The sequence below is a fragment of the Synchiropus splendidus genome, chromosome 11 (assembly GCF_027744825.2).
Source record: "Synchiropus splendidus isolate RoL2022-P1 chromosome 11, RoL_Sspl_1.0, whole genome shotgun sequence".
Taxonomy (NCBI): Eukaryota; Metazoa; Chordata; class Actinopteri; order Syngnathiformes; family Callionymidae; genus Synchiropus; species Synchiropus splendidus.
The window spans coordinates 19,013,577-19,299,751 of NC_071344.1; the positions used below are offsets into that span (position 1 = coordinate 19,013,577).

At 50.8% G+C, this 286,175-nt stretch overlaps 8 protein-coding genes across 25 annotated transcripts; 3 read left to right on the forward strand and 5 right to left on the reverse strand.

Moving 5' to 3' along the window:
- Positions 1 to 14,720: 14,720 nt before the first annotated feature.
- Positions 14,721 to 18,597, reverse strand: qdpra (quinoid dihydropteridine reductase a). The gene is made up of 7 exons (XM_053878648.1): positions 18,394 to 18,597; positions 18,230 to 18,322; positions 17,655 to 17,751; positions 17,364 to 17,504; positions 15,883 to 15,991; positions 15,377 to 15,460; positions 14,721 to 15,234 (listed from the first exon to the last, which is right to left on the reverse strand). The coding sequence occupies exons 1-7, from the start codon at positions 18,580 to 18,582 to the stop codon at positions 15,132 to 15,134; spliced, it is 816 nt and encodes a 271-aa protein (XP_053734623.1). The 5' UTR covers positions 18,583 to 18,597; the 3' UTR covers positions 14,721 to 15,131.
- A 1,485-nt stretch (positions 18,598 to 20,082) lies between these two features.
- On the forward strand, positions 20,083 to 24,120 carry LOC128766970 (protein Daple-like). Its single transcript, XM_053878613.1, has 2 exons — positions 20,083 to 23,754; positions 23,826 to 24,120. The coding sequence occupies exon 1, from the start codon at positions 20,339 to 20,341 to the stop codon at positions 22,925 to 22,927; it is 2,589 nt and encodes an 862-aa protein (XP_053734588.1). The 5' UTR covers positions 20,083 to 20,338; the 3' UTR covers positions 22,928 to 23,754; positions 23,826 to 24,120.
- Positions 24,121 to 40,827: 16,707 nt separating this feature from the next.
- Positions 40,828 to 101,046, reverse strand: fstl5 (follistatin-like 5). 2 transcript variants are annotated; one of them, XM_053878614.1, is made up of 16 exons: positions 100,715 to 101,044; positions 91,297 to 91,426; positions 85,093 to 85,123; positions 76,161 to 76,409; positions 67,957 to 68,150; positions 66,324 to 66,444; positions 59,316 to 59,482; positions 56,315 to 56,435; positions 53,502 to 53,663; positions 53,303 to 53,437; positions 47,112 to 47,138; positions 46,922 to 47,040; positions 45,015 to 45,164; positions 44,767 to 44,874; positions 44,337 to 44,461; positions 40,828 to 43,180 (listed from the first exon to the last, which is right to left on the reverse strand). In XM_053878614.1, the coding sequence occupies exons 1-16, from the start codon at positions 100,735 to 100,737 to the stop codon at positions 42,478 to 42,480; spliced, it is 2,565 nt and encodes an 854-aa protein (XP_053734589.1). In that variant the 5' UTR covers positions 100,738 to 101,044; the 3' UTR covers positions 40,828 to 42,477. The 2 variants fall into 2 exon arrangements, with proteins under 2 accessions (XP_053734589.1, XP_053734591.1); XM_053878616.1 differs by lacking the exon at positions 47,112 to 47,138 and having other exon boundaries at positions 100,715 to 101,046.
- Positions 101,047 to 103,023: 1,977 nt separating this feature from the next.
- On the reverse strand, positions 103,024 to 155,537 carry rapgef2b (Rap guanine nucleotide exchange factor 2b). Of its 15 annotated transcripts, none has more exons than XM_053878574.1 (31): positions 154,713 to 155,537; positions 136,432 to 136,502; positions 135,477 to 135,533; positions 133,629 to 133,712; positions 129,888 to 129,963; positions 128,455 to 128,622; positions 126,875 to 126,892; positions 116,898 to 117,029; positions 113,878 to 114,055; positions 112,280 to 112,416; positions 111,393 to 111,551; positions 111,020 to 111,172; positions 110,797 to 110,961; positions 110,590 to 110,697; positions 110,327 to 110,530; positions 110,154 to 110,262; positions 109,818 to 110,094; positions 109,308 to 109,465; positions 109,112 to 109,126; positions 108,705 to 108,945; positions 108,248 to 108,631; positions 107,781 to 107,992; positions 107,587 to 107,710; positions 107,410 to 107,433; positions 106,594 to 106,823; positions 106,353 to 106,520; positions 106,104 to 106,256; positions 105,802 to 105,994; positions 105,227 to 105,729; positions 104,790 to 105,149; positions 103,024 to 104,496 (listed from the first exon to the last, which is right to left on the reverse strand). In XM_053878574.1, exons 1-30 carry the CDS (start codon positions 154,779 to 154,781, stop codon positions 104,815 to 104,817), a joined length of 4,905 nt encoding a protein of 1,634 aa, XP_053734549.1. In that variant the 5' UTR covers positions 154,782 to 155,537; the 3' UTR covers positions 103,024 to 104,496; positions 104,790 to 104,814. The 15 variants fall into 15 exon arrangements, with proteins under 15 accessions (XP_053734549.1, XP_053734557.1, XP_053734550.1 ...); XM_053878582.1 differs by having other exon boundaries at positions 104,874 to 105,149; positions 154,713 to 155,531; XM_053878575.1 differs by having other exon boundaries at positions 106,594 to 106,820; positions 154,713 to 155,530.
- Positions 155,538 to 155,820: 283 nt separating this feature from the next.
- LOC128767000 (uncharacterized protein C4orf45 homolog) lies at positions 155,821 to 157,455 on the forward strand. 3 transcript variants are annotated; one of them, XM_053878666.1, is made up of 4 exons: positions 155,827 to 155,950; positions 156,020 to 156,180; positions 156,243 to 156,472; positions 156,699 to 157,455. In XM_053878666.1, exons 2-4 carry the CDS (start codon positions 156,147 to 156,149, stop codon positions 156,837 to 156,839), a joined length of 405 nt encoding a protein of 134 aa, XP_053734641.1. In that variant the 5' UTR covers positions 155,827 to 155,950; positions 156,020 to 156,146; the 3' UTR covers positions 156,840 to 157,455. The 3 variants fall into 3 exon arrangements, with proteins under 3 accessions (XP_053734640.1, XP_053734642.1, XP_053734641.1); XM_053878665.1 differs by having other exon boundaries at positions 155,821 to 156,180; XM_053878667.1 differs by having other exon boundaries at positions 155,821 to 156,180; positions 156,702 to 157,455.
- A 1,268-nt stretch (positions 157,456 to 158,723) lies between these two features.
- Positions 158,724 to 161,907, forward strand: ppid (peptidylprolyl isomerase D). Its single transcript, XM_053878641.1, is given in 11 exon segments — positions 158,724 to 158,760; positions 158,763 to 158,807; positions 159,388 to 159,528; positions 159,588 to 159,694; positions 159,757 to 159,945; positions 160,011 to 160,133; positions 160,207 to 160,313; positions 160,390 to 160,531; positions 160,661 to 160,747; positions 160,847 to 160,889; positions 161,255 to 161,907. Coding segments are annotated over 11 exon segments (1,110 nt in total). The 3' UTR covers positions 161,344 to 161,907.
- On the reverse strand, positions 161,853 to 168,292 carry etfdh (electron transfer flavoprotein dehydrogenase). The gene is made up of 13 exons (XM_053878621.1): positions 168,036 to 168,292; positions 167,311 to 167,445; positions 166,182 to 166,411; positions 165,848 to 165,929; positions 165,364 to 165,482; positions 165,151 to 165,228; positions 164,939 to 165,085; positions 164,735 to 164,875; positions 164,226 to 164,369; positions 163,649 to 163,817; positions 162,982 to 163,164; positions 162,692 to 162,913; positions 161,853 to 162,347 (listed from the first exon to the last, which is right to left on the reverse strand). The coding sequence occupies exons 1-13, from the start codon at positions 168,064 to 168,066 to the stop codon at positions 162,184 to 162,186; spliced, it is 1,845 nt and encodes a 614-aa protein (XP_053734596.1). The 5' UTR covers positions 168,067 to 168,292; the 3' UTR covers positions 161,853 to 162,183.
- A 650-nt stretch (positions 168,293 to 168,942) lies between these two features.
- rxfp1 (relaxin family peptide receptor 1) lies at positions 168,943 to 188,897 on the reverse strand. Its single transcript, XM_053878617.1, is given in 18 exon segments — positions 168,943 to 169,720; positions 169,902 to 170,120; positions 170,469 to 170,879; positions 171,039 to 171,268; positions 171,418 to 171,489; positions 171,948 to 172,019; positions 172,185 to 172,256; positions 172,830 to 172,901; positions 173,209 to 173,280; positions 173,343 to 173,411; positions 173,480 to 173,551; positions 174,399 to 174,470; positions 175,346 to 175,417; positions 176,206 to 176,277; positions 176,347 to 176,452; positions 177,399 to 177,482; positions 184,575 to 184,715; positions 188,754 to 188,897. Coding segments are annotated over 18 exon segments (2,343 nt in total). The 5' UTR covers positions 188,800 to 188,897; the 3' UTR covers positions 168,943 to 169,331.
- Positions 188,898 to 286,175: the final 97,278 nt, after the last annotated feature.

Here is a 286,175-nt window from a genome sequence, read left to right on the forward strand (position 1 = left end):
CACAGCAGACCACCGGGCCACCCATATTAAAACATTCCTACATCGGGAATGGAGGAAACAAAGACAGACTCTGAGTCTGGGTCCTGACCCTCTCTCTGCCCCCCAGTTGGACACACTGAGCTCCACGCCTCCAGTTTGATGGAGACGTCCTCATGTGCTTCTTCTTCCTGAACCCAGACCCAGGCAGAACCTGACTATGGTCCGGGCAGCACCGTCACTCAGTTCTGCAGACGCTACTCCATGCTGCACACCGCTCTACACTCACTGTGTGATGTTAAAAACAGAGTCAAAGCCCAGTCACAAGTGCGGCAGTCAGAAAATCAACTCCTTCACTCTTAATGTAATTTGACTCCAGTAAAATCAGCTTCTGGGACAGAGAACATCTCTCACAGTGACACAGTGAGTTGTGTTGGAGAACCACTGCCTCCAGCAGGGACTCGGAGGAGAGCTGCTGGTGATGAGGTCAGAGAGGGAAAGTGCTGGATTATCCCTCATCTGAAGCTCACGAGTGGAGCATGAACATGACCCGCCGGCCTCTCGGGCTCGGTGGGTCGCCCAGGTCCGCCCATGGAAACACTGAATCCAGGATGAGACACATCGCTGACACGCCCATCTGAGCCGCTCGTACGTTCAGAAGCCCTGGACAGCCAGCAGCACCAGGTTCTGGGGTGCAATAAAGAAGTGAGTGGTGAACTGGCTGCTGTGAGCAGCTCCATAAGAATTCTCCTCACTCTTCCTGCTTCACGATCCTCCTTCCCTGAGCTGGAGTCTCACTGCAGAGCAGCGCGGCCAGCAAAGAGTTAATATTTTCAACCAGTTCTGCCTCTGACACACACGCACACCCTCACACACAAACACACATACACCCATCACCCCAGATCAGACTTGCGAGCGCACTCTCGCACACACACACACACACACACACACAAACCTATAATTCCCAACACCACCTCCTCCTCCCTCCACATCCCCCTGCCTCCCTGAGCTCCCCCCACCTCTTCCTCCTCCATTCTCCATCTCTGCCCCCCTCCGCCCCCCCTCCCTCTCCACCACCGCCGCCCCCTTCAGGTCAGTTAATAAGCGCGGCTGAGCCTGCGCCTCAGCTCGGCTGTCTGGAGGACATGCAGAGCAGCGTCTCCGGGGAATTGGCTCATGCAGAATGCTTCTCCACCGAGAGAGAATGGAATTTTACCCTCACAGCCGTGCAGCACAGCAGGAAACCTGACACACACACACACACGCACTGCCCCTGGAGTGTGTTTCCCTCATCGCTTTATGTAAAGTGACCACTACCTGTGAGAAAACACTTCTTTCAGCCCTGAATCATCAGGACGACATTGTTAACTTAATGGCCGCCTCGTCTTCAGGGACAAACATTGATAGTCTCCTGTACAGACACACACACACACACACACACACACGGCGGGTACAGTGGCACTAATGAGTCGCCCCATAGATTCAGAAACTGTGTCCATTCCACACTGCTGTCTCAACTTCAAGTGTTGAGAAAGTCCTCACCGTCTCCTCCTCAAACCCACAGCTCCCCCTATTGGCGAGAGGCAGCATCATGAGGCCAGAGTGAGGAGACGCTGGTGAAAAGAGAGGCGAGGGAAATAATGGGCAGTTTACAATCACAGCACAGGGAACATCAGTGTTCTGTTTAGCATCATCGAGCAGCAGAGAGAAGAGCGACCCCTGGTGCAGCAGACGGACGTGTGCTTTGTAAAGTGCCTAAACGCTAACTTCCCCAGAGCATTATGACGCTCAGAGACCAGCAGATCTCCTCTGATCCTGGCCAGACTTGAGTGGGACCAGTGCAAAGGTCCAAGAAGACATGAGACGCAGACATGACGGAGGCTGGACCGGACCATAGGCAGCTTCAGGTTCTCCACACAGCACTGGCATGAAGAAGCGCAGTTCCAGAAACAGCAGTCCGGATCTGGTTGGTCATCATCCACCGATCCCTCTCCATGTGACCGTACCAAAGACTGCACTGGTTCACTGAACCATGACAATAAGTCGCGGCTCTCCACTGTGTCCATGAGGTGGCGCTGGAGCCACTCCAGGTTCTGGATGGAATCAAGGATCTTCCTCCTTTGGTTCAGGAACATCTCACACCAGAGGTTTGGCAGCTAGCTCTCTCTCTCACAACCCAACAAAAGAGAAATGGGCCACCGACTGCAGCTCTGGCTGGCTGGGTTGAGGCAGAACAGACACGACACGTTCACCGTGTGGGTAAAGCCTTCCCATGGGCTGTGACAGCTCTAGTCTCCAGCGGATCAGCCCGAATCACTAAGACTCCATCATCCTGTTCTGCTCCGTCCAGACCTCAGTGTGACCCACTTCAGGAAAGCGCTACTCCAGAACGGAATAATGGCCATGAATCATTGTTGCCGTGACGTTGGTTCTGATTCATGCCTCTAACTGGGTCCGGGTTACTCATGAAAAGAAAGTCCAACCTGACTGGCAGAAACTGCTTCTGATGAGAAGATGAATCCTTTCCTGGTACTGGTCCAGTTTGGGGATCTAAGAGGCAAGAGTTTGTGCAAGGAGACAGGACATGTGCGCTGTTTTGTCGCGTTCCAGGGGGCACCGGAAGGCAAAAAAAGTTCCTTTTTTAATGATCTGAACCACAACAAAAGATCAACGATATTGAATAAAAACACCAGCAGCTTCTTGGAAAAAAAAGAAAATTTCATCTCAGGAGTGAATTTCTGGTGCGCCCCCTGCAGGAGCACAGTTTAGGGGAGACAGGTGAAAAACTAAGCCGCCACTTTTTCAAATCTTTAAACAGCGAGTGAGAAATTGAGCACAGCAGCACATGGGTGGGTTTGAGACGCTCCAAACCTGGGAATGTTAAAATTCATCATGTGGCGAGGAGAGAAGGGAGCTTTTGTCCGCCGCGCCGGCTGCTGCTGCTGCTGCTGTGGGTGTTTGTAGTTCAGCAGCAGCAGGATGGTTCTCTCTGGGATTCAGCTTCTCTAAAGTCCTCGTCAGATTTGCAGACGTGCTTCTGCAGCCGCCCCCACATCTCTGCGCCCCTCACCTCCCTCTCTTCCTCCTTCTCCATGCTGCAGATGTTTTGGATATTTTTCCAGCCGCCAAGTCGTGCCAACTGCCAAGTACCCACATAAAGTGTCTTGATTGTCTCCCACAGCCGCTGGCGTGGCGCTCGGCCAACATTCCGCAGGCAGAAGGGTCACGGCGGGGTCAGCACCGGAGACTGCCGGCGTGATCCGGGTTCATGGTCTTCAGACAGTACGCCACACCGAGACCCTGACTAACACACAGCCCAACGCTTATTTTAGAGGATGCTACTTAAAGCCGAGAAGTTCTTAACCCCGACCCTCACTCCCTGACCTCTGAACATCCTCAGCAGGTAACAACAGCTACATGTCCCTCCATCCACTGAGGAGGCAACATCACCATCACCACCACATCACCATCATCATCATCATCATCATCATCTTCATCACCATCACCTTTATCACCTCCATCATCATCATCATCATCATCATCATCATCATCATCTTCATCACCATCACCTTTATCACCTCCATCATCATCATCATCATCATCATCATCACCATCATCACCTCCATCATCATCATCACCACCACCATCATCATCATCATCAACTCCACCATCATCTTCATCATCATCAACTCCACCACCATCACCATCATCATCATCATCGTCATCATCATCACCACCATCATCATCATCATCATCATCATCATCTCTCGACAGTAGAGGCTGGTGATGGAGACCAAACTTCATGTTCAGGAGAGAAAGAAAGAAAAATAGCTGCTGCTCTGCTCCCATCCCCCATCTGGTAGGCATGGCAGCCGACACACACACATTACAGCACACACACACAGGCACACACAAAAAGCGAGGCGCATGCACGCAGCAACGCACACACATTTCTCAACACACACATCGACACACACAGAGAACTGAAAACACATAAGTCAAAGCGCACATGAACACGCACATAAAGCCACACTGACTCGCACAGCTTACAGACTGTAAACCACACATACACACTGAAGCATTGGACGCACACCTTTGCACACAAGCACTCACAAGACTTACAAACAGAACCATGCAGACATGAACACATGAAAACACACAACCTCAAGGAGAAGCTCACACACGCCTGTGCACCCACACACATACACACACGCGGCGGCATAATAATAAGTGTAGCTTTCAAACAAGCACACACAACCAAATCTCTTTGATCTCACAAAACACAAAAAGACTTGTTGTTTGTTGTTGTTTCATTCAGCTGTTGAGTGTGTGCACATCAGTGGCTTAAGGACGCTTTGTTCTAAGGTTTGATCACTGACAAGCTAAATTGGCTAGCATTAGCATCCACTGTATCAGTCAGGGCTAACAGGAGCCACCTCACTTCACAAAAAGTTAGTACGACTTCAGCATGTAAGTCGACGGATCTCCAGCCGAGCGTCAGGCTCTGGAACATGCTCAGCCTCATCGGTCCATCTGAGACTTTGACTCTGGCTGAGGAGAATTTGGGGCTTTTCCCCGATGCTCCTGACCTGCTGACGGGACCCTCCCAGTTCGACGGTGCTGTTAACAGACACGGCATGCCAGCCTCTGCCGCAGGGCTCCAGAGATCAAACGTCTGCTTCATAATGTTTCTTCTTCTCTGTCCAGAGTCCAAGACAAGTGAAATGTTGTGTGACCATCTGCCATCGTGGGGAGCACCTGACATGCACTGAACAACTGCAGCGCGTGATCCCATCACACGCTCATCTCCAGGTGATGTCATGGTGGTCACCTGTGACGTCACACTTGAGCCAGTCTCATCGACTTGACGAGACCACATGAGAAGAACTAGCCCTTTTACACCGATCTCTTCACTGCAGCGCTGTTTTGCGTCGACACATGGGGGAGCTTGATTTCTCCACCACAGCAACAGATGGTGTGTCCACTTCAGCACTCCAACAATCCAGCGTCACAGCACCAGTCGTGCACCCAGCACTCCCTCTTCAGACCCCACTGTCAACTGTTGCCAGAGTTGGGCTGCTGTCTGAAACAATGGCAGATTAAGGCATGTCTTTTGCCGTGAGATAGAAAAACAAGTTTTACAAAGGACTTATGATCAAGTTGTGGGACTTCTGAAGAACAACAAACCAAAAATTAGGACCTTTGTTCAGGACCTGGGCCTGCACATTTAGAGACACTCCTGAATAGAGTCCATGTTGGGTTTGGGACACAAAAAAGTCGACACGTAGGAACAGGCTCCGGGTCCCCACCAGGCTCCAGAGCAAAGTTCTCTGCTAACCAAATCCAAAATGTATTGCTTTGTTCTACGTGGTGGGAGGTGGGACGGTGATGAGGGTGGGGTGGGGGGGACTAGTTCCCTAATGAGCTCCGTAGAAGGAAGGAAATCGACCTCCCACCAAATATGAAAACCAGAAAGATGCAAATGCAGCTCCATTTATTATTCTGAATGTGTTCAGAAACAAAAGTGAGCCGCTCCCTCCCTCAACCCCCCCACCCTCTCCTCCACCCCTCTTAGAAGAATGGGAGCGAGAGACGACGGGAGGAATGAGGGAGAAATCCTGGGCCTGTTTCTTATTCTTTTTTTAAGCAATGGCATCCTGTGTTCTTGGATGTGTGGTTGCTATGGCAACTGTAACTTGGTGACCTCGTTATTTCTGCCTAATCCCGCGCTGAAATTATGGTTGCTCCACCCTTTTGCCTGGCTGCCCTGATAACATAATCATTGCAAATGAGGGAGTGGGGAGCGGAGGACGGGAAACAAGTGTGCAAAACTAAAAATATAGCTTCCACCCCTTTATTTTGATGACAATTCTTCCTATGAGCGGAAAATACACAGTGCAGAAGCATGAATGAACAGCACTAGACTGTGCTTGGAACAGCACTGTCTGTCTTCTTTAAAGTAGTTTGACTTCGGTTTTCTTTATTATCACCATTTATGATCGCTCATGAATGGGTAAACTACATGAATGTCTTTCATCATGATCCCTCCCCTAACAAGGAGACGGTGCTCTTCCACGTGGCACGCTAATCCCAGAATTCAATGTAGTCCGGAGATTGAAATGCTAACATGCTAACGAAACTGCAATGCTAACTGGTGAGCGGTCAGCTGAAACAACAACACACTAGCTAGGTACATCTGCTCACTGCTCCCCATCCATCACAGTGAGCCATTACATTATGACCACCGAGCATGGAGTGGGTCGCTCATTCAGACCAGGTTCATTTGTGTCGACAGGGTCTCCCTCAAAGCTGAGTCAGAGGACTCCTGAAGTCCACAGACAACAAGACACTGAGTGACACAGCAGAGCGAGAGGGACTGTGTGAGGCGGCCTCAGACCAATCTGGCCAGCATCACTCTGCAATGCTTCCAGAGTCACTGCCACACGGGGACACTCAAGGTGGTTAAAAGAACAAGCCACTGAGCCATAATGGCTAAAGTCAGACCACCGAGATGCTCTCAAAGACCTTCTCCAGCAGATGATGAAGTGACAAAACTAAAGCAATCTAAAACCCAACAGTAGAAAATGTGACCGGTGAAGACAAGCTGCACAGGGCGCCCCATTAGTCCAACAGCTGCAGCACCAGAGAAGCTCAACATTTCCGTTTTGTCAGGATGAAACAATGACAGTCCGCTGTTAACAACTGGAAAAACAAATAAAAGTGGACTCCCATAATCTAAAATGAAAGACATGAAGCGCAACACCAACCCGTGCGGCAGTGATGGACAAATTCAAACTGCAGGAGAAGATTCCCTTTAGCACCCTCCCTCCCAGGCGGCTGGTGAACTTCGACCCAGGATGTAAATAAGAAACAGATGTGCGGAAGGAGGACAGGCGGACGCTGAGGAGGCAGCGTTACCATGGCAACCCGGAGATCAGAAGTAGCAGAAAATCCCCCAAACTTTTATCTTTGGAGAAAATTCTCAGTGCAGGGTGGAAAAAGTCCAGACAGATGGAGAGTGGAGGGAGACGAACGGGAAAATGGACAGATGTGCGTACAGTAGATACAGCCTGTGTGTGTATGTGTGTGTGTGTGTGTGTGTAATCCTGGCTAAGACACGACTGCAGCGCTCTCAAGAGGATTATCGTGGTTGGATCCACTATGGAAACTCTCAATTTTAGTTTGTCTAGCGAATTGTACAACTAGCCCCCCTCCACCTCAACCCACCAATGCCCCCGCCCCCCAGCTGCCCCCACACTCCCCCTCCCCGCGGCCGCCTCTGACCTGGATTTGACTGGCTGCTGCCTGCAGAATCCGCCCACACCGACTCCGACAAGCCGACTGATTGTTGCATGTTTTCGCTCGGAGGCAGAAATACTTTCTCAAATAAATTCTCTGCAAACTCTCGTGCTATTAGCCAACAACTTTGTGAGCTCGCAACTTTGGAACGGCATCAGAAGTGGTGGTGCTGGCGTTATCAGTCACAGCCTCAGATACAAACCGCTTTAGTGCCGCGGCTGCAGTTGGTCTGCTGCCATCAAGGTGTTCAAATGACATTCAGATTCACCGCAGTTCTTAGTCTTCTGGGAAAGACTATCTCAGTCAGACGGGGTGAGCGAGGTACATCCACATGGCTGAACATTGGGAGTCCCTCTTAGTGAAGCAGAAATTAATGAACAAATCAATGATGGGAAAGCAGCACTGTTCCTGGGTCCACGACAACCTCCACTGCTGCATCTCCACAACCAGCTCATGGCAAGAGGTTCTATGACGCATGATGAGTAGCTGACATCCAAGTATTCCTCTAAAGCACCGCTGTTTCTGACAGGCTTTGAGGAGCTCCCCAACGAAATAAGAGGGCAGAGAAGGGCCTGAACTAACTGTTACTGAGAAGAAGTGGATGGTCCTCACTTCAAGTCTGAGCTCTCACGGGACTGTCTATGGTCAACGACTCACCTGTGAGACGAGCCAGGCGAGACTTCAACCATCAACTCTGACGTCCAAAAACTTTCATGTGAAACAGGACCAGCTGATGGTTAGAAACAAGCATGCTCATGTTAATGCAACGTTCAAGAAACTTCCTTCACTCAGGTCGTTTGAATCATTTCTTCTGACAAGAAGATCACAGGACGACATTGGTTAGTTCACGTAGATGACATTAGCACCGTTAGCGTTGATAGGTTAGTCTGGGCTCACACTGGTGATACTCAATATCTAGCATTGTTACAACCTTAAGATAATGCAGTCTCCTGAATAGTTAGTTTTTTATTCAGATACTTGACAATGATGTCGGTGGCTGTGTTCAACCACGGTACTGAGGTGGTGATTCAGCACGATCGCAGAGTACAGACTCCAATATGGCATGCCTGAAATGACTCCTCGCTACCTGTCAGCTTTATGTGTTCTTCCTCTACCGTGAGCAGAACCAGAAGCAGAGAAGAGCTCACGGCGCCACCCCTTGTCACGGAGCTGACACTACAGCAGTTCAGCAGCACGTAAGCCGGGAGGACGTAGCACAATTGGACTCGGTGACTTCATCGAGCTAGTGCCTGAGTCGGGCTACTCTCTGCACAGAATGGTAGTGTCACGCGACCAAGCAGGAATGTAGCCTCACTCTGAAGGCACCATGCGCGGTTTAGAGCAGGGGTTCTTAACCTTTTTGATCTCGGGGCCCACCTTTCCCAGAACAAATGGGCCCAGAACCCATTCACGTAATAGTACTGATTCATGACTCTTGATTTAATTTGTGATCAACAAATATTTAACAAACATATTTAATCTAGTTTACACGTAAACAAACCAAAACCTTGTGAAATGACATGAAACCATGTGATCATTGTACAGACATCTGTCAATGTAAAGTCCAACCAGCAGCAGAACCAGGTGCAAGTCATGTTCATCAAATTTACGAAAGAAAAAAAGGAAAAAAATACACTTGATGCTTTAACTGTAGAGAAAATTGGAAAAAAACTGAATAATGTTCTGAATAAAATAAATATAATTTCCAATGTCCAAATATCATAAAATAAAAATAATATATTTTACTTACTCTCCAAAGAAGGTACAAGTAATGTGTAATTGAAAGTATCGCCATAAAATGCTCTAATTTCTTTCAAAACTGCTTCAACAAGTGCAGTTTTTGTTGTTAGAGGGGGATACATCATTTTGGCTAATGTATTAGAACTGAGTGTCTTGCGGCCCAAAGGTGTAAAACAAAAAAACTTTTAGCTGCCCTCTAAGAGGTGCTCGCGGCCCAACCATGGGCCCCGGCCCTATGGTTTAGAATCACTGATGTAGAGCTTGCCTACCTGTTCTAGTTCAACTTCACAGACAAACTGTGTCAATTGTCACGAGTATTAAAAGTTAAAAAGACAACCAGGGAGTCAGCAGCTCAGACTCAGAGGGGAACTAAGCACCAAGTCAAAAAATACCCCTGACGTTTGGCAGCAACACCTGCTACATCATCACAGGCCATCAGTCAACATTATGCCAACTTGCCTCACACTGAGTGTTTTTTCCGGACCAAAGCAGACAGTACGTGACACTGATGAAGACGAGGTGTGACTTGGACCTCCTACTCCAGCAGGTGTGATGGGAGTGGAGCTGAGAACATCAAGTAAACTGCAATGAGCCAACAGGCCTGGCTAGCTGGGACAGGTGAGAAGGAAGATGATCCCCAGCTCTTTGGGCAGATCCTAATTCAGCTCCACACAAGTGTCAGCTGAAGTTGGAGAAGAACACTTGAGTCACGGTGGAGCAGCGGATCTGACTGTTTATAAAGCGGCGTGTCTGCGTGAGTATGTAAATCACAGTTGTGGAGGTCTGGATGCTCTGGTCTCCCGGGAGACCGAGCCAACATCAAAGAACGTGTCTCATCAATGAGGACGTCATGTAGCATCAGCTGAAAGCACAAACGAGCGGCTCCACCTCCGTCACCATAATCTGATCATAAAAATGCGATTGAAAACACAGAAGGGAGGGAGCAGGGAGCCGAGGGAAGGTTCTGGTCCCGGAGGACTCGGATTTGATTAGGTGGGTCATGTCTGATGGCGACGATAACGAGGCCGTTGTTCCAGGTCCCTACCTCCCCGGTGTCCCGCTTGTCCTCACTTACGCTGGTTTGATTCCTCTACATGAGATTTACATTTCACACGCCGGCGGTGGAGAGCAGACTCACAACAACGTGTGACAGAGACACACAGTAGTGGAAATATGAGCTGAGCAACCAGAGAACAGAGTGGAGCTTGTGGCCGCCGTGCCCCGAGGCCCAGAACCCCAGACGTTGGCCCCTTGAGGGGCCCCGGCCTTTTCTCATGACACGGCGGGTCAGTGGGAGGACCAGTCTGTGTCCTCCACATGTTGCTTAGTGTCTGTCCTTCAATCTCTCAGACTCCAAAATGTCATCAGAGCTGAAGGTTTCCAAAATTGATTCCAGTCATCAATCCATTTCATTTTGATTTGGTCCGGGATATTTCAGTCATTTCATATGGGAATGTGGAAGAGAGCTAACGCTAACAGAACTGGAAATGTGAAGTTGTCCCAGTTAATGGCACTAAAGTTGAGTTAGCTCACCATCAATGGTAAATCAACCACATGTTATGGATGTGTTCTACATGTAGCTTATGTAGAGTGTCCAATAATGTTTCCAATGCTATTCTGTTAGCATGTTGTTGAGCCGCTTCAGTGCCTCTGAGGTTATTCTAAAGAACGTTCTCCACAGTATCTGTCCTGTTGGGTTGCTGGAGTGAACAAAGAGGAAAGCATTTCAGTCATTGAACGTTTCACGTTGATGTTTTCATGGAGCTGCACTAGGGATGGGCGATATGGACCAAAGAATTATCTCGATAAATGTTGTAATTGCGGCGATAACGATAATTATCGCGATAAATAGGTTTTCATTCTATTCCATGTGTTGGACACTACAGTCTCTCTTGAAAGTGTTTTATGATGAAACTTATCAGTGGAGTTTGTCTCCATTATTTGTTTATGGTGGGATTCGATTAAAAGAAATAATCAAATTAATTAGAGGTTTGTAATTAATTATTCTCAATTAATGACAGTTTAATGGTATAAGAATATTTTTTATTTTATTCAACAATTTTCAATTTGATTGAATTTGGTATATGACTGAATCAAATGATGGACCCATACATACATTTCAACAACAAAATATTGTTTATTTTGCATCAGTTTGACAATGGCACAATAAATCACGATGGTGGCTACATTCAAGTTTTTATATCGCCTTATTTAAAATAAAGCTCTCTTAATGTCTTGAAAATATTTGTATAAGAATTTCAATTTCATAAGAATTTCAAGTACATTCAGAGTAGTGGAAACCCAGATTGCTTTTGTTTGCTTGTGTTCAGGGATTCCTCCATGTTTGTTGTTGTTGTTGTTATCATCCTAGCTGCCACGTGTCTTGTGCATCAGTGTGATCAGTGGACCAGGAACTCCTGCACTGACAAAGGTTCCCTGTTGTTTGGAGAGCAAACTGTTCAATAAAATAAAATAAAATAAAAACGATTAAATGTGATTCAAATATTTTAACACATTAATTATGATTAATTAATGAATCCCAATTAACTCGTTAAAGTCCCACCACTAGTTAAAATATAATTTTTAACTAAAATTCAATGTTTCACGTCTCAGGTAGAAGCCGCTCATGTCTGGTCTGCCAGCTTTATTTAAGGGTTAAATTGAGCCTCATGTCTCTTAACAGTTGACTTTAACTATGGACCAGTCTGGACACATTTCCTTGATGCTATTGAAGAAATATTAGAAATAATGTGAATAGGTGATCTAATAGTCATATTCTATTCTCCAAATCATTATACAAACTGTCAGTCCTTTGTCTTGTGTGATGAAAAACCTTTTCACAATCTCTCCTAAAATGAAGATATCACTAATACTTTACAATTTGTTGATGGTCCCTAACTGATGCCGGGTCGTAGCATTAGCGCTGCCTGTGAGAGTGTGTCCATGATCAGTGAACCATCTGAGACAAGCAACAGCGGAAAACTGCTGATTACAGATCGGTCAGAACAAAAAGCCGCACCCACTGCAGCCCTTTGTGGAACAGTTCGGTGACCCCTGCGTTAACAGAAAGCTCAGACATAAGTTCTCACGAAACATACACTTTTGAAACCCAAAACAGAAACTAGCATTTGAGCTACATGAGTTCGCATCAGTAACTTTGTTCATGTTTGAGAGGAAGCTAGCATAGCTGGCTAACTCACTCAGTTGACAGAACCCCGCTGTCCAATTGGCTCCCCTGTGATGGGCATGACAAAAAGTAATAATGGTGTATAAAATAATGTATAAATCAGAATTAGTGGCGGTGTGGAACACACAATCACCTCACACTCAGTTATTACCACACACAGACAACGCATGTCGTGTAAAGACGCACCGCTTTATGAGACAACTTGCGCAGTTTGCACAGGAAGAGCGAGACACTCCGGGTCCTCAGTGTACCCAGAGTAGTCCTGGCTGCTGCTTATGTCCCCATGGAAGGAATCACTGGTGTTTTACTGCCATCTAGGCGCAGAGTCCGGCACTACATGCGCACAACCATCACTGGAACCGCATTTGCTGGTTTTCCTCTTTATTTGGTTTCATTCAGTGAGTTATACACCTGTGCAAACTCCTGAAGCAAAGGGTGTATAAAATACAAGTATTCTCGTTGTATATCACTAACAATTCATCATTCAGTATATTAGAGGTTTTCTGCAGAATTTATGTGGTCATTTACAGTTTCACGTAGCTATTAATTCAAGCTGCCAGCGAAGTGTCTCGGTTTATTTCAAAAGCTTGTCGAATGTAAACGTCGTTCTCAAGTCTGCGCTTGCCTGGCACGCAGCACAGCTCATTGCAAACATCTCAAACATCTGTGTGTCGGGTGAGACCTGTTCATCTTGGCATCAGGATCAGAGATCGCTGAAGCGAGTGGATCTGTGGGGGTCTCTCTTCTGAATGCTCTACACGTCACGTCTAGTTGGGGATTTGAAGGTCAAACCTTGGCTGGATCGCTCAGAGGAACTAATCCTTCCAGAAGAACATAAACACTTGGCTCTACTACTACCGTCTTCTTCATGGAGCCCCTCATCACCTTAGCCACCACAGAACAGCGCTGGTTTCCTCCTACTATATTTGTGTGACTGTGTCATCACATGGTCTTTTGAAGCCCCACTCTTGGATCAATATTTCACACTTGTAACTGGTTTGACTCAGAACCACGTCAAATGGTTCTTTACTCTGCATGGCTGCCCTCACGTGTAACATCATCCCAGTCCTCAGAGCCCGGCCTGGTCCGATATCTTGGATCCTGACGAGCCTCCAGGAAGTAGAGGGATATTTTTGGGTGCATTGCCCAGTGAGGGAGAGTGGGGGTGCAGGGGGGTTGGAGTAGTCCTCGGGAGGCTGTCGGGTCTCTCCCCTCAGGTCAGGTTACCTGGAGCTGCACCGAGCTAAACACTTCCATCTGGACCTCTCTGTGTTCTTCTCCACGTCTCAATGCTTTCCACATGCTGCACCAGCACGGACACACACACTCACACACACAGCATGACAACACATGAACAACAGTTGGACCACTACGTAACATCAAGAAAAGCCGCAGGGTGGGAGGAGGAGGAGGAGGGAGTGAGGGTGAAGGGAAACAACCTTCACCCTCCCACTGCGTTGGTGCCCTTGAGCAACAACAAACCCCCCACCCACCAGCACTGCTCACACTGCAGCTGCTCACGCTGAGCCCAGACCTGGTTCCATCACCATTGGCGCTCCAGAATTAAAGGAGACTCCGATGAGAATGGGGACGGACACTGAGTCATGTTCACCACACCTGTGAGACCACAGTCAGGACGAGGGCAGAGCCATTGGGGGGAGAGAGCTGGGAAAACACCAGCAACGAGAGAGCGGACAGGTTTAGTTCGGAGCGAAACACTAAAGTCCGGCCCGGGGGCCACTTGCTGACCCTCCTGCTGCCCCCGGGGGTTATAACCAGACACCTGTCAATGCGATATGCTCAGGGTTGGCAACAAAGATGAAGTCTATTAACACACTAACACACTGGTTTGCAGCAAAACAGTAAGCGCTTGTCTGCCCCCTGCTGGAGGAGCAGCGCCTCACAGCACCTGAGCTCTACGCTCGGATCGAACAGTGATCAGCATGGACTCTGTCTGGTTCCCGGCAGGCGGTGGAGCTGAGGTCTGCATGGTGAGAGACATGAGACTGGCTGACCTGAACCTCACATCAGGGTTGAACATGCGGCCAACACTCAGTGTGTCCAGTGAATTAAGGAAGGAGGTTTGAGAGGAGAGTCTGTGTTGGACCAAGACTGCTGGAGATGGCGAGGAGGAGAAAGACAGGTGAAGGAGGCTTACTTACGGTGACGTCCCCTGACGAGAAGGCTCAACACGCTTGCTGTGAAGAACACTAGCGCCACCTGGTGTCGAAGTTAAACACTGATATCTGGGCAGCAGCAAGCGAAGGGGTTGATCCACACTGCCATCTCGTGACAACTGTCAGAACTGACCGTCAGAATGAAAGACGGTTTGAACACCCAGGCATTCATTCCTATCTAACTGGTCTGGTGAGATGTAAAGCACTTACTGATGATCATCACTTTAAACTAAAGCTCAACATAAAAACAAAAACCTTTCATCTAGACGGACCTTGACGTCAGCGATATAAGCCAATTCTAAGCCATCAAAAAGCCCTCTCCAACAAACACTACCAAAGCGTTGAGAATCAAAAACAGAGTCCCACATGGCTCTCAGTTTTATTGACACACAACAACACAGGACGCAGCAGAACGACCACAGCACGCATCACTGGCACGCGCTCACACGCTGCAAAGGCCTCCAGGATGTGACATCCACTGTCAAGAGCAAAGGTGGACTGAGGTGACACGGTCGCAGAAGAACACCAGGTCTGACAGTGTGTGTGCGAGTGTGAGTGAAGCACTGAGAACACCCAGAAGACAACACAATTCAGAGGCGACCATGAAAGACCCTCAATGAGTTCTCACACTGAAAGACAGGACAGAGTTGTAGTGGCAGTGACTGCAGCTAGGTGGCTCTGTGAGCCAGTGCTTCTTCTCCTGTGGGCTGAGCTTCCTCTCCTCCTTTTCTTCTTCTTCTTCCACAGATGGTCTAGGGTGCCGCCACCACCTGCGTCTCACCACCAGAGGTCAGCAACTGCATCAGACTCCCGGAGGCGGGCCGGTTGGATCCCTCAGCCCAGGTGAGGAACAGGCTGCAGCACACGGAAGACGCTTTGAAATCCTCTCTCTCCGTCACCATGGTCAACATGTAAAACACGGTTCCTCTCAGAGCCGTGGGGAACCACAGACTGATGGAGGAGGAACAATCTGATCAAACCAACAACCAACACTTACTCGGCAATGAAGTCCAGCGGTGTCCAGGAGCCGAAATCCGCATCAGGCATGAACTTCCTGTTCATGGGCGTATCCAAGGTAACGCTGCGAAATGAAGCCAGATAGGCATCAGAGAGACGGAAGACAGGCAGCAGCTCCCCCACACTCAGATTTAATTCAGCCCTTATTGAACTGTGACTTGTGTTCTGGTCGGAGAGGAGACATTAGAGCTCCACACACCAAGGACAATCATTGTGCAAGTCATGCAGCAGATGCTGAGCAGATGTGGCTCCACCAAACACAGAGCAGGAGAAGGGAACGCCCCCACGTCCCCGACTGTCACCATGACACTGCACAAATAGACCAGAACCGAATGAACCGCCTCTATAACAACTCCATCACACCTGAGGAGGAGGTGGCCCGCTTCACACCTCGCTAACATCTGACTCGAGGTCAAGCCTTTGATCATGTGCACAATTGTGCAACTCTATTCACTCAGACACCAACACGGTCGTGTGCACACTCACGGTAAAATGGCCACCGCCGCCGCTCCAGCTGGCATCCCGCTGTTCTTAGCAGCCAGACTCTGACAGAGCTGATGGACCGCAGCCTTGGCCATGCCGTACCCCACCATGCCTGCAGGGGGCAGACTGTCATTAGTGCCACTGGAGAGCTTGAGTGGAGAACCATTCTCAGGCCAGAGGAGCCGCTGTGCTAATGGCTACGATCGAACTGGACTCTGGAAACATATACTGACAGGGTCTCCACCCCATGCCTGACCCCTGTGGGGACCACATGGAATCTGGACTTTTTCCAGATGGAAATCTGAGCTCTGTGTAGACAGATGCATCCTGGAGTTGTACAAAACAGATAACACTGACATTTGGGGCAACTAAGTCATGTGACCGAAAAAGAGGTTGTTCCACTCAACGAAATCCAGGCTCCGCTGACTGGACAGAGGGGCGGCAGGCTTAGAGGAAGCATGACTCAGCAGTTTTAGGCTGCTGCATTATCTGCGTGTGTGCTAACACAGCCACACGTGACCTCTGACAGTAGTGCAGATGAAAGGGTGATGAGATGTGGACGGAGAGGCTGAAAAAAAAAAAAACGCAGCAACATCCAGCACAGACTTCCAATACTGGTGAGATGATAACTGAGATAAGACGTTGCTCCTGAGGTCGATGAACAATGGAGCTCTCACGGAATAGTCAGCGAAAACAAGAGGGGAAACTGAACACTGGTTAGGGACCAGAGCATCAATGACCCTCTGTGAAAACAGGTGGACTTACAGCTGCAGGGTGTAGCAGTTATTACAAAGTCAAACCAACAATGGTTACGTGGCGACTGGTGGAAGTCTGGTCAGACTGGAGACACCACGAGTCCAGGCTCCTGATGACTCGAAAGGTCGGCAGCCACGAGAAACTTCTTTCAAACATATTTCAGGGCAACAATGTGACTGGCCATGTGACTCCTGAATAATCCCCAGCCTGATAATCTGCTGAGTCGGTTTCTCTTCACCAAGGAAATGGAGGTTTCAGACCATGACAAGGAACCCAGTCCAGAAATGCACGGTACGCTTCAGGGCTGAACTGGGAGGAGGTCCCGGTGCAGACCCAGGACACTCTGGAGAGAGATGTCTGTCACATGGCCAGGGCCAGAACAGCTGCCCCAGCGACCCGTGCTCAGACAAGAGGAAGACACAGGAGGGACAGGCTTCCACAGTGCTCGACAATTCAAAGGTCAATCAAAACAGTGGTTAAATATTGATCTGCCACCACTGTTTAACCACCAAGCTGCGCTCTTGACTCACACACAGACACGCTCGCTCCAACCGGGCTCCTGAATCAGCTCAGTAATGACCCGATCACAGTCCGGCTCACGTCTCATGACGACTGCCGTGTTTTGCATCATGATGGTCAAACAGCAGAGATAAGCAGCAGCAGTCAAAGTCTGTTGCCATGACCACAGCAGGTCACCGTGGCGATGACGACAGACAAACACCACCTACCTCCAGTTCCTGACAGAGCTGCTTTGGCGCCGGCCAAGGTCAGAAGTCCGCCTGGCTTCAGGTGCAGAGCGGCGAGGTGGCTGGAGATGGTGGAGGTCCACACGCTCTGCTTCCACATCAGATCACTGTTTTTGTACAGATCTGAGGGAGACGGAGGGTCTTATGCCTTGTTCTGTGAATGTGTTTTTTCAACGTGATTTATTTAACATTTAAAAAAACTGTTTTCTACAGCAGAAGGATACATGTGAAATATCATGCGGGGGAAGGGAAATGATTTATGTGACCTCTGACCTTTCGAGCTGCAGCTTCCTCCTGCCCAGCCGCCGGCAACACACAATATGGCGTCGACTTTTTCTGCACCGAGCACTCGTGCAACATCAGCTGTGACCTGCAGGGACAGAGCCAGCCATCATTTCTCTCACTCCCTGGTTCATCCACCCATGAGAGCTCCAGCACAACAGATCACTGAAGACTGTCAGGACGTCACAACAAACTGTCAGTCCCGGATCAGGTCAAAATCAATCCTCCACCCTGAACCTCACTGACAGCACTCCTCACCTTCACTGTCCCTCCTCTCCTCAAACCATCTGTCCTCCCTAACTTGGTCCCCACGTGTCTTCATCTCCTCCTCTTCTGACTCTGGCTCCGTGGCACCACTACTGTCCTGGGGAGCATCACTCTGACGTCACAGTCCCCACCCAGCTGCACACTTTCACCTACGTGTTGCATCACGGTCTCTATCTTGAACATAAACAGAATAAATGGCGCGTTCGCAGGAGCCATGCTCTCTAAAGTTCATCATTATATATGCTAGGAAAGAGTGGCTGTGGTGTGTCCATAATGCTACGGCCGATGCTCACACTCACCTGTCCCGCCTGTTCCGAGAACGCCTCTGTCATCTGGACTATCACGTTTTCATTCGCCTCCTCGTTCGCAGCCATGTCGACGTTCGCGACCCACTGTGCAGTGACAGAACCGGAACCGTCAGCGGCGGTGACGCTAGCATGCTAGCGCTAGCTGCTACACTCACCCATCCCTTGGATTTAAAATGCTGGACGCATTTGGAGCCGAGCGCGCCTCGTCCCCCGTAGACGATCACACGGGGAGCTGCCATGTTGCCGCTGCGGCGAGTGAGTGCCGCGAGGGACGGAACGCGGGTGGTGGTGGTGGAAGAGAATCCGGAGGAGGAGCGAGCAACAGGTGCTGCGTTCACGGACATCCCCAATAAGTCAGAGTCAGTTGTTACATTACATTTTACGTATTGTTATTATCATTATTATTAGGAATAATAATAATAATAACAATAATAACAATAATAATTTTATTGTATTTATTTTATTTTACTGTCAACGTAATATGTGTATATATGTGTTCTATTTTAGTTTAAAAAAAAACAAATAAACCCGGAAGAGTGAATTGTCACCATTGTTTTTTTCTCCTTCAATTACCTTAGTGAAGTGTTTTTTGTACTGTATTGTATTGTATTATGGTATGACATTGTAATTACAATTGTCATACTTTTCATTTTGTTTTAAAGAGTCAGCTGTTACTTGACATGTGACAAAATAATGTGTTTAACAACAACAAGTGCGATTAAGTTAAGCAGTAAAGCATGTTGTTGAACGTATTTAATTTACCGTCGAGGCGTTAGTTTAATGGCGCGTTCACTGACATCCTGTAAAAATCTACTTTCGCTATCAGTGACCTCTTGAATTACCTGAGTTTGGACTATACAAAAAACAGCCTGAGCTGAACCAGGAGTTATAGACAACAAACAATTTATTTATTTGTCTAAAACCGCAGTGCAGACTGGAGATGTGTAGATGGTGCGTTCAGGGCACCCACCGACTACTTCATGGTGGCTTTCAAAGACGACTCCGATTGGTTGATCTGAACGGTAAATTAAGAAATTGCTTCGCTGAATAAAACAAGCGACTCTTATTAGTAAAGTGTTTGCGTTCTGAATGTTGAAAACGTCATTAGAATCGGCGCCTTTTTCGCGCATTTGTTGGCTTAATTCGATGGAATAGAACAAACGTCACTGACCACTGACGTCTCGTCAAGTAAGGATGATGGGACAGTCCAAGTGGTCTCAATGATACAGCAGCGCCCCCTAACGGCCAGCAATAGCGTCACAACAGATAAACCTATGGTAATCCAACACGGAAAGCCGCCGAAATCATTAAGGAAAGAGGAGGTGACGTCACATGTTCTTTATCAACGCACTTTGATGTAAATGAAAGGCCAAAACTGTTTGCTCCACTTTTGGGTGAAGGAAAAACTCATGCTGCAGCTGCAGCTGACTACAAACTCGTGTTGATGCCCTGAGGTCATTTCATGATGCACAGGAGGGTCAGATGAAGGTGTGACCCCACTCAGACAGGGCCTTTGTGAGGTCAGTCTGGTGACTTGCCTAGGACCACATCATACTGCTCACTGATCAGGTCACATGAAGGCTGGATTCATTGGACGGAGACCCACCAGGCCCACACATGCCCAGCTCAGCATCACTTTTGTTTTCGCTGGCTGGTACTGGAGACTAAAGGTGTTGGCGGCTCTGTGACATCACAGCAGCCTGTGATGTTGTGACACGACACTTTGATTGACATACAGTGGTCAGTGTTAGCTTTGTAGCTCTTGTTCCAGGGGAAAATGATATAAACTGTCACAGTCGATGTAGTCAAAGTTTTATTAAATGATATTAAATCGGTCTCACACAGCAGTGAGACAGTCGTCAAAGAGGAGACTTTGGAATACACAGCTGTCTCTCAGGTCTTCAGTCAGGCTGCTGAGAAGGTCCTGCGAGGGCCGTTGGAGAAGTTTGACAGTGGGTCTGAGTTCCTCCACTGAAGGCGTGGCACCACAGAAGCTCTACGTTGTGGCCGCCTCTCTCTGACCTCATTGTGTGATGAATTCTGGGAGCTAACAGACCAAACCTGAAACTGAAACACTAGTGATCTGCTTGTCAGACTGAAATGGAACCTGAACCACCTGGTCTTGCGGAACACTTTGACTGTCCAACTGATGTGTCCCTCCAATCCCCTGGTCTTGGGCTGCACACTCACTTGCACACTCTCACTCACTGTCCCCCCGAATCCACGTGTGTACTGACTGGATTTCAGAGCTACCCTCACCCTCTAGCTGATGTATCCCTTGGTCTTGTGGAGCCCTCTGATGCTCCCTGTACAACAAGACCTGAGCTCACTGACCTTCCCTGTGGTGTATCCCGTTCAGCCAGTAACGCAGTGGAGAGTCCTAGTGATGTGTCCCTTGGATCCATTGGTCGTGAAACACAAAGCCCAGAAGGAGACATCGGCTCTCTCAGTGCAGACGTGGCCAATATCACACTGAAAGTTGAGGACTTGATGGAAGTGGCAAACGGCACGCTGGAGGAGAAGTTTGATGAGCTGTGTGATAAGGTCCAGAGGCTACATAACCTGCTGGACACACAGCAGGAGTCTGGAACCCTCACTCATGACCAGGCTGAAGTGGAGGCACAGGTGTCTGGCCTTCTGAAGATCGAGAAAGAGATGGCCACGCTGAGGAGGAACGCCTCAACCAAGCAGGAATGTCTTTACGGCGAGTTGGGAAGACTTAAAGTCAATCAAATGATTTGCCAGGAGCATTTATCAGCAGAGCTGGAGGCAGAAAAGGAAAAGACCTCAGTGATCTGCCAGGAACTGGAGAAGATGACAATGTCACATCAGGAACTAGAGATGAAGTGTCAATCCCTGGAGATACAGAACGTGCGTCTTCAGACGAGCCTTGATTCGGAAACATCATACAATAAAGACAGATTGCAAAGCGAAATCCAATCTCTCCAGTCCTTGAGGGTGGAGAAGGAAGCGCTTCTCCAGAAGATGGCAGAGGACCTCGTCGTCCTGAAATGCAAAGCAGCGGTGCAGCAGGAGTCTCTTCGCAAACAGGAGAACAAGCTCAGGAAGGCTGAGCTGCTCAACAACGAAAGTTTAAAAAATGAGCTCCAGACTGAGAGAAGCAAGACCACCTTTCTAACCCAGGAAATGGAGAAGGTCAAGATCACGCAGCAGGAACTCTTGCTCAAGTGTGAGTCGGTTGAACGGCGCGTGACGGACCTTCAGCTGAAACTTGATGCAGAAATCAAAACTCACGAGGAAAGACTACACAAGGACATCACAGGCCTCCGAGCTCTCAGGATGGAGAAGGAGGCTCTACGGCAACACATGGTAGGAGAGAAGGTGGCGCTGCAGATCGATTCCACCATGACCCAGCAGTGTCTTCTCACTGAGCTGGAGGAGCTGAAGGAAGCCAAAATTGTCAGCCAGGAAAACGTCACAGTGGAGCTCCAGAGTGTGAGAGGGAAGAACCTGCTCCTCAGCCAGGAACTGATGAAGGTGTCGTGTCGAAATCGGGAGCTCAGTTTCAAGAATGAGGTTGCTGAGAAGAAGGTCGCTCAGCTGAAGGAGAAAATTGATGCCAGGGTCAAAGGCTGGACGGAGAGGTTTCAGACGAGCCAGCTAAAGCTGCAAGTGTGGACAACGAAGAAGGAAGCTGTCCTTCAGAAAATGATGGACGAGATGGTGGTCCTGCAGAGGGACGCAGCTCTGCAGCAGCAGTCACTTCTCAAAGATGTGGAGATGTTGAGAGAGGCACACATCTTCAACCAGCAGAAGTATAAAGTGGAGCTGCAGGCTGAGAGGGAAAAAAATGCCTTTCTAAAGGAGGAGCTGAAGAACATCACCAGTGCACACCAGGACCTCATCACAGAGTGTGCACGGGTTCAGCAGCAGGCAGCTTCACTTCAGCAGGATCTGGACACAGCAGTGAAGCAACAGGCCGAGACGGTCAGAGAGAACAGCGAGTTGATTCAGTCCTTGAGGTTTGAGAAGGGCGCCCTCCGTCAGAAGATGATAGACAAGATGGCCGTCCTGCAGAACGAAGCTGCTGACAAGGAAAAGTCTCTTCTTCTCAAATTAGAAGAACTGAAGAACTGTCAGATCTTCACTCTCCCTTATCAGGGCACCGTGCCGCAGTTGGAGTCACCCACTCACCATCTGCACGAGGAGCTCAAGGTCAAGTGTGAGACCTTGGAGCAACAAGTGCTCATGCTTCAGAACAAACTTGACATGGAGACCAAGTCACACACTGAAAGAGTGGAACGCAACAAGCAAGTCATCCAGGCTTCACTCGCAGAGAAGGAAATCCTTCAACGTAAAGTGGCCGAAAACAAGGCGCAAAAGACAGAATCTGCAAAGCGGAACGAGACTCTCCTTCAGGAAGTGGACGAACTGAAGAGTCTGGTGGAAGCCACCCGCCATCTTCACTTCGACTTCTCTTGCTGCCACAGAGCTGAGCTGTCGTTTGAATCCACGTCCACATCTGAGCGGAGCGAGACCTCTGAGAGTCCCGAGTCTGGCGGGGAGACCAGGACTGGATCCCCCAGGTCATCTGTGAAGAGGCAGAGGAACCCTGCCAGGCTGAAGAGGTTGGCTCGATTATTTTCTAAAAAGGTAGAACTGGTGGAAATATCTCCTGATCTGATGCTGCCAGGACACTCCCAGCCACCGGGTGTCATCGTCTCCTGACGGTGTCAAGTCTCTAACCCGCTGTGTGCCTCATGGATCACTGTCTTCAGGGAGTCTAAAAGATTAAACTGCCTGAGCGACGGAGGCTGTACTTCCAGATGGAGGCAACAGTCTCCTGGTTCCACCCCTTGGTTTCCCTGTTTGGATCAGTGTGAGTCCTGGTGTATCTCTTGAATGAAGATGGACATCAACGTTGTCAGCAGAATTGTGCCATGCTGTGCCCTGTATGACTGTGGCAGGGTCAGGAGCTCTGTGGGAGGTCAGGTCTGACCAGCGTGTCCTCTGATCTCTTGAGGGCTTCCAGGCTTCCATGGTCCCTGGGCACCGACACGCCGAGCCACTCTGACAGAGAAACCTTTCTTTGGTTCGCTATTAAGCTGGTGACCACAGGTGAGAGGAGAAACCCACTGGTCAGTGGAGAGCTTTGTCTTCTGGCTCAGCTCTGTAGGACTGATCCTACTCTCACTTGTGAACCTCAGGATGCTGGACTACTTCACAGAAGGCACTTATTCCCAACCTAACTGGACACCTTTTTCTTCACCTGGTGACCTTGGACTCTGAAAACCAGATCTTGGACTGATGTTTCTCCTGGTTGCACCAGAGATGTCTGATTCCTACAAGAGCTGGCTTATCCTGACCTCTGGGTCGGAATCTGGTTCCTGATCTTCATGAACGATAAAAAGAGTTGTGAGATTGTTGCCCAGGAGACGATGAAGTGTGAGTTCTACTTTCAACTCTGACCGACTGATCCAGTGTGCAGGTTGAGGTCCTGCTCCGACCCAGCAGAGACTGCAGCGAGAGTGGGAAGTGATGCAGAATAAAACACTGTGAGTGAAATGAAAAGCTTGCAGGGAAAATGAGGTCAAACTGTTTCTTGAGCAGTTTTTTACTGTCGCAGGTCTGCTGAGATAAAAGAGTTCCATCCCTGAGTGAGCACTCGGTGCTGCTGCAGCCCTGATAACGCTGCGACCCATCCGCCGCCTCTATCTCTGCCACGGTGCCGCCTCCGTGAATAACAAAAACTCCACGACCTCGCTGCAGCTGTCAGTGCGGCGGGCCGATATGTCGCGCTCGCCAGGAGTTGACACACATGCCAATGTTTCCCACACACTCTTCAAGTGAAGTCACACTGGGTCGGACCTTCACCGGGTGACTCGAGCGCCATCCGCTAGGAGGGTGGGGCCAGGGAGCGACACAAATGCCTAGTCCGCTGTATATCCTTCACCGTCCTCCTTAAGGTTCTACCTTAAAAGGCGGAGTCCTACTCAGTCCCAAGGGGGATGGGGCACTGACGTTGCAGGAACAAGCCATCACAGCACTTTTTTTAAATCCCTGATAAAGAAAGCTGAGAGTATAGCAGATGGTGACTCACCAGCTCACTGGCACCACCTTGCGGGGAGACAATTGAAGGGAAAAGTTGAAGTTTGACAGGGATACTGAGCTACAGCTGATGAATAACCTCGGTTAAGGGCTGAGGGCTTCATCGTGGAAACCTCTTCCCTGCCTCCACAAGACCTTTCGTTGGACACTTTAAATGCTCAGTTGCAACTCTAACACTTGTGTGCCACCTTGATTCCCGAGTCTGGTCTCGTCACTCCACGTCCAGACCACAAAATATCCTTTCATCACTCAAGTTTCTGATGCTGCTGCTTCTTCTTCACCACAGCAGCAGCGGAAGAACTCGCCAGAAGAGAGGGGTAAACTCCAGTTCTAGTGTGTCAGAGAGCAAATCTGGAAGAGCCTTTTCATCTGTGGTGCTTCTGAGTGAAAAAGAGGCCTGTCAGCAGCCAAGAGCTGCAGTTTACTGAAGACAATGCACGTGAGCACAGTGGATCATTAATATGCAGTGGAAGAAGAGTCGCTGGATTCTGACAGACATGTCAGAGGACGGTGTGACGGTGTGACACACACACACACCAGTGCTGCAGCTGGATCAGTGACAGTGGTGGAGCCAGAGAAGAAAGAAGCATTTTCAGGCGGCGCTTGTTTATGATTGCAGTTTTGTTTACAACACACCTGATCTGAACTCCTTAAACTGAAGCAACTATCCTCCAGAGAGTTCCCCTCCTTCAGCACCGTCGTCAGCAGAGCAGGTCCATCCAGTCAGCGAGGCGCCTAACACCAGCCATTGTAAGGGTGTTGGCAAAAACACTGTGACAGAAGGAATAAAAACCAACCTTTGCTCAGAAATCTTGTCTCACCTCCGGTGTTGTTTCGTGTCTGAGACGTTCTTCTGTCATATACATCCATCCAGATGTGTCCATCAGAGGCCGCAGTGGTGAGTTCCTACCTGCCTTTGAGATTCAGTTAGCAGCTGAGCTCTGGAGGACGATCTTTGTTTGTTCTACTTCCTGTCATTGAAAAATAAATTTGCTTGTTAATAAATATATCAAGCTCAACCCTGGATTTGTTTCCTCCGTACTAATGCCCTACATATATTTTATCAGCAGGATTCATGATCAAATCATGTGAGTGCCATGAGCTCAGACCAAAATTCACTCAGGTGTTATTAGGAGACTGAATCTCTCAGAGAAGACAGCAGTAAAAACTACTTTATAATGGCACAGTAAATACGTCAGAACTAAAAACTTCTGTGTGAAATGGAAAATAACGGGATAAACACAAACTCTGTCGACAGTGAACAGCGATGAGGAGTGTCTGAGGGAACAAGGAGGAAACTAGCAGTGGGAGCAAATGCGAGTTTATACAGTTGATTGAGATGAAGCGGAAGAGAAAGTAATGTGTCACGTTCACCCCATCACCATCTCACCATGACTTCTGACGGACGACTGACCTCTGTGGCTTGTTATGAGAAGCCAGTCCTCTGCAAACACGCTGGGTTGGTTCACCCTTTAGCCACTAGATGGCGCCAACAGAACGCTGTTACTCTGAAACGAACGCGAGGTTTTAGCTTCGTACTTTTCCGACAATTGAGACGAGACACAAATGATTGACAGAATCCAGAGATGTGAACCATTTAACCTGAAGTCTTCACACATTTCCTGAAGGTCTCTCTGTGCTCGTGACTTCCACAGTCATCTCACCATCACATCTGATGTCGTCGTCCTCAGAATAGTCAAACAGATTATAAGGGAGAATGTTTGATCTGAGATTATAATCCAGCACCGATCGTGCTCCAAAGATGATGACTTTTCTTCCTGGTCATGTTGGAGAGACCTCATTACACTGGACAAACAGTGTGTGTGTGTGTGTGTCCTCCAAATGCAGTAGAACCCACACAAGACAAGCAAAAAGAATCTTGAGGTGAAGTCCGTCCGTCTCCCTCTCTCCACACTCAGCTGATGGACCTCATCTCTGGTGACCTCCTCCTAGTTGAACGCCTGTCCAGGAGACGCCCTGACGAGAGGAAGCCGTCAGAGAAACTGTGTGAGCCACAGCAAGATGCGCCACAGGCATCAGTCAGAAGAAACCTGAAACTCCATCACCTGCTCCTCTGTTTCTCCTCAGGACCCCTTCCTCACCCAGATATGGAGCTCTGGTGTTCATGTGAATCATCACAGCATCTACTGAGAGCTTCATTATCAGGGGAAAGGAAGCAGCCATGTGACTCAGCTCAGCAGTTGAGGGGACAGACTCCAGACAGAGAAGCGCTCAGCAGAGCATCAGTATTCTCCATCCCGCTGCCCCCCGCAGCTGCCCGGCATCTGACTCGACAGCAGCATGTCCAAGTGAGTTATGGAGCGGCGTCAGGACGAGCCCGGCACTTTCACACCACATTAGGCTGAACTCAGATTAGATCAAATCCACAGCATCATCGCTGGCTCCACTGGGACCAGCTGACGTTCTGGATGAGATCAGACAGCTGGGAGAAGATACCTGCAGGAAGGGTATGTTCTCTGCTGTGGGTCTGTGGGCCGAGAGTTCCATCAGGAGTGAGGAACGAGAAAGGACCAGTCTGCTCTGCAGTGGACAATACCTGAGTAGACACACACACACACACAATGACTGATGATGAATGAAGCATCGACGCCCCACTTGGGTCCACACCCTTCAACTCAGAATGGCTGCAACGACAAATGTTGCACACCCAGATGGTCACCGGGGCACTGTCGTGTTTAAACGATGCCTCTGCAATACGGAACAAGCACACGCTAAGTCAAGTTGTTGTCCACACTCGGTGCAGCCACTTCCCTCGCATCTGGCAAAAACAACAAAACATTGACATATTTTCAGAGAAATATCATTAATATACAGGTCCCACAATACATTCTAAAGTAATATAGTAATGCCCCTGGGGTCCTCCACCATGCGTGATGAAGTAGCTTAACCATTAGCGTGCTACCGCTACTTACAAAACTTTGATGTTCAGACGTGCACGAACACGTACTATCGCAACGGCCAAACTCTGCATATATAAATACACATACACTCTTACTCACACATATACACAAACCTACCTATATAGGGAAGTGCCCTTTAAACAACGAATATCTCTACACAAAGCTATGAGCTGTTAGCATCTATGCCACGTGTGAGCTTCGCGTCTGAGCACACTACAACAAGCCACAGCTCCAGGTCTCATTAGCAGTCGGCGGTGCGGCTGTTTAAACAGGTGGTATTGACAGGAGCGACCCTCCTCCTCCTCATCGCACATGCTGGAGTGAACCCCGAGTGATGGAACAACAGTCTCGCCTGTTTGCACCCGGTGATTGTTCCTGCGCCACTTGCAACTCTCAGCGAATGACAACTAGCAAATAGCAATTAGCTGGTTGAGCCTCTTCAAACAGACGGCGTTACAGTTGTTTTCAAAAGTTCTCAACTTTGACTGAGACGCGTCGCATCGCAGACAGAACTAAGAAGTGTCATCGCACTTGTCTGTCACCCTGACCTGAGAAGAGACAGTGAGGTGAGGACAGACACGGTGGGAATGAAGGCCTCCACCAGCTCAACACTCACTAGCAAACACTAGCAGCTCCGACTGATGATCTTCAATGTAGAACAGTTCTGGAATATAAAACTCACTCATGTGGCAATAAACCCGACTGCAGCTGTTTTAGAACGCTGAGTAAGCAGATCTGAAGCTATTTTAATTTGGATTCTCTGCCACTGTAAGCATTTCTTCCAGCCACTGACCACTGCAGGAAACATGCAGGTCAGCTCCTAACAGTGGCGTGTGGTAGTGACTTGTCTTGATGTTCGCTGTGTGAAAGCCCTCCAACGTCGTCCTTCAACCTCTGCCTCATCCTGGCAACGATTTGTCCAACGTTGTGGTGTTTTTCCAACAAACCTGCTTCTGCCTCCACTGAGGGATTGTGGGTAATTAGAGGCTGAAAGTCACCGTCTCTGTTCGCCGCGGCTGTCTGCTGCATGCTGATAACATTGATGCGTCCTCCCATCATTGCTGAGGAAGAGGAGGGAGTCAGCCGGACAGTGATGGATGAAGAGCCCACGACCTTCTCTCATTCGTCACGTGACCTTCCCTCACCGCTGAAGGCACGGACCACACACATGGAGAAGAGCAGTCAGAGGGAAGGATCTCCGAGATGTTGGAGCTGCTGTGGATGGACACGACGAGGTCAAAGTGACAGCAAAACAAAGATGGAGAACGAGGCACTGGTTTCACACAGTTTCAGACTTTTGACAAACACTTAAGAAAAGTCCTTGCTCTTGTCTGAGGTCAGGTCATGGGGGCAGCAGCAGTGAAGAGGCCCACAGAGACCTCATCTCTCCAGAGTGTCCTGGGTCTGCCCCGGGGCCTCCTCATGGTCCTGGATAACCTAGCCTCTCACTCAGTGAGAGGAGAAGAAGGACTGAAGAAGTGTCCATCCTCCTGTCATCTATGAACAAGGCCCTAAGATCCTCTGAGCTCCAGCTAGATCGACATCCCTCCTCAGGACCCTGGACATTCACTCCAGGATCAGAGCTCAGGCGGAAACTTTTCTGCGACTTTGGCTTCACTTCTGTTGTGTTTCAGAGAAATTGTGAGTAATCTAATTTCTGTCGAAAATTGGCTGCAGGCCTATGGAGCTGGAACGGAGAGGAAGTGAGCAGCGAGCAGACGGTGGCGGGAGAGTTGCGGTGAACGTCTCAGTGGGAGATGTGGAGGACACAGCTGGACAGGAAAGTGAATTAGTCCACGCCGTAATGTCCAAGTTTATTTTTTCATTTCCATTACACCTGATCTGACATGGCAGACCTGCTGGGATCCTTCACTTCTCAGAGACTGAGAGGAGCAGTGTCCTCCAGCAACAGGTCACCCCTTATCTAGTCACAGTTCCCACAAAGCTTCTTCCCTGAACTATGCCCTCCTCCTGTCTGCAGTGACACGCCTGTGCTGTCACTCCTGAGCTTCTCTCTGGCTTCAACTAAACTTTAATCACCGACGTGATCATTGGCAGTGAGGGACAAGCATGTCAGAAGGTCCACTCCTTCTCTCCTCCTCCTCCTCAGAGGTTTGTTCTGGTGCGTTCTTGATTGAAGACCAACAGGTCCATCAGCATCAAAAGATTTGTCTGTCCAGAGTCACATCAGTTGTGTCCTGTAACTACAGAAAAACAGCTTCGTATTGAGGAGGAAACCTGCATGACTGACCGTAGACCATCAGTGGAGCTGGAAAGTAGGGTGCATCCTTCCAAGCATCAAACCTGAACTGGAACAGGCATCAACCTTCTGAAACCAGGTCTGTGTCGCTCTCTAGCGGGGGCTTCCGGTCGGGGTGGAACGTTCACACATGTGGAGGAGACAGACCAAGGACCTTCTTCCACAACAAACATCAATCTCCCCTGACAGCAATAGCAGGAGGCACCGTGCTAGCCACGATGCTAGCTGCTAGCGTGTTGAAGGGGTTTGGTCACGACACAAGCGCAGCATCTTTGCTGAGACTGTGGTCGCCATGCTAACTCCTGGGTGGGCGGGATCAGCTGCAGGTCAGACTGTGACGTGGGGCCGTGAGCGCACAGCTAGCACTGCTGAGAAACCCAGGAGAGGAACCCAAATAAAGCCTTCTTGATGGTTCCACGGAGTCTGACATTTACCTACCAGATCTGAATTGGATCAGGTTGTCTGGCCGAACCAAGTGTTTTCTGTCAGAACTGTAGTGTTACAATTCAACACTGCAGTCTTCTCAACGTACATTAGAGGTCTCCACGCTCCTTCATTCTAACACGTTTTTCCTGGAATATGCTGCGAGATGTTTCCAGAATGTTTCTATGTTGGAGAGGTGGACACCTCACTGTTCTTCCAGAAGACGGTCTCAATCATCTGCAGCAGCTGCTGACCTCCGAGTCTCCTCAGGGTTACAGAAAGCAGCCGTCTAGACCCAACCATCTCGCCGAGTTACTCTGCTGAAGAAACCAGAGGTTCCATCCAGATGAAGGTTTGAGCTGTGAATGAATCGTCATGATCCCGGCCGCCTCCACAGTCCCAAGTTTGAATCCACGCGCTGGACTGATGGAGCCATTTCAGTCTTTCTCCTCTGTATCTGCGGAGATAAGCGGGCTAATTGGCTGCTTCTGCTCACCAGATAACTGCCACAGATGAGCGGCCGCCGCAGAAATAATGAGCTCATGAAGATAAGGATCATGGGGAAATTGGAGATCGGGGATTCCCAACGTCAGACTCCTCTTGGAGGCGCCGTCGAGAGCAGACTCCAACACTGGAGCGACTCCAGAGCTCAACTCCAAACCTGAGGGTCAGAGAGGCGAGCTGTGGAGGAAGCCAGAGTCCAAGGCCTTGTGTGCTCATCCTTCCCTCTGTCCTTCATTGTCTCCTTCCTTCCTCACAGTCATTCTCTGTCTTCTCCTTTTTAATTTGATCTGCCATTTTATCTTCTTCTGGGGCTCCTTACTTAACCGACTTCCCTTGTTCCCTTAGTTAATTCGTTCCCTGCATGGTCTTAGCTGCTTGTTTGCTCATCCTTTGATCTCTCCCCTTCTTTGTTTCTTCCTCTGTTAGTTTATTCACTGTGTTTTATTCTGTGTTTCTTGGTTAGTTCAGCAGCTCTTTATTTGTTTGCTGCCTTCTGTCATCGCCCTTCCTTCACTGGACCATTCCTTCCTTCCTTCCTTCACTGGACCATTCTTTCCTTCTCATTCCCAGCCTTCTCCTCCCTTCAGCTGGCAGTGTTGCACTGCTGTGTAGAGGAAGCTAAACCTGGTCAATGCTGTGAGAGACTCGTGTCTGGAAGAGTCACGCACTGAGTCCGAGCTACTGTCTGTGACATTCCAGGGGACCAAAGACGTGTTTCTGCTGAGTCAGTGGCTCTGTCAACCGGCAATGAAACGGTTGAGTGAAGGAATGGTTCCGAACAGCCGGTCCCAGAGCTGTCGAGTCTCCGGTGTCAGAGTCTCGTCACGAGAGTGGTTTTGGAGCAGCGACTTTCTGAGGTTGACTCTCATTTCTCCGCCGCCGAGGCACGAAACCTCGTTCCGGCTCTTTCCCATCTCTTGTCCGTCTTTAAAACAGATGGGCTCCGGCGCCGGACGACTCGTGATCCATTCTCATTCTGTTTTTGGCGCTGCTTTCCACTCGGGCTGCTCCAACATGGGGGTAATTACCAGCTAGCTCGCTCCTGAAGGCTCCGCTCCTGGAATTCAATCAGCAGCTGAGGGAGATTTAATTCCCAAATTCCCCCATGTTGAAGCAGTAAAGCCACGGCCATTGATTTAGTGGCAACTTCGCCTTTTCTTTCCAGACGTCGTGCTGACTTCACCCCACTTGGAATCACAGGGAAAATGGAGCGACTTTTTGTTGCCGCTGTGGACGGGAGCAGTTTAAACGCCTCTCTGAATGCGACTTTAAATTGGAGAAATACAATCGCCGCTGCGGTACGTCGTGGACGGATGCTTTCAAAGACAAACTGGACGCTCTCACCGCTTCATCAGCTCACCAGCACACAGAGTCCAGCTCAGAGTCGCAGTTAGCCTTTAGCTCCTCGAGTCACAGCAACACGCGGAGTCTCTCTGGGCACATGAAGTTCAACAGTCTAGCAACAACCTGCCAATGTTCCAGCGACGTCAGGCTCTGCGCTCCGTCTTGACTCGTGACTCACGGGTTGATGTGACGGGTTGGCTCACCTGGAGAAGAGACAGAAGCTCAGGACCCGACAAGTGTTCCGGTCGATCACCCGAGTTTCCACTGATGACAGCTTCTAATTTCTGTCCATTTCTCGTGTGGAATTCAAAGAAAGCATGTTCAGAAAATGGCTCTGGAGTCTGTTTTGACTGACTTGGTTCGACTCCATCTTCACTTGCCTCTCATTTTGATTCCTTTATTCGTGTACCATTTGTGTTGTGTTGTTGTGTGTGGTCACTTTCTTCTCCATCAGGTGAAGCGGTTCAGGCTCTCAGAGTTTCATCACTAACAACGTGGGAGGAGAGCAGAAGGCTGTATGGAGAAGCAAAGTCCATCTTGGATCCAGCTCCTTCGGTCGCCGACCTCACCTCAGTGTGTCGCCCATCTACTGTGATCCAGCCAGCTCCATTAGGAGCGAACAAACTGAGCCAGCAAACCCACATTTGGCAGCTCTAATGAGTCGGGATATGAAGAATGAGCCGACGGGGTCCACAGCAGGTCGAGTCCCACTCACTCCATTTAACAGTGATTAAATAGAAAAGACAAAAGCACCGGTGCTCATCTCTTCTCTGGTGAGAGCCGAGCCGGCGGAGACGGCTCTGATCATCACTCTCATGGAAGGAAAACTTCTGCTCCTCTGAGTTTTTTCATTTCACTCATGAAGAACGTCTTGGTTCTTCTCTTTATGAAATGTTAATGAGTCGCAGCAGTCTGGTCTGAGATAGAGAAGATTTGTGAGGAGCGACGCCTGAAGTGATGATGCTTTTATTAAAGGTCAGGCAGCACCGACGACGTCCTGCGAAAGCTTCTTCACTTTGACTGACGGATGCTGGATTAGTGGAGAAGGTTTTATTCATTTATCTCTCACTCTGGTGAATCAGGTCTCAGCAGCGGAGGGTTCTGAAGTCCAGACGCCCATGTGTCATCTTCTTATGCATTTTCATACTTGTGTTGCCGCTTGTGTCCACCTGAGGGCAGAGGTCCGGACTGGACCTCATGCTGGGTCGAGGCTTCATTGGTCCTCGCGTCAGCAGCTCTACTCCACGTCTCTGCTGGTTTGCACCTGTCGGCAGCTGCAGGAGCTGATCTCTGCGGGTCACAGGGCCTGTGTCTCATCTGGAACCCAAGCCTTGGTCCTCTCACTCTGGAGTCATTAACCAGACTTCAGCGATTCATTAATGAACACAAACAACGAAACAGCCTTGTCTGATGAAAAACACTTCGTCGATGCGACGCTCCGCTTCCTCTCTAATCTGGATTTAATGATTGTAAAAGTGCCTGTGTAAATGATTCATGCTTTATCACTTCAGAATCACACACTTCATTACAGCGACGAGGAGGAAAGGAGGGCCGAGTTCAGCAGGTGCTCCAGAGGAGACGCTCCAGATGGAATCCTGTCCAGATGGATCATGAAGCTGGGAAACATTGCTACCAACACAACTGACTGTCAATAAAGTTTTGGAGAAAAGTTCAGACAATCCAAGAACTTTCAGAAGTTGGATCCTGAAACAACAGATGTGCTATCGCGCAGCAGCTGGAGTCCCTGAGAAACCTGGAGACCTCTTACGGTCTGTGAGTCCACCAACACACTCGGCCACAGATGCAAACCAGCCTGAAGTCCAGACCAAAGCAGGGGGCTTCCCTGCTGGTTCTCCTCTGAGTCTCTCCTGGATGACTGCGCTTCCTGGGGTTCAGGTGTCACTGAAAACCACTGCATACAGCAAGAAACTTCACCACGTTGACCTTCACTGCCTCGAGCAGAATTAGGGGATGCCACTGTAGTGACTATGTCTGACCACCGAGTGGCAGTATGTTAATGGGACCAAACCTGCAACACTGTTGCTCCTCTTTTTTCAGATCAAGAGAGAGTCCTGACAGAGAAGCTCATGTTCTACGGGTCACTCCGAATTGACCTTGGTTGAAGCGGTCAGTTGAGAGCTTTCTATCTGCGGAGGAGATGAAGACAGAGACAGTTGCCAGTCTTCCCTCACTCGTGAACAAGACCCGGAGAGACTGCAACTCCTCCACCAGCAGAGGCGCTGCCTTGCTGAGCCCCACATCCCTCCTCCACCACCCGAGCCTCCTCACAGCAGAGGAAGTGGACAAGTGATCTCCTGCCATTGAGCTACTGACTCAGGTGGAGCGTCACGCGGAGCAGCTTGGACCGAGAGGACAGATCATCAGGGATGAAGCACATCAGGGTCCATCAAACTGTCTCTGCAACTGAAGAATTCTTTGCTTTAATAGCAGCAATTACAAAGCTTTACTGCCGCGACAGCAGATGGCTGGAGCAATGACAGGGAAGCAAAGGAGCAGAGGCTGCCATCACATTCATCACTGAGTGAAGAAGAAGAAGAGGAGCAGGCTGAGAGAGGTCAAATCTATTGGTCTAGCTGTCAAGACGGACGGTGCAGCCACATGTCGTGGTTCTTTGCCACAGAGGAGTTTGTTCCTCCGTCAGCCGGAGAGGAAGTTTGACAACGGTGTGATGCTAGGACCTTCAGGTGGTCCTAGCTTGAAGATCAGAACCTCTGGTTCAGAGGCTGTGAGTGGAAGTGAGAAGAGCCCTCACCTCTCCCATTGCACCAATGAGCTTGACAGTTCCTGAGCTGAGAGCACCACTGTGTCCTTGTTGCGGCTGAGATGTTTCCTTGGCAACGTGGAGACAGACACAGCATGGTTGTTAGTAGCAGCGAGAGAAACCCAAACCTCACGAGCTGCTGTGAGTTCCTTCAAAGATACAGTATGTGTGAGCCACCAACAGAGGAGCTCCAGATGGTTTCACCAGGACGGACCAAACTGTGTTTCACCTGGGTCATCTCTGGGGTCAGCGGGTGAGGACCGTCGGGGAGCTGACTCTGTTAGGGCTTTGAAAACCCGGGGTCACTGCTCAGTTCAGAGCGTCAGACAAGCGGGGTGCAGCATCTCCACCCGTGGAGGAGGCCGCCTGCCAGTTCAAGAGCTTTCTCGCACACATTACCAGATCTTAATGTGCTTTATGTGGAGAGCAATATCGCCGCGGCGGGAAACTCCAGTAATCTATAGACACTTCAGCCGCCTGGCTGGTAATGAAGTCGCTGCTGGTTGAGTAATTTATTGTGTGTTTCTCACTGTGCTAATGGTTTTTAGCCTCATTAAGTCACAAAGTGCAGGCTGCTGTTTTTTCCTTTCATTTGCAGCTCTGACGCCAGGTAATCGCTCGCGCTCGCAGATTGGTTTCAGCTCGCCATTCGCCTTTATGATTCATGTTTATTTAAGAGCTCATCAGCGATAACCGTGAGAAAACTTAATCCGCCGTAGATCACAATTACAGCAGTGAGAGGGCCGGGGTGTAAGACTCCGCACTTCACCAGCAACAAAGCCGTTACGTAACTTCTGTCTGAGCAGCGCAGCCTCTTCCATCACGCCGCCATGGCCGCTCGCAGAGCAGCACGCTTGATGAACGACGGAGACGGCTGGTGAGGGCGGGCGCCCCGGCGTGTCTCAGGCGGTACAAGGCTTTCTTTGTCAATGTCAGGCGACACACACCAGCCTCTCCCCTTAAACTTAACCATCCAGAACACATGGCTAACGCGGCCATTGGCTGGAGGTTCGCAGCCAGCGAGTCACCCTCAGGTGGGAGGGGCTGCACCTCGACTGAGTCCAAATGAGACGTTGGCGGGCGCGGGTCGATACCGGCAGCGAGACGGAGGCATTTTAATAAGCCAGCGCGCAGGAATTGAACCCGTCACTTGGTGAATATAGCGCCCAGGGTCTAAGCAGCTCTGACACATAATCATTGTCGCTTCTTACTCCTCGTCCTTGAATCTCACGTTGGGAACTCGTGGGATTCATTCACAACCGTGACGGGGCAACTGAGGTCATGAGGTCAGAGCAGTCAGGGCCCTTCACCGGTCACACCAGGTGACCACCAGAGGGCCTCGTCTGTCCTCACACAGGGAGGTGGAATTTGCTGGAGGCATTTAGTGCTATTCTAACGTCTCACTCTACCTGAACTTGGACATAATGATGGATTTGTCTGTGTGTGGTTATGCTTATCTGTGCTAGTGAGGTCCAATTTTGGGGGAAAAATCTCCTTGTAGGGCGCTTTTGCCAGACCCCACAAAGTTAAGCCTCAATTTGAGGATGAAGACTTCAAAATAACTGGGCCATTATAACTGGGTTTCAGTTTGGTACAGACCTCAACCATAGGGCCACTAAAAGTTTTTTTGTTTGAAGCAGTTTTGAAAATTACTTAGAACCTTTTATGGCGATACTTTCATTTACACTTTAAATAAAAGATATATCGCTTTCTAATATTTAGACGTGGTTTTGTTATATTAATTTTATTCTGAATTTTATTCAGTTTTTCCAATCTTCCCAACAGTTTGCATCTCGTAAATTTACTTTTCAATGACAAATAAATATCTTTGATGATCACGTGGTTTCATGCCATTTCACAAGGTTTTGGTTTGTTTACGTCTAAGTAAATATGGTTGTTGATCACAAATGAAATAATTTGTTCTGGGAAAGGTGGGCCCCGGGATCAAAAAGGTTAAGAAGCCCTGGTTTAGAGGGAGAGGCTGGGGAAAGGTTCCCACAAGGATGGTGTGACACACCTGTGTGTGTGTGTGTGGGCAAAGACACCAAAGTCAAGAATCTCTTCCCAAGGTTGTTGTTCATGTGTAGGAGACAAAGGGCTGCAGGTTCAAGACCTCTCACTGTCGTTCCAGTGAAGAAATGCCGTGTCTCCTGCAGTGAAATGATCTCACTGTTTCACTTCATCATATCACATTCTCAGAAAGCAGTCAGCATGAATCTGTGTGAGAGAGTCAGTCTCTCTCTCTCTCTCTCTCTCTCTCTCTCTCTCTCTGTGCATGTGAGCGTCAGTGCGAAGCTCAGAACAGCAGCTGGTTCTGGTCCACGAGTGTCCCCGTCACTCTCGGCTCCCCTCCATCACTCACCCGTCGACTCTCCCGTGTGTGACTCCGGCTGATAAGGTTGTCATGACATTTTCCGGATGGCGACGGGAGAATGCAGAAAACAAAGGCTGCTAAACAGATTCCATCCTCCACCTTTCTTTATCATCACGCCGGGACCAGACGGAGCTCCACTAATGGACCTGGGAGGGAGGTCCAATCCAGCAGTGAGCGGAGAGAAGTAGAGTCGTCCAGGCAGACTCGAAGCAGAACCTGGGGGGCCTGCTTCCTTCAGGTGAACACCTTGCTCAACGTGCGTGACCCATGTGATTAGCAGCAACTGGAACTGTCCAGGTTGGTGGCGCAGTTGAGCTGCTGCCGCAGAAGCAGTGAGAAGCAACTGAAGCCTTGTTGTGAAGAGAAGTTCTATCACTCATGTCAGTGAGGAGTGCGAAGTCGGGAATATTAGTTCAACTCGAAGTATCTTAAAGGCAATGTCAGGAGTGGTACAGCAGCTTTCACCTCGTGTTCATGACGCTCCCCTCAGTCACCTGACCTGCCTGGTCTGACAAGCCCTCCGCAGGGCGAGTCGAACGCTGCGTGTCATCTGCATATTTACCTCTCAGTGCAAACATCCATCTGCTTGAATGGGTTTGTGTGTCAGGTGCAGCCTCCGGAGCTGAGAGGCCGTCGGCATTTACAGTAATCGCTTCACGTCTTTGGTGGTTCATTTGCATTTCATTCCTCTGACCCTGATGATTATGGAAATATGATTTGTAATGTACTGGAGCCTGCTCAGCATGTCAAGTGGATCTGAGGGAACTGATCTGGCTTCAGAGACGTTTGTCAGGGTCCTTCACTGGATGCAGGTGACCTGGGTCTGGATATGACTTGTCAAGTCTCCGAGTATTGAACCATCGCTCTGAACCATCAGAACCCCAGGTCTGACGTCCACAGCCATGTCAGCGTCCTGCTGTGTAGAGCTGGAGCCACCATGCCAGGTTGTCTCTGAAGTTGTTCTCCATGGCCCGTTCAACCTGAATCGAGACTCTGGAGCAGCATCAGCAGCTGTCGGTGCTTTGACTGGTGTTGCCCGCTAACAGCCTCTCTAACCAAGCAGAGCCTCCTTCCTGTGTCATGGCAGGGACTAAAATAAGTCAGAACAAAGCTGATCTTCTGAATCAAACATCACAGAACGTTCTGCTCCTCCATCACGACCAGACGTGTGTCTGACGCCGCGCGTGCAGCTGCCTTCTCAGCCGCCTATTGTTGTGGGTTTGTTTGTGTTCCAGATGAAGAGAGTGAGTTTGTGACTCTGAGAAACTCGTCTTTGGAAAACAACTCAAACACGTCTTGACAGAAGCGTGATGAGTCTCCTGTCTGTTTCTGCAGCACTTCAACTCTCACCAAAGTCTCAGCCTCCTGTGAGTCTTCTCTTCGGCCTCAGCAGACTGAAACACTCTGACTCGGTTAGAGCTCATCATGACAGGAGCGAGAGGCGGCATCGAACAAGCCAGCGGAGCAAGAAGTGAACCAACAACCATCGAACACACAGACGCACACTCCTTTTTTCACAATCAAAGTCTGTCTCCAGGACTCTGTCGGGTCTCCTCAGGGCTGTGTTCTCTCTCCATGGCTCTTCTCCCTGTACACTAACTGCTGCACATCCAGCCATGAGTCCGTGAAGCTGATCAAGTTTGCAGATGACACCACCATCATCAGGCTCATCTCAGATGGAGATGAATCGGCTTACAGGAGGGAGGTAGAGCGGCTGGTGTCCTGGTGCAGCCACAAACAACCTGGAGCTCAACGTCCAGAAGACAGTGAAGATGGTCATAGACTTCAGGAGAGTAACAGCTCCTCTGTCCCCTCTCATGTTGGCTGGTTTACCCATTCCTATTGTGGACTCCTTCTGCTTCCTAGGAACCTCCATCACTGAGGACCTCAAATCGGAACCAACCATCAGGTCCTTCATCAGGAAGGCACAGCAGAGAATGTTCTTCCTGAGGCAGCTACGAAAACTATGACTGCTGCTACGAAGCTGCTGGTGGAGTTCTACATGGCCATCATCCAGTCCATCCTCACCTCCTCTATCACCGTCTGGTACAGCAGCACCACCTTCAGGGACAAGTGCAGACTGCAGACCGACACTTCTCGTCCTGGACATGGACTGTTTGTTCCTCTTCCCTCTGGCAGGAGGCTACGGTCCATCCAGACCAGAACCTACTGTCACAGGAACAGCTTCTTCCCCTCGGCCGTCAGACTGTTGAAATCGTGAACAGCCTTTGTTGTTTATTTTATTTTATTTATTTATTTAATTAATTTATTTATTTTTTGTCAGCACTTTATTCCAAAACACTTTCCTAGTTGGTGGGCTCCCCACTGACCATGGCAATAAATTAAATTCTCATTCTGATTCTCCAGCTGCATTATCCGGTCGTGATGGAGAAGCCAGGCTGAGGTGGCGCTGAAGCCCATCAGATCCAACTCTCACACTACTGTCTTCCGGTACTGCAGGAGGAACAGTGAGCCCGGTTCACACCTGCTTCACACCCGGAGAGGTTGACAGAAGTCGCTCAGAAGAGCTGTTCTCCAGAGATGAACCAGCGTCCGGGTCCAGACCTGCAGCGACGAGAGAGTTTCGGTGGGAAGTCTGAGATGAAGCTGATCTGCTGCGAGCGCGTCTACCCCACCAGGTGTAAAACAAGAGACTGCCGAGTTGAGGAGACTGAAGTTCCTCAGCCAAATGTTGCTCCTGCTGCGGCGCCGTCAGAGAACGACTCGTCTCTCCCGAAATAAACTTGTTTACATCCAATCATGTGTTGTAGCGTGAAGAGGAGGACGGTTTGATCCCACTCAGCGCCGCCGCCTTCATCATCATCACCCGCTGCGTACGCGTGTGGGTGTGTGGGGGCTTCTCCTGGTGCGCTCCTTCAACACCTCATTATTGTGTGCTTCAGAGACTAAGTGAACCCCAAAGGTTGACTCTCAGGCAGGAGCGCAGACAGCGAGGGGAAAACAATAAAAAGCCACAGTAAACGTTCTGTTCCTCACACCTGACGAAGCCGCTGCTCTAGAACCTCCTCACCGGGTCAGGGTCTGGCTGACCAGTGACCGGTGGGGGTCACATGACCAACATGGACGCCCCACAACACACGTATGAAGTTCCTTGGTTAATTATCCATCGCTGAGAAGTGGTGAGACCTTTGCAAGGTTTGTTGCTCCAAGTTAGACTCGCTGACAGGAGTCTGAGGAGGAATTCACACGCTGGAGCCCAATCTGTTGACGAGGAGAAGATCGCTAATGAAGCTGGCTAAAGGTCAGCGCCATGGCGACGGCCGACCGTCCTGAAGATCCATAAATACATTTTTAAAACAAGCAGCAGCGACTGGAGCGCAGGGGAAACAGACTAGGAAGAAGGTGCCACAGCCTTCAGTGGAGGGCAGGTTCTCACAGAGAGGTGAGCACGAGGAGAGCGGAGAGTCGACATCTGTTTGTCAGCAAAATGTAAATAAACACTACTTTAATGAGAGAAGCAAAGCAGACGAGCAGAACGACTAATTGTTGCTGATGAAACTGCTCATTGTTTGTTTGTTCATTGATGCAACACACACACACACTTGTTTGTATTTCCATTCTTGTCAGGACATTGTGGGGACCTCTCATTGCCAAGCCTCTATCCATCCAAAACACTAACCTGAAGCAGGAGTCTGAAGTTATTTTGAGGTTTTAATCCTCAAATTGGAGCTTCACCGCCAACTAAAGGGCCCCACAAGGCAGGGTTTTCCCGAAGATTGGGCCTCACTAGGATATATAAGCTTAAACACACACACACACGGCATGAATAGACACGTATACCTACACAAAGAACACACCAGCTGACGCACAATGAAAGGACAGGTCAGTGAGGCTTCTGTGATGAGCGAGTGAAGATGTCGGAGTGAAGGAAGTCAGGCGTGGAGGCAGAGGTTGTTCTTCAGGTTTATTGTGTCGAGCGTCACATGGAGGAAACAGACATGAGAACAGCGACGGTTGTTTGTAAACAAGGTGGGAATAAACAAGTGGTCACACGTGAGGTCACAGACACATTTGTACTTTATTTACACGCCTCCCGAGGACAGGAAGTGACATCATCACTGGAGATTGAAAGGTCTTGACATTTGTCATTTGAGTTGCTTCGGATTTGAAGGTTGTTGGATGAAGGTTGAGGGTTCACAACGTAACTATGAACAAGACGGGTCAGCAGAGATTGGACATGTGAACGTTGTGTATCTCCGTGGCAACGTCACTTCCTGTCCTCCCCGTAAACACATTTTGCAAGTCGAGAGTGAAGATGCATAGAAAGGAGCTGCGACAGCGCCACTGTCGGGTCGACGAGTTTTCCTTCGGCAGATTTGCCGCAGCAGAAGCTGCTGGCTCGCACCCGTCGGCTCCGCTGGTTTTGGTCCTGGACTGACTGGACTTGCAGGTCCGGCAGCTGTCTGATGTTCTGAAGGGAACACAAACTTGCCTGACACCGTTTCAACCCCCGGGTTCACCACCCGCTGCTACGTTTCAGTTCACCTGAAGCTAACCATCGACTATAGCGTTTTGCTGCCAGTTGTTGGCTTTGGTGGTCTACCTAACTCCAAACATGACTTCCTCACTGGTTACGCTTCTTTACTTTGGAGACCTTCCCATACAGACGCGGAGTTGAAGGTGTTGCATACAGTCTGTTAGCGTTAGCGAGTCATCACCCACCTCTAGCACATCTCTACTTTTGGTCCTGGAATCTCCGAGATCACCCTATCAACACATACGGGGCAGCTACCACCTAACAGGGACTTCATCTTCCCAACATCGGGAACAACTTCAGGTTACGGAATGGCGACGAGCGCCGACTTCAAAGTCGTCGGATAAACGGATTTTTAAATCCGCACCAATGGATTGGAGAGAAAGGGGTGTTGTGCAGTCACACAGGGAATCAAGAAGTTTTCCTTGAAGGCACAGGAAAAAAGTTGGGAAAAATAATTCCGATATTTACAGAAATAAAATCGTAACAATCGTTAGAGACGACTTCATTCATTAAGCCGAATAATATGAGGATGGATTTTTGTCTCCCTCTGGTGGCTGCAGTTGGAACTGAATTCGAAAACAAGCCACGCTTCCAACACAGTTTTAGGATTGATTCAAGAAGGACAGGAATGGTTGCTATTGAAGATGGAGCGGTAACCAGGGATGTGGAGACACCCATTGTGTCTGGCTGTGGCGTGGACATTTGTAGCGGCCAATTTAGAACCGCAGAGTCACATCAGATCAAATCCAACATGGTTTCAGAAATGACGGAAGCCAGGACCCCCGACGTTTGGGGGCGGGATCCTGGCTGGAAGCTGGGGGCGTGTCTAATAGCCACTCACTGAATCATGACTTGTTCTGACTGCACGACAAAAGTCCATCCTCATGACGGTCGGGCTGTTTGTTTTGAGGCCGGATGGTTTAGATTTCTTCATTTGAGGAACATGTTAGCAACACTGTGCCAATTGGTTGCGGCACTGTGAGGTGAATTACCAATCATTTCATCGTGTGAGTCTCGCTTGCCTGACTTTGGGTTTTTGTTCTACAGATGTGTGCCACGTCTACCTACGAGTCCCCCACCCAGACCACCACGTTCCCCCTCGCCACCTCCGTGATCTCACAGTTGAGCTTGCTTAACCGTCCGTCCAGGATGAAGAGCGACTCTCTGGAGGGGCTGGCCAGGTACTGACCGAACATCCCGCTGCTGACCACCACCCGGTTGCCGCTGCTCCACGGCCACTCAGACGACTTGACAGGCTCCTTCAGGCTCTTGATCATCTTCACTTTGCCGCTGCTCAGCTCCACGAACAGAAGGTCCGTCTGGCGCCCGGAGCTGCCGAACACGTTGTACTGGTGCAGCTCGGTGAAGGAGCGCTGGAACGCCAGGCCCGAGATGTGCAGGTTGGTGTGGATGTCGTACGGGTCCTGGACCTCTCCGTGATCGGAGATGGTCTGGATCCTCATCAGGCCGTCGCTGTCGTCCACCGTCACCAGGTAGCGGCCGTCAGGAGACACGTGTGGAGTCCCGGTGACGTCCCGGTTCTGTCCGATCACGCTGTCTGTCACGCCATCGACAATGAGCTGAGGCCGAGTGGCGCCGGTGGAGTCGGGCCGGCAGTCCACGAAGTAATAGCCGCCCAGGTGGGTGTAGGCAAGCGACCTGGGGACGCAGCTGAACTCCCTCAGGCTGATGTTCCTCACGGACGACATGCTCTCCAGGTCCACCTTGTGCAGCATGGGCTCGTTCCGATGAAGGACGATGCCGAACCTGAGAGTAGAAACCAAGGTTATCTCCTCACCTTCATCACAACAACTGAGACTGCTGCAATAACAAGCACAAAGGGCCGACGTCTGTCGAGCCTCTCGGTCGGATCAAGCTCAGTTCGACAAGGTGATTTCACAAGCTAAATGATGTGTCAAGCAGTCAGACTGGTGGTCAGTGAGTGGACCACCAGAACCTCACAAAGCTGAAGGTCCAGACGGAACCACCCGGGATCAGTTGATCTGAAGCTCAGTAACTGAGCTGACCAACTGCTGTGTGCAATGATGGCAGGCGCTTCTGAGAAATAGCTGCTGACAGTCGGCACTGCCAGCTAGCGCGAGGAGGAGAGACACCAGTGCCGCTCTTTTTCTGCTGACTCGCTTGACGGCAGGTCGATGCTGTAATGAATGAGAGAAGTTCCGCCGGCTGCGCCGTCGCTGCCGCCGAGGGAACCGTCTGTCATTAAACAATCCCAGGAGTCGCTGAATTTATGCCGTCGTTCGTGCCACGCTCATGTTCCTAAATCGGCGAATCGATGCAGCGATCAGCTGAATAACAGCTGCTTGGACCCGACCGCCGACTTATTCCACGACCAGTCGAATACCAGCCCGCACTCGGATGCGCGACCTGACTGCTGAACAACCATCTCAGCAGGAAGTCAAGCAATCTGCCTGTGGAGCACAAACGTCTGACTCGTGGGCCACAAACGTCGCTCAGACCTGTCCGAGGGTCCGGACCAGGACAAGGTGTGTGTGACTGAACATGAACATGACAAACCACAAAACAGGTTTTGAGCTTTAACTGACAGACACCAACTCGTCTGTGCCATCAAGTGGAGGGACCCAGGCACTAGCTTAACCATAATACTGGCGCCATCCTGAGCTTCGGTGGGTCATGATCAAGTCAGAATACTAGGGAAATCACTTCGACATGGGTGAGAAAATGATGCGGGTGGAACCCAGCACCTGTTGTTGAAGTGAAAGTTTGTCACCGTGGCTCACAGAAACACGACTCCAGTTCTTGTTAGAAACTATGGACGGTGCTGCAACCCCTCGCTCCCTCCGTTTCCACGACGATGTAGAACCAGTGGGTCACCTCTCAGCATGAAAGGGGACGGTGTTAGGAAGATGAAGGAGGAACATGTCCTGCACGAGTCGCTGACCTGACGTGGTCGGCGACGAGGTTGGACTCGGGAATGAAGAAGTCGTCCACTCTGTCGAAGCGGTGGCCAATCGCCTGCGTGTGGACGGTGTGATGAGACACTCGGCCGCTGGCCTGGGTGATGACCTGGAGCAGGTGAAGACCACAGGAGAGTCACACACACTTTTCTGTGTTTCAGGGAAAAAAATCCTAGTTGCAATGAAAATAATCTTTGTATAAATTTTGAATTGTTACGTCACCAGTCTGTTGGATGTATATTTAAACCAAGAATTCAACACGGCTGTACATCAGAAGAACATGACTCATAACGCGATTTCAATGACAACAGATACAAATGTATACAGAGAAATTCATAATCAATATGAAAACAAATCCTCTTATAAAGACAGAGTCTCTCTCTCTCTCTCTCACAGCAGGAAGTGAGACCTCACCTGCAGGGTGGGGTAGTTCTTCTGGGCATCGCCCCAGCTGAGCAGCCAGACCTGGTCATGTGACCTGTCGTAGTGGAGCTTGACAGGATATGGGTCGGTGCGGACCGTCTGCAGGACACCAGAATACTCGTGAAAAACAAGGGCCAGGTGAGGAACACAGATCTGAGAGGCAGCGGTTGCTAGGATGCGGAGTGTTTCTTTGGGAATCCACAGCGTCAAGAGGACCACAGGTCAGTTTGACTTTGTACCTGCACGGCCTTCTGCGACTGGATGTCCACCACCAGGACGCGGTCCAACGTCGGCTGAGTCACATAGATGAACTTGTCCTGGACGTTGACGGCTGACGACCACGTGCACTTCTGGACTTTATCTATCAGCGACAACGGACACACCTCCTCCTGCAACATAGACAAAGCCACCACTCAGGAGGAACATCTTCATCAGAGCTGGTGCCCATCATGATGCCCCGACCAGTCAAGGTTACATCATCCACCTGAAGGTCAGGAGTCTTCTCTTCACTCAGCGACGTTAGACTCGAGATGTTCCAGAGTCAGAACTGATGCGATTCTCAGTCACAATGAGAAGTCACCGATCTCATGCAAGACTGACTCCTACAGATGCGGCTCTGTGGTCTCAGCCAGCACCTCTCTGTCCTTCCCCTCCAGCCGCTGGCCTCTCAACTCCACCAGAGTGATGAAGGTCCAGACGATTTACAGGCCCACACAGGGAGCTTCGCCTCCCAGATATTTACTGCTGGGCAGATCCGGTGACAGTTTGGCTGCCTGGAGTCAGACCAGGAGAGGGAGGGGAATATATATGGACTCCATCCAGGGCCAGAGGGCGCCGCAGCAACACTCCATCTGAAGCCCTTGACAGCCGTTTGTCTTCCCTGTCTGCGGGTCAGGAACCACACTGAGGTCGTCTCAGAGTGAACTGGAGCCCCTCCTGGTTCCAGGTCGCCAGTGACCCATTTCCTCATTGAAGCACAGACGGACACGGAAAGTTCAGGTCACTCTGAAGTGACTCAGTCACGTTTTCTGCCTTCAGAATGTGTGTGTGACACCTGGTCACTCTCACTCTGGAGTGTGACTCACAGCTCCGGCTGAGTTCCTCGATTAACGGATTGTTAATTCACGAACGAGAGTTCCACACGACGCCACCCACCGCGGCGACCTCTCCTGAGTCATGTGACACATCACAGCTCTCACGTGCGTCAGCGTTCGATTGTGCGTCTCACTCAGTGCTTCACTTCAGCCGCAGCATTGCAGCGTCCAGCGACATGAACCCAGAAATGATCAGACTCTCGTCCGGGCTCTGGACCGTGTGGGTCCATCTGGAAGCAGGTGGAAACAGCAGGCTGCGTTTTCTCACTCAAAACTGCTGCTGCCTTTTTCAAGGGCATTTTGCATTGATTTGCCATTACATTATGACCGGCTGTCAGACGCGGTTCATGAAAAATGTAGAATCAGCTTTGCATGAACGAGAGGTGCTGTGAGGTGAAGAGGCCGGTGTGTTCCGGCACTGATGCAGCATCTGAGGGAGGCTGTGATGAACACATGAGCTGGATCAAACACACACGTGTCCTTGAACCAAATAGCCCTGTGTGAACCTGGTTCTGCGCCCAATAATCTGCTGGTTCTAGATGGGATTGACAGCACTGACAGCAGAGAATGACTCCATCACCACCATAAGCCCCACCCCCTGCTCCACAGTTGGTGACGGTGATTGATATCTTCTCACAGCGGCGCCTCCCAGAGGACGGCGGCCTGATTATGGCACGTTTAGGCTAGGCGGCGGTCCACACGGCAGGAGCTCAGGGACGAGCAGCGGATGAGCTCATCGCACAACTCCACACATCCATCAGAGCTGCCGACGATTAGCGATTCATCTGGGGACACTGAGAGTAAAGAGTCCACGGAGAGGAGGGACGTGTCTGAGACTCAGGCCGGAGAAGCAGCAAACATTTGAACAAGAAGAGCAAAGGAGAGACTCTGAGGCGCAGACAGTGATCATGATCAGTCACACGGATCCGTGAGGAGTGAGGGACACGGCGTGACCTCCAGGTGACCTCTATCATCAGTGACTCTGGAAACATGAAGGTCTCACACGTTCTCATGATGAATGGAGTCGACCTTCATGGTTGCTAACCACTGACCTGCAGTGCCAGAAGCTTCTCGCTGGGTTTGATGTGGCGCTGGATCTCACAGGCCACCGGGTGGATCACCTTGATTCCGTCCTCATAGAAGATGTAGAACATGTTCCCGATGCCGAGACCTGAAGGAGAGGGGGACACCCGTCACATGACGCCATCTCTCACTTGGTTAACATGTCGGGGTGATTCGTACCTTCCTCTCGCCACAGGATGTTGGCCACTGAGCGGAAGAGAGAGAGAGACAGAGAGAGAGAGAGAGAGAGAGAGAGAGAGAGAGAGAGAGAGAGAGAGAGAGAGAGAGAGAGAGAGAGAGGCGGGGGTGAAAACTCATGCAAGAATCAATATCACTGTTGTTGTGAGACAAACACTCTCCAGACGTTGATGGGAAACGTCTCCTCCACTTCCACAAGAGCAAACAATCGATAGAGTCTCGGCCCGGAAACGATTTGGGACCAAACGCAGGGGAATGGAGTGAAGGTGACAAACAGAGAGTCATAAAAGGCTTTATGATTCTTGGAAGATGAAAGTCATGAAAGTTTATGTAGTGGGGGATGGGGGGGACGGAAGAAGACAGACAGTCTTCAGGTCTTCAGAACCATCGACTCTCCAGACGGGACACACAAAGTTCACTGAGGATGGGTGAAGCCCACCACGACAGAGAGACACTGGAACTCTGCCCGACCATGATTCGATGGAGGAACACTGGAAACACTTGGCGTGTGGGTTTCACTATTCCATTTCTTCTTCTCTCTATAACGTCTCTCATCACAACTCTTTCATCACACCTTTCACCGTGAGAGAATCATGGTGTTTCTCCCTCCCTCCTTCCGTCCCCTCACTGGAGAACAAGTCTCCAACTGGGTTCGTCTGGTAGAACCTGCAGGCGCTCCGACTCCGGCAGTGAGAGCAAACCGTGGCAGTGTGGAGGAGGGTAATCCATTATGGAGCGATTCCTCATGCATGTGACGCAGCAAAGTTCAGCGGCGACCTTCTCCCTCATTGTTCCCGTCTTTCAGGCGACAAACCAATCTGCTGCGGCGCTTCTGATTCTAATCTGCCGGCAGAGGATGAGACCCGGCCGAGTCGTTAGCTCGCCGTAATCTTTCAAAAGTGCTTTGTCAAGTCTTTCTAATGCTCCTCCTGCAAACCATTTACACACCGTGATAGAGTGAAGGACCAGAGAGCAGAGCTGGTGCCGCGCTGCAGGACGACCCTGAATCAGCTGCGTGACCGCGTCACCTGAAGGACTCATACCAAGCTTGAACCCAGACCCAAATCAGCTGGTACAGTCCGTGTCCAGACGTCCAACAAATTGTTTCTGGAGCCTCGTGTGGTGAGATTGCGAGGTTCACCGTGCTTATGGCTACATTCACGACTCACACTTATACTGCAGTCACGGGCACAACACCTCCATGTTTGGAGAATCATGGAGTGGTGAAGCATGATCACATGACATGTCCTCCTCATCAAAGAGGGAGACACACTAGGGACAGCAGAAGCAACGTTGAGTGAGATCAGCTTGAATTAGCTTGAATCCATGTAGAAGCCAGAGGTGAAGCTGCCTCACTGAAGGATGGGACCTGAGACTCTGTTGCAGTCAGGCTGCAGCTCTGACCCCTCCTCCACCATGCTGCCAGTCAGCTGACCCAGCCTTAGATCCTCTGCTGCTGGACTTCCAATCGTCCAGTGGATTGTTGCCATTCATCACTGGGCAGGAAGTGGGCCGGAGCTGCAGGGTCCATACATCAGCTTCACTGTCCGTCTGGACTCTGCCGGTGCCTGCTTCCTCTCTGCAGCTAATAACTGTGTTTCCAGCGGCGCTGCCTGAGCTCAGCGGCCGCTCACTCCAGCAGTCGCTCCTGCCCCTCAGCTCGGCTGCACAAAGTCAATTTGTTTACGCGGCGCCAGCCCAAACAGCCCGTGGTGCCGGCAGAGCTTCGACTGCATAATGTGGAGGAATATTGTGGTGGCAATGCAAACAAATGCCAAACAGCTGCGGAGTCGACGTCGAGTCAGGAGACCATGAGGAGTGGAGGAGAACCTCCAGTGCTGCGACCGTCGCAGAGAGACTTGACGATCATGGAGGGATTCAGGACTGATAACCATGCCGTTGAGTTCCAGAGGGCTTGACTCCACACAGGAGGAAGAGCTGAAGGTGAGCAGGAGACACTCGTGAGACTCGTGTCTGATCATCTTGCATCCCTCATGGTGTCCTGCAAACACCTGGCTGAGGATGATGCAAGGCCTCTCTGCAGACCCAGGCGAGGTCAGGGTCACTGGTCTGGCAGCGCCGGCCCAGGATCCCAGGATCAGTTTCAGCTCCGGATCCCTCACCTGCTGCTCCACATGCCGCCGCATCTTTCCCACACTCAAAATAAATCTTCTCTATTTTGCTTCTTGGTGTGAAATCCACTCGACTCACGTTCACACTCAGAGCAGCTTTTCTTCACTTCAGCTTTATTCCTGCCAATTTAGCTGTCGAGGTGAGCGAGGAGACAGCTGCTCTGCTTTAAAGTTTCCTGAGGATTCTAACATCCGCTGCCAAAGCCTCCAGCGTGAAGCTCGGTGGTCAGCCGCGGCCGCCGACACCGCAGGCAGCTGAGCTGGGGCGGTAGAAGCGCTGCTGTTGTTGTTGCCGTGTCGGATGCTGTCTGACAGCCGGCTGAGATGCCGAAGACAACTCTGCTGCTCGATGCTGTGCATGTTGAGAATACATCTCTGAGGAGCCACTGAAGAGTGCGGTGCAGGTGGCTCACAGCAATCATCTCCAACAAGATGAAGCTGCAGTCGTGGAGAGGAGTCTATATTGGCCCGACAGGTCGCAGGGGCAGCAGCTGAAGCACAGAGATTCAGAGAGACATCATCGCACTGACGTCTCCCTGGTCTGCCCCGGGGCCTCCTCCCAGCTCAACACTTCACGAGTCCAGGAGACAACCTGGCAGCTGTCTCTCTGCTGGCTGACTCTCCAGACAGAGAAACTCTAGTTCTCTGGGTCACTGGTGACCACAGATGAGCGGAGAAATCCACCGGTCAGTGGAGAGCTTTGCCTTCTGGCTCAGCTCTGTCTTCACCATAACTGAAGAGTGGACTCCATCGTCCACTTGAGTAAGTCTCCCTCCAGCAAACGGTGAAGTGATTCACCTGTCGTGACTCCTGTGAGTGAGGAAACGAGCCGCCGCTCCTCCTCTCGGCTTGGACCTTCGCTCCTCAGCCGTGGATGTGAAACCAGCAGTTTGGAACAGAAGGTTCAGGAGAACGTGGGCACAGAGTGGGCGACCGAGAGATCGTCGATACAGCAGGCGAGGGCTCTGATTTCAGATGAAGCGAAGGGGAGTTTTCATCTCGGGGCAGGACGTGTGATTGATGGCCGATCGCTCCAGCATTGATCGGAGCGGGCCAAGCCCCTGTGATGTGCTATGGACGAGGATGATAGACTCTCAGGCTGAGGAGAAACACACTCCCAAACGCTGGTCCCACACCGTCCCGGAGCTTTGAGTCTGAGAGTGAGCCAGAGTGAGCGGGAGGAGAATGTGTTGCGCAACCAAGCGAGCGGCCCACTGCTGGGCTCCTTGTTCCTGCAGGGGTCGCGGGAGGTCACGCGTTACCTAACACATCTTTGTTGTGAGTCATCCACAAACACAAGTTTGCAGGCGTCGTGGAGAGATGTTGAGGATTCCAGTCAGCCATAACATTACGACCACTTTCTCATGCCTGTTCAGGGTTTAGACATGGATATTCAAATAGAAGAGCAAAAATAACCATTTTGATCGTCATTATTCAAATATTGAATATTGATCATTTGTGTAAAGTACAGGAAGGTCAAAGTTCAATGCTGCTGTAGTCTTCCCTGACATGGACCCTGACTAAATGTCAGAGGAGAGAGAGTGCCCCCTAACTCTGCTGGGACGTGGGTCACATGACGTGGGATAAATCACACGGTTTACAGAACGTGAGACGAGCCACAGAGCAAACACCCTCTTGAGATTGTCAGCGCTCAGGTGAAGCGGCGGCGACAGCGCTAGACGGCTCGGAGGGAATCATCGTCACGCTGAAGGTCAGGCGACTTCTCGGGCTCAGCAGCCGACGGTAGATTGATGAGGCCTCGCCGGCCGCCGACAGCCACCAGATCTGCCACGCTGAGGTTTTCTCCAACAACAGATGTGAGGCGGAATGAAAAGCCTGACTCACTTCTGAGCGGCGCCCGCGGAGGAAAACGCTTTGACCTTAAAGTTGCTCGCCGCTGAATTCTTCAGCAGAAAATGAGGCTCCGTTCTCCGAGCGTCTCATTTTGTCTTCTGTTTGATCGTCTCGCTGCTCGGCTCATCTCTACTCTCGGACTGGGAGAGACCACGCGGCTGCTGCGGCTCGCTGAGGTTGGTTTGTCACCACGACTCTTCCCAACTCGTCTCTGTTCAAGGGTCACATGACAGCTGCCAAAATGATTGACGGAAAACAGCGTCTTCCCAGCACACTGCTTTAAATGTTACTTTTCCGCCAAAGTTTGTCGATTTATTCCCAATGCTCCCGAGGACTTGCTTTGTGGCTTCAGGAAGAGTTTTTCTCACAAAGGTTTCGTCTTTTTTTTTTCTTCTAGACTCAGTTTTGAAAGGAAATTAGTTTTTACCCAACATTCCCACAGTTTTACAGCTGTCAGTCACGTTCACAGAATTGTGTGGTTTTCCTCTTATTATAGTGTGACACTTCTGTGACGTCACGTGACTTCTGAGGACTTTCTAGCCGTTCACTCCTCAGTGGTCATAATGTTTCAGCCTATCACAGGCAAGACCTCTCAAACGTGGTCCGAAATAAACCCGCCAACCTTCACGTCGCTGCTTGTAATGATTGCACTGTTGGAACAGCAGCTGGAGAGACGTGGTGCGGCTGAACCGCTGTTGTGCGTCGCCCACTCAGACCTGAGCAAACCGAATAATTACTGCATTAATGAAGGGGCTCAGACGTGGACACGTGACTCACCAGCTCCAGGCTGAAGTTGTGTCGCCAACTTTTGTGTAGCTTTTGTGTGCGTGTGTCATGATGAAATCAAATGTTTCCAATTCTTCGTTCCCTCAGCTCAAACAAGAACCAGCACCAGACCCAGCACAGGCGGCGCTGGACTCAGGAAGCCAAGTGTTTCCATGGCAACACGAGAAGCTGCACTTCAACGACAGGAAAACTTCTGAGTTTGAAAGTTTGGAGTGATTTTCAGAGCCAGGAGTTGTGGGACTAGTCTGCGCAGGAGGAAGCGACAGGAGCGGTGGGAATGAAAACACACAACTGCCGCTGCTGACATGTTTACTGAGCACTTCCCACTGCAACTTCCTCTCCTTATCAATTCTGCCCCATGAGACGAGGAGCAGCCGCGGTGACACACCAGGTCGGAACACGAGAAAAGCTTCTTCTGCTGAGGCAACATTTCAGTCTCTGATGCTCCAGATCCTCAAAGACTGGACCTGGACTAGACTGATCACGGGTGCGTCGCCGAGCGCGACTCAAAACAGCAGAAGAAAGAAAGAACATCAACCTTAGAAACACCTTAGTTATGAATGTGAGGACAGTGAGAAAGAAAGAAGTGTCACACACTGGACACTCAACCATTACATCAGGACAGCACAGTGATGAAATCCAAACCGACTTCACCCAGTAAAAGGTAAAACCCTCTATTTACCGATCCATCGTGATCCTGACCCTGGAGGTTACCCAGTGGACGTCTACCTTTGGAGGTGGCACGGCCAGCAGGGAGGAGACCGAGGGGGTCGACCCAGGACCAGGCGGAGATATGAGACTTCTTCTGAGAGCATCTGGGGATCCCCCAGTAAGAGGATGGATGGATGGATGGATGGATGGACGAACTTCAGCCAGTTCATGTGAGCAGCTCATTTGTCCAGCAGAGACTCAGTGCAGAGCTTCATGATTGATGAAGAACCATTGCTGCAGATACCAGCTCAGGAATGTCTCGGCAGCCCACGGATGAAGAGCTGTGGAGAGCGTGTGGTGCTTCTCCTGACCCGTGCTGGGCGCTGGAGTGTCATTGGCGAGGGGAAAGAGGCGAGCAGCTGCTGCAGACAGATTCTGACATTTGTGGAAAAGGTTGTGTTTAATTACTCTGCGGCTCGCTCACTCGCTCGCCCCAGTCTCACACCGCTGGTGTCAGAAAGGCGCCGGTGCTGTGGTCCCGGTCCAGTTTGCTGGAGTAATTACTGTCACAGAGTCACTTTCCTAGGACGATGGGGAAGACCGCAGTAACGTGCTGACAACTCAAACGTGTTTGATCAGCCGTGACGTTTGGATCACCAGGACGGACCGGCACCGCACTCAGGGGTGAGGGTGGGGGTGAAGGAGTGAATGATTCATGTGTGAGAGGCCCTCATCAAAGATTCCACTCACGGGTCTTGCGTGCGGAGTCTTCCACGAAGAGCGAGGAGATGTCCTCGTCCACGCCTGCCTCGCTGCTGGCAATGCACGTGTAGGCGCCCGTGTCCTCGAAGTGCACATTGCTGATGTGCACTTCACTTCCATTAGCTGGAAGGAGGCAGAGGATGATGAGAGGCCGGAGTCTCCCCCACACACACCGCTCCGGTCCTACCTTGCAGGGTCAGCTGTTTGGACAGTTTGCTGGTGATGTCCACGCCATTCTTCAGCCAGGACAGCTCGGGGCGTGGCACCCCATCGGCGTGGCAGCGCAGGCTGGCGGTGACCCCTGGCTCGCGGGCCTGGCTCTCTGGGTGGACCCGGATCACAGGCGGGACTGAGGGAGAAGACAGAGGCGGTGAGGAGGAGACAACCTCGGAAATTCCAGATTCCAGATGTGTGACCCAAAAAGCACAGAAGCTCGACAGGCGACTACGTCAGACTGCACACGTTCAACCTCTGGAGATTCCAGCTTCAGTGTGACATCACCATCTAAATCATCTTCACCAGGTCCATCACAAACTGACCACTAAGCTGCAGTCAGGCAGACTTGAGAAGAGAAAAGAAGATGTGAAGGAAACAAGCGTTGAAGGTCAAAGGCTAGAGGTTTGACTGACGGCTGATGCTGCCCTGAACTGGCCATGTAAGCCACAATGGGCTTGATCGACACAGAAATACTGGCGACAAAAACAGCAATGGAACTTCACAAGAAAGAAAGTTTTCACTGGAGTTCAAGTGCTGATGAAGCTGAGGAAGTCTGAGAAAGAATGAACAGATAATAAACTTCAGAAAGAAGAGAAGCAGCAAGAGAAGTTCTGTGACAGAGGAAGCCAAAGAGGCTTTCACCACTCCATCAATGCTCAACGATCATGAGCTTCACACACACAGTCTTCAGTGTGTGTGTGAAGCTCAGACAGGATCGATGCGGCCTGGTCTTCGACTGGCCTCACCTTTTGTCCTGGAGCAGATAAGCCGACAGAAAGTAGATTTTCCCAACAACAAAGGAACTACATTGCTGCCGCATCGAACCCCAACCCTTCGGGTCCAAATCCTCAGACGCACCGTTGGAGCACGTTCACGACACAGCGAGGAGACGAGTGCGAACTGAACTGACGACACGTCTGGGAGAGCAGCGGACAGACACTGAAGATGTCACCAAGTCTGAAGTCAAGTCACCGGTCATAGGAAAATCAGTGACCATACTGAAGTCAGAATGAGAAAACCCTGCCTTCAACTGGGCTGGAGGAAAAGAAGAATCGCGCCCACAAATAATTTCACCCAACTGTTCACCCCCACCCGCTCTGAACCACTGGTTCAGCAGCCCAGGGGTCACAGAGGAACGTGGGGGTCCAGAAAGACAACTCAACTTTCCACTGACCAGTGGGTGCTACCGAAACAGAGACAAAACAGCTCATATGCTCCTCACTACCGACCCAGAGTCAGCGAGGATCTCGAGTGTGGACACGAGAGGCCAGACTCCAGCACCAGGTGATGTCTCACATGAACGTCAGCCCCGGCCTGTCACACCGAGTCAGAACCTCTCATCGATCCACTTGTCCTGTGCCTCCAGAGTCATAGCCAAGTTTTGACTCCAGAGAGATTTCAGAAAAAAAGGTTGCTGCGATGGGTTTGTGAGAGGTTTGAGAGGAAGGTCTGACGGCTCCATCAGAGCAGTGGAGCGGCTCATCAATCACTGCTGCAGCAGAGATAGACACACACAGGTTTGTGGGGACCTACCATTGCACAACCCTTTCCCCAGCCTCTCCCCCATAAACCTAACCTTCCAAAACACATGGCTAACCTGAACCAGGACTCTGAACCAAAGTGGAACCCAGTTATAATAAACTACTTTTACTGAGGTTTTAACCCTCTACACCTTGTGAGGACAGGCAGAAATGCCCTCACAAGGAGCTGGTTTGTCAAGACTTGATACAAATGTGTGAGTGTGAGGGCATCAGCTGACTTATCCTAAAGAGGATTACAGGTCATGTGATCTCCAGTGACCTTGCACACGGTGGTGATGGGATTAGCGCAGCGGAGGTGTCCGCTAAACCTGTAAGCATCTGTGACCCTGGTCAACTGACCACAGATGGCTCTGACCACCAACTTTTGGGACAAAAATAAGAGTCAGATCTGACTCTTCACATCGTTCACTGCCTAGACTGCTCTTGAACGCATCGTCTGTGCAGCAGCCTCACAGGTTTTTCCTGGAGAGAATCGTTGTCTGTCTAACCTTCAACGATTCGACTTGCCCGAGCGGCTGCAGAGCGTCAGAGCCGGACGACAAATTAGCTGCAGCGCCATCGATTCCCGTGGTGAAACTGGCCGGGGCGACGAGGCAGCAGCTAAACAGTCAGACTGCAGAGTCACAGCAGCACACACAGTGGAATGACTGTCGGGCTGCAGGACGACGGGGCCACCGAGCCACTCGCCCTGTCCGAGTCATGCCTGAATTGTCTGGTCAACTCTGACTTCTGAGTCAGCATCTCTGATTCCTCTGCCCTTCATATTTCTCACCATATCTGACTGTGACTCCTCAGCCGTTTCACTCAGAGAAAAACCATTGCAGCTCGCCTGAGATTCGACATGACTCGTCAGGGTTTCAGTGTCAATTACAAGTCAGCAGACTAATGAAGCAAGTTTGCACAAACTCTGGTGTGTGTGTGTGTGCGTTCGTAGTCATTAACCGATCCCTCCACTGAGACTCACTAATGACACACTGTAGTGGAGGTTCATTGACACTTGAGTTTGGGCAGTTTTCGTTGGTTAGACTTTTCACACACACTGGACCTGCTCACCTCTCACCTTCTCCCTCACACACACGCAGCAGGGAAGTCATTAAAGCTACTGGACTCCAGCCTCACCTCCTCACTCAGTGTGACACCACCGCTTCTCTTCCCTCAATTAAAACCAGAAAAATCAACTTCCACAAAGTCACCTCACTGTGGTCCACCTCAACAGCTCAGGTGACACATGAGAGCTTCTTACCATCCACCTGCAGACTGTGAGTCTGGAACAGTTGGTCGTAGCCGTCGGCGTGACACGTGTAGTTGCCCGCGTGTGCTGTCGTCACCTTGGTGATGTAGAGGGAGCTGTCATCTCCGAAATCCTGGACGAGAGAAGTTGCAGGAAACATGGTCAGGAAATGACAAACATCCACCCCCACGTTTTCACTTGTTTTTTCATGGAGGTGATGCAGGTATAGAAGTGATGATGGTAATTTGGCGATGGAGGTGATGAGAGGGTGGAGGTGATGAAGGTGATGGAGATGATGAAGGTGATGAAGGTGATGAAGGTAATGAAGTGATGGGGTGATGAGAGGGTGGAGGTGATGAAGTGACAGAGGTGATGTAGGTGATGAAGGTAATGAAGTGATGGGGTGATGAGAGGGTGGAGGTGATGAAGCTGATGAAGTGACGGAGGTGATGAGGGGGGTGGAGGTGATGAAGGTGATGAAGTGACGGAGGTGATGAGGGGGGTGGAGGTGATGAAGGTGAAGAAGTGACGGAGGTGATGAAGGTGATGACGCGACGCAGGTGATGAAGGTGATGATGTGATGGAGGTGATGGAGATGATGAAGGTAATGAAGTGAAGAAGTGACGGAGGTGATGAAGGTGATGGCGCGAAGGAGGTGATGAAGGTGATGATGGGATGGAGGTGATGGAGATGATGAAGGTAATGAAGTGAAGAAGTGACGGAGGTGAAGAAGTGACGGAGGTGATGAGGGTGATGAGAGGGATGAAGTGATGGAGGTGATGGAAAAACGTGTGGCGAGGCCAGAACATGCCAGATCTCAACCACACTTCACCACTAGCATGTCCAGTGTCTCGTTGCACCATCTGACGAATGAATGCCACGGAGGACTCCCAGCTGGCAAGGTCAAAGGTCAGACAATGAGCTGGTTCTTCAGTGTTCTACCTGCTTCACATAACCATCCATCTGAACTGGACTGGGCAGTTCTGGGCAGTGAGTCGTGACAAACATGCACGGACGTGACTTTTATTCCGAGGAACCAGAAGTGGGCCTCCATGTCTGGCGTGTTCCGGGCAGACCAGCCCTCACACACGAGCTCGTGTTGCCGGGAAACCCTCAGGTGGCCCATTAGCCGCCAAACAAAAGCAGCAATTAAAGCAGGACTGCATCGGCCAGTCGGTGCACGGCAACATGATTAATTCATGCGCTGATGTGATTGCTGTGGCGGCGGTGAGTGAAGCAAAACAAACAGCAGAATAACTGCCCATCAGCGAGCGAGCGGGCGAGAGAAGCCCCCGAGCTGCCGGGCCGGACTGCCGCGAGGAGAACTGGACCGGCGGCCATCTTTCATCAGCAACTGCACTTCCCTAATGAGACTCGGTTTTCCTGCAGGCCAGAACATGCCCAGCCGTGTTCGGGCTTGACTCGTGAACCGGCGCTTAAATGGTGGAGCCGGAATCATCGAGTCATTGTCACCTAATAATGAGCCAAACCACTGGAGAGTCCAAGTGACATGAGCAGATCTTCAGAGATCATCCTCAGCTCCAGTGGGGCCCACACAGGGCACTAGACCTCCTGGCAGTGGAAACAACAAACATGCATCCCTCCATCTCTCCATCTACGACGCTCCCAGGCGCTGCTCTTCTCGCTCCGTCAGAGCAGACCCTCACAAAACATGCCAACCACCAAGCACTGCTTCATGACTGGGACAAGAAGTCAATCTGGCTGGGACCAGATCCAGTCCACAGAGGCGCCCGGATCTCAGGGATTGACTGTGAACTCCGGAACTAAATCTGGATTAATCCGAGTCTGACCGGCTGGCGACCCTCGTCTGCTAATGAGGCTGAAGACTCGAGGGTGACGAAGCGCGTGACTCGCTCATCTAAGGGCTTCATCTTTCTGGAGGATTTTTGTGTCTTCAAATGGATTCCCAAACGTATGATGCTAACAGCCACATGACAGAATAACACGACCATGTGCATGTGCACGCTAACATGCTAACGCTGAGGAGCAACCGTAAACTGCAACATCACTGCAGCCAGCCAAGAAGGTTCACGACAACTTAGCAGACTTGTGACTCGTCACACCTCTACCTGTCTTCAATGTCCAACAGAGACTGAGTTTGGAATCAAGCCTCAGGTTTTCCTGAGTGGCAAGTCGGTTGAACGAGTTGGACTCCAACTTTCGACTCAACATCTCTCAGATCTGTTTGTTTTCGTCTCTTGGTAAAGACACTTTTGATGTTTTCTCACACGCGTCCTCCCACAACTGCAGATTTCTGATGATTTCGTCAACGTCTCTCATCGTGTTCCAGAGAGTCTGGCAGCTGCTCAGATCAGCGGCAGATTTGATTCCTCCGCTGGCTTTGTGCTGCGGCTCTGACAGTAATCCGCCGCGTCGGAGGCGGAGGGACGAGGGGTAGCTGACAAAGACGCAGATGAAGGGGGGGATACCGAAGGGGCCGGACTCTGGAGGGGAGACCTGATTCTACCACTCCGTCAAAGACTCCTCGGTTATGTAAGCAGGGCTCCGGGCCCCAGACGGACCTGCGTGGCTTTCATCCTGTCAGACGGAGCGGGTCCTGATGTGAAGAGGAAGACCTCCCAGCTGATCAGGAGGGAGAGCCACGCAGCTGCCGCTGCTAGCAACAGATGCTAGCAGCTAACAAAAGCCCCTGAAAACGACAGAATTAATAACTGCCGTGAACAATGTCAACCAAAAACATGTACCAACAATCGGCATTAAGAAAAAACTGCAGACAGCTGTCGCTAAAACACCATTAGCATCAGCTGCTAACAATTGCTGCTAACAGCCTCCAACCACGGGTCCAACCAGAGCCCATCTTGGGTCTCAACTACGGCACCAACCCAAGAAGACTACCAGAGACTGGTGAGTTCTGGTTGTGAAACCAGATCGAGGAAATCTCGTTTCTTCAAGGCCGACAACCCAAATCATGCTCAGCAGGTCCAAGAGACTATCGGCCGCTCTCGCACATGAAGGTCTGAGCAGGACTTACCTTGATGTCCTCCAGGTCCAGGTTGTTCAGGTACTGGTGGTTCCGGCGCCAGAGGATGGGCGGTTTGGCCTGGCCTGATATGTCACATGTCAGCACCACACTCTGACCGGCGGTCACTGTTCGGACCATGAACTTCTGATGGTCAGCCAGCGTCAGCAGGAGAACATCTGCAGAGAGACAGAGAGGTTTGAGGGTTGAGAGCCCATCATCATGTGTGGCTTAGAGAGAGTCAAAGATGAAGCTATCGAGGCCCAGATCCCTCCCAGGGTTGTTGGGAGCTCTGTCCTTCTCACTGAACCCCTGAGTCAGGAAGGCAGACCCACACAAGCCTTATTTCCATTTGCTCAATAACATGGAGGAGCTGCTCCTGTTCCGTGAATACAGGACGGGACAGAATCGTACTGGCACGTCTCACTGATGACGCACACGTGACAAAGCTGCGGACAAGTTCGATCCCGGCTGAGGTGCGATGCTCCCTCTGGATAGTGTTTGGAGCTGAGGTTGGAGAGCTACGTTCCAAGGGCCGGGGGGACGGAAGCGAAAGGACTCAGATGCAGAGATGATCTCGGGAGAAGTCTCCAGCTGAGGTTGATCCAATGGGAAAAGGAAGACGAGAGTGTGGCAAGATGAAGTGTTGTTCCCTGATCATGAAGTGCTTTGGTGAATCACTGAATGGAGCGTTAAATCACTTTTACTCTGTGATTTCAGTGATGGTAAACATCTTAATACATTACGACAGCGGAACCTTATGTTCCAAACCTAAAATGCTTGCAACCCAAAGCAACTGCACTGTAGGAGATGATGGGAAGCAGGTAGCACCCCAAAACCCAGTGGGGGTGCGGAGGACGAAGAAGTAGAAGAATCGCGAAGTAGAAGAACCAGCGTGGTACCCAGCAGTGTCGCGCTCTCACAGGCCCGGCCGGTTGGAAGTTAGATAACTAGTATCAAGTGGTCGGCCAGCAGAGGGCGCTTCCTGTTGGCAGCGTGCAACGCTTTGGCTCTGCGTCACCGAGTTCCAGGAGTAATGAGACGTTGCTCTGGTGTTGATTACTTGTGTAAGAGGTCAGTGCCGTCACGCTCCGCCAGGCACTTCCCTGCGTCCGCTAGTTTGATCAGACATCAGAACAATGAGCGGCTGATGTAACACGCGCCGCGCACCGAAAAATGCTTTTTAATCCGTCTCTTATGTAACCAGTGACGGCGCAACAGAAACACAGACTCAATTTGTTCTGCTTCTGAAGGCATGAAATCCCGGCACTAATGAAAGACGGGGTCCGGCGGGCGCCGCAGGAAGGTGGCGGCACCTCCAATTACAGGAAAGTGTGGTGGCGTCCGCTCAAATTCCTTCTTTAACCTCGTCTCCTCTCTCGCTCCTCTTGCTCTGGCAGCGATCCCTGAACCGCCTCACCTGCTAAAGCCCAGCTTCACTTCTCATCGCCGGAGAGTCGGCCTGATGAGCTCTCAATTGTCCGACTAAATCTCTCCCTGGGCGCCAGCAAATGGAGGATTAATAGAGAAGCGCCGGCTGGCAGGTGAGCGGCGCGGAGCAATAACGTGGCGTAGGCTGAGAAGACTGAGAGATCGATCGGCGGGTCTTCAACAGGAAGCGACTCTGTTAGCTTCACATAAACAAACCGCTGTTAGTTTAGCTCGGCGGTTTGCAGAGGACTCACAAAGGTCATGACTACACTTCACCTCTGGCTGTAAGTTGCTGTCCACTCTGGATGACATCATCAGTCTGCGCGACTGCTTCTGAGAGCGGAGCGGCGAGTCATGGGGCTCCCGTCAGCGGCGTCGCTCTCCCTCCTCAGATGGCTGTCAGTCCAGGTGATGGAGACCCAGTTCTGAGAGCAGGGCCGTGCACTCGGACCTGCTGAGGTGACCCGCACCTCTCAGTAGATTCGGCAGACTCGTGTTTCTGCGATCACGTGTCGCCCTTTGTTTGTCGGAGTCTCTAATGAAGTGGAAGGATCTGAGGAACATGGCGGATCTCTTTGAAGGCGCGGCGCCAACCGTGATCAGAATCAGATTCCTCCCTGAGCGCTCACTGAAGCTTTAATGAGGCCCCGCTGAGATCAAGGTTTGATCTACTCAGACTCACTGCTGCTCTGACTCTATCAGTGGTCCGCACCCAGAACCGCCTCCATCATGACATCACTTCCTGTCTTCTGGTCATGTGGACTCCCATCCAGCGGCAGTGGAGCAGAGGCGCTGCTGGCCCCTGTGACCATGACACTTGACTGTTTTCTGGCGCCGCCGTCTCTGGTGTGAGCGCCACCTTCTGACGGTCAGATTGTAGTGGATCATTCCTGCAGGTCAACAGCTGTTGGGAACACTCCTCCCTCACCTGCTTCCTGACTGCAGAGCCTGAACTAATCCAGCTTCCTCCCGTCGAATCCAGAAGCTGTTGGCAGATCAAGATGCGTCGCTGCCGCTCGGCTGTCGAGGTCATGGAGGCGGAGGATATGCCGACAAAAATCTCCTTCGATAATGTCCTTCCTAACCATTCAATTACAGCCAGCGTGTATCAGAGCACCGACGGCAACAAACTGCATTTGCTGCTGATCCTCGGAGGGATAGAAGTGTGAAGCGCCGGGAGAATGTAAAGTGTGGCAGGTTTTATCGCCACGCCGGCTACCGCTTGAAAGGAGGGGGACGGAGGCGAGGGCTCATCCGACCTGAATAGGAAACTCAGGGGAGAGACGGAAGTCTGAACTCTGGATCCGGCAGCTCATCTGAGGGGGCTTCATCAGACGAGGAGGATTCCAGGAAAACTCTCAGCTTCTCTGAGGCCGAGCGTCCGAATGAGAGCCACATAGACACCCACACGACATCAATGCCACACATTCCAGACTCTCAAGTGAAGACACGCCCTGCAGAGGCGACCCGTCAGACACAACCGAGGACGGGCTCATAGAGGAGGCCAACTCAAATTCAAATTCAGTAGGAAAATTATATATATATATATATATATATATGTAATCTCAATTATCTGAATAAACAAATCAGAAAAAAGAACATTGTAAAAAACAATGTCACCAAAAGCACAACAAAACAAGGGCAGGTGGAGGGGTAATTAACAAGAAGAAGGATTCAAAGTATAAATATATCCAAAGTATAAACAGCAAATTACAATGGAAAAAGGTCATAGAAATGAATGATCATAATTGATATGAGAGAAAAACAAATAGAAGAATAAATGAAACGTTTCTGAATCAATTGGAAAAAGTCTAATTGGAATGGTTGCGAAACGTTGTCCACAAATGCACATGACGTCTGGTAGGTGAAGGTGGACAGTGTTAAGATGTGGGCCCCCGGGACGGTCAGCAGTCTGCCGGACTCAGGCCTCAGACGGAGACTAACAAGGTCCAGACTGGCTTCTCTCCGACTGGCCTCTGGTTGCTACGCGCTTGTCAGGACGACTACACCAAGACAAATTGGACTGTTAGTGAACCCACAAGCTTGGGAGCTCACTCACTTCAGCTCCAACTCTCCAACCTGCTCCACGCTGCCGTGTTTGTGCTGCAAACGCCTTCAATTTGGCGTTTTGAAGTCGAGATAAAAGTGTTTTCTCTGATGCAGACTCTTCGTGACACACACACACACGCGCACACATGCGCAGCAACAGTGGAGTCATTCATGTGAGCGCTCTGATCTCGGATGGTTGAGCTGATTTGAGCGACTCTCTCCCGCACAGGAAGAATTTGGGGATTCTGTGTGTTGAGGATCGACCCGGCGGAGCCCAGTCCTTGTCAGCAGAAGAAAATAGTCGAGTTCCTTCCTTTGTGTTTGCCAGGAAAATATTTATTTGCGCTGTAATGTCAGCAGCTCCACAAGACAACAGAAGGTCCCGCTGCAGTGGAGGAGAACACGCAGGACTAATGAGGAGCTGCTGAAGTGCCGAGCGCTTGGTTACACCGTCGCACTCCAGGCTTTGAAAGGCTGGAGCGCAGGAGCGAAACCCCGCTTGTCATGTGCAGCCGTTTGAACAAAGACGCGCCTGATTAGATGTAAAAATAGAACGCAAGTGAGAGGAGAGTGAAGAGGCTGGCCACACAAACCCTTCACACAATGGGATCACAATGCTTCATTAAAAAGTCACTTCTGAAGAAGCAACATCGATTGTCTTGTTACATACTTTTGGATCTGGCAGGGCACAAGTGTCCACTAGGGGGCTCCATGGTGGGACAGGAGGAACAGGAGAGAACGACCCAACAGGAAGGCAACACAACTCCAATCCAACAATGACTCAGACGGCGAGTCTGTTGTGAACAAACATCCTAAAAACTCTGAATTCCTGTGACCCCAGGTCCTCCAGACCCACGTCTCTCACAGGTTGGCCATCTTTGCCCTGCTCCTTGTTCAACGTCTTGTTTTTGTCATTTTTCAATGGTAGCTGCAGCGACTCGTCCGAATGACTCATCGCCCCAACGATCCACTGAGCGGGATCCACTCTTCCTGCGATGGTCGGTGGGCAGCAGTCAGTCAGACGATGCAGATGTGTGATGCGTCTCTCGCCGACAGATGCTGTTTCCTGCAGGTTTGTTTCACCGCAGCAGAGACGCCGCAGAGGTCCAATACCTGGGCTCATTTTATCACCACTGTCAGTGTGTGTGTAGATGTGTATACTTGCTTCTCCTGCTTTGTGGGGACGTCATTCCTTTGTGTAGACCCCGCAAGGTTAAGCCTCCATTTGAGGGTTAAAACTTAAATAACTGGGTCATTATAACTGGATTTCAGTTTTGTTCAGAGTCCTGGTGAAAGTTAGCCATGTGTTTTAGATGGTTCGGATGCTGGGTTATGGCGATGAGAGGTCCCAAAAAAGATAGAGATACAAACATGAGTGTGTGAACGCTCCATAATTTGCTTATCACAGGCAGAAAGTGGGATCCATTAAAGTAAATTCAGCTGAAGATGAGATTTCTCGGCTCCATCTCATTCATAAAACTTCCTCTCAACACGTCCCTGGTTTTAATGAAGCTGTTTGGATGAGGAGCCGAGGAGTAGCACACACACACACGTCGCTGGATGCAGTAATCACACACAGGCTCACAGGCTCGTCCGCCAGGACCAAGGCAGCGCTGCTTCAAGTTGCACAAAGAGGCAACATTAGACGTGTGACGTGAAGGTCAGCCACAGTTCTTCTTCCATCCAAGGTCCCTCCAGTGACACTTCCTCAGGAGCCTTGGATGTTCTCACTTCAGAGCAGCCCAAGCGTTGTCGATGTTAGCGGCTTTAGAACTCAAGTTGAAACGCTCTGAACTGGAGGCACACGCCACACAGTGCAAACACAGGGACACACACACAGGCAGGTACAAACACACAGGCCCCCAGAAGTGGCAGGAAAGTCTGACTGTAAATGTTATTTAAACTTCCCTCCCCTCCAGCAGTCGAGTGGCAGCTGCAGCTACAGGCCACAGTCACGACTGACGGTAAACTCTCCGCACCTGTGGACGCCGTAATGGCAGAGTCATATCCTGGCAGCAGCAAAGGTGAAGCAGACTCCAGCAGACGTCAAGACAGGCGCCTCACCCCTCACAGTCCTCCGCAGCAGACAGATGTGTCGACACATCAGAGCTCAGGAGCAGCTCGCTGACTGACGGCTGCCGCCGGGTGGCAGCGCCAGGCGCTCTTTATGCCAAAGACAAACGGAAGTGGCCAGAGGAGCCGACAGTCCTGACGGTTCGTGTCAGTCTGCTTCCACTTCGGAGTCAAAGAAGCTCTGCGCTAATTCCAGCTCTTGCCTTCCTCTGATGGAAAAGTCCCGCCAATGTAAACAGACGATGAAGCTCTCTAAGAACACTCGTCTCGCCGCTCTCAGCGGGAGCTTGACAAGTAAAAAGGCTGAGCATCCATTACTGGTGCGGCGGGTGTCCGTCAGCGCCGTTAGTTGGAAATAACAAGTCGCTGGAAATGAAGCCTCTCGGACTCAGAGGACTGATTCTGAGTCCTTTCATCAGCAGGTACAGGGACTTGGGTCTCTGAGAGAGGAACCCTCTGGTCGAAACTGAGGCACGAGCAGGAGCTCAAAGAGAAGCTCCACTCCGAGTGTCTGAGGGACGACAAGCGAAGCAGAAACAAGACTCACCCTCTGCTTTGTCAGAGTGGAGAGGTCTGCACTGTGGTGACCACCTCTGAGTCTGACACCATGGTTCTCAGTCAGGACAGGGTCCTGACCAGAGTGGAGAGAGCTTCTTCAGGAGGGAGGGGTTTCAGTATGGCTCAGCAACTCTCCAGGTCTTTATTTACAAGTGAGATGTCATCAGTCACAAGAACGAGAAGAAGAAAGAGCTGAGCCAGAAGACCAAGCTCTCCACCGAGCAGTGGGTTTCTCCTCTCACCTGTGGTCACCAGCTTTGGAGTGACCAAGGGAACAAAAGTTCTGCTGCTGATCCCAGACACAGACCACTGCAGTCCTCTACCTCTCGATCAGAGAGCAGTCTGAGGTGCATATCATGCCTTACCCATGATGCACTGGGATGTCAGCTGGAGCTGATCTTTGAGTCGCAGACATTAATAATCATGGATGGAATATAGTCGGCTCAGTGCTGCAGAGCTCACCAGCACAGGCTTCCATATCGACTCGATCGACGCTGTCATGATGTCGACCAGGAGCTGGAAGACTTTGCCCGCGGCGTCTGACCGTGAGCCCCGCTGCCTCCGTCTGCAGGAGATTACAGACTTCAGGTGCTGCCTGCAGCTGATGAGGTGTTCAAGGTCCGACTGCAGGCAATATGAAGGCGCCCGCGGTGCCGTCACCTCCACGCTCCTGCTGTTGATCAGAAACGTTCCCTCGCAGTTAGCCGTCTGCGTCAGCCACCGCCAGGCTTCTCCACCGCACACTCGTTGTGTTTGAGTTAGCAGCAATGTTCACAATCTGACGTCCGAAACCTGACGCCAACTTCAGCGCTTGTGACTTTCACCATCACGCCCCCTCATTTCAGACCAGACCATCTACAGCTTTTGAAGTCAAGTCATCAGCTGGTGAAAAGCTCCACCGACACTCACCAAAAGCCTTGTAGAACTCGTGTCTGGTCAGTCGCTTGTCGTGGTCCACGTCGTTGAACTTGAGCAGGTCGAAGAGGGTGCACTCGGGGCCCTCCTTCGTCAGGCCATCCTGTTTGATGACCTGAGGGGAGAGACCAGACTTTATCCATGGGACTCAATGCAACGAGAGGAACGAGAGGTTCCTGAGGGAAGACACGAGTCCGCCAACTCAATATTCAATACTCGTCGCTGAATGTAGTTACTTCATTCCACACAAGCTCTGTGAGCAGCCGGTCATAATGTTATGGCTCTTCATTGTCGGTGATAAACACTAGTGTCAGTAACTGTCTAGCAGAAAACGCCTCGAGTTCCTGGAGAACCCAGCGAGGTCTGGAGACGAGCCCACACGGAGAGGCGTCCTGACCCGGCAGCCGAGCCGAGCCTGACACATCCATCACGGCGCGTCAGCTGTCAGCGCTCTGATGAGGGGCGACGATGAGACGTGTCCAGATTCTCATCGATCACAGTCACCGGGGCTTTAGCAGGGTGGCGCTCCGAGGGACGACGCAGACGAAGTTTGAAGCAGGTTTAATAAAGTTTCTGATCAATACTGCTGGAGCCCGATGGATGGCGACAGGGGAGCGTTCTCCCCGTGTCAGGCAGGTTCGGTCTCACTCCTGTCGTGTTAATCTGGGGCCACCGCTTGAACCCAGGGCTCTTCAAAGTAGTGGCACGTACTTCTACTCAGACTTCTTCAACTACAAACCTGCAAGCTCTTTCCTGCTGGCAGCTCTGCAGTGGTGTTCATCATCATATAGACAGTGGCCATGTTTGTCTGGCAGAAGCCATTTCTCACCAGCATGTGAAGGAATATGCTAATGCTATCAGAGAGTGCTAAAAGATGTCAAGATTTCACCAGCGAGCGCGACCCTCGATAATATTAAACATTAAAATGAGTCTGAAGAAGACGCCCCATGAGGCACAGGGGGCGCCGGCGAGGTGACCCCTGCAGGGTGGAGCAGCAGGAAACTGTCAGAAGGATCGTAAGTGGATATGAAAAGCGCCTCAGGCTGCTTACGCGCTCAATTATTCAAATAGTTTCTGTATTAAATCAGACCTCAGGTGGCGCCGGCGCTCATTCGCCATGCACACACGGTTCCGGCTCCTCAGGGTGGCTCCCTTCACTGTCCTCCCTCTAAGTGGCTCCGGTCAGAGGCTGGACCCGGCCTCCCACTGGTTCAGTTGACCCATATTGCTTTTCTAAAGACTCGCCAGGAGCTATGACGGTACGCGGAAGGAGGAGGGGGAGACAATCAAGTTTTTGAAGGTCCAGACTCATCTACCTCCTCAAGATGGACCCCCGCGGCTCGACCATGTGACCTTTCTACCTCTCCACTGCAGCAGCTGGGACCAACCAAAGCTGACCTCTGAGCCCATCATTGAATAACCTCACCATGAGTCAGAAGCCTTCCTTCATGTGCGAGTGCCTTTGAAAGGGACCTCCTCCAGCTGCTCCATGTTCAGAGGAGAGGGAGGCTCAGGTATGGAGGTTTTGTTGAGGACTAAACATCCTCTTGGTTGTTTCTTGTCCTTTTCCATGACCGGATTTTGACCTCAGACCATCGACGCCATGTCTGACACCAGCGCCACTCACCTGCGACAGCTCGCTGATGTCCACCTCCCTGTCGCCATCAGCGTCAAAGCGCTCAAACACCAGGTCCACCAGCTGCCGCCGGGCCTCTATGCTGTTGTCTGGGGTACCCGAGCTGCCGGTCCACATGTGTCTGCTGTGGCGATCCAGGATCTTGGTCTTCAGCAAGGTGTAGTCGCTCAGCCTGCAGTCGTCATCTGAGAAGAAACGGATCAGTCAGTACCTGCAGAGTGAGTCTGGTCTGGTCCACACTTCAGAACCGGACCACCGCAAACAGAAAAACATTATCACCACATTTTGACCCCAGAAGAAGCCGCGGACCCACAGAGCAGACCGAGGAGAGGCAGGGTTAGGAGGAGTAGAACTGGGAGGACACCCCGGGACAGACCTACGTTTGAAAGACAATAAAAATCCCGGGCTCTCGTCGCAGCTGCATCTGGACAAATGAATAAATGAAAGTGTCCAGTTGAGTACCAGCCTTGGAGCAGAGTTCCGCACCAGGGAGGTCGGAGGCTGCTGCAGAAGCCTCGGACACAAATGGCAGATTGAATAAAAGATTAATGGCTGCTGGTGAACCCCGAAGACGTGAAGGTCAGGGTCACCACCGTGCACTTGCGCGCGCACACACACACACCAGAGTCATTAACTAGCTGCAGATTCCAGTGATGTCTTTACTCAGGTGTCTCCAGGAGAGGAGAACCAGTGATGGAGAGGATGACTCAGAGAGGAGCGGTCAGCTGTGCCGGGACCATGACAGTTTTCAGGCGCCCCGAGTTAGGACCTCCTCCTCGCTGACTTCAGGTTGTAAATATTAGATGGAATGCGGTGGAAGGAACATTTAATTCTGCTGTTGCGTGTTGCGACTCGGGCCTGATGGAAGAAACAGAACTCCGGGCTGAAGGTCCTGTAACACACGTGAAGCCTACTCAGGCGGGAGCCGACGACCGCGGTGACCCCACTTCATCCTCCGCTCCATCTGTGCTCCCACCGCAACACTCTTTTATTCATGAGGAGAAAGACGTTGTTCAGCAGAAACCATGTTACTGTCCCATCTGTGCCGCCCCTCCCCCGCTCCGCTGGGCCCCAGGTCCGGACACGAAGGCTGACCAAAGCAGAGGTCAGCCACTGCAATCTGAGGAGCGAGAAGTAGCGCTGGACTTCATCTGAGCCGCAGCTCAAACCTGACGGCAGAGGTCCAATCATGTGACCACGAGTGCGCTGCTGAACACCGAGGTTCAGAACCGCAAACTCCCGGACGACAGGGAGGACGAGTACAGAAGAAACACAGAAGAAGAGAAGAGTGGAGGAGGTCTTAGCTGATGTCTGTTCTGGAGCTCAGTCCAGCTCCAAACATTCAGTGACTCCATCCGTGCTGACGTCATTCTGCTGAGGTCTCAGACTTCGCGCCATCACGGCTCCTTTCATTTGTTTTCCTCCAGGGAAGTTGAACTTTTCTTGCCTGACTTGTCTGACCAACTGTTTGGGCTGCTCAGTTTTCACATCACCGTCCATCATTTTATCAGTCAGCAGAAAAGTGAAGGTGTTTCTTCTGACATCATGGATTCTTAAGAATCATTTCTGGAAGTCAAATGTATTTTCTCATTTTTCTTGCAGCAATATGCTGCAGCTCAAGTTGTGTTCAATTTTTATAAAGGCTTTTCTGTTGAATAAAAAAAAATCTCTTTGCAGCTGTTTTCAGTTTTTCAAGTCTAAGTCTTTTACTTTTTTATTTATTTTCCTTTTTTGGGCTTTGTGGTCGAGGTTTCTCTTGATCGCGGTCTAGTTGCTGACATTCTGGACGGCTGTGTGAGTGAGTGGAAAACAAACTGGAAACGGGAGAAAAACCAGGACGAAGCAGGAGCACCGACCGGAGGGTCTCACACCACAGACTCTCCAGCTCCAACTTCTGACCTCCACTGCTGATCACTGCGGCGCTGCCTCTGCTGACCCGCAGCACGGCACGCCACCAAAAGTCTATATTTGGAGAGGCGGATTGTTTTTCCATGCTCCAGCAGCATGATCAATAATTGCACCGTCAGATGCACATAAAAGAGTCGGCGAGCGTTTCCATGACGACGGCTTGGTGTCACGCGTCGTAAGACGAATGGAAAAACTGACATGAGAGGAGGAACAGGTTTCTTCTTCATAATGTGGTGGTTCAGTGAGCCTCATGTTTTCCAGCAACGCAATTGTTGCTCAGCTCCTGTGGAGGTCAGGATCTTCTGCAACTCCTGCTCTGGACCTTCTTCCCATCTCTGATGAAGAGCCTCCTGGATTGTCTGAGTGATGAGTAGCAACATCACAAGATCAACTGGTTGGTTCTGATGTCCCACAGAGAGGGGACACCAGAACCACAACTCCAGACCTCTGATGGGTCACCTTCAGTGCAGCTGCAGATCCCTCTGTGGGGTCAGTCGAGCACTCGTCATCCAGCACCATGACCGGCTCGTATGGATCTGCTGCCCACAGAGTCATCGACCCAGCGTCAGGGCCGGATCATCTTGCACAGACAGGAGGGGGCAGAGAACCGTAAACATTCCTCTGCACTCAGGCAACTTCATTTGGAGCTCTGAGGAGGAGGAGAAGGAAGAGAAGGTCCAGGTCAGCGTGGAGGACCAGCTGCTTCTCCAACACTCCCACTCCAACCACACCGACGCTTCAGAGCCGCAGCTGAAGGCTTCACCACCAAGTGAGGGACTGAAGCAGCGGAATCAGACCACGGCAGCCAGGCTCCTGCTGGACCACGCAGACCCAAATACAGTAGCATCACCACCCACTGGGTTCCTCGGCTGCAGTGGTCAGTACCTGTCACTAGCTGTCGAGGCTGTGACAGATGAAGCGCTTAGCCTCAGTCAAACATACAGTACAAGTAACACAGATGCTTTTTTTTTTTTATTCAATGTCTGGCGCCGCAGCATGTAGCAGCCCAGCATCGCGTACGACAGTTACGGCAGCACAGTATCCCAGCATCTCATTCTCACACAGCCATCTGCCACTACAGTAGAACCTATAACCCACACGTCGGCTATTTTGAATGCCATTCGACTTACGACCGATTGGTCGGAACCGATCCCGGTCGTAAGTCGGATGTTACCTGTGTAGTCACATGCAAAGCCAAGACTTGTGGGTTTCATGGGGTGGAAGCAGCCAGAGCAGTACGCAGCAAGCCCCTAGGTGCTAATGTGCTAACTGTAGCACCGTGGCTACGTCAAAGTGATTTACAACCTCACAGAACACTATCCAAACACACAGTGACACCTTCCAGTGTCTCCCACGCAACACACAAACACCCACACCTTCACACGCAGTTTGTTTTGCTATTTTTGTCAGGACCTCTGATTGCCATAACCCTTTCCCCAGCCTCTCCCTCTAAACCTAACCCTCCAAAACACATGGATAACCTGTACCAGGACTCTGAGCCAAACTGAAACCCAATGACAATAAACTTACTTTGACATTTGACCCTTCTAAACCTTGTGAGGAGAGGCCAAAATGTCCTCACAAAGCAAAATATCCTCACAAGAAGGAGGCTTGTCAAGACTTGGTACTCTCAAGTATGGCAAAAGATGCCCACACACAGACGGTTAGTTTGTCATTCCAGAACCAGCCAGGGACCCTTTAACAAAACAACATAGCAGGGGGTCATAATGATATGCCATTGTCATCTGAGTCAACTGAGTAAAACTATTTGCATGTCCCAGATCTGAAGTGATGTCACTGAATTGTCATGAAGGCCAACTCTTGCAGGAGGAGCCCATGAACACGGGGCGGGGCTGACCACTTCACCCTCTCTCTGACCACAGGGGGCAGAACCGCCACAGTTTTCAATGGCTGACCTGTCATGAGCGTGACGGGGAGCTGCGCCCTGTGCTTGACAATGATTGAATAATTGCTGGTTACCGACTCGTAATGAAGCTTTGACTCGGCGGAGGAGTCTGAAGGCGAGTGGGTGGTAAACAAGCACAGGCCAGAAGGTTCTGTTGGGTCCGTGAGAACAAGGACTCGGAGAGACGCAGAGATTTGACGTGCGTGTGTGTTTAGGCTTATCTGTCCTAGTGAGGCCCAATCCTTATAGGGACCTTTTGCAGGACCCCAGAATTAGAGGATGAAGACTGCAAGTTCAGTTCAGAGTCCTGGTTCAGCTGAGCTATGTGTTTGAGAGCTGCACTGTGTGTGTGTTTTTGGGCCTGTTCATACTGCCTCGTGGTGACCAATTCTTCACAAAACACTATCCTTGTGGGGACCTTATGACTTTGTGGGGACCTTTTGCTGGTCCCCACAGGTCCAAACCTCAATTTGAGGATGAAGACTTCAAAATAACTGGGTCATTGTAACTGGGTTTCAGTTTGGTTTAGAGTCTTGGTTCAGGTTAGCCATGTGTTTTGGATGTTTAGGTTTAGAAGGAGAGGCTGGGGAAATGTTTTGAAAAGGATGTCTGAAACATGTTTTGAGTGGCTAAACTCCGTTTGCTTCAGAGGTTTGAATGAAGGAAGGACATCTACGGATGTGACGTCAGTGAAACTGCAGCAGTGTGGAGCTCTGACATCACAGCAGCCTTGTTACAAGCCTGACCTTCGCTGCGTTGGCTCCACCCATCTGAACGCAGTGGTCAGTAGCTCAGTATCGTTCACTCGCCTCAGTCACCCGAGTGCATGTGGGGGCGTTGTCATGGTGACCGTCATGTCAGCCGCCCCTCCTCTCCGGCCCACTCAGGTCCCAGCTGAGTCCAGTGGAGTAAAGAGCCAGGACGAGCTGGGATTGAATCCCACCGGAACACTGTCAGTTACAGGCGTGAAGTGACGGAACTTCAGGCAAACTTAACAACCTGCGGGGCCAGGTTTTAATGAGGCTCATGTTCTGGACCGGGCCAGAGCAGAGGTTGCAGCACTAATGGCTCTCCAGCATCATTAGTGGGGGAAAGCGCGGGAGGATCAGACGGCCTTTTCACAGTCCCTCAGGAGCGTCTCCAGGTGGGGCCGTCGCTAAGCTAGAAGGTCTTCAGGGATGCAGAGCCATGGTGTGTGTTTTTCTTGGCAGAGCCGGAGGAGAGCGCCGAGACACGAACAACAAAAACACCAGCACCTTCAGAGAGCCCGGCTAATTACTGAGGCGCGGCTGCTGATAGGGAGAAACGACGTCTGCTTTTTAGAGTCTGAGGTTTTTCCTCCCGGCTGATGACGTTCATAAGCTTCAGCCACGCGACTGTGTTCACGGCTCTGATCACTGCAGCTGCTCAAACCTTTGGACCTCATCCAGAGGAGACAGCAGGCTGGACCTTTATCTACCGAGGAACGTGAAGGCGTCTCTGTGTCTGAGCTGAGAGCCCGCGGTGGCGTGGTCCTGACACACTACACACTCAAGAACAACACTAAAGCTAGCACTGTAGCGCCGTCACTGTTTCCTGTAGACCTGGGATTCTCAACCATAGGGCCGGGGTCCATGGTTGGGCCGCGAGCGCATCCTAGAGGGCCGCTAAAATATTTTTTGTTTTAGACCTCTAGGCTGTGAGATGCTCAGTTTTAATACATCAGACACATATGGTGGCAGTAGTGTGTCACTGAATTGACTGAATGGCAAAATGAAAAAAAAAAAAAAGATAATGCAAGTGATGATGCTGCCCCCAACAGAAAAAACTGTTCATGAAAGCACCTGTTGAAGATGTTTTGAAAATTTTGTGGTCATACTTAAATTTACTCATGTCTTGTTTTGAGATTAAAGAAAACATATTATTTTGTTTTATTATATTTAGACATACTTTTATTATATTTATTTTATTCAGAATTAGATTCCATGTTCCAGTTTTCTCAACAGTTTGCATCAAGTGTATTTTTTTTCCTTTTTTTCTTTAGTAAATTTGATGAAGATGACTTGCACCTGGTTCGGCTGCTGGTTGGACTTTTCAATGACAAATTAAAATGTGATCATCTTTGCGATGATCACATGCTTTCATGTCATTTCACAAGGTTTTGGTTTGTTGTTAGTTGTTGATCACAAATGAAATCAAGAGTCATGAATCAGACCCCGGGCCTACTTGAAAGGTGGGCCCTGAGATCAAAAGGGTTCAGATCCGATGCTGTAGCCAGTGGCTTGTTCCTCTAGCAACAACCAACCAGAAGTGACGCTGCTCATCGCATGAAGCGAAGCCAGGGCAGGATGACAGGGGCGACTCAGAGCCACACTTGAGTTTCAAGTTTGTGATGAGGCGGGTGTTGTACTGGAGGAAACCAGGGGTGAGCTGAGAACCCAGATCACTGTCTGAACCATGGAGGAGAAGAGCAGCACAGAAGGATGTTGATCCTGGTGAGGAGACTGAAATCCTGTCGGTCGTTGGCATTTGGAAATGAAAGGCAGCTCCGCTCACAAACACAGCAGCAGCTGCAGCAGCAGCAGCATAAATAAAGCATCCAGGGATTGGTCACGGCCGCCTCGGCGGCTGCCAAACGTCTCTCACTGTATCATCTGCAGATAACTGGATTTACAGGACGCCCCCAGACCCTGGGCCTAATTGTCCTCGCTCGTGGCTGGCGCTCGCTCCAGAGATGGTTTCGCCTCCGGAGATTGGACAAGCTTTTGCGCCTTCACTTAATTTCCCATCATAGTGGATCAGCGGGAGACTCGCGAGGGCCGCAGACGCTAATGAGATGGACTTCGTTCTTCGGCGCCGTTTCTGGAAGCAGCAGGGACCAGAATCGATTACATCCAGTTGCCAACGAAGCTCACGCTGTCAGTGAGCGGACAACGGCTCACACCATGGCGCCCCCTAGTGTAGGGCGCAGGAGCGGCGCCTGAGCCACGCAACATCTGTGCACCAGCTTCTTCCTCCAAGACGAAGCCTGTCTGTCCCACATCATTCTAAATATAGCAAGTCTTCAGGAAAGACGTTTTCACACCTCAGTCTTCTCATGGGAAACAAACCAAGAAGCTTCCAGAACTTTCCTGATAGCTTGAGTGGTCAGCAGAGAAAAGCCTCTCCACCCTCCCATCAAGTCCTCAAGTCTTCCCCTCCTTCAAACACCCAGGAGTGTAAACAGCTCTGTCGCAAACCTATTTCTTTCAGCAAGTCTGATAGAATATGTTTCTCTCTGACTTGGACCAGTCAGGTTTCCATCCTCCTGGTCATCTCAAGCCTGAGATGGTCCCCAGGAACGCCCTGTCTCTCGGGTTACCCAACAGCTCTACCCCAAGTGTCAAGCTGCTCCACCGCTCGTGGCAAAACCAGCTTCTCCTCAGAGGCAGTAACAGGAACTAACAAATGTGCTTTAACAAGTTGCAGTTGATGGCGTCTCCAGTAATGACTCGCCGTACACATCAGCGACTCGTCATCTGTGGCGGCGCTAGCGCTTCCTTCTGTCCGTCGTATTAATCAAAGCGATTGTAATCTGCAGCCACACGCTGTTTAAATTCAGAACGCCGAGCCATAAACCAAGTGTCACAAAGATGGATGAGGCATCTGCGCGCCTCACACTCGGCTGACCACCGCCGCCCTGCTGCTGCTTCTCCTGGAGCCTTTCTTCAAAACACACTCCAGCTAATGAGAGGCAACTCAGCGGGCCCCTAATGGTGGGGATCTTTCCCTCGCTGCTCACGTTCAGCTCGGCGGCTATCAGCAAGTCAACTCGGGATATTTCCAATTCCACTTCCATCTAAGAGACGGAACGGCGAGAGTCACAGTTAGCGCTGCCACGACTGAAGACACATTTCACTCACGTCCCTGCAACAATCCTTGTTTCTCCATCTTCAGTTCCAGTTGTCTCTCCTCTGGGAGGCTGCTGCTGCCAACCAACCAATCACAGAGCAGGGATGCCTAGTTGCAGCTCCAGCCAGTAGAAAGTTGAGATTCAGCTCAGAGGAGCAGACGACCTGGCGACTCTTGTTGTTCACGTCAGTGACCCACCGCACTGGACACCTGAGGTCGACACCTCAGTCTGCAGGTGAAGAGCAGGATGGAAGGAGAAAACAGGAGGCAGGAAGCTCGAGGGGTTGCAGGTTCAACTCCTGTGCGAAGCGATCGGTGATTTGGTTCAAACAAGAGTGGGAAGTGAACTCAGCTCCTCCGCCCACTTGTTTGACTTCCAGATGAACAAGAGCCTTCACTAACAAGTCTCTGTCACCATGGCAACCGCTGCTCTGTTTATCCTGCCGACGGACGGACGTCAACACTCGGAGGCAATCACCATCATCACCACCATCACTGTAGCCAGGCTCACCTTCATAGAAACACTCCTGGCTGTGCAGGATAGTGATCTGGTGTCGGCGCAGGCAGGAGGCCCGGTGCAGTTCGCAGTGGTTCTGGTACAGCTTCCCATCAGAACCGCACACAGGTTTGTAGTGCGGCTTGCAGAAGTCCAGGCACTGGCACAGACCCTGACCCGTCTCATGGTGGACCACGCAGTGTCGGCCCAGGCCACAGTACATGTGCTCGCACGGGCTCGTGGAGCTGCCATGATCCAGAGGTTCTGCACGACAGAAGAGAAGAGATGGTGTTGAGAGACATTCCAGAGCCTACAGAGAGAAAGAGCATGAATCAGGTCAAGTTCAATGTGAAGGAGGAGGGGTCTCCTCAGCGAGTCTCAGCTGAGGTGACCAGACTGAGGCTCGACTTAGTCGTCCAGGAGAGACTGGGACCACGGTGGTCCTGACGTGTCGGCTGTGTGAAGTGTTTGTGTAGAACCAGGAGTGAAGTGGCAGAAATGGCGGACGCAAAGCTGTTCTTGTCGTTAATCAGACTACATTACAAACTGGAGTTTGATGTTCGCTCGCTCAAACACCCACTTCTGCAGCGAGACTCGTGTTTTGAAGCTTGTTCCTCTCAGAAACACAGGCTGAATCCCCCCTCCGTTCTTCCTGAACTCAAAGCGCTGGATGTTTTCCATCAGCTGGCTCTCCTCAGGGACGGCAGCGCGGTAAACAACAGTCAGGGGTTTCTAGCTCGCTGCGAATTAAACCGGGCCGCGCTAGACCCACAACAAGGAGATCTAAATAAACATCTCAAGGAGAAGTCTCAAACGCCACACGGCACGTAAACAGAGCTGACACGCCGCTACATGAGCGTCCCGGAGACTCCGAGGACGGAGCCTCTGTTTCTGTGCCCCTCCCGAACTGTGTGTCATCAGTCTGACATATCAACTACTGCGTCCAGCAGGAGCTCCACCCTCGGGTGGAGGGTCATAGCCTGTGTGTCAGCGCTGACCCACGAGGACCAGGTCATGTCCACTCTCTGAGACAAATGGAGTTGAAAGTGGGATGTCCAGTAGGTTGGGCTGAGGGACAACTGACCAAGGTGAAGGTGACAGCAGCCCTGTCTCAGCGGAGACTTGGAGAGGAGTGGAGGTCGGGCTGCGACTTTTTCAGCCTGAAGACCAGTGTTGGACCATCTCCGTCTGCAGAGGACAGCCCCGTTCAGGTCCCGCGTCAGGTGGCTCTCACACTACAGACTCAAACTCTGGCTCAACACAGTATTGGTACTAATGGTTCTTGTGGGGACCGGCAGCAGGGGCTGTCGGACTCCGGATGGCCAATATACGCAGACGTTTCCCCTCCGGAGGTGGACGAGGTCTTCTTTTTCAGAACACACAACGCCATCACTCTGAACACAAGAGCGCCCCCACATAGGCGCAGTGAGTGCTGACAGCAGAGGCGTGACGCGGCCCGGCGGCCAGCCAACCGGACCTGGATCTCGCATGAAAGCAGCCTCACCCCTCCCCCTCACCACTGCATGGCAGCCACACTTCCTCTCGGGCCGAAAAAACAACTGCTGAACATTTCATGAAGCATCTATTTGAGGCTTAAGAGCTTTTCTCTGCCGAGTTTGTGAATCATTGATACGCTGTCGGTCGTTCGGCCTTCACGCTCCAGCGGACGACAGGATTTCACCCTCAACTCTGGCTGCAGGTGAACGAGCATGCGCATATTCGGCATCCATCTCCAGATGTTTCCACTCTCCTCAAGCCACCACATAATGGCCACCAGGGGAGACCTTCATGAGGTTAAAACAAAGGTCAATGGAGGGTTTTCTGACAGCCACCTTGTGTTTCTTTTTCCATCCGCTCTACTGTGAGCTGCTCTCCATCAGTCCATCGTAAAAGGAAACCTCTGACACAGCATGACCTTCCCACAGCCACAGGTGGGTCCTGGCCGGCACTTGCACCTGTGGGTTGCTCCAGGGAGGATCATCCCGGGTGTGCTTGTTGTCTGAGGAAATCCAGCTCAAGACCATCTTCAGCAAGTTCTCCCAGCAGCAAATGACTTGTGTTTAATTTCAGGCTCTGGAAGGCAGCGTCGACGTGGGCGACGAACAGAATCAAATCTCTGCCGAGGATCTGCAGATCGGAGCTACAACAATTGAGCTTCCAGGTCCAAACACAACAGGAGGCGCCTGTTTGTTTCAGAATGTTATTTATCCAGCGACTGCAGAAGCCTGGAGGTCGAATAAAGAGCTCGCCAGAGACATCTCTGTAATAACTCAGCTCTTATCAGACGACTCCGGAGCACCACAGGAGAAGCGTGCGTGAGGCAGACACACACTGGCATTGGCGGGACCACGTCCCGTTGTCTTCCGTGGTTAGAGCGGCGGGCGCCAGCCGCGGCTCTCCGGGTGGACGCCGCAGCAGAGTCTCATTCATTAAAGGCTGTTGAGCAATGAAGCAAACGTGGCGCTGCTTCCATCACGTGACACGAGCCACTGAGAGCCCAAATCTGCTGCTGCATTCCTGAGTCTCGGCGCGTCGCCTGCATCCATCAAAGGATCGACTCATGAGGTCGATGCTCGTTAAACACGGGCGACAAAAGTTAATTACAAATGAGTCTCTAATGAAATCACAGTGAAGACCTGTCCGTTATGATCCCACACCTTCGATTTAAACAGCATGAGCTGAGCCGCTGACGCCGGCGTGACCCAGGTGGTTTCAGGACACCTGTTGTCTTCCTGCCTGACATTGTTTGGAGGTCAAAAGGTTCCAGCAGAAACCCCCACCAGCCTGGAGTGCTCCTCAAACACACCTCCAGTTTCAAGCTGGTGTAGCACCAGAGTCATGATCCCAACCTTGTAGCTTCACCTCCTCTACCAGCTAAAACCTTTGAAAGCAGAAAAGTGGAGTCGTCTCCGGGGACGGGGCTGCGCTGGGACTGAAGATTCCTGTCGTGTCGAGCTGCGTCTTTAAAGACTCACAGCAGGATGGTAAAAGTGAGGACACAAACTCTTCAGCGAGACAACACTCTTCGTTTACTGCAAAACAACCAAACAGGTATTTTCGAAATAACAAAACACATCAAAGGACTCTGAGAAAACAGAATTTGCTGCGCCTCTTTTTCTTCTCTTGAACCACAGCCCCTCCCCCGCTGGGAGTCTGAACCAGCTGTCAATCAAATTGACTCTTCATATCCTCACGCTGCGATTCTCTCAAGCAGGCGTAAACAGCAGAAGAGAATCCGACGCAGGTTAACTCTGGCTCTGCTCACACAAGAGACCTCCGATGGTTCAGTCCACTCCAGACGTCCTTCACGGGCACCACTGAGTGTCAATGTAGCCGTCAGCTTCAGGGCAGCTGAGCTGAGAGGAATTCAAATTGCTGCATTTCGTTCGGTTAAACAAAGTCAGGAGGAATGACGCTGCTGCTGGGAAAACTTCTGACCTCTGAGCTCCAGTCAGCGACACAGGCGTCTGACTCGCCTCCGTCTGACACGCTCTGTGACCTGCTGACCCGATAGTGCTCAGCAGGTCCGGCCTGAATAGAAGCGGCCGCCTCCTTGTTACCTGCTCCGGGCTGAACTGCCGGCTCTGCATTCTGTGGCTGACCTCATCTTGACTGAGTGTCCGGCTGCGTGGGCACCACAGGCTCCAGCCTTCCACACTGTTCCCTGCCGATGCTTGTTTCTGCAGCCCCTCACTCAGGGTACACTGCGTCACATGACCATCCCGCACCTGACACCGTTCGTCACGACTGAGACATGAGTCGCTGCTATTGTCGTCAGCTCATCATCATCTCCAACTAAACATTTCTCCAACATGCCTCTCCTCAGCGCTCCTGAGCCTCAGATGGTGAGGACCTCCACCTCCTCCTCGGTCTGAGCTCCGCTCCGGCCGAACGAAGGCTGCAATTAAGATACAATTTAGCACATGATGTTTGCAGCGCTGAATTATTCAAACGTGTTGTCGCCGAGGAATCGCCGCCATGCATGCAGATGAATATATTAACAGCGGGCGTCTGAAAGAAGCAGGTGATGGAGATTAAGGGGAAGCAAACATAGCTGCCCGGCAACAAAACATGTTTGCTCTGGAGTGGAGGCCGGAGGGAGTTGAGCTGGTAGATACTGAGGGCGGTTTGTGTGGCGCCTTCACCCTGCGCTTGTCAGACACAGTGAGTGACACCAGGGAGGAGGAGAGCAGCAGGTGGGGCTCCAGGGACCCGGGTCACCCTCAAACCTGCTCCGCTTCAAAAGAAGGTGGGTGTTCCATCTCGCACTGCAGTGATTTTCATTTGGATATTAAGAGTCTGCGTCTATCATTTGACCGCTAGCGATGCTAACAGTTAGCGGCCGTCAGAGCTGATATTACACTACACTGGATCGCCACCTAAAAATGTTCTTTATTTGGAAAAACTTTATTTGGAAACACTCCATGAGTGTGCTGGCGATCAATGCTAACAATGCTAGCTCACAAAAAGTGGCCTTTTTCCATGCTATTTCTCCATTCTGATCCTCTGGTGGCAACCGCGGACGCCACGACCACACTCTCTCAGTAGCTTCCGATGATGACATGCTGCTGACTCGACGATTCCCAGAGACACCGTGCGATACGAGCGACTGAGACTCATCTGAATATGACGGCTAAGTTTCCACGCTCTGTTAAAGTGTGTTCTCAGTCAGTCAGCAGCAGCAGCAGTGAACGCATCAGAGGTGACTCTGCTGTCTCTGGTACGGTCATTATGATGCGGCGGGAAACATTCCTGAGCGTCCAGTCATCTCAACATGAATCCATTATTTACCGCGGCAAGTGCTGGCAGCAGCGAGCGAGCAGGTGCCATCCGACACACCTGATCAACGTCTCATCTGAAGCAGATAATGGAGATGAGTGAGTGTCACGCAGCCGCGTTAGAGGACGGTGACAGGGAGGGAGATTATCCCGGGGAAGAAGAGAAGGACTGGCGAAGGATGAAAACTAAGATGATGGGTGTTAATCTGAGTTAATCCAGGGGCCTGCTGGAGCCGCCCTGGACCCATTCAGCTGACGCTGCATTGAGATTCCAGAAGTGTTGCTAGTCATGAAGCAGGGTTGACTCAAATCCAGGGTGAATAAACAGAGGCAGCTCAGATTACACAAGATTATCGTGTGAGGATGGCACACACTGCTTCAGTGACAAAGCCTATTGTCACCACTGAACACTAGAGTTTGGAGAAGCATCAAGTGGCACATATACAACGCCCCCTGGCAAGTAGATCGAAACTCAACTGCAAACAAGGGTGGATTCATTGTGACAGAGAGTCAGAGTCAGAGGAGCAGCTCACGGGTCTTTACTGTCTGATGTCCCTGAGCAGAGCTGGGTAACTCCTCAGATGAGCCACGGTTCCTCTGAGCCCATTCATGCTGAGAAGCTGTGGAACACAGAGCTGCTGTCGCTGGGTTGAGACGTGAGCTGGCTGAGAGAGGAAGTGCGGCTTCCGTCATCTCACCGGAGCAGCCGCGCCGGCAGCAACTCTGCGGTCAGATTGAATCATAAACGGAGAGGTTTCACGGAGTCGTTTCTATCTTCCCGCTAGTGTGGGACGCCGACCTTCCTCCGTCCAACTCTGTTTTCCTGCTGACAATTCTGCCGGTAATGAGGATGCCAGGTTACGTGAGAAACCTCCATCAGGTGTGCCGGACGGCTAAATCAGTCCATTTATTCAGCGAGATTGCATTTTCACCGGCGACGGCGGGTTCCGGCTCGGCCGCATAACAAGGCAGCGCGCTGGCGTTCCTTCTGGGACTCCAATTACAGAGGAACCCGGAGAAACCAGGCGGCATTTGTCAGTCTTTGTCTGCCAGGGCCGGCGAGGAGCAGAAACATTCCATTATTGTTGTTGTTTTCACGCCGAGGAAATGTCAGGCGCTCGTCATCATCACGCAGCGTCCCATCACACTGCTCTTGATGCTGTCGGCGGGCAGACCCGGACAAGCGGCCATTACGCTGATCCATCAGGCTCCAGGATGGATGCTGAGAAGCTGAGACTCCAACTTCTCCCCCATTCGTTCAGTACCCACCCCGGCCAGCGGGGGGCTCTGTGTCCAGAAGTCACGGGTGAGTTTGATAGACACACCACCCTCCAATCATTTCACTTCAAATGAAGGGATGGTGTTTCACGTACACGCCACAGGTGACAGTCATTTTTGTTGTCGTGTAGAAAAACCAAGCTGTCCGAGTCAACTGTGACGCTTCACAGGTGTTGATGACAGGAAATGATCCCACCGCTCTGGACACAACTTTCCTCACTTCAGTGTCCAGAGAGCACCCCAAAAGACCACGGGGGTGGGGGAGGACCCACTTCTGAAACACGTTTCTGCTCTGATAAACTGTCCACCAGTCTTCTTCTCCAGTCTCCGTGCAACTCTTTTCTGGGCGCATTTTTTTTAACCTGGTGTTTTCTCTCATCACGCCGTTTTCTTTGTGAAGCCAGCCATCAATGGTTGGTCCTCCTCCGCCAAGTGTCTTCTTTGATGGCAGCTTTGTTTTGACTTTTTCTCTCTTCGCTTCTCTCTCCTTCAGCTGGTGACTTTTCTGCGGTGGGTGTTTTTGCTCTTCTCTCTTCGACGGATGATTTTCCAGGAAACGTTTTTTTTGCAACCACAGAGGTGTTTGAGGGTTGACTTGTTAGTCCTCCCTTCATCTCCAGCGAGAGACTGCGTGAGGACTCGTGGGGACACCAACTCCTCCACATATTTGGGACTTCATAGGCTCAAGCTTTCACCTCCAGGTCACACAGCTCTGCGACTGCAGTTCCTTCACAGCAGCTCATTTTTGTAGCCAACAAAGGCCCTGGCTCTGGGAAGCTTGTCGAGCTCTTCCATCAACTGTCTCTGGTGCTGGAGCACTATGTGCTCAGACGGTGAATCGCGGGTGTAAATCTCAGCGCTGACCTCCATCGGGCGATAATAAGAATCTTCCGGTGCCATCCCTGAATTATTTATGTCCTGCTCTTCGCTCCACTTGTTATCGGGGCTTGAAAATGAGTTTGCTGAAAAGCAGCCAAAGTAAGATCTCGGGTGACGAACGCGCCACAATACAGTGAATCACGCAGACAGGCGGGGCGGACCTTTATGCTAATGCCCCCGCCACAATTACCGCTACGACCTTCCCGACGCTCATGAAAGATGAGGACTGGTCCACTTAGCTTAGCGGTTCTGATGCGGCAGGCCGGCATGCGGGTCGACGGGACCCCGACTGCCTGGCAATGAGCAAACGTTCCAGAGGTGACAGTCGACGGATGAAGACAGGACCATGAAGCGATGCCGGCGCGCTCCACTTCACAGGACGTGCGACAGGACTTTGTCAACCACGGCGACATCCGCAGCAGGTCGACACCAAGGAAAACGGCTGACTGGTCCGTGGATGTTGTTAGGAGTAATGCGGATCTTCACGTCACGACCTGCTGAGGCACGCTGTTGCTCTGAGCAGAAGGCAAGGAAGCCCACGGCAGCCTGGCGGGCTAGACATGCTAACATGCCAACTGTTGCTGGGCTCACGTCTGACTGCACCCGCGTATTGAACACTGGTTAGCATGCTAACTAAACGCTGCTACTTTTTTCTCGCGGTCTGAAGCCTGCAGCTTATACAATGGCGTAGCTAATACACGATGAAATCGATGAAGGCTTTTTATTTTCCTTTAAAATGCTAAAAATCCACTGTTTTCGCTTGCGTGTCCACAGCTCCGGCAATATAGACGATCTCCTGGGGGACTGGAGACGACAAGCTGTTCGGAACATGGGGTCCGTGGGCGAAAACAGCGGATTTTAAGAGCTTTAATGTGAATAAAAGATGTGAGGAGTTCATGATTCAACTTCAGAACACTGAGTTTATTTCATAAGTCAGTCTCGATGCTGGACCCTGTGTTCAAAACTAGTTTTGAAAAGCATTTTTAAGCCAAGTGCACCACTGACCTTTCTGCAGCACAGACAGCACCACTGCACCTGCGCCTTATAGACCAGTGTGGCTTATGAACAAGATCTATTTTCCTTCTTACATTTAGTGGGAGTGGCGAGAGTCAGAGAGGGAGTCAATAATCTGCAGACCGAACATCATCATGTGGACTCACTTTGGAATGGCGCTCGCAGAAGCCTCACAAGCGCCGGCACAGGTGACCTTCAGCTGCATCGACTCTCCCGCTGCCATGCAGAACCAGCCAGAGTCCTGGTCCAGTGACGGAGCGATGGTGGCTGAATTAGCGGGCGTTAGAGTGGAGCTTTATTCTCATAAACGCTGGTGCGTGCCAGCCACTTCCTGCAGATCCAATTTGCTGCTTTATGGAGTTAATATAGAGCCACTCTGGTCGCTCCTCCTCGTCTGCAGGCCGCTGCGGCGGGTAATTAGAGCGCGGCGTAAATTCACCGCTCCTCGCCCGCCGAGCGTTTTACGGCCATCTGTGTGGTTGATGTGGATTTAAGATGCGACAACAAACAAATCTGCAGCGTCGGTGTTGTTTTTAAAGCTGAACTCAAAGTCTGCTGCATCTTTTAAGAGTTTGGGGACAGATGTTGGCAAAGTCAGGCGGGTGACGGCTCTCGCACTCTGAACTGTGGCCCCGCACCTGACAGGGGTCGCTCCCCCTGACCATCCGGTCTCTGTTTCAGAGCAGGAGACGAGGGCAGAGCGGAGCGGAGCTGCTCGTGCCTCACCTCAGCAAAGCCTCTTCCTTCTCTTGCTGCCCCGAACAGCTGGGCAGCCAAACCTCTCAGACGAGTCAGAACCAATCCACAAAATTGACCCAGAGAAATCCCAAGTGTTCTTTAGTTTAGAAAGAACATCTCAGTAGCTTCAGGAAATAACGGACAAAAACATTCCTGGGAACCTCAGACAGTCGGCTGTGGGGTCATGTGACTGCTGGGGGATTCATCTCTGTGATGTCATCATCATCATCGTAGCCAGAAAGAGAAAAATGCTGACTCACCCTTCATGCTGAAGCTGGATGGGATCCCGTCCTGCAGACAACAAAGGAGAAGAAAGTGTTGTAAAGAGCGATCACACTGCTTGTCTGAGCTCCAGCTTCATATCAAACAGATTTAATATCCAATTCTCTTTAATCTCTCTTTAATATCAATCTCACAACACGCTCGGAGCGAGTGGCGTTCCTGGGAGAATCATCTCCTCAGTTAAACGTGGTGATGCTTTTATGTGACGCAGCAGATAAGTGAGGATGGAATGACACCATGGGCAACGTTGCTTCCTTCCACGTGCCAAGACACCGACTCGCACTCTGGGGAGTCAAGTGTCAGGCACATGAGACGTGGAGCACTAGAGTCTTCAACCCAAAAGTTTTGGATGAAGCTTCACTAACATGATCATCAGACATCTCCTCCTTTAGCCTGGTCACCATGCTTGGACGTGCTAACAAGCTAACTCTCTCTCCACAGCCAGAAGACACATGGTCTCCCAGAGGAACCTGGTTCTAGTCACCCTGACAGTGCCGGGGTTGTCTCAGTGCCTCAGCCCAACTCACTTCGCATCAGACTGTGAGTCCGACAAAGGTTTGAAACACAGGCTTGTTTGACGGTCAGATCTCTCAGTGAGGATGACGCGATCCACTTCCCCGGTGTGAGAGACGGCAGCTCGGTTCTGGACCAGCTCAGCCCACCTGCTGGATCAGAACAGCAGAGTCTCCTGTCTCCTGCTGCTCAGGAACAAACACCACCTTCAGGATTTAAGATGCGTCTCCGTCCGTTGGCTTCTTTATCTGAAGGTGTTCACCTGCTGAGGAGCCGCGAGGTGGGAGCGTTATCAGGACGATTCTCAGCTGCCAACATCCATGAATGCGAAGCAGCATAAATATTTAATTCGTCTACAGTCACATCTGCATAAAACATCATTCATGTTGTGTTTCCAGTTGCAGCGAGCGCAGGGGCGATATGAACAGATGCATAATGCAACAAGTCCCTCACAAGCAGCCGGCGGAAAATAGCAGACTGGCAAAATCACAAGGATCTCCATGTTTACTTTCTAACATTCACACAGGGCTGGAATTCTAAGTGTGGAGGTCGTGTGGAGCAACGGAGGAGCTGACAGAGCTCAGGCCGCCCTCCTGCACCCGGATCTAAGGCTCAGTGGCTGCTTAACAGCAGGGGGGTTAGGCGTAGGTCCTCCGTGGAACACCTCAGACCCAGGTCACGGGTCAACATGGCGCACTCTCAGCTGAGGCTGTGGCGCTGCTACAGCTGGACTGGACTCGCTTCCAAACCCTCAGTTCTTTGTACTGTTTGGATCCAGACACCCTGAAAAGGACTGTATCACTGCTCTGACCTCCAGGAGAACCACAGCACAAGCTGCAGTTATGCGGTGCACAGTCCCAGAGGGAGGTCATCATGTTCGGGCGGCATGAAGAACAGAAGGCAGCACCAGCAGTGAGAGGTTTACATCCCAGCTGATGGCTTCTATTTTCAGGCGAGCATGAGCGGATTAGCTCCGACTGTGTCGCTCTTAAAAGGATCAGTCCCTCCCACGACTCCTCCGGCGAGCTCAGGAGGTTTGTTTCGACAATGCTAAGGCTGCTCCACTGGACTTGAAATGTTCTGGAAGTCCACAGCTCTGACATCACCACGAAGAGAGTAACCATGCATGGTGACATCACAAGATTCACGTCCAGTTTCCCCGAACAAAACAGTCACTTCATGCAACAGTCCACCGCTGAAAGCTCATGGTCTCCTACAAGCTCCGGGACTGGGGTTACCACCAAGTGGATCATGACTTTCTGTGGACCTTCACATGAGAACACCAGGAGCAGATCAGGAGTAGACTTGGTTTTATTTTCCAGGACATGAAGTCGCTCTCTGATCATCAGCCAGTTCTTAGTGAGTCACGTTGCATTGAAGATCATCGGCCTGGAAGATGTCCCTGAAGCAGACTGAGGGACATCTTCCAAGTTGTGGAATCTCCCATCCTGAAGGTTGACATGGTTGTTGAAGGCCACCTGACATCCGACTCTGTCCTCCTCACACTGACTCCCGACTGAGATGCTGATATGAGGAGCTTCTGTGAAGATGCTCCCTCCTCCCTCAGATCAGATGTTGTTTCTCAGTCTAGTTGTGGAGCACACCAAGGTCAAGGTTGAGGCCTCCAAAATGAGTTTGTGTCAGGAACAAACACAACCACAGCAAAGAAGTGGCTCCATCAAGTCCATCAGTGCAGTGGTGGAGGTGTTTGTACACTGTGGTGTCTCATCCATCCCATGATCCGCTCAGTCCTGATGACATCATCAACATGACTCTTGAATGATGGACATGAAGAACAGCAGGCCTCACCTGCTGACTCTGGAGCAGCAGAGAAGGTCCCTTTAAATGCGAGCCTTGTATTGCCGTACTGAAACCCACCCCCGCAGTCTGGCGTGGATTTGTCCAGAACCCTCTTTGGGCCGGACTCGCCTGTGGCTCCTCGTTCAGAAGCGTTCATCTGCCGCCACAGTTGGCGCTGTCATCAGCCGAGGCTCATTTGCATGTGACAGACAGTGTTCACACTTCATTTGTTTGTGGTGGTTAATTTCCCCCGGCACCACGGCAGGAGACTCCGGGAGCCGAGCAGGCACCCAGCTGGTTAAACCCACCATCAGGGGGAGCGCCGGCTGATCCCCGTCACATCCACTTTGTGGCTCGGTCCTTCACTCGCCTGCGAGGTGTGAGCGGAGAGCGACACCAGCGCAGGAAGAGTTTCGACAGGAGCCCACGCGTGAGCTGGTAAACAAAGCGGCCTGCTGCCACGCTTCACTCTGCTATCATCCATCAATGAGCTGCAGACCCGCCGCACCGCTCCGGCCCAACCATGTGTCTGGACTGGATCCCAGCCGGCGTCAGGCCATCAGCACCGACAACCCCTCGTGTCGCACACGGGCAGCAGTCAAGGCAAGCAAGCCTTGATCAACTTGGAGCCGTTTCAGGAGGCCTTCCCAGGACAACCGCTAGAGGATCGCTCCGTCTTTTTCTCTCCCTCCGACTCCATCTGTCCTGACTTGGAGTCGGATTTGAACTTCTGGAGGAAGCAGACCCCTCCGCCCCACCTCTGCTCGGTGGCTGTGAAAGCAGATCCTGTCCTCTCCTCTGACTGATTTTTATTTCTTCAGGTTCGGATTCGTCCTTGTCCATTCCCACTTGCCGCCAGCTGCGGCGGAAGGGCCGACGATTTATCAGTAAACGGCCGAGGCGAGCAACAAGGTGGTGAACAGAGGAGATCAGTCTGCGGCAGGTTAGTGCGGCGTGGACATCTTATTATTGTTATATTATTTGTTATTGTTCTAGTAGATTGGCTTCAGAGCCACTCGCCCGCTGCGCTGAGACTCTCTCGCCCGCCCGCTCGCCCGCTCACTTGCTCGCCGGGCCTCAGGCGAGCTGCCATTTGAGAGCCGACAGCTCATCAGGATGATGGACAGGAGTTGGAGGCTGAATGTGGCCAGCTGAGAAGCAGGAGGAGGAAATTCCACACTGCAGCTCCAGTTCACCTCCAGCAGCCATTACAAGACCATTTTTGGAAGCAATTATCACAGTTTCCCCTCATTCTTACGTGTGGGAATATTCATGTCATTATCTGGGATCCTCACATTGACCCGTCCAGTCTTCCATCCGTCCAGCAGAGGGCGCTCTGCAGCAGAGCACTCCACAAGGCTCATTCGTGCTCTGCCGCAGTCATAGTCCGACGTGTTTGACTCCAGCTGGACGAGAGCATGTTGGTGATGTTCGTGCCTGTTAAAGTACTGAATCTCCCGACGACGCAAAGACCCTTGACCCAATGCTGAGCTCCGGTCCACTGCTTCCATCTGAGGACTGTAAATCCCAACAGTTTTCAGCCGCAGGCCAGTAAAACTCTTCCCTAGACGGTTCATGATGGAGTGTAAATCCACTCTCATGGCTTCCTTGTGATGGACGCGGGTGACCGTTGTCATTGGGCTGCAGCCGACGAGACCATCCGTTACGCCCACACAAGGCAGCACATCAGTCTAGTACAGTGTCTTTCAACCTTTTTCTAGCCACAGCACCCTTGGTTCATTGAAAAAATCCTAACACATCTCTATCTATCACTCCTCTTTTGCATTATTTTATTGTAGTTTTGAGTTTCCAGACAAATCCTTAGCATTCTTTGCCTGAACTATGATTCTTTCTATCTTCACATTTTGGAGCGCATTTATTTTGTTGTGCATTTAGTTTTCCGCCAACTTTTAAACCACAAAGCAAACTTTGACAGTCCATGAGTATCAACAAAGTTTTGAAATGAGTTTTGAAGTTTTGACGTGAGTTAGCTGTTAGCTCTGTTAGCTCTGCGGTGCAGACAGTCTTTGGCGTTGCGAGTCCGACAAGGATCCCTCCCTCCATGGTTCTGTGGTGAAAGTGTGTGGTCAAGTTAGAGGCGCATCAGGTTTAAAAACAGCTGGAAGTTGTGCATGTGAGCGGCTTCTTGGCTGTGAGTGTGTGGGAAGAGGAGCGCCGTGCACCACAGCAGCGCTGCTTTGACTGACGGACAGATCAGCGCATCAACACACTGTAGCTCTACAGTACAGTGGAGAGAAAGAATCTCAGTGAATCCATGTGATCTGCTCACCTTGTTTGCTCAACACCTTCTAATTGTCATGATTTAATGTCATTATATCTGCAACCTCTATCTCCAGACAAATGATGTGAAATTGGATCATTTTCCCAAGGCACACCACACCGGTTGAAAAACGCTGCTCTAGTTAATAAAGTAACAGTGGTGAGAAAGGAGGAATCAGTGAATGACGTTGAACAACTGTGTCCCTGCCTGCTCCTCTCCATGAGCCGGGGGTGGACACAGAGGCCTTCACTCTCTCAGAAAAGTCAGATCAGGGGGGAGTCGGAACGTCTGACCCAAATATCCCCGTTTCCTCGTTTCATCTTGTCAGAAATCAAAGCCGACACTTTGGCGAAACACATCCCTCCTCTCCACCGCCGGCACACTTTCCCTCTCTGATTTGGTTCCAGACACGTGAGTTACAGAGCAGACAGAGGGAGAGTTCTGCTTCTGGGAAGGAGTGAGCAGCAGATCCAGGTCCGATCCAGGTCTCAGAGGCTGCAGTGAGGAAGTAAACACGTCTGAACCAGGGGTGAGACGTGATGTGAGCAGACATGATATGAGACGGTAAAGTCCAGTCACCTCAGTGAGAAGTGACTCCAGGAGTAGCTCCTGAGAAGCGGCTTGAAGTGGATGAGACAGTAGAGGAGGAAGTGAACGTTTGGACTATGACTGTCACCGCCAGACTGTGTGGTGGAGACGACTGTCAGGGGTGATCTGGGACGGAAGTGAGGCAGCGAGAGTGAGAGAGAAGATCAACAGCAATGTTTGGTTCAGAGTGGCTCTGACACAGAGAAGATGCTCAGGTTTCATTGGTAGAGACTAGGGAGGTTACAAGCCATTATATCAAAGGGGCATGTGGAGAAGTTTGGACACGTGGAGAGGAGAGACAGTGTTGGACCAGGAGGTGCTGGACAGACACTTCACTGTCTGAAGTTGGGCTTGTTCAGACGGTGTGGATTCACCCCATTCATCTCTTGTCTGTGTCAGGTTTTCTGTCACCATCCAGATCTGAGATGTTTGGACAGTGAAGAACGTGTTGATGTTTGAGTGACTGATCTGGTCCTCCATCACAGGGTGACACAAGAGCTGAAGTGATTTTCCTCACTCTATCAGACCACACTCAGTTCCACACAAGACCTAACCCTGGTCAGGGTGTGAACCTCTGACCGGAAACGTTGCTGCTGCTGCAGCTCAAACAAACGTCATCAAGAGTCTCTCCCGTCGCAGCAGTGCCGGCGGCTTCACGCTCTCCTCATCCTCTTTCTCCACAGCTGCAGACTTCAAAGTTGAGCGTGACGGAGGTAACAAGATTGGAGCTTCAGAGCCGGAGCGGCGGCACCAGCAGCCTCGCCTGACTCCGGAAGCTTCCGGGGAACACAAGTAAACATCCGCCTGTCAGGGACGCCACACCTCAGACGACCCGCACATCCACTCCTTACTTTTCGGAATCCACTTCATTATTACTGCCATCCATTTGACTGTGACTCAGACAGGATGCGGGCCTCATCAGTCACACGACTCAGACAAAAAAATAGGCTCATTAATTGAGAGAAAACCTCATTAGGCCAAGAAACAAACTCATCGATACCTCGTGGCGGAACCTGAAGAAGACTCGATGGGGCGGCCGCCCCTGTCCCTCGCTGTCGACGGCGATGGCGGCGAGGCCCAGCAGCAGGAGCGGCGCTGTCCAGCATCCGGCCGCCGTCATGGCTCTGCTCCTGTCAGAAACAGCCAGAGTCAGAAGCATAAATCAAGACGCCCGTCATTAGCGCAGACAAAAGAGACGCGGCGGCGGTTGGGAACTGAAGACATCAATACCCGGCTCCCAGATTAGATCATCGCTGGAATCAATTAAGGTGAGGTAGACGGCGTGAAGGAGCCGCGATGGAGACGAGGAGCGGCCGCGTATCACAGCCAATTAAAGCGCAGATTCAATCTTCAGACGACAAACATGTTTGATGGAGAAGAAATGCATCTCTGTCTCATTTGTGTGGCTTAAAATAGCTCAGTCGACAGGTTCCAGGGACCGTCGAGGATCGTCTCTGTCAGTGGAGACAAACTGCAGCGAGCAAGATACCATCACTGGACCTGACCGCTGTCCATCACCAGCCTGTGGTCCTCTCTGTCAGCAGGGTCAATACAGCCACCAGTCCCAAGCAAGGAGGCGCTAGCGCCTGCTAGCTGCTAGGAAACATAGTTGCACTGCAGGTACGACTCAAAAACACCACTGTTCCCTGCAGTGCTCGCCTCTCCGACACTATATGGCACGGTCGAAATGGGAGCAGACCCTGATCTTTGAAAAGTGAAAGTGAGCGTTGTGCAGGTTGAGGACTGGTGGGGTCACTAACTTGGAGACGCTAACATACTCCAGTTCACTTCAGACTCACTGGTGTGAGAGGCACAGTGGCTTGTCTGGCTGAAGGAGAGCGCACACAATCCTCCTCTGTAATGTCTGTCCATCTCCCACAGCAGGAAAGTGTGTTTGAGAAGAAGAAAATATGCACTTCTGATGTGTCGGCTTTTCTTGTTTCAATTATTCATGATGGTGAATAAAACCAGACTGACCTTCAGATGAATTAAACAAAGTGCCTCACGCTCCACTTGTTATTTCTCCAAATCGCAGGGAAGTTGGAGGGGCAGCATCAGAGACATGTTGCTGAGATGTTCAAACACCTGCACACACACATGCATACAGTCTACGTTCTTATGTTTTCCCCAGCCTCTCCCCTTAAACCTAACCATCCAAAACACATGGCTCACCAGAACCAGGACTCTGAACCAAACTGAAACCCAGTTATAATAAACTACTTTTATAAACCTTGTGAGGACAGGCCAAAATGTCCTCACAAGAAAGTGGCTTGTCAAGACATGGTAGTCACAAGTATGGCCCACACACACACACACACAAACACACGCACAAACACACGCACAGTAAGAGGAAGAGCTGTAAAGGTCCCTTAAGGGAACCCTTCAGAAAAGCCACTCTCAGCTGAGGAGCCTCAGACTCAACAAGGCCAGTGGCCTTCACTCTTTGGAGTCAGCAGGTGATGGTACCTCTGATCTCATAGCACGTCACGTAGACAACACTGTTCTGTTTGTGCTTTTATATCCACGACTGAAAGCATCCGTCTCCCTGCGAGAGCTGCGAGATGGTTTGTAGATATGTCAGCAGTGTTGCTCCATCATGAGCTCGTCTCACAAGAGCATCCATGGGTCTCTGCTCTGGAGACACAAGGAGGAGCTCTTCAGTCCTGCTGTGTCTTCACTCCATCTGTAGCCACTAGGCCCATGTGACCTCGAGTTGTGAGCTGCACGAGTCCAGAGAAGCTGGTGGCTAACAGCTAGCACCAGAGGAGAGTGAGGCGTTGGTCTGGATGTCTGCTGGCAGAGGTTCTCTTCTCTTCAGGAGACGGTCCAGACAGTAGCTAGCTAGCTGCTAATCTCCGCGCTGACTCGCTCAGCTGTCAAATTAACTGGAACATTAAAGCCGCCGCCTCATAACGAAGCCAAAGAGACCAGCTAATTAGAGGGAACATTCAAAGGGAGACATGTTCAAACAGCAGCGTACAAATGGGAGTAAATAATTCTGCCTCTCGGCCCTTCAAAATAAAAGCCTTTGAAGATAAAATGTCGATTAGTGAAACTGGTGTCAGAGGAAGTGCAGGGTGGATGCAGCCGGCTTTGATGCTCCGCTCCGCGGCTCTGGAGCTCCGTGAGCCCAAACGATGAAAGACTTGGCCCAGTCGTTATCAAACGTGGCCAATGAGGGTCACCGTCAACAAACCTCCCGGCGCACGGCGGCTCCTCTCCGCAGAGGGACACCTGGAGTCACGCGTGATTCCTTAAGTAGCTGGATCTGAGGTGAACCAGAAACACTAACATTTCCCAAACTGGAATGTTTTTTTTCAAAAGGAAAGTTAGTGCAACCAAAGTTCTGGAGGTGGAGAGGAGCGAGGAGGACCAGGCCGGTGACTCAGCAGCAGCAGTGGAGATGGACTCCCACGCTGCTCGGAGCCAAGCTCCGTGCAGAACCCTCCAGAAACATCTGCCTGGACGCAGCAGCATTAGCATGACGCCGCGCGCCATCCATCAGCGTGAAGCGTCGCAGAGCTAAATGTCTTATTAATGGAGGAACTTTAGCAGCCCGTGCTGACAGAGACGTATGAGGACTTTAAGGAAGCGCAGCAGTTCCACACTTTTAACTCGTTACAATCAGTCACCGTGGCGACACGTACAAACAACTCCTCACTTTTGCACTTCGCCGCTTGTTAGTGATCAATCTGGAAGCGGCGGCGCATAAGTCGCTCATAAATCCTTTCTTTTTCTTTATTGCAGATAAAAATGTCGCATTTCTCCGTCTCCAGATGATTTTCTGCAGGGAAACGTTCCCGTCCCAGCGTGAGCCCAACACTGTCACCTCTCAGTCTCGACACATGGGGGCGCCGTCTGCAGGCCAGCAGCCCTGGTGAGTGGGACGAGTCACAGCATGATGACACCACCCGCCTCGTGGTCAGAGAGTGTTTAAAACCAGGCAGGTTTAAGTTTGTTTGAAGCTCCGCCCTTCTCAAGGTCTCTCAGGCGACCAGGGGGCGCTAGTCACCCAGTGCCAGTGAGACTTGTCGGCCCAGCACTTCATCCTTCATTACTAACTCAGAACTGAAAAGAAAAACCTCTGCTTTCATGCCAAGTGGATGAAAACTGGCTTCATCAACAGTGAATACGCAGCAGTCTGCCCCAGGGGGCGCTCAAACACACCACCGTGCTCCAGCACAACACAAGCTTCAGCTGAGATCAGGTTCCAGTCGGTCTCTGTCAGAGAAGGAAGACTGGCAGACAACATGGCTGCCAGTTTCAGTCTCTGGATCCATGTCGGCGAGCAGCTTCCAGTCAGAGTGGAGCAGTGTCGTGTGAATTATTCATCACTCTGTTTGGTCCAAGCATAAATATTTAAGACCTCGGGAAAAGGCCAGGGACGTCTTCGGCCAGATGATCTGACGCTGTTCTCCCATCTGAGGTCCAGGTTAATGGAAGTGGAGATGAGGTGGAGCCACGAGGGCTGGTGTCCAGGGCTGAGCTCAGTGAGGTGCTGCTCTGTCATGAGTTTAAATCTTCTCATTCCATATTGTGCTTTGGTAAGGTGACTTCAGTCCTGACAGGTGGTCCAGCCCACGCTCCTCTGAGGAGAGCGGAACACGGGTTCCTGTGTCAAGCTTCAAGGGTTGAGAGGAACAAGAGACTAAAGATGCTGGTCACATGACATTGGCCACAAGCTTCATTCATTTACGCTTCATTTCAGAGATGCTAACAAGCCAGGTGGCTGAACGATGACCACACGTGGGTCTGTGGACCTGTGAAACATCACAAGGGCAGGTCGCAGACTCCCCCTTGCGCCGACAGACGTGACTGCTACGGCGAGCAGAACGTGAGCGGCAGCTGGCTGTAAATCACCAGTGCTACAGTAATGGTGGTGCAGTCAGGTGAGGAAGCTAGAGAGTGAGGGCCCGAATCTGCTGAGGCGATGGATGAGAGGGCCGGTGCCATGGGGGGGCAGGGTAGGGGAAGAGGAAAATGTTCTTCTGTGACACGTGGATAATCTCAGCACGCAGGGACTTGCTGAGCAAACTAGTTTGGACCCGTCAGCTGCTCCGTCCTGCCGGCATTTTAACAAGACATCGGAGCAGCTTCTGCAGGAGATGACGGCGCTGATAGCGTCTCACTGAGGCACCTGAGAGGCTCCACCAAGGCCCACTGGACCTGGACAGGTGTGAGGGGCAGGGAGTGGATCAGCACCACTGAGAGTCCCCAACATGATCAGCTTCTGGACCAGACCTGGCCCAGGGGCCATATGCAGCCTGTATAAACTATAACTAATATGTTGTAATCTTTCTGGCTTTTTTTGTTCTTTTTCTTTTCATCACCACCACCACTTCAGCAGTAAATATAGCATGTTCTTGTTTGAAGACTATAATTTTCTACTTTTTATTGGCCATTTTTGTGTGCTTTTCATGTTCCTCAAAATACATTGAAGGAATACTGAAAATATATTTAATAAGTATGTAGACTTTTATTCAATTTAAGTGCATATAAACTGAAATATTTCAATAGATTTCATGGCATATTTATACTTCTTAATATTATTACTTGCATTTAATCTTTTTAGGTTCATCGTGTCTTTGTTACTTACTTGTTAAGTGTATATTTTGGATATTTTTCCGTCATGTTTTGTAGTCATCGCTGTCTTTCTTTTGATGATGGCCCCTCACAACATTTACACTTGCTCATGTGGCCCTTCAGGAAATTGAATTGCCCACCTTTGTTCTGGACCGATGTCATGATGTAGCATTGTGACACTCCAGGTCAGAACCGTCCACACAGTGCTGCAAGTAATGATGGTCAGGGAGCCGAGGTCAGCGGTGGTCTGTCAGTCATCTACTGCACAGGTCAGTGACATCACAGACGACCACACAGGGTCACATGGTTTGGACGGAGAAGGTGGAGAAGTGCCCTGGATGTGACAGACGTTGAGATGCAGCAGCATCTCTTCCCCACCAGCGTCTGCAGCGTTTTCCCAAAACTCCTCTCAAAGTGGATTAGCAGCAGCCGGCGCATTAAAGAAGCATGTCTCCATGCTCGTATTTCCATAATCTCATAGAGCCAGCCCGGCGCTGATGAAGCCGCCGCTGCAGACAGAATGATGGATGAAACTTCAAACATCATCTCAGACACTTGACAGTCAACAGAAACCAGCTCGCCTGTCTCAGAGAGAGCTTTGCCTCTGACACACTGCTGGTTCCAGATTAGCATCTGAAAACGGCAAAATAACATTCACGAACCGGAACCGGTGTGGGCCCGACTGGAGAGACTAGGAGCGCTGGTTACGGTAGGAGGCGGCGAAACAAAGAGGTCTCAGGTGGAGGCTGGAGCTGAAGGACCTGACGGAGTGAAGGAGCCGACAGTCGCAGGTGACATAAAGCCCACCTGAGCGGCGCAGAAATTGGATCTCCGTCTCGGCGCTGCTCTCCAGGAGAGGCTTGTCGGAAATTATTCAAATTGTCAGCGAGGTCACCGGAGGGGAACTCGGAGTCAGCAGATAAAGCGGCTCCCCTCCCACCGAGCGTTGGAGCTGACACATCCTTGACCCCGTGGGCGGATCACTTTAAGCACGCTCAGCGGTATTTCAGCGTGTGGATCAATCTGGCTGCAGTTTGTCTGGTGCCTCTCCAGGCCCCTCCCCCAGCCTCCCGCTGACATGTTTGGCAAACTTATCACGCAACTTCCCACACTCCAAAACCCCAGCTGCTTCGACGACTGATAAGGAACCCTTTGAGTTCAGAGCACGTCGCAGACTGCGGGCCACCCTCCACCCCCGGAGTCTGGCTCTCCCTCAGACGCTGAAATGCTGTGGCTTCTGCTTGTGCTTCTATCTTCGACGCGTCACATGACATGAGGTTCTCCAGGCAGAGGAGCGCCCCTCCTCCAGGTGGGTCAGCCCAGCTGTGGCCCGTTGACTCTCACGTTCCTCAGACGGTTGGCTTGAGGCTCTTTGATTCTTGGACTCCAGGACACTTCATCTTGGAACTGGACCTTCAGCTTGGCAGGAGCAAGTGCGCGCCAGCCTTCATTTCCAGGGGCTCCTTCTCACTGCCACTTCAGTGGTGCCGTGGGGCTCGAGTGTGATGTGGTCTGCTCAGTCAGAGATGCCATGGATATCTTTCCCTCTTTTAGTTTCCTGTTGTTGACTTTGAACTTCTGCTCCTTCTGCTCTGTTTCTCGACTTCCACTCCATTGTTCCGCTCAAGGACTTCCTGGTCTCCTCCCCTCCCTCACCTGGATCCTGCAGGAAAGCCAGCCTTCTGGAGCTTCTGGCATCATTTGAAGTCCTGCGACTCTCTGATCATCCCTGTCTCTCCTGCTCCAGTTCTGGAGAACAGTTGTATCAGATCATCCATCCAGCAGCTCTCTCCCAGGCTCAGACTATTCGTGACCGTCTCGTGCCTTTGATGCTCACTTTGGCTGGTCGGAGAGCAGAACGGCAGTAATGCGAGGAGACGCGGAGCAGGCCTGCAGGTGAGAAGAGTCTTCATCTCAGAGAAGTCTGTTTGATGTGAAAGGGCAGCGATCTTCTCTCCCGCCAAGCTCCCCTCCGGGCCGCGACTCACACCCAAATATGAAGCGCTGAGTGTTTAATAAGACGATGTTTGACCTCGGGAGCCAGCACGGCAGTAATGAGGTTTCACTCCACGCAGCTGAATCGATGAGAGTTTATGTTTATGAGGACGTGTAAAGCTGCAAACACAGCGACCGTAAACCTGCCGGAGTGAGTCCCGACTGGCTGGAGTCGGTCCAGATGAGCTGCGCCGCCAAAGCTGGAGCGGAGCGCGGCCCCAGACTGGACCACTCACAGGACCACGGTGTGACTCCAGTTGTCATGAGTGACGTGCGACAGGCGGAAAACGCACAGCCAACATGGTGACAGCTGTCTGGAATGAGGCGGTCGGCCCACTTCCAGGTTCACCTGTCGCTTGGTTCAAGCCCATGTTTACTGGATCTCCATGGGCTGAAGTCCCACCAAGCCATCCGGTCATCCGCTTCATCAGAGTCACCTCCTCACTCAGGTTTCACCAAGTCCTCGGCTTCCTGCTGCCACCGATGGGCACGTTTCCATCGAGCCGAAGGGCTTCACAGCCCACCCTGACCCGTTCGTCCTCAACATGCTCGCCACGGACCCTGCAGTTTTCATGGACCACATGAAAACATCCCAGCTCATCTCCCTCCCGCTGCAGCAGCAGGGTTCGAGTTGGCGCGAGCGCTAAATCTGTCTGACAAAAGTGGAGATCACAGCGAAACTAAAGCTGAATCCTGGCCGCCCGTCAGCTGATCCAGCTGCCGGCACAGCTGGACGTCTGCAGCAGGAGAAGAGGAGGAAGGAGAGCTCTGGGAGGACAAAGCATCAGTCAGCGTGAAAGCACTGCGATTTCAGGCTCGGAAGGAGGAGGATCCTTACATGCCAGGATTACACCAGCGATTACAGAGCAAACGCGGATGAAGCCACCAGAGACATCAACGCTGTCAAACCTCATGATGGTCTGGAAGAGAAACACTGGCTGGGGCTGAGCTATGGTGGCTCTTGATGCCAGCGGTGCTACAGCATCCCACCGTCAGCCACGGTGGGCTCCAGAGACCCAGAGGTTAGAGGCATGTTTGTCAGCGTCACCAAGAGTCTCGGCTCTGGTGTGAGGTCGAGCCGCACCTGGCTGCTCATCAGGTACCAGCAGCCACAAGTTTCTGGTTCTGTTAAGGGGCTCGGTTCTGCTCGACTCTCCAGGTTGGACCGCACCACTGCTGACGTGAAGATGAAAGAGTGGTGCCGCTGACTTCCCACCGCCCCAGGCCGCGGCTCTTACACCACACGTTGATTCCAAACCATCCAGGGGGATGTGGAGTCATCTCTAAAAGCTCTTTTGCTGATGAATTGAAGATATAAATTTTAATTATGGCCGGCGCTGCTTCACATTTATCGCCGCGCGTCTCATCCATCACGCCGCCGCCGCCGATCGGAGTCTTTCCTCTTGTTTAGGCGCCGCACTAACTCAGACGCTCTTTATTCTTGAAAAGCTTCCAAAAGCAGCCCAGAAACAAGCAGCACACTCCTGCTGCTAGAGTGAATCCAAATGAAGTTTTATGACTTCACAGAAGATTTATGATGATGACATTGTCTCAGCGCTGCGCTCACTTTTCTCTTTGTTTTATTCTAATTGCGGCTTGTCCTGTTTTCTTGAAGCACATCATCAACCCGTGTGTTGGATCCTGTCAGGACCTCTGCTCCCAACACTCGCTGAGGACTTGATTTCAATACATGCGAGTGCACTTCTCTGGAGGACGCCAGAAACACCTGGACGAGGAGGTCGAGCTAGCCAAAACGTAGCAAGGTCATGGGCTGCTTAAGAGACGTGAAGCGAAACAGAGTTCTGCTGAGTCAGCGCCACACTCGCTCAGTAACCTGGACCAAGCTCCGCCCCCTCTGCCAGGTGAATCATGCGACTCTGCCTCTCACAGTGGCTGCCATCTTTGTTAAACTGCAGGAGCAGCGGCCGCCACGCGGATCGTCAGAGCGCTCTGGCGAGGGAATGTCCAGGATGCTCCATCAGAGAACCCGCTGCAAGGGGTAGCTGACAGCAGTGGTCTCCTCAAACCAGCTGAGAACTTCGTCACTGAGCTGCTGCCTGAAGATTCTGGAGAGCAACAACCCTTCACCTCCATTTGGGCGAGCAAGTGCAAGTGCAAGTGCGAGTAGTAGAACCAGCTGTAGTAACATTAGGAGTAGCGCGATAACTTCAGTGAAAGTGAAACTGGCAACAGGAGGAGGAAAAGAAGGCAAACGGTTGGACGACTGCAGTGCTAGTACTATTGTTCGTAAAGGTAGTAGTGGCAGTGTACGTGTAGCAGTGATGATGGATACTGGATTACAAATGATTGACAGGTATTAAAACTAAATGATTCTAATCCAGAGATTTGGGGATTAAGATTTAACGGTGAAGTAATTCAGAATAGACGTCACGTGACGTCCCGATCAAAATTGTATTTGTTTTCCTCACACCATCATCATCCCGAGATCCCGTCTGGGCTTCAGAACTTAATCTGGGTTACGGCTGCTCCTCCAGGAGCAGAATTCTCCCGGAGCCCAGAACATCCACGGCATGTGAGCGATGACGTGACGGCGTCGAGTCTCAGTCCGAGCACGAAAACAAAAGTCTAATCCCGCAGCTAACGGTGTCACTCGGGGATTACAGAGCCAGGCAGCGAACACGGTGGGCGGATGAAGCTCCGGAGCTTCGTGACGGGACGAGCTCTGCTCCAAGATGTGCCACCGTCCGGAACCGGCAGCGCGGGACTCATCGGGATTGAGTTGGTTTCAGCGATTCAACTTGTTTAGCTGCACTTGGTGGGATTCGATCTCGGCGATGTTCCGAATACTCGCTCAACTGGCGGGACTGAGATGTTGGTACCTGAGAGTCCCGGCGAGGAGCATCCAGCACGATAATCCGGCAGATGAACCCGCTCCAACTAGATCCACTCCACGGTCCGCTAGATCCGGTGTTCCGGCAGAGAAGTTTGTTCCAGTAGGTGTAGATCCAGCTCGGACGAGAGCGGAGAGAGTTCAGCACCGCGGCTCTCTGGACAGCTCCTGCCCGCGCTCACAGCTCCGACCTCGGCCACTGTCGGCTCGTCTGTGCACCACCGAGGCACGAGCCACCAGCCCAACCTCACCTCCACGCGCGCGCCACGGCTTACAGGCGGGGGTTGGGAGGGAGGGGGGATGGAGAGCGGGAGAGGGGGAGGGAGGGAGGGAGGGGAAGAGCGAGAGAGAGAGAAAGCGAGAGGGAGATGGAGAGAAAGAGGGAGATTGAGTTAATTGAGGGAGGGGGGAGAGAGAGAAAGAGAGGGAGAGGAAGAGAGGGAGAGGGAGGGACAGAGAGAGAGAGGGAGAAGAAGAAGAGGAAGCGAGAGAGGGAGAGCGAGAGAGGGAGAGGGGGAGAGAGCGAGAGAGAACAAGGGGGAGGGAGAGGGAGGGAGAGACAGATGGATTTTGGGAGTGAGAGATGGGAGAGCGAGAGAGGGAGGGGAAGAGCAAGAGAGAAAGAGATAGCGAGAGGGAGCAGGAGAGAAAGAGGGAGATTGAGTTGATTGAGGGAGGGGGGAGAGAGAGAGAGAGAGAGAGAGAGAAAGAGAGGAAGAGGAAGAGAGGGAGAGAGTGGGAAAGCTCAAAAGAGGGGGAGTGAGAGGGAGAGAGTGAGAGAGAAAGAGGGAGATTGAATTAGGGAGCGAGAGAAGGAGATGGACTTGGGGAGAAAGGGAGGGAAGGAGAGAGAGAGTACAAGACCAAGGGATGGATGAGAGGGAGTGAGCGCAGGAAAGATAGAGGGGGAGAGACATGGAGATAGGGAGAGAGAGGGAGGGAGAGAAAGAGGGCGATGGAGTTAGTGAGAGAGGGACTGAGAGAAAGAGAGAGAAGAAGGAACTAAAGTGGACAGGGGCAGACACACACACAATCAGGGTCAGGTTTTCACTGTGGCACCAAAGCAGAGCGAAAAAAAGGCCTCTTAGTGTCCAGAGTTTCAGAAGATGGTGAGAGGAGTCGCAGCAGAGAAGCTGAAGAAACGTCACAACAAAACATCTCTCTCATTCTCTCACACACACACACGTTGGTCTTCCTATCTTAGTGTTAATGTATGCTGTCATTGACATATATTAACATCACCCTTTCCCCAGTCTCTCCCTCTAAACCTAACCATCGAAAACACATGACTAACCTGAACCAGTACTCTAAACCAAACTGGAACCCAGCTATAGTCACCTCGCCATTTTCAAGTCTTCATCCTCAAATGGGGACCGGTAAAAGGTCCCTACGAAGAAAGTGTTTTGTCAAAAATTGGTCCCCACGAGGTACTATAAACAAGCATGCGCGCGCGCGCGCGCACACACACACACACACACACACACACACACACACACACACAAGCACACCTGAGGTCCGCCGCGCTCCTGCCTCCTCCTGATAAGACTCTCTGGCCCTCGGGAACCTGGACACCAACCAGGAGACGCGAGGTGGAACAGAGCGTCACCTGGCGGCGGCGGACCTTGGCGTTTGTAAACACGTTGAGACGAGTGTGTGTGTGAGGACAGACTCGGTGCCTCCGTGTCGCCTGATAATAAGTGCAGCTCCGGGCTGACTGGGGCCCTTGAATTATTCATGCCGGCAGCAGAGTCGACTCATCCGTGTATGACACTCGACAACTTTCAATTCGGACAGCACATGAACGCAACATCCACCGAATGTGAGTTTTCAGTCACGTGTTCTGGTGTGACGAGGAAACAGGATGACTATAATATGACGATAATTTAAGACATTTTCCCGCGTCAATGTTTCACGTCATCCAAAGCGGATCACACGCTCAGAGGAATGATGGAGCAACAGCACCACCTGCTGGACAAACAGGCCAGAGACACGCTCAGAGACAGGATTCCGAGACGGCGATCCGTTTGACTACTGTCACGGTCACAACCACCAGCGGGAAGGTTCGGATGCTAAGCAGAACAAACACAAATGACGGGAAACAGAAGCGGTCAAGGAAGTAAACACAGGTTTAACTGTTGAAGTAACTTCATGAGCTAAAGTGTCAAACCAGTCGTGGAATCGTCAGTAAGGATCAGAGACTCGCTGCAGCTCGGAGGACTTTGAAGGAGTTTATTGATTCCAGCTGGTACGAGCTGATGTTGAGGCGTTAACGAACATTTCAACAAAAAATAGAACCCATATGTACAATTGTTGTATTAAAAATACAAAAGAAGGATCAACACGTGTCTTTGTAAAAGACATACAGGTCAAAGAGCGACACACACACCGTCTACCTAAACAGCTGTCGAGTCTTCATCCTCCTCATCCTCATCACAGGCCGTCTGCGGCGTCACAACGTGAAAGCAGGGACATCATCGCCACTGTTCCAGGGACTGATCAATGTGATCAGGGCGGGACACGAGCCTCAAGAGTCCTTCATCACAGTCAACAGTGTTGAAGTCCGCATCCGGTGGGGAGGGGGATGGGGGTACGGTCGGTCGTCACGTCTGTGAGTAAGGCAGTTCACCTCCCAAGCCTGCGACCGCTCCACGGCTGTGGCTGTCGTGTGTAAGGCGCTTCAACATTCTGGGTTCAGATCCGGGTGAGGCGACCGACTGAGACTCAGACGGAAGCGTGGTGTGTGTCTGGTGGTTCATTTATGAGGGTTGGTCCCAGTGTGTTTGTGTGTGTCTGGATCACTTGCTGTGTGTGTGGACCAGGTGAGTGTCAGCTTGTGCTCGTCTTTGAGTAAATGTGAGGTCATGTGCTTTTCTCCCCGACGAGTCAGTCGTGTACCTGCTGCGTGTTTGAAGGCAGCTGTCTGTGTGTGTGTGTGTTTGTGTTCAGTCAAGCGCGGCACTGAAGCCTCACACGTCTGATATCAGCGGCTTCATTCAAAACTGTTGCGATGCATGTTGACACTTCTGCCAGAAACCTTTGGAGGAAAACTTCAGCCGAGGTGTTTCGACTGACAGACGTTCATGGATCCAGAACCTTCCGCCGTCACATCACAATTGTCGGCGAAAAACACAACAATGCAGCTCTTTGTGCTTCTTCACATCGTCCAATCAAAACGTCTCCTGCTGCCACCCTCGGTCACCTGACTGTGACTCAGCCAGTGGCGCTGACCCGGTTTGATCAGGTGGTTCTGGGACTGACTGTAACAAGAGTGAGCGGTCGCCGTGGCAACAAGGGCCGTTGGTTGTGCTGAAAGTGCTTTTCTTGAGAAATGTTTGATCGTGTGGCTCGTGACGAAGTCGTCCTCAGAGTTAATACTGGATTCATCGGCCCGGTGACCCGCCACCCTGACTCCGCCCCCTCAGAGTGCAACAGAGTTCTTACAAAAGCCTCGTGGTCCGTCCAAACCCATGTTCGTTCCGACGAGTTCATAGAAAGTAGAAAATGAGAAAGTGCAGATGATGTGTGTCTCTGGGTCAGTCAGGTGGTTCCGGTCGAGCCGCCCCGCACCCAAAAGTCCCGCCTCCGTCACAGTATTTCACATGCAGGCCACTCAAGCCGCCAGACGCTTTAAGGCAGCGAGGCGGTCAGCAGGGGGCGCCGTGGAGGCCACTGACGTTGAATGTTCTGCTGGGCCGTCTCGTCGGTCCCGCCAACTCGGCACCAAAGTCACTCAGACCACCGTCGGTCAAACCGCCGAGACTTGTTCGTCGTCTGTGGAGAGAAGACAAGGTCAGGTGACTCCGGTACTCTCTCGCACTCGGATCCGAGCTACGCCACACGGAGTTCAGTCATGTAGCGACCAAACGTGATGGAATTAGAACCAAATGGCTGAGACGCGTGTTTGTCGACTGGCACTCGGAGGCCTGAGGAACGTTCATGTGTCTGAGGGCTCCTCAGTCGTGCAGGATGAGGTGGTGAGGGACTCCCTCTCATGCATGATGACATCACCGTGTGTGTGTGCGTGCCATGCAGGGTCATGTGGGGGGGGAGGCGAGTTGTTTTACCTGCCGCCTGGCCCCGCCCACACCATCAGGGCCTGGTCTCGGGTGTCCGCAGAGCCACGACTAGTGATGAAGAACGGCACTCACCCTCCTCCTCCTCTTCCGGCTCTTCGTCCTCGGCCGGCGAGCGCGTGCGGTGGAGTCCGGCGGCTCGCTGCTTCTGGTGGGAGTCTGGTGACTGGGTCACCATGCGAGAGCGCTGCAGGGCCGTGGTATAGTCTGGCGGCCGGCGCCCTGTGTGGCTGGCGGCGGGGGCGGGCGGGGGCGAGGACGCGTGCTGCCCCTCGGCGACGTCAGACATGGTCAGGGCCGTGTAGCCCGGCGGAGTGGGCGGCGGCTCCCGGTATCGACCTTCCTTCCGACCTTCAGGAGAAACAGAACCAGAGACCGTCATCACAGTGGACCGACACCTGATGGCAGCCTGGTTGACGCTCCATTACCTCCAGCAGTGATGGGCGACGGCGTGGGTCTCCCGAGGTGTTTGGCGTCCTCGGAGCCCGTGGACGTGATGCTGCTGGTCTCAGGGTCGGCGTTGACGTCCTTCCCTCCCCTCCTCTTGATGGTGCCTGTGTCCCCTTCAGAGTCCTCGCCCCAGTAGGCGGCCGAGGATGAGGAGCTGGCGGAGGCCCAGCTGCCCCGGGCCTGAGCAGCCCACAGCGCCGCGGGTCCCCCGAGCAAGGCCTCCGGTCCACCTGGAGGAAGTCCTCCAAGCCCCCCGCCCCCTCCAAATGCCAGTGTCTCCCAGCTGCGGCCCTGCTGCATGGTCTGGATGTTGTCGTGAGAGCCAGAGGAGCAGGACGTCCAGGAGCCTCGGCCACTGTCGGCAGCGTCCAGAGAGACCCGGTCACCCTGATCCTGGGTCAGCTCCTCTGAGCTGGGTGAGGACAGAACCGTGGGGCATCCGGCGTAGATCCCGCGACAGTCCTGCATGGACGAGTACGACCTGGAAGAGAGCAGACTTCAATCAGGAGTCTGGACGACGGGACCAAACCTGAGCCCAGTCTGCCGCTCCTACCCGAGACTGTACTGATCAGGGTCGGTGGTGGCCCGGCGCTCCAGTCTGGACCCTCCAATGTGGACGTCCCCGGAGAGGCGACTCCTCCGGTCTTCCTGAGCCATGTCGAAGGAGAAGTTACTGACCAGACTGGACCGGGACGAGATCTCACTGTGACCCGAGTCTGAGTAGGCATCCCCTCCCCGAGAGTAGCCTGCAGGACACAAGACCGGTGAGAGAGTCCAGACCTGCTCTACTGACTCACATGACATGTGAAACATCAAGACATTTGTGCGCAGAACTTTTCATGTCACTGGCCTCACCCTTCTTGGGGGAGCTCTGGGGGGAGGTGGGCGGGGAGGAGAGCTGGGACGAGGCGTTGGAAACGGCGTCCTCGGGCTGCCGGCGGTGCCTCTCCCCTCCCCCTTCCTCCGACAGAGACAGAATCTTCTTCAGTGACTGCGGTGAGCTGGTGCCTGTGGCAGAGGAAGAAGATGAAGAGGATCATGAAGAAGGACATTCCACAGTGACCCCTGCTGACACCAGCTAAGCAAATGCAGTGGGACTCTCACCAAAAGGAGGCAGGTCTTTGACAGGGACCTTCTTCCTGGAGGGGTACAGGGCCACAGCTGGAACCTGAAGAGCTTCTTTTCCTTTGGACAGCTGACCCCTCTGCTGACTGGCAGCCCGGGACACCACCGGCGAGGTATCGGGTCTCTTGCTGCCGGCGTTCTTGGGCACTGAGGAGACAGGTGACACGGTGAGACCACGTGACGGGCGATGAGGGGTCGTGCAGGGTTGGAGTGGACTCACAGGTGCTGATGGAGGGCTCGCACTGCAGGGACAGCGTCTGCAGACTCTCCTCGTTGGTCTCCAGGCTCAGGTTGGACAGATACTGTTTGACCTTGCGGGCCATCTGCGCGTCCTCGTACAGCTTCTTGGCGTTGAGGAAGGAGCTGCGGCGGACCCTCTTCTTGTGGCCACCGCTCTGCGACACATCCAGTACGGCGGCGTTGGCAGCACTGCCCTGACTCAGTGACCTGCTTACACACGCGCACACACACACACACAGCACATGAACACTCCAGTGTGGGGGACATTGTCAGGAGAACATGCAGCAAAACTCCAGACACAAGGGACGAGGACCACAGAGGTCTTTGCTTTCAGTGGCTGTAGGAATGAAACGTCCCTCAAATAACTTCTAACTTCAGCACAAACTTAAGCAGAACCTCCATCTTCCAGCAGGTGGCGCCAAATCAGCAGCAGGTTGCTATGGTTACACGGCAACCGCTGCGGTATAGTTAGAGGTCCCACTAAGTTCTGCTGTCCAGCCCAGTGAACCTCCTCACTCAGATACAAAAAACAGACAGAACTACCTGAGAGGAGCAGGCAGGTCAGAGGTCACCCAGAGGTCACACAGGTCCATACTTACATACATACTAGAGTCAGAGAGTACCTCAGTGCCCACTAAGGCTCACAATGGATGCGACCGGTAAAAACAGAGAAAGGGACGAGACCCAATGCAGATGGCCAGCAGAGTGACCTCTGACCGCAAGCAAACTCAGAAGAGGGCGGAAGCGTGTGATTGGTGGAGGTGAAAGGTCACAGGCGGCGTGTCAGCAGACTTACCCTAAACTCCTCCACTTCTTCTTCCTGCGGCGCCGGCGAACAGAGAAGCAGAAGGAGGACGAGAGAGACGAGAACTTAGGACAGAACCACGATCACCAGAGAAGATTGCGCCACCACAGCACCAGCAGATGACACCAGCAGGGGGAGACGTCCGCGAGGACAGCAGCCGAGTCTTACCTGGTCCTGAACATGAGCGCAGGGTCCATGTTGACCGACGCCATGCGGCCCACGTGCCGGATCTCTTTAGCGATCATCCTCAGCTTCTCAAAGTTCACCAGCCCGTCCACCTTGGAGTCGTTTCCTGGACAGAAGAGGAGCGGATCAGAACCAGCCGGGTGAGGTTGCAGCTGAGGAAGTTTCACACCACGCACCCTCGTGCAGGAAGGTCAGGTCCTTCTTGATGACCGGGAAGAGCGGGATGATGGGCGGCTGCAGGTTCTGGTTGTTGAGGACGTTCCGGTACTTGGCCATGTTCCTGGACGGGTCGAAGAGGTCCTGCAGGTCGCTGAAGAGCTTCTCGTACTTGCTGGGAAGCTTCTCCCATGTGCCCCGAAGTCTGGAGACCGGTGCCAGGTTCAGACCGCTGCAGAGAGAAGGGCGAGGGCTCAGTATCGGGTCATAGAACTACCACAACAGTGCCTGAAGGTTCTGAGCCGCAGAGATTTGCATCCTCACTTATTACTGCTGAAGGGACAGGAAAATTATTTTCAACTAAAAATAATCCACTGACGGTCACTGTTGCATGGATATCAAAAACCACTTTGACTTTGAGCGTCCCCGCTGGACGGAAGCGTCTGCAGAAGGAGCCCAGAAAGACGGCAGGGGCGAACAGGTGTACCTGATGATGGCGAACATGGAGTTGAAGTTCTTGCACTCCCGGCAGTGCAGCGCAATCTTGATGAAGTGCTTCACCGTCTTCATCCTCTTCAGCTGGTTGGGTTCCCGTGTCACCTCGCTGGCCACCCAGAAGGTCTCGTGGTTGATGGCCTCCTCGAAGCGCTTGAGGCTGGCTGAGCCCAATTTGGAGCGGAGCTTAAACAGGTCATCGATGTACTCTGTGGGCTCGATAGCGCAGAAGAGCTCGAAGGCTCTCATGGAGAGCTGGGTGGCCACCTCCACTGTGCTGAGCTGCAACAGCGAGATCTGGGCCTCCCGCAGGAGGTCCTGCGCGTCATCGTCCGAGCAGAGCGTCTCCGTCTCCATGTTGCTCTTCAGGTAGTACCTGAGGGTCAGAGGTCAGGAGGGAGGGTCAGAGGTCAGCTTCAAGTGAAGCAGGTGGCAGGTCTATCTGGTACCGTCCGCTGAGCTGGATCCGGTCGGCAAGCTTGGACAGCTGGTCCGGGAGCCGGCGCTGCTTGATGACCCCCTCGGGGGTGACTGAGACCTCACAGAGGGAGTAGGCCTCGGGGGCGGCGGTCAGCGCGAACTCTCGGATGGCCTGAGCCACCACCTCCTTGGCAGTCGTGTCCTTCCCGATCATGATGTAGCGAGACTGCTGGTCGGCCTTGAAGACCCGCAGGACCTGGTCCGACATGTCTGTGGGGGGATACAGCACATGGTCAGTTCTCACACCAACACTTGAACCTCCCACCACCATAACATTAGCTGGGATCAGTCACCACGGCAGCCAGCAGTTAGTTAGTCTGACATTGTTTAAACAGAAGCAGCCTGCAAAGAGGAGTGCACTGACGGGAGTACTCACTCTGCACCACTGGGACTGGAACACAGAGGGAGAGAGAACCACTTCAATACTCTTGTTTTTCAACACGACCTGATCGTTCGCCACTAGGGTCAACTCTCAAGGTTGTCGTGCTGATCATGTCACACTTGACTGATTGAGCTAAGATAGTCAAACTAAACAGCCACAGAGGTGTGACTGGAGGAGTTGAACTACCAACCCGGCTGGTTGTTGAAGTCCAGGATGCGGTGGTGCGACTGCAGCAGGTCGGGGTTGGACGACGACAGGTTGCCACTGACGGGCAGCGCCGGTGGGATCTGTTTGGACTGCTTCATCCCCACGATGCTGTCGTCCTGCGACTGACCCACGCACACATCGCTATGGCAACGGAGACAAAAAGCAGTTCAGTCGAGCACCGCCAGAGGGCGCAGCAGCTACAGAGAAGTTTTGATTATTTGCTATGACATTTTGAGCAACTTTATAAATTCTCTTTCTGCCATTGAATTCAATTTACAGCAACAAAGGGTGATCAATTCCAGATTACAATGAAGAAAAAAAGCAAAAAAATAGACTGTATAATTAATAGTGAAAAAAAACACCACAAATAAAAAAAAAAAAAAGATCCAGTGAATGAGACAGAGGCGCGTCACCTGCGCTACATCGACAGCGGCTGCTTCAGTCGGACAGAGGCTCTGCAAAGACGCAGGAGCAGGAAGTGAAGGCCTCTTACTTGTACGGCTTTGGAGGGAGGATGCTGGTCAGCGTCTTGTCGAAGATCTTCTTCAGCTTGTTGCGGCCCCCCACGCTGTTGCTCTTGGCCTTCTTGCTGACCTTCTCCAGACCCATCACTTGCTCCACATCCACCGCCAGGTCCGGGATGGAGTACCGGCTGCCCTTCTTGATGTCCCCGATCTTGGGCAGGTGCGGCGCCCCATTCTTCCGGTCATGCTCGTCCTCAATGTCCAGCTCATGGTCCTGTTCGGGTCGGGTCAGCAGCTCCTTGAAAACTGAGGGAGGGGCAGAGGAGTGAGCTGAGGTCACATGATGAGGGGAGCGTGGGTCTCACCGAGCAGGTTGGTCTTCACAGTGATTGACAGGTGAGTGTTGTTCCGCAGGATCTCATTGGCTTTGATGAGCTGAACGTTCTCGAAGTTCTGGCCGTTCACCTCCAGGATCTGCCACAGGAAGTTTACGATCATTCATCTGGATGAGTCACAAATGGTCAAAGTGGACTCGCACCTGATCTCCTCTCTTGAGTCCGGCCTCCGCTGCCTTGCTCGCAGGCTCCACAGCATCGATGAAGACCCTGAAGCCCTTCTCCTGACCACCTAACAGGCTGAAGGCCAGCGGTGCGTCTCTGGAGGGCTTGGTCAGTGTCACCAGACGCGGCTTGGCTTTGGCAGCACAGGCGATGTTCAGCAGCCGCAGGTGGCCACACATTTTCTGTAACACACACCAAGGTCAGCTTGAGGATCACACACAGTCACGTCGTCAAGACTCACCTCCTTCTCCAGGTTGTTCTCAAACTCCTCCAGGAAGTGGGTCATGGCGGGGTCGCCCTCAAAGTCGTTGAAGTGATTGTTGACCCAGAGTAAGACCACCCGAGTGACCTGCAGACGCCACACACGTCATTTAAAAATGGAAACAAAACGTGAAGGTCATGTTAAATAAAGCATGTGGCCACATGAACCTCAGAGACCCGGTCCTACCTTGTCCCTGAGGCTCGGGTCATGGAACCACTCCAGCAGCTTCTTGCCCACCACCATGGGGCTGGAAAGGAAGGTCCGGTAGGTGAGGAGGAAGTCCTCGATGTAGGTGGGGTCCACCACCGAGTGCTCTTCCACCAGGTGCATGGTCAGCCGCTCCGAGGTGCCCTGAGCAGAGATGAGGTCAGAGGTCAGATGTGATCAGCTCACTGAGGCGGCTCCTCACCTTGATGACGATGTGTCCTTTCCTGGTGCCGGTGCGGTCCAGCTCCCGGTGCTCTTTCACCATGACGATCTCACCCTCCTCTTCAACCTTCTGCATGTTTTTCTCCACCTGGTTGAGGATGCAGCAGTAGTCCTGCTGGGCTATACAGACAAACTGGACAGAACAGACCAAACAGAACAGAAAGGAACAGAACCGTCACATCGTTTCCAACTGACAGTTCAAGTAGCGTTAGGAGGAAATACAAGATGGAGAGAAAGGAAGTAAAAGAGGAAGGAAAAGAGAGGGCAAACAAGGCGGGAAAAAAGAAAGACAACTAGAAATATCCAGGAGGAGAGAAGGACATAAAAGTGAGTGATCATGGCTGGTTCCTGACCTGGCAGTCGTCCACTTTGGTCTTCATCACACCCTTCATGTACTCCTTCTCCATGGTGGGCGAAACACCGAAACTGTTCCCCATACAGAGGATCTCAGTCCGGGAATCGTGGTGCGTCACCTCCACAGAGCCGTTGAGGATCACCGACCACGAGTCCAGCTGGAGACCAGCAGAACAGGCATTAGAACAGACATGAGATCAGTGCTCCTCAACAGACAAAGTTACACGTGAGGGGAAACCTTGGATGCAGTTTAAGTAAGACCATGGAGGCTATGCACTTTGATCTTTATGACATCACAAAGCCTGCCACAGAGCGACGGACTGGTCGGTTACAACAAGGTGAAATTATTCTCCTCCGACAGCGCGGCAGAAGGTGAACAAGTGAAAAAGATTTAGTTTTGATCGCGACAACCAAAAATGTCTGATCCATCAGTTATCGGTGCAGAGCAAGCCGTCTTTCATAGAGGTTTAAACATTGTGTTAAACGGGTGATTCAGTGACAGTCAACGCCCCGACTCATCAGTTCTAACTCTCGACCAAACGCTCTCATCTCTGGGTTATTCCAAGTGAATCGCAACCAACAAAAGAAGATTGCCAGGAATTCATTGAAAGCGTTGCGTGTAGACGACAGCCCAGTGAACCTCGAACGCTCAGTGGTGACCGCCGACCTGAGGGCCGGCACTGCTCGCTGCTGAGGTGCATTAGAGAGGATTGTCATCACGACTCCTCAAGAGAGGAAGTGAAGTTGCCACAGGCACCGTAAAGCTCTGACATTCAGGTTTAATAGAGCAGAACAAACAATGAATGGGAGAAGAAAGATTCACTGGTGAGACTGGTGACCTAGGTCACACACACACACACACACACACACACACACACACACACACCTCCTCGCCGTCGTTCAAGACGATGGTTCCGGCTCGTTCCACCACAGCGAAGACCATGACGGCACATAGTTCTCTCCTCACTGACATCGTCATGTTGGCGAATGCCGGCAGCTGATGCATGAACTCCAGGAGTTGTTCTGAGGAGGAGAGCAAGAGGAGCATAGGGGAGGACAGGGACACAAGTGGGGTGAGGATGAGAGGTTACAAGGAAATTGAACAGGGAGGAGGAGAAGGATGATCGAGGGACAGAGGGAGGATGGAGGTGACAGTGGAGGACGAGCAGAAGAAGAGGGAAAAGAAGGTTACATCATCTTCATCATCATCACAACGACCATACAGGACTATCTAATCATCATCAGCACAATGTACAGACTAAAGTCAAACCCATTCTAGAGGAAGTAATCAAGTTGACAAGTCACATGACTAGAGGAAGAAGAAGAAACGGTTTACTCGGAGAAGTGAAAGTGAAGCTCAATTCCCACACTCGTGTAGAAAACAAAGGAGCTGAATTATTCATGGACAGTAAAGTTTAACGAGTTCCTGCTGCTCTTCATCCTCCTCTTCCTCCACTCCGACCCATTTCACTAATTTACTAAAGTGCTTCTTTGAGCTTCACAAGAAGAACAAAGGAGAGGAGACAAGTGGAAGACAAACATGCGGTGATCAAGCAACATTTGACAGAGGAAAAGTTGGAGTGAGGGATGAAGAACAGGAGAGAGGTGAGGAGCAGAGAGAAGGAAGAACTGAGAGGTGTGAAAAGACGAAGAGAGAGAGATAAAAAACAATGAAGAGAAATGAGGGGTAAGAAGGGTGAATCATGGCAGATGGAGAGCTGGATAGCACTGTGACAAAAGGAGAAGAGTTGAGAGGAGACGAGACAGAATGATAGAGGTGGAGGAAGGAAGAGGAAAAGCACAGTGGTTCAAGAAGGATGAACAAAGTCATGTGAAAGTGAAAGGGTAGGATAATGACAGCGAAGACAAAAGAGACATGACAAAGACAAAGAATGAAGAAGAACGATGAAGCGACAAAGGCAAGAAAAAAAAAGGCGATGGAGAGAAACCAAGAAAGACGCACCGGTGGAGAGATGAACAGTGACTTGTTTTCTAAATGCTAGCTATCATTTTATCTCATCATGCTACTTGACTGGGAGGTCACATGACTCTTGCACTACGATGATGGACCAATCAGGTTCAGCTGAGTAAAACCATTTTTCAATTTCATTGTACACTGTACAATGACAATAAAGTATCTATCTATCTGGCCAGTGCCATGATCACACATGCCGGTGCCGTGGCTACCCAGGCCGGTGCTGTGGCCCAGGCAAGCAGGCACTGCCTCGGCACTCAGTGTGAAGCTGAGGCATCACTAAAAGTTTAATATGCTGGGAGAGGTGAGGCGGGGCGCAGAGCCGAGTGACCTAGAAACAGCCGCTGGCAAGAGGGGGAGGGGCGGTGGTGGAGTGAGAGGATTTCAGTCACTGCTGCGCACGTCCTCGCTCCCGGACCAGAGCAGTAGAATCCATAGTCACAGCAGAGAACATGAACATGTGACTGACTACAGAACCAGCGCTCCGACCGTCCAACAGAACCACTCACCGATGTCGTCGTCAGTCCGGTCCATAGGGTCCTTCTCCAGACAGTCCCGGACAATGTCTCGGCTCATCAGTGGGTCCGACGCTCGCTCAATGTCCTCCTCGTCATCGTCCTCCTCAGAGTCCACCGCCGTCTCAGGCAGGCCGCTCAGGTCCATGTCGCCCGGCTCGTTCTCCGTGGCCTGGAACAGGAAGAAGAACACGCTCAGTTGATCGGAGAGTCTGGAGTGGTGACGACTATCTCGAGGACGGGAATGTCTCCAGCAACTCAGCCACATGCCAGCGAACCTGGAGACCTTCATCTCAGAAGGATTTCACTTGCTGATCTATTGTCCAGTCAAGGCTCCTGGACCAGAGGTCAGACACAGATCTCAGCCGATTCAGGATTCAACAAGATGACACTGTGCAGCCTCAACTTAGGGTTTCTGTCCTGTGATCACTCCGACACACAAGTACAACCCTCTCATTTTAAGGTCTCATCTTCAGAGCCATGACCCAGAACCTCCAGGTGAACAGGCGACCCAGCAGCGGGTGAAGCAGCGCGAAGGAAGCAGGTTCAACATGTCAGATGTGTTTAGCTCAGCAAGCGACAGCAGCAGCAGGTCTGACTGACCCAGTTCCTCAGCGTCCTCACCAGCGACAACATCAAACACTGGCATCCGCAAAGCAACCAGCTCATTACCCGTTGACCCACCGCAGCTCACCAGACACAGCTAACAACATTACTTGTGCGCGGGTGATGCGACGCAACAGCTCTGATCACCAGAGAGGTTGCAAGTCCGGTGCTGTTCCGACCTGAACAAAGCTGCTCACCTCAGGGTGACGACCCGCCTCCAGCTTCCGGCCGGATGAAAACGGGACCTTGGCCAGATGACCACAAAGCTCCAGCGCTAGTCGCATCGTCACCTACGCCCAGAACCAGACCCAGGGTTCAGATGCTCCGCTGCCGTCAGTCCCCAAATCCTCACTGTCATTTCTCTGCATCGCCGCGAGCTCGTGCTCATCAATGATTCAGGGCGGCGTCGGAGAGGCGGGAGAAGTGACCGAGGTGGGCGGAGCCCCAAACTGATGGTCACTGCAGCACACACATTTGTATGGTCCACAAAACAACCCAAGCTTAACATGTCTCGGACGACATCAGAGGACATCATTGTCCCGCTACCGACTCATACAGAATACTACTACCACCAGTTCTGCAGTGCATGTGACTCTGCATGACGAAAACTGCATTACTCACTTACTCTCAATAATACTACAACTGTAGCACTACCACAACGAAGGATCACAAACACAACTGTTCTACTTCTTCAAAAAGTGTATGTGGATGACGACAAGTACTACGATATTACAAATGGTACTTTCCCACCATGATACAGTAAATAAAACATGACTACTACACAACTACGACTCCAAACAGGCAGTCAGAACAACAGCTTCGACCATAGAAAACAATACTACTACAGGAGTACCCAGTGTTCCCCCTGCTGTTTGTGTTTGAAGGGTAGGACCCAGCGATCGGTTGACTTTGGCTATGGTGATCACTGTTAATTCTTCCTCAATATCTTCACTTGACCAGCATGTAGCCTCTGACACCGGTACCACCATGGTCCATCTCTCTCTCTTGTGCACGTGCATCTCCACCGTGTCTATGTGTCATATAAATGTGAAGGGTTTTGAGCTGATTTAACAGAGGGACAAGCTAAGGCTGTTCAATAGGAAAGTGAACTGAAACACCACTGACAACACTTCAAACACACCTAGTAATACAGCTGTAGACAATATCACCATAGATAAGAACCATCACCGTCAAATATCTACAACAAACAACAGTTAAGATACCTTAACAATTACCAGTACTACTTCAATAAAGGCCATCAAAAAATGATCACACTCAGGGGCTCCCATGTCAACATGGTCCACTTTCAATTTGAACTGCTGCACTCCTGTTCGCACACATCCGAGTGAGCAGTGGAGCTACAGTGACAAAGTCACTCAACATGGCAACAAGACAGGAGTGAAAGGGTTAAACCAAAACCAGGCAGCAGCTGTTGAGGTGCAGATTCAACCCTACACACTCAAATGAAGCGGTGAACCCATGTGACCTCGCACTGGCGTGACATCAGATGTCTATAAATGTTCAGTCAGCTGGAACCGCTTGAATATTTCATCGCCACTATTCTGGGATCGATGCTGAAGGACTCCAGTCATCTTTAATTCACACTCAAACATGGCCGCCAGAGAGGCGGGCTTCAGGGCTGTCAATCATCACCGCTTTGCTGATTGGAGCTGGAAACCAGGAAGTCACACAGATGGTTTTGTGCTGTTTGAAATACTCAATTTAAAATGAGAAAAGGTGCAAATGTGAAGGTAGAAGTCAAGAAAGCACAAAAGCAAACAGTACAGAATCGAGAAGCAACAAACAATAGGCTGGATTTACAGACATCAGCAGGTGAGTCAGGGAAGCAGCTCAGAGAGAAGTTAACCTGGGAAGGGAGAAGAGTCAGACATGTTTGCACACACACTCACTGGAACACACAAGGTCACACAGCACGCAACAAGAGAAACTGTGGAGAATGATGGGATTCTGGAATGATGCAGAGGCGCGTGCGCACACTCGTCTGCGCGCCACACAGTAAGAGGATGACAGGGTGAGGCTGTAATCACGTCTCAGCAGGACATTAAGAGGATCAGCTGAGGAGAGCTGCAGTCCAGTCCCGTTTGGGCCGTCACACATCAGCTGCTGCCGCAGCATGAGAGTGAGGCCACCGTGCTGAACTTCAACATGCTGACTTGTGTGTGGACGTCATTTTGGATCACTCATGCTCATACCATTTGAAATGTTCAGAAGGTGCTCATGGAACTGGGCTCTCAAGTGGGAGGAACACCCTGAGGTTTGACCTGAAGTCTCATCTCATGACCCTGAGGTCACCGTGCTGCGACAGCCTCTAGGTGAACCACCTGGAGGCTGTTCAGGCATCAGACAGAAGCATGAGGGGAGGGTGTCATGGTGAGATGGGGTCATACCTGGTAAATGTCTGACAGGCTGCTGCTTCCGGAGTCGCTGGTGATGCTACATCCTGAGTGGCTGGACGAGACGTGGGTCACCTGTGGGTGCAGGCCGTCGGCCAGGTGAATTCTGCTGAAGTCTGCGGGAAGCTGCGCACACACGACACACACTGGGTCAGTTTCAGCCACGCACACACCTGGTCGCTCACACACACACACGGCAGGTATCTTCTCACACACAGTAGCTACTGTATCGGATGGACGCGGCTCACACAGACTATATGAACAACATTACAGCCGATACAAATGTACTAATATATAAATAAGCGTCAACAAAATGCACCTCAGTCTTTATTTTCCAAGACTTAAAAGTGAAAATGGGAGGGGCTAAAAGAGGAGCTCAGGTCTAGGAGACAACATGAGAGAGGCAGCGTCGTGCTGGAGGATCTCTCTGTCAGTTCTTGGACAGCAGCAGAGGAAACTCCCTCATCAAAGTTCTGGGCTCCAAAAGCAACTTGAGGAAAAACGAAGGCCAATTTGTTCTGAATAATAACCAGGAAAACTGCAGCAATTAGAAAGCTCAGATTCAGCTCTCTGCGTGTGTGTGTGTGTGTGTGTGTGTGTGTGTGTGTGTTCTTGTCTCAAGCATCCCCACAGGAGCTAATAACCTACAACTCATATGTTTAAATAATCTGAGAAACTGGAGCAGGAACAGAAATAACCATCCCAGCTTCATTTCAGGGTCACGGCTCACAAGCTTTCCAGCATTTCCACGATAGTATGAGAACATGGTCTCGTCCCACCGTTGCCATGACAACAGCTAACGTGGATCAGCAATAGGACAGTCCTTGCAGTTAAGCGCTCGTTTAACCACGAAGACATCTCGCTGAAGAGAGTGAAACTGACATCAAGACAAATGTCAGACACTTGGTGAGTGTGTCCCAGTTACTCCACGTCTGAAGAGTAAACACGCCTTGAAGCAATATGTCTGACAAGAGACGCGTAATGAGAGGGACGAGGAAGAGTGAAGATGAGGAGTAGAGAAAAAACAGCTGAGTGTTCAGGGTCAGTCAGCAGAATGGACAGAGAAGAAGCAAGTGCAGCAGGGTGGAGTGTGATGTCAGGGAGAAGCTCAACAGGACAGTAGACTCACTGCCATGAAGTTCAGACTCAGGGGGATGAATCAGAAGAGTCAGAGATGTGGAGGTCATCACTGGGAATAAGGACAGGCTCAGAAATGAGACTATCATAGGGACATGAGACATTTGAAGACCAAGTTAGGGAGGAGAGACAGTGTTGACCCAAGAATGTTGGAGATGGAGGAGAGGAAGACCAGCGAGGTTCATGATGAGGATGATGGCAACTTGTGGTGGACAAAAAAAGAAGTAGAAACAGGTTTTTGGGAGCCCAACTGGAGTCTGATCTGGTTCAGTTTGTTTGGTTGGTTCTAATGGAGTGTGTTCCTCACACACATGTGCAGCCTCACAGGGTGAATTATGAATTTCATCAAAAAGCTGAATCTGGTTCACGAGGTCGAGCGGTGTGAATATTTCATGGGCCAATGTTTTATTTACTCTTTTATATGTGATACTCAGTAGGAGGGTGGGGGCGCTAGAGGGGCCCACATCTGGAATCTCAATATTTCATATGGTGGCGGAGGAATCCTACAAACAAATCCAAAGATGATAACAAAGAGACACAAGTGCTGCTCAATCCAACTGTTCAAGAACAACACAGTCAAGAGAGATTTCATTTTCAGTCAAATAGTTCACAAACTGTAACAATATTTGTCACAAAAAATATCTACAGAAAAGTCTTCCTGAAGCATCAAGACACAGAAGAAACAAACATAGATTTCAAGCTGAGAAACAAAGTCAATTCTTTCGCGGAAAGATAAAACAGCTAGTGTTTTGGGAAAAGTGACCGTTATCACAGCAGTTTTAAACCAGAGCGCTGTGACGGCGACGATGAAGAGCGCCGGCAGATCATCTGCTCCAGCGGTGACGACGAGGTAACTAATCACGTTACAGGATAATTAGAACTGGAACAATCTTAATTAAAGATTGATCCGAGACTCCAGCGGGAGACTCTCCTGCGGCTGCCAGCTGTGATGACATCACCACTTCAGAGAGCTAGAGAAGGACGGCAGGCCTGACCACTGCAGAGGTCACCTGAGGTCGCCATCAGCGGGTCAAGTGCCAGCTGTCTCATCAAGACTGTGTGGACCCAGTCTGGGAGGAAACCTGTGAAGAAAAAAAAAACACCTCTACCGGGGTAAAATCGACTCAGCTAAAAAAAAAAAAACTACAACCTGTAGTGTCAATAAAATCAACACACAACAGCATAATCTGAGCCACTTTGCAGCACAACTGAGCGGGTGACAGTGAGCTGTGAAGACGTTCACAGGGAGTGCGAGTCTTAGTCACTCAAGAGTGAACGAAAAGCTGACGGAAAACGGTAGGTATATGCTTCACACGAAAGGTTAGAGGAAGGTACATGTCTGTGCACTCTAGCACACACTAGTGTCTATCAACTGAATGCTGCAGTGAGCAAGGTCGGGTCTCTGACTGGCGACCGTGTTCTTTCAGAGCTGGACTCTTTGCCAGACACACCACACAGACCAAGCCAGTGTGCAAGTCTGGAGGTCACAGTTCAGTCCTAACATGCTGGACCTACAGGAAGTCATGGCGCTGCATGTTTGCATGATGAAAGTGGCTCACATACTGCTATAGTGGCTCCTCACTGACATCTCCAGCTTCAAGTAAGTATCAAATTCTTCACTGTCAGAGGAACCACATCAGCCCCAGAGGTAGGTTCCAAAACATCTGGACTGAATGTGGCTTCGTTTTATGATGTGCAGATCTTCACTCTCACTCCCTTCCAGCAGCTTCTATTACTTCTATTACGTCAACAGTGACAGCGACAATGAAGAGAGGCTCCAGCAGCTGCTAAGCTGACACTACACAGCGACCCCTCCCACGGAGAGGGAGAGATAAAGGCAGGCTGGGGGGAGGGTGAGAGGATAATAAACACTTAATCCTTGCCTCCCATCATTTAGGTCAGCGCTTTGTTGGTCAATCAGCTCGGACCCTGGCTCTGTGGCCGCTCCGGGCACTTCGGCCCCTGACACTGATCAACTCGACATTCACCTCATTGATCTGCTGTGTTTTGAGCATGAGCATGTTGATGCTGCCTGGTGTCGGGGGTTGTACCTGCTCCTGCACGGCCAGGCTTAAGCTTCGCTCAGAGAGTCGGGGCCACGACACGCGAGCAGATGTGCCGCTCCCTAAATTACACTGCAGACCTAATGACCTAGATTGGAGTGCCGCGAGCGCTGGCTGGTGCTCAATCGCTTTATGTGAATCTGTAACGCTGGAGGGGTGAGGAGGACGAGAAGCCTCTGAGCATGGAGGCGAGTGAGAGAACCACCTTCACTCCGTTACTGTCAACATAGCAAAACAACCAGGTGTCACCAGACCGGCCTGTGACCCGCAGCCACAGGGTTCAGACTACTGAACAGATTTGTGGATTTAAAACTTTCACTGAGACATTTCCCAATATCCTGGCTTTAAGGAGACCTACATGCTCTCCTCCTCCAGCGGGAGTTTAGAGAGGAGGACAAGCAGACCTGACAGAGGCCACTGGTCCATTCATGACCATTAAACTAGCCTTTGTTCTCCACAATCCAGTGAACTCTTTAGAATCCCTGAAGTTCACCGGATCAGCAACAAATCAGCCTCTTCGGTTTCACTTTAGTGACCAAACAACGGGCCGGTTGCGATGAGACATGCAGGGATATGAATGTGAGGCAACATCACAGCTAAATATTTTGAGTCGAATAAACATTGTCTTATCTTTTTAAATAAGACCACTGCGGCATGTTAGAGTTGCTGAGAGCTATCACAAATAAGGACATTTTAAGATCCAAACTTAAAAACAGTTCAGGCATGAGCTCAGGAGGAGCAGAAGAGTGACACAAGGAATCAAGAGTTTCTGTTGACTATTCCAGTGGGCTTCGTTCACATCACATATCACCATCAGCCCAAATATATCAGGTACGGATGGAAGAGCGCACAACCAAGCCCTCACCGTATCAGACGTCTACACCGGGGGCCCGAGCAAGACAGATGTGGAGCCCTCTGCTGTCTCCATCCGTCATTATAATCTATACTAACTCTGGGAGAATCAGGCCGTCAACAGTCAACATGCTCGACAGGAAGCTTCAGAGTGACAATGTCATAGACATAATAATCTGAATGATGCCCATCTCTGTCTTTACACTTCTGAGCAACAGACGAATTCACTGAACCATGAGAGGTGAAAAAGTTCCTCTTGCCAGCAAGATGATATTTTCAACTGTTCAAATTATGAAAAGGTGTGACTCCCTCATCACGACTGGTTCCCCACGCACCTCCGAGGGTCAGATTCAGCTTCATCTCATTTCATTATGACGTCTTATCTTGAACGGTCTATAAAAGCGCTGTAAATCAACGAGTGCCAACAATAATTCGGCTATAAAAGTGAGAGTCGCAGCCCGGAGGAGGTAAAAGATGGTGACGCCTGGCGGTTGCCATGGAGACGCAGTTACTGTAATAAGATGGTGTGGCGGCTGTTTGCCTTCGCTCGTGATGACTTTCCAGCTGGGACGATGAATATTTGCACAAGACGCCATTACTATGCTAACGAGAGTGAGAGGGCGAAGATAAGGAGATAAAGTGAGAGCAAACAGAATCAGCGCTGAACAAACCAAACTCAATTACACCAGTTTAATCCTGGGAGGCGCCGGTCAACAAGGCGGCCACTGACCACGGGGGCGGCACACGAGAAGTACTGAGAAGCTCATCAGGCCTGCAGCTACATGAGCAGCGAGCTAACGTCAACCAAGCTAAAAACACTGGCGCTTCACAGGCCAAGGTTCGGACAAAGGTGAAGTCAGCGGCTGCACAGTTCGCTCTGCCACGTCATCCAAACATTTATCAAGGGTAAAACTGAACACTGAACTCTGTCACCGCATGAGCAAGAGCGTGAGACAGAACACCAGCGGCAACATTGCCAGAGAAGGTAAAATTGGCAGGTCATTGTATCACTGTGTATAGCTGTGGCGGAGATCAGCGTTTGGACTGACACCTACTGAGGTGAACTGAACTGGACCTGAGGTGTGTCACACATCTTCTCTGAAACACGGATTCTAGGTGTGTCACTGATTTTGGATTAGTTTCCTCCACTCATTCCAGATGAGAGTGATTTCATTTGGAATTGTCATGGTCACTGCGTGTGTTAATATTGACTGACACCGGTTAGTAGTGAGTGCTCGTGTTCGCGAGTGTGCGAGTGTCGGGGTTCAAGTGCAGACGAGTTCAGCACCGCGGACAGCGTCCGTACGTCACATCTGGACCATAAACGGCTCTTATTTATGGTCGGCAGGGTGAACCAGTGTTGCGTTCACTGTCCGCTAACGACCTCGTTAAAGTGAGCGTGATGGCGGCTGATCGATGGACCTGGAGGCCGCGGGATCGGCTCCCGACGTGGACACACGCGCACATGGCGGCAGTTAACACACTGACACACATCTGGAACGACACGGAGCGCGACCGAAGAAGCGAAGACGCCACTCACCGAGGGTTTCTCTTGCTGGCTCTGGACTCCATTGGTGTCCGACGCTGACGCTAACGGCTTCATGGTGACGGAGGCTCCGCCGGGTTAGCATTCCGGATCTAGGCGGCAGGAAAGACCCCCATCGTCGGCGCACCGCCGCCCGGCCCCTCTCCCCTCCCCGCGGCTCGACAGCTGCGAGACGCTCCGCTGCTGCGAGCCCCGAAATCCGCGAAAAAAAAAAAAAACAACAAGCGGCTCACGAGCAGACACGAGCCCGGCTGCCGGGTCCGGTTCTCCCCCCCGAACCTCTCTCGGACATGTCGGGACTCAGAAGCGCAGAAATGGCTGACGCCGGAGTGAAAACGCCTTCATGCACCATTAGACGCGGAGCGGCGGCGGTGATGGAGCCAGAGGTTTGTTTGGAGCAGGAGGATGTGTGTCAGGGGTGGAGGAGGGGGAGGGAGCTGCTGCTGCCGAGGAGGAGGAGGAGGGGGAGAGGAAGGGCCCCCTTCCTGCCTGATAGTGACGGCGGTTTAACGCCCCCCAGCAGAGAGAAGAGGTCCAGTTCTGGTGACGTCACAGTCCAGTTTTTTTGTTTTTTTTTTTTTTTTACAGTGGATACCAGACAAGGAGTCGAGTTCTGACTTCCTTCGCACGAGTTATTTGCATGTGTTGCTGCAGAAATAAAAGAACTCTGCTTTGGTCTCCAGTCGCTGAACTTCCCTGCCCTCAGCTTCCCTCAGTGTCCTGGTGGCCTTCACAGTCACAGTCAAGTTCTTGCTCACAGCTACGTTTGAAATCGTTCGCGCATTTAATGTGAGCTTGTTTCTGATGGTTGAAGACCTCATTCCATTCTGACTGAAACCATCCACCTCCGGTCTCTCTCTTCACCTCCATAAATCAGCTCAATTGCTCATGAGTCAATTCAAAATCTGCCTTTATGAGTCACATCATCACACAACACACAAAAAAGATTGACACTCTACAACAAAACAACAAGAAACTCAAAAATTCCCAATGCTAACACACTACAGTCACTCACACAGAAAACAACCCGCAATGCAAGGTTCACTTGCACTTTCTATGGAAGCTTTCCCATTCAGGCTGCAGAGTGATCTCTAGGAGGCATAAAACTCTTGGAAGCCGGTGACATAGAAATGTTCGATTCAATGATACTTCAAGCACAAAGTCACATTTAGAAACCGTCTCATCTCCGTTGCCTTACATTTCCAGCTGTGACCACCAGCTCATCCATTTTGTCGTCACTCTAAATCGACTGAACACCTCACACCTGTGTGAGGCTTCACACTCATCAGACCCATGAGCAGAAACACAAACTCGAGTTATTGCTTCAGTGTGAGGTCATTTTCATTTTTGGTAATTTATATTAGTTGTGGTGGCTCGTCACCAGGTGTCTCACAGATGAGATTCATTAGACCCACTAAACAAACTCACAACCAATGAGGCAACAACAACAACAACGGTATTCTGAAATCTACATTCTTCAGATCAGGTTCATCAGCGGGTATCATAAAATGCCACCAAGTCCATCGTCCCTCAGGTGACCTGACAGATGATAAAGATGAACAAAGAGGAAACTTATTTAGTCCTGTAGACAAACCAAAGACACGAGAGAAGGACAGGAGCTTCCTGGGTGACAGCAATGGCTGCAGTAGAAATGAGACCGGTGCTTCGATGTTAAATCACAGTCGTGTGGACGCAGCCGGTTGCAGGCTCAACACCTGCACAGGTCGAGGGCTCTCATCATCAAAGCAACATCAAACACATTTGCAAAAGTGGGTCAAATCACATCGCTGTCAATCACAGCCGCGGTGGAAGGTTGGAGAGAAGAGGTGACGGTCAGCCATCAGAGCAGGCTGGAGGCGGTTACCATGGTGACTAATGAGATGGAAGCGCTCCTCTTCGGAGAGGATGAGACAGAAGACGAGTTCATCAGGGAAGACAGAGGGATGAAGACAATGATGTCACTCTGTCACTCAGCTGTGGAGCCATGGCAACGACACCCCCCACCACTTTACACACAGCAGCCTCCAGGGCTTCAGTTGCCTAGGTAACCCAGACAGCGAGACACAGCGCAGCGGAGGAGGGAGGGGGAGTTTAAAATAAGCAGTGATTGCACTTCACCTTCGCTCAGCTGGTGTGTGTGTTTGTGTGTGAGATATTCAAATGACAGCATGTGAAGCGACAGAGCGAGCGCACATGAAAAACAAAGAGGTGAAAAGAGCAAAGGAGACAATGGAGGTGCCGATATCAGTTGCTAACTCCACGTCTGCAGACACTGACACTAGTTTCCACAAAAAACACTACATCACCTGCACAGAGGAGACCAGAGGAGGAAATGACAGTCATAAGTAGTCTAAAAATACAGTTTCCACTAAACAAGTGTGGCACATTTATAAAGAGCCATCAGATGAATGAATAGCTGCACAAACTGAAGCTAAATCACAGCCCTCAGTTGTGCAGCGGATAAACACATTAGAAATTTCTATCGACAATTATTAAAACAAACTACATATTTTCATATTTGAGAGAATAATTTAAAGACTGAATGATAAGATAAATAGCCATTTAAACATGAACAAAGACAAAATGATCGGACCACAGCTCAAACACATTTATCGACAGCAGTTTTGAAACTCTGATATGGAAATGAGAAACTCACATTTTAACCCAACATCCCATCTAAACAACAAAGAGTGTGTCGGTGGAGCGGCGCCAGAGCCAGCGGGGGAGGTGAGTGGGAGGTTTGGGTTGGGGGGGGGGGTTTAGGCTGAGGGCATGACATCATCACTGGAGCCCTCCAACCATGATGTAATGCAGCAAAACAACAACAAAAGCTCAGGTGCGTCTACAGCACCATCATTAGTATCCTGGCAATGTCCCCGGGGGGAGGGGCCATCACTGGCATCATTACATCACCACGGCCACCGGCTCCCGTCTGGGGACCCTCACCTCCCCCCACCACTAGTTTATCGCCCGCCTCCTCAAGACCAATGAGCCAATGAATCACATTTCTACTAGTGATGCTAAAAGCCCAAGGTGTGTGTGTGTATGTATATGTTCACGCAATGGTGGAACCTATTTCATCCTTCACACAAACACAAGTTAAATCAAATCTGTGAGGATAAATTGCTGATGACTGGACTCATCAGATGATGTCAGATTCAGAGGACTGAACACTCTCTAGCACTGCCTCAAGCCCCACCTTTCTCCCTGCCTCTCCAACATGCGCTCCAGCCAACTCACTTCCCTCATATTTGCTCTGAATTGAAAGTTTCAGCTGCAATTTTGGGACGCCAGGCAGATTTCTGGACAGCAAGCTACCGCACCAGAGTCCACGCCAGAGAACACACCTCAAGCATTCAAGTGTCGATGCAAAGGTTTAGGACCAGGAGGGAAAGGAGGCTGCACATCCTGAGGAAACCACAGTTTAATCAGATTGATGATCAGGAGTGACAACAAACGCTCTCTGACATCAGTGTTGTGCGTAGCATGGCGTTTCTGCACCGGCTCATTAGCGCCAAAACAAATGTCATCTGTCGAGGATCTCAGGGGAAACACACAGCTGGAGAATGTCACAATGGACATGAAAGAGCATTAAATGTCAGCGTCCTGGTGGAGGGAGCGTTCCAGCTCAGGAGCAACACTGTGTGGCCTCAGAAGGTCCGGGTGGATCCAGAGCTGGATATTCCACTCGCACACGTTCAGTCTTTTCTCTTTGAGTTGCAGGTTTGTTACAAAGGCTGCATCTAAAAATAGCAACTCAGGTGGCTGCAGCTCTGCGCTTTCTCTGAGCTGCCGTCCCGCTGTGACCCCACAGTCGGGCGGTCCAGTCCAAGTGCTCCTTTACCTCTTTCCCTTGCTCACTCTTCACTATCCTCCTCATGCTCTTCCTGGCTCTGTCTTGCCCCACATCTCGCCGCTCTCTCATTAGCTGGCTCCAGCACTGGCTGCTCTCTGTGCATGTTTTTGTTCATCACAGGTAACTTTGTTCTCCAGTGGGAAGCTGAAGTTTCACCAACCACTGACGTCACCAAGAGGGTGGGGCTAATCAAACGTGTCTGATTGGTCAGAGTGAAAAGTCCGAAGTACGAGAAAGCACGAAGACAGATGTTGGGTGTGTGAACCCCTGGATCTGTCCTGCTGCCCAGAGAAGAGCCGCTCACTACTGATCTGTAAAGATCTTGTGGAAGTCACACAATACAAACCAGCATCAGACAGTAAGTTCACAGACGAGACAATTGCTGATCAGCACCATTATCTCAGAGCGACAGGAGGCTCCGGTGTGTGTCAGGGAGACGGGGGAGGAAGCTACACAGGACGTTTACCGGAGGAGCACTCAGATTCTACAGGTGTAAAAATAGGCGCAGAGATGGTACCTGAGGTTTGCAGCATTCCTGAGAGCCCCGATTAGGAGCGAGCGGTGAGGAGAAGAGAAGATGAAAGTGATCAGACACACCAACAGCAGAACAAGCCTGAGGAGAACACGAGGTGAGACAGAAACAGACGGCTGCGAGGGGGAAGTGAGACAATGATCTGGAGGTGAGAGAAAACGCTTCACACTCGAGGCTCAGCATCACTGCTCCCAGGAAACCTGACAAAGTCAGCCATCAACAGCGAGCTTCAAACCGCCCAGAGCAAGGCGCACCGTGCCGAGCCTGCCGCGCGTGACAGAAACCACCCGCTGTCATTTCTGAAGTTCATGGCCTCACTTCCAGCGTGAGAACAACAAACTGTCAGCAGAGAATGGAAGTCAATATTCAGAGTCTGGATCACACCCCTGGACCTTGAGCAGGGTCCAGGGTAACATGCGTCACCGGGCCTGGTGCAGCACCTCATGAGCAGGTTTCACATCAACATCCACAATTTTCTTCAGTCGACCGTGTGACACTGCAGAACACACATCAGCACATCGTGACTTTTAAACTGGAGAAGTAAAACCGCCGCTCACTCATCCACATGTCAGCAGCAGCTGCTCATTATGTAACCGAGAGAATCTGAATTCAAAATCGTCTCCTCTTCTGGCTGTCTGCAGCTCACAGATGTTTATGTAACTGGACTTTGAGTGACTTAAGCCGCGAGAAGATTCACTCTCCTTGCAAGCGTTTCTCACTTCCTGAATCCGCTGCGGCGACAGGAGAGTCGGAGAAGTGTCGGTCAGGGAGAATATCCCAGATTAGCTTGTCATCTTAAAAGGCAGCAGCTTGGTCGTGTCAGCCGCTGCTGCGGTGCCACTCGAGCGTGGCCCATCTGGGACCGCTGGTTGCTATGGCGACTGCTCCATCCTTCCCACAGGAACCATTCCAAGAGACGGACGACCATGAGAAAGTTCAGTGCAGTCCATCCAAGACAGCGGGGCTAAATTTAGAAAGAGGGGTGCGGCTGGAAGGAGTGTGGGTTAGGGGGGGCATTCGCGTGATCCTGCACTGGCTCCCCAGTGTCTGACAGGAGCCTGCAGGAACGTAGAGAAACTGCAACTGATGGGTGTAGAAACTGGGCTGGTCCAAGGTGGTGAGGAATGTAGATCTCTCTGGTTCAGCTCCTTTCACATCGCTACAGTGGTCCCTGCACTTGTCAAGATGAGCCAACACTCCTTTCCTGCTGGTCATTCCTTCCAGAGTCACTTGCTGCTCTGGAGGAGGAGCTAACAAGCACTTTGCTGACGACAAAACCATCAACATAGGAGCAGGAGAAAAAACAAAAGCAAGCCTTCCACAAAGAACATGCAGAACACATGCTGGATCACTATGGCCACCCCTCAGACAGATGTTGGGGTCCATGCCGGACCGATGCACAAAACAACACTGTGGCAAGAGAAACCAGCAGCCGACAGTATCCACTGCGATCCAGAGGCAGGAAGAAAACAACAAGGGCAGCAGAACCGTAACACCCAGGAGCAGCAGCAGCAGCACAGCAACTCCATTACGGGACCGGCCCAACAAGCTGGAACGCCACTCACCGTGTGGTAACCTCGGGCCACTGGTGGCTTCCCAGACGGATACGGGTCCACGGTGTCGATGATGGTTTGACGCTCCCCTTTCTGGTTGATCTTCCGAAAGCGCCGGCGGGACTGTCGGTGGGAGGCTTGTCGCTGGAAGTACTCCTCATTTTCGTCCATATAGTCCACCTGCGAGTGAGGAGGAGGAGAGTTAGTGTGTGTGTGTGAGTGTCACTTCATTCACATGCTTCCTTACTGTTAGTCCCGCCCACGTCTACCACGCCACTCTGGTTCCTCATTCTGGCTCTTGCTAATGTTGTCATGCTAAAATAGACTGTGTGTGTGGAGAACAAGCGGTGTCGATCAGCAGAGATGGTGACTGACAGGCTCTATCTCCACTCGAGCATCAGCGTGTCGTCTGATCAGTTACACTTTGGAAGGTAAAAGTGTTTGTCGGAGTCACACATCTCCATCTCACACTGCCAGTGGGATTAAACCACACGACAACAACTCTCTCTGTGCCGTACCAGCTGCTGCCATGGCAACCACTGAGAGCTGTGAACCACAGTGAGCCAAGGTGTGTGTGTGTGTGTGTGTGTGTGTGTGTGTGTGTGTGGTGTGTGTGTGTGTGTGTGTGTGTGTGTGTGGCAGCAGGAGTAGCTTTGATGGTCGTTTAATCGATGACATTACAAGACAGCAGTAGCAGTAGCAGTATCTACGATGACAGTACTAGTATATGTAGTATTATTAACAGGATGTAATGCAGATGTAAAGCTAGCAGCCAAAATTGAACTGGAGCTTCAGAAGCAACAGAATTAGCAGACACGGTGCAAGTGGAGGTAGTTGTACCACAAGTTCTCCTACTACTTATATGTAAAGATACTTGTACTGCTTGCCATTGTGGCAACGGCACAGTTTTCCAACATGACGTTTGCTTATCACTGGTTGTGACAGAATCCTCCGGCAACTGTTGCCATCTGGTCCAGTATCAGTGAGGTTCTACAGGACTATTGTTGTGCATCTGTTCAGGCAGACCTCTCAGGATCATCACGAGAACCAGGTCAGACTGCCTTATCTCACTGGAACCACTGGGCCTATTCTAGGAACGACTGTTGTTGTGAGGATGTGAAATTACAATTCAAAGGTCACAAGGAGGATTCATCAGGATTCTCAGCAACACAACATTTACATGAATCCTGGTGGAAAACCGACACTGGGTCAGCTGGTTCTGTTGTTTCTGCCTGAAGGCTTAACAGACGAGTATCGATTCAAGTCAGAACTTGTCCTGAGTCACAGGAGGAACCGTGTCAACGGACGGATCATCAAACACACACAATGACATTCATGATGACAACAACTACAACAATGACAGGGGGTAGATGACGTTTTACACTGGACAACCTTTCAGAACTTGCACGGTTGTGGGTCGTGTCAGTGCCGATAGATGGACTCACCACAATCATCTCAGAAGGTTCCAGGACGATGCACTCACATCCGCGTCTCAGGCTTCCAGCTGAGCGCTTCCCGAAGCTGGAGAAGAGAGAGACAGATCAGCTTTGAGTCGGTCGCCTCCAGAAGCCCCACGTCTGGTTCCAGTCCACAATGTCTCTGTGACCACTAACTGGACACTGAGCAGGGAACCACAGATAGGTGGAACGTCCGCTATGTCACAGCAGGTCCAGGACCATAGCAGTTTATTAAGAGCAGTCTCAGAAACTCTGGCCTGGAAATTATGGGCCAGAGGAGATCCAGCCAGAGGTTCAACTGAAGAAAGACGTCTTTGTGCTGCGCCGCCCGCCGCCACAACAACCTCCTTGTGCTTCACACTTCTGTGGCTAAAGACAGTGACCCACATTTGTGGAGCAACAAGGGCTCGGAATGATCCGGAACCACAACAGGCTCAGAACATTTAACTTTCTCTTTCCCTTTCTTCAACAATCAGACATGGTGGCAGACACGTCGGTCTCAACCCGACATGACTAGCATCCACAGCAGGAGGTGCGGTAGGAGTTATTATCAGGCCCAATTGTTGTGATAACAGCAAGACCCGCAGTCTCGCTCACTGAGGGTACAAGGAAGACTGAAGACTGAAGACAAGTCAACATTGGAGAAAAGAAAGTGGACGTGCTGCAGACTGGCAGTTACTTGAATTCGGTGGGACGAGAGATGAAGGCCCACTCAGAGGTTTAGTGGTGGACAGCGTTTGTTTAGTCTCAGAGAGGAAGATCCTTCCTCGTCCAGTCATGACTGTGCGTCACACGCTTGCACACAACTCTGTGGCAACGCGTTCCGTCAAGTCCATTTACATTCCCGACAGCGGTAATCCGACCCTCCAGCCGGCGAAGTGAGATATTGAGCGAAGGATTATGGAAGTGGAGGCTGAGTGCAACAAAAGTGTCTTGTTTGGAGATTAGAGAGTGACGCCAACATGAAACCGAGCTGACGAGTCACGTGGACCGATCCTGACCATCGCACTTCCACATGCAGTGAGTCAAGAATCTGACCAGTGACTGACCAGAGGGGAGCAGGGGAGTGATAGTGATGGACACTTGAGACAGACGAAAGTGAGGAGGCCAAAAGAAGTGGGACCAGGTTGGCTCTAGTTCAGGTACCACACCAGGAGAGTGACTAACAAATGCTTTGGTGACCAAACAGGACCAGAACCAGAGCAACTTGCATCATGTGGTCATAATATTCCTGTGGAACTCAGCAAATCTAATGAATAAGGCCAGCTGTGTCTACAAGAGACCCTGGACCCAGTCAGCCGGGGTCCGGTCCAGTTTGTGGTGGATCAGAGAGTTTCCTTCTTGCTCCCACTTATACAACAAGCTCCAGTCAGGAATGTTGATCTACATGCGCCGTGATCCGACAGCCTGAAATCCACCAACTGTCTGTCCAAGCTCTGGCACGAGCCCCTCGTCCCAGAGAGCTCGGACAATGACCTTACTCCCATCAAAGCAGAAACACTCTGGTTATGCAAGCAGACACGTCAGAGGAGAGGTCAGCAGCCGGGTGACTGACCGAGACCGCCCGCTCAATGAAAACACTGTCAGAGGAATTCCCACCCCCTCCCCACCAGAACATTACCAGAATTCCTTCGGAGCGCCTCACAAACTCAGAAATAGAATCTGCCACTCCAGCGCGTGACTCCTGAACATGACTGCTCTGACTTTGAGAGAGAACTTTTCCAAACACTCCTTCATCTCACGCCTTCGCTCCGCAGCAGGGAACATTTTCAAACCCCACAACTCCCCTCCCTCCCCGTCCAGAGACCAGAATCAAAGTCCACACTGGAGGCTTTCACTGCGACAGTTTGCAGAGCTGCAGCAGAGTGACGCCTCTTACCTGGCGGTCCTCCTGTTGTCCAGTCCTTCATCGGAGGTCTAAGTCAAGAGACTCGACTGTGACTGCAGCATATCACCCTGCTGGAGTGTGCGTGTCTGACAGAGAGTGTGTGTGGACCAGCTTCTGTGCACAGGCCCCACCCCCTGCAAGTCTGCACTCCCCCTGCTGAGTAACGTGGTGTGTGTTCATTCCAGAGGACGACTCACTTCCTGCTAGATTACTAGAGAGAGAGTGTGTAAGCAGAGTTGGTTTCACTCGGGTTGATGGCAAACCCACTTGGCTCAGTTTCTGTATTCATTTTTCAAGTCAGTCTGGAACAAAGAATGCTTGAAAATTGAAAAGGTGTTCAGTGGTAAAAAATATTTATACATTATTGAAACCACAGGTGGATCCATCGGGATGCCCCGAATGTTAAACTACTTTGTGCACCCCTGGATCCTGCTCACCACAGCAGTTGGCTCTGATCTCAGTGCAATTTGGGGAGAAGGATGGGATCGAGAGGAGAAGCTTGATACAGACTGATGAGAGAATGGTCACATGGATGGATGAAACCCCAGTCTTGACTTGGCTTGAGTGTCACTGGCACATGCTGATGTGCCAACATGGATCAGGGGTAACCGTCAGGTGCCGGTGGTGACCACAGAAGCTTCACCCAGAGGAGCGCACGGTGTTCCAGACTGGCTGCTTAGGACTTGATGTGCTTGAATCTCATCCCACTCAGAGAAGCAGCTGACCGAGTCCGACCTCCACGGCCTGTAATCCACCTGCGACTGACACACTTAGATAACTCGCGAAGCCCCAGGTCACTCATTAACTCTCCTCAGCCGCAGAGGAACACAGGAAAGCAGCTTCACAACTAAGAGGTCAGCTTGAGATCACAAAGTGAAATTATTCTCTGGATGGACACCCAGACTCACAACCTCAGCTGACTCCAACTCAATAGAATAACCAGTCTGAACTCTGGCGCCTCCTCTAGGGGGGCATGAGTAAAACACTGATAAAGTAAAGAACAAAGAGCTGTCTTTTCATCGAACTCATAATAAAAGCCAACAACATCATAGCAGCTTTGTTCATGGAACTTGGACACACAAAGACTGTCTCATAAGCATCATGTCTCCTGAGACTGATCGGCGAGTGAGACATGGACGCCACGAGTCCAAACAGTAGCTTATTCGGAGCGTATCAGAAGTTCACTACAGAGGTTCTGGACACAACGAAAGAGAGAGGAGGTCGAGCTAAACCTCTCACTGAAGACTGAGTCAGTGTTGACAACCGAAGAAACGCTGAGCAGCAGCAGAGTCAGACTGGCTCGGTAAACACTCACCAAGCGTCTGAGACTCTAATCTGCCAGTCCTGTAAATCCCTCTTCCCGCTGCCCACACACACACTCAGTTTCACCTTGGATCGCAGAAAAAGCTGAGCACCTAAAATGGCAGCCATTTTGGCTCATGACCTGACCCGCTTTACCTACCCGGACTCCTCACACTGGCCTGGTTCTGGAGCATCTGGAGGATGGTTGTCGATCCACTCCTCTTCTAGATATCGTGGAAGTTAAAGTCGAATCGATTTGATGGTCAATGATCCGGCTGACAGTTAATGCTCTGACACTTCCCGAGCAGACGGACATTTGACCATCACGTGACAGAGGTTTGATCAGAGTTTATACTTCCCCTGTGTTTGAGGAAGCTTCAGCAGCCGCTGTTAACCGACTGTGGCACCACTCTCCCAAACAGAAGTTCCGCGCCAGATGAAACCAAAGTGCTCACTTCCTGTCACGGCACGTCCGTCTCACGACAGTCCTCTCTCACACACACACACACACATTCTCATCCGATGTCTGCATGACCCACCTGCTTCTGGGCAGGAACATGGACTCCTTGATGAAGACGGAACCAGACAGAAGGATGTACCAGCAGCTGCCAATGTCATCAGGACTGTGAAGAGAGAACAGTGAAGAATCTCAACAACTGCTGAGGCACAGACACCAAAGAATGATAAACAAGAAATGATTTAAAAAATAAACAATGCTAAAACAGAGCTACAATTCAAATGCTTAAAAACAATAAAAACGTGATTTCCAATCCGTGATTATTGGCCAACTAGTCAGGACCTTCAAGAGGGACATTATGCATCAGTAAGAAGACCACATTTCACTTTCAAAAGGTTTCAGCTCTTGCTTGAGTTTCACACACGACACACGTGACCAGCAGGGGGCGCCACGTTTGAGGAATCAATGAGCCTGGCATGCCTGAGTACTGGGATTCACTGGAGACCAGGCCACCCCCCTGCTCTCCACAGCCTGATTTGACAGTCCATAAACAGTGGTGCTGTTGCAGCTTCTGCAAGGCTAGCATGCGGTGAACAGCTAAGCTCCTGATGCAGCAGCGCTACTGTCCTCCACCCTTCATCTCTATCGTCTCCCTCCCTCAGCGTCCACCGAAGGACTCCTCCATTATTAACATGGTTCTATACAGCAGGAGACGGCAAAGCGACTCCTCACGAGCAGCGACAGTTTGACTGAACTGGGTCGAGCTGAAGGGAATCACCGGCGCTGCTTCTTCAGATGCTGCAGGTCTGTTTGTATTTTCGCTGTTACCGCTCCCAAACAGCAACATTCATATTTAAATCGTCTGTCAGCACTGGAAGACTGAGCTCCTGACTGACTGCGGCACCCAAGAGCGCTTGGATCATCCTGACTCTTCATGAAGAAGTGAACTTGCTCGGTGGAATCATGTCCTGCTTCTGTATCCATCACCTATAATCTCACCCCTGGAGCTCACACTGCATTATGACCCTCGTCGGCTGGTGCACACCCGGAAGTGATCTGCTCAGGTGCATCAAACCATTGCTCATGACAGGAGGTTGTTATCCTTCAGTGAGTCTGTTAGATACTGTTAGAATCCAATGACATGAGGTCCCTGAATTCTCATGTACAGAGGTACTGAACCTCAGTTCTGAGCCGTGCACGACTCGTGCGTATCAAGCAGTGAATTGACAGTCTTCCTGCCATTGACTCTGGAGAGTGGGTCGGACCCCGACGCTCCCCCGCGCTGAAAAGACTCATTAACACTCATCGGCAGTTAAGAAGTTCCTCGTGTCAGTCGGCAGAGGTGGAGACTCCCACTTCTTCTTTCATCATGTTTATCAGCTGCTACTTAATTGCTCAAGTTTCACTCCCAACGTCGTAACTCCCAACAGAATTGAGGCCCATTACAGATAAAAAATATATAGCAACATTTGAATCAATTGAAAACGTTCCAGATTTTCAGACAGATGAGATTTTCTTTCTTTCTTTCTTATATATACACACACACACATATACATATATATACACACATGTCACAGTTCCAGTTACACAGGTCAGATGGTTCGACTTTGCCAACCAGGCACTCCACAGTGAGGGAGAGCAGATTCTTGTAACTGCTACCTGACCGGACGCGACCCGACTTCCTCCTGGCTGAAGAAGAAGCTTTTTAGGAGACCAATTTAGTCCTGAGTGATTGAATCAGGCCGAAGAGTGAGCGGAAGTCTGGTGTGAGAGCTACAGCGGGGAAACTCAACACTCCATGTTTGTTCTCATCGTGGCGACTGCAGTCGTTCACCCACTCAGTAAAAGGGGGGTGTCCCAGGTGGGGCTATCAGGTGAGTGCTGCTCATCATCAGACTCATCATCATGTCTTCATTCATGTGTCACTTACTAGTAGAGGACCTCGTTGGCCTCGTGCCGCTCGTAGCGAACCGTCTCACACATCATCCTGCAGGAAACAGAGAAGTCTCATTAGTTGGGCAAGAAACCTTAAAAACAACCAGGTCCCTATTACCTGGAGACAAATGTACAAACGTGTGACTGAGCTTTAGCAGCTAGGACAAGCACAGCTTTGTTTTGCACATTATTGCTAAGGAAACATATCGCTCGAGGTTTCCGTGAATCCATAGCGACTACGATCGCCACAGGGTTTTTCTGACTGGTTTCAGGGTCAGACATTTTTGGGCATGACTCGTCGTACATTGAAAACTATCCACACTGGCAGATGAAAACGGTTTGGGCATGTTTGTTGTAGCTGAACTGTGAACTGTCAAAGTTTTTATGTTCAATACAATGTTCATTTTAAAAATCGGTGATTAGGATTTCTCCTGTGGTCGCACAGCCCTGACATGAGCTGGACCGCCGAGTCCCGGGTACAGTTACACAACCTCCAGAACCACAAGAGAAACAACATTCCTGCAGCCAGGAAGGGGAAAAAGCGCATCCCCTAATCCCGTCGTGAGCGGGGTGTCTGGACGACTGGAAGTCGCAGGGTTCGCGTCCCGCTCAGACCGCAGGGACATTCCTCGGGATCTGAAAGTGGGGGCGGCGGAGCGAGAAGGGGGGTCACACGCTGGAATGTTCCAGCTTGTGGGTCGAGGAGCAGCCACATTGTTCTCGAACTGGAATAAGCCACATGTATGCACACGAGGCTCGCTGGGAACAGACTTCTGACTGTTTGTCCGGAGTGCTAGCCGGGAGGAGGGACAGGACTGTGGGAACTGGACATCCAAAACTTCTGAGCACGACAATAATAAAAGCCGCAGCAGAGGCATCACGTTTCAAATTCCCAGGTTTTGCAGACAACTTGGACAGTCAAGGAAATTGATCGAGTTTCGAGGACTAACCTGAGCTGGTGCTCCCGGAGGTTGGACAAGGCCTCCATCCCGTGCAGGTACGAGTAGACGATCTCCAGGTCCTGAAGGAAGAACAGAAGAGCAGTCAGCTAGAGTCATGGTCCAGGCTTCTCACCTCAGATCACATCTACAGTCACCAGAGTCAGACTCAGCCATCGTAGAACTGTGTCGTCAGGAGGCCATACATAGGCCGAGCGATACTGAAACCAACTGCGTAACGACGCAGACCAAAAACCACCGCAGCCCACTGCTCAGACCTGAACCACCGTGCAGCCGAAAATAATGAAAGACAAGGTTGGACCAGAACATTGAATTTTCCTACTGTATTTGAACTACACACGCAGCCACTCAGGTCTGCTTCACACAGGAGCCCTCCGGTCTGACCCAGTAACACTGGCCACTGCAGCATCCCTGTGGAGGAGCGGCGACAACAGAGAGCGAAGACCAGTCCTTAGACAAACATTAGAACCCAGCAAGAGTCAACTGAAGGAGGACTGGAGGTCACCAAGGAATAAAGTCACAAATGCAGAGGACTCTGGGAGAAGCTCTTCCAAAAAAGTCTCAAGAAATTCAAGGTCGCCTGTTCCCATTGAGGGAAGTCTGAGTGTCATTGGGACGTTTGAGCAAAGACTGAGCAAAAATGTGACGAGTGTAAATGAAGCTAGAGTTTAGAGAAAACAACACATGCTACTGCACACCAGTGAGGAGTCACCTGACCATCAACTGATCAAGGAACACAAGATGAAACAATGTTTTTTATGAGGAAAATAAGCACTTCTGGACGAAACAGGATGAAAGGGAATAAACATTTATTAAGAACAAGGATATAAGGTTTGAGGTCCCGACGCAAAGACAGGAATATTAACAGAGCGCATATTAAAAAGGCCTATCAGACACAGATGGGAGAACACTGACTCCTGCTGGCGAACCTGCGAAAAAGCTCAAGACAAAGCCGATAGCCCAGCTTCTTATCGGTTCTGAAATGATGCTGCAGCAACCCTGTCTCTCTTGTGGCAACTAGAGCTGCCTCACATGACCATCAGGAATGCTAGGTACACAGTTCACCATGGAAGAAAGGCGTGTGTTTACAGATTAAAGAGTGAGCAACACCTAAGTAGATGAGGCGGAGAACTGAAGTCACATGGCGTGCGGATGACGTCACAGGATCATACTGGTTGTTTCATGTTGACGAGGAAATATCAGGGGTGGCCAACCAGTCAGAGGCTAAGAGCCACATTGTTTTACTTTGTTGCTGAAAAGAGCCACATCCTACAAATATGTAAGGACAATGAATAACAGGTGAAACACATGCCATACGTTTAGGGAACTGGGAAAAGAGCCGCATGTGGCTCGGGAGCCACGGGTTGGCCAGGCCTGATGGACCAACACATTAATTGACTTCACACCACATTTTCAGTCCACACAATCCTAACATCCTAAAAAAGTAAGAGCTTGGGCTGCACCAGCACAACAGCACGATGATGTCACTCATCCATTCACACATCTATTTCCGACACACCACTGTCTCAGACAGACAGCCGTCACAACAATCACAGCCATAACACCTGATATCTGGAAATGCTTTCGACCAAGCTACGACAGAACCTTGTGAGACGGAGTGTGGCGAGAAGGCGAGAGAGAAACAGGGCCTTTGTAATGGGCATGCAGTACAGCGGCCCAGCCGCTGGATGGCAGCGTTGAAGTACTTTTGTCAGGACAGAAGCGGCATCATGTCGTCCGGAGGAACAAAAACTGCAGATGAAACTGGTCCTGTCTTGACATCACGCACACAAGAAACTCAAGCCTGAGAACATTCAGGTGTCTTCCCCAAATCAAGCAGTTTCACCAGTGGCTGATGCGGGATGAGGATCAGCACCTCCAAGTCTGTGCCACATTTTGTGGGGACCTGAATCTAGGATGTTACTGCGCGCTAAAGAAACTTTGCAAACAATATCTGCTGCCTCAACAGGTCAGGAGGTTCCGGTTCATCTCAACGTCGCTCCACTCCATGGGCAGGTGACTGGGTCACCAGGTGGACTCCAAAAAGAAGATCATTACATGTTGCTCTACATTGAGGACCACCAGGACTTCTTGGGGCAGATTAAACTCTGGGGCTCTACGAGCAAAACAACCCCTCCCCCTTGCCCCAGAACTAATCCAGCCAGGAACAGCGGTGTCCCGGAGAAACATTCCAAGGAGCTGTTTTGATAGAAGCTCAGGAATTCTCCACAGGTTTGTAACATTCCAGCTACTGAGCTGCTGAAAGTCCGGGTGCTGCTGTTGTTGTCATAAAGATATGAAGTAACATAAACAATCATGCGACCGGTTCCACGAACGTTCTCATCAAACACACCAGTCACTCGAGCACACACTGTATTCACTCAGATGGGGGAGAAACATGCACTCAGATATGAAAAATGTCTTACACACACCCTGACACACACGTTACGTAAAGCTCCAGAGGGGCAGGGTGTGTGTCCAGTGAGTATGTGAAGACAAAAGTGTGAGAAAGAGGCCAGCATCGAGTGTCGATGTCAAATATTTAACAGGTCACATGTTCTTACAAGCTCCACCCCCAACATTTAAATGACACCTGAAGGCAAAGAAAACACTGTAGACTCACACGTTTCTACTCAAGCTCATCAAAGTGGACCCGAGTGACAGAGCTGAACACTGGCGGAGTCCAGAAGCGTTACGTAACACCAGCACTCGAAAGGCTCAGGGAGCACCAGGAGGGAAGCAGCCCCCAAACACAAATACAGTCCCATTCTCTCCCATTCAACAGTTCACCAACACATTGTGGCCACCTGAGTTTTATTGGGCACAGCACCCTGCAGGTGGTGAAGAAGTCGACCCACAGAGGGTCCTTATTTCCATGATAGTGTGTCATGGTGAGGAAAGTGCTGAGACTGTTTGGATCAGAACTGTTGAAGCGCTGTTCCAACATGCAACTTCAATTCCAGAAATTCAGAGTCGATTCTGGAGGCAAAAGAAGGCTCCAGATTTCCTAACCGCAGCATGGAAGTGTGATTCATGACTTCTTATCACCTCCCTCCACCGGCGGCTGCGGCTCAGATACCACACCTCGTCACTCTGTCAGGGCCTGATAGCAGCCGAACCGGGCATATGACCGTCTGCCAAACAAAGAGACTGCATACAATGCTGCATGTGAGGAAGGTGACAGACACTTGAGCAGTGTGACATGGCCCAAATCACACTTTTCACACTGCTGACTCCTTGAGACAAAGTGCAATAGGCTCAAAATGTGAACACAAGAGAACCAGGTTTTGGCCGCGGACTTGAGCTGCACCTCGTGCACGGAAGCTCTCGCCTCAGGCGAGTCTGCGCTAGACGCTGAAAACTACTTGTACAATGCAACTCCACACAAACGGGATAAATGCAGAACAGTAAAGGGTCTGAACACTGTTTTCAGTGCCATGATACTGCAGCTGTCTGCATGATGAGAACAGTGAAGAAGAAAGACACTGGTCTTTCTGAACTTCCTGAAGATAACCAGACTATTAATTGATCATTTTGACATCTGGATCTTGACTGATAAAAATATTCTCAATGGTCAGTTATCTCACTTGCTCAATGTGTTGAGTGAGTCGCATGGATAAATCAAGACGCTCTGTACTATTTTCTTGTAAAATAAATATGATAACATTCTTTCATGTTCCCTTTTGGCTGTGAAACACTCGTGGGGAGAGGCTAAGGAAAGGGTTACGGCAATGTGAATCCTGTGTGTGTGATTTATAAACTCTGGCAATGTTTCTTCCAGGACCTTTTGACGGTGGTGTAGCCCCCACCTTTTCCCCTCTGGATCAGCTTTGGGTCAACGACAGAATGACACCGTGTCCAAGAGGTGGTGGATCACTGTTTCTGGCTGGGGAAGTACTTTCAAAATGGTGGCCATTTTGACAGAACTTCCCCAGCCAGAAACGAACGACCCCTGAACTGTGTGTCCAGCTTCTGTTCTCGGCACAATCATATCAGACTAGTAAAACCGCTTTCAGCTCCATCCATGTACAACCCTGCAAGCGTCTGACTGATGGTCGTGTGTTCACAAGGTGTTGCTGTTTGGTTTATTTCAAATGAGCAAAGTAAACTTGTTGAACCAGACCTGTGGCAATTGATGACTCGGCAAGTTTCCTGTGTATGACATGTTTGGATACTCGGCTGTTCTGTAAACACCAAATTGTTCTAGATGTCAAGCTTGCACTGAGGATCACAAGATATGCATCCTATAGTGGATCCAAGTCGAGGAGCAACAGCACACTGATGACCCCACAGGTGCCTGCAGAGTGCAGAGCCGGAGTCCCGATTGATACAGTTACAGTGAAGAAACAAAAGTGATTCTTCAATTTTCTCATTGACTGGCCTGAACCATTGCAGCCAGCAGGGGGTGTGAGAGGAGGCCACATCAGCCTCAGTGGGTGTTCTGCTGTTAGGACTTAATCTGACCAGTGTCATCTGAGGAATCCGAGCCTCACCCAGGACTGACACACAAGACGGAGCCTGCGCTGCCACGGTAACCAGAGCTAGAAATACCTCTGACTGACCGGAGGGGGGGTCAAACCTGCAGGAGGCCTGGACTTCAGAGACCTGGTCGCCTCACCAACTACTTGGAGGAAGAAAAGCGGGAGCCTGAGTCGAAGCTGGAGTCTGGAAAAGAGCTGGGGTCGGACCTTTAGGTCGCCCCTCGCCCCGGCCTCTAGGTGCCCTGGTTTCATTCGTGCAGCTCCTTTCTCAACAACAACAAATCCTCCTGAACTCGGCAGTGATTAGAACATCTCCGCCCTGCACCACCGCCAGGTTTCGTGAGCATCTTAAGAGGGTGAGAATGAAGTCGTTGACATGCTTTAATCCTGACAGTTTGTTTCACTCGCCACTGAAGGATTTGCTCCTGAGCGACAGCAGCAACACACCCGACTGCCAACCTGCACAGAGGGAAATCACAACTGACGAGGGATTTGACTCGCCGTGAACTTGTTAAGAGGAAACGTCTGGCTGCTCTGAGGCACATACGCCTCTCAGCAGGAGGTCGGCCGCCTCTCCACTTTCATTCCGTTTGTTTTCAGATAACAGAAGCCACAGTCTCATCAAGACCTGCCACAGCCGCTGCTTCCTCGCCTCACAATGTGGCGACTCATTTTTAGATACGCGAGTACCACAGCTGAGATCAGTGATGGCTGCAGCGCAGAACAGTTGCAGGTTGAGCAATGACAAGCATTGACCTCCATACACGAGCCATGTGCCACCGTTCACATCTGGACCCACGCTTCCTCATCACACATTCAGTGGGGTACACATGGCCTGGGATTTTAGGATTGTGTACCAAGAGTATGTTCTAAAAGCTGAATATAGTGGATCTACTGAGGCACTTGCCGGAATACCAAGTCACTGATGTACCAAGATATGGAGGTTCACACTCGGCTGCGGCACCTTTTTCACCGCATGACGTGACACAAGGCAGCCTGACTCTCATACTGATGTTCCGTGGTGTACCAGGTTAACAATGAGGTGACACAAGAGACACCCTGACATGCCAATTGAGTGTGAGTTAGGGCTCAGAGAAGCACTGTGGTGGAAAGCTTCCCAACCATTCTATTCAAATTCAGAGTTGACAAAGAGGAGCTGGGACTGTTTGTCCCAGCTGACTAGCCTGGGGGTCAGTTTAATATTGTTCTCAAGCTTCACCAGTGAGCAGCTAAATGACATTAACAGGTTCACCCCTGCTCCCCCCCGGGTCTGTGATGGCTTCTCCACGCTGCCACGGGTCGGAAGCTAAAGGCCCCAGCATCTGTCTGAGATGACACGCCAGAGAAAGAAGCGTGTGCATGTAATGAGCCGAGCGGGGAGATGAACTGCCTGTAGCAGTGTAACGAGGTAAACACACTGCCGGGGGTCATGCTGACAAGCGTGAAGGTCGAGAGGTCGTGATGCGCTGGAGCCTTTAATGACAATATAGTGGGATATTTCGTCTGCTCAGCACAAATGCTGTCAGTGTTCCAGGAGGCGGCTGAAGAAATCGCAGCGACGGCACTTTGCTCGCCATCAAGCGCCCCGGAGGTCCATGTGGTGTTCCACCGGGTGCTAGCGTCTCTGCTGCTGCGAGTGTGTGTGTGCATTCCCCAGCCTTTGTTTGTACATTCCTGGAGTGAGCAGCGAGGTGGCAGCTGTCCTTGGCTGTATTGACAGAGCGTGGTGGATCTGTGGGGTATTTTTATCCATTAGCCAACGTGACAGAGCAGGTGGGGAAGTTGTGGGGGCGACTGCAAGGTCACCGCCTTACCGCTACAGGGCCAAACGTCGAGGCCAAGCGTGGGCTCTCTTAAGACGAGAGACAGATAGTCTGCAGAAACCAACACATCTTTGTAAATGCCACCGCACTCATGCGGACCTGAATGAATCTGTGGGTCTGTCCACCGTTATGCTATGCTTGCTCCGGGGCTGCTCTCCTAACACATTTGTTTTCACATTGGACACTGAGTGATCAGCACAAGGCGGAGAGTCCATGAGACATCCATTTCATTCGATCTGGACCGGTCCTGACAGGTGTCTAACACCATCACACAGCCACACCAGCAGACGCTCAAATGTTGCCCGTGTGTTGCTGCCACATTAGAACCACATGCCACCTGAATGAAGTTGGCACCGGGTGCACAAAGCTAATTAGCTGTCTTATTAGCATTAAGCAGTGGGCTAGAGGCTAATCTAGAGGGGACATGTTGCTCTCCCGCACCTCCTCCGGCTCTGACGCCGGATAATCATTACACTTCCACCTGTCCGCCACTGAACAACAGCCTTGTTGTTGGTCCACTTTGAGACCTCGCCAGACTCTCTTACGCCAGAATATTCTCAATACACATTTGAGTGAAGTGGTCTGCGAGGGGAACTGTGTCAGTGGTGTTGGCTTCCCAGCGCGGCCGAGCAGCTGGTGGACTCTGAGACTCACTAGACCAGAATCTGAGAGGCATGTGAACCATCTTAGCTGTGGCCACTTGAGCCGGCAGAATAAAACCCCGCGCCGAATCTCTCAAGGCAAATTAGACACTTGTGTCAACTGAGTGTCGCAGTTGTTGTGCAGCAATCGCCAGGGAGGGAGAAGGACGTCTGAGTGAAACAATTATTTGATAGACACAAAGTCACCCTGGGCTGAGGGACAATCCAATAACTGCCATTTATTTGATGTATCTCTGGTTAGACTGGAGTCTAATCCTCTTGGAGGACAGAAGAGCAGCTTCAGCTCCGGTCCTCAGTTCAACCCAAAAACCCCACGGATGGAACCTCACACAAGTCCACAAGCGGGACCCTTGGACAGAAATTTGGGGACTGAAAGGCAACATGACTGATGTCAAATCTGGAAGATTAAAACCTTGTAAAATGTCTCTGATTATTAATCACAGTTAAAATGACAGACAAAACTGTAGCTCCATTTTTTAACCGCAAGACTAACCACTGTGTTTGTTTGGTTGCACACTAACTTTCCATCAGTACACAAGTAGACTCAAGAGAGCAATAAAGGCTGGTTGTGGGTTCAGTGGGGCACCCCCACAGGACACAAAGGGATCCCTCAGTTCTGCCCTGGAAAGTGGTGGTCGCTGTGCCGCACCGGGAACAAGGCCAACTGTCCAGCAAAATGAAACTCGCTCCGTCTCACTGGAACAAAAGGCTCTCAGACGTGCAGCGCAATCATCGCAAAGTTACACAACATCATAAAAAGATCAATTCATGAGAGTTCAAAGCCAAAACTAGAGGCGGGTGAAGAACTGGGGGGAGGGGCTTTCATCTAGCCAGGGAAATGGCTCACTTGGTGGCCTCAGTGATCCAAAAACGCTCCGTGGCCCAGCATCCTCCCCCTGCTTCCCTTTCTTCCATCCAATTAAGCAGACAAAAACAGGGGCCGGAGGCCAGAGATGAGCTGGAGCGACACGACGGGAGGAAAATAGCAACTCCGGCCGTGACCGCCTCTCTTTCCCAAACCGTCCTCCAACATTTGAAATATTCATGTGACGGGATAATCAATCTGAGGAGTCAGTGCCTTGTCCTGCAGCCCAAACTAATTCCGTCATTACGATTCGACAGTAGCGACGGTTGCTAAGCAACAAAGCTGAGTGGAACTCCAGACAAAAAGCCACGCTCGTGCCTATGAGGACAGACCCCTCCCCATGGTCATTCGCTCCGATCGCGGTGTTCGTTAAGTTGGAAGATAGCAGTGCCGTCCTTTCAAGTATAACGCCTAACTCGGTGTCGCCACGTCACACTGGAATCTGGGCCAGTGGGTCTTTCCCAGCCAGCTGCACTACTTCCTTGATGTTTCCTCCAGAGGAAGCTCTCACAGGGAAGTTTCCTGTTTATAGACCAGGGCGGCCGCCCTGGGAGGAGGTTACTTCCTCAGGATGTCTCCCTGAAGGAACCTGAAGCTGGATTATTGTCATCGGGTGGACGTCAGCCCGAGACTCCCGGTTCCTTCAGTAGCGTCACAGCGGAACACCTTTGATGAGGCTCCAGAACAGAGCCCTGCAAGACCTTCTGTCACATCAGGTCAGAGCTCATCGGTTCATGAGGGCGTTGCGTGCAGATGACACTCTGGTGTCTACCAAGCATCAGAGCTGTGCCGGGCGCACATGTCTCCTCTCACTGCTGTGTCAATCAAACACATCTCCGCAGCTGAGCTCTGACCTGATGGTCGTAAACCAGACTCAAACTGCACTAACACTGTGGCGAGGCAGCAACTCCAGAAACAACCTCATTCAACATGCAGTGTTGCGGGTTGGGAGGGCACACAGTATTCTCCTGCAGCCGACTCTTACAACTCAACAACACTGCAGCCAGCAATTCAGTTGGAGTGATACTGAGTGTTTCTGACAAGCAGAAGCCGGCTGGCACAGGCAGTCATTGTGTCGGGCCGCACCGCAGTGCTGGGTGGACTCCCAGCACCAGGACCTGAAAGATCAGCCCACGGATCACCCAGCCTTCCTTCCAATTACAATCATATAGAAGCTGCGTTTAGCTCGGTAATAACACGCCGCTGGGCGGTGGGACAACACAGTCACATGACCAAATGCTGGAGACGGTAAATATAACCATGAACTTCAGAACCGCAGTGAAAGATCTACAGTGCATCCCAGAATACTTAGCAGTTTCCTCTGATTACAGCTCACCTCATCTTCAGGGTGGCACCCTGGTGTGCCACAGAAGGGCACAATGATGAAACCATTTCAGGAATGCAAAGTCATCCCTGAACAATGGTGAATAATCTCAGCAGTCCAAGTTGGACAAGGCAGTTTTTTTAAACAGAAGAAAACTCACACATTAATCACATTAATCTCATCATCACAGCCGATTCCCACATGGAGCTGCTGCATCACACAGAATCCCAGAACTGCCGAGAGGCGCTGAGGCGGCACGAACTAGCCAGACCCTGCTAAGGATAAGGAGACCTGTCAAACTAAGCGCACCCTCTGTCCAAAACTGAAATGTCAGCCTAGGGCGGGGTATCATGGCCCATTTCCTAAATCCATTTCGATTCTGAATGTGGACTGCCTTTACATTAAACACCATCTTCCGGACATCGAAACATCCTGGGAATAGCAGTTTCAGTCAAGGGTTTATGTTGCTTCATGACGTAGCGTTGTTAGAGCACCTGAACGAGCCATTTAAAGCCTTGGTTTTCTACGTCCCAGGTCATTACCCGCCCCCTTCCTTCTCTTGAGTTGTTTTAAATCCAAAATGGTTCACCATTGTTTTACCCATGTGGGCCATGGTAACATCTAAGCTTCAACTGGACATACAGGCACTGCTGCGCAATGACGTGCTAAACCAATCTTATACTCAATGAATCGGTATTGAAAATTTATAATGACATGGATTCTACATTGAGTTATTTTTTTACCCAGCCCTAGGCGCCAGCTGGATGTCAGAACCACCCCACTTCCACATTTCCGAGCAGAAGCTGCAGATGAAAAGCAGCTGCAGACAGGAGAGTTTTGGGAACTGATAACTGTCATACTTTCACCACGGAGCGTTGAGGAGTGATACTGGAGACAAGAACTGAAACCCAAACTAGGAAAAGAGTCAGTGACCCGGTTTAACCGAGGTGACCAGTGACACAACTCAGCATGTTGAGGACTTGGAAATGATGTTAGATTATCATTTAAAAAATTTCAGCTGAAGTTCTTCATTTTCTACATGAAGAACGCCCAGCCTGTCATCATGGTTTCAAGAAAAAAAAACATGCAACGTGGATGAGGGAAGGTACACCTCTGCTGACTTCCTGTACACCACACAGCGGTGCTGCAACACTGAAAAGCTAAACCTCTGTGTGTCCACAGCACAGACCAGGCCAACTGTCCACGCTGGACAGAGCTGGACGTCAACACTGCTGCTCTCTGTCTCCCCAACTGAGTGAGAGAATTAGAGATTCAGCATATTAAAAGCGCATCAACTCTGGAACAAATGGCTGCCAGTGCACAGTCCTTGTTCAGCCACAGCACTCCCACCACAGCACAACGACTCACTTGTGTGTGGAACATTAGCAAACATTAGCTGCGCATTTGTCCATTATTTCCTCCTTCAAGTCAGAGCGCCTTGACTCGTCAAAGCGACGACGAGCAACACTCGACCATCATCAAGCATGCAGAGGCCGGCAGCGACTGAACTTGCACAACTATCCAAGTTTCGTCATTCTGAAGGACGTCACAGCCCAAATTCCTTCACCATTGTAGTCGGCTTACTTTCCATCTGTGGATGTTTGCGGGCCAAACAAGCGAAACAAGCACATTATTCAATTACTAACCAGCGCTCTGTACTTCCCAAAGAAGATTGAGAGGCTTTAGCTCCTGAGAAAGTGCCAGTGCAGCATTATGCAAGACTGTTTTGATGCTTTGCAGCTCATAAGCAGATCTGCATACTAACGACGGCAGGAGCAGTGAGGGTCTCAGTAAGGGTCTCAGAGGGGACACTGCCAGCGAGGAGGAAAGATCGGGCCATCTGGGGAGAGTGTCTGGCAGACGACGGGAGTGCAAGGTCAAACGGAGGCAAGTGTCAATTAGCTCAGCCAAGATGTGAGCTAACATTGGTCCATAAATAACAACAGGCTGTAAAACCACATTAAAGCGTTTAGTGGGGAGTTAGTGCGTGACAGTGTGAGGACAGCAGACGTATTGTGCACAGAGAGACGGCAGTTACACCCCACAGCAGCAGAGTATACTCTACAGCAGGCTAAATATCATGGGCACGCACACAATGCTCAGACGATCGATGCACGACCTGGGAAAACAGATTTGAATGAAAAACAGAGGTGGTGTGAGGGCAGCCTGTGGGCCACCTCAGGCCTTTTGACGGCCCAACAATGAGCTTAATGTCAAACGGAGGCCAGCAAACACCAACCTTTCACCAAGAAGTTGTGCTCAAGGCTACATTCAGTTTAAAGCGCTTAACCGATTGTAGAAAAATGTTACTGAGGCCTCAGCTTGTTTACTTCCTGAGAACCATGCTGGTTGCTGCACAGGGTACAGCAATGTGGTGAGCCTCTTCTCCCCCCTTCCTAAGTCGGCTTCAAGTATTGCCTTCAGCTGATTCCAAAAAAGTTGGAAACGCACTCAGAAATATGTGTCAAACGCAAAGCAACTAGGAAATGTGATCACATTAGTTGAAGTGTTAGACAACGTTTGACAAGCGAGAGCCACTCGCTATCTCAACCATCAGTCAGTGAAAACCTAGTTTTTAATATCTCCACAGGGCAACAGGACTGCGGGGTGACCAGACCTCTGGGGACCAGTTGAAGATAACAGCAGGACAGACACGGTTGGCCGAGCGCTCTACTGAGCAGAGGAAGTAGAAGCACTTTCCTAATCACGCGGTCATGACTGAGAGGAAACAGAAGCGTGCCGGACCGACTGTCTCTTATCTCTCTTGTGTTTTGTAATGAAGTCTTTAGATCATGTTGAAGAGCCCGATTCCAGGCCGACAATGATGAGGAGGACTTATATGGAGGTTGAAGCTAAAGCTGTCATCATGTAGATCTGTTTCATCTTCTGGAACATGAAGGAAACTTCACCATCTCGTCCATCCGATGAAGATAATTATCGGATTATGACATGACATGTACTGCACCATACAGACATCCAACCATCATGGATGTAGCGGAGACAAGCAACACATCTGACAGCATTAAGACCTCCTCAGAGAGAAACATGCACCCTCCATTCTCACCTCTTTCACTTACAATTACGCTTAGTTTGACATGAATGGCAGCTCATGCTACACTCAGCTTGTCTTCCATTCCATTCCTTCTTGTGGAAAAAAAATAAAACTTCCCTCTCTCTGCATGTCACCTTAAAACATGGGCTCCGTTTAGTAAACGTGCCACTTGTCAGCGGAGTTCAGACGTGAACTCTTGCTACAGATGTCGCCTGGTGCGTGTAGCTGTGGTGACCTGCTGTCGCACCACTTTTGAGGTCTCCTCAGTCATCGTCTGGAGCAGGAACAGCCGTCGTCTCAACGATCGCTGAACGACGAGCTGATGTTCTGGGATTTCCACATTGCTAATCACACAATTAATCAGCGTCATGTCTGAGCGCTTCCAGAGAAGGATTACACAGCAGATTACATCAGAGCGAGGCCACACTGACGCCGACGGCTGCGGGGTGGAACAGAACGATCATTATCAAGGGAACTTCTCAGCCGACAGGTTCACAAAGCTTCGGTAGAGAAGAGTGCAACTTCACTCCTGCAGCTCGCGCCATCCAGTCACAGTGGCTTTCGTCTGATCATGTGACCTGAACTCATTTGTTGAAAGAATCTGTGAACACCTCCGGGTCTCTGGATCCACAACAAAAGCGTGATGGGGTCAATTGCAACGCTGAATCATAATGACGACGCGTGGAAAGTAGGAGCACGGAATTACGTCAGTGTGCCAGAAATTAAAGCGGCAGAACCAGATAGCGATGTCCACAAAAGCAACGGCATGCCCAGATACAAGCAACTTCTGGATAAAAACAGTACATTTGCAACTAGAAAACCCACAAATCAAACACAACGCAGAATGTGTTTGTTGCTTCCAGCATATTTCATTGAATCCAAACTTATATTTCCTGTTTATGTTTGGGGAAGCCATCTTGGATGGTGTATTTGGGGTGGCAAGGATTCTTCCTACACAGAAATCCTTCAGATGAAGTAACTGGTACAGTATGGTGTACCTGTGAAGGTAGGTCCCAGTCTGACCTCTGACTGTGTGACAATGAAGTAGGAGTCAGTAGATGAAATAAATTCAGGCAATAACGGGTCAACATGACTCTGTTAGTCTGGAATAAATCAGCATAAAATACGGTGCGACACAGTGACAGACATCCGTTTTGACAGCAGCCAGGTACAATTTAATCTGCCGCCAACAGGATGCCAGGATGAGGAGCGTGATGGAGGAGCACTTCTCTCCCACACAGTGTATTCACCTGCAACAATGAACACGGCCTGGAGACGCAGCAGTAGATGAGCTTGCTAATAACGTAGAGACGTGACTTGTCCTGGGGCTGAAACTTTCTCAACAAGCAGAAGAGGACATGAAGCAGGCTGCTGCGGCACAAGTGATGACTAAGCAGAACAAAAGTGATAAACACTTCCCAAGAAACTTTCTCTGTGGTGAGAAAGTGGAGCACAGAACGACGCGTTGTCATGTCCTCCAGATAAGCGTCGTGAGAGCGGGCAGAATTGCACAGTGTACGCAACACGGGTCCTACAGGAGCGTGTTTTAGTTGAGTTCAGAATCAGAGCAGGTAAAGAGACGAGTAGCAAAATATGAGAGAAAGTTATCTCATAAAAAAGTGCAAAAAGCAGAGGAAGGTCATTTAAAAAATATTTAAACAAGGGCATGTTGACGTTCGATAATAAAATGTTGGCGTCATCACAGATGTTTGATTCAAGCCATCCGTTTAGAGATAATATGGAGAGAAATGCTCCATTTACCTGCTACAAGAAAACAAATTTAAAACATGTACTTGTGTGTCAAGTATCAGCAGGGAAAAACCTGGAGAGAAAATACAATTTCAGAACACAGCTGCTGACGTCAAAGCTGAGACCTGTCTTTTACGGGACCAACGGTCACACAGAGCCAAGCTTTAAACCCGTTGGGACCTCACTCTAGCTTAGGCTTGAAATGTGAACCACAGAGCCTTCCGGTTGTGGATTCAGAATGACTATGCAGTAACACAGTTGCAGAACAGGAAGCAACCACAAAGCAACTACTGGACCTACTCACTGTCTGTCTTCTCCGCGCTTCACCGGCCCATATTCATGAACTGCTCGTGGTCATCTTCTCTGTCTTCACAAAGCACCAACAGGTCTTCAAACCAGCCATACACTCGAGCAACTGGTATGCAGTCGAGACACCTTGCTGAGCACGACATCATTGAGTGTTTGAGTGTCCGTTGCTGACTGTCTTTCTTAATTTCTTAAATCTTGTTGACCTCTTTCTTGAGGTTGTTCTGACATATGCCTCACAATCACCAACAGCAGACCCAGAAAGATGGTAGAAGCCTTGGGCCGTCAGAAGTGCTGTGTAACTAGCTTTTGGGACTGATGTGGTCTGATGTGAACACAGGTGACTCCGGATTGGTCCCTTCATGATTTGATTTTCAGGATAAACAAGAGCACAAAGAGGCTACACGTCAACCTGCAGTGAAACAAGACTGGTGAACATGAAACACCCCTTAGTGTTCCAACCATGCCAGCAAAAGAGAGATGAGTGAAGTCCTGCTTGTTAACTCATCTGTATGCGCTCAGTGCTGCAACTTTCCACGCAGCTGTGAACCGCTGCTGTGTGTGTGTGTGTGTGTATGTGTATGTGTCATCACTCTTGGATAGGAACTTTCTGTAGAATCAAATGGGAAACTGCGGTGAGTTGCTGACGGCTCCTGAATCTGTGCCACTTTCTAACGTGTCTGATCTGGAACGTCTTCCTCCAAACAGACGGCGACAGGTCCAGACCAAGGAGGAAGGAAGCGGCAGAACAACAACAGCAGAAAATAGAAACAAAGTTTCCTCGCTGGAAGCCGAAACTGCATCCTCTTCCCGCTTCAACCGCTTCTGAGAGTCATCAGCTGAAGTGCTGAAGCCACTGGAAAGTTCCTCCGCATAACATGAAGCCTCACTGTCAAACACTTCCTGTTATCCAATATTCCCACAACAACTCTTAATTGGAGGGGAACTTTACTCCACAAAGCTACATGGCTTCTTTTTTTAAGAAACATCTTAGGTGGGTTTCACACATTTCAGCGACCCAAACGCTCCAGTGGCAACACAGACGGAACAGACCTGAATGTGTTTCGCGGATGGCCTCAGTAACTCATTCACATCAGTGATTCACAGCTGAAGTTTGAATCGCCGTAATGTGTTCAAGAAGACACTGTTCCAGACCATTCTCCAAACTACCCTCTGCCCTTGAGCAAGGATGCTTTTATTGGCTTTATTTTGGGCATTAATGGGTGACAGCAGCACGGTGGTGGTTCTGATTGCTCCGCGGGTCAACGACGGCGGTTCAGAGTACAGCAGGGATTTATTTTTGGTCTGGAATATGTGGAAACAATGTAAAGTGGAGCCAGTGAAGCGGCGATGACGCAGGTCGCTCTGAGGTGGACGCAGGTCCGTGACCTTTAGCTTCCGCACCTGGCCAATCTGCTTCACCTCCGCTGACAACACTCAGACCAAAGTCACACATAGGAACACTGGAGACCCACACAGGCTGACAGTCCCTTCCTGGCTCTCAGGAGCCTGTCACTTCACTGACCAAGTGTACAACCAAATCATCAAGACACATGGCGAAGATGGAGCCTTTGTTCTGACCACTCGGGTCAGAGTGAAGTCTCCATTCTGGTCACTGTCTCTGTCCGACTCTCAGTGATATAATGGAGTCTAGTCATCTTCAACATCTGGTTCCATAACTGAGTAGAGTCACTTGTCGGAACAAGTCGTGTTGTGAGCTGTTAGGGACTCTTCATGGAGGTTCCATGAAGGAAGGTTCATGGTCCTGTAAGGTCTAGAATGGGGTGACCAGACCAGGTGGATCAGAAATTTCTGTGGATCTTCATGACGACTTCATGAGCCCAATGAACCATAGTGTAGATTAGCAGGGCAAGACCTGAACTGGGCTTTTCAAAGAGGGCCTCACCAGGAGTTATCTGGCTTGGCCACAGGTTCTTCACGACCGTGACCAGAACACCTCACGTTCACACTGCCACGCTTCTGACTTGGACTAACAGCTGATCAAAGACGTGACTGACAAAGTCTTCCCTCACTGATGGAACTAGTGGAAAAGGTCTCTTGACCTCAAGGTCCACATCACAATTGATGTCCTTCCGAACCTTTGCTGTCCTTTATGGGCAGAGTGGTGACTTATTTAACCCGTCATGTGACGAAGGGGGGCAGGGAGGGTCAAATCCCACCACGGTCAGAGCAGGGTGATAAAGATAGATCCCTCTAACGGCTGGGTTAATCCCGACTGAGGAGCCGCTGCCAACACCATTAGGATAAAGTGTGTCAGCGAGCAAAAGACCGGTGGGAACAGAGGCAGAGTGCTGGACACTCCGGTGGAATCTTCGGGATCGACCACACGCCTCACCCTCAAATTAATATGTAGAGCAGGTGTGGATCTTTCGAGACCCACACCTGCTCTACATATTCATTTGAGGCGGAAAAGGGCGTGGCAACCTGGACTTCAATCACCAACTCATCTACCAATCTGGACATAGGGATTGCACCCCTGGGGAAATACCAGCGTAGGTGGTGAAATCCCAGCCTTTGCAGTCGTCTGCCAAGCAGGACTCTGCCTGTTAAGGTAGCCCACTAAGGAGGACCACTGAAGATGTACAACGCGCTCTGTCGTCTGTCTGGACACCAGAACTCCAGCCTCTGCCGCTGCAGTAGTTGCATCATTATGCGCCGCTACACTATGATACAAGCAACATGACAGCAGTGTTACGACAGCTGTGCAACAACAGCCTAGGACATGAGAGTCAGGCACAGACTTCTGAAGTTGTGTTGCCAACCGTCTGAATAAGAAGGTCATGTCCTTAGAAGTCTACAACAGAGGTTCTCCTCTGTAGGTGTTGATGTTGGCCGTTGTGTTCTTGGCTGCAACGCAACACTGTTCACACATGCTGACAACACTACAGATTTTTTTACACAGATGAATGAGAGCAGTGGTTTATCTCACACCCACAAAATCAGTTATCCATGCTTTCACCCCTCTAGGAGTCAGTCACATCAGTGCACACATCAGTCCATGCCACGTCTCGGATCAACCAGATAAATGAGACTTTTCCGACCTACTCTGTACGCCCGTTGTAAAAATTCATCTGATTCAACAACACAAATGCCCTGGTTATTCCACTGAAATACAAAGTTAAAACAACAACTGCAGACACAGACATCAGTGCGGGCCAGTCTCCATCCTGACCTCCACAGCAGCTCACTGGTGTGACATTGATCGTCTTTTGTCTGCCGCTCTTGGCTGCGCTGCTCTCCAGTACTACGCTGAAGCAACAACCTTCGGCCGTGCAGGCTCAGAACAGAGCTCGTTCCCCAGTCAGAGGGACACAGTCCCCGCTCATGAGTCATTGAGTCATGAGCATTGTGCCTTATGAACTGTTGCCACCTTAGCATGGATCAGCACTGTCTATCTTGAAATGTTCTTTGGAAATGCAAGTGGGCAGAAATTAATGGCATCTCCATCTGGTCACACCAATGCGCGGTTCGTGGGCCACGTGAGGGCCAACTGTCAGGACCAGGTGACAATAACAAACAGAGAATGTCTGTCTGTGTTTAACTCCTGTCTTTGACTTTGTGTGTGTGTGTCCCCATCAGGACATATTTACTTGACCTAGTCGAGTCGTCATCTCAACACCTTTAACACTCACAACTAGGTTCACAAAGACAGAAATTGCTGCCCCTTAAAAGCACAGTGACGTCACAATCACTTGCGAACGGAACACCGTGATGACAGCCCATCTGACTCATTAGCACGTATTCATGAACCTCAATGACGTCGCCGACAGCTGACGTTGATCCGAGCGCTCTTTAGCAAGGCAGCAGAACCACCAACTCTCACGACACCTCATCTTCTCTTCGACCCGTGTGGCAGATGAAATGTGACTCGCCAGGTTTACGAATAAAGAGGTTAGCGGCGACCACCGAGTGCTCGAGCGAGAACATGGAACAGAATACAGCAGAGAAGTGGCGGCGAGTGCTCGACCGCCGGGACTCGAACCACCGACCTGTTGCGTCCTCTCCGCCGGGTTCTTCATCACCGCCTGTCGGAAGCTGTTGTCCACATAAGACGCCATGTTCCTTGACGATGTAATCCCTCACAGGGGTTACGATCCAAACACGAGTGTTCCGTCGAGGCTCCGGGGGTTTCGGGTCCAGACTAGCGGGACAGATGGGAGTGCCTGGGGCCAGGCCACGACCGCAGCCCGTCAGCCGAGCTCTCTGCCCGGGACGGCAGCCTCCACGTCGCCCGCACAATAACCTGCTGCCTCAGCGAGTCGCGGAGAGTCGGAGACCTGGACTCGAACCTTTTGTTGTGTTTTCCGGGAATTATTTCCGAACCGTCTGCCAGAACCCGAGCTAGCGAGTCCACGAGCCGCCAGCGAAGAAGAGCCGTCCGCGGCGGGAACTCAGGTTGTCGAGGCGCCACGAGTCTCCGTCCATGTCCGCACGTTCACCGACTCGACCACAAACGGCTCATTTTGTCCGTTTCTCTTCAGTCCAGAATGTTCCGCCGCTCGGCGCTGTTGTCCGCCACCATGGTGACTGACGCCGCTGTCGAGCTCTGCACCATCTGTGCGCCACTTCCGCCTCGGACTTTCACAGTAAAGGCACGAACTTCAAAGCGCGCGAGTGGTCATGAACGGACGATTATTCTGGGGGCAGTGTGGAGGTGTGCACAAGTCCGTGGCGTGTGCTTTATCTGGTTTATACTCACTTGTGGGAACCTTACGACTTTGTGGAAACCATTTCGCCCCTACCCACATTTTCAAGGCTCAAGATCATAAAGACTGGGTCTTCAAAAATTGGTTTCATCCAAACTGAAGGAGGTCGCGTCATCATGTGCAACAACCCCTGCTTCGCCAGATTTATGAGGTTCGCGTCAGCAAGCGAGTGGAGCTACTTTTCTTCCTCTGATCTTCCGCTGAAGGCGCGGCTGCTGCTTCCGTTATGGTCGCTGCTCTCAGTGCGCAACTTGACGAGTCTCACGAGCTCATGGGCGAGTCCATTTAACAATAAGACTCGGCGGAGGGGGGGCGGGGGTTGAGGTCGGTGTTGGGCTGCCATCTAGTGCCGTGACGGGGGACTACTCACAGCGGCCGTCTGGATCTTGTTAGTGGGCCCGAACTCTCCGAACCAGTGACGCCACGATCCATTCACGCGACGTTGACGTCACACGGGCTCGCTGATTTAGGTCCACGGTGAAGGCGTGGCAGGGAGAAGTTTCAGGGTCAGCTGACCCAATGTGAGTGGCCCGAATAACCTTCTTCTTTAAATGAAACATGATACGCTGCTTATTCTGGGAACAAACTAGAGTTCCCACTTGTTCGGTCTCTGGTGTCCGCTTCTCTAACTGGGCCACGCACACTGGTCACCATGGCAACCTCTCCCGGCCCCCGCGAGGACTCGTATTCACCTGCAGTGTCACGTGATCAGCGAGGATGAAGCGGTCAGGAGGACGAGTCATTTTCACAGGTGAGAGGCCGCGATCCCTCCACGATATCCTGCACGACGGCTGAGGTTCTGGTTCTGACCAGGTCCAGACGGGGTGGGAGATTACCGGCCCAGGTCGGGTTCCATCCCGCGGTTCATTGGAGAGGGATCCACGTCATGCGAGACCACCGGCGACCTGCAGTACCTGACCCGGGCCGCTCCTGGTGCCCCTTCCCCCGCCCCGAGGGCCTGCCACGTGGGAGAGGTGGGCTGGGGCTGGGAGTTCAACCAGCAACTTAACGGGCAGACGCTCCGGAGCAACATGCAGATCAAGGTCTGAGAAGCAACGGGGGTCCGCGCTACTCAGTGGAGGACGCTGACCTCAGCATGGCCTCACAGTAACGACACACCAGAGGTGGTGGTCAAGGTGCGGGGCCAGAGCAGACTTTTGGTAGGTCGGTGAGGTCAGTGTCCTGAAACTGGGTGAGCAGCTTCCAACCTATTGACTCAGCGATGCCTTTGTTGACAAAAACAAGTGACTGGTTTGTTTGTTCTGACAGAAGACTGAGGTGCGAGTCGCATTGGGGACAGACGGAACCACCAGTCAGTGTGTGTGTCTCACGCATCACTCGTACACGCCTGTACACACACTCACACGCTTGATTCCTCCGTTCTGTTGTTCCTCTCTCCAGGAGAGCTGAGGAGCCAAGGCCTCCAGCAGGGGGCGCCATGTAGCCTGGCATGGCCGTTATGAGATGATTTCTCTGCAAGGGGGTTCAAAATTCACGTGTTCATCTCTTTCCACTCAACGAGTCTCAACTCCAGAATACCAACTCTGATCTGATAAGGACATAAAAGCAGTGTAATCTGAGCAACATCATCTCAATCTGATTAACAGATAAATAGGTAGGTATTCAGTTAGATAAATAAGACTTTATTGATCTAGAGGGAAATTCAAGCGTCCACGAGCATAAAACAACCATTGCAGACAGTAAAATAAGATAAAGGTAGAAACAGGTAAAAAACAAACAAACAAACATTGGAACACTGTGGATTAGAAGATGTGAGTGTTCACTTCTTCATGACTCAGGTAGTCTGGGCTCTGGACGAGGGAGTTAATCCGGTTGATATTGGAGCCTCCACATGATCCAGATGAAGTGACATGACCAGGTCACGTGACGTGATTTGCACAGACGACGACATGAGCAGCTTCACAACAACGATGCACCCTCACCCCTTCATGTGGCCACATGATGTGGTGGTGTCAGACGTCTGGCTTCGCTTGACACTGAAACTGAATGCAGACATGATATGAAAATAAACACCCTAATATGAGTGGATCTGTGTGACACAGTGATTTTTTTAATCCATCTGTTTTGATCCTGACATTAACTTGGTAGCATCATCATGTTGCATAATAGCACTGGCATAAAATAAAGAAAATTCACATGTCGTTATCGTCTTAATATGCAGGTAACACCATCAGAAGATGTGGGCAGGCCTATACTTTAATCTGACAAATATCATCATCTTAGATCATTGACTCACAACACTGCATTTATGGCACCTGCAGTTCATTTAAAATTATGTTAATCTGACATGACAGACACAATCGATGTGGACCATATGATGTATCCTCAGATTAGCCCCAGATTATCAACTCAGAATGTTGGGCATGCATGAGAGAATTGATTTAATCTAGTTCAGTGTGAAGCTAGTCAGACGAACATCATCTTGTTCAGATAGCCTAGGATTAAAACTCAACCTGGTTGAAAGCAGAGCCATGGAAACTCAAAGTAGTTGCCAAGACGTTTAAAAGTTTGTGTCCTGTCAGCTCAGATGTCCAGTGGAAGACGTCCCAAAATAAACCCAGTGTTCTCGTATCGTGGTGAGACAGACTCAGATTAAGAGTTTAATCTCTGCCTGGAAGCTCTCAGGCCGGCTACAGCCACCAGAATCTCATCTTGAAGTGACCTGCCGGTTTCCACTTTTCAGTGACAATGATTTTCCTCTCACTGTGCCACTGACAGGGGAAGACACTGGTAGACATCCATGTCTGTACAAGCTTTCTGGTTCTGTTCAGTCTGCCCCATTCAGTCTGATCTATCCGGTTCTGTTCCATCTGTTCTCCATGACTGGCACGTGTGTGCTGTTGCTGGTCCCTGACTGCTCGGGGCTTTTGTTGCTCCTGCTCTACAGGCAGCAGCGGCAATCATGAGAGAGCTCTAAATGCAACAGAGTGAAGATCACATGACATGCTGCTTGGAGGTGTGCGCTCCCTGAGTGCTGTTCTACTTTGTCTTAATTTTCCTTCACTAAAAAGTTTCTATTTTTAGCTTTATGCGTATTAATCACTGTCTTTCCTGGCATGAATTTCCTGTTGGTTCTTCACCTTTCAGGCAGTCACGCCGCACAGACTCATGCGTTTACGTTCATGTTTTCTCCTGCAGCGACGCTGTTTTACTGCGAAATTTCTAAGCGGATATTCCGTATTTCCACTTCCTGTGAGCAGCGCTAGCTTACATCACCGGCGGCTACATCAGTTAGCACAAACTAGTCTCTTTACATTTCTCCGTCCCCCGAAAATGTCTCACCCAGCGCCTTCTGAAAAGCCATCAAACCCCAAAACCCCCGGGTTTTCTTCGATGTTGACGTCGGCGGAACGAGAGGTTCGAAACATCCAACATTTAAATGTCAATCCTCCAGTTAGCTTAGCCACTTAGCTTCATTCAAGCAGCCACTGGAACCACCGGCCAAACGTCGGAGCAGCCGAGCAACCTGCGGCCCGTGAATGAAGATGTTTGTGGGGTCGCTGCACTCTGCTGTGTGTGTGTGTCGTCCTCACACTTAAAATCAGAACCTCGGAACTGGAATATCTGCTCTGCAGCTCAACCACGTGGTCTCCGCGCGTTCATATTTACCGTCATGTTTCATTGACCTCCGCCATCGTTGCTCACTGTTAGTTGACTTGCTTTTGAAAATCCACATAACAGCGTCATTAATCATGGAAGGTAAAAACTATAATTTCTGAACGCAACATAACTTCAAAATAAAAGTGCAGCGCCAACACAGTGTTACCATAGCAACCGAGGCGCGTGGGTGTAACCACTACTCCTTTCGTCTGAGATTAGGGTTAAACTAGAACAACAAGAGCTGTGTGACTGGTCAGCTCCGACTGGATGTGAAGGAGAAACTGTGCCTGACTTTGCGCCTGGACCAACCTGAGTCCTGTGACTGTCCTTCCCACAGCTGGCCGCATCGTTCTGGAACTGTTCGCCGACGTCACGCCCAGGACGGCGGAGAACTTCCGGGCGCTGTGCACTGGAGAGAAGGGAGTGGGCGCCAGCACAGGAAAACCGCTGCACTTCAAGGGCTGCCCTTTCCACCGCAGTAAGTGCTGTGTTCCCCCGGGGCTGGATCACACTTTGACTTATGCCTGATGCTTTCAGTTATCAAGAAGTTCATGATTCAGGGAGGTGACTTCTCCAACCACAACGGCACCGGAGGCGAGAGCATCTATGGAGACAAGTTTGAGGATGAGAACTTCCACTACAAGGTGACCACCAGCCTGGTAAACATGACGCTCCAGTACAGCACTCACATCCTGTGTTCCCACAGCACGACCGAGTCGGGCTCCTCAGCATGGCCAACGCCGGGCCCAACACCAACGGCTCGCAGTTCTTTATCACCACCGTCCCCACGCCACATCTGGACGGGAAGCATGTGATCTTCGGTCAGGTGCTGAAGGGGATGGGCGTGGTCAAGATGCTGGAGGCCGTCGACACCAACGAGGATGCTCCGGTGAAGGTCTGGAGCCCAAAACCTCAGCTGAGTTTCTGTCAGACGAGGTTGTAACATTCATGTCTTTGCAGCCGTGCGTCATCGCCGACTGTGGCGAGCACCGCGACGGCGACAGCTGGGGATCGGCAGCAGATGACGGAACAGGCGACGCCCACCCAGACTTCCCGGAGGACTCTGACGTGGACTTCAAAGACGTGAGCGTTTCAGTGGGCTTGCTGAGTCTAGTTGCTTCCACCTAACTCATCTTGTGCTTCTGTGGTCCCCCAGGTGGACAAGGTCCTGTCGGTGGCTGAAGACCTGAAGAACATAGGAAACAAACTGTTCAAGAGCCAGGACTGGAACGCTGCCGTAGGCAAATACGGCAAAGCTCTGAGGTGATGACGACGAACATTCTGAGTGCTGAGGTCCAGGTGAGCTGGAGGTCTGACAACGGTCTGGATCTGCCCTCAGGTACCTGGAGGTGGGCGGGGAAGTCCTGGAGGAGACACAGCAGAAGAAGCTGGAGCCCACCGCCCTCAGCTGCTACCTCAATACTGCTGCCTGCAGGCTGAAGCTGCAGCTGTGGCAGGAGGCGCTGGAGAGCTGCAACGAGGTGAGATGGTCTAAGACGAGATTGTCAGAGGTCATTTCAGGCAGGGTGGACATGCAAACTTGAAGTGACACCACTGACATGCTTGCACGACATTCTGGGTTTGACGTCAAACTGCTCTGTTTGTTTCAGGCTCTGGAACTGGACCACAGCAACACCAAGGCTCTATTCCGGAGAGCTCAGGCTTGGCAGGGGCTGAAGGAGTTCTCCAGTGCTATGGTAACTTGCGGCGCCCCCTGGTGGGCGCTTCTGTGACTGTGAAGTGATTTGAAGCAGCACAACGTCGAGCTGCCTCTCATTGGTGTTTCTGTCACGCAGACGGACCTGAAGCTCGCTCACGGGATCACACCTGAGGACAAAGGTGAGTGTGATGCAAGGGTCCATCTGTTACCCTCACGACAGCTGTGTCTCAGTGAATGCATAGCGTAGCGAAGATGTAGAATGTCACTCGTGGTCCCTTGGTCACTGTTGAGGGAAGTTCGGCCCAAGTTGACTGGTGTGTGAAGCAATTTGTCCTGGGGGAAACAGCTGGTTGCCATGGTAACGGTGGTTATCTGCTCCTGCTGTTATCAGCCCTGGCCGCATGAAGCCAGAATGTTCTCAGCGGTTCCCATTCAGGTTGTGGTCTTTAAACCCAGCTGCTGCCAGGCGACTGATAAGAGCTCCCTCAGGCATGTGTATGGAGCAAAGACTGCAGGATAACATCTGGAAATCTTCTGTGTGCAGCCATCAGCAACGAGATGAAGCGAGTGCAGCTGAAGGTCCAGGAGGAGAAAGAGAAGGAGAAGAAGATCTACGCCAAAATGTTTGCCTAAAAATCCTCCAGACGCAGACGTGGTTGCTGTGTCTGGGAAGACCAGGTGACCACGCCGCTACAGGTCTGGAGCTGAGGAGCAACACTGATCTGAGCTTCAGTCGCGTTCACAGATTCAGCTCCATCAATGGTGAGGAGTCCTGCGGCGTTCTGTTTTCACCACGTCAGGTGCAGCAGCATTTATCGCTAGAGAAGAAATCAATTGTTCAGGTTCCAAAGAAACAGGATGTAAAATGTGCTTTTAATACTCCTCTGCTTCCTGTTTCTCACTGGTTTGCACTTCACACACCACCTCGGGGCGACCTGTGACCTCTTAATGTTTCACATGACAGCGTTTCCACAGGTAGCCGTTAGCTTGATGCTTTATCCCACTCCGTCCATCGCTCAGGTGCATCAGCCGTTCAGACCACGTCCCAGTAAGAGTCAACTTTGTTGCCAGTAGTCCCCTCTGATGGAGTGTGAAGGTCATGTGATGCGGACTGTTCCTTGGAAATCTTTAGTTTACAGCGCTGAGTTGTCAGTTTGTTGTTTATTGATGTTACTCTGTACAAAACTGCAATAAACTGTAAATTAAGAACAAACATGTTCACAATCATGTCGAAGCTTTTCGGGGTACAGCGGTCCGTTTTCATCCGTAACGTGGCCACAACAACATTACCGAGGGCGCGTAATGTGACGACACTTGGCCACCGTTGAATAATCCAGGCAGGATTCCTAATCTGAAATTACGCAGTGAAAACAAACTGGGATCTGAGACGCTGTTCGACTCGTTCAGGCACATGAGCGTTCCGGTTGCCCAGAATTTAACCGCCTAGGTCTCCAGTCAGCAGACAGGTGAAGTTCACATCCCATTGTAGGCGGGTCCCCCGCCCCCCTCTGGTACCACCCAGTTGATGTTCTGACTCGGGTCCTTGATGTCACAGGTCTTGCAGTGGACACAGTTCTGAGCGTTGATCTGCAGACGCATCCCATCGCCAGTTTCCACTGGAACGTACTCATACACGCCTGCAGGGGGAGACAGAGTTACTATGACCACTAGTTCAGCTCTGACGCCGTCTTCCAGTCAGACTCGACTGAACCTGGCAATGATCACTGTCAGCCAGTCCAAGCAGCAGCATGAGGTTGGTTGTCACAATGTTATAGCTGCACATTCTAGTGTAACGTGGTAGCACAGGTTTAACAGGGTCAGTGCCTTGCAGAAGAGCGCTGCGAGTCATCAGGAGCAGCGTTACCTCCGCTGTTGTCGCCCCTCACGTGAGCTGAAACTGGCATGGGTGTGCGAGACCACCGTCCAAATGATGTGTCGCTCGGGATGAAGCTCCAACCTCTGGAGGAGCTCCGTGACCCACCTGCAGGACAGAAGCGCTGCTCCGGGCCGTCGTAGATGGCGAGGTTCCTCTCCACTGGGACGCTGTCGTCTCTCAGGGTGAGGTGGGCTGGCTGGTCGCCCTCGTGGTTGGTGCCACTGAGAGCCACCGAGGACAGCAGGTCGAAGCTGATCTTCCCATCAGGTTTGGGGTACTCAATGGGGGTGCACTCTTTGGCAGGTTTCAGCTGGTGAGCATCCAAACCTGCAGCAGGAACCTCAGAAGCTCAATCCTCTGTAACAGAGGTCTGTAACAGAGTCACCAGGACTCACCACAGTGTTTGAGGGTCCAGGGCTCCTTCCCCCTGAGGATCCAGTAGAAGATCCCGGTATAGACCATCCCGCCGTAGAGACCAAAGTAGTTGTGGAAAGATGGACGGATGTTTCTGACGGCGTGCAGCTCCTTCCACACCCACGATGACTTCAAGGCCTCGGAATACTCTGGAACGTGGAGCCCTGTGGATCGACATGTTGAAGCTGTGGCACATGAACGACTCACGCCAGGCACCAGTCATCTCATTGAAGATCTGATCCTTCACCGCCAAGTCGCCAACATCTGGACCCGACGACATCTGGCTCTCCTCACACCGGTCCATCATCTCCTCACGCACTCGTCCTGTAAACCTCTTATTGTCACCTCTCTGACAAGCTTGTAGTGCCCCCACCCGCCTGCAGAGCTCCCTTAAACCCTGATCCTAGTGCAGCAGACTCGCATCGTCATGACAACGGTCTCTGTGACATCAGGCTGCGGTTGTTCCCGGTGGCCCTCAGACTGATGCTGCTGAACCTCGCAACACAATTAGATCCCACAATCTGCGTGTGACCTTTCAGGAACAAATGTGCCACAGTGTGGTGGGTCCCAGACTTTCATTTCTCACCGAGGTTGGTGTTTGAGTCTGTCTGTGTCAGAAGCCAGGGTTATCTGGATGAATGCTGTTACCTGCTGTCTCTGATTCCGGGTTCTCGGCGGTGACTCTTGGAAAAACGGATTCTGCTGCCAGAATGCCGCTCTTCATGGCCGTGTGGGTCCCCTTGATCTTGGGGACGTTCATGAATCCAGGACTGCAACCGATCAGGAGGCCGCCGGGGAAGGTCAGCTTAGGGATGGACTGGCAGGAGAAACACGGAAGTGTGAGGACAAGAAGAGACAGGAGGAGCACGCGGACTGTCAAGTCAAAAGAGGCAGGAAGTTGTCAGGTCAGGTGACAAGTCCAAGTCAGGAGGAAGTCTTGCTGACTGTGGAATGACCTAGAGATCAAGTCTCAAACTGTTTTAAATCTGTGGACATGAAACCCAACACCAACGTCTCAATGTGATTTGAGGGAGTTTTGTTTGTGTGGCGTCATTTTCAGGAGCCACGGAGGAAACCAAAGTCAGCACCAAGTGTTGCCTTCATTCACAGAAGTGTCCTCCATAACAGACAGAAGTTGGACCACTAAAAAGGTGTTGTGATCGTGTTATGTGCCAGGGTCGTGAAGTCTTGTCGACCACCCTGGACCCACTGAGGTGGTACACACCTGTAGGCCGCCCTCGTTCAGTGCCCGGGCTCCGTAGGCGATCCGGGTGCCGCCCTCCAAGGTGGCTGAGATGAAGGGGTGGTGCTTCCAGCGCTGGAACTCTCTGAACGGACTCAAGTAAGGATTGGAGTAGTCCAGACCCACCTGAGGAAAGGAGTTCAGGTGAGCAGTGGGGCTGGGTATCGCCAAGAACCTCACCATTCCATTGGGTTCGATTCCATTCAAAGGCTTTTTGTGAATTACGAAGTAGAAAAACACATCTGCACAGCATGTCACCTCACATGCCGAGCCTGAACCTGATAACAAAACTTAGTCACTTATATGTGCACGTGGAGTGCTGAAGTGTGAAACATGCCAGTCCCAGAGAGAGACCACTCTGCTGCCCATCAAACTTGACTGACAGCGGATCTCCTCAGTTTGCATTTCAAATTAAACTTTTCTCCTGGCAGTCAAGCTTCAAAGATTGACTCTGACTCCATCACTGTGACAGGGGGAGGACCGGGACTCACCACAAAGCCCAGAGCCACTAGTGGTTCTCCTTCGTTCAGGTGGTACAGGAAGGATCCGCCGTACGTGTTCCTGTTGAGCGGCCAACCCACTGAGTGTTCTGCCCGGCCCGGACGCCAGTTCTTCTCCTGGATGGTCCACACCTGAGACAGACAGCCGTTACCTGACCTACTCACAACTGGAGACAGAGCTCCCGTCCTGCTCACCTCCTTCAGTCCGATGGCATAGGTCTGCGGTTCACAGTTCTCTCGCAGGTTGAACTGCTTGTACAGCTGTTTGGCCAAATGTCCGTGGCACCCTTCTCCAAACATGGTGACCTTGGCGTGCAGCTCCATCCCGCGCTCAAACACATCCTGGTGGAGGAAGCAGCAGCAACATTTAACTCTCCAGGTTCAGACTGAATGCCATGAACCAGTACCTTCGGAGAACCGTCTTTAGCAATGCCGACGTCGTTGGTGGCAATTCCCTTCACACTCCCGTCTTCATGGAACAGAACCTTCAGACAAAGGCACCGTGGGTCAGAACCATGTCGCCATCATGGGTCAGGGAGAAGATGGAGATGAGATGTGGACTGATGGACGGTGCCTTGGTGAAGACACGAGGAGTGTGTGTGTGTGTGTGTGTTTCTCACCTCCGAGGCAGCGTACCCAGGATAGAGCTCTACTCCAAGCTCCTCAGCCTGTTCACCAAGCCAGCGCACCAGGTTTCCCAGTCTCACAATATAGTTTCCATGGTTCCTCATGGGCAGACCTGTCGGGCATGATTGGTCAGTCCAGGTCGCATGACTGTCATGCTGGTCTTAGGATTGAAGGACTGATTCAAAACTGGGTCCCAACACCAGACTTTGTTTCCTCCCGGAGCTCCTCAAACCTGACCCAAACAACTCTCTGGAAGGGGTGCGTGGTCCACTGCCCCACTGCTCAACTATGCCGAGTCACTTCTGGAGCTGTGATGAGTCTCAAACCATCCTGTCCTCTCTTTATTACACTTCTGACAGTCTGTTCAAAAGACCCGGGAGTCTCAGTGGACCCCCTTAACCCCTACTGACAGTCAGAGACTAATAAAGTAGGAGTAGAGTGGGCAACAGTTTGGGCTCACAGAGGGTCAAGAATTACCTGGAAGTATGGGAACAGGTATCCTGTGCTTCTCTGTGAAGATGCTGAAAATGTCTTCAGTCACTGGTGTGTTGAGGGGCGCCTGGGGACAGAGAGGAGGGGTTGACCAGCTGAGGACTGGAGTCACACCCACCAGGGGAGGAGGGTGGCTCTCAAATCTAGACACGAAGGGATGAGCTCCAGACTTTCACTGGACACTCAAGTAGCATGAACCATTGTTTTTCAGCAAGAAGCTGTGTTCGGCTGCAGGTCCAGATCAACCCACCAACACCCCACATCTAGAGCTCGACTTCCTGTCACGCTCTCATACCAGGATTGCATGAGTGAGTCTCACCCCTCTCTCTTTCCAATCGGGGAAGAGTTCCTGCAGCGCGCTGGGTTCCAGACAGGCTCCAGAGAGTGTGTGAGCTCCGATCTGAGAAGCCTTCTCCACCACACACACTCGTAGCTCTTTCTCCTGCTCATTAGCCAGCTGCTTCAGGCGAATGGCTGCAGAGAGTCCTGCAGGACCTCCACCCACGATGACCACGTCGGCCTCATCTGCAAACCGCTCCATCTCCACACCTGCAGGGAGACACCAGAATCGGAGGTTAGAGGAGCTCAGCTCAGGTTCTTACACTTGAACCAATAAAAAAAGCGAAGTTGTCAGCCTCATCGTGCGACAGGTGCCTTCAGTGTGGAGTTATAGTTGATGCTAGATTCTGGTGCCAAATGAAGTAGAGCAAGTAGAGCAAGACACCTGACTTTTCTCAAGCTGAAAGAGTTTTATACAATCAACAAACAACATCCCAGTGTGGCCCTGTGTGCTGTGTGCGTTGCTTTAACAACACATATTTGAATTTTTATCAACATAGTGTTTGTGAAGCCAAAACATTGGGTGTGATGTCACATTTCCCAGATGAATATTTGCCTGACAGTTTGTCCACATCGTGTCAAAGGCCGGCGTCACTGATGTTCCAAATCTATATCGACCACATACACACCACATCCCAGACAGGGTTTCATCAGGGGTCTACTTTTCCAGCAAACTGATTTTGGCCACAGTCCAGGTTTTACTTTCCTCAGTGTTGGCCAAAGGCCACTGTGCAACTTCTGTGATTATAAATGAGGGGGATCTACAGTGCAGGACAAGTTGGAATAATCCACTACCTCAGGTCACGACTGACAGATGAACGGCACAACATCAAACACGAGCGCTGCATGTTTACAGAGAGATCTCTGGAGGATTTGGGTACAGGAAGTGGTTGAGAAGGAGGGTCAGCAAGGACAAGGGTTCTCACGTACACGTATATCGTCTTAACTTGCAGACACACAAACGTGTGTGAAATGAAAAGACTTGAATCAGTTTATTTAAATTTCTTAAGTGTTCTTAAGACTTAAGTGTTGTTTGTTTTGTGCTACGGTTTGAAGTCGGTATGACGTGGTAGAGGTCAGCAAGTCGGAGTAATGTTGCTGGAGCTCACCTTCCCATCGCGGATCCTTCTCCCGGGGATGGATGGTGTAGTGCGTGGTGATGCGAGGAGCAGAGGAACTGGACCGTCTGTGGAGCTGTGGGGTGGCGTGATCCACAGACTTCAACGCCTGGATACACCTGTGTGCTGATGGAGGAGAGAACAGTCAAGGAGGGGGTGCAGCCCAAGTCATCAGTCCCATCATGTGTTGACGTCTGATTCTCACAGGTGAACCCGCTGCCAGCTAAAGTCATTACTGTCACTGTCACCTTCCATTTCAAATACACCACCGCTGGATCACACCACCGTCTTCTCGGCTCTGTCTCCTCTCAGTCTGCCGTGGACTCTTCCCACAGACCGAAGCTCGTCTCTGAGCAGCTGGTTGTTTCTCAGCAACATGCTGGCGAAGCTAAAGTTCCCCCCAGAATTACTCAATCGGCAACGAAAGCTGACTGTAACCACCTTCAACTATAGTTATGGCTTAATAGTGGCTTGACAAAAGTGGAGTTTTGATGGACACACCAGATCCGGTGACCTATATGTCGAGTGAACTTTGCCCTACATGTTAGCTTGATGCTAACCGAGTGTTAGCGGACTCTTTGTGACAATTGACGGAACGTACAAGTGAAATGCTGTTAGAATAAAAGTGTTAGCCATGGTGGTGGGGTTGTGAGTGCGTTTGAAGGCTCGTCCTTCAGACAGCTACCGGTTAGCCTGGGCGCTAGCTTGAGACTCACCTCTCACGGAGTACCTGCAGGCAGGAAACATCGCGACTCCTCCGCTGACTTTGCTCCAGAAGATTGAAGGTTTAGATGCTACAAGACCCGTCAGGAGGCTGACCAGAGCCGGCTCGCTCCGCAGCTTGTGTAACTCTCGAAAACACGTCTCATAACACACACATTGACCGCTGCAACGTCAGTGCGCATGCGCCGCCCCAGTCAGCAGCGCAGGGGTCGGCGTCTCCCAAGTTTATGAACCGCCTCGCCACTGGGCGCGGAAATGCTCTGCCAAAGATGCGGTTGACAAGATGCTGCTTCGAGCCTCTTGCCCGAGCTGAGACGGGACGGAGGGGATAATCTGATGAATGAGGTCTGGAGTCTAAAAATAAGTGGATGACAGCGAGTCTGCAGCTGCTGCCGGAGCTCCACCCTCCTCCTCCGACACACTGGTGAAATGACCCGTGGGTTTCTTCTCTCACTTGTAGTCACCAGCTTTGGGGCGACCCAGAAAACACACGCTTCTCTGCCTGGACCTTCTTGTAGAGAGAAGCTCGGTCTTCCAGGAGAGACTCAGAGGAGAACCTCTACTGCTCCAGGAGTAGACCGTTACCTCTGCTGGTTTAGTGAGGAGTTCAGCTGGGAGGGCAGACCCAGGACATGTCTCTGTGTCAACTCTGGACCTACTCCCGCTGCTGCCCCTGCGACCTCACCTCAACAAAGTAGTGGAAAAATGACCAAAGTTTTCCCTGTCAGTTTTTATTTCACCTGATCTCTTCAACACACAACCTTGAACAAACGAAAACTTGCAATACTTTTCGACTCCTTTTTATTGAAAGACAAGTGTCTCCAAACACTTGCAGCACGATGTGGTGAGTGAAAGAGTAGTTTTTCACAAACATCATGATGAATAAAACACACTAGGAACTTGTAGACAGACATGCAGTTCATGGCGTGGTCAGGATCCCAGGCCAGCTGGGAAATAAAAGCCTCCAGTCCGATGTCATGTTCCCAGCACTGGAACACAACCTGGCTGGAGAGCCTCCACCATGAGCCACGTTCACTCGACAGTTCACCTGCTGACTTGACTGATTTGTTTCGCCATTCTCTTCACGCTTTCATGCAACAGCAAAGTGAGCACTGATGATTGATTTTGTGAAATCACCAGAGTGGTCATGAACAAAGAGTCGAGTGTCTCACGTTACTTTCTGAAGCGCTGAGTCCTGCTAAACAAGATTTTCTTCACAGTCCCGATGGTGAGATGCAGGTCTTGAATGACCAGAAGTGCGTGGGATGTCCTGCCGGGGTCATGGTCACTCAGTCCATGTGTGTGTCGACGCAGGTGTCCGAGGGCTTCTGCGGACACACCGACAGAACAGTGGGCTGCCTCCTATGCTCGGGTTGCCTGCTCACGTCCTCCAATTCCTCACTGGCATTCTCCACTGGGGTCAGCTTGACGGGCGGCACCGTGACCTCAGGTGGGTGAACTGGCCCCGGGGCGGTCTCCTGCAGCGGCCACATCTCCTGCCACGTTGGCGACGGGTGGACGCCCTGGTGCCCGGCCAGCAGGGGGCGCCGCTGGCGGGAGTTGGCCCAGACCTGCAGGATGGTCTCTTTGAAGGGCCGCGTGGTCAGCGTGTACAGGATGGGGTTGAGGGCGCTGTTGATGGGCAGGATGAAGACGACCACCCACGAGCTGATGCTGCCTGCAGACACGTCTGAACATCATCATCCATCCAGCAACCTATCAGGGGTCACTCGTCCCTGACCACTCCTCCTCACTTCAACCATACATTTGCTCACCATCCAGTCTCTTACCCAACAGACACTCGTCCATCATCCATCCATAGTGTTGAACATAGAAACACAGATGAATCTCCACCATACCTGGAATCTCTACCTGCAGCAGGGACACAATCTTCAGGATGAAGATGGGGATCCAGCAGAGCGAGTCAGTGATGACAATGGAGAAGAACCTCTAGGCGATGGTCACCTCCTTCTTGATATGGTTGCTGTACTTGGTGGTCTGCGTTCCGGTTCTCTGGATGTTGTAGAACATGCTGGCGTAGGAGAGCACGATGATGAGGAAGGCCACCAGGTTCAGACCTGCGGGGACAGCCGGGCACACCAGAGCTTCATGCATGAATCTGGTTTGAATCATCGTCACCAGTCCCGAGGTCCTCGCCATCCGAAACTCACATTGATTTCTTTACAGCCAAACACAGGAGTTTAAACAGCCCAGGATCATCTTTGGCCCTGATTTGAGCTTTTCCCAACAAAATACAGGGAAAACTGCATGTCTGTCTCGCTCTGGAGTGCAGACACACTATAACCCGGGGCTGGGAAAACTGGTCCTCTCAGGGCCGGGGTGGTACAGGTTTGTGGCGCCCTCTCGTGGACACCTACGTCACCACGTGCATAAAATACGCCCTTTGACCTCTTCAATTGTCTCACCCAGGAAGATGACAATGGAGTAGACGTGAGCGCACGGCGTCTCCGGCTGCTCCGAGTGCAGCGGGAAGCACACGCCGTTGGTTCCATAGAAGTTCCGGAACAGACCCTTGCAGACCAGTGGCAGGAACGCCACCACAAACCCGAAGACCCAGATCCCCAGCAGGATGGTGACGGTCCTCCTCCAGCCTGGCGTCAGGTACTGGAAGGGGTAGACGATGCAGATGTACTTCTCCAGCGTCAGGTAGGTGAGCAGCAGGACTGAGACCTCGGTGGACAGCATGGCCAGAGAGCCGATCACCTGACACTGACCGCTGTCCATCCAGGCCTGGGCGTGGCGGTTGTACTCGCCGCGGAACTTGAGGTCGTACGCTCCGATCACAAAGAGGTAGATGCCCATCAGCCCGTCAGCGCCTGCCAGTGGAGGACGGAGAGAAGTGCAGATCAGAGGTGGAAGGAAGTTTTGAGAGGGGGAGGCTGTCGTTGCCCTCCATTTCCAGATGGACTCATCATTTCTCAGACAGAAAGGCTGACCGAATGCTGCACCGGCTCTCCAGCATCCCTGGGACTCACAGCAGAGCGAGATGATGCACATGGCGTGCAGCTTGTTCTCCGAGCGGATGTAGGAGCGCATGCAGATGACAAAGACGTTGCCGACGCAGGTGGTGGCCGACACCACCCAGACGAAGACCCGCAGCACGATGTTGGCCAGCAGGTCCTCCAGGGACGAGATGCCGTCTGTGTTGGGCTTGCAGCTGCGCACGTGAGGAGCGTAGCCGCAGTACTGGAACTTCTTGAAGTAGCTGCAGAGAGAGAGAGAGAAGGGATCAGTGAGCAGCACAGTTCGTGCTACCTGTCCATCAATCTTCTGCATCATTTCATTCTGCCTGCTCTGAGTGAAGATTAATGGTTGTCCATGGCTCCACAACAGCTCTGTGATACTGACACTTACATGTGAGTCAGGTACTTCAGCGGTTCAAACATTCGCCGCTGGATGTCTCCGATCTCAATCCCCTCCATGCTCCTGGGAAGCAAAACACAAATCCACGTGATGAAGTAAACATCACCTGACTGTCGTTGGAGAGGATCACTGGGCGGATGAATAGCTTCCTGGTCGCCATGGAGACAATTAGAACCAGTTTGTTTTCAGAATACTGGTGATTGTTTTTTTTTCTCCAGATGAAGATGAATGTAGATCTGTGTGTGTGTAGAGGTCATGACATGATAATGGTGCAGTCAGCTGGACAAGGTGGTGATGATGGAGGTCCGGAGAGGAGGGGGGCGTGAGCGCGGCCAGAGGATAGAAAGGAAGCAGTCTCCAACTAGAGTAGAGGCCAAGTCAATGGAGAACAAGTCAGACAGTCAAGAGCAGACCAACACGGCGGAGGGTGCAGAGCTGCTCCAGAGGTTGTGGGGTAGAATCCTGTTCAGGTCACGTGTTGTGAAGACAGAGCTTCAGCAGCGAGATGTGTCGTTACTCACAGCGACTTGAGCCTGTGTAAGCTGTCGAAATGATTGACCTGAAGCTCCACGATGGGATTGTAGGAGATGTTCCTGCGAGTGAAGCAGAGGCGAGGAAATGAGTGTGTGGCTCACACACACCAAAGCCATTCTGCCGTGAGGGACAAAAGACTACTGATCCCTCCATGGTGTCAGCAGACAGCTCGCCTCAGCCCTCTGATCCGAGCATGCTCGAGTGTGTTTGTCCATGGCACTCACAGTTGCAGCAAATCTCCCAGTAAGATGAAGAGATTGGAGGGAATCTTCATCAGCCTGTTGCTGGACAGATCCCTGCGACACACACACACACGTTAGTCGCAAACACAAAACATGCAGAGCCGCTGTCGGATTATAAGTATGTATAAATATAAACTTAAATTAAAGAGAGGATCGCACGTATCCACTTCACACAGGTTTGGATTTGTGGGGTCCGGCATAAAGGAAGTGTATTCCCCAAGATTCTTCCTCACTATGATAAATACGCTTAAGCACATGCACACACACACACACAGGATGCACGTGCACCTCAACCTCTAGGTCAAAGGTAAAGAAGGAGGCTCCTCTGTTCTCTCCATTGATTCTGTTGCCTTCAATGCAAAATCAATATTGACACAGACGCCAGTGAAGAAGCTGGAGAGAGGCTGGTTCTCATGCTCTGCTGAGGGAAACGCTGGAGGACGGTGTGTCAGAGAGGGTTCTACACAGGCTCACACACCTCTGTCACACTTGAGTGCTAGGATAAGGAAGACCTCTTTCTCCACCTCCACTCAGGAGTCAGAAATGAGAAGCAAAATTGAGCAACGCTGCGAACGTGACCGCAGCAGTGTGAGTCACATGACCAGGTCTGCGGGCAGCCAGACTCACAGTTCTCCAAGCTTCTGCAGGACAGAGAAGGCCTGCTCATGGACCTGGCTGATCCGGTTCCTCTGCAGCACTCTGAGGACACAGGAGACAGACAGTTGGACGTCCACCACACCCACAGGACAAACTGATCTTGATAGAGCTTTGATGCATAGCTGCTTCACGGCGTCCAGAGAATACGATTCATAACTTTAACAACACAGATATGAAAATTGTCACTGTTGAGTCAAAAACGGATGAAAGCTTTGACTGTTCCGAGACAGGCATATTTCATAAGGGAATAAATCAAATGCCACGCCTTGGAAGGAAAGTCGTTATTTGACTTTAAAGATAGAACTTTTTTTTTTTTAACACTAGAGTGAGGTCCAGCAGCTCCACCTACAGCACGGTCAGCATGGTGCAGGAGCAGAAGGAGGCGTTCCCAATGCTCTCCAGCAGGTTTCCCTCCAGGTCTCTGCCAGGAGAACACAGCACCATGAGCAGGTTCCCGACACACGCTGGCACCTTCGGACTCACAGCCAGTTGAGGATGGGCATCTCCCGGCAGATGTCGTCCAGCCGGGTCAGAGAGTTGTTGAGCAGAACCCTGCGAGGTCGACACGTGCGGGTGAACATCAGTGCGGTGAGACAGAAGAAGCGACTGACAAGACTCACAGCAGCACTAGCGAGTTGAGGCCGGAGAAGGTGAGCGAGGAGATGTGGTGGATGTTGTTGTTCTCCAGGATCCTGAAACCACAATCACAGCACAGCTGAGGTGAGCCACAGATGGGTCGGTCCGGTGCTGAGAGCGTGATGTGACGTGAGAAACATTCGTAGACAGCCTCAAAGGGGTTCTGACGTCCTGCCAACAGGGGGCACTGCTGCACATTCTGTTCTGGTGTCTGGCAGACAGTGATAGTTCAGAAGGAAGGACAAGTACCCATGGGTCTCATGTATGAATACTTCAGTCTGAAACTATGGGTACACAGGCGTATTCGGATGTATGAAACAGTTCACAGCATGGATCCCTGCATGTTTGCTTGATGCATCACAAATGAATGCATATGATGGGGTACCCGACCCCTACCTTTCCTCTGCCTCCTCGTTTAAATATGCAAAACATACGCTCTTTCACAAACGGACAAGAGCGCACTCTGCACTTGACTCAAGTACCCGCTTGATCATTTCAAGGCAATATATACCAAGAGACAAGGCAACATTCACCAAGTAAATGGTTCACTGTCAGAGTATCCACATGTGTAGTGTTGTTGGAGCTTTTGCCGTGACGTGTGCTGCGGTCGCTCCAACTATACGAGAAGAACTGGCGCTGCACGGTGGTGCTCCGAAACACACTTTTTATTGACTGTATAGCTACTGCAGGACTACACTTCCTTCCCTTAACCTATGCGGCACCAGCAGACACTCCCCACTAGGTGGCACACTCTAGACAGTGACCTTTGGGTCGCTCCCCACTTCAGTCACTTGACCTTTGACCTTCTGTGAAAACCAAGACTAGAAGTGTTTGAAGGTGCTGATGAGTGCTGTCCATGTGTTGGTTGAATCGCCTCCTAAGCGCCACCTGCTGGTCACTCACAGCCACTCCAGTTGGTGCAGGTCCTGGAACACTCCGGGCTTCAGCACGTAGATCTTGTTGTAGCTCAAATACCTGTGTGGGCAGACAGAGGTGACCTTTGACCCTCATGCATCAGTTGAAAACAAGCACACACACACATACACGTTTGTATTGCTTCCCCTGTGGGGACATTGTGAGGACCGCTGATAGCCATAACCCTTTCCTCAGCCTCTAACCATCCAAAACATATGGCTCACCTGAACCAGGGCTCCGAACCAAACTGAAACCCAGTATAATGACCCAGTTATTTTGGTGTCGTCAAATTGAGGTATAACCTCGTGGGGTTCTGAAAAAAATGTATTAACTAAGCCAAATGTCCTCATAAGATGAGATAAACCAATCCCACACACACACTCATTCAGACACAATCATGTCCACTTGACACATGCAACAAACTGAGTGCGTGGAATCTCCACGTGTGTCTGCTTGAGATGAAATGCGGGTGATCACTGTTGTTCACCTGTCACTCTCCTGTGCATCTTTGAGCACCAGGGTCAGGAGGTAAAACCATGAGTGTCAAAAGAGCACTGCGAGTGCGTTTCAATAAGAGTCTTCATTTGATAACCCATATGAATATTTCATCAAGACTATGTGTGTGTTTCTATGTGGCAGGAAAAAACCCTGTGACTGCTGTGAGCTGTGTGTTATGACACTAGTGAGGTTCCAATTGTGCGATCTTGAACTCACTGTGTGTGGGTCAATGCCTTTTGTTGGTTTGCAGGTCGCTTTGTGTGTGTGAGTGCGTGTGTGTGTGTGAGTTTCAATGCCACAGATCAAGTCTGTGCTTCTCGTATGTGACTGTCTCCAAGGTCCTGGTCGTCCAACAAGAGCATTGAAGGGGACCACACTCTGAGTGTCCCTAAAGCTCGGGCACCTGTGTGAACCTGTGGTTCTGGCCCAGGACTTACAGCCGGGTCAGGTTGTGGAGTCCTCTGAAGGCGTCCGGACTGACGTCGTTGATCCTGTTGTGCTGCAGGTAGCTGCAGGAGACACCAAACATTATCAGACGGCTGAACCGAACACTGAGAGGGAGCTGAGTCCCGCCTGGGTCGTCTGGCCTAGTGCCATTCAGCGACTGTCACGGCTGTGGCTCACTCACTCGCTCTGTCTGCAGCAGCTCTGGATCCCTGAAACATCGAAAATTGCTGAAAGTGACTCGTCTCTGGCTCGTTCAACATCACCTCTGACGCCTGCGTCCTAGAGGTCTGCTCAGCTGCATTCATCAAGTCGAGTCATCATGTGTCATCTCCCTCAAGTCAACACAGGTGATCTATCGGGCCTCAGGTCTCAGCATGAGAGAAGTTTCCTCAGCTATTCACCTTTCACTCATGGATCATGACCGTGTTTATATTTGCAGCTTTTCATTGCCTACATGGAAAAACATTGACAGTTGCTGAAAGACTTGGTCCAGCCGACTCATATCTGTGATTCGATGTGATGTGTGATTCGCCTCAGACTCGTCCATCATCGCACCTGACTCGCTTTTCATCGCTCTCATGGAAACTGAGACCAGATTCGCCTGAATTCACCATCTGGTGACGCATCGTTTACCCTGACTGTTTAGATACTCTGGTTTCCTCCCACATCTGCATCACAGGTTGATGGAGGACTCTAAATCAGGGAGCGTGGAGGTCAGAAGACCTGCCCCCGGTGTCCCCTGCCCCGGGAGCTGGGACAGACTCCAGTTGTCTCCTTTCATAAAGCCTGCTGCGGAGAAAGTGCTGACTTATGTTTGGACTCTCCTGTGGCTGGGAAGATGAGTACTCACAGTTTCTGCAGACTCTGGTACCTGAAGAACATGTTGGCCTTCAGCTGCCTGAGAAGGTTCCTCTGCAGAGACCTGCAGGAGCAGAAGACACGTCAGAGCAGCGTGTGCCAGTGTGAGTCGATGACTGCTCTCCTTACTCACATCATGGTGACATTCAGCGCCACCATGGGGACGTCCTGCAACTGTGCACCATCACAATCCAACTCCAGGTCTCGACACTTGCAGAGCTCTGGAATTGGCCCCAGCACTGGAGGGAGAGACGAGGAGGGGGAGACCAGGTTTGGGTTTTTGATCTCACAAACCAAGTCATGTTCAACACCTGTTTGGGATTGAATGAGCGAGAGGTCGGGGATACCTGCCCCAGGGCCACGGCGATGAAGGTTAAACAAGTCCCAACCTCCCTGAGAAGGTTACCAGCTCAGGCTGCTGAACCTGCTGTTGGATGGAACTGGAACTCTGACTTGTGAGCCGATTGGTCCGAGGGAGCCCGGGTTTCACGGGAGGTGAATTGGACCGGGGACCATGCACGGAGGCACAGTCTGGCTGTCACATGACACGACTCTGGGGGCTGGATTTGACACATGGGCTGGATGCAGGAGGACGCTTGATCCCAAGTGTCCAGATGCTGCTTCACAGCTCCTCAGAGAGAAGCCAAAACAACGGATGGCACCCAGTCACAAAGAGGAAGGTGGGCGTCACCACGTCAGCATCATGTGGAGGACACACTGCACCATTCTCCGCTCTGAGTCGAGCTCATCTCTGCTTCATTTTCATGCAGATTTCACATCAATCTCTCACGGTCAGCGGAACATAATGTCCTCCTCCTGGACCTCCAGGGCCAGTGGGAGAACAGGCCTGTTGCTCTGACAGCAGGAGAGCCATATTGTCATTTCCGTTTACACTGGAGAAATATCTACAGAAAAAAAAAATCTTGAAATGTTTCTGTAATGATATTTCTAAACCCAGAGTCTTTGCTGTTATGTTGTTTGACATAGCTGTTTTTGATGACTTAATAAGCTAACATTTTTATACTTTCTTGCAGTCAAAAATATATGTTTCTAATTGATTGATTTGAATAATAAATTTTTTACAGCACAGCCTTCATGTTTCCATCAAAGCCCGGTGCAGAAATCCAATCAGGGCTTTCTGGAACAGGGAACATGGTGCTAATGTGACCTGGGAGGCGGACTCACAGCAGAGCTGGGATTTGGTCCCCGTGTTGTGAGTCGGCATACCGAAGTACTTGTCGAACAGGTGCGGCCATCCGTTGTTATCACCTGCAGGAGGAAAGCAAAATATTTTAAAAGACTAGAACCTACAGAGTGACCTCTGACAACCTGGTTTGACCCACTGATGTTGTGGGGACTGGTGGAGAGACTCCACTGTGTCAGGGTCTGAAGTGTGAGGCGAACTTCCACTCTTTTCTGAGGAAAAACACAGCCAGCTGAGGAACCAGAACCCATCTGCCCGTCACACATCTCTGACATGTTTGGGCTCGTGGAGCGATCCTGAGCGTGGGACACTCGGCGCGGCTCAACACGCTGTCATCGACTTCATGAGTCATGTGACACTGAGCCTCCATCCTCGTCGTCACAGCCGTCACAGTCTCTGAGATGCTGGAGCTCATGAAGGGTGAGAGGCTCTCAGGGAGTGACTGCTGTCAGTTCAGGCGAAAGACCTTCAACCTGATGCTCTCCAACACCTCCATCTTCAACAAGTCTTCTGTGACGTCAGTACCAAGTCAAGCTGAGATGACTTGGACCTGCCTCACACACATCACATGTCTCCATCGTTCAGAAGAGCCCTTCACTCACCCCTGCACCTTCTGACCTCAGGTAGCGTCACCTACTGATGCAGCTTCTCACCCTCCTGAGCTACACTGACAACACCCCGAGAACCCTTGGCACTCTGTCCTCCTGTTGCCACTGCAGTGCAGTCTTGCTTGACACATCACAGATAGAGAAATACAGTGTGTGTGAGAAAGAGAGAGAGTATGTGGAAGAGAGAGAAAGAGCACATGAAAAGTGCAGTTCTTTGATTCAGATCTTCACAGGAGCTGAATGATGACTGACACTTTGATTCATGAAGAGAAGAAACATCACTCGCCTGATAGATGGAACCTCTGGGATCTGCATTTTCTCTGATCACATCCACACACTCCACTCGCTCACTCAACACTGCGCTACATCTCCTGCAGAGGTTGGAAACCACCTGGACTCTGGATCCAACTGGACTGAAAGTTCCAACAGGACTTCTCTCACCTGAGCGCTCGGGCCTGGCTGGTTCTGTAGAGGATCCAGAAGAATAATCCTCTGGGATGACTCGGACTCCACGGGCTGGTTTGCTCAGAGTCCAGCAGAACTTTTTCACAACAGCTCTGAAGTCGGAGCCCACAGCGTCCGCTCATTTGTCGGGGCACATTCATCTTGTTCCAGCCCGTAACTCTTCTGAATCTCTCGGCCTTCAGCGCCTCATTGCTCGGACCAGACGCTTGCTGGTCTCCACAGTAACGCCTCTGCTGAGGAGGCTGTGGTGATGATCTGTGAGGGACTTGATGGGGGTCACAATGCCACTGCAACTGATTTATTCTCACATCTGCTCAGAGAGAACATCACACCCAGCAGCCAGTGCAAGTCCTTGTTCTACCGCTGACTCCACTGAGCTTCATTCCTGGGCTCATTTCAGTCAGGCTCGCCTTCTTCCCTCTGAGGTGGGAGCAGCAGGTTTGTTTAGCGCTCGCCATCACTTCGTGAGAGGGCGGGTCGACCGAAGAGCAGTGACGAAGCCAACGTTCAGGTAAGAGCCAAGCCGGACCCTTCAGCTCTGACTACTGAGACTGAAGAAACACACCCAAGAGAGTCGGCCGCGGCGACACGCGCGGCTCAGATGCCAACCTTCCTGGCTCAGTCTGAAGTCTCCAGCGACTCGATGTCACGAGATCAACGAACTGGAGAAGACACTTGCTCTTCAAAGAAGGAAGAGGACTGTGGGAGGGAAAGTGATTCCCTCCGTTGGTTGAATCAATTAGTCCACGACGTCTGCCGCATATCGAAATGTTGACACTCCGATTGTGTTGTTTCCCGCAGCAGGGCCAGCAGAGCTAGCAATACAGCAGTCCTGATCCGCAAAACTGAAGTCAGTCCTTAGATCATGACCAGAAATCTGCAGGCTCCTGCCGCGGCCCGGGGCCACATGTGGCCTGCAGAAGGCGCTGTGAGGTCAGTGGTGAATAAGGAAAAAGACATTTACATTGTTATTGCCTCAGGTGGGACAGCACAGAGGGGTCAGAGGTCAGGCTTCTGTTCCTTCCTTTGTCTGTGAACAGTATTACTCCAGTGAGGAACACATTTCACCATTGGAGTGTGAGAGAAAGACGGAAATGATAATGATGAAGATGAAGATGAATGTGGGAGAGAGGAGGACTGATGAAGGTAGATGAGGACATTAGGAAGTTGGAAGTGAGGAAAGAGGATGAAGAAGATGACCAGACTGTTCAAAGATGTTGAAGGATGAGAGGATGATGAGTGGAAGAAGAGCGACCTTTAAGAACAAAGGTCAGACAGCACTTCATATTTATTTCATTCCATCCACTGTATTCCTGTGGCCTCCTGCTGTGCTTCCCTCCTCCGCGTTGATGTAATAGCTCAGAATGATTTCCCATCTTCTCGCCACTCACAGCACCTCCACAAGCTCTTTCTCCATGATGGATCTGCTTGCTGAGGTGTGTATCAGCAAGCAGAGGTGCTGTATCAACATGTCATTCCCACTCTTTGTCAGTCTCAAGCTGCTCTCACGGTTCCTCAACAATCAACCGTCCATTTCATTGAAACAGCACAGGCAGCTGTTGACTGACCCACTCACCTGCACGCTGTGGAATGAGCCTTCACTTCAGAGACAGCCGAGCGCCTGCACCAGATGGACCAGCCAGGTTGACCGCTGATGATGTAGAATAGTTCATAACTCCATAACTTTGTTTTTCCATTTCAACCGTGGAGAAGGAGAACTTCACTTTGATGCTCGGTGAACAGGCCTCCTCTGCTGATGACCCTTCAGGGTCGGGGGTCTCTGAGGGGACCCCGCTCAGCACCACTTCAGGGCCCTGCTTCCCTGAGACTCACTTCTGCAGATCTGGGTCGCCGAGTGCGAGAATCACTGACCTGGAAAACCCATTTTCAGAAGGCTGGTGTGAAAGCAGATACGCGAGAGGAAATGTCGGCAAGTCCTTCAGGGCTTCATCGACTCTTATTAGAGTCTGAACTCGTGATTCATGTCGCCGTCGAAATTTCCGCAGGTGTATTTGACTTCTGCTCTGAGGAGGGTTTGCTAGAGCCTGACTGTGGCGTGGAGAGACTCATGGCGCACCACTTTATTCCTCATTGTTGTTCCTCCATATTTCACTGCCACCACGCGCCACACACAGCTCAGCGCAGCTAAATGTGCCTGCCACTGACTGACACGCCTTTAATTCAGGGGGCGACTCTGCCTGAGGTGAGCGACTGGAAATTCATGGTGGAGGAGCTGATGTGGAGAGTTTGAGTTCAGCTCCTGTTGTGTCTCAGAATAACAAAAGCCTCACCTCCTGAAGGTAAATCTTCCTACTTGGATTAATGTCGCTCCCCGATGACAGACCAACAGTCCGTCAGTCTCTGACACTAACCACTGAATCACTGGAGACGGCAGGGAAACTGTGAAACAAGACGAGAATCAGCAGCCACTCCTCACGCCATCATGGGTCCCTCAGGACGGGTCGCCTGGGTCAGCAGCTCTTCACATGGAGGCCATTCTCCGGTCGATGTTTGAGTGACAGGTCTCAGGTCGTCAATGACGAGAGTCGGGTTATTGTAGGTGGAATCATCCATCAGATTAGTGAAGGTTTCCATTCTTCCATTCTCCCTTTCCAGAGTTGATCTGCTCTCCCTTCTCAGTCAAGCTTTTCCTCTGCACTCAGATTGTTACAGCTGACGTGACTTGTAAGGTGTCGATTCATGTCAGTTTATTTTCCAATGACTAGTTCTGACTAACTGCAGTTGAGGTCGGGTCCTTGTTGATGAGATCTTCTCCAGGTGGAGGAGGACCTCAGGTTCTTGTTTACAAGTGAGGGGAGGATGGAGACGTTTTCAGTACTGAGAAATCTGTGGTGAGGAAAGAGCTGAGCCAGGAGACAGTTCTCACCTGAGGTGACCAGCTTTGGAGTGACCCAGAGAATAAGTGTCTCTGCCCGGACTCTCTGAGAGAGAGAAGCTCAGTCAGCCAGGAGAGACTCAGAGGAGAACCGCTCCAGGAGAAGAAGGATGTGTTCTTGCTTAGTAAGGTGTTCAGCCACCTTGACCTCAAATAAGAGGAAGAAGAAGATGGGTGGATGTGACCCAGGATGTTTTCACTGTTTTCACTTTCGGTCTGTGTTTGGTGAACATTATCCTCCATGCCTTTCTCATCCACTGCCGCAGTCAAAAGGACTTTCCTCAGCCAAGGTCACATTTTGGCCAAATAGAGAGAAGCGAGTTTTCTAGCTCTGCAGACAGAGGCTTGTAAATCTGCATATAAGTCGCCGGAAAACCTTCTAGCACTTGAATATAATATATAATATATAATAATATAATATAACCCTTTCCCTAAACCTAACCATCCAAAACAAATGGCTCACCTGAACCAGGACTCTGAACCAAACTGCAACCCAGTTATGATGACCCGGTTATTTGGACATCCTCAGATTGAGGCTTCTCCTCATGGGGTCTGGCTGAACAGTCCTAACTCAGCCAAATGTCCTCAGAAGGAGGTGTGCTTCCAAGAATTGGTCCCCACAGGAATAGATAAACCACGCCCCACACCCACAGATTGAATCAGTAGGGCACCACAGGAACAGTCGGTGTCCACTGTGGACGAGGTTATGTGACCACTAAGTGGCGGCCTTGAAAACACCCATGATTATTCAAACAGAAACACTGCTGTTATCCTTTGTGCAGCAGGTTCTTTACACATGGACATCAACTCTGCACATCAGTTTGGATAAACTCCTCGTCAGTTTATCAGTTTATCAGTTTTGATAAACTCCTCGTCTGCCAGGGAGCCGAGTCACCAGTCAAACCCGTCACTGCGTCGTATGAGTGCATGGGTGTTCTGTTAGCTGGGAGGAGGAGGAGGTTTACCAACGTAGCCAATAGCCCGGCACATGCTGCTCATCGAAGGCCAGCATCAGATGGCAGAGCTACAGACGATTTAATCTCAGCATGTGGAGCCCTTGAGGAACTTGACGGAGCAGCAGGCCCAGTTCTCTCCTGACTTGTGGCACAAAGACGGAGCTGAGCAGCTCCTCGGCCTGCACCGATGCTCCTCCAATGATGACACATGCTGACATGTCGGAGTAATGACTGTGTGCTGCAGTCTCCGCTCTGCACTCATTTCATGCTTCATTTACCTCTCTGGTCCAACACGCATGGCCCACCGTGGCCCAGGGTCGTGGATGCAGGCCACGCCTCTGTTTTCATGACTCTGACTGGGCAAGGTTTGGCTCCTGCTGAGTGACTGCAGTCAACGCACCACAGCAACACAGCTGCAGAGACGTAGTCTGCAGGCGTCGGTTGCACTCGTGGTCAAGTCAGCCATAGATTGGCTCCAGAGTCACGAGCACGTGGCTGTTTGCTGTTTATTCTCCTCCTCGTGTGGCAGCACCTCCTGATGCGTCCTTACACGCCTGTCTTGCCGACCCTGCTCCTGGAAGCCGAGGGGTGAAATCAATGGCTGCACCTCGGAAGAACATCCCACAGGTTCCAAGAGAGAATTGGGTCAGCGCCGCAGGAGCCGCTGCTGCTGGAGTGTGACAGCAGGAACAGAATGTTTTTCTTGTTGTGCTCAACATTGACCTTCCCTGCAGCACAATGGTCAACGTGAAGCAGGAGAGCTAAAGAATGGTACTGGTTGCCATGGAGCTACAAGAGGACCTGCTTCAGGATCCTTTGTTTTCATGCTGCCCCTGCTCCATCCACATCATCACCAGGAGCGCTGCGCTGCTCACTGCCATCTGTGTCCCCGGCCTGTCACACCTCCACTCTGAGCAAGAAGAGTCTGAGGAAGTCTTCTTCTTTTTCCTTCAGCTTCTCCCTTCAGGGGTGGCCACAGCAGATTATCTTCCTCCGTCTCACCCTGTCCTCTGCTTCCTCTTCTCTCAAACTTACAAACCTCATGTCCTCCTTCACCACGTCCATAAATCTCCTCTTTGGCCTTCCTTTCCACCTTCTGCCTGGCAGTTCCAACCTCAACGTCTTCCTACCGATGTACTGGCTCTCTCTCCTCTGTACATGTCCAAACCATCTCAATCTAACCTCTCTGACTTTGTCTCCTAAACACCAGACATGTGCTGTCCCTCTGATCTACTGCTTCCTGACCTTATCCATCTGCTCACTCCCAGAGAGAAGCTCAGCATCTTCATCTCTGCTACCTCCAGCTCTGCCTCCTGTCTTTTCCTCAGTGCCACTGTTTCCAAACCATACAACGTTGATGGCCTGACCACTGTTTTGTACACCTTCCCTTTCATCCTTGCTGACACCCTTTTGTCACACATCACACCTGACACTTTTCTCCAATGGTTCCATCCTGCCTGCACCCCCTTCCTCACCTCTTTCTCACACGCTCCATCGCCCTGGACAGTTGAGCCTAAGTACATAAAATCCCCCACCTTCTTTATCTCTGCATCCTGTAACTTCACCTGTCCACTTGGCTCCCTCTCATTCACACACATGTATTCGGTCTTACTGTGGCTAACCTTCATTCCTCTCCTTTCTAAGGCAAACCTCCACCTCTCTAGCTTATCTTCCACTTGCCCCCTGCTCTCACCACAGATCACTATGTCATCTGCAAACATCATTGTCCAAGGGGCGCCTTCTGACCTTCTCTGTACTAGTAATCTGAGGACGTTCTGTAACTTTCTTTAAAAAAATGTGTGCAGACTAATCTAGAGTGAAGTGGGAGCCAAGTGGTGGAGACTCTTCCAGGTATATCAGAGACTGCATGTTTCCTGGCGCACAGCACGGCCAGTGTGGAGCGACGCCAGAAAATCAGGTCACCTGACACTGCCATTTTTCACCCAGGTCACCACAAAGACATCACAAACAACCGTCACAAACTAAAGCCACACATCACTCATCACGGCCTGTTCAACTCTCCATTGGCAGGAGAACTGAATCACCCATGTCAGGAAGCCGAAGCCTCCTCAGTTGTGAGTCAGTGTAGGAAAAAAAAGCATTGAAACCACTTTCAACATGATGTTGTGAGCATCGAGCGTGAGCCTCTCTGACAGCAGCGGGGCGTTTGTGTTCATGTATCTGCCTCTGCCAGAGGTGTGAGGTGACCAGCGTGTTGACAGCAACACTCACCGCAGTTCTCTTCGTCCGCCTGGTTCCCGCAGTCGTCGACACCGTTGCAGTGCAGCAGCTGTGGCAGACACATGCTCAGGTTCCCGCAGGGAAAGTAGCCCAGCGGACACACGGCCTTCTCCTCCGTCGTGTTGAGCGCAGCTGCGAAGAGACCACACACTGATTTCAGGCTCTTTGTGAACCAATGTCAGTGATTATTCCTTATTAGGAGCTTTTGTTCCTCAGTCCTGGAGAAACCACTCAAGCGCTCTGATTTTTAACAAGTTAAGATGATGACATTGTCTCACTGATCACTAAAATTAGCGATCAGCCGTGACTGCGCTGGACATGAAGGAGGCAGGAGGATCTCAGGAAGTCTTGGGTGGCGGATTTAAAAGGTGCCCTTGAACACACCTCTGAATGGGACCTGGATGCTGAATAGTTGAGGTTGGCAGTGACCTGGAGGCTGCTGTCTGGCAGAGAGCTGGCAACGCCTCAACAGTTGAACACACAGAGTAGGTATTTCTATTCTTGTCAGGACGTTGTCTTTCATCTCCCCCTGAATCTAACCATCCAAAACACATGGCTAACCTGAACCAGCACTCTGAACCAAACTGAAACCCAGTTATTTTGAAGTTTTAACCCTCAGAGTGAAGCTTAACCTTGTGGTGTCCAGCCAAATGTCCCCACAAAGTAGGCTTTGTCAAGAGTCATCCTCAAAAAGCAGGATAAATAAGCCCCCCCGCACACACTCCATCAGAGTGCTGTAAAGCGGACTGCAGGTGGCACTGAGGTCACCTCCGGCTCAGCGCACACAAATGAATCACAGATGAATGAAAGGTGAGGTGCGGCCGAGCACTTCAGTGTCCGACTGTTTCAGGGCAAATGAACTCTGCAGCACTTGATCATCTCTGGAGATTACTGCAGCCGTTCTCAATGAGCAGCTCTTGAAATCTTCCATCTGCGGCCGTTCATCAGGGAAGGAGGAAATGTCGCCACAACCTCCTGACCCGTGTTGGGCGTCTGAGTTTGCCCACACGAGACCCCAAGTCCTGATTATTTTTTTTCCTCACGTGACTGTCAGTTTTGCTGTCAACACAAACGGAGACGTTGAAGGTCCATTTTCCTTCAATAAATGATGTTACAACACTTCACTGCTCTTTGTCCTGGTTTCTAGGACCATTGTTGTGGTGGAGGACTCGCTATCAACAACCTGCTCAGAATGACTCCTCTTTGGAGCTTGACCTTCTGCTCATCACAGCAGTGTCTGCTTCAACTCCCTCAGCAGCTCCATCGTCAGAGCGCCACTTCCTCTCACCGGAATGCAAAATGGGAGGTTAGCATGTATGCCGTCCTGCCGAGACATTAAAACTGCATGTCTGTGTCTGGAGCCGTGAGAACCCAGGAGGCCAATCACAGACGTCAGTCAGAGTCCGACCTTTCCTGGATCGGAGCGGCTCTCCGCCTGAGTCAGGAGGGCAGGAGGAGTGAGGCCCACAGGAGCATTGCACTCATACATTAGAGAGGAAACAAGGCTCCTCCAGGTGCCTCTGAGATGCTGCTTAATGGGTCTTCAGTGGAGCCTCAGTATGTAGGAACCTGTGACCTCGGAGTCCCATCCTCAGATCTGTTTCTCACTGCCACCTGGTTGACCCCGAACGTCCTCATGAAGAATCACCACTTGTTTTCTGGTAGCTTGATTTTGGAGGATGGTCCACGCCAGTGCTCTTAAAGAGACAGGCCGACCTTCTGGAGACGGCTCCTCCTGGCTCACCAGGGTCTCCTTTGCTAAGTGCTTGTTCAGTGACTCTCTTTCTTCCACAATTTGTATTTGAAGATTTCAACTCTCACCTCGAGAGAGAGACTCATCTGAGTTCAGAAGGTCACAGTGGCACCTCTGAAGCTCCCATGTGTTTGCTCCTCCTCTACCTCACTGCTGCTGGGTTTGTCCGTCTGTCTGTCCATTTATCCTGTCCCTGGTGAGTGTCTCTGTACATGGCTTTGATCTGACATGTGATCAACACTGCCTGGAGTCTCAAGGATCTCCGGAGAGAGCGGTGAGGAACAGCCTCTCATCTTTGAGCTTGTGATGCAATTGAATTCATGTAGAAGACACTTCTCTGAGTCAGCTCATCACTGGGTCCAGACCGGACCTGAAGGGATCATGTTCAAGAAGCTCCTGTGAGTCTCACTGGAACAAGACCTCAGCATCTCCTTCCTGTCTCGCCTCTCCAGAGCAACAGATGCTCCCTCAACAGCTGGAGGTACGAGCGAACCACTCCTGCAACCCCATTTCCTTCACAGCTCACACAGAGCAGGCCTAACACTCTGGTGGTTGCTAACATGCTCTTTCATCTCACCATCACACCAATGCATGCAGGTCTCCGCTCCGTCAGAGAGTCTGCAATCAAAGACAGACAACCAGAGAATCTGACTCGCTGAAGCCATTTCCAGATGAAGAAACAACCTTTGTAGGAGTGAAGAGGGAAGGTCTGGCAAGATGTGGAGTGGTCGTGTGAGGTCCATCTATCAACACTGCGAGGAACTCTGGAGGGATGGAGACTCACTCAGATGTGCAGGAACAGTCAGGAAGCCTCCTGATGCCACTGACATCTTCAGTTCCTCACTCGAGTGACACCATGCTCAAGTGATTAACCGGCCTCAGAAGTTCAACCTCAACACGTTCATAGTTCTGAGTCTGTGAGAACAGGAACAACATGCGGAGAAGGATCATCAACGTCATGCCAGATGGTGACAGACCAGTCCTTTTATTAGGAAGTGCTGCGATTCTCTGGATTCTGTCTGGCTGAAGAAAGAGCTGAGGCAGGCGATGGGTTTCTCCTCTCACCTGTGGTCTCCAGCTTTGAAGGGCCCCGACAACAAGAGCTTCTCTGTCTGGACTCTCTGAGAGAGAAACGCTCAGTCATCCAGGAGAGACCCAGAGGAGAACAGCAAGACTCCCAGCAGCGCTGACTGGCTGACTGCCTGCTGGAGAGGAGCAGCTGACCCCCCCCCTCAACACGCGAGTGTAATTTGGTTTCTTATCGCGCACACAGCGCTGGTGGGGGTTCTCATCGCCTCACCTCCATGTGAGCGAGGGAGACATTCTTCAATCAAGGATTTAAAGACTCAGGGAGGAGACTCGTCCACGCTGATGAACTGAACTGGAAGGAGAAGGTGCAAGTCTGTCACACATCGTGTCACATGGGGACACCTTCGCTTCCTTGTGGAACTCTCTACATTGTTGAGGTGGAGTTGCTGGTTCTACTCCCACCTCCCACTTGGTGCTGAACACTTGCAGCACCTTCAGTCAGACAGTGGGAGACCAAAACGTGTTGGAGCTGCGCCTGCTGATGACATCAAAGTACTCACTTCCACAAAGTACCTTTTTCACTGTTAAGGGCAAACTCACGCTGTCAAAAGCTGACACCCAAACACGCAGATAAAACACTAATGGTTTGTGTTTTCAGGCACTCAGGTCATGTTCCTGCTGGAGGCGGAGCCACATCACATATAATTTTTTTTTTTTTTAATAATAACATTTTCCTTCATTAAAATCCCATCATGAAACTGTGAAACTGTGAAATTTGATTTTGTCTTTCATTACTCAAACAAGTGCCAAATGATGGCCCCCGCATCGTTTGCGTCGTTGCTCCGCATTGCGCCACCCACAGGCCTAGTATATGTAATACACATGGCTACATTTTTTGGGGGGGAAAAGTTCACTTGTTGGCGTCACGCAGGTCAGCGCCTGGGCTCGCCTCACCTCGTCTATCTGTCCCTGAAGCTGAATGCTCCACGACGAGCGACTTCTTCCACCTGTTCACTTGCTACTGGAACCTTCACAGTTTGGGTCGGTACCGCACTTCAAACGTCTCTTCACGCTGATATTAAGGTGCGAGGAAACGCACACAAGTCTCGACCGCAGCTCTCTCATGTTGCGTCCCACAGTTACGCGTTGCTGCCTCACAAACAATCAGCCAGCATCAGGTGAGAAGGACAGCGCTCTGCAGCGCGGCCAGCTGGGCGGAGGCCCCGGGGCCGACCCGGGACTCCCCGCAGAGTCGCTCAAGTCTGGACCTCTTGGTTCCGGAACTTGAGGGACTGAAACACACGCTGAACCTCGAGTGCCATGCATCAACTACGGGGTTTGGTGAGTTGGGAAGCTTCAGACGCATCACAAGTTACAGTCTCACTCACCGCTGACCGCGCTCAGCATCAGCACCGCCGCCAGGTGCACTTGCATCTCTGGTCCGGGAACAGCGTCCAGCGAGGCGCGGGGGTCCACAGGCGAGTCTCAACAGGAGCCGCGATCCTCAGCGAATGCAGCGAGTTCTGAGTGAGGGACCTGACGAGACGCCTCAATGGCAGCGTGACGCACGAACACAAGGGGAGGAGCCGGGACACGCGGAGGAGGATCGAAATTCAATGAGCTGAATTATAGTTCAATTAGCCGAATGAAAATCACCTCCGTTTTGACTTTCACCTGTAACTCTCTTCTTCTTCTGAGAAATAATCATTAGAATATAAACATCAACAAAACAGTCCACACATTATCTGACTATCTGAATGCCAACATCCTGCTGCTAGATGGAGTGGGCTCCTGCTCCGCTGCCTCCAGGTTGATACCGCCATCTTAAGCTGACTCCTGCTGCCAGGTGAGGACGTCCTGACCCTGAACACAGAAGACTAACCACAGCCACTGGTGTCAGCTCAACCACCTGACTCGCTCTTGCTGGTGAGCAAGTCTCTCCTGGATCATCACGTTGATGAGTGTGGACCTCGACCAACACTGGCTTCAGGTCACAGACCAACAACCGGACTGACTCAGACCTTGACTCATAAATCTGAGTCACTTCAGTCATCAGACCAGAGTTGTTTAAGTCGTGCCATCAAACTATCACTGGGTTCCAAACTCTTTCTTCCTGGCAGTCCTTAGCCTCTTTGTGCTGCACGCTTTCATGAGAGCCCACGTTGGTGACGTGGCCTCCATCTGCGTGTCTCCCAGGCAGGATTACCGCTCTCAACTCGCTCCTCCAGTGTGGATGTGAAATCCTCTCAGCCATCTCTTAGCGGAGCTCTTTATCTCCTGGGATGAGGCGCCGCGCTCCTTCCTGTAGACTTCAGTGTCGACAGCCAGCCCACAATCGTACAAAGAAAGCTTCAGTCGGCACGTGGACGCTGCTGCTGGCGGTCGCTGACGGCCACAGTCTGTTGGCCTGGTGATTACGACAGGAACACAAAATCATGTTGACCAAACCTGAGAGACCATCTCCAGCAGTCAGACCATCGAGCTGTGGGAGGCAGGACCAGAAGACTGGGCTTGTTGCTGGACTGGATGAGTCCGCTGAAGGGGTTTGCTGAAAATTTATTGACTCGTGGTTGACATTTGTTTTATTTCCAGAGCTGAGCAACCTATTCCACTCTCCTCTCACTGACTCAAGGGAGACACCTTCACAGAGCAACATCCATTCATCCACACATGGAAAAAACGAGTAGATAACAAACGCAGACTGTCCATCCCACTGAGCAGCGTGAGAGGATTAAAGTGATGGGAGGGTGAGCATCCAGCTGAGGAGTCGATGAGGATAAGCTCCTCTAAGTCAGAGGCCATGGTTCTCAGTCAGAAGTCTGGTTGGTCTTGCAGATGAGCAGCAGTAGGAGGGAAAGAAGAGCTCACCCTGGAGAACCACTGCTCCTCCAGCCTCCAGAGAAGACAGAGGTGAGGTCTAGCCAGGATGTCTCCTGCACTGCTGAGGTGTTTAACTCCATGAGTTGAATGCTACCATCAGGTCTGCAGGAAGTTCCTGATGGATGGGCAGAAATGCAGCTTCCTGACCGGCTCACTCAGGGTTCCTGTTAATGACTCTCAGAATCAAAGTGTTCCATGAGTGAGATTCTAATTCATCATGTGACTGAAGCCGATCAGTGAGGGGAGAGAAAAGCGAGGATTGTGATGCAAATGTGGCGGTGTATCTACACTGTCAGTATCTGCAGGGCTCAGCAGATGAATAAAGATCAAGGCTGGCCTGAATGAAAGCTACTGTGCATCCTTGTTTCTGTCAGAGCGTGCTTCCCTTCCTCGGGGCTCGGGAGCTGTAAACTGCCTGGATTTATTGAGCCAAGGTAATTAGAGAGTGGGACGGTAAACTGAATCTTTAACATTCTGGTGGTGCTCAGTCGTCGCAGCTGTCACATGAAGTGTTTCTCCAGCGGACTCTCATCATCCACCTGCAGACCTGCAGCACGAGGGAGGAGATGCAGTCTTCTCCAGAACCTATCCAAGGTAGACTCAACATGGAGTAGCTGTCCAAAGGTCAGTGGCCGCCTTTGAAGAGGAGATCTGCTGATGGGATCTCAGCCTCCGGTCTAAAGGTGTCCAGGTGAGAGTCCAGGACCTCCAACTCCCTGTGAAGAAGCTATCGGGTCGACAACGCAGCAGCAGGGACTTCACGTCAGTCAGTCGTGTTTCGGTTTTTGTGTGCTTTTATTTTGTTACTTCCTGTGTTCCTGTCTGTTGTTTCTGTTTCCTTTGTTCCTTCCAGCTTCACAGCAGCGCAGCCGGAACCCATCTGCTGATCAAGCTCCACAGATTTCTACACCTGGGTTCCACCCTGCACTGCCAGACGGTTGCTCCGTGTCCACCGGTAAAGATCCCCTCGAGACGAGTTCTATCACGCTCTTTGTTAAACTTCTGATTGTGCGTGCCTTTTTTGACGCTTCCTTGGTTTCTCCCTAGTTTATTTTCTGTCACTTTCTATCAGCGTTTGTGCTTTGTGTGAGAGTCTTGTTTTCTCTTGTTGGCTTTTTCTTCCTCGCGTGTGTGTTTGAGTCTTCCACTGCTGAGCGTTTTTTGCTGTTTGGGCCTTGTGAGTTTATCCGAGTGTGTTTCTGGTCTCCGTTACTTAGGCCTGATTGTAATTTGCCTCTTTTCTGTTTCCCCATTCTGGAGTATTTCCTTCGCTCTGCCTTTTGGTGGCGACACCTTTAGTTCCTTGTTTCCTGTCCGTGTCCTGTCATTGTCTTGTCTGTTGTGTATTAAACTTTGTTAAACTTAACCTTGTTGTGTTCGAGTCGTCTGTGAGCCAGCTACAATTTTAACACTTGGGTCTGTTCACCTGAGCCACCACGGCAGAGGCGTCCCGTCCCTGACCAGTCTCCTTCCATTTAAACTCTCGAGGGCCACCTGGACAGATTTGATGGGCTCAGTTGGGCCCCAGGCTCTGAGGTTGGTGCATGAGGCCCAGAAGTACAAGGAAAGGAACTTGCTGAGAGAGTGTGGCGATGGAGATGACTCAAGTCTATGAAGTTCATCCTGGCAGGAGAACCTCCCAGGTCTGCAGCACGTAGTCCAGGCCCAGTTCAAAGAACAAGAGGCCCAAACATGTGAGCAGGCGCCTGCCTTCCAACACCGGCTAGGAGTCATCTTCACAGTGGTCCTCAGGACTTCTCTCATCTTGACACATTGATCCAGGGATTATAAAGCAAAAGGACACACATTCAGTGAAGCTACGGAGGAACATCATCTGATTGTGTGAACCAATGGGACTAACCTGCAGCGCCGCAGCGGCACCAGAGCCTTCTCTGTCTTAGTTTACTGTTCTTAGGGAGGAATTTATATATCATCCTCAATCTTAATCTGGAGGAGACAGGGATGTCAACAAAGGCAGAGCTAATGATTCTGCTTCCTAAGAGGAGCTCATGTGCTTGTGTGCCGGCGACTCTTGCGCCCACCATCCGCTTTAAGCACTGAGATTCATACGGTGGAATCACCTCTGTGGCTGAGATCAGCTGGTCTCCAGGAGCCAGCCAGCCAGAGTCATTCCTCTGATTCTTGAACTTTCAGAGGCTGAAAATAAAGATGGTCACACTGTCATGGTCTGACTGGGACGTGAAGAACCCCTAGACCAGGGGTTCTTCACCTTTTTGATCTTGGGGCCCATCGGGACCTGGGTCCATTCAATAGATCTGATTCATCACTCTTGATTTCATTTGAGATCAACAACCATATTTCACCTACTCACACGTAAACAAACCAAAACTTTGTGAAATGACATGAAACCATGTGATCATCGCTAAGATATTTGTCATTGGAAAGTCCAAACAGCAGCAGAACCAGCTGCAAGTCATATTCATCAAATTCACTAAAGAAGAAAAAAGAAATACACTTGATACAAACTGTTGAGAAAACTGGAAAAACAGAATAAAATTTGGAATGAAACCATGTCGCGGCACAACTACGGGCCCCGGCGCTATGGTTAAGAATCACTGCCCTAGACGTCTCGTGAGGAGGCGATCACGGCTCTGCCTCTTCTCCACCTCGACATGGTCCCGACTCTGATGTCATCACAGTGTTGTCGAGCATCTCAATCGGTTTGGCTGAGTCTGGAGGCAGGTGGCTGGCGGTGCTGGACCTCCTGATCCCTGCGACAGAGATTTAATGAGAGGATTCTTTTCACTGTTACAGATTCACAACTGAGCTGACCTTGGACAACCTTTGTGGGGCCGCTCCACCGGCAGTGATCAAAATGCACGAAAGACATGCTGCACTTCTGAGAATGTTTTCAGACCTGATCCGCTCAGCAACTCGTGGCTGCTTCGTCTGGGTCAGAGTTCGACCTGTCTGCTTTTCACAGTATTGTTTTGCTGTGGTTTCTGCCTCATCCCTCTCACTCTGAACACCCTGACTTCCACTCCATCCTGGCCCAGACCTTTCCATTTTCTTCAAAAGTTTACCGGGATTTTCCTTCAGCAGTCAGAACTTTCCAGAACCATTTCCCCTCCAAACACCTTTGAAAGGTTCATGTTCTTAGCTGCAGCTTCTGGGTGGAGATTTCTGTCTGACATCCCACTGAAATCCACTGTGCTGTGGGAGGAGGAGCTGCTTTCTGACTCTTATAGAAACGTCTGCAGCTTCTTTAAAGATGGCTTTTCTGAACAACAGACTTGACAGTGAGCTAATTCTGCAGGTGGATAAAATCTCTGGACTCCGGACGCTGGGAAGCTTCAGTGACTGACTGGGATTTGCTTAAACAGAGCTCAGAGTCTTTTGTTGGGAGCCTGAAGGTTTGTATCTGAGGAGGGCCGTGAAAGTTCATCGCTAATAATGATCCGTGCTCCTCTCTGTGAGGGTGCACGTCTGGGCTTCACATCTGGTGTTGTGTGGAACATGCTGGTGAGACGCAGAGCCCTCGTGGAAGATGGCCTCCATGTCATCATCGCTGTGAAAGGATGAAGCAAGACGCCGTCTGGACAAGGACTCAAGCGTGAGGGAGAAAACAAAAGAAGGAAAAGTTGAGAATGGAAGGGGTGGAAGCTGCCACCTTTGTCTCCTTTCAGATCCTCTTGGCTGTTGAGTGTGTTGAGGAGACACCAGAGCAAGCTGGAGGCTCCAGTCTTTGTTCTTCCTCGGTGGATCATCCTCATCATCCTCATCATCATTATTTTCATCATCATCCTCATCATCATGCTCATCTTCATCATCAGGCTCATCTTCATCATCCTCATACTCCTTATCTTCATCCTCATCCTCATCATCTTCATCATCATCCTCCATTATCCTCATCTTCATCATCCTCATCCTCCTCATCTTCATCATCATCCTCATCATCATGCTAGTCTTCTTCCTCATCATCAACATCATCGTCCTCATCTTCAGCATCATCATCATCATCATCCACATCACCATCCTCATCATCATGCTCATCATCATCATCCTCATCTTCATCATCGTCCTCCTCATCCTCAACCTTTTCATGGGATCGGTCGTGTTTCCAGACTGTAGGATACACTGAGCTGACGTGGCCCGGTGGCTTCTGTGACGTCTGCTGCAGAGGTGGAGCAGCTGCGTCCCTGAACATCCTCCTGACCACCTGACATCTCCACATCTCGACAAACCACCACCTGCCACAAGACTCGTCTCAGAAATCAGGGGAAACAGTTTTCCCTTCAGCCCTGGCGCAGGCTAATGGCTGGGAAGATTGACCTGCCATCTGTCCTCAAGTTCAGAGCCACTTTCATCGACCCACAGTTCACTGTAAACAGTGACTTGGATGCTGAGCACTTGGTCTCGGCTGCTGTGAGACGTCTGACCCGAGTCCTGTGATTGAGACATCTGCTGTCACATGTCCTTCACTTCTCAGGAGTGGACCTATGCTGTCCCATCCCAACGAAGCATGTGGCTGGGCCTGCTCCTCCGCCAGAGGACACACGGAGATGACTAGAGCTTTGGATCTTCAAGAAAATTCACACTCGCATGAACAGCAGAGGCCTTCTAGGCAAGAACCAGTCATGGGTGCCACATCATTTTCCTCAAACTGTTCAAATCATCTACTTCCCCCACAGACACCCAGTTTACATCCCTGTCCAGGTGGTCCCGTAACTCTGAGCCCCACTCTGTAGAGAGGCGGGTTCTCCTGCAGATCAGAGGCCATGGTGCTCAGGACTCCGTGTTGAGAGCAGGTTGATGCCTCACACACAGAGCAAGGGGAGTGAATTCTCCTTCCCCTGGACACCAGGGGAACGACACCCTTGTCACTGAGGACGCGGGCACTGGAACCACTTCTCTCAGTCTCTGGATGGGTGAGGGAAGACTCAGCACAGACTCGTCCAGGAACTCTGTCTCTTCTGCCTCACACACGACCAAGAGAAGCTTAGCCCAGCCGTTGGTCATCAAGCACGCGGACAGACAAACACTGCCTGGCAACCGTTGTCAGACCTTTTTCCACATCCTCCGCCAGGCTTACTTAGAAAACACTTGTGGAGGGTGACATCAGAAGAGGAGGAGGACAAGCTTGTGGTTTTGTGCTCAAGTGTTTTCGCCGTGACCGCTGTCTACCAGAAGACTGGTACTGTCGTGACGCCTCATTCATCTGGAGGAGATCCGCGTTCCTGCTCGTCCACCTTGGAAGCATGTGCGGCCCTGACCTGGACCCCCAGGTGCTGCTGGCAATCAGGATAAAGAGGAGATGAAACATTCAGCTGTGTAATCTAGGTGGTCCACAGGCAAAGAGGAATTGAAATGTGCTCCTCAGATGTTGATTCATAATCAGGACACGTCATGAACATGTGATCGGCAGCTGCGGCTGAACATGCAGAAGGAACGAGGAAGTGGAAGGTTCATGAGTGTTGGGGTCCGCTGTCTGATCAGTGAAGGAGTGTGGAGGAACGGAGAAAAAAAACAAAGGCTGCCGGAAGAAAATGGAAATATGACGTAAGCGATGATGAAGAAAAGCCTTTGATGTGCAACAGCAACTATAAACACGCTTTAACAAAGTCGGAACAAACGAGCCGAACAGAAGCACAAGGCAGACACGTGACTACATGAAAACAGCCTCACAAACAGGACCGTTCAAACAGAAAATGACGTACGCTCAGGTGTCACGTGAGCAGCCAACGCAGCTCGAGCGAGCGCGCGCTGTGGTACAGAGGTTCCCTGCGCGGGGCCCCTCACTGAAAGCTCAGTCGGTGCTGCCATCTGCTGGACACAAGACAGAAGCACAGCGACATGATGCGGTCCAACTTTTCTTGATTCAGTGGCTACAATGCGGAGTCTTGATGGACAGTGTCTGACTGTGGGCTGCACTGACGTCCAGGTGAGTTTCGAGCGAGAGCCTGTTTGGACAACCGTCTGCTGCCATCTGGCGGCCCAGAGCATCAATCACAATGCATCTCCAAAGGTCATTGTCCCGCGGGTCAGAACCACAGCTTTGTTGGACTACCGAGCCTTCCACGTGGCGGTGACGTCACTCAGCTCCAGCCGAGTCCAGACTTGTCTAATATGTTCTTTTAATTTTGATTTGGAGGGTGTGTAAACGCAAATGTCCACCAGGTGGCGCTCGGTGATCACTCATCGTCCTCCATCCTGCTTCCCTGAGGCGGGGACGTGAGACAGACCCTGAGGAGGACAGACAGGCTGTGAGACGGTGGCTTCATCTGGGTTCACCTGCAGGATGTGTTCTAATTCTAGGGGGTGCAGGAGAGCTACAACCCTGCATCCAAGCGGCTGCAGTGACAGCAGGTTTTGTTCCAGCCCAGCAGATTCACACTGCTTCACCCATCAGGTTTGTGAAGACTGTCATCAGTGGACCCACAGTCTGGTGAAACCATGTGAGTTTGATGGTTGGAACCAAAACTTCCACCCACTTCCACCCCTTCCTGGAACAGTTTGGACCCACTTCCTTTACAGGGAAGGTGTTCCTCAGTCGGGTCAGAGGTCTGTGACTCTGACCTTGGTTTGTCATGTGTTGCATCTCTCCCAGCTTCAACATGCAACAGACACACGTTTCACTGTGGAATTATCATGTTTGTGTGTTGAGGTGTCCCAGCATGCATTGCAGGGCTAAGAGCTGGCTCCACCCCTTGCATGTTGTTTATACTCTGGACGTTCATTGTTCTGATGGGGAAGTCTTTGTTTGGACCATCAAGTGGAGGTGAAAATCACTGGCAGCTGGATCTTGGCTGAGTGTGGACATCAGTGACTGGAGTGGAGATACGGTCCAGGTCAAGCACGGCGATGGAGTGAAGAGAGAGAGGAGGATTGACAGAGCACTTCAGAAGGACAGGTGGAGGTGAGCGTGCAGCTCTGGTGGTGGCAGGAATAAACAAGGTGGAAGTGAGGGCAACTCTGAAGTGCACGAAAGTGGCGTGGCTGCTGGCCCAGACGACGTCTAGCAACCTTCTGACCAGCCTGTTGAAGAGGGTGAGAGAGGAGGAGGACAGGGCGTTGAGTTGCTGCCAGTGGTGCTCCAGGTCAGCTGGAGCACCACTGGGAGCAACTCAGTGGTGCTCCAGGCTGACCTGGAGTCAGCCTGGAGCACCACCGACCAGAAAAGGTCAGGAGTTTGCAGATCTGGACAGGAACCAGAGTTGCTGAAGATGACGATGTTCTCACGCTCAGAGCGACAGGGCGTAACCACTGCATTGTTCCTGGCTCCCCACTCCCCTCCACTCCACTCTCTCCTCCAGTGAAAACCCGGGTTTGGTCAGATGTGTGAGACGTGAGCCCGCCGGCTCGGCTGCTCAACAAAGTGGCACCGTTTAATTTGTGTGGCAGGAAGTGGCGGCGAGCGCCGGCTAATGAAACGGCTGCCACTTAACTCTGCGCTGCTTTATATTCACTCAGAACGAGCGGAGCAGCACATCGTGGCGACATGCAAATGCCGCCGTCGCCGCTAATGCAGGCCGCAGCCAATCACGGCGCGGCGTTGACAGGCAGAACAAATGCCAGCCAGCTGAACGCGCGGGTCAGGAGCAGAGGACGAGTCCCCCTTTCTTGATCCTCTTTTCAACGCCGGCGCGCACATTCTGCCTGTTTGCTTGCTGTTAAATTAGCGCCCTGAGATTAGAGACGGCTTAAAGAAAGTTTCTCTCAAACTTGATAAAGCTGCGCCAACTTATGCAAATACACAGGCCGTGTTTCATCTCCCAGAAAACCCTTCTCTCCTTGTTAACACCCCGATCTCAAATGAACACAGGCATGTTGCTGTTTGATCGAGACAGCGCCCCCTGCTGTCAGGCTCCGGCGCTCCCAGGAAGGCTCAGTGAGAACACGGGAGGAGGGTGGGGTGTGAGGGCTGCAAGTGATGGTTGTCACCTGACTCCAACTAAGGTGAAGAAGGAAGAGGAGAGGGCGTGGTGAAGGTGGGGGTGAAGATGGAGAGGAGGAGGTGAAGGAGAGATTGGGGGAGAGGAGGTTGTATCATCACGAGGAAAGAGGAGCACGAACTCACTCGCACTTCGGAAGCTTGAATAAAGTTCCTGGATATTGTTTGAAAAAGAGGCCTCCCACAGTGTTGTTGCTGTTCCTCGGGCAGCCAGGAGGAGGAGGCAGCGCTCCATCGCTGTCAGAGCGGGGTCTTCTTCCCCTCTCATGATCTTGTTTTGACGTGATCTGGAAGACTCACTCAGTCTCTCCGACTGATGAACGAGATAAACGAGTCCAATGGGTTTTTAAACCGTTGAAGTTCTGCTGATGCGGCAAATCTCTGAAATCAAAGAGAAATATTTACACTTGTTTTAATTGATACTTTTATTTATTCATGCCGTTTTTCTTTGGATGTTTCCGCCGCTTGCGGGCGAGAGAGAGGTCCAGTGAGTCATGGTGCCAAAGAAAGACTCGCGTCCGGGGGCTGACTCGTTGTGGCTGGACCAGAAACGATCGGCTTCCTCCAAGTTCAGACGCGACGAGCGAGTCATCACGCTCAAGGATTCGCAGGAGTCATGGTGGGTCGTCATTGACCTGACTCCCATGAGAGTCAGGAGTTAGTTCTGGTCAGGTACAGGGGACTGCAGCAGTGACTCCAGGAAGAGACTAGTGATGTGTTGTTCAAGCAGTGATTTGTTCATTTGAGCTTTTCAAATGTTCAGCACACACACACACACACAGTCCATTTTAATGGACTGCTTTTTATCTTCCTCTGATAATTGTGCTTTTCCTCCTAACATTTCACTGATGACATGTTACTCGCTCCAAATGCGTGAACCACCAGGCTGCACAAAGCAGGTCCAATGTTGGAGCTGGAACTGCTTTTATTAAAGCGCCAGGACTCTGACTCTTCATTCAGGCAGTAAATAATGATACATTCATCCAGAGGACTGAGGTCAGTCGTTCCCTCACATGCTGTATTTGTATATTTAAAATTTCAAACGTCACTGAAGTCAATTAAATTGGTGTTTATTTATATCCAGCTTCAAATAACCATTGAGTTGAAATGTTGACTGGAAGGAATTGCAATCCAACGAAAACTGATTCATTCGTTTTGGTGAACGAGATTCAACGAGTCACTGAAATGATTCATTTCGCCCATGACTAGATCAGACTCGGGTAGGACTCCCCCAGCCACCAGCCTATCAGATGGAGCGGCCTGTGCTGGGCGGGGCCTCCAGCGGTGACTGATGGCGGCTGGTTCCTCCCGTCTGTTGACAGACAGCAGAAATGATGATTTAGGAGGCGAGCGTTTATTCACGTGACGTCCCAGATGAATGGAGATCAAATTAGAGGTTTATGAGCTCGCTGTTTATTCTGCGCGTGATTCTCCCACCGTGATTGATGCGCTCGCCGGCGCCGGCAGGAAGCCAAAATAACAAATGAAGGCCCCGACATTCAATAACAACAGTTGGAGGAGGGGTGAAGGGGCCAGGCTGGGGAGGGAGGGGTGAGAGTTGGGCTCTACTCTGAGTCGCTGCCAGGTGACAGGGTCTGCTGTGTTCCCCCTCCCTTTCATTTGGAGCATCCTCTTTTTTGTTTTTTGGCTAATGTCTTTTTTTAAAGCTCAATTATTATGTTTGAATGAATTTTGATTTGTAGGTGCCAAATTTCCTGTCCCCTTCCTCCAAATATGAAATGTATTTTGTCTCTGAAGATGGAAGCCAGTCCCTCAGCTCTGACTCCCTCTTCCTGTCAGTCATTTCACATCTACCAGATGATTCTGAAATTATTCAAACTAAAAATGACAAGTTACGCGATAAGTTTCTCTCCTCTTTGTCAGCGTTGGTGTTTAATGTGCTGCTTCTTCTACCATGCGAGCAGACTGAGCTGCTCTGCTCCGAGTCTCTCCTTCCTCTGGCAGCAGATTATCAGCCTGAGGAGATCCACTTCCACCCCAGCCGAGTTCGGTCTGGTCCTGCTGCGAAGAGAAGAGACCGGCTCCTTCTGCGGCCACTCCAGTGACCTGCAGGGGGCAGCGGAGCGCCGCGCTGAGAGCGCGACACCTGCGGTACCGGCCGGGCTGAGAGGCAGAGACAGGTTTGCTGAGATCGTGATGGCAACCTCCGACACACACGACACGCTGGACTCACGGAGCATGAGGACCTCGGTTCTTTTTAATGAACAGTTTCACCACGTGACTTTCTTTTGTCAATTTCATTTTCGAACTGAAAACTAATGTCATTCTCATTGGTCTTGTTGTTTCAGGTTTGGCTTTTGTTGTTCTGTCTGATTTTCCTCACAGCATCTGCTTTTGTTCGCTCAAGGTCTTTCTTGTTTGTTGAATCCTGATTTTTTATTTATTTTTTTGTTTTGTTTTGACTTGCTTGTCGTGTTCACAGCATCTCTTTCCAGATGATCTGAAGGTGGTGGTTCACTTTTCTACTGAGGTTCATGGGACTGACTTTTGCCTCAACAGTGTCAAGTGTTTGAAGTGTTTCTCAGAGATATTTGTTCTCTTCCTCACCCGGGTCTGTGAAAAGACCGGCCAGCACCTGTTCTGGATCATCCGCATCTGGACTGTCACAAATCTTCTGCCTGTTGATTCACAGATCACCTCCATCTTTTGTTGGATTGTTATCCACAAACACCCCCTATGGTCGCGGTGTTGTTGTCCGTTCAGCGGGTTCCTATGGTCCAGATGTTCCCTCCTCTCGTCACACTTCTGTTCACCCGTCAGCTGTGCTTCACTCCAACATCCAGCCTTTTCTCCTTGTTAATGAGGAGTCTCTCCCCTCAGTCTGATCGGGATGTTTCCAGTCCACTGAACGACCTGGGCGGCGTGCTGGTCCACAGGCTGTCAGGTGAGGAACTACTTCCCCCTTTCAGTGGACTGATGACTGCCGTTTGACTGAGCCTCTTTTCTCAGGTGTTGTTGGTCCAGGTGGCTCCACTTCTGTTTTTCTCTCCTGTTGCTCTGAATTGATGATGGTCTCTGTCATGATGCTTTGTTTTTTCTGTTCCTCTGAGGTCTTTCTCTTTTGAATCTGGTGATTTCGGTGTCCTGGTTTGATCGTGTCGACATGTGTTGTAGCCGCTGATGAAAGTCTCCATTTTGGTCGTTGTGTGTTCGACAAACTTCTACCTGCTGCTTCCGCCTGTTTGTCTGGTGGTGTTTCTGTTGCGTTTCACCGCCGGAGTCTTGTTCCTGTTTGTTTGTTTGTTCTGGGATTCTGCTTGTTGGTTTGTGGTTTTGTCTTCGGCGTCTCCCGTGCGCGGAGGCGTGCAGCCGCCAAAATCTCTGCTGTGATGTGGAGAGCTTGCAGCCGCTCGGAAGAGGAAGAATAAATAGACTAGTGCGTCTGCGGCTCCGTGTGTCGCACAGGTTTCAAATTTAGACGGGAGCGGCGCCTGTGCCGATCCGCAGCCGCGGCAGCTCTTCCGACTTCTCCTGTGAGTGTGAACTAACTTGATTGAGGGAGAGAAGTGAATCGTGACCGGCTGCTTCCATCCACTGAGCGCCCGCTCTCTCCTGAACTCTCGTCCTGACGGCGTTCATACATTATGAATCACGAGTCACAAACAGTTTTCCATCCAGACGAGTCAAAGAGTCTGCGGCTCAGATTCCATCCATCAGAAATACTTGTGTAGACGGCAACACTTCTGTCTCGTCGCGGTTCAAAACCACGCGTCAGAACTGCTTCCAGGGTTCGAATGTGTCGTCAATGTCAGTGACTTGATGCATCGTGACTCGGAAATATCTGATCTGCGGTTGAATTAGCGGTTCCGATGGTCTCGCCGGGTTCTGTCCACAGCTTTTCACGACATCGTCAGGTCTAGAGAGAGCGCCCCCTAGAGTCATGCTCTGACTGTCTCACACACTCGAATGCAGGAGAGCATTTCCCATGTTCGAGACAGAAGACATGAACACTCGCCGAAGAAGCCAGGTCTGGTCTGTAGCTGGCCACGCCCACATCCAGCCGTCCAATGGAGTGCGACACATGCGGAGCTAGGCAGAGAAACAAGTCGTCTCACTCTCTTCCTGCTGAGCTTTCAGCTTCACCCAGACTCTCACACTCTGGCCCGACTCGCTCTCCAGCTCAGAGACCGCTGATGCGTTCAGGTGCTGTCAGGACCGTGCTGTTGGGTGAAAGTTATTCTGAGTCTGACCTCCCGGTGAGGCCCGGCGCGGGGGGCAGCAGAACCAGCAGCTCTGCAGGTTTTCAAACTGTTTCCACCTGCCTGGCTTCCCTGCTGTTCCCCTGAGGACGCCGCTGCCTCCAGCTCGCTCGCAGAACTTTCTCTTTCTCCAGACGGCTGTGATGGACGAGTCCCAGCGGAGCGGCCGGGTCGGACTCCCTTCCGCTCTGCCATGAGAGTCCAGCTGAAAGCAGCCTGGAGGAGATAAACACGTCTGTGGGTCAATATCTGAGTCCAGCTGCTGAGGAAGCTCCGGTCCAGCATCAGCAGCAGCCAGCATGATGCTTCTGTCCTCGCCTGCTTCCAACTCAGCCCCCGATGTTCCGGCCACCGCCACAAAATTATGCCGTACATATCATTTCACAATTTGAATGAATCTATTAAGTTTGATGCTTAAACCAGAATGTAGACAATATTTTCATTTTCTGACGAAAACTGCTTTTCTTTTTGAGGAGTCAAAGTTGATTTCCCGAATGTCACTTACTGTTTTTCTTCTAAATCAATTCATTCACTCCATCTGCCACCCTATTGCACTGGGAGGAAACTGGAGTGCCCTAACTCGGGTTCATTCCTAGATCTGAGCGGCTGCAGCGCGACCACTTCCATCAGCCTTTGTGTGGAGTCCTTGAGTCCAAAGCTCCACTAAAGTTTAACAACAACAACAACGTTTCACCTGATCATTTCTCTCCCAGTCTGTTGAGAAAAAAAAAAAAAATAATAATAACAAGTATGTGTGTGTAGACATGCATAGCTATACTTGTGGGGACCAATTCTTGGAAACACACCTACTTGTCGGGACCACGTAGAAAGTAAAAAGACAATGATTACAAAGACAATGTTTTGATATAATGATAATATGGTGACAGTGTGTGTATAATCAAGCTCTGCTGTACAGAGGACCGTGTCAGCAGCAGCAGTCTCACTGAGAGGCAGAGCTCCATGCAGCCATAGTCTCATGGAGTAAAATCCAGCAATGTTCCATGTAAAGTCCGTGATCAGCCGATTCCGCGATTCCGTTGGTGATTCCCGTGACTGAGGCAAATCCCAGGGCCGTTTTATCCACTGTGACTTGTGTGCCGCGAATGTTATGCATTTAATCGCCTCGTCCCCGATGTGCAAAGACAGGCGTGTCAATATTCATATCTGAATTTTACACAATTTTGTGCCGTTTATATGCGTTGCCACAAGTGTGCAAGCACCTTATGCCTCAATTTGAGGATGAAGACTTCAAAATAACTGGGTTCCAGTTTGGTTCAGAGTCCTGGTTCAGGTCAGCCATGTGTTTTGGAGGGTTAGGTTTAGAGGGAGAGGCTGGGGAAAGGGCTATGGTCATGAGAGGTCCCCACAAAACATAGTGAAACATGACTGTGTGTGAGTGTCGCACCATCATTCAGCCTGGATGCTTCCTCTTGAGGAGACGAGGGAAGGTGGCGAGGAGAAGTCGAGTGTTCAGAGGTGACGTTGCCAGATTAGACAGGAAGCTTAAGAGACTCAGGTGAGTTGGTTTTAATCCAGAGAGTTCCTGCTGGTAAAGTTTTTAATGAGGCCGCGACTTCACACGTGACGAAGGTTCGACAGCGACGGGCTAATTTATTCATGATGGAGGAAGTTGAAGTGACAGCGTGTAAAACCTTCGGTTTCTGAATCAGAACTTCTGCCTGCTGAGACGTCACATCTCCTCTGACTGGAGACGATGCCGGCAACAGAACCAACAAAGACTTCGACACGGCAAATGCTTTTGCTTTAATCTCTGGGAACTTAGAAAACCGCGCACTGAAATGCTGGAACGTCAGCAGCTAATTCTTGGTCTCGGATTCTGTGACGGAGCAGATCTGCCGCTGGTTCTGGGCCCACTGTTCTGGACCAGCACCAGAACATAGCCACATTTCTGCTTGGTTTCGCCTGTTGCCTGGGTGAGAGGAAGGCGACACATGAGCACACACACACACACACACATACGGTTTTTATGTTGTGAGGACCTCTCATGGCCATAACCCTTTCCCCAGCCTCTCCCCCTAAACCTAACCATCCAAAACACACGGCTAACCTGAACCATAGCCTAAGCCAACCTCAAATTGAATTATAATGTCCCAGTTATTTTGCAGTTTTAATCCTCAAATTGAGGCGTAACCTCATGGGGACTGGTAAAAAGGTCCCCACAAATAGCCCCAAATAGCACAAGGTCCCCACAAAGTTTGCGCACATACATATTCTTGTTGCTCTCTCCTTGTGAGGACCTCTCATTGCCATCACCCTTTCCCCAGCCTCTCCCTTGAAACCTAACCATCCAAAAACATGGCTCACCTGAACCAGGACCCTGAACCACACTGGAAGCCAGTTATTTTGACATTATCACCCTCAATGTCCTCATAAGATCAGTGTCTTGTCAAAGTTTGGTCCACACAAGAATACACACACACACAGACAGATGAGAGAATGCTGACAAACCCTTCCATGAATGGAACACACACCAACACACTCGGCATCTGAGAGGTTCCAGAGTCAGAGTGGAGTCTGTCTGGTGATGACCTGAAGGCCGTTTGAGATGATCTTCCCATGAATGTGTTTTCTGGACGTCCTGCTGCGTGGCCTCGCCGGCGGCGGCCTCGTCCAGCGGTGGTGCTCCTGGCCGCTCCGCTGGCGCTCTCTCTCCCGTCATGAATAATGGAAGTTCAGTCTGAATTATTGATGGAGATTTTTGCACACGATCTGCGGCGGCCATTATCCTGATCGGTGACGGATCTTGTTAAGTCCTGACAGACGGATCCCGCCGTCATCTCCTTACTGCTGAGGCCCCCTCGTCCAGCGCACGTCTGCCGTGGCGACAATAGACCGCCCAAATGTCACGTCCCCTGATGCGCCGCGGCACCACAGGCCAGCGGTTCGAGCCCCATCCAGCCGAGCGAGCGCTCACATTTCCACTTATCTTCTGAAAGCTCACAAACGAGGTAATCGCCTTATGTAACACCTCTTATTACTTCCTGCTCCTCCTGCGGCGAGCAGCTGGAATTTAATGTCAAGACCGCTTTCCCTTTCTCTCATCTTCACCAAATATGAGCTCAGAAGGAGGAAAGCTTTTCTGCAGCCACAAACGGCGACAGAGAAACGGCTCAACTCTCGCAGGCCTCCACCAGCGGCTCCATCTGGATCAAAGTTCATCTCAGCCCTTCTCCTGCGAGACCCTCTGATTTCCTCCAAACATGACGGACAAAGGCCCCAGCTCTTCCAGACTTGGTCACTGACTTGGGCCAGGTCAGAGGGTCCCTGACCATGAGGGGGCTGTAGGAGGTGAGCAGAACTTGAAATGGAAATAAAAGGAAACTAGAGGAGAGAAACACTTGAAAGAGTTACCAAGATGTTCCAGCTTGGTGACGTCAGGTCATCTCTTTTTGGGGGACGTCAGTTATATCAGCAAGAAGAGGGAGGGTCGGTTTCCTCACTGAGGAGGTCCAGGTCGGATGCTACCTCAGATGGTGAGAGCCTGGAACTGATCTGTCCAGGAGGAGGAGCGATGCTGTCTGGAGTGAGACAGTGCTGCGGACCCAGGGCTGCGGACAGAAGCGGTGGAGAACATTTGAGCTGATAACACTTAGGACAGGGGTGGCCAACCAGTCAGAGGCTAGGAGCCACATTGTTTTAGTGTGTTGCTGAAAAGAGCAACATCCTACAAATATGTAAGGCTGCAAGGCTCACCTCACACAGCTGGTCACGTGACTTCGCGGCAGTATAGTGGTCAAAGCACATCCCTATGTGTCACAAGGTTGCTGCTTCGCTTCCGGCATATGTCTCTTGTGCATGTATTTTTAAAAATCATACATTTTAAAATCGGAATATCAAGTGGCGTAGATAGAAATGTGTGCTATCTTCTATTTATTTTTTTACGTGCCTCATGTCACCAATAACATCACCCCAGTCTGTGTTATGTGAGCGACGCTGCAGACTGGACAGTCTCATGTTCACTCCACTGAATGAAACAGACTCCTCGATAATCAACAATGAACAATAGGTGAAACACATGCCCTACATTTAGTTTAGGGAATGACAAAGTGAAATGTGGAACTAGGTCATGTTAAATCGTGTTGATCGTGGATCTGATGACGGTCTTAGGACCGCGGCTCACATCGGCATTGAACGTGCTCCGAGCCGGGGGGCGGCTTGGACCACGTGCGGCCAGGTTTATTGTTTATGTTCCAAAGTTAAACTCATGTCACAGTCTTTGAACAATATTTTGATATTTTGTTGGAATAGCTCTTACTTTTTCATCTTATTTCCTGTATAAACAATCATCTGAATAGCAACTTGACCAAAATCGCAGCCAGTTCGTGGCTCATTCTGTAAAGAGCCGCATGAAAGCGGGCAAAGAGCCACATGCAGCTCGGAAGCCTCAGGTTGGCCAGGCCTGACTTAGGAGAAGCGACCGCTCTCCTCAGTGATCTCAGTGAACTAGTCTCTTCATCTTCATCCTCTCTGAGCTCCTTCACCTGACACCTCCGCTAGTCTCCAGCAGACAAGAAAACCTTGGCGACTCGGATTACCTTGCCTGTGTGTGTGTGTGTGTGCACAAGCTCTTGTCTGATCACAGGAGCTGTTAAACTCCCACGGCAAATCACAGAGAGGAGGCAACTCCCCGGGGAGAGCGGAGAACACAGAGGCTCCAAAAGGAAATACTGAAAAGCATCAATTAAGGTGTCAGAGGAGGGAGAGGAAGTCGTCTCCGAAATACTCTAAATATCCCCCGTGGTAGAGGAAGAAAGAGCGCTCATTAGAGTCCCGAGCGACGCGAGGATGGGCTGTGAACAGGTGTCATTTATCACCGCTGGAGTCGAAACGCCTCAGATTAAATATGATAACAGGCTTTGAAAGAACGAGCCAGAGCCGGTGTTGAACCGTGTCGACTTGAAACGGGAAGCATCCGTCATCGCCGGGGAATTCTGCCTCAGCTTTCTTTCAACGCTCTGATTTCATCAATATCAGCACCGTCCCGCGCCAACGCTGTCGCCTGACCACATCCGCCTCCAGAAACGAGTCAGTGCCACGGTCTGAATCCTGAAGTGAAAATGACCAAGTGTCTCACGACTGAGATCAGTTTGAGACGGACCAGACAACAAAAATCCCAAGCAACAAACAGCTGAGGAAAGGGAGGCAGACAGAAACAGCTGAGAGAGGTGCATTGTGGGGAAAAAAAATTCAAGACCCAGGAAATAATAAAGACGACAACAGTACAAAAACAAAGAATGTGATGTGCGGGAAAAAAGAACATGTTAAATCCCAGTTAAAAATAAAGAAATAAAGATTCGTGGCCGCAAGCGCAAGGCACATCAAACATTCTGGCGTCATCTCTGTCTGTGTGGCGGCTCGCTGTGTCTTCCACACACAAGCACTGTTAAACTGTGCTTGTGTCTCCCTCTTCCACTCAAGCACAGTTTAACAGCTGCATCATGTGAAATTCTACGATATTCCCTGAGAATTCCGGTCTGATCAGCCCATTCTGTGAATCCGTCTGTGATCTCGGACTGAGTCCAGTTGTTTCGTGAAGTCCATTCTCCAGGGTTTAGGGAGCGTTTTCAACATCAAAACAAGCAGCTCTGAGCAAGTGATTTCAGCCCTGCGAATACAGAGCCCACTGTATTGTTAAGTAAGAAACTTGGCTGTGACAGCAAAACAAAACAAACTGTAAACACTTCAAAAAGCAAACAGTCAAAAATCACAAATGTGGAAAACAAAGTCGCGTCATGCAAACTTGACAGGAACACAGGAAACAAAACAGGAATCTGAAACTGTCATGACTGGCTTTTATTTTGTTTTTTCTCTCTTCCTTCCTGTTTAATGACACTGCTGGAGTTAAATATCTCATCAGCGTCAAGAGCTTAAAAACACCTGGACTCCAGCAACGTTGCGTCGTTGCCTAGTGATGGGTAAATGAGGCATCATAAAGCATTTCGACACTATGACACATAGTGCTGTGCTGATACTGTGTTGATACTGTGTCACTGACACCTGCTGGACATAAAAAATCCCTGCAGGCCACCGACTTGACAGACTGAACTGACACTGACTTGATGACCTACTGTATATAATAATATAATTTCAGTCTTTGCATTCATTATTATTCCATATCTTTAAACAATGTGAACATGTATCGGAATGTGAATGAAGATGCTGCTAGACTCTTTGTTTTTATACATTTCTATTCAGAAAAATACGTTTTTCCAATGTTTTTAAATTTTCTAAATTAAATTATACCTTAAAATTAATTTGAATTATAATGGAACAAGACAAGTGGAAAATCTGAGACAAACTGGATAAAGAAATAAATGCAATATTCTCCGGTAGAAGATCAAACTGGTTCCACACGGCAGACCACTTGCGTTTGCTTTGGAGCTGACCCCTAGATCCACAAGTCGACACAGTCACGTGATTGTCTTAAAGCGATACACGCACCGACGCAGGGATTGCTTTCCGTGCCGGCGCATTGGTGTTACGGGACACATCACTACCGTTCGCTTGGTCTTTATCCGTTGTGCATTCCGTCTGTTGTTTTTATTTTGTTGGTGCTCTGAGTTTTGCCTTTTGTTTGTCTTTCCGCTTCCTGGGGGTTCCTGTCTTTCTCCGTGTTATTGTTTCTGGTGCGTTCGTTTTGACCATTTGAGAGTTTATTTCGTGTTTTATTGTTCATTGTGTTCCCTCTTTTTACAGACTCTGCTTGCATTAATTTCTCTCGGTTCGGTGACGCCTTTTGTTGTGTATTTTGTATTGTTTATTAAATTGTATTTTGACCCACTGTCTGCCTCCTGTAACTCTTGCATTACTGCAATTGGTTCTGAGTCTCGAACATCACAGAAACCCCGCAAAAACAGAGGAGAGTTGACTCTGGAAAATGAGCTGAGTCAGTCACAGAGAGGTTTCAAGGTCATGTGGCTCTTTTAGAGGCTTCGGAACGTGACATGAAGGCAGCGTTTGAATCGAGCGGCTCAGGCATCTCCTCAGAAGACAGTCAGCTGGAGCCCAGACTCACCTTCTGTCTTTCAAAGAACAGCAACACCTGCCATGGATTCCACGCAACACAACGGCGAGCGCCGGTCATCTGCGCGAGCGTGGGTGGAGCTCAGCGCGGGTCGAGCCAAAGGTTAAAGCAAGCGCCCGGGCAGATGTTCCTCTGGTCCTGCCGTGTGATCTCGTCAGAAGATCAGCAGGGAAGCAGACGTGACGCCTTTATCAGAGAATCCTCAGCTTTAATAGTTTTTTAATGAGTTTGTGAATGCACTCTGGTGACAGTCTAATAAAGGACAAGTTCTGCACCGAGACTCCGGCTGAATAATGTATAAGGGCAGAGGTAGCACTAATGAAAAGATGATGAGAGGCATTCCTCGGAGACGAGCGAGCGGGCCGAAGGATGGGAGCTGGAAGAAAGTTGAAAGAGAAGCCCAATTAATCTTCATGTGCTTACAGAAGAAATTAGACAAAGGCAGGAGAGAGAGAGAGAGTGGCAGCGGCGCCAAGGTGAAGCCAGAAACTCTGCCGTTTGTTTTAATGATTCAATATTTACCTGCTGCAACTGTGCGCGCAGGAGCGGCCCGAACCTTCAGAGCCCAGAAGCCATTAGACTGGAGGAACAGAGAGACGCCGGCGGTGAGCGACGCACCAGCCTTGATCAAGGAGAGCGCATGAGGAGTCGACCGTCTGAAGGTTCCGTCTGGCTCTTCTGGAGCACATGACCTGACCGACGTGGAGTCTGAGGACCAGACTTCCCTCCCCCAACTCTCTCTGGCTCTTCACTGAGGCCTTCAGTTCAGACACGTCACCTCCCCGGCGGGTCCTGGGTCTGCCCCGGGCCTCCTCCCAGCTGAATCCCCCACTCCTTCAGGAGACTTCTTGAACTGTCTGGTTCTCCTCGGAGTCTCTCCTGGATGACTGCGCTCATGCAAGCTGAAGATCCTGTGACCAGGACCTGAGATGGTTCCAATCTTTGCTACTCCTGACATGGAACATGATGGAGGAACTTGGACCTAAAGTAGATGAAGAAGGATTAACCTTAAGTAAGAGCCTGGTCTGTCATTCAAGTGACCTTCACGTCATCACCACTGCCTTCAAACCCTCTGCCATTGAAGCTGAGGAACACGAGGCGATCACAAGAGCAGGTCAGTGGCAGGAAAGAACCTGAACCCTCAAATAGAAGTGAGAATGATGTTTCCTCCAGAGTCGCTACTGTGTCGTCCCTCCTCAGAGGTCACATGGAGGAGTGAAGTCCGTGTCACTGCAGCTCATGGTTCCATCCACAGTCAGATTTTCCTGGAGTCACGGTCGTCTCTCTCAGCTGTTCGCTGCTCTTCTGCACTTAAATAAAGTTTAAGAACGTGAGCTGATGAATATTTAAAGTCTAGATAAACACAGCGGAGGAATAGAAACATCAGGTAGCAGGTTAGCTGCCCTGTTAGCTTAAACACGCGCAGAATTAGAGAGATTAGCTTCATGCTAATTTTCCTGAACCGCCAGCGGGATACTTAAGAGTTTTATGGAGACGCGGCGCAGCACCCAGCTGGACCATAAGCCCACTTCAGTCAGATCCGGCTGCCTTTTGTGTAATATTGTTCCCCCTGACTCATCCTCCATCATTTTATTTCCTCGCCTCGGTGCAGGCAGTGGCCCCGGCGCCCAGGGGCCTCGCTGCCATCCTTTATTATTTATGAATCTGATTAATAATCCTCCGCCCGGCTGCAGGAGAGAATGAGATCCATAAAAGCACCCAGAAGAAAAGCAGCAGCGCCGCGGTGTAATTCCACTTCAGCTCGCCGCCCAGAAGAAAAGAGAATCATCTCCCACATGTTTAATGAGAAGAAAAGCTGCGCCGCCGCACCATCGGCCCTGAGCCCCACCGTAGCCCTGGGTTAAGCTGAAGCCAGCGGCAGGTTGCTGGTTTACTCAAGAGGTTTGTAATGAGGAAGTCTGGTGACCTCTGACCTCGGCCTTGAACCCCGGCCCTGACTCAACAACGGTTCATAGGAACGGGGGTCCGAGCTGAGGATCGGCACCTTCAACTCTGAGCTGGAGGAAGGGTGATTCTCAGCGCCCCCTGCAGGAGCCGGGCTCCCCAGAAGAGGCCTGGTGTCTGAAGTTCACTCCACTTGTTTGTTTCTCAGAAAGTTCAAAAGCATCAAAACACAAACTCAAGCTTGAATGTTGACGCTAGTGTGTGTGTGTGTCTACCTCTGCTCCAGACACCGCCAAGTCGGCACCGCCTGAGAGGGTCAGGACGAGTTATCAGCAGGTGACCCGTGACCCCTGCGGTGGGCAGCGAGGTGGTAAATGAGGAGGTATCAGAGAGTCCAAACATGGCAGGCGCTACAGAGTGCGTGGCTTTATGCTAATAACCAGCGAACCCCGACCTGGGCGTGATGCCGGCGCCGGTAATCCGCCGCCTCCTGACCCTGGGGCGACCCCCGTCCCCACTTTCATTACGGTTAATCAGTACCAGCCGAAGCCGCAGAGCAAACTCTTTTAATTTGATGTGTGTGGAGATGATTTCAGACGCAACAGTGAAGGGCACGTCTTCCTCTCTCCGCTCTGTCTGACCCACGAGCAGCCGTCGCCACGGTAATGGTGCTTTTCTTTTCTCACTGTAACTGTGATGACGCATCGATGGAGTCGAACAAAAGCATCTTTGATATCCTCGGGTTCATTAGTTTGTTTTCAGGCGGAATGCGCTGAAAGAACTGAGAAAGAGCAGGAGACCTTCGCTGAAGGAAGTGGGTTCAACGTTGTCATGGCGTCTGGAACTGCAGACTTTCCTCATTCACATGTTGAGCTGCGACTGTGTGTGGATGGAGCAGCTGCTGGACTGAAGAGTTGCACTTTAGATGGGTAGCTGGGAACACTATTGTGTTTCCTCAGAGCAGAAAGCCCTCGTCGGACCAGAAATAGATCAATACAAATAAAAACTCGAGGTCAAGAAGAAGATGAAAAACAACTCAACAATGCAGTGCAATAAAGAGCTTTTTGGACGCACACTTCTTTGTTTCCTCAGGTGGTGTCACAAGTCCTCAACCTCATCACGACCATCACTGAGGTCCTCCTCTCCTCCACCTCCAACATCTGTCCTCCCTAACCTTGTCTCTTCACGTGTCCCTCGGATGGATTCATTTCTAAATGTCATGAAGCTTGACTCAGACATCACAGATGTGTCCACCCTGCTGCCCTCGCTTCTTCTCCTCCTACAGCAACAACAAGCTAGAGAACCATCAGAAAGAAGAGAACTTTGAAAGAAGAAAATTCACGTGTGAAAAAAAATAAATAAATAAAAATTAAGAGTCGAGTCCAGTTCCCAGACAGCTGGAAAAACTGGACTGTTGAAGCAAACAAACAACAGCAGAAACATTAGTCAGCCAGGAAAGACGACACGGGGTCAGAAACAAAGTCTGCTTCCTAAACAGCACGAGGAGAGGTGAGGGGGACGCTAAATGAGAGAAGCAAGGCTGGCAGTGAGGAAAAACCAAATGTCAAAATAAAGGAAGGCTTCAGTGGAAGGAGAGATGAAATCTTCTGGTGCTCTGATAACCCTTCGTACTGTCTCCCCCCCCCCCCACATCCCTGCTCGGCCGTCCTCCCACCTGAGCTCCATCTCTCCTGAAGATCTATGACTCTTGGATTTTTATATTTCCGCCTTATTCACCTCCTCGTTTGTTTTCATTCTTTCTCACTGATGCAGGTCATGTGACAGTTTGGAGTCGTTTTCAAATCAACTCCACACCAGCGCTCATATATATATCACCGCCCCCCGCACAGCCGCCACCCCCTCCCACACCCCCACAGAAATATATATATTCCCCCCTCATGCTGATTTACCGCGAGCGCTCGGCCTGGCTGATGGATATTTGTTTCCAGCTGGTCGCCGGCGGCGGCGTCTCCATATTCTCCACGAGTGGCTGATGAGCTTCTCTCAGCTTCTCTGCTCACATTTATAAAACAGTCTCAGCTGATTCATGAAACCAGGAGATGAGTTTCTGCTGCTGGAAACTTTGGAACTATTCAGAAGCAGCTGGACTTGACTGAACTTTGACTGCTGGCAGACGCGCTCGCTGCTCCTCGCCGGCTCCTCGCCGGCTCCAACAGGACCTGCAGAGGGTCGTGCTGAGTCTCGCTGGAACTCTTCCAGGTTCCTCTTCCACTGAGAAGGAGCTGCTGCAGCGCTGATGTCAGATGAGCCCACGCTGAGGTCACATCACCAGGCTTGGCCCGAGTCAGAACCTTCAGAACCACCTTTTGGTCGACACCAGGGAGCAAAGGGTTGGTGTTGCTCACCAGAACCTGGAACAAGCCCTTCAGTTCGTGTCTTTGAGCCACACACAACATCGTCGGTTCAACGGATCGGTTGTGTCAGTACTGGGCCTGCTGCCATAGAAAAGACTTCTCAGGTCAGTGCTTCGCTCTGGTCCACGTTGTGTTGGACCCAGTGGGTGCAAAAGATCAGGAGGATGATGTCCTGTCAGGTGAGTGAAGACGGCATCATCTTAGAGCCTAAACAGTTTGTTCTCCAGTGTCAGTTTATCCTTCTCATCTGCCCAACCCCTTCTGCTCCCATGCCATGAGAGGCCCAGAAGATGACGCCAACCCAGTGCTGTGAAACAGGAAGTCAGTGTTGATCGTTGGGCAAAACAAGTCCAAGTCACAATGTGACTTCCCCGTGAGACTGTTGAAGGAAGACAGAGTCGTCACAACGCAGAGAATTATGGGTAACTTTGGCCACGCTAGTCTTCTACCCATAGACATGTATACGGTCCTATCATTTCTCAGGGCCCAACATTTCCGGAACAAATGGTGCCGGGGCCCATTCGAGGTATAGAACTATCCCAGTACTGTGATTTCTGATTTCATTTGTGTTCAATAACCATACATGTAAACAAACCAAAACTGTGAAGGCTCAGACAATGAGGAGAACCCAAGAGCAGGAAGTATAGAAAGGCTGACACAAATAAATCCACAGACAGAGTTTATCACAAAAATGGCAGCGCCAACACAATCGGGACGCGGCCCACGTCCAAAACAAATAAGAGAGACTCCAACGGAGCAAGCTCAACCAAAACCCAGGGAGCAATCAAAAGAGTCCAGAAACACACTGACTACAGGTCGGGCACGAGTGACGAGGAACTAAGAGACAAGAAAAGAGAAATTAGAATAAACTTACAAAAATTCTCAGGTGCGAAGTCAAAAAAACAGGACAAACCAGGAAGTAAAAATACAGGGAAGTAAAAGTCCAAAATGTTCTGAACAGGAGTCCAAAAGCAAAGCATGGTGCTGCATCAACCTCCAGTTTCTACTTAAGAGGTGGAGGTTCATCAGTGAAAATTGATTGTGACACAAAGACACACACACAGGAGCAGGAAGTAGCTGACAAAATAAAAGCATGGCGGGAGGGGCCATGACAAAATCATTGTGAAATGACATGAAACCATTTGATCAGCGCAAAGATTTGTCATTGGATTTGTCATGGAAAAGTCCGAAGAGCAGCAAAACCAGGTGCAAGTCATGTACATCATATTTACTAATGAATAAAAGAAGAAATAAAAACTTGAGAAAATTGGAAAAAACTGTATGTATTGAATACAATTCTGAGGAAAATGAATATAATAAAACATTGTCTAAACTTCTCCATAGTTGGTAACACTCACAGATTTGCAGCTGTCAAGTCAATTCAATGACTCACTACTGCCACCATATGGCAAGAGTATTAAAGCTGTCCCTGCCGGCCCAGAGGTGTAACAAAAATCTTTAAGTGGCCCTCTAGGGGGCGCTGGCGTCCCTATGGTGAAGAATCGCTGATTTAAACAACAAGAGAGCTCAACATCAACAGCATATGATGGAGCCCCCCCACACCCGAGTGGGTCACACCTCCCGTGGCTGGCCCCCTGCTGAGGCGCTGCCACTCAGGAGGGCGGCTCCCAGTCTCCACTACATATTAGGCCGTCTTTACCGAAGTAATTACAGATGAAGAGATGAGAGTGACGGAGGTCCCTGGGCCTGTGTGAAGTTTTTAGCTCTGAGAGGAAGTTGCAGCGTTAACAAGCAACAATTAAGAAGTTCATTTAAGGCCGCGGAAAATATGAAACATCTCCTCGGCCAGAAAACAAAAGCGTGGTCCTGGGAGGCTTGGTATCAGCAAGCATCTGGACGAGAAGCAGCGTCTCCCTCCAGATACTTCACACCCAACTTTAATTAATGGGGAGCGCGTGTGATCACGGTGGCTGAGCAGGCGCCTGACAACAACAACCTCGCTGACGGTGGCGCAGGAATCGCTCGCCAGCCAGAAGAAGAGCAGCTAATTAAATTTGGGTCTCAGCTCGCTGTTTTCTCTGCACAGCTCCGAGGTGAAAGAAGAGCAGAGAATTAAATGCCACCGCTGTCAGTTGGGTGTGCCACAGCTTCACGGACCACATGAGGAGCACTTACTGCGCTGAGGACTCACAACTGCCGTCGCGAGTCGCCCGGGAGTCGCAGCGGGGTCTCATCTTTCCCCCCGTGTCTGAGCCAACAAGCATCACGAGAGTGTCCACGTGAACTTTCTCCACATCTCAGTGGACCTTCCATCTAGGCCAAACACATCCTCCTGTAGGAGAGCTTTGCCTCTGTTTACACAAAGAGACCTGTCAGAGGCAGCTCCTCAGCTTCTTGTGGACTTCAGTTCATCCAGCCCTCTTCATCAGGTTATGGGAGCAGCAGCTAAAGTGAAGAGGTCCAGAATCATTTTTTGGGGGCGTGGAGCCCATGTCTAGTCCTAGTTGACTGAATCCACATAGTGTCCAGTGAACTTTGTCACTCCGCCGTTTCCAGACGGTTGTAATGTCCACCAGTCTGACGTGGAGTGGAGCTGAGGATTGACTCTAAAGCCAACCTCTTGTGAACATTGGGAGTGTCATGTGGAGTTCATCACAGATCAGGTCTCACCAGCAGGTCACTTGTGGTGGACCTCACAGCGCAGGACATCCAACCAGCTGGCCTTCACCTCAACTGCAGACTGGCTCCAGACTGGTCTTCCTGAGGAGATGCTCTTGCTCAGCTTCTTCAGAGGGAACATGAAGGTGGCTCCAACAGGTGAAGAAGGAACCTGCACCGTGAGGAGGCGGTGATGGCAGCATCATGACCTTACACCTCTCCATGATGAACTGGGGAGCTTTCAGTCTGAGCCTCACATGGAGCGCCACTCAGATCCATCACAGAGTCTCCACAGGTGGCTGTTTCAAGGTCAGGAGCCTTGTTGGAAGAGCTTGCTCCGTTTTTTAATCTTGAGTTCGGACCTGCCAGAGGATCCGAGCCGCTCATATTCAACGACTGACGGACGGACAGGAAGCCGACAACGGAAGCCAAAGCTGCAGAGCTGTGATGTCGTCTGTTGAAACCAGTCAAAGCTGCTGAGTGGTGGAGCAGCTGGAGGCGAGAGGGACGTGTGACACCTGAGAGGAGGGAGGCGCAGCGATCGCCTCGCTTTTCAGCTGAGAGCTGATGCGTGGTAAAAACCAGCGCCTCACCTGAGCGTGGAAGTTGGGCTCCAACACGGCGCTGCAGCCAGGTATGATGAATGGCTCTTTGATATTTCCTCTCCTCTCTTCGCGAGTGGAGAGCAGCTGACTGCAGACCTCCTCGCTGAATAATGAGGAGTTAAACGCTGATGTGGATCTTCGGATTAAACAGAAACTCACCTGAAAGTGAGCGAGTGTCTAAATTTCCCCTCAAACCTTCGCTGGGATCTGATAAGAGAAGCGAGAGCGGCGGATCTGTGAGCCAGAATATCTGGCTGAAATACTTCCCCACAAAGAGGCAGATAAACAGAGAGAGTCGTGACGTTGCTATCGAGCGAAGATTCTTCACACTAAACAAACTGCTGCTATTTCACAAGGCTCCCAAAACTTTGTGTGAAAACAAGAGGAGGCAGTTTTACTGTTAACTCCTGGCTGACTTTTCCGACTTCTGACCCCTGAATCGTGCAGCTCTCGCTCTGGACCCCAGCATTCTTCCAGCTTCCTAATTGTTTAACCTTCTGGTGTCTCTCTCCCCGACCAGCCACGTTCACCGAGCAGCGCTCCAGCATCAATGATTCGGACTAGACTCTGCAAGATTTCTGCCGATCTCCGGTCCACATGAGTCAATAACAAATCTGGCATTGAACTTGTGGACTGCTCTGACGGGGTCTTCACTCAAACACCTCTGGCTCCTCTCAACTTTAAAATAGGCAACTGATCCATCCAGACCTCTTCATCAGGTCGTGGGGGCAGCAGTTAAAGTGAAGAGGTCCAGAATCTATTTTAGTGTTGTGGATCCCGTCCACGCAGTCCTCCTCCTCGGACCAAGGAACCTATCAGTCAACCTGCAGTCCTATTTGACTGAATCCACTGTGGGTCCAGGGAACTTTCTCTCTCCACAGTTTCCAGTCTGTGGTAATGTCCACCAGTATGATGGAGCTGAGGCTTGAGTCTCCAACACAAGCATGAGGGAAATAAAGCCAACCTCTCGCGAATATTGGGAGTGACTGTCATGCCACTGCTGATGGGGAAAAGACAAACTCCAGTGAGACTGGAGTCACGGATAATAGTGAGTCATTACATGAAACTAAGTCTTGTCAACGAGTGGTCTACACAAGTATATTAGTACATGTACACACAGCGTCACACAGACCTCAGGTCCATAGACCAGTGATTCATAACCACAGGGCTGGGGCCTATAGTTGGGCCGCGAGCACCTCCTAAGAGGGCCACTAAAAGTTGTTTTGTTACACACATATGGGCCACAAGATGCTCAGTTTTAATACATTAGCCACATATGGTGGCAGTAGTGTGTCACTGAATTGACTTGACAGCTGCAAATCTGTGGTAGTTACCATCGATGGAGAAGTTCTTGAAAAGAAAAAAATGTTCATGAAAGCACCTGTTGAAGCAGTTTTGAAAATTGATTCTATGTTCTTTGGAGTTTAAATAAAACATATTATTTTTAACTTGGGATATTTAGACATGGTTTTATTATACTTACTTTATTCAGAATTTTATTCATTTTCTTTCTCAACAGTTTGCATCAAGTGTATTTTTTCCCTTTTTTTCTTTAGTAAATTATATGAATACGACTTGCACCTGGTTCTGCTGCTGGTTTAACTTTTCTTTGCGATGATCACATGGTTTCATGTCATTTCACAAGGTTTTGGTTTGTAAGTAGATTAAATATGGTTGTTGATCACAAATGAAATCAAGAGGAATCAATCAGTTCTATTCCGTGAATGGCCCTGGGTCCATTTGTTCTGGGAAAGGTGGGCCTACAGATCAAAAAGGTTCAGAACCCCTGCCACAGACCACATCAGGCCCAGCGCCTGTCATGTCCACTAGACTTGGGGTCTGAAGGATCCTGACTCCAGCGGAGTGTGGGTATGGAGATCATGTGACCGCCCTGCTCTCTGCCCTGAACAAAGATTCCACCTTGGAAGACACTGGCGTGAGACCTGGAAATGAGAGTGCAATGAGCTGATATGCAGGGTTGGGGTTCAGGGGGAGGTCTGGTCCGCCGGTCGCCCCAGGACTCCACAAATGAAGCCATGATCATCAAGAGCGCTGCTTCTTCGTTCCACTTCACAGGCTTGCACTTCAAACAATGGAGGCTTCATTCTGCATTTGAACCTAAACATCTTCAACACTCTGGATCGGGCCGGGTCCCCGAGCAGCTTTGCAGCCTTGATAAGATGTTTTCATAGTTCACAAAGTATTTTGGTGTCAGCACATCAAATGAGAAAGCAGAGCTGACTCTTGCTGGAGCAGAACACATGATGTAAGAGTGTGAAAGACGCGCTCGGGCTGAATCCCGTCATCCCGCTAACACCGGCAGATCAAAGCTCGACTTTATCAGCTGATCCGAGTCGACCCCGAGGCCTCAGCCGACGCTTTCATTCACAAGTTCATCAAAGCGGGCAGGAAATCACCGCTGATTAGTACACATCCGACAAACATTACACCAATTAATCTGGCCGAGTTTCCCTCCTCTGCAGTTTCCGGTAGCAAACGCCGTCGAGCTTCCTGGATCACAATCACACGCGTTGTTTGCTTCTGCTGCCCGAGGCGCTTCCAACAGAAAGCATCTTCAGATAGGCGAGCGCTTCTGATGTGAGTCTTGTTCTTCTTCTGGCTCTGGGATTATTCGCTCGGAGTTTAGACACGCCACAACAAATGAGGGAATAACGCTCATTAATCCTGAAACTGGCTCCACTAAGAGGTTCGACTGCATCTTTGCCGCCGTCCGTGAGCTCTGAGAGACGCGGCTCTAAAGAGGGCACCGTGCCGCCGGTAGACAGGCAAACACCGCAGGATACGGCGAGGAACTGGGGGAGCGAGCGCTGGGATTATTGAGGATGATGGTATCATCGCACCAGGAATAATTTAGTGGATACTTGGTACAACATTTATGAGGTACACTGCATGTTCCGGGCTCTCATGTAAAATACATTATGTTTCCATGAAAGATAACTTGAATTGTTTATGACTCTTTAAGCTTGACAAGCGTCCACTGTGGACTGTGGAAAAAGTTGGCTGTGGGTTTTGGTTCACAGACTCGCGTGGTTGCTGTTCCAGAGATTCATTTCAATAAAAGCTGCTGGACAAAATCAGACACTTTTTTATTGACATCATTGAATGTCCTTGCTGACGCTGGTGTCCACTCCAACTTACTGGACCCACGAGTCACCTGAGAGACTCGACCAGACTCTCCATCCTCAAATTGAGCCTTGGATTTGTGATGATAAGGTCTCCACAAGGAGGTGTTCTGTCAGGGGTTGGTCCCCACAAGTAAGGATAAACACACACAGAGAGTGTGCGTGTGCTCCCGAGGCTCCTCACTCGTGGAGTCAGGTCGCAGCGATTGATTGTTTGCCGTCTTAATCCCGTCATTCCTGGTCCGTGAACGGAGCTAATCTCTACATGTGTTGGGTAAACACTTGCCGCTCCTCTGCAGTGAGCATCACTTGATCTGGAGGCAGAAAGTGTCTCACTGCGGCGATTCACTCGTTCCTGCTCATTGGCTTTCCCCTCGCCCTCCTGCAGGATCACAAACCTGATGAAACGAAGGCTAAACGCGGCCGCTCGCCACCCGGAATATCCTCCCGCTGCAAGCAAACGCTGGCGTTTAGCAACAAGGCCTGGTCGAAGACCCTGAGGAGACGTCCCACTGACCTGCTGCGGTACGAGCCTGGCATCACAGGAGCGAAACACGGACTCTGGTTCTTAACAAGCTGCGGATGCAAATGTGTGTGAGCGACGGCGTCTTTCCAGGCAGGTTCACCAGCACCTCTGTGAGTGTCTCTGCAACAGACTGGTCTTTAGGTCCATTTCATGGTGAAACTGGTGAGTTGTGTTTGGGAGGGGGATCAGCTCCTCTCAGTCAGAGTGGAGAGGACCTGGGGCAGACCTGGAGAGAGCTGCTTGGTGCTGACCACAACAGGAAGCAGCTTGTCGTCAAAATGTGAAATGCCCCGGTGACTGAGGTGACATCAGGCCTGTCGTGAGCCTCCCAACCATCCATTATCATGAGTCTGAGACAGGGATGTTTCTCCAGTGCGTCAATACCGAGTCATCAAACGCACGTGAGGTGCCTCCTGCAGGTGAAGCGCGTGTGCGCCGCCTCAGGCTAAAGCATGTTTGACAAGCCCGAGATGAAGCAGCCGCCAGCAAGAGAGCTGGGAGGAGAATCTTGGAAAACCAGGGGCTGGAGCAGAGGAACGGGGCGGCTGCTTCTGATGGGCTCGGTTTCATCTGTGAACGATCGGATCTATGGAGAGACCCTGCTGTGGCAGGGTGGTAGTGCTTTAGCGTTGGTGACTTCTTGCTGCCGCGGCGCTGGTCCCCGTCACAAGCAGACAGCAGTCATGTCTCGGTTGTCCAGGCGGAAGATTGTGTTCACCAGGAAACAGCCATGTGAGACTCAAGTGCATCTGTGAACCTGAAACAAGAACAACATCCTGTTCCTGTCTGCCTGCATCAGCTTCTGCTCCGACACCTGTGTCAGGTCCATTTAGGAGCCGTGCGGATCGACGGTGAAATGAATCTGCTGGCGGCGACGGTCCCTGAGCTCCGAGCATTTTTCATTCTTCCCTGCACGGCCGCTCGATCAATCCTTCATGAATAAGAAAGGAGCCCGTTTAGACCCACACCTCATTTGCATCCTGCTCAGAACCGGCGCTGCGCCCCTCCAGCTCTGGCAGCGGCGGAAGAGCGTGAAGATGGGAGGAAGCCTCGCGCATGTTTTCTGCAGACCGGCATCCGAGTTCTGCTCCTGTGGGTCGGTCCTCCCTTCCGTGGCAACGTCTCGTGTGTCGTGTTTCCGTCTGTGTGTCTCTGAGTGTGTGTGCAGCCCCTCGTCTGTGTTTCGTCTCTCGTCACCGACAGTGCTCCCGATGCTGCAGACACCAGGTGGGTCTTCAGGTGTGGAAGCCCGTCCTTCAGGGTCTGCATTTTTGGTGACAGTGTTTTCCAGTCTTAGGACTGTGATGGGGTGAGTGTGGGTGATTTTGAATCTCTCGACTCGTATCATTCGAGTCGACCCTCTTGACTCACCCAGCTTGAGCTCCCTCTCTCAACTTATCCTACCCGAGTCACCCTTGTCGACTCACCCAGCTTGAGTTGGCGTGCTCAAGTCTCCACTCTCGACTCACCCCACTCGAGTCGCCTCCTTGAGTGACCCATCTCGCCTTACCCCCGGTCATTTCGAATGTCTTGACTCACCCCACTTGAGTTGACCCACTCGACTCACCCAGCTCGAGTTGCCCCTCTCAACTCACCCCACCCGAGTCGCCCTTGTCGACTCACCCAGCTCAGTCACCCCATTTGACCTGACCCTCTCAATTCTCCTCACTCTAGTCATCTCTCTCTACCCTTCATATTCGGGTCGCCAGGTCTCTCACCCAAGTCCAGTCGCGCTGCTCAAGTCACCCCACTCAACTCACCCCACTCAAGTCGCCTTCTAGACTCACCCATCTCATTTCACCTTGCTCATTTCATGAGTCACACCACTCAAGTCGACCCTCACGACTCACCCACCTCGAGTCGCAAGTCTTGACTCACCCCACCTGAGTCACCCTTGTCAACTCACCCAGCTCAGTCACCCCAATTGACTCGCCCCTCTCAATTCTCCTCCCTCTAGTCATCCCTCTAGACCCTTTATATTTAGCCATCGTTGATTTGCCCCGCTCAAGAAGCCCCGTCGACTCACCCAGCTCCAGTCGCCCTGCTCAAGTCACCCCACTCAACTCTCATGAATCTCATGACTCACACCACTCGAGTCAACTCTCTCGACTCACCCAGCTCGAGTCAACCCTCTCCATTCCCGTCACTCAAGTCATCCCTCTCAACCCTCCCTACTCGAGTCACCATTTTCAACTCACCCTGCTCGAGTCGCCCCTCAGGGCTCTCAGAAGTGAATGTCAGTCCACGCGTCAGCTGCAGTTCTTGAATCACTTTCACTCAATTTGGTTTGAACAACTGGAATGCCCGAGCGGACCGGCATCTTGTCTGAGACCTGCAGGTGGACCAGCAGCGTTCCCTCCTAAATTACTCTTCCTGCTGTCGGGAAATCATAAACATCAGAGCGGCGTCGGCGCCGGGCTGTTACTAATGTGCTGCGGCTCAAGATTTGCAGCTCGGGCGATCCGTCATAAATATAACAGTAATAATAATAACAAGGCGGACCGGACCGCCGGGCGCGTGTGTTCCTGACTGACGGCCGATAAATAACCCATTTCAATTTTTGAAGCAGTCATCGTGATAAACTCCTCTACAGGCGGCGGCGCTCACCTGCGCTGATGCATTACGTCCTGCTCGCATGACAGAGTGGCTGTTTAATCACAAGTCTGGCGGCGCCGTGCAGGGAGACCCCGACTGCAGCGGGCAGGGGTCTCCTCACACACATCATCCTGCAACAACTAATATAGACCTGCAGCCGATAAATCACAGCTGTGACGCGCGGTGTGTGTTTTGTGTCTGTGCTCGGATGGTTCTGCGCCACACAGGAGCCGTGTGGATGATTTGGGGCCTGGTGTTGTCCAGGACCTCGACGGTGATCTTGGGCCGGGCTGACCCTGAGCGGTGGGTTTGTTTTGAGAGTCATCTTGTTGTCTCCCACAGGGCCATCAGAGGGCCTGACATGGCCCTTGCGCTGCACTGTGAACACCACTGTTGTCAGGTGAGCAGGAGCTCTGCTGAACAGCTCTCTGCATCAAAGCGTAACCGGGTCGGCTGCTCCTGTGATGACTCTCTAATGAACCAACTGCGGTGCCTCGTCCCGCCCGCCCGGACCCCTGCCACTCCTGATTGGGCCCTCGGCTTTTCCAGCCGACCAGAAAGTTTCACCTGAAAGGCCACGCAGGAGACGTGACGGCGGAGTTATCTAGGCAACAGCACAAGCGGCTGTCAGGCGCTTCAGCGCCCCACACTTTGTTTTCTCGAAGTTCCTCTTCTCCTCTGGGGTGGTCCGAACCAGCGCCGGGCTAATTTGATTTGATTTGTCGGTGGATTAAATGCGTGCCGTCCCCCTGGTCTTCAAACGTCAGCGTGGAGCTCGACCTGAGGAACATTGATTCTCTCTAACTGGATCTCAGAAACCACATTGGCCCTGGTAAACGCTGGGCTTCCACCTGACGCACGGGGGGGAGGAACTTTTGTTCGCTCCGACTTAAAACTTTAAATTCATGAACAAACTGCTGTTCAGCTGTTGTTGACTTGCCTGTCTACCCTCCGGAACTCAACAGCCCGACACGTGACTTGTGGGGGGGAAAGAAACACTCGTTCCCGTTGGCCTGCTTCATCGCCAACGGTCTTGCTGAGCAAGACACTTTCACAAGGTTCAGATGTGGAGCCTGAAGAACCAGTGTTCATGAGGGCAACCGTCCCTGGAGCAGAGGGGAGTCGAAGAATGTGTCCCTGCTCCCTGATGGGCAGGTTGATGAACGCTGAAGCCTCACAGGTGGAGAGTGAGGGACAAGGAAAGTCCAAAAGACTGAGAGGAAAGACACTTGTCAAGACGGAAATAGACCCGTTCAGTTTGAGGCATCCTCGATCTTTCCCTCCTCTGATCTTCATTTCTCTCAGTTGCCACTGCGAAAGAGGAACTTCTGGAGTCTGGAGAAGATGTCGACGGTTAATAAACACCTCTGAGGTTATCCTGCTTTAAGTATGATTCATGTCTCCACTCTCCGAGCTGAGATTCGTCTTCCTGACGGAGTCGGAGGCCAAACGAAGGTGAAGCATCCTGGTGATGGAGCAGCGGCAGGAAGTCTAATCTCTCCACCGAGATCTTCCAGAAGAGGCGCCGCACTGATGCATGCTGGGAGGAGGCGGGCGAGGAGCCGCCCTGGCAGCCCCCTAATGCAGCTGTCACACGTCCCGGTCCAGTGCTGCTCCCCCCCTCCAGCACTCCCTCTCGTCCCCCGTCACCGTGGAGATTATACGGTCTGAAATGAGCTGCCGCCGTGAGGAGCGGCGCCCGAGGAAGTTCTGCCGCTACGTGAGCTGTGATTTGCTGTGCCATTAATCTGGCTGCAGAGATCTCAATGAGGCTGTCGCCCCCTCCCCTACGCCTGACATGGACACCTGAGAAACCACCAGCCAATCAGAATCTGCGACTTGTTCACGAGTCAGAGTCGACCTTCTGAGCATGAAGTTGACGAAATTATATCTGAGCTGAGATGGATGGTCTCATGCACACAAATACACACACATACACACACGTTTGTATCTCTAAGGTGCAAAACAAAACTCAAAATGTGTAAAAGAAAACAATCTTTCACCAAACAAAACACATTGACAGAACAAAACACACAATCAGAAAACAAAACACACAATTGATAAAACAAAACGCACGATCACGAAACAAAAAAACTATAAATTCAGTGAGTTTTGTTTTGCACCTCTCAGCCACCATACATAACCCTTTCCCCAGCCTCTCCCCCTAAACCGAACCATCCAAAAGACACGACTAAACCTTAACTAGGATTCAGCCCTCATCCTCAAATTGAGGCTTAACCTTGTGTGGACTGGCAAAAATAAGCTTAAACACACACACAACTACACAGACACACACTGTTTCCCTCGGGTGAGGAACCATCCACTACTGGTCCCATCAGTCCTGCGGATACACAGTGGTGCATCATCTCATGGTGTTTGGCTTTCTCAGGCCCGCCCCCCCCGGGGGCTCGGCTCTGTATCTTCTCACTCTTTAAAGCTGGTCGCAGCAGCCGGCCGCTTGCTTCTTGTTGTTGTTGTGGATCTGCCGGAGGCCCGGGATCCTAAGAGAGCACGAGTTTTAATGGGCCGGAGATGGAAGAAGTGGGTCGTTTGGCTGTTTTAACTGGTCTCACAGGCCCCCCTCCCCCATGACCCATCCAGCTGAGCATCATGAGCAGCAGCTCCGTGAGTAAATCCAGGCCTTGCGGGGGCCAGGGGCCTGTGGGAGCGGCTCCGAGGGCGTCTGCGACCCTCCAGCTGCTGTTATTTCCAGACTCCTCTTCAGGAATCCGGTCCCGACAGACCCACTTCTAAATTTACATCCAGAGAATAAAAGAAGACGAGTCGCCTGGGAGGTTCTCAGCAGCTCGTTCAGGGCGGCGTGTAAACACCACGCCATGAGATGTTTGTTTGCCGAACCTCTCCTCCGAGTCTCCTCGAGCCCTCGTGTCACCTCGCTCGCTCTGGTGCGTGCACGGACATCCAGACACACGGCGGCGACTCGTCTGACTGAAATACTCTCAACACCAGAGAGCAATTTCGGGTCTGGTTCTGGTGAGGTTGGCTCTCATCTGTGATTCTTAACTCAAACGTCCGGGGGCGGAACAAGATTCCTGCTGACTCAGGAGACTGAAGCAGATCAGGATTTGATTTTGGGTTTGGCTTCAGGGTCGCTCTTGCCTCAGATATCTTGCTATGTCACTCCCCCCCACTCTGTCAAGATTAAGAAAAGACTTACCAACTGAGACCTCATGAAAAGAGCGGTGGACGTATTTTAATCAGTTTGTTTTTCTCCTTCAAATGTGTTTCCAACGAACCACGAGGAAGCTTCAATCTGAGCGCTCAGCCGTTCGTACGAGACATTGATTTCTCCTCGGTAGACGGGCCTGTGTGATGGGCGGAGCCTCATCTGGCGGGCCGAGCAGATGGAGGTGAAGGAGTTGGAGGAAAGACGGTAAAGCTCGGGATTATCTCGGAGCTGCGAGAGGTTTTACGCTCTGCATGAGACGCCAGGTAAAGAGCTACCTTGCTAACCCTGGATTAGCGGCGGGAGCCTGTCAGTCCGGTTACCGCGGTGATGCGTCAGCAGTCTCAACGTCAGCTGTGATCAAGAGGACGTCCTGCGGTTCCTGTCCAGGGATGGTTCTGCAAGCATCATCAGTTTCTAGCTCAAGTTTCTGTCCCAAATATCTCTCTGCAGGAGCCTAGTGGGACCTCCACCAGGTTGAACCTCCTCCAAAGCAGTCAACCCAAGTACAGCTGCTCCAGCAAGGCTCAGTACTGAACTCTCCGATTTCTTCAGTGTCCCTGCTGGCAGCTAATGGAAATGATTTAACTCGAATCACTTGCTTTGATGTGACTTTGTTTTTGTTGCGTTGGTTTTCAAGTCCTGGCTTGCGCCTGGAAACCCTGACCCAACTGATCTAGCGTCTCTGAGAAGATGTTTGATGTGCTGCTGTGGACTAGTCAGGACCTCTCCCGCTCATGTTTGAGCCAGATGTGCCCAGTGGGAAGAAATCTGAGTGCACGGAGAGGGTCTGAATTAATCATTGGTTTGTCTGCGTTGCGCAGTGTGTCTATAGCGAACAGGAAATGGACAGGTCCGGATCCAGGCCCGGCTGCTCTCGGGGTTCTGGCTGAGCCTCGCCCTGGTGTCCTGTATTTGAGGCTTTAGAGGATTTGCAGAAAACACTGCTATCTCTCTCTTATCTCTGTGGAATATTTGTGTGTCGGCCCATTGAGTCGTCTCTTTGTGTGCCTGTAAGTCGGTGCTCAGGGTTTGTGGAGGATTTCGGTTAAATAGCGAAGCAGCTGATAAAAAGCCGTCTGAGTGTCTTCAGCTCCAAAACACGATGGACTGAGGAGAGACGAGGGACAGGAGGGAGGAGAGGGGGAGGAGGGTGCGGGGGGACTTTGAAGAGCAGCTGGAAGATTCCGTTAATCCACTCGAAAGATTTGGCGACACAAAGCGAAGAAGAGGAGGACGGATCGGGCTCCACTCAAGGCTTTCTCTTCTTTTATTTCTCCTTCTGCTTCCAGCGCGGAGCGACGTTCTGTCAGCGCCGCGTCGCTCTTTGCATGAGGAGACGCATTAGCGAGGAGGTTTTTCACTCACAAAGACTGGGGAACAGAAAATTATCTTCAGCAGTCATTTTGTGTTTTATTGAGCTCCGACGGCCGAGCGCCAGAAAGCCGCTTAAATCCGCCGTATCTCCGCCGCGCGAAATATTCACGGTGATGACCACAAACAACACTCGCAGTCTCAGAAGGAAGAGTGTTTCACAATAAAAGCCTGGTGAAGCTGCCAGCGCTGGGTAGGCCCCTGGAGAAAAGGGGCCCGGTGGGCGAGCCCCTTGCTGTGATGCCATCAGGTTAGGGAGTCAGAGGTCCTGCCCCTGCTGGCTGCTGACTGCAGGAAAAACATAGCCGCTAGTGTCTTTTGTTGGTCAGATCTGAAGCCTGGTCTGGCAGTTCAGTCACAGTTGGAGTCACGGCCGTCAATGACTCAGCAGTTCAGTGGCCCCAGTGGCGGATCAGCAGTCTCACCCGGAGCGTGGCAGCGACTCCACCGGCTGAACTCCCGTCACAACAGCCCGCTCAGACGATGGCTGGGAACTCAACTTGTCACAGCGTCACCATCTGAATCCACGTTCCAACAGATTTCCTGATAATTAATTTCAGGGCCGTGCTGAGAGGACGCGCGTTGTCAAGACGACGGATAAACTGGACCGGCGCTCTACAGACGGAGACCAGATGGTTTGGCAAACGGCGTGTATTTAGGCAGAGCAACAAAAACAGAGCTGAGAGTTGAATCTGGCAACACTGCCGTGACAGAATCCCGTCTGAGCTTCCAGGAGCTGTGAGAGCAGGAGGCGGCGGAGCGGGAGCGGCCCAGGTGTCACTGCTGCTGCCCCTCTCTGTGCCTGTTGCACCGCTGCCTGACTCCACGGCCCCTCGAGCAACGCCTTAGTGACAGCCACATATGTGTTTGATGGTGTGATCCTCACTTCAAATAAGGGTAACTTTATTGATCACACCAGTCCAGGTGTCGCTCTTTTGATTCCGCAGTCCGTGTCACTTCAAACGACGGTCAGATCAATGACTGAAACAGGTCCGAAAAGTTAGAGAAATGAATGAGTATATAAAACAGGTTCTTGTGCAGTCCTCCTGCAAAACGTTGAACTGAAGCGCTTCAGCCAGTGATGTTGTCCTACGAGTGAAGCTCATTCTTGATTGGCTGTCACGTGCCGGGGACCCTGCTGCGCTTAAATGGTGTCGGAACATCCAACAAGCCTGCAGTGAGCGTCATTAGCCACACAGTGTGGAAACACAACAACACACGTGGGCTCAGCAGGTACCTGTTGGGCTGGACAGATTGGAGTCATGTTTTTAAGCTGTCTGTCCTGAACGCAGCGTGGTGTGGAGCTGTCTCTCCACAGACTCCTGGAACCAGATGGTGATGCAAAACACCACCACGAGTGTAGCTCTCACTAGTGTAGCTCACACAAGTGCAACCTTCACATGGAACTCTCACATGTGTAACGTTCACATGTGACTCTCACAAGTGTAACCTTCTCATGTAACTCTCACAAGTGTAAAGTTCATATGTAACTCATACAAGTGTAACCTTCTCATGTAACTGTCCCAAGTGCAACCTTCACATGGAACTCTCACAAGTGTGACGTTCACATGTAACTCGCACAAGTGTAACCTTCTCATGTAACTCTCCCAAGTGCAACCCTCACATGGAACTCTTACAAGTGTAACGTTCACATGTGACTCTCACAAGTGAAACCTTCTCATGTAACTCTCACAAGTGTAAAGTTCACACGTAACTCGCACAAGTGTAACCTTCTCATGTAACTCTCCCAAGTGCAACCTTCACACGGAACTCTCACATGTGTAACGTTCACATGTGACTCTCACAAGTGTAACCTTCTCATGTAACTCTCACAAGTGTAAAGTTCATATGTAACTCATACAAGTGTAACCTTCTCATGTAACTGTCCCAAGTGCAACCTTCACATGGAACTCCCACAAATGTGACGTTCACATGTAACTCGCACAAGTGTAACCTTCTCATGTAACTCTCCCAAGTGCAACCCTCACATGGAACTCTTACAAGTGTAACGTTCACATGTGACTCTCACAAGTGAAACCTTCTCATGTAACTCTCACAAGTGTAAAGTTCACACGTAACTCGCACAAGTGTAACCTTCTCATGTAACTCTCCCAAGTGCAACCTTCACATGGAACTCTCACATGTGTAACGTTCACATGTGACTCTCACAAGTGTAACCTTCTCATGTAACTCTCACAAGTGTAAAGTTCATATGTAACTCATACAAGTGTAACCTTCTCATGTAACTGTCCCAAGTGCAACCTTCACATGGAACTCCCACAAGTGTGACGTTCACATGTAACTCGCACAAGTGTAACCTTCTCATGTAACTCTCCCAAGTGCAACCTTCACATGGAACTCTCACAAGTGCAACCTTCACATGGAACTCTCACAAGTGTAACGTTCACATGTTACTCTCACAAGTGTAACCTTCTCATGGAACTCTCACAAGTCTAACCCTCACATGTTACAGTCACAAGTGTTACCTTCACGTTACTCTCACAAGTGTAACCCTCACATGTATATCTCACAAGTGTAACTCTCACAAGTGTAACCCTCAGATGCAACTCTCACAAGTGTAACCCTCACATGTTACTCTCACAAGTGTAACCCTCACAAGTGTAACCCTCACAAGTGTAACTCTCAAGGCTGTACTCTAAGTAACGTCTCGTGCAATGGAGAATCTTGCAAACTGGTTTTTCGGCGTGATTCCATCCGTCACCTTTATGTCTGATTTTATGTCAGTTATGAAATTGGAGTTATAATTCACAGGAGCATGCGGGCCGCTCTCCGTCGCCCTCTAGCAGATATAAATTACACTTATTGAATAATAAAAACCTCCATGTTTCTCCTCCGACACTCGTCCTCCATTCTCTCTCCTCCAAGACAATTAACGACTTAGAGCCTCTTCCTTTTTTAATTTGGGCTCCTCTGATGTGTCGGCCGGTTCGTCCGGCAGCCAGACTCTGAAATATGAAAGTCGTAATCAGCGTGAGGGAGAAGGAGGCCGGCAAGTTCACGCTGTCTTAATTAGTTTGCAGTACAAGTGTAATTATTCCTGCATTTTTAAATTCACTCTCAGCGACCAGGACTTCTTCGTTCGCCAGGATCTGGTTCACGAATGTCCTGCAGGAAGACATCAGTCCACATTAGGACCACCACGTACTGTAATTACTCTCCTGCCTCCACGCTGGAGGATGAAGACAAAACGCAATGCTTCATCTGAGGTGTGGTGAGATTGGTCTCTCGGAAGATTCACGGGGACGAGCTGTTTCCCCCGGGGCCACGCCTCTGCCACTCAAAATCCTCAAATATCTGACCTCTTCCTGGAACCACTCCATGTCTCTCTGGAACCTGTGCTGGTCCCTCAATTGTGTTCCTGCCCTCAAATGTGTCCCAGAGCCAGAAGCTGACTCCTCCTGAGCAGCTCCGCCCTCTGACCTGCCACCATGTCCCTCTGTAACCGGGTCCTCCAGGGCGAGCGTCTGGCGACACGACAGCTGGAAAATGTGTTTCTGGCAACAGATGAGCTGTTGAGGCTGAGAGAAGGTAAATAAGAGCGGAGATGAAAGCTCCATCAATTAAAAGTAACATTTCACCTTCAGAGCGTGACGTGCTTCAGAATTCTGATCCACAAATGAATAAAGTTTTGAATCTTCAGTTTGACCTTCGCCGCCTCATAAATGAGTCCACAAACAAGATCTTTGTGCTCACATCGCGCATCAAACCAACAACCTCTTGCTTTCAAAAGTTGCCATCCAAGGCCACGTCGCGTTTAGCGCTGGTGTTGGCTTTGAGCTGGAGCGCTCGCGGTAATGACGCTGCCACTCAAGTGTCGCCTCCGCGCACATGCCGCGCCGACAAAGCTCATATTTTCTTTGTGTTGCGGTTTTCAGCTGCAGAGTGAGGCAGACGGCTGCTGTCGATCACCTGTCACGACTCGCTGACACTCGCTCGCACAAATCAATTTGCTCTGCGACTTCCTGTTTTTCTGTTGTCACTTAAAAGTCAGAGCGACACGGAGGAGCGCGGCGCCGCTTGTTTTCTCTCCACTTCATTTAAAGTTCAAGTGTTTTTTCTCGTCCTGCAGAGTCAGCGACTCCCTCGCTCGACTTGTTTCTCAAGGAAGCGATGTCTGCCTTGCGTTGCCGCGTGCTAGTGCGAGTTAGCTCAAGAATTGCTTGACTATATTGATGTGAAGCAACCTTCATTTTCTTTGGCTCTTTCCTGGAAGTTGCTGAGCTCCAGTGGCAGTGTGTCGGGAGTCCGTCAGCTGAAGGAGAAACTCTGCTCAGAGTGAAAGACTGACAGCGTCTAAATGTTCTCCATCAGCCTGAACGTCGAGCGTCTCGACGCCAAAACCGCTCCCAGGAGGCCGCGAGACAACAAGCCCGCGCGTGGAGCAGACAAAAGAGTGATTAAAGTGAATCGAAGCTTCAGACTGGTGGAGATTTACAACTCCGGTGAAGGACAAACAAGCTGTCGGTCCTCAGTGGACGTGTGCTGTTGTTCCCTTCTGCTCTCCGATCACTTCTCTTTGTCTTCATTATTCTAAATTATGTTGCGGATGATTCAGTCTGGATCACAGACCAGCTGAAGACTGGAGGAGGAACATAATCGCTTCTTCCAAGTGCTGTCTTTCACGCTTGCCCCAACAGGGGGCGCTGATTCACGCGACAGTAAAAGAAGAGGCAACTCACCGACACAGTGACATGACAACATGGCACAACGCGTTGACTTGAGGATGACGAGTCTGGATGTGTTCGATGTTTACGGAGCTGCAGAGTCCAACAACCCTGGGTGAGCGTCTGATACCACAGACTCACCGGACTCACGCGACAGCGACTGGCAGTTCAGCATGAGACCAGATCCTGCCTCCTCCCGCAGTGAGAGCAGCCATCTCAGAAAGCCAGAAAATCAAAGCTTTACGGCGTCAGACGACAGCAGACCTGCACTCCTTCATATCACGTCGCTGCCCCCCCCCCCCACCCTCCTTCACTGACAGCGCTGCGGCGGGCATCCTGGTCATATTCATACTTTTATTAACGGTCAGATGGCTTTTTAATAGAATCGCTTTATGATGTTGTTTCTCATTCTGGGGCCTGGCGGTGAAATTTCATCCCTGCTCTGTTGATGTTTTCTCATTTCATATTTCCTGCCGCCGCTGGCCGGAGGGAGTCCAACCCCCACCTCCCCACCCCCCCCACTCTTACATCTCGGAGGAGTTTCGGATCATTTGTTTTTCAGGAGAACATCGAGTTCCCTCTGTTTTCTGCTCACAGGCCAAATGACTGGAACAGTTGAATCACAGAAGCAGCTCTGCAACAGGGAGGTGTTTCTCATTGCACTGATGTGGAATCCATCCTTCTACCCATGATCAATTAGAACGGGGGATCTTCACCTTTCTGATCTCCTTTTCCAGAACAAAAGGTTCTGGGGTCCATTCAAGGAATAGAGCTGGTTTACTACTGTGGTTAATGATTTCTGAATTACTGATTTCATTTGTGTTCAATAACCACACGTCAACAAACCAAAACCTTGGGAAATGACATGAAACCATGTGATCATTGCAAAGATATTTATTTGTCATTGAAAAGTCCAACCAGCAGTAGAACCAAGTGCAAGTCATATTCATCAAATGCACTTGAGAAAAAATACACAAACTGTTGATAAAATTGTAAAAACTCAATACAATTCTGAATAAAATAAATATGATAAATTGATGTCTAAATATCATAAAATGTTTTCCTTTTTAATAAGCTCTGAAGAAGATAAGTAAAGTGTAAATGAAAGTATAACCATAAAGTGTTCTAATGTATTTAAAAATTGCTCCTAAAGGTGGACAGTTTTTATTGTTGGGGTGCCATCACTTTCTTTATAATTTTTTCTTTTCAAGAACTTCTCCATTGTTGGTAAGTATCAGAGATTTGCAGCTGTCAAGTCAATTCAGTGACACACTGCTGCCACCATATGTGGCTAATGTATTACAACTGAGCGTCTCATGGCCCAGAGGTGTGAAACAAAAAACTTGTAGTGGCCCTGTAGGGGCCCAACTATGGGCCTCGGCCCTATGGTTCACTGTTGGAGCCTAGCTAGTTCAGTCGACCCCTCAATGTCTTGGTTGGAGGAGCTATCACAGAAGCTATTCTGGCAGGGGAACCCACCCTGAGCCACCACACGTCAGGAGTCGAGGTCGTAGGGTCGAAGGTGGCGATGAGCCACGGCGACTGTGATAACTAGTGAGGTTCAGCCCGCCGGCTCTAATGGGGTGGAGGGGGTGGCGGACGGCGTGACTGTGGGCTGAACTGGCAGGTAGTGAAGCAGCAATTATAAAACTAAACAGTTTCCTCTCGGAGCGCGAGTCTTATTTGTAGCGAGTCAAGTGATAAAAGAGAAAAATAATTGGATTTTTTCCGGCTCGTCCTCGGAGCCTCAAATGTTTGGGGGATCTTTGAGCAAACTTTATTTCATCCGAACCTTTGATTAATGCTTTTCTCCACTCGAGGCCACGCAGCCAAAGCAGCAAATGATTCTCAAGATCAAGCTTTTAGCCGTCTCATTATCTGTGCCGCCATCTCTGCCGGCTCCTCCCGACCGCCGGACGCTGCTCTGAAGCTGGAAGTGGCTCGCTGCTTCAAAAGTCGCTCGCGTTTCCCACACAACCGATGTTTTCTCGGGCAATTAGCGGGCATGGAGGCCCACCCCCGAGACGCCCGAGCCCTTTGTGGAACCCTGTCACGGACCTTAAAGTTCCATCCAAAACTTTCGGGACAAACCCCAGATCTGCACGGCAGGAGCCCACACACACTCGAGGATTGGAGATGGTCAGGGTCGGCTCGACTCGGTGACTTTGTCTGAACCCACAATTTCAGCTTCTCTCTGGGCCTCAGGTCAAGTCTGCCAGCGTGTGTCCTGGAGCTTTGGTTCAGCTGATGAATGAAGCGGCCGGGCGTGCAGGAGTCGGGCACTCGCTTCCCTCTTGCGTCGAACCGGGGCGCATTTGTCCACCCCGTCTTCATCTCTGTGTCTACAGTTGACTGGATTTCATCTGAAGAGCAGCGCAGGTGCTGAGCAGGAAGCGACTCACGCAGCAGCCACTTTAAACTGCGCTCACAGCGACTGGCGTCTGCTCACCCTGTCCACTCTCACCGCCGCTGGCTCCGCTCCGTCGTCTTTAATATTTCATGGCGGGGCAAATGATGAGTGACTCGCGGCCGGCTCACCTGCAATCAAGACGCTCTTCACTTCCAGTGAATAATTCAGGGGCCGTCTGGCTGTTGGGATTTTAATTTTGTCAATTGCTCTGTGTCTTTAAGATGTTTGGCTGTGAAGTCGCGCCTCTATTTTTATATCTGCGCTCGTTACTTCCTGGTGCCGCGACCTTCTGCCTCGGCAAAGATTTGCTTCAGAGCCTCGGACAAATCCGCAGTGTTTATCTGTCACGACCTCGTGATTATTCGGCGAGCAGAGAGCGGGCGAAGGCCTTGAGAGGAGCGGGGAGAGCATTCATGACTCACAGATACGCCAGCTAACACCAGATAGAAGTGGAGGTGGGGGGGCTGGACAAAAGGTCAGCGTCTCTCCGACTCCACCGCGCGGTGAGTTTATCTCGGCGGGATCAGCAGACGGATGTTTATTGATCCAGGAGACATGTTACCTTGGATTCATATCACTCTTCTGCCGCAGCGCCGCACTTTTAATCACGCCGGCTCCTCGGAGAGACGCCGCCGACTCATATCTGAGAAAAATATTTTTATTATATTCTGCTGAAATGATGTTTCACTGTTGACTCTGCAGCGGATTCGACCGGTTCAGCAGCTTGGGAACAGAACCTGCTGATCCTGGGGTGGAGTGCTGCTGGTCCAGCGTGTGGACACTCCCGCCCTGTGTTGCTGGGACAGATGTGTGTTATGTAATCTTCACATTACAAACCCTTCATTCATCCACTCTGTCTTGGAGCCGTTGAGCCTGGCGAGCTGGGACACTGACACCCACACTGACACGGTCGGGCAAATGAGGTCGGAACTGAGCTTGAATCTCGAGAGGCTTCAGATGAGAAACCTTCTGCTGTTCATGTCTACAAAACAAACACAGAGAGGATGTGTCTGCCTCTGTCAGTCAACTCGTTCAAGACATCCAGAGGAACAGGAGCCGAGTGCCTCCTGACCTACAATGAGTTCCAGGCGAACAGCTGCTGCTGCAGAGACACCACGGAACATGAAGAAGAGGATGGCTGAGAGTGACACACTCAGAAACCCTGAGTCTCACGCGGACACCCAGTCCAGGAAGTGATGTCAGAAGAATCATTCTCTCAGCTCCTTCTGGATCCTGAAACCACCTCAACCTGGAAGAGCTGCTGTTGTTGTTTTCATCTGCGAGGTGGCAATGAGTAGAGTTCAAGTCAAAACCAGGAGGAGACGACAGCCTCCTCACCTGTGGAGCAGATGAGGTTCTTCTCTGAGTCTCTCCTGGATGACTGAGCTTCTCTCTCTCAGAGAGTCCCGACAGAGAAACTCCTGTTCTCTGGGTCACACCAGAGCGGTGACCATAGGTGAGAGGAGAAACCCTGCTTTGCCCTCTGGCTCAACTATTCCCCACCCAGGTTACACAGTCCTATGGACTGAACAGTTGTAGAATAAGATTTGAGAAGTTGAAGAAATAAGATGTGAGAAGTTGTGGAATGTGATTGTTAGCACTTGTGAGCTGCTACAATTACACAAACCTCTGTTCTTGCGTGAGTCTGTGATGCTTGACACATTTTGCAACTGTTGCAAAATGAGTCTGTACTTGTACAGATGTCCCCTCCCCCTGCTCGCCCCAATGTTGGGGATTGGCCAATCAGAACGGAGAAACAATTGGCGACAAAGCGCTAATTTCTGGACCGAGGATTCGTCGCTACGGTAAGTCACTTAATTGATATTTTTTCTGTTTGTTTTGCTTTACTGCTGCTTTACTGTACTACACATCCTATCTCACTTCCACGACTGACAGCAGTGATGTAAAGCTAGTCATTAACATTGTTAGCATGAATAATGCCACTATAATAATATGGAGCTGTTCTCTTTTATTATTTTGATGTTCTTAGATCTGTGATGTTTGGCAATGTGGCGTTCACGTTTAACCAGCAAACACACGCTAAAACAGCTAAAAGAGCCCCTGTTGTCATGTCTGTGTTACTGAAGGAGAAAAACCCAGATTGGACTCAGAAGTTCACATCACATTTTTCAACTTCTTGCATCAGGTTTCACAAGCTCTTCCATTTTACAGCACATTTACCTTCATACTAGACCCCCACAAACGTCACTGGCGTCCAACCTGCTACAGTGAGTCTTCCTGCCAGTGCAGGCCTGGGCAGCTGTCGAGCGCCGTCCCTATGGTTCCTCATCACATGGTCCTGTCAGGTCCTGCACACCTGTGCACAGGTGACTCCACCTCTCCTGCTGCATGACACCCCGACTCTGGTTCCTCCTGGTTCTGGAGTGTGAGGCAGCATTTGAAAAACTGGAGTGTTTGTGGGTTGGCTGGAGCTGCCAGCAGTGGATCTCAGGTGCTTGTGCTCTGACACACAGAAACAAACACAAAAATCTGATTCACTTTCTGCTGGAGGCTCGACATCTGCTGCCAGCACAGACGCTGACACGGCAGCCTCTCGGTGTTCGCCTTGAGAGCTGCCCTCGCTTCAGCGCCGCTCCGCCAGGACGAGCGACACCTTGACAGCAGCCGGCGGAGGATAAACGGTGAGCTGAAGCCTCACAAACACACCTGAGGTGGCAGCCGGGCTCCGGCAGTCAAGCTGCCGTTTAATCTGGCTGGCGGGCCTCACCTCCGCCTCCGTCGCTGCTGGGCCTTTTCATCACGACGAGGAGGTATGAAGTGGCGGGTTACAGGGGTCCGGGGAGCCTGCAGGAAGGGGGAAGGGGGGCAACGATGGGAAGAGATAACAAGATGCCACACCACAGAGGCAGGTGGCGCTGTTTGCCAGGGAAGGGTCAGGACAGATACTGCTAGACTGATTTTTACAGTTCAGACATCACCAATCAAACCAGAGTGTTTTCCGTGAGTGCTCGGCTTTGGTCCCACAACATGAAAACAGTCTGACAATGTGATATTTTTTTGACATGTAATAAGCACAGAATTGTTTCCAGGATCTTTCAACTGCTGAGTGAACTTGGAGGGTTGCATCATCACGTTCTTCCCACTTGAATATTGATCTGAACTTTGACCTCGCAGGGTCATGAAAAGGCCCCACGTGGCCCCCGGACTCCATGATTACCTCCACTGTGACGTTTAAATTTGGTCTTCTAACAGCACCCTGACAGAGACTTGTCTTCTGGCTCAGCTCTCTTATCTCAGACTCCAACTCACTCAGGATGAGTCATTCACTGGAGAGTCACGGCTCTTCACTCATTCATGACCCAGTCATGTTCAACATGGATCAACAGGAGTTGGAGTCCTCCTCCAGGGGTCTCGCACTGACCCGGTGTCCCGTCCTCCAGCAGAGGTCCAGCATTCACATTTGTGATGCATGTGGTGTTGTTGGTGATGCAGAAGGTTCAGTTCAGCAGCTGGCCACGCGGAGTCAGTGGAGTCCTCGCTGCTGCTTCCAATCGCGTGTGATCAGTTGTGCGAGTCTTTAGCGATGTGTGTCGCTTCATCTGCGACGTGGTGATAACGGGATTGTGCAGAGATGAATGTGGCTACACACCCCGCCGTGCCGCGTCTTCATCTCTCACCCTCGCTTGCTCATTTTCTCAAAAACACAATCCAAAAGTTTTGTAGCGACAAAAAACACAGCTAATGTGTTTTTTCTGGTGAAATTAGATTTGAGCAGCCGTGTTTTGCCGGCGCAGCGAGCTGCGGGGGGACACTGATGAAAACTAATGCTCACATATCGCACCCTGACTATTAGATTCGGCCATTTTGTCGTGTACTGAGGCCAATGCGCTTGTCGCTTAACCTGATTAGCTTTTGTGTGTTATTGCTTTGTGTTCTCACCCAGAGGACAGTTTCTATAATCAGAGGAGGAGGAGGAGGAGGTGTGGTGAGGAAGATAAGGAGGAGGAGGTGGAGGGAAACCAGCCAGGATGGTGACGACAAGTCGATAGATGAGGAGTGCCTGAGCGCCGCTCGGCTGTGCCACTCTCTCAGGTGCGAGCTGGGTTCCCATCTCTTGAGTCGTCTGGACCCAACATGGCCGCCACTGTCACAGCAAGTTTCGGACCGTCTGCTTTCGAGTCAGCTGACTGGAGTCCAAGGCCTCACATTTTCATTCATCTTCGACAGTTAGAGTTCATGAGAAGCTTCCAACACCAGAGAGGTCCACGCTGACGCTTGTCCTCACCACTCAACGCTTAGCCATTCCAACAGACACGACTAAGAACTGGGCTCCACAAATGATGCTCGCACCAACCTGTTCTCTCTTTGGTGTGAGCCACTGTTTTCAGCAAGGGGCGAGACCGAGACAAGATACAGAACACTCGCTAATTTCCCAAGCAGTCCGGCGGAGCAACAGCCAAAACAACTTCCTTTCGAGTCCATCATCTTGAAATTCTCCGGTTGCTATTCCGGAGTTATTCAGATTACACATGGCCGAACAGAGAACACAGAGCCTCTGTGACTGGTGGAGGCAATTATAGATTAGCTAGCAGGACCCTCACAGCAAGGGCACTGGGGTTCTCAGCTTCCCTTCATCTCTGAAGTAAATAAGGCTCATGAATGGGCAGGAGGCCTTTGGGCAGTAGCAACATACTTGAGCGGTTGGGAATTTAACTTGAGCGCACTCGAGCTCTTGGCCGTCTGGACCTCTCTGCCCTGCTGTGAAAAGGTTCAGCCCATAAACTAGGTCGGGTTAGCCATGGCTGTTATTGTTCTGCCCCCCAGTGCGATTTGATGACATCATCAATGTGCTGCCTCCATATACACTTGCTGACACCCCAGCGAGGGGACGACATATTTGCCAAACACTTAGACACACACTTAGTTTGGGTTTGGTTTAGTCGAACACTCTCCAACACTCTTTGTTTTTTTTCAGGTTGGAAACCTTCCGATTCATGACAGGAACACAGCTGCACTTGGTTCCACACGAGGTGTCTGAGCCTTCATTTCTTCGCTTTGATCCTCACTTCTCTTCCGAAAAGCTTTTCGTGAAATGAAAAGACGGGGAAACTGTTGGTATCTCTGGACGTGGTTTTTGATTTGAAGTTGCTCCTCTTCCGTCATCCCTCCCAGCTGCAGAACACTCGTGAGGCTGTCTTCTGTTTTCTGACTTTCCATCCTAAAGCTGATCTCATTTGCTTCTGCTGAAAAAACAGTCATCAGCGGGAGAAAAGAGGACGACAACAATTTCCCCGGCCCATTATTGGCAGCGATGTTGGTCTTGGCAACCGGGACACAGTTGCTAGGCAACCGCCTCACAGCCGTCCAGCAGATAGATTTGATCGAGATGTTTGGAGCGCGCCGAGCAGACGGCGCCAAAACGTTTGTTAACTGGTGTTTCATTCACTTCTGGAGCCACTCGGGTCTCCTGCCGTCCTCAGAAGATTCTGGAGCCACGTGTGAGTCGTGAGCCGCGAGAGTAGGAGGGGTCAAAGGTCCTCAGAGATGTGCTACTGACAGTCACACACCTCTGTAGACGTCCAACAAGGTGGATCGGATCTGAGTGTCTCAGCATCATTTGACTAACGTGACAGCCGCAGTGACGACGGCTTCAGTGGGTCCATTAAAATTCTGTCAACGCTGTCATTGTTTGGCTCTGGTGACGCAGGGGAACGGACTGACACACAGGGAGGAAAACAGAACAACAGAGAGGTGTTAGAACACTCAAACCTCCATATGACAGTGGGCCGGGGTGAATAAAGGGCAAACAAACACACCCGTGGGGACCTCTCATGGCCATAACCCTTTCCCCAGCCTCTCCCCCTAAACCTCGCCATACAAAACACATGGCTCACCTGAACCAGGACCAAACTGAATCCCAGTTATTTTGTTTTATTCCTCAGGTTTGGACTTGTGGGGACTGCCATGAGGTCCCCACAAAGAGATATGTTCACACAAGTGTGTTTCCAAGAACTGGTCCCCACAAGCATAGCTAAACCAGGAACACTCACACACACACGGTGGTTCAAAGTCATGGTGTGTCTCAGAGCAGGTCACCAGAAGCTGCTCTGCTCAGTAACATATTAATAGTTGATGGTGGAGGCGCCTGTCTTGTTATAAGCCGCTCTTCCGAGGAACGTCAGCAGACACCGACTCGCTGAGCCGTGCGGATGTCCATGCTTATTCTTGAGTCGGCGAGTCAGAACCAGATGTGCTCTGATAGCAGCGGGAGTTGTGGCTACAGAGGCTCCTCGATGGTGAGCCGACCCGGATGGTGTCGGGGGTCTCGGCAGGACGTTGTGGGTTTGGACAGATGAGTGACTGACTGCCTGTGATCTGCTCTGCGAGCCGCATTGATCAGACAGACTCTGTGAAGCAGAAAACAAACTGGCTGTAACAGCAGTGAAATCCATTTTTGCAGCACAAACACTGTTAGTTTCTGCTCGTGTGTTCTAATGAAACTTTTAATAACGTTATCAACTCCAGCAGTTCCCGGCGTCGGATCCATCCAGGTCTTTAATAATTAAGCGGCAGCCGTTAATCCTGTGAGAGAGAGCGGTTCTGGCGAGAAACGTGGGCGAGGATGACACGAGCGACTCGCCTGCAGGACGCCAACTTCACGTGAAGCCCAATTACTCCACGACAGCAGTGTTTCAAAGACCCCCAGCAGGAGTTTAATGTGGGGGGTCAGAGGTGAGCAGACGTGCCCCTCTGTAGAAGGGGACGTGCCTTTCTTCACACGATTCGGCGACTCCATAATGAGCCGTTCTGGCCTTCAGAGGGAAGTTAGCAGTCAACTGGCTCTCGCTGCGATGACACAGGAGAAGGCAGGGGAGGGAGGGGGGCAGCCAGCTGCTCTTTGAAGAGGATATCACAAGTACATTTTCAGCTTATCACCATAGTGTGTCGCCGCCGGGCTGAGGAGCAACTCCTGGTCAGCTGTCGAGTTGTCAGATCCTCAACCTCAATGCGTCTACAGACTTCTGCTCGTGCTCAGACCCAAACACAGATGGAACTTCCAGCTGATCTGGAGCTGCAGACAACCTTCCAGTATTGAGTTGGACTTGTCGCTCCAGTCGTCACGAACCAAACTTTGGATGGCCAGTCGAACCAGTAACCCAGTTTGTTCTGAGGTGCACACGCTCAGTGTGCTGGTGAGCAGTGCTTCACACAGCAAACCTCAGTAACACACGAGAAACATCTCCCATTCACTTGCACAGTGAAGCAGGACTCAGAAGAAAGGAGTCGCACATGCTCCATGTCACCTGAAGTTTGATGAAGTCGGGAGGAACTGACTCAGCAGAGTAGGTAGGAGCCCTCTGGTGGTCACTACCAACATTTATGAAACTTGATAAACAACTGACTCGCAGGGAATCCCAGTCCAACCTGAGCACTGAGTCTGGTCACGCTGCACACGCTCCACCCTGAACTTGTAGCTCATAATGTGACTCATAAAGCTCGGTGCTGCGCCGCCATCGATCCCGGTGAGCAGGACTCTTCACAGCGACTCTTTAATTGACTTGGACTCGTAAGTCTGGTTTCACGGGCCGAGCGAGCAGACCGAGGAAACTGTTGCGGGAGGTTTATTAGTGCTTCCTGCTGATGCTGCATTATTGATGCAATGGTCACTTCACCAGCGCACAACTGAGTGTGTGGGTTTTTAAATGCCACTTTAACACCCTCAACATTAGCGGTGACCACAAACTGGCGCTGCAGTAATTACCGAGCAAACAGCACGCAGGCCTCTAATGGAGGAACTGGCTGGTAAATGTGCCCCTGCAGAGTCCAGGGATTCATCGTGTGTTTCATAAATGAACTCCTGGATTATGCTGCTATTAGCCGGCTACTCCCAGCCAGCAGGGGACTATTTCCAGCCTCAGTGGCGGCTTCCCTTCACCATTACGACGCCATCCTTCTCTCACGTTGTTCTGCTGCTCATTAGCTGCTCTCGCTAACTTTCAGAAGTTTGAAACGACTAAGGCTGTTGGCTCCTTCCCACCTCTTGGTCTCGTGGGTATATATGTGCTTTGTTTATCCTACTTTGTGGGGACCAATTCTTGACAAAACACTATCCGTGTGAGGACCACGTGACATTGTGGGGACATTTGGTTGGTCCCCATGAGATTCAGCCTCGATTGAGGATGAAGACTTCAAAATTCAGTTTGGTTCAGGTTAGCCATGTGTTTTGGATGGTTAGGTTTAGAGGGAGAGGCTGGGGAAAGGGTTATGGCAATGAGAGGTCCCCACAAAGATATAAATACAAACATGTGCGAGAGATCAGAGTTTTAAAAGCAGTCAACAGAGTTCAGACGTGCTGTGCATACTGGATTAACCCATGAGTCATGGATCCTCTGCTGCCTCTTTTCAAGTCTTGGTGTCACAATTTCACACCATGTCTGCTAGAGGGCAGGCCGGCTTTTTATCATTGACACTTGTGCATCAATGTCTCGTGTTTTACAGAGCACAGATGTGACCTCAAATGTAGCCATGATTCAACTCACTGTCAGCTACCTCAACAAGAAGTGTTTACACACGCTAAGTCGTCTCTGTGAGTCAGTACAAACCTGAGTCGCTCAGACTCTCAGATCTAACTTCCTACTCCAACATTAGAGGCCTTGAAAGAGTCTTTGTCTTTTTCCAGGTCATTCCCGTGAATGTGATTCTTTAACAGAACCTGTGTGACCCACAGCCATAACAGACATGTGAAGGTGAGGACTGTTCGAGGTGGTCCCCAACATTTTTATCACCATGGACCTGTCTACGCTTGACCATTTGAATGTGGCCCGGGGGGTATGAAGCGGCCACTGTGAACCGTCAGATAAGGCCTCTGCATGTTTGTGTGCTTGGCACGTGTGAATCACCGACCATGATGAATCCATATTTCAAGTACGACTCCTGCTATTGTCTGTTAAAACATTCTTCTTCTCGGAAGTTGTGGGTTTTCACAGAGCCTTTTACGCTTTGCGAAGACGTCTGTTTGTGACTCATTTTGTGAGCTTGTAGGTTACATTTTGGCTCTCACGTGTCTCTCATGTGTAAGAATCCAGTCTTTTTCACAAAATTAAAGTTTTTTTCAAAATAAAAGATCACTCAAACTCAGATAATCCATAAAACAGAAATAAGGAATGATTTCTTGAGGGGCCAATTGATGTACGGACTGGTACGGGTCTCCGGTCTGGGGGGTTGGAGACCACTGACCTAGGACAACAGCGGTCTGGTCTTCCCTCTCCTGACATTTTGGGTCCCGCAGGACCGGGTCGGTCTGGTCACCGTGAATGAATCATCATCAGCTCTCACCATGTGGTGCTCGCGGATGCACTGGACTCACTTGATCTTCCGGGTGGGACCTCATCACAGTGGAGGACGCCTGCCTCACCTGCGTGGCTCGCTGTTGTCTCCCACACTTAGAGCTGAATGAATCACAAAGTAGCAGGACAATAGGGAGGCGACGGGCTGGCGCCGCCATTAAACCTCCCACAAAAGATGATTTTGTCTCGTTTGTTTATCTGACCGCTGCTTCTCAGGAAAAATGAATCCCAGGACAAAAGGCCGAGTAGTTTGATTAAATCCGGAGTGAATAGTTGTGTGTGTGTGTGTGCGATGGGCCTGCTGTTTAATTCATTAGAGCGTCCTCACCTGACACACAAACACACAGGTGAAAAGCAGGCTGGCTGGCCGCGACGCAGATCCTCGCAGCCATGTGATAATGAGCCGCCTCTCCTGGGAAATCATGGATGCGCAGGCCGCCGCGGTCACTTCGCCGACAAATATTGGGGCTGATTCAATCAGGGCGCGAGGCTAACAAGCTGCTGCTGGTTTGAGCGACAGCCATTATGGCAGTAAAACCGCACATGATCATCAGAGCGGGTCCCATTCAGACAGCTTCTCTGGTGGGCGTGGCCTGGTCATGTCATTTGACGTGAGGATTGAAAATTGGGATGATCCCGGGGAGGGGGGCCTGAGGCTGAGCTGGATCCTGATCCGCCTCCGGGACTCTGTCGGGATTTCTAAATGTGGCTTCTTCGGTTCTGGATGTTTCGGTCACGTCAACATCAAGTTCTGCAGGCTCCTCGTCGACACTCACTCGGGTTCATCCTCACGTAGAGTGAGGATCCAAGAGGACCAGGTCACAGGATGCCGAGCCATTCCACTGAACTATTCAGACTCTTAAGTCGTTGTTGTCTCCCCGGCTGTACCACCACCTGGAGCAGAGCTGAACAAGTCGCTTCTGTTTCCTGCAGAGACGTAGGACTTTCAGGGACTTGACAGCTAAACTGCGACCTGTGACTAGTGTGACTTTTAAACTTTTGACTAGTGTCAAGACCAGAGACTCGGTCGTAGTCTCTGCCTGCTCTGATCCCGAAGACAAATGGACATGTTGAAATCACACTAGCCACTTCCTGTGTCACTCAGGTTCAGTTAACACGTCAACCTGTCGCTGGTGTTGTTCACCAGAGTGACACAGAGAACAGTGAGGGCTTCCAGACTTGTGTGTTCTCTCTCTGTGTTCACCAGGAGTTGCAGCTGAAGCAGTTTGTGGAGTTTATGGACTGCAACTTTATTTGTCAAGTAAAACGTGATCAGTTGAGCGGAAGAACAAAACCACGTCTCCTCTCCTCCCGGAGACACTGATGAAGATGAACACGTGAAAACTGAACGTATGTTCAGGAGGAGGTTTGGAGAAGTTCATCTTCACACAGAAGTGATCAGCTCTTGAAAATAAAAAAAAAACTCTCTCAGCTGCGTCTGATTATAGTTTATTTATTTCTCCTCATCTGCTTCCTTCCGCCTCCAGCTTCTTCACCGACACACAGAAACTCCAACTCTCTCTCCAACTACTTCAAACCGCGACCAGCGCCGCCCGAGCAGCAGCTGCTCCGAGTCTCCGTCAGTCACGTTGCTGGTGATTAGCTTGGGTTGAATTGATTGTGCGTCGCTGCGATTTATCGTCTCGCCGGGCTTCTGTTGCCGAGAGTCTCTCAGCTTCCTCAAACACTCGTCTTTTTCCTCTTCTGTGTGGAGAACAAAGCGCACGCTCCTCACTTCACAGCAATCAAAGGCTCTTCTGTGTTGCGCACGCCATCTGAAGTCTCGTCCGAGCTCCAGCGGGTTTGGTAAACGCTGCGGGACTGGGGGAGACTGTTGTTGTCCTTGAACAACTCCAGTTTGGTTCACTCCAGATCCAGGCGAAGAGAGACTGTGGTCCACTCGTGTGAGTCTAGCAAGTCAGCTTCTGCCTCCATCTCTCCGTTCCTCCTCTCGTCTGCCTGCTCAGCAGCTGCCCGAGTCCGCGTCTCTTGTGTCCTCTGCTTCCAGCCGTAAATATTGCTGTGTTACCACTGGGCCTCTCCTGACTGAGGCTCACAGTGACAACATCCCTTCATGGAGTCTCTGATCACAGTGAGTGAGAGCAGTCGAGTCCCACAAACATGAGCGAGTCACACTGAATCAGTGCGGACGTGAGTCTCTCAGACCGGGTGTCCATTCCTCCCCACACTAGCCGCTGTTATTTGGCAGTTTTGTCTCCAGCAGGTGGTGACTTGTTAGGAATTTGCTAAACAATAGAAACAAAATAAAACATGTAAATAAGGAATGAGAGCCTATGAACCGTTCTGCAGTCCCTTCCTGTTTACAAACTACACAGTGATGAAGGTGGAAAGGACCAAATGGATCAGCAACGATTGTTGGTTACTAACTCCAGTAGGGGGCGCTAGTGGGGTGCCAGCTAGGCCATTAATAATCACAATACAAACATTACAGCGACATGTCTCTCGAAGCGGCTGGAGCGAATCCGCAGGACTCAAACGTGTGGGACCAAATATGTGTTTCAGATTCCTGCATGAAGTCAGCAGACGACGATTTGGTGTTTGTTCAGAGCGCAGCACTTAGCTTGAACATGCTAATGAGCGGTAGCGACGCGGCCTCCCCGACACACTGTGGAAGTCGGCGGTGAGGAGTGAATGAAGGTGGCGAGGATGAACGCTCTCCACACACACACACACACACACACACACACACACACACACACACACACACACCAGTGTGTTCGAGCCGCTCATTTCCCTCCACTTCACTCCGGCTGCCGCCACCTGCTATTTTCCTTTCTATTGTAAAGCGGCGGCGCTAACGTGTGTCACGGCTCTCGCCGCCGCCTGTGAAGTGGCCTCTGCGTCTCTGCACCAATTGGTTTGTAACCACGGCTGCCTTTTTCCCGTCTCTCATCTGAGTGAATTTTAATTAGCGCCACGTTCTTGAAGATCCTCGTTTTAATGAACAAAACCTTGTGCGTGTCGCTGCCACTGCAATCGCTTCCTCCGATCGCGGCATTAGAAAGGGAAACTTTAATTAAAAAGATATCACAAAGGGCTGTCGGGCTAAACTCGCCTTTTCAATTACACTTTCTTTGTAGGTTTAAAGCTCTCAATCAGCAAATATCCTGACGCCGCTTGCTTCCCGCCGCTCACTGTTTTCCTGCTGATGGTTCAATGACCACAGAGCCGTGCGCGCGCGTACACGCGCGTAATAAGCATCATCCCGGCTGTGTGTTTCCGACCACCAAAAACAAGCTATTTATTTTGTCATTTCAAGACTTCAGGTCCGCGGCGACATTATAATGCTGCTGCCGACATAAATAACTCATCTGTGTCCCCGTCGCCAGGCGTCGGCCGGGCCGCGGAGCGATGCTTTATTTCCCCAAGCCTTCATGGTTTCATTTTTCCTTGTTTTGATGTGCGGAAAATACAAAAACAACTCACTTCAAAACCTTATTTGTTGCCAGAAATGCCTTTTCAAAAGAACATATAATGGAGCAGAAACACACATCTGAGCGGCGCTTTCATCGCACCAACAACAAACAGTCTTCTTTGCTTTTTATTTCCTGTATTAAACAAAGAAAGGTACGTCTCTGCAGAAACTTTAAACAGCAGATAAGTCTGGAGAGTGTTTTCAGGGAGACTTCAAACGTCTTCTCCCACAGACCCATTTGAAACCATCTCAGAAGCGTCTTGGAGCTGGAGAATTAGCGACTAATGGGTGTCCTCGCTGTCGTGACTTCACAGATGCCATCTTCCCCTCATTAACTCAGCGGGTCCATTTCCCACCACAGTGATCCAGCGCCAGCTCTCTGGCTCCGTGAGGGGCTGGTTGGTGAGGTCGGTGTGACGCGCAGGTATAGGTCCCCGCTGGAATAGGTTGGTGGTTTCGGCTGTTGAAAAACAGTGTTTTGAAAACAATGAAGGCGATGGCATATCTCTTTATGTAAAAAAGTAAAATGGTAAATGGCTCTTACTTATATCGCGTTTCCATGCTCATCCAGCAACCAGAGCCCTTTACACTAACTCACCCATACATTCTGACGGCAGTGCCATCTGAACCATCAGGAGCGAACCAGGGCTAAGTGTCTTGCTCAGGGACACAACGACATCAGGAACTGAACCGGCCACCGACCACTCTACCATCTGAGCTATATCATGGATGAGCTATGTATGTGAAGAAACACGCCAGCTAACAACAAGGGAATAGGAGTTACGAATCACCTCTGAGTGCTTCGCTCTGATCTGGACATCTGCGCTCACAAGGCCTGGTGTAAGTCCATGATCCGGAGCCTTTCATCCAGACCCTCTTGTGTTCCAGACTACAGCACCAACAAAAACCAGAACAGATGGTTCTGGAGGTCCACGCGCTCCAGGAGTGTAGCTGGTGCAGCAGCATTTGTCGATGATGTCTTCACATCGATCAGAACAGGCGCATGTGAGTGGGAGAAGTGTGCGGCCATTCAGAGGACTGATAAGATCTGAAGTCAAAATAAAACACTGTCTATAATGATGGAAATCAGCCACAAGATTATGACCGGCGACAGTATCTGCTGCTGTAAAAGCCAAATCCTGCGTGTCATCGTGTGATCTGCTTCACGCCGGAGCCTGCCCCTCATCGACGCGGGTTCATAGTCCATAGATCTGTCCAGCAGGTGGCGCTTTTCTGTCACGTCCCACTGAGAGAACGTCAGCCCTCGAGCGTTCTAATCAGCTAAACTGTCTCTGATCTCAATTAAGAGATGAAGAACTTCTAACGTGCTGCTCCTCCTCGGGCTGACTCCGAACCTCTGATATCTTCTATCTGTGTTGGCAGTCACGCTGGGATAATCGCGCACGTGTCATGCAGAAATTAGTCGGGCCTGAAATGAGCTTCCTCCTGGAGATGAACGAAGAGGTGGAGGAATCACCGCTGCGAGCTTCCACCACAAATCAGCCTTCGCTCGGCTGCTCATCACAACACCGCTCTGAATGGCACCGCAGGTCGCTTGGTTCCCCGGGTGACATCAGGCGGCGGCGGTGCCACGGCTGATCGGTCTCGGGTGAGATCCCTGGAGCCTCAGTGGGGCCCAAGATGGCCGCTGTCAGGGTGGTGTGGTCACAGTCACGCTGGAGCAGGTGGGACTGAACGTGCTCACCAAACTCACCCCAGTGAAGACCAACCCTCGGCGCCACGTTCTCCGATTTGATGTCCAAGTTCTGGACTCTGCCAGGCCCAACTCAAGTCCCTGTCCATCATGCTGCTCCTCTGAGATCCTCCCTCCCTCCCCCACCCCCCGTCCTTTGACCCAGTTTAACTTGTCCAAATCCAGAACCGACACAGACTTTAATCTTCGTCTCCACTTTAATTGATTTCTCCTCCAAACACATTTGTCTAATGATAATAAATCCCTTTATCTGTCAGACTGCCTCCCCCACCACGTGACCACGGCTTCCTCTGCACCACGGCACCAGGCCCACAGCATTTCTTCGACTGCATCAGCAGCAAAAACAATGATGCTCTCTAATGTGGTTGAGCTGGTCTTTGGTCTGTGGTGTACTCTCAGCTCTTCCAGTCTCCAGAGAAGTCCAGCATGAGCTCCTGGGTCTTACTGGTGTTGAGGAGATGCTGGTTTCCCCACTGGTTTCCCCACCTCATCACCAGAACCATGGTCAGAGAATTTCTGAGGAAGCTTCACCTCAGATGTCAGTGTGGAGGCTTCTCTGCCATGGAGCTGGTGTGACCATGACTCTGACAGAGCGTCCAGCAGTTCCAGCAGCGCCCTCTGTGGGTCAGTCTGATGCTGCCTCTGCAGCTCCTGAGTCGCTCTCGTGGCCACGAAGCTGAGGAACACTCTCTCGCTCTCTCTCACAGCCGCCTTGGACTCTCATATGTAGAAAGTCTTTGACTCGCAGTTAAAAGCTGCTGAACAAATAAACTCTCTGGCTGCGAGCTGATTATGTAAGTCGTGCGGCGAAAGCAGCATCCGTCAGAGAGACGACGGCGCGAGCTAATCGATGCTCAGACTCGGTGATTTATAGTGTTTGCTGGGATCAGCAGCAGCAGTTGTTTGGGGGATTCTCACGCCGCGTCCTTCTCTCACGCTGTACAACTCGTAATTGGATCCTAGAAGTTTCCATCGGGGCTTTACCCAGAATGCTCGGCTCCCTCCTCATAACCTAGATTGCTAATGGAGACAAATGTTGCGGCGCGGCCTGGGAGAGCTCAATAATTGGGGGAAGCATTGTTCCTACAAACTCTGGAAATCCACAAGTGAGACGCTGAGAGCGAGATTATGAGAGCGAGCTGCTGGAACACAACGGAAGAACGAGTCTCTCAGAGGAGGAGGACTTAAAATAAAGATTGCAAATATAAACGAGTGCAACATCTAAGCGAATTCCCTGAATCGTTCCAGGAAAAACAGCGCTCAGAAGACGCTGCGGAGGAAACTTTCGCCTTGACAGAAGACGAGTTTTGACCCACTCCATGTTCTGTGAGTGGAATCGATTCAATAACACGATCAATGTTGGCTCCTCCCTGCCTTTGATCTTGAAAGGACCAGCTCTCACTCAGAAGCTGCTGAAGTGGAGTTCTTTTCTGCTGCCGGCGTCCTGAAGTGGGACGCACGCTGAGACGCTTCCGTCCTACATTCTCCTCACACGCCTGTTCTTCACGCCAGTCTCAGCACTGAGCCAGACACGGAGATTGGTGGGAAACTTTCATCGTCTTTGTTGTAGCCGTCGATCCTGAGCAGTGTCACCGCGAACACCGCTAGCTTGCTTCGCGCTGGTCCGTTCACGTGCAAGCCCAGGACTCATTTACATGTCAACATGTTTGACTGAGGTGCTGAAAGCAGAACTGCATTTGAGAAGCTGAAACCTGTGCTGTGAAGTCTGGCTTAAGAGAGCTCACTCACAGGCGTGTGACTGGGGGACATGTACACAACACTAGGGGTCACTGTCCCCTGCAGATCTGACAGTAAATAGTGGGCGAGTTCCCCTGCTGGTTTCAGGATCTGTTTGTCGGACTTGACCTCTCGCTGGAGCAGATGGATCTGCAGAGGAGAGAGACGAAAATGAGTGTTATGCCTCCGGGGGGCGCAGTTGAGCCAAAAACATTGACACTCGGAGGGAGGAGCGACCAGAATCCCGCTCATCACAGTGAAATATGAGTACCAGATGTTGCATTAAAAATCTGCATGTTTGAAACGCGTGGGAGATGACCAGTCCCTGCAGGGGGGTCAGATGTCACGATGTTCTTCCTGTCTTCAATAAACACTTGGACACACAGGGGGAAGTGTGTTTGTGTGTCGTCTCCACATCAGGATTCTTCAAAGTAAACACACTGAAAATCATGTGCGGATTACTGGACGGGTGCCGTGCTGAACCTCCGGAGACGTTGGTGTGGACGACAAGTTCGAGCAGTGGACCTCACAGAGCGACCTGGGACGGCGATTCAGACCCAGGTTCTGACACACATCTTTTCCTCACTCTCCCCGTCTGCGTCTTTCTGACGATCAGATTCACTCGTCTTCTTTCGAGTCTTTAGGCTTTAAATTCAGTTCTGAGCTCTGCTCCTGTTTGCGACGCTGGACTTGTGACCTGCTGAAGTGGGATCGACTAGTCATGTCTTCACATCTGATACCCGAGAGGTTGCATCCCACTAATGATGTCTTTTGTATTGATGGTGACTTGTAAAGCAGTAGACGCACAACTTGGTTTCAATGCTTCGACAAAAGTCCGCCGAGGTCTCCCGGCGTTTATGTTGAGGCCCCTCCCCTTATCTCGGTTTCTGGTGATAAAAGGTTGACCGTCGCAGAGGAGAGCCAAGTCAGCACCTTGGTTCTTCATCACGACGTTAGTGGACCTCTGAGGGGGAAACAGGATGTTCCAATCTAGTGGAACAGATTTGGCCGCCGCCCCTGATTCCCGTCGCAGCCGAGTGATGTGACCGTTGGCGTGAACCCGTTGACAGGTCAATTACTCCCCCGGCTGAATTACAGCGTATTATATCCGACCCCGGCAGTGGGAGTGAGATGGAAACACCCGGCGGGTAAAATATGCCACTTCCTCTACATCGATGCCCCCCCCTCCCCCTCACACACACACCCCATCCGCTCCCCTCCATTTGGCCTGAAACAACGAAATCAAAGTTCACCGCTGGTTCCAAGGCCGACACCGTGTTCCTGCCTCGGAAGCGAAGCTGCCAAACGCACATAAGTCAACGCTGCTGTTGTTTCTTTCTCGTTTATTTGTGGTGCAGGCGGGGATGGAGGGGGCGGGAGGGGCGTAGAGCTGATGGAGATGATGATGCCTGCGGGCTGAGAGGTCAGAGGTCACCTCCAGTCTGTTAGATGTAATGTGAAATGTGTGCTACCAGGGAGCAGCAGGAGAACATGAAAATCATTTAAAGAACTCAGATCTCTGTTGGACTGAGTCCACCCGGAGCTCCAGTCTACTCCATGTACTCCATCTGCATGTCAAGTCAGATGGCTGCCTTAAATATTCCGGCCTTAAATTAGATACTCGGATCCGTACATCGAAACACACGTCATGAATTTGCACGTGGTGTCCACCAGAGGGCGCCCTGGCTCAGGGAAGGACAAAGAAGTCTGCAAAAAGACCCCCATTGAGCGAATCCGACAGAGACTACAGGGACTCTAGGAAACATTTATTTGGATCGCTTCTTTGTTCCTGTTTTCTTTCTTAATGACAAGTCTTTTCTGATTGTCGACAGACTGCAACAGTCACAGTTGAGCCTCCGTCTAGACCCGCTGGACTCTCCTCTCCGACACGTCACCGCTACCTTTGCAGCTCTGTACTCTTCACAGCAGGTTCCAAATGAAAGAGAAAAGTCTTGGTAAACATCGAAGGATTCACGGCCCCATTGACTGGAACGGTGCTTCTTTCCTGATCAGACTTGAGCCTCTGGGTTGCAGATGTTGTGGCGATAAAACATCGCGGCTTAAGTATCAGAGCATCAGTCTGCTTGGAAACATCTGCACTTTTTTAAAAGGCCTCTGAAGTGGATTGGTGAGTTCCTTCCTGCAGGGCGGCAGCGTGACGCGGCGCCAGAATGAAAGGAGAGCCTGGAAACATGTCGTCCTCCTCATTATGCCCGGCAGCTGCGGCGCTCCTGTCGCTCCTCTTCGCAAAGTTCAGCGTCGAGTCCCGCTGGAGTCGCAGCGGTTTAATGACGGTATTCATCAGGAGCGCAGACGAGTGCGATGTGTGGCGCAGGAAATGTGCCATTTCATCATGGCGGGGTCTCCACCCCCGACAGGCAAGCAAAGTGATTCGTCCATTAACAAGTAAACACGCACAGCGAACACATCACGGTGAGGGGAGCAGAGTTCAGGAGCGCGTGCTGCTTTATGACTGCTGTTAGCCGCCGCTGCTCGGAGGTCCCCTCCACAGAGGCCAGTCTGTCAGTCGAGGAAGTCTTCAGAGAGGCTCAGAGAGACAGTGCGGCTGGAGACACGCTGTCACCTGCGGCCGCACCACGGAACAGGTCACATGACCTCTTGTGTTGAAGCACATGAACTCAGTACGGACTGAGATTGAGCCGGCCGATGCTTCTTGCCATAGGCCAGTTAAAAGGTTAGCAACCTCCAGATGGGGACCACACCAGGTCACATGACAACCCACACCTTCATTCTTAGAGTCAACAGACTAAAGGCCTTCGCCGAGATGTACCGGAACCAGACCCCTCCCCATTCCACCGATACAGATAAATGTTTTGTCTAGTTTCCCTCTTGTTTGTTTGGCGTCTGTGTATCGCAGTTTCTTGGAAACACATGGGTTCAGTCACGTGACCACAACCCCGAGCTCCCCGAGGCCTTCATGAGCACACGTTATGAAGAGCAACACCAAGTCACAGTCCTGCACTGCCTCCGCTTGTTTGTTGTTTATCTCTAAATGTTCCATCTGCTCGCCTCATTAACCAAAACCCGATCAGAGCGGCGCCGACTGTGACAACATCTGGATTTATTTGCTCCCGGCGTGATCTTCTCGGTCTTGGCAAACAGTCAGGCACAAACTGTGTTCTGGAAACATTAAAGGGCGGCTGAAGATGAAACCTGTGGCTGCTGGAGATGAGCTAACAAGGGCTCTCGGGTGACCAGAGAGGGACCTTCATTGTGCTGCTCTGGATGGAGCCAGAAGACCTCCCATCCTCAGACCTTCACCCCAGTCTCTGGAGATGATTGTGAACATGGCCTGCAGAAACATGCCCTTATGGGAAGCATCACTTGATGGATCTAGCCTCCAGCTTTCCTGCGTGGTGTTCGACTGACATGTATCATAGGTCTGCCCCAGGGCCTCCTCCTCCCTGAACAGTGCAGAAGGCACCTCAACTGTCTTCTCCTGGATCTGCAGATGATCTCCTCCAGGTCTCTTCTGTATGACTGAGCTTCTATCTCTTTAAGATAGAAACTCTTGTTCTGTGGGCCCCTCCAATGCTGGTGGTACAGCCCAGAGGAGAGCTTTCTTCTCTCTGTTCTCCACAGTGACAGGGTCCTCATGACTGAAGACGTCTCCATGACCAAGAACCTGAGATTGTCCTCCACCTGGACAGAAGCAGAGAACAATGAAAGGGACCACCAGCTCTGGCTCTCTGGAAGGATTTGCGAGGGCAAACCCTCTGCGTCGCCCTGACGACGAATTGACTTCCTTCCAGCAGCGAAGACGGCCTCTCTCATGTCTCTAATCCTCCTTTAGAAAAGCTCAGTGAATGTTCTGTGAGCAGGCTGCGGTGAAAGGCGCCGGCATTTCTCGGCACCCACATTTTTCCGAACGTGTGTGAAAAGCGAGCGCCGCCAAATGAAGTGGCGGAGCCTTTCAATTCAAACACAAGCGCTGGATTCCATTCACTGATGTCTTATCTGAGTTTACCGAGGCTGCAGCTCCATGAAGGACCTTCGGCTGCCGTTCGCGCCGGCAGTAAAGAATGTTTCCTGGCTGGAACCGTCAACAGCCTCCGCTGGAGAGATAATTTACTTTGAAACTCGTAATCACGACCCTCAGAAGTCGCTCTTGAATGCGAAGGACGTTGAAGCGACAGGGTGGCGGCTGTTGAGCAGATGAAGATCACAGAGGAGTGGAGGCGTCCGCTGATGCAGCCTTCTGCTGGAGGGCAGGCACACACACTGAGGGAGGAAGTGGAACGTTCTGAGGCCAGTCAAGCTCAGCAGCTTTCTCACTGACTCCACATGGACCAGCATCTCCAGCGCTCCCGGGCCGAGGACACATCCCCAGGGGAACTCACAGAGCTGTCGCGCACACAGTTCACAGTCGCTGGTGTGAAGGTGGTGGAGCGGCTCAGGCCCATATGAAGACGTTGGATGGCCAGAGAGGTCTACGTGACCTTGGTGTTCTTCCCACAAAAGAATCGGAAAGCTTTATTGGCAGGGGTAGCGAGGATCCCACCAAGTGCTTTGGTACATTACGCAGTAATGAAGAGAAGAAACAAATGACAACAGTAATAAAAATGAAATAAAATAGTAGATGAATAAAAATAAGTGGTAATAATAGAGGTAATTAATGAAATAATAAACACTCTTCTGGTCTGGATGGACCGTATCCTCCTATCAGAGGGGCCCTTTTAGTTGGCTGTTGTTGAGGATTATTTTCTTGAAACCATTTCCTCTTCTTGATTGATCTTTTATCTCAGAAACCTTTTCACAAATGAGATTCAGGCATTCTTCTCTGCTGCTGTGATCATAGGTCACATGGTTCAGAAAAGATCTCACTTGACACTACGCTTCTCTTCGTTCCTACCGACATCACTGTTCCTGTTTCAGCTGAGCCCCTGGAAGAGTCCAGCGGCTCATGTGGAGACTTGACCCTCGACAGTCTGTGTTCTGGGAAACCCCGGGGTCATTTCTTTGTTGTTTTATTTTCCGTGCAGTGCAGTTTTGCCTCCTGTGCTATGTGTGAGTGATGCAGGTGTTGGTGAGGCTGATACCTGCTGCTGCGCCCTGCTCATCCGCTCTTTCTCCAGTCACTTCCAACCAAGCAGCCGCTGTTGTTTTTGTGATTGTGTGAATACATTTTGCGTCCTCCAGTTTCAGTGAACGCTTTTCATATTATATAGTCTGAACTTTTTTTGTTTTTTAAACTAAACTGTCTTAGTCACGCTGTTTCGCGTTTGAGCATGTAAAGCAGTCATCTTCGTCTGAGTCAAGCTCAGGACCGTTTTGTTTAAACAGCAGGCGTTTTGTGAGACTGAAGGGGAGGTGGGGGGGGCATCTTCCTGGTGAAACTTGAACTGCTTGTTTGCCGCTAGCTTTGCGTAGTGAATGGAGCAGAACAGGACAAACATGTGGTGGCGCTGGAGCAGGACGTCCCTGACATCCTGTGGGAACAGATTTGTCTCATCTCTGAGGTATTTTTTACATACTGCTGCCTTAGACCAATATGGTTATGAACAGGTTTAATGTAGCCATTAGCCGGACGAGGCTATGCAGCTAAATGCTAAACCCCCAGCTTCTTCTGTGAGCATCGTTCCTCACTCGATGTGAGACGGATGACGCAGCCGATGAAGCGGCGACACTCCATGTTGCCCAAGCGCAGCTCTCTGCTCAGCCGCTCAAAATAACGCCGCTAATGAAGTGGCGCCTGTCTCTGCACTGCACTGATGTTTCCATGAAGCTTCACGATCGCTCACCCTCAGCTGCTCCTGTGAGCTCCCCATCATCGTTCATCATCGGATCCCACCGCCGAACATGTGTCTGCCGAGGATGCCACCAGCGAGGACGAGGAGCGTCGGCTGACCCACTTCAGCGCGTGTTTATTTCGGACACAAATGATGATGGATAGAGCTGAAAAGTGGGGAAACATCACACGGGCGCACAGCCATCATTAGAGTTAAAGAGGAAGGGCGAGGAGGACGAGGACTGCAGGGAGACTCCTGTCATAAACAGCCTGAGGTTTCTCAAACATCTCTCCTGTGGTGACAGACGTCACAGCAGGAAAAGCCTGATGTGATGCAGAGATATCCTCGAGTGATGTGACCCCAACATTACATGAACCCACGAGTCACTGACTCGGCAGCTGACCACCAGAGGGCTCCACTCTGTCTCCACAAGGACTGTGTGACTCATGGTTCCTTCTGAATCGTGTAAACTTGACTGCTAAGCAACAGTCGTTCTTCCTCATGACCTCGCCAGACCAGACATTCGGGGGAACTGCAAGACTGACCTGCAGGAGGTAGGAGACTCGACAGGAAGTCACTCTCACCCCTAAAGTATCAAACATCTGCAGAAGGTGAGGTGAATCCCACAGATCTGAGTGAGTCACTGTGACTCAGGCCAGAGTGAAGCCTCCACACCTGTGTCTCTCAGGCAGTTGACCAGGTTGAACTTCCTCCACACACACACACACACACACACACACACACATACACACACACACACACACACACACACACACACACACACACACACACACACACACACACACAGCAGCTCTGACCGTCTTCGTGACTGCTGCTCCCTCACAGGAAGTGACTCATCACACCCATGACTCATTAACCTGAGTCAGATCAGGCATTTGAAACAAGTTAGATGCTTGAGAGGATCCGGCATCTGGACACGGATCAGAACCGTTGCGCTTTTATTTTCTCCAAAAATGATCAAAGGGGAAACATCATCACTTTTCAGCAGTAATTGGAACTAAAAATAGAAAACCCTGTTTGGCGTTTTTTTTTTTTTTTTTTTAAAGACTTCCTTTCAAGCGAGTCATCTGGGAGTCCATTTTCAGCAGCGTGAAGAACAAAAGATCTCCATGACGAGCGATTGGGGAGCTGCAGGACGAGGCCCGCCGGGACCGGCCCCACCACACAGCGGTCCCACCACGGCGCAGGAGGTTATGGGAAGAGAAGCCTCTTATTTTTCCAGAGCGAAGACGGTCGGTGGCCGGCTGCAGCTGCCGAGGAAGCTTCTCGGGGGAGCGAGAGAGTTCTCCCTTTTTTTCGGAGGTCTGCTGAAGAGCATGTGTGTTTATGTCGAGGAATATAAATGAGCAGCTTCCCACGGGACGAGGCCAATTATTTTTTTCTTGGGCAACACTGGAGGAAAGAGAGGAAGAGCAAAGATGAAAGAAGATCACATTTTGCCTCTTTGTTCCCGCGGATTCATCACGCCGAGTCGGTGGGAAAGGCTGCTCCCACTCACCGCTCGCTCGAGTGTCCTTGAGCAACGCAGTCCCACCACTCGGCTGAACTCTGCCCTCCAGCTCTGTGAGAAAGGACAAAACACTGATTCCTGAGAGACTTGTGAAAGCCCGCCGGAACAGCGACACGTAGATGATCGAGTCACGTCGGGCTCAGAGTCACAGCTGGTGACCTTGTTTGTCAAATTTCAATTCTGGATTTTCTGTTCGGTTCTCACGCTCCGGATCTTCTTCTCTGTCTCCTGCTTCCTTTCTTGCTTTTACCACAGCAGATTAGTGGACAGGCCAGTTTGAGCTGCTTGGCTTCTTGATTTTATTACAGTTTTGCTTGATTCTATCGACTCAGGCTTTTTTTGACATCTTGCTTTCAGCTCTTTTGTTGCTGCCCTGGGTTCTCTGTGAGAACCTCACTTCAACACGCCAAAGCCTCGCTGTGACAAGGGCTACTCACTGTCCAGGGACCTGGCTGTTTAAATGTGGTGAGATCCAGTTTGACTTGTCCAACTGAAGGACTTGAGAGCAGCAGTCACACAGCAATCCCTCTGACTGAAGCACAAGTTTTCCAAATCAGAATCAAATTTATTGCCATGGTCAGTGGGGATCCCAACAACTAGGAAAGTGCTTTGGAATAAAGTGCTGTCAATAAAATAAAATAAAATAAAATAAAATAAAATAAAATAAAATAAAATAAAATAAAATAACAAAGGCTGATCACAAATTCAACAGTGACTGCCGAGGGGAAGAAGGTCTCTGGGTCCTGGAGACATACAGGTCCTGAAGAGGTGGCAGGTTGCAACCGATCACCTTCTCAGCTGAATGTACGATGCGCTGCAGTCGGCTCTTGTCCCTGGAGGTGGTGCTGTTGTACCACACGGTGATAGAGGAGGTGAGGATGGACTGATGATGTCCGTGTAGAACTCCACCAGCAACTTCTTCGGCAGTCATAGTTTTCGTAGCTGCCTCAGGAAGAACATTCTCAGCTGGGCCTTCCTGATGAGGGACCTGATGGTTGGCTCCGATTTGAGGTCCTCAGTGATGGTGGTTCCCAGGAAGCAGAAGGAGTCCACAATAGCAATGAGAAAACCAGCCAACATGAGAGGGGTCAGAGAAACTGTTACTCTCCTGAAGTCCATGATCATCTCCACTGTCTTCTGGGCGTTGAGCTCCAGGTTGTTGTGGCTGCACCAGGACACCAGCTGCTCCACCTCCCTCCTGTAAGCCGACTCATCTCCATTTGAGATGAGCCCGATGATGGTAGTGTCATCCGCAAACTTGATCAGCTTCACACACTGGTGGCAGGAGGTGCAGCAGTTAGTGGGAAGTCTGTAATCCATCTACAGAGGGAGTCAGGCACATTGAGCTGGCAAAGCATGTCTTCAAGCAGAGCTGGAAGAATTGTGTTAAAGGCAGAGCTGAAGTCCACAAACAGGATCCTGGCATAGGTTCCTGGGCAGGCCAGATGCTCCAGAACGACATGAAGGGCCTGGTTCACTGCATCATCCACAGATCTGTTGGCTCTGTAGGCAAACTGCATTGAGTCCAGGTGAGAAGCAGTGATGGACTTCAGGTGAGAGAGAACCAGGCGCTCAAAGGACTTCATGACCACAGACGTCAGTGCCCCCGGTCTGTAATCATTCAGTCCTGTGATCCTGGCCTTCTTGGGAACAGGAATGATAGTGGAAGATTTAAAGCAGGCAGGAACATGACAGGAGACCAAGGAAGCACTGAAGATGTCCGTGAACACAGGAGCCAGCTCAGTAGCACAATGATTCAGGATGGCAGGGGAAACTGTCCGGACCCGCAGCCGTCCGAAGGTTCAGCTTCCTGAACTGAGTGACCACGTCCTGCTCCATGATGTCAAGAGAAGGAGGGGGGAGGGGAGGGGGTGACTCATCTGTGACTGAAATGATTGTCTTTGCTCTCTTAGTGACACAACTGAGACGAACGATGTCACAAAGAGACAGCAAAGTCCTTTGTTGTAAAGTGGAACACGGGGGTGGAGAGACCACAGAGGTGTTGAGGAAAAATGGAGGGAACTGCACCTCAGTACAGGTATCATCATCAAGTCTGATCGCTGTGTGTGGCTGGAGTTCATTTGTGTCACTCAGACCTGGGGAGTCCACATCAAAGCTCAGTGATGTCACAATAACCTGCGCCTTGATCATGACATCATCAGAAGTGTAGATAAGAAGCTGCTGGAAGTAAAGGAGTCACCTCTCATCTCCAGAGAAATGTGTCTCCCCAGCCATCACAACTTCGGAGCTGCTTCTCAAACATGAAGCAAACCAGAGGCTGCAACTTCCGAGAAATGTTTCGACTCGTCCGCGACAAGATCATGAGTCCAGGTGTCCAAGGACACGACAGTCATCTCACTGCACCACTGCTGGACAAGAACCTGGACTTCACTCCAGACCAGAGGAGCCGTACGGCCGGTTGTGATCCGTTTGAAGCGGGGAGCCTGTTCAGGAAGCTGGAAGAAGAGATGGAGTCTCACAGGAAAGCACAGGAGATGAACCAGAGTTTGAAGGCCGAGCAGGAAGTGTTGAGGAGAAAGATGGCGGAAGAGATGGCTGTCCTTGAAACAGAAGGCATCATGAAGCAGAGTGCCCTCCTGAGGACGGTGGAGGAGCTGACAGAGGCTCAGGAGAAGGTCATGGCACAACTCCAGGAAGAGAAACAAAGGTCTTTACTCCTCAGCCAACAGCTCAAGCGTGTCACAGTGTCACATCAGCAGGTCAGTCTGCGCTGTGAAACACTTGAGCGGCAGCTTCAGGTCTTGCAACAGGAAGCGGAATGTGAAAACAACAGGATCCAGCCAGACCTTCAGCTCTTTGAGCTGCTGCGGACTCAGCTGCACAACCTGCGCGAGAGTGAGATGAGGTCCCTCAGGGAGAACCCAGCCAAAGACGAAGAGGAGATGAGACCTGAGACAGTGATGCAGCAGCTGGACTCGTCAGATGAAGAAGAGCCCTTCTTCCTGGCCTTGACATCAGTCGGCCGCTCAGGAGAGAGGGACTCTGAGGACGTCCTACCACAGGAGACCATGGAGGAGGAGGACCTGTTCCTCCTTAGATCTTCGGAGGATGTGGACCAGAAGAAGAGTCATGAGTCAATGACTGCGCTGTGACTCACAGAGGGTGTAGAGGAAGTGTGGAGCTCTGAGAAGATTAAAAACATGTTTGAACTGTGTCTTTACTTTTCTGGTGGCATGTTCTCGGCCAGAGGAGTCGGTGAAGAGGAGACCTGAAGACTCATGAGTTAATGTGTAGAGCTAAGCTCCGCACACACCCACACTCCCTCTCACACACACACACTCGCTGTCACTCACACACCCACAGTGTCACCGTGTTAAACGCTTGTTTGCTCTGGCTGCCTGAGCCAATAGGATTCAACCATCCGTGGACTCTCTGTGAAGCTTTGTCCACGATTAGAGCAAAAGCTTGGAGCTGAACACACAAGCAGATTACTTGTGTGTGTGTGTGTGTGTGTGTTTAAAGAGGAATACAAATAGCTTTTATATTCAGATGCGGTTTGTCTTACTGATGTATCTGAACGTGGACTGAAGTCAGTACTGTCACACTCACTCTGCTGTCCAGCCTCAATGAGTGAGTGTGTGTCCTCCTCACCAGGACTGAATCTGTCCGTCTGACTGATCGTCTGCAGCCTGCCTCGGATCTGACCGAACACATGCTTCACACAAGAACACGACAGCGAAGCGTGAGCCTCTACACCTCAGGAGAAACCTTTAAACCTCGAGGATGTCACCACAGACGGGACGGGACCTTTGCCTGCATTGCCACTGTTTTCCCACAAGAGACACCACACACCTCAGTGAGTGCTCGCCGACCATGAGTGGCAGCTCCTCGTGGACCTTCCCTCACAAGTCTGCTGTTGAAACTCAAGGCCGTGAGTCGGATGGAGGACTCGCCAGGTTCTGCAGGAGAACAGCAGGTCAATGGGACGCCACTGTCCACACACCGAGTCATAGGCAGAGGGAACATCTGTAGTTGTGTAAGAGCTGTACTTGCTTGTAGCTCAAGTTGACTCCCTCTCAGGGACAGACGACTAACGTCCCCACAAAGCTGCAGGAAAAAAATGCCTCTCCATTCTGTAGTGGGTGACCCTCAGTGACTGAGCCGCTTCTGAACTCCGCAGAGAGGTTCCGAGAGACCCAATGAGGAGCCGCGCCATGAATTCCACGCTTCATGCTGCGTAACCTGCAGGTGTGACAGCCACTTGTCAGGAGGAACCGCTGAAGTCGCTTCATATGGTTACGAGGGTCACTGAAGCCTGACCTGGCTCTCAGCAGCGTGACTCATGCCGCAGGCGTCTTCGGTTGGCATCGCAGCGGTATAGAGCTCCCGAGTCTTCCTGTTTGTTTGCTTGTCTCCCGCCGGAGGTTAAAGCAGCTCAGAGTTTTAAGTGGCGTCACCTGGAAACGGATTCTCCCCTCAGACGGCGAGATAATGAGAAAGCATCATTTGATTAAAGGTGACACGCGTCTCACACGGCGCCGTCTCACGCCACGGAGCGCTCGCCTCAGGCTCCGACAACCATTTGCTCGCTTTAGAGAGCGCTCTCGCCCGCCGCCTGTGACATTTGGATTTAGATTACTTTTATTATTGTGGAGGACTCGCTGCATTTTGAGTAAATATTGCAGGTTAAGGTCGGCGAGGCCGCGGCTTGTTTTCACGGGGAGCGGAGCCGGCGGCTGCTGCAGAAACACAAACACCTCCAAACAGCCGGGGAAGCTTTTCAAACTTTTAAAAGCAGCAGATACATTAGCAGTGACACTCGCTGTGTTCTCCGTTTGTTCCGATTAAAAGCCTCTCCAACTTTCAAAAGCCTGATGATGAATGGAAACACGATAAAATCAGCGCCAGTGTGTGCGGCGTGGACACGCTCGGCCTGAGAGGAGGATTATGGGTAGAAGAGCTGGAAATATCACCCGGAACAAAGTGTCATTTCATACTAAGTCGCAGCAAAAAAAAATATTCAGCTTTTTAATCCTCTAAATGGTTGTTTGTGTGTGTGAAACATTCTGGAGGGAAAAAGACTTGTGCCTGCCTGAGCGTCCCAGTCAGTTGGAGTATCACTGGAGCTGCGTCTCAGTGAGGAAGATGAACAAGGCCTCAGTTCAGACTCGGGTTGACTCCCTCAGAGGTCGGCTGTGGAGCAGATGGCCGGAGGGTCTGTCCATGCTGGAGCCACGACCAGGAAGTTGTTTGTGTCTCCAGATTTGTCCTCATTTCCGCTCAGTTCTGTTGGACTGCTCCGGTCACGTGCGCTTCAAACACGTTACTGGAAGTATGAGCACGTATTTTGTTGCTCATTGATGAACAAACCTCAACAAAGTTGACAGTAAACAAATGACAAGTCACACAAGTCAAAGCACTTTGTTCACTGTCAAACAGAGAAACTGTCTGAACCCCATCGACGTCCTACCCACGGGCCCCAGGCGTGAAGCACTTCTAGACACAGTTCTGCAGCAGCTTCATGTGACTCTCCTGCAGGTCATGTGAGTTTTGCTAGCGAACTGCTCGCTGTCCTGAGCCGTCCGCTTTGGCTCGAATGTTTTCATGCTCGTGTTTAGTTTTACTTCAGAAGCATCCCAGAATGAGAGCGATTCAGACAGCAAGTGACCGACTTCACATTGAGTCTGAGACCAGAGCTCTCAGCGAGAGATGGTCCGAGGCTTGTCTCAGGGGTCACAGGAGGAATCCGGGTGGCGGGGTTCGGGTGGAGGGATGGGTCCACCATCACGACCTTCTGGCTTCCTGACTTTCTGGTCACCCACTTCGACAGCGTCCATGGCAGCAGGGGGCTCTGGGCCGGTGTCTTGCCTGAGGGGGGCGGCGATGTCTCTTCTCCTCTGGTCTCTTCATTCGGGTTCAGCTGCTCCCCGTCCTTCAGACGACACCTCACTTCACGCAGCTGCCCTCCCCGCAGCTCAAACACCAGCAGGTCCGGCCTGATGTCCTCCGTTGAGGGTATGGTCTTCTTGCATGTCTCCTCCAGTCCCCTCTCACATATCACTCTCTCTGAGGAGTTTTTCTGGTTCCTATGTCCCTTCCGGTCACCACGAATCTGGTCTCGGGCACTCTGAGGAAGCGCCCGGAGGTTGCACTTCCTGGACAGCAACATGTCTCAGATAGTCCTGCACCAAGTGATGAGGTCACACTGACGTCATCTTTATAGGCCCTCTGCTGTCGCGCCCTGATGATGTCACAAACCTCCTGCCTCTCCTCTGATCCTCTCTGATCTTTGATGGTTTTGTTGTGTCTCACATCTGTTAGACTAGATTAGATTAGACTGCCTTTATTCTTCCCACCATGGGGAGATTTGGGTTGCATAACAAAGCATAACTAACATTAAAGGCAAACATTGAACATTAAAGACGTAGACAAAACAACAATAATCAACACCATAGAAACAAAGAAAACACTGTAGAAACATAAAAGTGAACTTCTTCTTTTCCCTTCGGCTTCTCCCTTCAGGGGTTGCCACAGCGGATCATCTTCCTCCATCTCACCCTTTCCTCTGGTTCCTCTTCTCTCAAACCTACAAACCTCATGTCCTCCTTCACCACGTCCATAAATCTCCTCTTTGGCCTTCCTCTCCACCTTCTGCCTGGCAGTTCCAACCTCAACATCTTCCTACCGATGTACTGGCTCTCTCTCCTCTGTACATGTCCAAACCATCTCCATCTAGCCTCTCTGACTTTGTCTCCTAAACACCAGACATGTGCTGTCCCTCTGATCTACTGCTTCCTGACCTTATCCATCCTGCTCACTCCCAGAGAGAAGCTCAGCATCTTCATCTCTGCTACCTCCAGCTCTGCCTCCTGTCTTTTCCTCAGTGCCACTGTTTCCAAACCATACAACATTGCTGGCCTCACCACCCTTTTGTACACCTTCCCTTTCATCCTTGCTGACACCCTTTTGTCACACATCACACCTGACACTTTTCTCCAATGGTTCCATCCTGCCTGCACCCCCTTCCTCACCTCTTTCTCACACTCTCCATCGCCCTGGACAGTTGAGCCTGAGTACATAAAATCCCCCACCTTCTTTATCTCTGCATCCTGTAACTTCACCTGTCCACTTGGCTCCCTCTCATTCACACACATGTATTCTGTCTTACTGTGGCTAACCTTTATTCCTCTCCTTTCTAAGGCAAACCTCCACCTCTCTAGCTTATCTTCCACTTGCTCCCTGCTCTCACCACAGATCACAATGTCATCTGCAAACATCATCGTCCAAGGGGCTTCTTGTCTAACCTCATCATCGTCAACCTGTCCATCACCATGGCAAACAAGGTGCTCAGAGCTGAGCCTTGGTGCAGTACCACCTCCACCTTTAACTCCTCTGTTACACCTATACAGTGACTGACTGATCCCTGTGGACGGAAGGCTCAGACTCAGGTCCTAAAGAGTTGAAGAGGAGAGTGACTGGCCATGACAGTGGCTCTGACACTGAGACAGGAAGCAGAGTGAGAAGAGTTAGTTGAGGATGGTCTTGGGAGAGATGAGGATGGTCGAGATCAGAAACCAGTATATCAGAGAGACTCGTGCAGAAGTTTGGAGACAAAGTTGTTGGAGATGGTTGACAAGCAAAAAAAGCACGTGAAGTCAGGGACTGACACTGCTGAAGATTCATCACGACTAGAAAGAACAGATGAAAGAGAGATGAAGCGCTTAGATGAAGCTGAGTCCGACCCACCTCAGCATCTCTGAGGGTGTCAAGAAACAGAAATTGAACTTCACATGGGTCCAAACATGAAACTGAAAGAGGAGACTGAGAGGAAAGTGGGAGTGGAATAGACTCCCGACTCAGGCGCGGGTCTCCCCCTCCTCCTCGACGGTGCTCGCTCACTCGCTCGCTCGCGGCGGAAGAATCGCAGAAAAGGTCACGGGGCGAACGATTGGCAGCTGGTATTTGCGCCGTAGTCAGCCTCCACCTCGCGCACATCAGGCCGGCGTGTACACGCTAGACGGTGGCGTGACACGAACAAGCCCGGAGTTCTGCCGGCACTGAAAGAGCCAGTCGCTTCTCTCCGGCTCCTGAACCCAAAGAAAGGGTCTAAAGTGCCGTGAATGACCCGCGTGACAGCTCGTCAAACTCCACTCTCAGCTCTTTGTGTCGGCAGTCAAGCGTCTTTGTGATCCGGGAAAAGACTCATAAATGACTTTTGCCTTCCGTCGAGCTCATTCGGGAGCACGTCACTCGAGGAGCGCCGAGACTCAAACCAAAAGGACGCAAATGGAAAGTCTCGGGAAAATTAACCGAGAGTTTCTCCGAACTGTCCGACCAGATGTGGACAGGAGTTCGGGCCGCAGGCAGCGACTGGCTTGTCTCGACGGCTTCTTTCCTCAAGCAGACTTCCTGCTCACCTTCACCTTCCCGATGTTGAGAGCAGAGGCATTGACTTGCCCAATGAGTCGTCCAGTGGAAGAGAGTAGTAAGGAACCTTGGCTCCACCGTGTCGCACCAAACACCACGAAAATAAAAGACATGATTCATAGAAGGAGAAACATCATGACAGATAATGTCAGCGGAAACAAAACTAGGAGCCGTGCAATGCACAGGTCAAATCTAGAACGGGAACATGACTGAGTTCAGATGGGGCCCCGGGGCCTCTGCTGTACGACAATAATCAGCGGTGAAGGAGGGGAGAGAGTTTCTGCCGAGTGAATTAACAGTCAGAGCGACATCGTAATTAGCCTGACAGTCGCGGGCCCATCCAAAATCCTCCTCGACCCCTGCGAAATAATTGGGCGTCTTATTTTCTGCCTCAATTAAGTCGCTCCGGCTTCTTACAAGTGTTCAAATTTAATCCCGTTTCTAAATCCCACATAATTTAATGTCAAATAAATAAGAGGCTGCGGCTCTTGTGCGAGGGGTTTGATACGGGTGATTAGGTGAGCGCGGCGTGAACAAGCCCATTAGGATTGTGTGTGGTGTCATCACAGCGGCTGCGGGCGCCGGCCCCTAATCCTCCTCCCGACGCCATTTTCCCCACCGCTCTGGCAGCAGAGGAGTCGCAATATTCCGAAGCCGGTGATTGATTTTTTTTTCTCTCTTATGCCGTTAAGTGGTCGGGAGGCGGCTAATCGTCGTGGTAACAAGCGGCAATTATCGGACTTGATGAGCTTAGCGAGGGACGGCGCCCAAGTCAGCGAACACCACCTGAAACACAAATGTCTGACGGGAACGCTGAACTAGAAAAGCATGAGAAGATGCAACGCAGATCGACGAGATTGTTCAGTTGAGGATGGACATGATTTAGTCTGACCGACTTGTTCCTCACCTGCTAACCACATGTTCATGTCTGTTCAGGTCGTGACTCAAGTCTTCAGGTCGACAGTCGACACACACCTGACTTAGCTCACAAACAAAAACACTAGTCTCACTCAGAAAATAATCTCAGTGTCGTCTGGATTTGAGCTCGATTTATTTACATTACCACACCACTAGGTGTCGCCATGGAGCTCACGATCCTGAGGGAAGAATCTCTCTGCCTCATTCTGCCAGACAAGCTGACGTACAGTAAAAGCAGTCTCTGGTTCCGACGCGATTCTGACGCGACGGCTTGTCTCTCAGCCCCTGAAGCACGGCGTCGACTGCTGCATCCACGTCGCTGTTGTCATGCGACGGCTCCCGTGGGAGTCGGCGCTGAGCCATTGTGAATCATTTAAAAAAAAAATCCCAACATGAACTCATCAAACAAAAGTTGTTTGATCAGGGAGCGGCATGTTCGTTTAGAGGCTGACGAGACAGAAATTGTTCCCATCCAAATCAAGCCGGCGCCGTTAAAGCCGGATTCTGTGTTTGTGATGGAAGTCTGGGATGATTTCCTGCTCGCAGGTGGAGCTTCTCTCTGCGCTGCAGCGGCGGGAACGTTGATTGGAGCTGAGTGTTTGTGTTGGAGGCTGGTGGTGTGGAGCCTGACTGATATGGCCCGAGCGGACATCAGCCTCCGCTCACCAGCCCGCACCTTAGGCTTCGCAGGAGGACGGGGTGCGAGGCGGGTGAGAATGTTGGGGGTGGTAGTGACCACAGTGATGTCATCGCCTGCTGGTCGACCTTAAATCTATAGCGTGACCAGGGCCGCGATGGGTTTTTGAGCTCACCAGATTTTCCTATTGTTTGTCTGTGTGTGTATTACGGGGTGGACGCTCCGGCAGGTCAGTGCCGGTCCAGTAGATCCCGGCAGGTCCAAAAAAAGAGAATAGTTTCCGGTGGACTGAAGGTGACAAACACGACATGGTTTCTGCTCTCTCCGCTGCCGAGCGGCGCCAAGGACAAGCCGAGCTGACGGGCTGCTAATGGATCTGACGTTTATTATCACAGCTGGAATTTTAATGTGCCTCTAATGTGAAAGTGAAGTTTGAAAAAGATAAAGTTAATTTCGAGGCAGTGGAATTTGTTTCAAGGTTTTTTCCCGGTCTTGGTTTCAGCCTCGATCGTCAGCAAGTGAAAACCTTTAATTAAAAGTAGCAGCTGATAAAGAGACACACAAACAACCTGCTGGACACACACACTGAGGCACAGCCAGCAGGGGCTCCACACACACACACACACACACATGCAAGCGCACATTGTTCTGCATGGGCTCTGTTGTTGCTGGTGTAGCAGACGTGAGGCGGAGGCCCCGGGGCAGACCCAGGTGAGAAACATGCTGGTGACCTGGCAACAGATCACGGGTGGAAACCGGAGCTTGTTCATCCTAACAGACTCGTGACTCGGACCCAGGCGCTCACATGACTCCGTCAGCGCGATGGCACAGCGGGATGTTGAAGACCTGGAAGTTGCCGTCACGTCACATTAGCGGCGCTTCATTTCCAGCGTCCAGCTGAGCGCCAGTCGTTCACGCTCACATTAGTCTGCCGGCTGGCGACGGGGGGCAGAGCGCCTCCGAGCCGGGCTCTCTCCAGCGAGCAGACGGCCTGATTCATGAGGTGGGGGCTCTTCTGCAGGCCCCCAGCACCCTCACCTGTTCGTCTGAACAGGACGGTGATTCCAGCAGGCACACGTTCATTCATTCACCCAGTGAGAGGTGAATGTGTTAAAGACGACGTGGGCGAACATGAAAGCTGGTTAGGCGCTGGCCGGAGAGACGAACGAGGCGTGGAGAGTCTGCAGCTGTTTGATAGCAGGAACAAATAGCAGCAGATAAATCTGCCGTTTCTCTCCTCTGCACATCTTTTCATTGGTTCTTGGCGGCGACACGCTGGAATGAATGTGCCTTCTTTCTCTTGCCGAGTTAAATATTTCAGAGACGTCTGGACTCTGGGAAGACGGATGGGAAGCGGCGCTGAGAGGGTTGACGTGCTCGCACCCTTATTTCTTCCATTGTGTCGTGAAGATAATGCGAGGCCACAGTCAGCTCCTAGCTGCAGGACGAGACTCGTGCTTGACCTGACGTGGACCCACAGCAGCCGAGTCCAGTCCAGAGGCCAGCAGAAGTAAGAGGCGTCCAGTCTGATCGCTGGGTCTCGGTGGGACAAGCGTCACTCCTGTCAGCTGTCCCTTCGGACAGTGAGCGGCCCCTAGATAACCACGAAAACTTCTTTTCTTTTACACCTCTGTGAGGGCCGCGAGACGCTCAGCTTACAATATAGTTGCCACATATGGTGGCAGTAGTGTGTCACTGAATTGACTTGGCACTCCAAAGTTGCGATAGTTATCAAGTGTGGAGAAGTTTTGAAAATAAAAAGTGATAAAGAAAGTGATGCCACCTCCACAAGAGTAAAAACTGTTCATGCAACTGTCGAAGCAGTTTTTTAAATTAATTTGAAAATTTTAGGCCGATACTTTCATTCACACTTTACTTACATCTTTAGAGTTTATTTTGAAAACAAAATATATCCTTTCATTTTATGATATTTTGACATTGTTTTATCACATTAATTTATTCAGGTGAATTTAAGTGCTTGAGCGAGAAGTTCAACCAATGACACGGTGACTTTCGGGGCAGAACCTTCGCCCCTCACTGCCCTGCATGGGGTGGAGAGTGGGGGTGACGTACAGGCGATGGAGATGAGTTTCAGACTGAGAGGGAGGATCTGACCTCACCCTCACCAAAAGAGCCACTGAACCCGCAGGATGAACCCCAGCACTGTACCTCCTGCAGTCAGAGGAGCTCAGCTGAAATAAACAGCTGAAATCAGAACTGATATTGTGGGAATGTTAATTTTCCTGACCTTTGTGCGATGCTGTTTGTCGGATATTTGTTTGCGGTGTCAAGCGCTGCTGCCTCCTGAGTTGTTTATTGAAGCGTAGTGTCTTCTGATCGTTGACCCTCATATCGCGGATGTGAAATCTGACCGTCTTCATGCTAATGCTGCAGTGAACACGAGGTCGGCCAGCCAGAGTCAATATTCATGAGGCCCTCGGCTCATCTTCAGAAATCTCATCCAGAAAATGTTTCACATGATCGGAAGCAAGAAAGCTGCGTCACTGAGGCGTCCTCGCTGACGCTCTGCTGAGAATGCAGCGCAGTGGCGTCTGCGCCGGGTCTGTTGCCGACCAAACCGTCGGTGTCGTGACCTGTAATGGTCCAGTCTGGCGAGCGGAGGGAGCGCCCAGCTGGGGGTTGTTGTTCTGGGCTGGAGGTCGACTGTGTGAAAGATTCAGCGTCCAGCTCTGGCCAGCGCCGTGGCCCGGTTCCAGCGCATCTCAACACTTCCACACTGATTTTTGTAGTGAGCGAAAACTAACGAAAATATAACAAAACGAGAAATCATTTTCATTAGTCAAGTTTTTCATATAACTATAGCTAACAGAAATTGCATTGTCGTTTACAAAATAAATTAGAGCATTATAGCAAAATTTTTGTCATTATTTTTTTCATAAAGATGCATTTTGAGGTGATTCAGAATCTATTTTGGCTCGGCTGGTTTCACGACAGCAGTCCGTCAGGTGTGGCACATTGACTAAGTAGGGATGGGCGACAACCAGTCCAAAACTGTTCTATTCTCTGTTTTTCATTGTTCAGAAATGCTCATTTTGGTTCCTTTTATTGGATGCTGACTGTGAAGTTCGACTCTACACGTGGCTGTTGCAGCGCGTTAACAGAGCCGTGTCACTGCCGCCGGCTGCAGCTGCTGACAGTGACGGAGGAGTTTGAGCGGACACGGATGGTGAAGCGTTCATAATGCTTCGTTTTGTTTGCAGAGACGATACAGGTTTAGGTCGACTGAACCCCTTCGTGATGATGGTATAATGACGTTTGAGCCATGACAGTGGACACCCCTGAGCTAACAGCTGCGTGGACAGTTAGCATGATGGTAACTGTTGTTGTTGTCAGAGGAAATTGACTTGTTTTTAATAATGTCACACACATCTGATGTGTGCAACTACCGGGCTGTTTTTTACAGTAGTGTCCCCAGTCTGTCCTCAGGAAGCAGATGTGGCTGTCCTGCACTGATGATAAGAACTCAAGAGCGACACTGAACGCATCACTTTAGATGTCCTGTTCATATTGTCATATATGACCATTTTAAGCACAATCCGCCATATATAAAATGAGATGCGTGCATGTACGGTGATGTTTTAAATTGTACGCATGGACCAATGAAGTCCTCTGTTTAAAAGAACCGGAGCTCTCTGTCAACTGTTTGATGGCTCAGGCATCACAGGGTTCATTTCTGTTCCAGATCAGACTCATTCCTGTTTCACTGATGCTAAATCCACGGAGCTTTTTCAACTGTCAACGACAGTTACTCAAGTCATTTGTGCACACAGTAAATCGATCAAGAAGTTTAAAAACATCCTTTTGGATAGCTGGCAATTGTTAGGAAACAGTTTCAGTGATACAGGGGCTGGACAAAATAGTGGAAACAAAGCTACAAAAGCTTTAAGGTGTTTCCATTATTTTGTCCAACCCCTGTAGTATCCTGAATGGATTTGCTCTAATCTAAAACAATAACCAAATCTATTGACACTAATTCACCTGTTTCTCTTCCTTTTCTTTTCCCACCATTGATAATCGATATATGAATCGCTAAGGAACCGACTTGTTTAGCATTATCGATGCTAATGGTATCGGAGTCTTTTCAATTCCCATCCCTACTGACTAGCAAGATGGTGGCAGTTCAGCAAAAGCATCATCTTCCCAAACTAGATGCTTGAGTTTATATTACTGACTGCGTTTCATGATCTATTTCAGTCTTCAATCTTGTTCCAATACCCCATATTAAAGGCAAAAAAATCACAAAAACTAAAACTAAAATTAAACTGAATCGAAGCATTTTTCAAAAACTGAAACTAATTGAAACTAGCCAACCCACTCTAAAAACTAATAAACACTCACTGAATCTGAAAAATGAAACATTCCACACTAAGTAAAAACGCTAAATAATGCAAAATCAGAAACTATTATAACCTTGCTCCACACCACTTATGTTCTTTTTCCCATGTTTTTACTTTTCCACGTTTGTGCTTTGACAGAGAGCATGTTTTCAATGTCTTTGTGGAGGTCAAAGCAATGGATGGCTTTTTATTTTCTAGTGAAGACAGTGTTCCCTCCTCAGTTGGCCGTCGCTGCTCAGGAATCTTTGTCGCTGCAGGTCCAGAAGCCTCGCTTATAAACCGTGCAACCAAAAAATCCAAGGTGTCAGAAGGTGGCATGAAGCGGCTCTGCACGACTTGCTCACCCGCAGGTTGCTGTCCATTATGTCTAGTCTGTCCATGGGAGCAGCCAAATGTCCTGCGACACATGGCAAAACTCTGCGTACGTTTAGGTGTCCAGCGAACACGGGCCGGTGGCTGTGCGTCGCTACTCTCACTTCTGTGGCAGATGAGATCATGTTTCCATCGGCGGCAGCACCAGATACCATCCCGAATGTCACTCCAGTTCCAGGCCGCGCGTCGCTTTAGCTCCTTCTTTCACACCACACAGAAAGGTGTTTCTTTTTAAACGACATTTTCAGTTCATTAATCAATAAGTCATGAGTTGGTGTTAATAATTACCTGGAAATCAGAAGTGCGGCTCCATGCGAACACTGTTGCCACGGCAACTGAAGCCGTCGTTGAATAAATCATCAACATTATCTGTTTCAAATTTGCTTTCAACCAAAATGTGCTTTCATCGCCGAGCTGCTCAGCGGCGCCCCCTGCAGTCACAGGAGCGATCTATTGTCAGCGACTCGCTGAAGAAAAATCCATGCGAAGCAAAGTGAATATTTAATAACTTTATTTTGCAGAAACAATCATTGATTCGCAGCGTTTTGCCTCTTTGTTCATAATAAATTCACATTTGTCTAAAACCCACAAAGTTGTGAGGAAAGTTTCCTCCTCTCCGTCGGCAGAGAAAACACCTAGCAGCACTAAATATTTCATGCAATCGTTTTACAGCCAAGGTAAATATGCTCTTTATGTTTTATTCCTTTTCATGGCTGCTCTCCACGCCGGCTGTCCCACTTCCACTCGGCTGTGATTCACTCACTTGGATTTATTCATGGATTCACCAGGACGACGGTTTTGTTGTTGTCATCCTCGTTTTTACTTATTTATAACCTTGATTCCATTTTTTCCTGCGTGAAGCTGCGATTGTCATTTTATTCCCGATTTAATCAACTTTGTTTTGCCTGCAGGGAAATCTGCTCGCCTCAGAGGCGAACGTGCTCCTGCAGGAGCGACGCTCCCCTTCACCTTCAACTGGAACTGTGTTCACATGTTCACACAGCAGCGCGTCCTGGAGGAACGCTGGTCCCTCTGACGCGGGCTGGTCGCGCTTCGCTCACGTGCTTTTGTGTCAGAGGCTGGAAGATAAAATATAAATCAGGTTTCAGCTCATTCCTGCGGGTAGTTATGTGAAAGTTTCTGGCTTCCAGTTTGTTCTTCCCAACAGGCTCCTTATTCATGTATTCGCCCAGTGACTTGGACGTACACTTTCATATTAGGACAGACGAAAAGTTCCGTTATTTCTGCCTCTCATTCCCTCATTTCTGAGCCTTGGTGTAGCAGAAGCACTGGCCTCCTCCCTCTGAGGGAGAATCTCACGTTCTCCTGTCGGTTCATGAAGCTTGTGTTGACAGCTGAAGGTCCATGTGTTCTGACACCTCACGGATATCACTGATATTTGGACCCTCGGGGTCCCAGCACTGAGTCTTGAGGCACGCCACACTGTTCTGATGGCTTATCTCCACACACCAAGGAAAGTCTTCATCCGCTTGGTGCTACTCCCCCTGATCCAGAACCTTCCTGCTTTGACATCAGAATATTCTGGCCTGGCAAGTAAATGCTCTTCAGATCCGGACCTGTTCTTGTCACAGACTTCCATTGCTGCTTCTGGTCTGTCCTCCACTGAGCTCATTGCTGAGGGCAACCTCTAGAACTTTGGTGACAGTGAGGCATGTCTGCAGCGACTTGCTCTCGCACCTTGACCATACGGGTGATGTGGGCCCCGGACCACCTGCCGCCCTCTGAAGGAGCATTGGGCCAAGAGTCCTGATACAACCATCAGGATGAGAACCCCCAACCTGACCGACCCAGGAAGTCCTCCTATTGACCTTTGACCTGCTAAGCTCCTCAGTTTGGTGGAGAACCGCTTTAGCTTCCATGTTTTCCAGCTGAATTATTCATGTCGGGATTCAAACCCTCGGCCAACGTGAGGACATTAATGTGGCTTGTTTTTCAGCCAATAATAATCAGCCTCTCAGAAAAACCCGCACGTCGGCCCAAAGTGGGTCACGGCGGCGGCTAACCATGCTAATGAATTAAATTAGCACAAACAAATGAGGGAGCTGCCGGTCCATTCTGGAGTCTTATTGTTGCGGGGCGGGAGGAAGTGAGCGCTGGCGCAGTAATTGGAAGGTTTGATCCTTCCGTGAAGTGTCAATGTGTCCTTTAGCAAAAGGCGCTGAGCCTGTAATTGCCCCTAATTATGCGAATTAAAAATGATTAGCCGCGCGAGGAACTGGTGTTTGTGGTGTTTACCGAGGAGGAAAGTGGAACTTTTGTGGGCAGCTGAGCTGGACAAGGAGCTCGGGCTGAGCCAGGTGGGACGACGCTTGAGGTCCACGCTCCGGGAGCTAGAGCTGCTTCTTCTTCCTGCTAAACTCTCTCACAGCAACAAGGACAACATGGACGACTCAACACTTTTGACAGCTTTGGTTTCCACTCTGCAGCAGCAGCAGACACTTTCTGCCGGCGCCGGTTCAGAGCCAAGTGGCGAGTGGAAGAATACGAGTCGTAATCACAGGAATGACACTCGGTGGAATCACACTGCCTCCCCCTCGCCTCCCCCTCCTCCACTCATCTCCCTCTCTCTTCACAGTCTTATCTCTTCTCCACCAGGTTATTAGTTCTCTTTGCCATCGCCATGGCAACAAAGCGCTGCGCATGCCTTACCGCCGTCCATTATGTTCCCGGGCGAGGGAGCGAGGGAGAGTGAGAGAGGGATGGAAGCGGAGGACAGAAGAGGGTGAAACCTACTGTGACTCTATCGACTGCCAACGCCCCTTTTACTGGGAGAGAGGGAGAGTGTGTGTGTGTGTGTGTGAGAGTTGGTGCATGAGTGTGTGGGCATGTGGGCGTTTGTGTGGGTATTTTTGTTGACAGAACGTGCACGTGTGTAAGCGACTACAGATGAATGACTGTGTGTACATTTTAGTGGACTTCACAGTTAGTGGCAGTCTGTTTCTTCCTGAGAATGTGTGTGCGTGAACATGTATTAATTTTCTTGTGAGGACCTATCTTTGACAAGACACTGATCGTATGAGGACATTCTGGCCTCATAGGGTGAAAATGGCAAAATAACTGGGTCATTGCAACTAGGTTTCAGTTTGGTTCAGAGTCCTTGTGAAGCTTAGCCATGTGTTTTGGATGGTTGGGTTTAGGGGGACAGGGTTACGGCAATGAGAGGTCCTCACAAGGATAGAGACACAAGCCTATGTGTGTGTGAGCTGAATGTGAGAGTGAGAGAACAGAGGGAGAGAGGCTGCGTGTGTTTGTGCGAGTGTTCCGCTGCGTGCATGACTTGTGTGTTGATGCCACTGAGTGTGAGTCCATGTGTGACCACAAACATGTGTTTACATTCTGAAGGCTGTTGTGTGTGGCCTCTTTGGTTCGGCTGTGTGTCATGGATGAGCTTGTGTTGCAGCAGTTTCAACAGACCAGCGTGAGAGAGAGAAGAGTTGGGAGTCCGAGTTCATGAGGGAACTTCGGTTGGTGCAATTCTCCTGTGACGGATGAGCGACTCGCAGTTTTTCAGTCCTCATGGGTCAGTTGTCATTCAAAGTCTGTTGGACACATTAAGTCGCCTCCACAAACACAACCTGATGGAGCCTTATTATGGCACAGATTGTCTGGCCACATTCACCAAGCATGCCACTTCTTTTATTTGTGTTTCATCACAATTTGCATCACAAGTCGTCTGCAGTAATTGTCTGAAACAAACCCGGATCAGCTGCATCACATTTCTTCTCAGCTTCCTGAAAACCTGTTTTTCCAAGATGAAGTCAAGGCAAAGCGGGATGACACGAAGAGGCACTCGAGTCTGATGAGGCTGCGTTCAGGTGCGTCTCGTATTCGCCTCAAGTGACTCAACTGCCTGACCAGTTTGAGTGGCCACAGAGGTCGGTGCTCCCGATTGGAAATCCCCCCTCTGCTCGACCACTCTGAAGAAACAAGTTGCATGACTGTGTAAATTCTCAGAGAAAACTGTTTGGCTATTTGGCGAAAAACGACTAACAGCTCCTGAAAAAAACAAAAAACGCTCTCTGGTCCGGAAAACCAGCTCTGTGGAAACTAACAACTATTTAAAAATGTCTGTTAAAAGACAGTTAAATGACACACTCATGAACTGAAAGACGATGGCAATATAATATAAAAAATATAATAAAAGAAAAAAAAACAACATCAAAATAAGTGGAAACGGTGCGTTGGGAGGAAGAAGCTGACTAGACCGCCACACGAGTCAGCGGCACACAAAACAACAACAACAATAAAAATGCCATGGAAACTGAAGGTGCCTTTATTAAAACAACAAAGCAAAAAAACACTTGATGGTGGGAGTGAAAACTCTTGACCCCGTCACAGGTCAACAAAATTTGGAGAGGAGGGAAAAACAACTTGTTGACTTGCCCCTTGAAATGGAGAGTACTGGACTGAGACGAGTCCCGCCAACGAGTTCTGCCACTTGGTTTCGCTTCACACTCCTATTTAGTCAAGTTGTTTTTCACACACGCTCACACAACGGTTTGTATCTCTGTCCTTGTGAGGACCTCTCATTGCCATAACCCTCTCCCTCTATACCTAACCATCCAAAACGCATGGCTCACCTTCACCAGGACTCTGAACCAAACTGAAACCCGATCATAAAAAAAATGCTTTTACTGAGGTTTTGGGAGGACAGGCCTAAATGTCCTCACAAGGTTTAAAGGGTTAAATGTCCACACAAGAAGGTGGCTTGTCAAGACTCAAGAGAATGGCAAACATGCCCACCCACACATCCTCCGTCTTGACACACAGTGCACGGGTCTCCCTGGTTCATCCTCCTCCGCCGCCCTAACAGCCGCTCGCTGCCTCGATTAGCAAACATCAGCCAGTGAAACGTGTCAGTCGGGGGGAGAGTCGGAGCAAAAAATCTGGAAAGCTACTTAGAGCCGAGCTGCACCACTTAGGCCCAATTAGAATGCATATTTTAAACCGAGTTAAACCTGGTGAAATATTCATGACGGCCCCCGCTGCTACTGCTGCCGCTGCTGTGGGGGAGACGGGGAGGGAGGGAACGGCCTCTAGGGGGCGCCATGCTCCCGTCGAGCCGCGCGCCGCAGCTGCTGCCCACACACTCCTGCAGAGACGATGAAAGGATGAAGAAGGCAGGTGTGATGGACAGAAAGATGAGAGGGAGCTCTGATCACACACACACACACACTCACACACACAGACACACACACTTCATTAGAGGGAAACACCAGAGGATCTTCTGAAGCAGGTTTTGTTCTGCCACACAACAGAGGCGCGTCAGTATCTTCAAGCAGCAGAATCGTCGCACACTTGTTTAAGTCGTCGTCACTTCTGATTGGATTCCAAAATCTTTGCGTGTCCACACCCCCGGACATCAGAGGCTGGAGATCTGTCACAGCTATTCAAACTGGAGATATTTTGTGTCCTCACTCACACACACACACACACACACTGCCCTCTACAGCGCCGTCCTCTTTGAGAACCTTCCAGACACAACTGAGGGATGAAACGCTCCAATTAACAGACCTTTTTAGGTACATAGATTCTGCTGGAGCGTTGTTACGTGAACATGACTGGCTTCAAGCGCACAAGGGGAGGGACACGAGTGGATCTGTGTGACGACAGCACACCTGGCTGATGGCTGACACGGGGTGGGAGGGGAAGAGGAGCGAGGGGTGGTTGGCAGAGAGACGGCACAGACGTGGGCAGTGGTAAGTCGTAGAGTGTAGTCCCGCCCACTGGGGTTCCTCCGCCTCCGCCCGCTGGTCCATACACCCCAGTGGTGACAGCACTCACACCCGCCGGTTTGCTGGTTTCCCCTGCCTCTCGAGTCACGTTAAAAAAGCAGGTCAGTCTCGGGGCGGGTCTACAGTGAGTGAAGAGTCAAGGTGGCGGATCACAGAGGTAGAGTCACATCCTTCTATCTACTGTGGATGTCAACAAAAGACTTGAATGTCTCTCTGGCGAGTCATGAACATCAGCAGCGGCTACCATCAGCTTCTCTTCCATCTCACTTGCCGAATTTTCTCTCTCTCTTCTTCTCTGGTTGGTCAACGTGCCGTGACTTGTCGCGGAGGTTCGGGTTTTTCCACCCCAGCTGTTGACGTGAACTAAGCTGCGCCTCCCGCTTCCATAATGTAACACAATGGTGTGAACATACGGTCCTTTGCTGCCACACTCCTTGACCTGTGACCTCCCTGACCCAGTGACTGACCCCGCCCTCAAACAGGTGAGAGGTAAGCAGGCTGGAAGGGAGAGGAGGTCAGACGGATGAGAGAGTGGTCAGTGCTGCAGGTCAGAGGTCGAAACGTTGGGAAGCGAGACAGGCGTGTCATTGCGTCGTCATACAGGGAGGCGAGACCCAGCTTCACGCGTGACTTCTCTGTGTTGAAGTCTGGATCGGAAGCTGATGATAAGTGAAGAAATGAAGAGAAAACTGGACGATCACCATCTCCTCAGAGGGACGAAGAGTGTGGATGAAAACAAGCCACTTGGTGCTAAGAGCTGGAAAACAACCAGCATTATTGATGTGGGTCATTAGCGAGCCGCTTCCACTCTGAAGTGAATTATGTCCAATTAGACCACACACTTCCCAAATAAAGTGTTTTCTGATCAGAGGAAGTGAAGTCTCCATCAGTCCTGCGCCGCTTCCTGCACAGTCGCCGTCCAAGGACGAGACACTTCTCTCTGTGGAGCCTTGAGACTTGGCACAAGTCTGAGGTGAGAGTGCTGTGGAGGCAGCTGTGGCGCCGAGGTCGCCGCCTCCGTCGACTGAACACTCCACAATGTGACAAAACATTATGACCACCTCCCTGATGACACGACTCCTCTCACAGAGAGAGTCATTCCAGAGTTTGACTCACATCTTCTACTCCTGTCCAGCTACAGCAAGCTGATGTCACTTCCTGTTTGGTACTGCCGAGACACTCAGGTCTGGAGGACTCACTCTGGACTGGGACTCACGTGGGTGTGGGACTCGTACGAGTCTGATCAACTGCCATTGTCACTGCGTACTAGAACATGAACCCCAACAGTTCACGAGGCTCTACTGCTGAAGCCCTCTGCTGGACATTGAGGTCTCTACACATATAAAGATGATAGGCTTCATGACTCAGGGGTGAAGTGTCCACTGGTGTGGTGGAGGTTGACCATCTGTGGGCAGCCAGCACACACACAGAGGAGAGGTTAACAAAGCCATTGTTTGAATGGTCAGAACCCACCAGACTGGACCTAGCTGGACCTCCTCCAGGCCATGAGTGGGGGGGAGGTGGGTTGTGAGCCGCTACCCAGCTAGTTTTAGTGGGTCAGTGGGAAGGTTTGTAAGTGCTTCCCTGGACCCTGGCGTCCCGCTGAGGCGCCAGCTGGTCAGTAGCTCCGCCGCGCCACTCTTGGGTGAGAGCGTCAGAGAGGGCAGTGCTCCTCCTCCAGACTCCGGCTTCTCTCCGAGTTTAATGAGCAGCTTCAACATGAGCTTGCATAATAGGCTGAAGCAGAACTTTTGTTTCCACGAGCCTCGCTAATAAAGCAAACTATCAAAGACGGAACTTTGTGCTGCGTCGGAAGATTCTGCGGGAAAACTGGTAAACAGAGAATCACAGCACACCAGTTCATTTAGCAAACAACCGCCGCGAGAGCTCTGATCCTTTCCTTTTGTTGTTCATGAGCAACAACATCTGCTGACGTCCAACCTGCCGCCAGTCCACGCTCCACGCTCCAGAGCAGCGTGATGTTGTTGGCCATGTAGTGGCAGGGGTCAGGGGCCTCTGAGAGCTCTGCCATCACCACAGCAACCACGGTAAAGGTGGGAGAGGAGCGCACAGGAGCGCCATCTTCTGCTTCCTTTCAGTGGGCCGCAGCTGGTGTGGAGAGTTGCTCCATCAGGATGATCTGGTGACAACTGAAGAACGAGAAAGAAATCTGACACTACTATGTGTCTCTCCTGGACGATTGAGCTTCTCTCTCTACGAGTCTGAGGAAGACAGGGAAACCTTTGTTCCTCCAGACATCTCCATCCTTCGCTCACTCGTGAAGCATTCCCCGATTCTTGACCTCATCTCCGCTGGAGGGTGGATCCAGACCGCCTCTCTGAATGCTGAGGGTTGATGTCCTCAGCTGAAGATCCACCAGGTCCTGAACCAGAGACCTTCCACCTCAGTGGAGTCAACTTTGGAGCTCAAATGCCTAAAGACAGTAGACGGCGTGAATACGAGGACCTGTGAAACTGAGTTCACCTGCTGGGTTGACGTGGCAGGTCGAGTTCATAAAACTCACTTGGCTCCTCAAAACACGGGGAAGATTGAAGTGAACGTCGGGGAATTAAAAAAGCTTTGTGTTGGTGAATTAATGAGCTAATTATCGCTGAGATTCGTGGCAACAGGACATTTTCCCGCGAGTCTTCCCTGAAATCTCATTACACTTCAGTTCATTTATACAATTAGAAACTTTTATTTCAGAAAGGGGCGACAACGGAGAGAATTATGGGGACCACCGGGGGAAATGTGATGAATAAACACCTATTATCCTGTAATTTATTCCCGCGCAGGCTGCCCAGCGTCTGCCGCCGCGCCACCGCTTCATCATTTGCATGAAGGCTTCTCAAGGAATCCGATAGATCTGTGGCCGCGTGGCTGAGAGGGCGGCGTGTCAGCGACTCCGTCAGCCCACAGCACCGGCGACTCGGACTCCACCAGGTCTGTGACGGATTCCACTCAACGTGCCGCTGCCAGAAATATATCTGTGGCCTGCAAACAAATCTAAATGTTAATTAGTGCCGTTAATCACCACTGCAGGGGAGTCACGGCTCAGAGTTGTTTTCCCAACTCTGATGAAGCACTGCAAGTGGCGCGGCTCCAGTCGGGACTCGTCCCTGTGGCTTCGTCTGTGACTCCAGTGTCTCGCTTCCACCTGAGATACAGGTGTGAACCGGGTCACCTCCACCGCAGCGGTGCAGTCGCCCCATGGTTACATCCGTCTTTTTCATCCACAGCTTCGTGGACAGGTGTTGACCGCTCCATGTGGACGGGTCCACTGACCAGCCAGTTTTCCCGGAGGGGGAGCAGAGCTGGTACCAACACTGGGACGCCACGGTTTGAGGCTTTGCTCCCTGAATTGCTCGTGACGTCACCAGCTCCACACATCCTGGTACCGGCCGCAGTCACATGGTTACAGACAGGACTGTTTATTCTTTATGAGCTGACCGTCTGTAAGCGCTTCCTCAAGCCCTCAGCCAAATTAGCCTAACGCTAACAGGCTAACAAGTTGGATCATGTACAAAACTTGACGGCAGCAACTGCGGAGCCAAGGGGACCAGACTTGTGAAAAAGTTGGACCCTCTGCTCGAGGGTCCAATCACTCTGGATCCTGACAGGTCCGCCTCCCTCGCTTTGGTCTTCTCTTCACTGTTTGGTTTCACTGAAGCAGCGTTCCACTGCGCTACCGCATCACATACACACACCTTGTTTTGTCACACATGGTTTAGAAGTCCCTCTCTGGCTCCTCTAAAGCGCCTCTGCTGTGTGGCAGAGTCTCGACATCCTGCAGCTCAGCAGGGAGCTAATGACGACCCGGCGGCGCCAACACTCATCATGTGACGCTCCTCTGCTCGACTGCTGTGTGCAGGAACAGGACGAGCAGGTGACCCGCTGAGACAGACTCACACAGCTGATGGTGCTGTCACTCGTCCAGCCAACAACATCCGTCTCACCACGAAGCAGCGGCTGGCCACGGCTGCTGGTCATGTGACTGGAGGACAAGATGGCGACAAGATGCAGCAGAAACACACTGAAACACCGCGACACTGACAAACATTCTGACTCACACGTACCAACTACGGCTGGTGGTTTCAAGTACGTCGGGAGGGCTGCATGAGTCACGTAAAAATAAATAAATGAAACAGCCCCGTTCCACAGGTGCAATGCTCGGCTGTCAGGCTCTGGCACTGAGAGTAGCACTGGCAAATTAGCTGTAAATAAAAAGAGGTCAGAGCTGGGTCATTGCTGTCATTAGCGGGGTTTGTTTTGCTGAGCTAATTAACAAAAAATGAAATGGAAACAGCAGTGAACTTTGGATTCATTTTTCATCCAAGAAACTGCAGGTGATGGCTCCAATGTGGCCCCAGCAGTGAGGGAGGAGGACCAGGCTGTTCACACTGTTAACTGAAGTGGTATTGAGAGAAACGCGTAATTTTATTAGGATTTTTGGGGATCATTGATTGGTTGTTAAAACACAGTAAATGGCCCTGTTATTTAGTTTGATATTTCTAACAGGATCATGTTAAAACGCATTCATTTTAAAAATAAATGAACAAGAGGCCCACGCTGGAAACAAACTGGGAACCTTGTAAATCGCAGGGCTGTGCTTTAGCCACTATACGAGAGTAAAGTCATGTGACCGGACGCTCAACTGAGCATTACAGCCTGTAATGCCATACCGCAGCTTTGGCTAGACTCCCGGATCCTTCATGACGGACAAAATGACACTGCACTTATGCTGTCGCTTAAAAAAGGCAAGTTTAATCTATTGAATTGGGTGGGAGTATGTGAGGGCTGCTGACATCCACTGCTTAAGTCACGCCGAGTCATGATTGGAAACTCCATTATGTCACGACTCTTCGACAGTGTTTCGCCGGCACGTGGAGGCGTCCACGCACACTCAGGCCCAGCCGAGCGTCTCAGAGACTCAGGCCACAGTGGAGGTTCCCGGCCAGGTCCCTGGTCTCCTCCATCAGAGAGCAGCAGCTCTACAGACGGATGTTTACAGGCTCGGCGCGGTGAACTGATGCCGTTAATCCGCCGCGTTGATGCCGGCGAACACGCTCGCTCGCTCACTCTGCGGAGGGGTCAGCGTGGTGCATGCTGGGACATTTTTATTGAGCTTGATGCAGCCGGCTGACGAGCGTGTCGCCGGGCGGGTTAAATGGATTCTGTGTTCGTCCATCCGCTGAGCTTCATTTGGAGCTCGCCATGTTCATTTATGAGGAAGCGCTGGGTCGTGGGACGGAGACAGAAACAGTCGCCCACGAATCCGTGCGGCAGCAAGAAGAGGACGAGACAATTAGGGGATGTTTAATTGTTTTTCAAACTCACATGGGGAGTCAGAGCTCCAGTCCAGGATCCTCTCTTCTCTCACTAAGAGACAGACGCTGACCTCAGGACCCAGGGAGGTGAGCTCTCACTCTGACAAGGGGAGATTTACCTTCTGAAGAGTGAGACAGGAACTCATATCTTGTCTCAGCTGCCTGCAGAGCCTGACTTGGTCCCGGGTCTGCCCTGGGGTCTTGACTAGCTGCTCAGAGAACCTTCCCTCAGGAGGACCTGGTGAGTCCAGAGAGAAGGTGAAGGGTTTGCAACCCGTCGATGAAAGCATGGACTCCTCACAAGAGCCTCAACTTGCCCTCCAGCTGGATTCTCTGACCGTCTGCTCTCTGCCCAGCCTCTTCATGTCTCCATCAGAAGCTCCAGTCGCCAGATCAGAACCGCTGTCATCAGTGACAGAACCTTTTGGGTCAGCAGATGAGAGCTCTTGATAAAGTTGCCTGCAGCAGCAACCTTGGCTCCAGTTGCATCTGTAATGAAGAGAAGTGTTGGAGGAGGGCCTGGTCTCCTCCCAACTCACCTACTCGCCAGACAGAACGCCATCGGCCCGATCAGGTTTCAGTATGGGCGGGAATGGAAATGGATGTGATGAGAAACAGAAGACACTCGACACGGAGACGTTCTGCAGCTGCACCTTGAATCAAATTTTCTTCCTTTGCTTAAATAATACACTCAGTTTGGCTGTGTTTTCTCCTTTTCTTCCTGTCGGGAAAGAATTAAAAAAAAAAAAATCTAATGATGAAAATGGTTTAATTCTCATGTCTGCGTCAGACCTGGGTGAGTCTGATCCAGACTTGATTCCACCCAAAAGTGTGAGTTAAACTCGAGCTGGACTTAGATCTAACAACTTAATGTGGGTCCTGCAACATCTGTGAAGGAAGGAAGTGGCCTCTACTAGGAGGTCAGAAGATGTAACACGACCAAAAACCAGTGAACAGAGATGCCCCGACCAAGGTCCGCGTCTGACACCGAGGCACGGCTCCGTGGCCGGGGAAAGGGTGCGAGGAGCAGCTAAGCAGTGCGAGGCAGGCAGCCATTTAAATGTTAATATCGCCAGAGAAAATCAGCAATTTGAAGCCGGAGACCGAATTTACGCTTCAGCGGCGAAAAATCAGCCTCAGTAAAACAAAAGGCGGCCACGGAGTCGAGCGGCATGACAGAAGCGAGCAGCTGCGCGCAATGCGTCGCACACACACTCGTGGGACATTCAGACGCTGTGACTCGGCAGCAGATCGACAATCTGAAAGCGATTTCACCTCCGAGGCCTTGGTGTGTGTTTTTTTTTAAAGACTCAATTACCACAGAACTCATCGCGGCACCGCTAGTTCAGTTTAGCCGAGGTCGATACGCCGCTGAAGGAGCTGCTGCTCACAACACTCGAGTGGCGCTGCTATCAGACCACAGTCCTCATTTGAGAGGATCACTCGGACGACAAATGAAGATGGAAAACTACAGATGACCAACACCTGACGGTTAAGGTCCACATTGTCGTACCGGTCTCCTCCTTCTACAAGCTCCCTGGAAGAGCCACAGCAGCTGTGGGAGCAAGTCTTGCTAAAACGTGTGAGAACCAAGTCGTCTTGTGAGGACATTTTGGCCTGTCCTCACAAGGTTTAGATGGTTAAAACCTCAGTAAAAGTATTTTGTTATAATTGGGAGCAAGTTGGTTCAGGTGAGCCATGTGTTTTGGATAGTTAGCTGTAGGGGGAGAGGCTGGGGAAAGGGTTATGGCCATGAGATGCCCTCACAAAAATAGCAAAACACAAAACAGTGTGTGTATGTATGGGTTTGAAGGGGAGGGCATTTGCTTATCTTAATTTGTGGGAACCAGTTGTTGGCAAAACACTATCCTTGTGAGGATCTTACACCAATGTCAGAATCAACCCAAGCCACAATTTCTATGAGGACTTATACATAGCTGTGTCAGTATAACAGGGTTTCAGTTTGGTTCAGAGTCCTGGTGAAGGTCAGCCATGTATTTTGGTTGGTTAGGTTCAGGGGGGAATCTGGGGACAGCATGAAAGTCAACGAGAAAACGCCAAAGGTCCCAACAAGAATAAAAATACAAGAATGTCTGT

Excerpts from the sequence above, each read along its gene's own strand:
- qdpra (XM_053878648.1), bottom strand. The coding sequence starts at position 18,582 with ATGTCCGTGAACGCAGCACCTGTTGCTCGCTCCTCCTCCGGATTCTCT. Across the intron at positions 18,323-18,393 it reads ATTTTAAATCCAAGGGATGG|TGGGTCGCGAACGTCGACAT; the intron begins GTGAGTGTAGCA and ends GTCACTGCACAG. Across the intron at positions 15,235-15,376 it reads CCGCTGGACTTCATTGCCGA|CCTGTTCCTCACCTGGGCTG; the intron begins GTAAGTGTTGGT and ends CGTGTGCTGCAG.
- LOC128766970 (XM_053878613.1), top strand. The coding sequence starts at position 20,339 with ATGGAACCTGAACCACCTGGTCTTGCGGAACACTTTGACTGTCCAACT.
- fstl5 (XM_053878614.1), bottom strand. The coding sequence starts at position 100,737 with ATGCTCCTCGCCGGGACTCTCAG. Across the intron at positions 59,483-66,323 it reads CGAGTTCTACAAGGCTTTTG|ATGTTCTCCTGCTGACGCTG; the intron begins GTGAGTGTCGGT and ends GTCTCTCTGCAG. Across the intron at positions 47,139-53,302 it reads AGACTCCGCACGCAAGACCC|TGGCCAACATCCTGTGGCGA; the intron begins GTGAGTGGAATC and ends TCTTCCGCTCAG.
- rapgef2b (XM_053878574.1), bottom strand. The coding sequence starts at position 154,781 with ATGGCGTCTTATGTGGACAACAGCTTCCGACAGGCGGTGATGAAGAAC. Across the intron at positions 129,964-133,628 it reads ATGTTCCTGCCCAGAAGCAG|CTTCGGGAAGCGCTCAGCTG; the intron begins GTGGGTCATGCA and ends TCTCTTCTCCAG. Across the intron at positions 110,962-111,019 it reads AAGGACACATCGTCATCAAG|GGCACCTCGGAGCGGCTGAC; the intron begins GTGAGGAGCCGC and ends ATCTCTGCTCAG.
- LOC128767000 (XM_053878665.1), top strand. The coding sequence starts at position 156,147 with ATGAAGCGGTCAGGAGGACGAGTCATTTTCACAG. Across the intron at positions 156,181-156,242 it reads AGGACGAGTCATTTTCACAG|GTCCAGACGGGGTGGGAGAT; the intron begins GTGAGAGGCCGC and ends GGTTCTGACCAG. Across the intron at positions 156,473-156,698 it reads GGAGCAACATGCAGATCAAG|AAGACTGAGGTGCGAGTCGC; the intron begins GTCTGAGAAGCA and ends TTGTTCTGACAG.
- etfdh (XM_053878621.1), bottom strand. The coding sequence starts at position 168,066 with ATGTTTCCTGCCTGCAGGTACTCCGTGAGAG. Across the intron at positions 167,446-168,035 it reads CTGCAGGTACTCCGTGAGAG|CACACAGGTGTATCCAGGCG; the intron begins GTGAGTCTCAAG and ends CTCCTCCATCAG. Across the intron at positions 163,818-164,225 it reads TGAACGAGGGCGGCCTACAG|TCCATCCCTAAGCTGACCTT; the intron begins GTGTGTACCACC and ends TTCTCCTGCCAG.